Source organism: Pseudorca crassidens, chromosome 2 (genome assembly GCF_039906515.1).
Source record: "Pseudorca crassidens isolate mPseCra1 chromosome 2, mPseCra1.hap1, whole genome shotgun sequence".
Classification (NCBI taxonomy): Eukaryota; Metazoa; Chordata; class Mammalia; order Artiodactyla; family Delphinidae; genus Pseudorca; species Pseudorca crassidens.
The window spans coordinates 44274953-44561148 of NC_090297.1; the positions used below are offsets into that span (position 1 = coordinate 44274953).

General features: G+C 48.6%; 5 protein-coding genes and 1 pseudogene across 26 annotated transcripts; 2 read left to right on the forward strand and 4 right to left on the reverse strand.

The window, feature by feature from the left end:
• Positions 1 to 10290: 10290 nt before the first annotated feature.
• On the forward strand, positions 10291 to 37860 carry CPT2 (carnitine palmitoyltransferase 2). 2 transcript variants are annotated; one of them, XM_067726178.1, is made up of 5 exons: positions 10291 to 10580; positions 22669 to 22749; positions 24515 to 24621; positions 34893 to 36197; positions 37226 to 37860. In XM_067726178.1, exons 1-5 carry the CDS (start codon positions 10429 to 10431, stop codon positions 37555 to 37557), a joined length of 1977 nt encoding a protein of 658 aa, XP_067582279.1. In that variant the 5' UTR covers positions 10291 to 10428; the 3' UTR covers positions 37558 to 37860. The 2 variants fall into 2 exon arrangements, with proteins under 2 accessions (XP_067582279.1, XP_067582280.1); XM_067726179.1 differs by lacking the exons at positions 10291 to 10580; positions 22669 to 22749 and adding an exon at positions 24709 to 24760 and having other exon boundaries at positions 24514 to 24621.
• A 9214-nt stretch (positions 37861 to 47074) lies between these two features.
• CZIB (CXXC motif containing zinc binding protein) lies at positions 47075 to 53006 on the reverse strand. 3 transcript variants are annotated; one of them, XM_067726180.1, is made up of 8 exons: positions 52722 to 53006; positions 52412 to 52495; positions 51083 to 51139; positions 50615 to 50696; positions 50370 to 50401; positions 49030 to 49107; positions 48236 to 48301; positions 47075 to 47334 (listed from the first exon to the last, which is right to left on the reverse strand). In XM_067726180.1, exons 1-8 carry the CDS (start codon positions 52989 to 52991, stop codon positions 47257 to 47259), a joined length of 747 nt encoding a protein of 248 aa, XP_067582281.1. In that variant the 5' UTR covers positions 52992 to 53006; the 3' UTR covers positions 47075 to 47256. The 3 variants fall into 3 exon arrangements, with proteins under 3 accessions (XP_067582281.1, XP_067582283.1, XP_067582282.1); XM_067726182.1 differs by lacking the exon at positions 52722 to 53006 and adding an exon at positions 52657 to 52716; XM_067726181.1 differs by lacking the exon at positions 51083 to 51139.
• Positions 53007 to 54481: 1475 nt separating this feature from the next.
• MAGOH (mago homolog, exon junction complex subunit) lies at positions 54482 to 64435 on the reverse strand. The gene is made up of 5 exons (XM_067726183.1): positions 64248 to 64435; positions 61409 to 61467; positions 60105 to 60215; positions 55883 to 55965; positions 54482 to 54744 (listed from the first exon to the last, which is right to left on the reverse strand). The coding sequence occupies exons 1-5, from the start codon at positions 64333 to 64335 to the stop codon at positions 54645 to 54647; spliced, it is 441 nt and encodes a 146-aa protein (XP_067582284.1). The 5' UTR covers positions 64336 to 64435; the 3' UTR covers positions 54482 to 54644.
• A 6295-nt stretch (positions 64436 to 70730) lies between these two features.
• On the reverse strand, positions 70731 to 148424 carry LRP8 (LDL receptor related protein 8). Of its 19 annotated transcripts, none has more exons than XM_067726185.1 (21): positions 148267 to 148424; positions 147366 to 147485; positions 111566 to 111688; positions 103741 to 103869; positions 100188 to 100571; positions 99128 to 99250; positions 98182 to 98304; positions 96210 to 96248; positions 94932 to 95051; positions 94735 to 94860; positions 91524 to 91698; positions 89279 to 89506; positions 86174 to 86292; positions 85781 to 85920; positions 84220 to 84361; positions 82766 to 82918; positions 81664 to 81888; positions 79650 to 79718; positions 75665 to 75837; positions 74519 to 74695; positions 70731 to 72227 (listed from the first exon to the last, which is right to left on the reverse strand). In XM_067726185.1, the coding sequence occupies exons 1-21, from the start codon at positions 148370 to 148372 to the stop codon at positions 72189 to 72191; spliced, it is 3033 nt and encodes a 1010-aa protein (XP_067582286.1). In that variant the 5' UTR covers positions 148373 to 148424; the 3' UTR covers positions 70731 to 72188. The 19 variants fall into 19 exon arrangements, with proteins under 19 accessions (XP_067582286.1, XP_067582285.1, XP_067582299.1 ...); XM_067726184.1 differs by having other exon boundaries at positions 96171 to 96248; XM_067726198.1 differs by lacking the exon at positions 100188 to 100571 and having other exon boundaries at positions 96171 to 96248.
• A 73160-nt stretch (positions 148425 to 221584) lies between these two features.
• Positions 221585 to 242341, reverse strand: LOC137208836 (solute carrier family 25 member 3 pseudogene; annotated as a pseudogene).
• Positions 242342 to 255018: 12677 nt separating this feature from the next.
• DMRTB1 (DMRT like family B with proline rich C-terminal 1) lies at positions 255019 to 262762 on the forward strand. The gene is made up of 4 exons (XM_067709602.1): positions 255019 to 255598; positions 257762 to 257967; positions 261200 to 261353; positions 262698 to 262762. Exons 1-4 carry the CDS (start codon positions 255019 to 255021, stop codon positions 262760 to 262762), a joined length of 1005 nt encoding a protein of 334 aa, XP_067565703.1.
• Positions 262763 to 286196: the final 23434 nt, after the last annotated feature.

Here is a 286196-nt window from a genome sequence, read left to right on the forward strand (position 1 = left end):
GTATCACGTCAGCCCAGCTAAATATCATCTCTCTACTCAGTAGAGCTACTGTAGCCTCCACTGCTCTCTCCAGAGACCATTCACTGTTCCCTCTCCAGGGCTCCCTAACATTTCATAGTTACCACTTTCCTCATTTATCACATTGAGTAATACCTCCAAATACCACTTGTTGAGTGTTTACTCTGTGCTGGGCGTGTGCTCGTCCTGCAACCACCCTGTGTGGTATCTATCACCATTGGCTCAGAGGGGTTAAGTACCTGCTCAGCATCTCATGGCTCATGAGCTTAATCATTTAAAACCCCAGGGCTGAGCATCCTGCCTGGCGAAGAGTAGTTAGTAAATTCAAATGGAACGACATTGTAAAAAGTTGCGCAGCTTTGCAAGCTCACTGGACTGGAATAAAATAAACTAGAGGTATTTGTCAGGGAAGTCTTCAGAAGCAGAGAGATTTTGTTTCTCTTTCACCACCACTGACGATTCTCACCGTCTGGGGACAGGGCCAGGGAGGGAAGCCGGATGGTCTCCCTCGTTGGTACAGGTCACAGCACCTTGCTGCCACCAGCCGACACGGCGTGGAACACTGCAGCTCTGTAACGGCCATTTGGGAAGCTCTCCCTGGTGCCATATCCCTCTCCCTTCTGCGTGCCAGTGGGGTCTCTGCTGGCTGCAGGTGGCCCTGCTGAAGGCCAGACATTTGCAGACAGGATTTACAAAGTTCTGAGCTTTTGTGATCTCACCCGAACGCCAGGCTGTGGGGCGCAGACTGTTTTTCCTAGGCTATCAGCTCTGGGGTGGTGGAAATTACACCAGACTTGGGCTCTGAGGCCTGGGTCTGGTTCTCAGCCCTGCCACTTTGCAGCAAAATGACACTGAACCTCAGTTTCCTTTGCTGTAAAATGTAAATGATGATTGTTCCTCCCTCACAGGGTTGTTATGAGAAGTAAGACATTACACATGGGACGTGTTTTTAACTGCTTGTTGCTGTAACATGCGAGAGATTGTTAGTAACTCAAGGAAGCAAGAGTTCCTCAAGCCGCAGTCTCAGGGTGATGTACCCAGCATGGTGAGTACACCCTTACTAGCGAATGCCAAGATGTCTAGACAACCCAGTCTGTTTATCTGAGTTTATTATTGACAGCCACACAACAGGGAAATTACTCGTTGAGCTGATTGGACCAGATTTGGTTATTTATAGAGGCCCTTTGGAACTAACCCAGGATCTGGAAGCAGACATTCTGGAAATGAATCCTAGACCCCCAATTTCTCTTTGTGTGAGCTAAGCGTTGTTTTCTCAGCTCTAAAACTGGGACTAAAATCTCTACTTTGTACGTGCCCTGTGACCCAGCAATCCTGCTCTTGGATTATAGCCAAGAGAAGTTCTCTTACAGGTGTATAAATAAGGGGACATGTTGGAGGATATTCATCATGGTGGTGTCTGTGGTAGTAGACAGCAAAGGGCTTGAAGGTTTTCACTGCCAGAGGAAAGGATGAGTAAACTGTGGTGGGTGCAGCTATAGGATTCTGAGAGCAGGTGCAAGCAATGAACTAGATGCACATACAGCAGCAGGGATGATTCTTCAAAACTGACTTGGGTAAAAACATAAGAGGCAGGACGTGTACCATGATACCACAGACATGAATAAAAACCAGAAGCACACACGAAACAAGAGAATATATTTTACAAGGATACATGCATATTTACAGAGCTATATCAAATGCACTAGAATGGATGCCTATGAGTGGAGATTAGTGGTGAGGGGGGAAATTGAAACCAGAAAAGAGCATTGCACAGACCAATGACAGTAATGGGCCATTAACCAAGAGGTATGATCAACTTGATTTCCTGCATCAAAAGTTTAAAAATATCCTTCCCTCAAGGTGTTGTCAGAATTATACACATTGTCCATAAGCACCCCTGGCACAGTGCTTGGCACATGGTAGGTGTTCCATCAGCTTTTTGTCTTTCACTCATTGAACACAAAATGTACCAAGTATCTACTTTGTGCTGGACATAGTACAAGGAGCTATGGAAGAGAGAGACTGTGTGTCTCTCGGGGACTTGAGATGGCAGAGGGGATGTGATAGCATCAGGAGGAGGGAACCCTGATCTGGGATAGCAGAGATCATGCTGTCAGAGCCCTTCGCTTTCCAAATTGAGGCTGAAAGAAGCGACTTGTTCAAGGTCACACAGCAAATTACTGATGGAGTTCAGGGCAGCTATCCGGGTCTCCAGGGCCCTTTCCAGAGCATTAGCCAATCCAGCACCTCTGAATCCTAGACCACTGTGAGGCTTGTCACACCTTTTACCCCAATAGTCCTCCATGAGGCCCCTTCCTTGTTTAAACACCCAGCTCTGTGTGTGTGTGTGTGTGTGTGTGTGTGTGTGTGTGTGTGTGTTTAATGGAGAAGGGAATCAACAGAGTGTTTTTAAAATGCAGTTTGGTAGCTAAAACCTTTCAGGAGACAGAGTTGAAGCTCTAAGGAGTCAGCTTCCTGCTCTTCTTCTTCTGGGCTTGTCCAGCTGCTTGAGTGACTCTAGGTCAGAGGTTTCCAATCAGAAGCAACCTCGACCCCCAGCCCTCAAAGTTGGCCCTCAAATCTTCCCACCCAAATGCTACTCCAAGGAGAGGGAGAAGGGTCCCTATATTCCCCTTCTAGCCTTTATTATCCTTTTACTCATCCCTAAAATATCCTATTTCCCCCCCAGGTGACAGGTCCTCCAGAGGAGTAAGGAAGTCTCTGATGGAGCTCCGGACTCTGAGATTTGATGGAGGGGATGGGAGAACCCTGGGCTGGCTCACCCCACTCACATGGGGTGCTGTGTCTCGGGCAGCAAGTCCTTGTGAAGGCTCCAGGAAAGTGAGGAGGTGGTCAGAGAAGCCCAGAGGAGGAGGGGTAGACATGGGAAAGGGGAAGGACCAGTCCCTGAAGACTCTGCCAACATCTTGCCAGCCTTGATTCACAGGGCTATAATAGCCTTTTTCTACAATTTTAGAAAAACTCAAAAGTTTTCCCACAGATTTCAAAATGAGATTGGCAAAGAATGGAATAACATACTGACTTTCCAGGACAAGCATGATCAGCTACGTGTCAGATATAAAGCGAGATGAAGAGGAAATAATTCTCTCGGGTACGGGAACTCGCCATCTCCTGGGAGTTCGGCACAGCCCTGAGCTGGGATAATGGCGGTGCTGAGGAGAAGCAGGATGGCTAACATTTAATAAGCACTCTCTCTGCCCCAGGCGCTGTGTTAAGCCCCTGCTAGATTATCTCCATTGAGATCTCACACAGCAACCCCATGAGCTGGGCACTGTCATGTGACCATTTTATAGATGAGGAGATAACATGCAGAGCTATGGATTGCCCAGGATCACAGGATTGGAACCCAGATTGTCTCACAGCAGAGTCCATGGCCCTAACTGCTAAACCAAACAGCAGCTAAGCCATAGTCTGGTCATTAGGGATCTCCCAGCAAATGGCTGAGAACGCGAGATAAACAAATCCTTTCCACTCAGGGCAGGAATCCAAGTGCCCATCATTCAGTGCTCATTTTCCCTTATATTTTTTAGGAAATGCATTCCGGGAAAACATCAGTCTATAGCCCCTGCAGCATACTTTTGCTTTCTGTATTCTCAGTATCACCGCTAATATTTTATGGCGTGCTCTCTGCGAATTGAACAGCAGGGGTTTTATCACATCTAACCTTCCTTCCCTCGTAACTGATTTCCAGCAATGTTTTTCAGAACTCTCAGCAGCACCACTGTTTATGGAATGTTTGGATAACATTATTATAAGATATTTAAAGAGATTTTAGAACACAAAAAGCAAATACAAGCTACCACGGTTACTCGAAGAAATTCTGGAGCGCGTGAACTGGAGGGTTGCTGGTTCACACAATTTTGACGGGACCCGGCAAGGATTTCTGTTTACCGGCTAAGGTGGCGCCACCATGTGGCAAGAATGTGAACACCGTCCACAATTGACTTGGATAGCCAGTCTTGGAAGTTGTGGGTCCTGATTGTTTTTAATTCAGGAGAGTTGCATTATTTTAAAGTTGTACACATAAAGTCAGGCTTTATTAGCATCTCATATCACACCATTTCAAATTATCAGGGAGCCTCTAAAGTACAGTGTGGGTGACCTATAGATCATGGTTCAAGACTCCTCCTCCTGTCACGTTCAGCTGATTAAAGCCATGTGTAGTAGATGGAAATTCTGATAACCTAACATTAGGCGCATCATAGAGGGGCCTTGGTTGCACCCTATCTGGCAAGTCGTCAAAAATATGGTGACAGATCGACTTTAAATGGCACTCTGAAATTGAACCAAAGAACCTTGGGCTTTCTGGGCCAGAAGAATATGAATGACAATATGGGGACCCTTCGGGAAGGTACATGTTAATTGTGTGAATTTAGTCACAGTCACAAGCTTGTTTGACTCAGTAGGGTGTCTTTACATATATGTGATTTGAGAACCCATCCTGGATAGATTTCATTGGTTAAACTCTTAAAGTTCTGGATCTTATGACCTATGCCTATGTCAAAGGATTGTTGTGAGGATTAGATGACATAACATTGGTACAGCACACAGCAGAGGGTGGCAGTCAATAATTTTAGGTTGCTTTTCCTTTTACTATTTGAAATGTGCTTTGTAAATTACAAAGTGACAAATGTCATTGACAAATACTTGTTTGTATGATGTAGGTGGAACTGGTCCAGTGGAAGAGACCAGTGTTTCTTAAATGCTCGTGTACCTGCAAGTCATCTGAAGATCTTGTTAAAATGCAGTTTCTGGTTCAGTAGATCTGGGATGGAGCCTGAGAGTCTCCATTTCTAACAAGCTCGCAGGTGATTCCAGTCCACCAGCTGTGCTTGAATACCAAAGGTATAGAACAGTGATCTTAAGCAGACTGTACATTAGAATTACCTACTTGTAAAGTGTGGACTCTCATCCCCAACACTAGATCTACTGAATCAGAATTTCCAAGGGTGGGGTTCAGGCATTTATAGCTTTAATAAGCGACCCAAATGGTGCTGGTGCTCAAAATCTTCTTAAATCTCTTCTCCAGACAATTCTGATTCATTCAATCAGCTGATATTTGTTGAGCTTCTACTCTGTGCCATGCACTGAACTTGGTGAGGAGGACAAACCAAAGAACAGCAGCACAAAGCATATGATAAATGCTGGACACTGAGTGCTTTATATGGGACAGGGGGTGTGAGGGCTCAGCCAGACTGTTCAGTCAAGGGCAAGGAAGGCTTCTCCGTGGGAGGGGAAGTTAGGACTAAGTTTAAAAGATGAATGGGACCAAGTAAGAACAACAAGAAGACGTAACATGCTAGAAAAGACTTGGGTTTACCCATGGGAGGGGTAAGTAGCTAAGTTAGAGAAGAAATTAGGAACAAGATCATAAAGGGGTGCTAGGCTAAAGAGTTTGACCTTCATTATGAAGTCTAGGGTTTTTTTTGTTGTTGTTATTTGTTTTTTTTTTTGCGGTACGCGGGCCTCTCACCATTGTGGCCTCTCCCGTTGTGGAGCAACAGGATCCGGACGCGCAGGCCCAGCGGCCATGGCTCACGGGTGCAGCCGCTCCGCGGCATGTGGGATCTTCCCGGACCGGGGCACGAACCTGTGTCCCCTGCATCGGCAGGTGGACTCTCAACCACTGCGCCACCAGGGAAGCCCAAGTCTAGGGTTTTAAGAAGTATCTGGCAAATAGCAAACACACAATAAATGTTAGCCCTCATCATTAGCATTATTAATTATTATTATTATTAATGTCAGTTTGTGGTTTAGAAAGATTATACTGACAGCATGATGGAGAGGACTGGAGGGGACCTAAACTGGAAACAGGACAGGTAGTCACAAACTATTACAGTAAAGCAGTGAAGGACTTGGTTCCTGCAATAATTTAGAAACTCATACCTTCATGAACTGTTGCAAATTCCTTTCACTTACAAACTTGAGAAGAAGTCAGTGTAAAGATTAGTCCAGTTTTATTAATAAAGGAAGCTGAGGATCTGAAATAAACTGACTTGTTTAAGGTCACATGACAAGTACATGGGAGCCCCTGGTCTATCTGACTTCCCTTCTGCTGCCCACAAGGTGCAGCAGGCAGAAACCCTATAAGAACACTGGGAAGGTTAGGTTCATTCCTCTTAGTTGGTGTGTTGATTGGCCTGGCCTCGAAGGGACCCAGAGTTCAGTCCTTGCTGCCGTTAGCTCCATATTCCCAATTACGGAAATTGTGGGAAACTGGAGCTCCTAACACTAGGATTCTCAGACAGTTTTGAGAGGTACCCGGATGTGGCTTCCAACTTTTCCCAACATGGTCTTGAAGCTGATGGGATAATGGAAGCAAAGCAGCAATAGCAAAAGTACAGATATTGGAGCAGGTGGCAGAGGTGAGTGGTGAAGTTATCTTGACCCATCCTTCTCTCCTTTCTCAGTTTTTGTGGTTTTTTTGGCCGTGCCATGGGGGATTTTAGTTCCCTGACCAGGGATCGAACCTCACCCCCTGCATTGGAAGCCCGGAGTCTTAACCACTGGACCACAGGGAAGTCCCCTTGTCTTCTCTCTATTAAAGACATGCCCCTTCCTCCAATCCATTCCCTCTCATTTCCTCCAGGACATTCTCCATCAGTTAATTTCTACCTGTATTTAATCTCTGTCTTCCCATTGGCTCCTCCCTCTCAGCCTTCAAATTTGCTCCAGTCTTGCCCGTCTTTAAAGGGTCTCCCCATATCAGTCCTGCCATATTCTCAAGAAAGGTTGTGAGGAAAATAAAGAACTCTCATGCACTGTTGAAGAGAATGTAAACTGGTGCAGCCACTATGGAAAACAGTATGGAGGTTTCTCAAAATATTAAAAATAGAACTACCATTTGATCAAGCAATTCCACTTCTTTGTATATATCCAGAGGAAATGAAAACACTAATTTGAAACGGTATATGCACCCCTATGTTCATTGCAGCACTATTTACAATAGCCAAGATATGGAAACAACCTAAGTGTCCATAGATGGAAGAATGGATAAAGAAGATGTGGCATATATATATATATATATATATATATATATACACACACACACACACAATGCAGTAGTACTCAGTTATAAAAAAAAATGAAATCTTGCCATTTGAGACAACATGGATGGACCTAGAGGGTATTATGCTAAGTGAAATAAGTCAGAGAGAGAAAGACAAATACCATATGATCTCATTTATATGTGGAACCTAAAAAACTAAACAAAACAAAAAATCAAGCTCATAGATACAGAGAACAGATTGATGGTTGCCAGAGGGCAGGGGGTTGGGGGGTGGGCAAAATGGGTGAAAGGGGTCAGTAGCTACAATCTTCCAGTTATAAAATAAATGAGTCATGGGGATGTAATGTCCAGCATGATGGCTATACTTAATAATACTGTATTGCACATTTGAAGTTGCTAAGAGAATAAATCTTAAAAGTCTTCATCACAAGAAAAAAAAGATTTTTGTGACTATGTGTGGTGACTAATGGTAACGAGACTTATTGTGGTATTCATTTCATAGCGTATACAAATATCGAATCATTATGTTGTCCCCCCAGAAACTAACTTAATGTTATATATCAGTTACACCTCAATAAAAATGTTTATTGTTTTTAAGAACTTTTGTTTTGCAATTTTTTTTTTTTTTTTTTTTTTTTTTTTACTGTACGCGGGCCTCTCACTGTTGTGGCCTCTCCCGTTGCGGAGCACAGGCTCCAGACGCGCAGGCTCAGCGGCCATGGCTCACGGGCCCAGCCGCTCCGCGGCATGCGGGATCTTCCCGGACCGGGGCACGAACCCGTGTCCCCTGCATCGGCAGGCAGACTCTTAACCACTGCGCCATCAGGGAAGCCCAGAACTTTGGTTTTGAATAAGAATATTACTTAAACCTGTCCACCATGTTCTGCTTTTTCATAGTTAATTCGAAACAGAGCAGAACTCTGGGATTACTTTGATACAATTTATTCTTCAGAACTTTTCTCTAAGTAGAGGAACTTTCTTGACCCTTACACAGCAAAATATGGTGTTTCTGGTCCTCCAGTTCATGTTTATCCTTAATGTGATACAAGCCCCAGGGCCATACCAAGAAGAAAGAAGGCAAGCACCTACCCATGATAGGCCCTGTGCTAGAAACCTGGGTACATAAATGTAAACAAGATCTCTGCCTTGCGTAATGAATCATAATATAGTTCTGTTTTCCATATACAACAGTAAAATATTGTGAAAAGTGCTGTGGAATCAGAGGGAGAAACTTGTTCTTGTGGGAAGGAGGAAGGATGAGGATTGAGGAAGACATCATAGAGGTTGTGAGTTTTGAAATGGGATTTGAAGGACGTTAGAGTGTACTAGGAAGAGATGCATGGAAAAAATATTTCAGACAGTAGGCACAGCTTAAAAAAAAAAAGCATGGAGTGAGGACAAGTTGTGGGAATGGTGAACAGTTCAGTGTTACTACAGCATAGGGTTCTTGGGGTGACATCATGGGAAGTGGAGAGCCAGGTGGGTACCAGAAAAAGGCCTTGGACACCCGTCTGAGGGGTTACATTTGTTGCTATTGGCCATGCACCTCCAGAAGTCTTTTGGGCCCTCTTCAGCTATTAGACTTGATGGGCACATTCCCTGGCCCTCTGTCTCTAGAATTGAGCCACTGCTCTTCGGTTAGGTTCACTGTTTCTTCCGGGTTCTCTGAACCCCTTAGCTCTACACAGCTCCTGATGTTTGCCTCAGGCTTCAAGGCTCTGAAAACTGTCTGGATTTGGAGTAAGCTTTTTCAGAAAGGATTTGATATTCTCCCTCTGGTCCTATACGCTACAGGCAAATGGCACTGATGTTTTAGACTTGGGTCTAAACAGTGCTGTCTGTTCTTCCCTCAAGGGAGGAGGATTAGACATTCAGTATTTTTAAGTTTCACGTTCAGTTCTTAGGGATTTGTAGTCACCACTGAATGAGTGTGGGCTCATTAGTGATCTTCCTGTTCAACCAGGGGTTACCTAACTAGATGAGGACAGAGTTGAGACCAAAAATCAGATCTGGCTCCCAGTCTAGTGATCTTTTCAGTGTGCTCCAGCTTCTGGCACTGCTTATTCAGTTATGGGACAGAGCAGATGTACTGGGCTACCTCAAACCCACAGGGCCACGAGTGAGAGCTGAAGCTAAGGGAAGGTCCTGTTCCTGGAATGGAATTCTGTACCTCAAGCCAGACAGCATGATTCTGTGTCTTTTGATACTTCCTTTTCTTCTGTAAAATGGGAGCAGAGCCTGCTTAATCCTAAACTGCAGCTGAAAGCAAGAATGGGAGTGTGGTGGGGTTGCTTTGTGATGGGTAAGGGCTGATAGGTGTCTCTATTCAAGTTGTATAATCTTAGAGTCGGAGTTGGAAGGAAACTTGGAGGTGATCTGTGGGGACAGGCAGCCTCATGGGGTCCACTGAGCATAGAAGGCTTCCTAGGGCCAGAGGCAGAGCTTCCTGTCTTTGGAAATGTTCAAACTGAGAAAGGATGTTCTAGCAGAAGGGATCCTGCTCTAAAAAGGGTTTTCTGCACAGAAGTGGTGGCTGGATGGGAGACTCCAATGGTTTCTGGCTTCTACACACATTTTCTCTATTATTATTATTTTTGCCGCGCCGCATAGCTTGCGGGATTTTAGTTCCCCCACCAGCGATTGAACCTGGTCCACGACAGTGAAAGCGCGGAGGTCCTAACCACTGGACCGCCAGGGAACTCCTGCACACATTTTCTCTAATACCGGCTCAAGTGAGCTCGAAGGGCAGCTCGACAGGGCTAATCACGGTATGTCAAAAACCTTCTGCTGGGCAAACTTGACGGGTGACTAGTTAACGACAGCAGCCACCATTTACTGCTTAGAGCGCCAGGAACCGTACACACCAAGTTGTTTCATTTCACATCTAGGAACGTGGGGGCTGGGTTCAATGATCATACCTCTACTTCTCAGATGAGGAAACAGAGGTTTAAATTTTTTCCCACGATCTCCCAGGGACAGAGTCTGGACAAAATTTATCAGATTCCAAAAGTTTTTTCGGCTTCTCTTTTTCTCCAGTTCAGTTTCTATCTTGTTCCAAAACAGGAGAAGGGTGTGGCTTCGGAGCTCGGTTTCCTGCCGCCTAGAGAGCAGAAGAGAGACCAACAGAGCCGGGAGGCGACGGCCGTCCCAGTCCCGCAGTGGGCTGGACCCTCTGAGCCTCGGTGGGCCTGTGGGCGGGCCTATTTGCGGGCGGACCCATCTGTGGGCGGGGCCAGAAGGCCGGAAGTTGTTCCGCGTACCGGCACAAACTGAATGCGAATCCCTGACGCAGCGTCCTGGGGCACTGAGGGCGGCGGCCTAGTCACTGTAACCAGAGCTCCGCATTCGCCGCGTTCTCGCTGCTGCCGCCTTCCGGGACGATGGTGGCCGGCCTGCTGTTGCGCGCCTGGCCCCGGGGCCTTGCTTTTGGCCCGGGAGCCCTCAGTCGGCTCCTAAGCACAGGCTTCGACCCGGGCCAGTACCTGCAGCTGAGCATCGTGCCCACTATGCACTACCAGGACAGTCTGCCCAGGTGAGCCCGGCCTCCCGGTCCCCGCCGTCCACGCGAGCTGGGGTTCGGCCCCAGCCTCTCTCCAATCACTCACGCCTATTCTGCTGAACCCTCTTCCGCCTCTAAAGTTTTACCTGGGACGCTGCCGCATCCTCCAATCTGAAAATCCTGTGACTTTCAGGATCTCATGGTACTGGAACTTCAGAATGCCCGAATTCTCTTCCAGAATCCCCCGCTCCCCTCAGCCATTGTTCTCTCAGATTTTCTCTCCTGAACTCTTCTCGAACTCCTACAAAAAACCGACTTCCAATCAAATATCTAATTGTCCCTCACATTTCTCCCTGAAAAACGTCCAACCTGCATATCGCCAACACGACCCTTAGCCCTCCAACTAGGTTGTCTCCCCGCATTCCTGCACAGAATATGGATCGGTCAATTCCTGATACAGAATAGGTACTCTCCCTCAATTTCTCCCAGCACGCCACCTTTTTCACGCCTGTTACTCATAACCCTCAGCCCCACTCCCCATGCCTCCAGTCCTCCTGTATTTTAGCACGCTATCCTCCCCCAAGCAGATTCAAGTATTCATCTTACCCTCCAAGTCCTCAGCATTCTAAGTCCAATCTTCACCTGGAAACCTTTCACCCCTACCAAACCTTCCTCAACACTCCTCCCACCCTCCTCCCTAACCCACATTACTCCCTGCAACTTCAGCCCACCCTCACAGAATTCTAGGCGGCACCCTCAGTACCCCTCCCCAAATCTTCTTATTCACATTAGATACAGAGCCCACCCAAATTCTGTGCCTCCTCACCATAGCTACGCCCCCGCCCCCTTCTAAAACACTTCTCCCAGAATCTACTTCCCCTGTGAAACACAGCTCCCATACATCTTCCTTCTCCTTCCCTCATCCAGTATTTTCTTTAATTCAGCTTCCAGTTTGCCCAGTCTTGGAACTCCCAGCCTTACTCTAAGCTGCCAGGTCTCCTCCAATATTAGAAATGTCCCTAAATTCTTCACCCCCTAAAACCAAACTTTAACTTCTCTACCTACTCACCAGTTAGTTCCTAGTGCCAAGTTCCAAATTTGTTTCACAGAGCCTTTTTACTTCCTTTCTCCCCAAGCTGCCATTAGGGATCTCCCTCCCAGTCCAGGGGCTGGAGACCCTACCCCATGAACAGAACAAAGATTGTCACAGGCATCAACCCCAACTACTAGGTTGCTGTTTTTCTCTACAGCTGGGAACCCCTTAACCCATTGTCCTCACTGCCCACCCCCATCCTCTCAGGAGTATCAGCTGAGGGATTCTTGTCAAATTACAGTGTGCAAACATCTAAAACAAGTTAAAATGAGATTATCTAGCCCCAATCCCACTGTTTAAATTTGGCAGGAGGATGGGGAAGAGAAAGAAAAAGTCTCTGTGCCTGTGAGATAAGCCATGACCTCTTGACTATGAGCTGAGCCAGTATGTGGGGGAAAGGTGAGGAATGACAGAGCCTGTCTTCACTTGCCAAGCCCAGCAACAGATGGCCTTTAACTTTCAGACAGTCCCGGGCCCCACCCAGGTGTAAGGTCAGAGGGGTTTTCTCCATTTTAGAATTGGAAAGCTGGGAAGAATATTAAGAATATCAAAGAATATCAAGATCATTTCCTCTAATCCACAGCACAGATATCTTGGAGCTACAAACAGTAGCGCTCATCACCCGTGTATAACTTTAAATGATGACTCCCTCTCCAGGCCTCCACCACCTCACCTGTAAGTTGGAAGTTAGATAAGATAAGATTCCTTTTATCTGAGATTCTGGAGAGGTAAAATGAATTGTCTTTCACACTCGTTTTGATGTCACACTTGGTGAAAAGCCCTGGCTTTGAAGTCTGGTAGAGCTTAAGTTTCAGATTCTGGATCTGATACTCTTTCTGTATAGCTTCAGGCAATTCAGTCAAACTCTTTGAGCCCTAGTTCTTACCTGTAAGGTAGGAACAGAAAGCACAATTCATAGGGCTATTGTGAGGCTAGAGTGAGATAAGATGCCAAAATAAGGAACTGTCCTTATTAGTTGGCATGGGAAGGACTAGTCCCTTAGTATTAAGTGGTCCAATTGGATCTCCCTCCTTACCTCTTTCTTTTCCTATTATATCACTGCCTTTTAATCAAGTGGCTTTGGACTTGCTTTCCTCTAGGAACCTTTGCACTATCATTTGCTTGGTTTTTAGGTGTTATGTTTTTTTCTTTGCTCTTTTTCAGTGTAGTCAAATATACAAAACATAAAATTTACCATTTTAACTATTTTTAGGTGTACAGTTCAGTTAGGTTTTTTTTTAGGGTTCTATTTATACACACTGAGCAGTTAATTTCAGAATATAAAAATGCAAGTCCGAAGCAGAGAAAGGGTGGAACAACCTGACCTACACATTCACATTATTAATTTGATAACCATTTATTAATAGGGATTTGGAGACCAGTCAGTCATGTTGAGGAGCTTACTTTATAGTGGGGGAGATTTAACAGGTAAACAGTTATGATATAATGGATAAGTAGCAAGCAGCATCTCATGGTGGTTACAGTCATGAGAGAGGAGTCAGATTTGATTTTTTTAAAATTAATTAATTAATTTATTTTTGGCTGTGTTGGGTCTTCGTTGCTGTACGCGGGCTTTCTCTAGTTGTGGCGAGTGGGTGCTACTCTTTGTTGCGGTGCACGGGCTTCTCATTGCAGTGGCTTCTCTTGTTGCAGAGCACAGGTTCTAGGCATACGAGCTTCAGTAGTTGTGGCACGTGGGCTCAGTAGTTGTGGCTCGCGGGCTCTAGAGCTCAGGCTCAGTAGTTGTGTTGCATGGGCTTAGTTGCTCTGCAGCTTGTGAGATCTTCCCGGACCAGGGCTCGAACCCGTGTCCCCTGAATTGGCAGGTGGATTCTTAACCACTGCACCACCAGGGAAGTCCTGAAGCACAGAGTCTTAACTACTGAATTTCCAGGGAAGTCCCTCTGCCCATTTTTTAAGTCAGGTTGTTTATTTGATGTTGAATTGTATGAGCTGTTGATATATTTTGGACATTAGCCTCTTATTAGTCATATCATTTGCAAATATTTTCTCCTATTCAGTAGGTTGTCTTTTTTTTTTTATTTTGGATGGTTTCCTTTGCTGTGCAAAATCTTTTAAATTTGATTAGGTCCCATTTGTTTTTGTTTTGTTTTGTTTTTGCTTTTGTTTCCTTTGCCTTTAGGAAACAGATCAAAAAAAATATTACTGTGATTCATGTCAAAGAGTGTTCTGCCAATGTTTTCTTTTAGGAGTTTTGTGGTTTCCAGTCTTACATTTAGCTCTTTAATCCATTTTTTAAAAATTTTATTTATTTATTTATTTGCGGTATGTGGGCCTCTCACTGTGTGGCCTCTCCCGTTGCAGAGCACAGGCTCCAGACGCGCAGGCTCAATGGCCATGGCTTATGGTCCCAGCCGCTCTGTGGCATGTGGGATCTTCCCGGACTGGGGCACGAGCCCGTGTCCCCTGCTTCGGCAGGCAGACTCTCAACCACTGCGCCACCAGGGAAGCCCTTTAATCCATTTTGAGTTTATTTTTGTGTATGGTTTGATAAAATATTCTAATTTCACTCTTTTACACATAGCTATTCCATTTTCTCAGCACCACTTAAGGAAGAGACTGTTTTTTCTCTATTGTATATTCTTGCCTCCTTTGCCATAGATTAATTGACCATAAGTGTGTGGTTTTATTTCTGGGCTCTCTCTTATGTTCCATTGATCTATGTGTCTGTTTTTGTGCCAGTACCGTAGTGTTTTGATTATGCTAGCTTTGTAGTATGGTCTGAAGTCAGAGAATGTGATATCTCCAGCTCTCTTCTTCTTTCTCAAGATTGTTTTGGCTATTTGGGTGTCTTTTGTGTTTCCATACAAATTTTAAAATTATTTGTTCTAGTTCTGTTAAAAATGACATTGGTATTTTGATAGGGATTGCATTGAATCTGTAGATTGCTTTGGGTAGTATGGTCATTTTAATGATATTAATTCTTCCAGTCCATTAACAAGGTATATCTTTCCATCTGTTTGTGTCATCTTCGATTTCTTTCTTCAGTGTCTTATAGGTCTTTTACCTCTTTAGTTAGATTTATTCCTAGGTATTCATTTTGATGCGATTGTGAATGGGCTTGTTTCCTTAGTTTCTCCTCCTGATAGTTCATTGTTAGCATGTAGAGTGCAACAGATTTCTGTATATCAATTTTGTGTCCTGCAACTTTACTGAATTCATTGATGAGCTCTGGTAGTTTTTTAATAGTGTCTTTAGGATTTTCTATGACATAGTATCATGTCATCTGCAAACTCTGACAGTTTTGCTCCTTCCTTTTCAATTTGGATTCCTTTTATTTCTTTTTCTTGTCTGATTGTTGTGGCTAGGGCTTCCAATAGCATGTTGATTAAAGGAGCAAGAGTGGAATTCCTTGTCTGGTTCCTAATCTTAGAGGAAATGCTATCAGCTTTTCATCATTGAGTATGTGTTAGCTCTGGAGTTATCATATGTGACCTTTATTATGCTGATGTGTGTTCCCTCTGTACTTACTTTGTGGAGAGTATTGTCATAAATAGATGTTGAATTTTGTCAAAAGCTTTTTCTGCATTTATTGAGATGATCGTAAGGCTTTTATTCTTCAATTGGCTGTTGTGATGTATTACATTGATTTGTGGATATTGAACCATCCTTGCGTCCCTGTGATAAATGCCACTTGATCAGGCTGCATGATCTTTTTATTGTATTGTTGGATTTGGTTTGCTAATATTTTACTGAGGATCTTTGCATCTATGTTCATTGGTGATATTGGCCTGTAATTTTCTTTTTGGTGTGGTATCTTTGTTTTTTGTATCACGATGATGCTGGCCTCTTATAATAAGTTTGGAAGCATTACATCCTCTGCAGTTTTTTTTGGAATAGTTTGAGATGGATGGGTGTTAACTGTTCTCCACGTGTTTGGTAGAATTCACCTGTGAAGCCACCTGGTCCAGGACTTTTGTTTGTTGGGAGTTTTTAAATTACTGATTAAATTTCATTACTGTTAATTGGTCTATTCATATTTTCTATTTCTTCCTGGTTCAGTCTTGGGAGATTGTACATTCCTAGGAATTTGTCCATTCCTTCTGGGTTGTCCATTTTATTGGAATATAGTTGTTCATAGTAATCTCCTTTGGTCCTTTGTATTTCTGTGGCATCAGTTGTAACTTTTCCTTTTTCATTTCTGATTTTATTAGTTTGGGCCCTCTCTCTTTTTTATTTGATGAGTCTGGCTTAAAGTTTATCAATTTTGTTTATCTTTTCAAAGAACCAGCTCTTATTTTCATTGATCTTTTCTATTTTTTTTTAGTCTTATTTCATTTACTTCTGCTCTGTTCCTTATGATTTCTTTCCCTTTACTAACTTAGTGTTTTGTTCTTTCACTAGTTCCTTTAGGTGTAAGTTTACATTGGTTATTTGAGATTTTTCTTGTTTCCTTAGGTAAGCTTATAGCATTATAAACTTCCCTCTTAGAACTGCTTTTGCTGCATCCCATGAAGTTTGAGTCATTGTGGGTTTTTTTCCATTTGTCTCCAGGTATTTTTTGTTTCCTTTTTGATTTCTTCAGTGATCCATTCGTTGTTTAGTAGTGTGTTGTTTAGCCTCCACATGTTTGTGTTTTTTGCAGTTTATTTCTTGTAGTTGATTTCTAGTCTCACAGCATTGTGGCTGGAAAAGATGCTTGATATGATTTCAGTTTTCTTAAATTTTCTGCGGCTTATTTTATGGCCTAGCTTGTTTTGTGACCTGTCCTGAAGAATGTTCTATGTGCACTTGGAACAGTGTATTCTACTGTTTGGGATAGAATGTTTTTTATGTATCTATTAGGTTCTCTGGTCTAACGTGTAATTTAAGGCCAGTGTTTCCTTATTGATTTTTTGTCTTGATGATCTGTACATTGATGTAAGTGGGGTGTTAAACTCCCCTACTATTACTGTGTTACTGTCAATTTCTCCATTTATGTCTGTTAATGTTTGCTTTATGTATTTAGGTGCTCCTATGTTGGGTGCATATATATATATATATATATATATTTTTTTTTTTTTTTGCGTTACGCGGGCCTCTCACTGTTGTGGCCTCTCCCATTGCGGAGCACAGGCTCCGGACGCGCAGGCTCAGCTGCCATGGCTCACGGGCCCAGCCGCTCCGCGGCATGCGGGATCTTCCCGGACCGGGGCGCGAACCCGTGTCCCCTGCATCGGCAGGCGGACTCTCAACCACTGCGCCACCAGGGAAGCCCGGGTGCATATATATTTAAAATTATTATACCTTCTTCTTGGATTGATCCTTTGATCATTATGTAGTGTCCTTCTTTGTCTCTTGTAACCATCTTTGTCTTAAAGTCTGTTTTGTCTAATATAAGTATTGCTATCCCGGCTTTCTTTTGATTTCCATTAGTATAGGATATCTTTTTCCATCCCCTCAAATCAGTGTGTGTCTTTAGATCTGAAATGAATCTCTTGTAGGCAGCTTATATATGGGTCTTGTTTTTGTATCCATTCAGCTACTCTGTGTCTTTGAATGGAGCATTTAGTCCATTTACACTGAAAGTAATTATTGATATGTATATTCTTTTTTTAAACATAAGTTTATTGATTTATTTATTTTTGGCTCTGTTGGGCCTTCGTTGCTGTGCACAGGCTTTCTCTAGTTGTGTCAAGTGAGGGCTACTCTTCGTTGCGGTTCGCGGGCTTCTCATTGCGGTGGCTTCTCTTGTTGTGGAGCACGGCCTCTAGGCTCACGGGCTTCAGTAGTTGTGGCATGCAGGCTCAGTAGTTGTGGCTCGCGGGCTGTAGAGCGCAGCTTCAGTAGTTGTGGCGCACGGGCTTAGTTGCTCCATGGCATGTGGGATCTTCCTGGACCAGGGCTCAAACCCGTGTCCCCTGCATTGGCAGGCGGATTCTTAACCACTGAGCCACCAGGGAAGTCCCGATATGTATATTCTTATTGCCATTTTGTTCATTGTTTTGAGACTGTTTTTGTAGTTCTTTTTTGTTCCTTTATTAGTCCTTTTTCTCTTCTCTTGTGATTTGGTGACAATCTTTAGTCTTACCTTTGGGTTCCTTTCTCTTTTTTCTGCGTGTTATCAATTATAGATTTTTGGTTTGTGGTTACCATGAGATTTAAATATAGCCATCTGTGTATATACATGATTGTTTTTAGTTGCTGGTTTCTTAATTTCAAATGCATTTTAACAGCCCTGCATTTGTACTGTCCTTCCATATCATGATGACGGTTTTTGACATCATATTTTAGATCTACTTGTTTTGTGAATCCCTTAACTGCTTATTGTGGCTATAGATGATTTTACCAGTTTTTTCTTTTAACCTTCCTACTAGCTTTGTATGTGGTTGATGATCTAACTTTTTTGTATATTTGCCTTTACTGGTGAGCTTTTTCCTTTTCTAATCTTCATGTTTCTAGTTATGACCTTTTCTTTTTTGCTTAGAGAAGTCCCTTTAACATTTTTTGCAAAGCTGGTTTGGTGGTGCTGAACTCTTTTAGGTTTTGCTTGTTTGAAAAACTTTTGATCTCTCCATCAAATCTGAATGAGAGCCTTGCTGGGTAGAGTATTCTTGGTTGTAGGTTTTTCTTTTTTATCACTTTAAATATATCATGCCACTCCTTTCTGGCCTGCAGAGTCTGCTGAAAAGTCAACTGATAATCTCATGGGAGTTCCCTTGTAAGTAACTTGTTGCTTTTCCCTTGCTGCTTTTAATATTTTCTCTTTACACTTAATTTTTACCATTTAATTACTATGTGCCTTGATGTGTTCCTCTTTGGGTTCATCCTGTATGGGACTCTTTGTGCTTCCTGGATTTGGATGTCTGTTTTCTTTCACATGTTAGGGACATTTTCAGCTATTACGTTTTCAAATATGTTCTCTGCCCCTTTCTCTGTCTCTTCTCCTTCTGGGATCCCTATAATGTGAATATTAGTACAGTTGATATTGTCCCAGAGGTCCCTTAAACCATCCTCATTGCTTTTCATTCTGTTTTCTTTTTTTTGTTCAGCATGAGTGATTTCCACTACCCTGTCTTCTAGCTCATGTGATCTGTTCCTCTGTATCATTTAGTCTCCCGTTGATTCCTTCTAGTGTATTTTTCATTTCAGTTAGTGTATTCTTCATCTCTGTTTGATTGTTCTTTATATTTTCTAAGTCTTTGTTATAAACGTCTAACTTCTTGCTCTGTGCATCCATTCTTCTCCTGAGTTCTATGATCGTCTTTACAGTCATTACCCTGAACTCTTTATCAGGTAGACTGCCTGTCTCCACTTCACTTAATTCTTCTTCTGGGGTTTTAGTTTGTTCCTTCATTTGGAACATGTTCCTTTGTCACTTCATTTTGCCTAACTTGCTGTTTTTATCTCTGTGTATCTGGTAGGTTGGTCATGTTTCCCAATCTTGGAGAAGTGGCCTTTTGTAAGAGATGTCCTATGTGTCCCAGTATTGCACTCCTCTTTTGTCACCAGAGCTACGTGCTCTAGAGGTGCCCCTAATGTGGACTGCGTGGGTCCTTCTCCTGTGGTAGGCTGACTACCATGGGCAGTCTGATAGGCTTGGTTGTCCCCTGGTCTGGTTGGTTGCCAGGCCCTGCCGTGTGCAGAGGCTGCTGGCTGCCAGTTGGCTGGGCCGGGTCACAAGGTGGTTGGCTGCAGAGCTCCGGGGGTCCCAGGGCTAGTACTGGCTCACTGGTGGGCAGAGTCAGTTCCTGGGGTCTGGCTGCAGGGCCCAGGGGGCCCAGAGGTTCCAGATCTGGTGCTGGACTGCTGGTGGATGGGGCTGGCTCCTGACACAGCTGGCTGCGGGGTCAAGGGTGTCCCGAAGTTTGTGTTGGCCTGCTGGTGGGTGAGGCCAGGGCCCAACCAGCCCCAGGGCAGGTGCTGCTGGCCTGCTGGAGTCTGAGCTGGGTCCTCCAGCTGAGGGGCTGTTGTTGCCCTGGGGCTGGTGTCCACCAGCTAGTGGGTAGGCTGGTCCTGAGGCTAGAGCAGGCTTACTGGTGGGCAGGTCAGGGATTTGAGGGCTGGTGCCTGCTCACTGGTGGGTGCATCTGTGTCCTGTGATCTCTGGCTGCAGGGCCCTGGGGGTCCTGGGTCTAGTGCCTGTGCACTGGTAAAATTCCTACTTTTAAAGTGTACAGTTCCATGGGGGAGGGTTATATAATCACAGCGTTGTGCAGCTGTCACCACTATCTAATTCATCGCCTCTCCCCGTCATTGCAGTCATTCCCCATTCCCCCAACACCCTTGGTAACCACCAGTCTACTTTCTGAAAAGTGACTTGTTTAAAATTGGAACTCGGGTTTGTTTGGCTTCAAAGCTTAGGCTTTTCCAGCATAGCACACTGTCCCTAAACAAAGAATGAATCCACAGTTGACAGGATTATGCCCCCTTGCATACCTTCAGTTTTCTTCCTCGTTGCCTGCTTGGAAGAGCCTGTGTAAGTGTCAGAGTTGATTCTGTCAGAGCAGGGGGGAATCACCGATGGAGTATCCAGTCAGAAGAGGGCAGAGGAGCCAGTCTTGAGAAAACTGGCACTTTTAGGGCAAGAGGACATAATGGAGGAAAACAGAATCAGAAGAAGATGTCAAAACCAACAGGATGGGAGAAGAGAATCTCTCCATCTTCTGCATCCTTAAAGGATCTCATGGTCTGCAGTCTGATGGGGAAGAGAGACATAAATACATAAATGCCTCTAAAAATGATAGAGAAGAATATAGGGTCCTGGGGTACATAGAGGGGTAAAGGAAGGTAATCAACTAATTCACTTAACACACATTGAGTACCTGTTCTGTGCCAGCCCACGTGCCAGTGGAGGTGAGAAAAGGGGATTCAGAGGAAGAATCCTAATGAGTGGTGAGCTCCCCTCTCTATACATCACCATAATCATGTGAGCCAACTCTGCATTTCTTCCCAGCTCCACATTCGGTGACATCATGTTGGTAGCTTGAACTTGGCCATGGTGGGAGATTTACAGAAATTGGTAAATGCTACAAATCAGGGCTTCACCCCCTACCCACCAGAGAGCTGGTTTACTAACCCAGCATTCCTTGGAGTGGATAACAGATGAGGATGGGGAGAAGGTGGTACAATTAAATTTGAGAGGAAAGAAACGTGTTTGATGTTGATGGCAGGTTGTGGAGGTTAGGAGGGTATCGGTCCTTCCTAGAAGTTGGGGAGTGGCTTTCTTTGAGGAGAAATCTGAAGGCAAGTGGTATTTACCTATAACCATATCAGAGAGATTAAGTGACAGAGCTGGGACTTAAGCCTAGGTCTGATTCTAAATGTCCTTGTCTTTTCACCATCAGTAGTTCTTATACTTTTAGACTTCACAGATCAGTAAAATTATAGGGGAAAATACTGTTATCAACATTATTTCTTAAAAAAAAAAAGACCTTTAATGACTCTCACCCTAAAAGGGGGGGGTGGGACAATCTCAGAATTAAGAACAGACTTTTCATGTAAGCAAATTTAGCTTTGTGAAAAGCTCACTGTACTGTCCATGTTTGTTTTATTTCCTTGTGAACCAGTAACTTCACAACTATGGCCATCTTCTGCAAGTATCAGATAATCCAGTGATATGGACTATGTTGTTATTTGACATTTACAACGAGGGTATTTTATAGAAGGCAAAAATATAGACTTGGTAAGTTTAGCATATTCATTAAGTGATCTTTGATAATTTTTATAGAAAACAGGTGACTTTGTATCCATGATAATAATTTTTTTGTAGAATCTATACTGCCTTAATTTAGTTCCATTGAGAAAATTCAGTTTGTTGTGCTAATAACTCCAAAATAAATCATCACTCTGAAAACTTACTTTACCCCACTAAAGTAAGCTCAAGCTAGAGTTAACACTCCAGAATCTTTTGAATAAGGACTGCTTTTATAAAACTGCCATTGCCTCTAATTTAGAATTGTTTAAAAAGAAGGTAAATTTTCCTTAATGTCCCTACTGTATCAAAACAAAGTCTTGAGAAAGGTAAGTAGGTAACTTTGTACTTATGAGATAGCTGAGCTAGTGTTAGGGATTTTCTGCATAAGTCCATGTAAGGGGACCTACAGTGTTACAGTGTTGTGAATGGTTACTCAGTGCAGCCTAAGTCCATGATGGCTGTAAATTCAGATTTGTTTTTTGACATTGTATTTTGGATAAACATGCATTGAAAAATAAACTGAAGAACTACAGTGTATCTTATTAGTAAGGTCTTAAACTGTGTTTTATGGATAACTTTCAGTTTTCCTAAATGGCTGCTATATTTAGATATTTTGAATGTATCAGTGTTCATTTTGAGTTGGCAGAGGTAACCTAACAAACTTGGATTAAGTTTTGGTACTAGGGGATATATCTTTCAGTAAAATTATTAACATGAAAAAAAAAAGTATGCCTCACAACATACCCCTGGTGTTTTCATTTCACTGTGGACCTGTAACTTCATTGCCATAGCTGTCATTGGGAATCCACCGGTAGAGAATGATGAGTAAGTAAGCACAGAGGAAGATTTGGTTCTTCCTCACAGGACTCCTGGTGAGCTGGGCATGGCTTGATGGTCGATCCCATGGTTGGCTGGCCCATTGGACAGACCTGTGTTTCCCTTTTGTATGATTCTCTGTCATAAAATACACTAGAAAATTTAAAAATAGAAGTTTTTTTTCATCTTGGGAGAGAAAAAGACAGTCGTTCAAACTAAGGGTAGAAATAAAATCAGTGCCAGTACAGGGTTAACACAGGTATTATAACAGTGACAGGAAACAGGAATTTTGGGGCAGCTTCTGCTTCCCCATTTTGAATCTGTTAGTGTGTTTACTAATTCAGCTTATGAAATTCATCATTAATACATTAAAAAGTTATTATTTTACTTTAAAAAAAGAGCTACCAATTATACTTAAATTCATCTATTCTCATTTGTAAGTGGCTTCCTTTTGTTGTTTGTTTTTTTTGGAAAGAAGTTAATTATCCAGTAATTACTGGTTAGTTTGGGTTGGGAAGCTAGTTAACCTCTTCCACAGATTGTCACCCTTACACTTGACCTTACTTTCTTCCCAGACTGCCTATTCCCAAACTTGAAGACACCGTTAGGAGATACCTCAGTGCGCAGAAGCCTCTCTTGGATGATGGCCAGTTCAGGTAAAAGCTGAGAACCCTGAATGGCCATGGATGGGTGGCTCAGGGGAGGCTGGCAAGTGCCGGGGAACCAAGTTTCAGGGAGTGTCTGTGATTTGATTGGGTCACCAGGCACCTAGGACCTGGTCTTTACGTTTGCAAGTTCAGGAAATAGATTTTTCACTCATGAAGGGCTGACCAGGCCCTGAGGTGAGAGTCTCTTTAACTAGACTCAACAGGCAATGGTTTATAAGCCAGAATGCCAAATTTGTGCTATCTTGGTGGGTGTTACCTGGTTGGCTAGCTGGTACCAGTCATTTACAGGGGGCGTGTGCTCTTGGTAGGGAGGTTCATTAAGGAGAGCATGTGGCAGACCAGAAGTTTGCTTGGTGAGCATATGTCCTGGGTTGGATAGTGTGCCCTCCAAATTCATTCCCTTTTGAGAACCTCGTTATGTGACCTTATTTGGAAATAGGGTAGTTGCAGATGTAATTAATTAAGATGAGGTCATACTGGAGAGAGCTGAGTCCTTAATCCAATATGATTGGTATATTTATAAGAAGAGGAGAGACACAGAGACAGCCATGTGAGGACAGAGGCAGATTACAGTGGATTAACAAGGCAAGGAATGCCAAGGATACCTGGTAACACCAGAAGCTAAGAGAAAGTCCTGGAACAGATTCTCCACTGGAGTCTTCAGAGAGAATATGGTCTTGTCAGCACCTTGATTCTGTACTTCTAGCCTCCAGAACTGTGAGAGAATAAGTTTCTGTTGTCGTAAGCCATCCAGTCTGTGGTACTTTGTTATGGCAGTCCTAGGAAACTAATTCAGTATGGAATTGGAAAATAATATTGGATATTGTTAAAAAGCGGATTCCATCAAGCTCTTGTATCCTGGTATAGTACTCTTTTTCCACAATGGGAATTTGTCGTGCAAATAACTGGCCTTCTCATTAGAATCACGGAGTCCTTCAATGGACAGTGCTGGGAAAAAAAAGATGAACCATTCATAATGTAGTCCTCTGCTTTTAAATATTCCACATTAGTCACTTGAAGCTTCTATTGACATGGTAATGATGTAATAGCTACCTGCTACTAAGTATTATGTTTCAAACTATCCTAAATCCTTAGCTCTTATAAATATTTTAAAAATCATGTAAGGTGGTATATTATCTCTATTTTACATATAGAGAAACTGAGACTGAGAGAGATCAAGTAACTTGTCCACGGTTATACAGTTTGAAAGTAACAGAGCTAGAATTCAAACTTAGCTCTTCTTGGCTCCAAAGCTTATATCATTTTCTCCATGCCTCCTAGATTACACATTATTTTATGAGATGTGGATTCATCTTCCTAATCAATCATTTTAAGATATCCTAGATTTATCTGTTTAGATTGATTCCTGTTCTTCTGACCAGAGGTACTTTCTGATCTCAGTCCCTGGTTCTAGGGATATGCTATTGGGGACCCAAAGTTCTGTGATGAGTTCTTGGCCATGAATCTAAAAATCGTCTATTCCCCAGCCGCATAGCACAGGGAGATCAGCTCAGTGCTCTGTAACCACCTAGAGGGGTAGGATAGGGAGGGTGGGAGGGAGACGCAAGAGGGAGGAGATATGGGGATATATGTATATGTATAGCTGATTCACTTTGTTATAAAAGCAGAAACTAACACACCATTGTAAAGTAATTATACTCCAATAAAGATGTTAAAAAATAATAATAATAAATAAATAAAAATCATCTATTCCCTGCCATGGTTTGACTCTATCTTTTTTTGAACATTTCAGGAAAACGGAACAATTGTGTAAGAGTTTTGAAAATGGGATTGGAAAAGAACTGCACAAGCAGCTGGTCGCTCAGGACAAGCAGAATAAACATACGAGCTACATTTCAGGTGGGTAGGCAAGGCTGTGGGCTTGATATTTCCAGAGCCCTCTGTAATTGAAAGCAAGTCATCTTCTCTCCTGTTTTAATCTCACAGATATTTTTGGTGAGACCAGCACTGAAGTGTTATCTCATCCTCTCTTCCTGAGGTAAACATTAAGGTTGAGTGAGTTCATCCTCCACTGAGGTGCTGCCTGGAGTCCATGCTCAAGAGCAGTAGCTTGCCTGCTCTGTAGGTGGGATCAAGACAGAACCTAATCATTGGTTCTGTCTGTAAAGGATGCAGGATTTAGTCCTATGTCCTGTGTGTATCATTCTAGGTCCTTCACGGTCTGGCCCAACTGCCCGATCCAGCCTCATCTCTTACCATCCTCCCTGACACACCCATGCTTCAGCAAAACTGAACAACTCCTTCCCTCAACCCGTTAGTCTTTCATTCTTCTGTGCCTTTATCCATGTTGTTCGCCCCACCATTTTTTACCTGGCAAATTCTTCCTTTAAGACCCAGTTAGGGTGGTTATGAGAAGTTCAGGACAGGGGCTAGGCAAAATGGGAGATGGGGATCAAAAGGTACAAACTTCCAGTTATAAAATAAGTCAGTCCTGGGGATGTAATGTATAACCTGGTGACTATAGTTAATAATACTGTATTGTATATTTGAAAGTTGCTGTGAGTATAGATTTTAAAGCTTCTCATAAGAAAGAAAATTTTCTACGTATGTATGGTGATGGATGTCAGCTAGACTTATTGTGCTGAGCATTTTGCAGTATATACAAATATCAAATCATTATGTTGTACACTTGAAACTAATATAATGTTATATGTCAATTACATCTCAATTAAGAAAAAGAAAAAAAAAAAGATCGAGTAGGATGATTTTTCTATGAAACCTTTCAGCCCTTCTTCCCATTCAGAGTTGGTTGCTTTCACCTCTGTTCCCACAGCACTTCTTTTAACTCAGTTTATATTTTTAATAAGGTTATACATGCATATAGTTTAAAGAATCAGAGAGTTTTCTCAGGCTTGTTAGGAGAAACAGAAATTTCCTGACCTTGCCCTAATTTCTCACTTCTCATTTTCCCCCATTCTCTAAATTACTGACTCATATTAATGCATCTTTTGTAGTTTTAGGCATTATCTATTGATGTCTCACTGTAAAAGATTAGGATTTAGCAGTCTCTTATATCCTCACCACATTTCTATCCCCTCATTGTCACAGTATAGTTATTTGTAATTTTCGTTTGCTCAATACCTAGTGTTTACACTATTATAATCATGTAAACACTATTGTCAGCTGAATTGTGTAGCACATTGGAATTGTTTTTCCTTTCCCATATGAACTTTGTTTTCTCTGAAGTTAATAATTCTACTTTCTTTTGCTTTCTATGTGCTTAATAATTTACCTGGGATTTTTTTTTTTTTTTAATTCTCATCTTCCTTCCTAGTCTGTCTCGAATTTGCTTTTTGCTGGTTTGTTTTACCCTCTTTTCTTTCTTCAGATGTTTCATAATCCTTCTCTGTTGTCTTAGATCTGAATGAGATATTTAAAAGTTGTGGCAAGCTCTGTAGATGAGGGCGTGCTTGTCAGTCACAGCTTCACGGTAATGTGATCAGCTAAACCATTTCCTCGGGGTGCCCCTAATGTTGGTGTCTTTGGGTTAGACTCCCAGGGAAGGCTTTTCCGGTAAACTGCCAAAAGGTATTTTCCTGTTTGCTGCTGTCGTAGGAGTGGGATAAGGGAAAAAGGCTTGAGCTCTCATATGTAACTTATGTCCCCCAATTTTACTTTCTCCAGTGAATAAAACTTAAGTCTCCTATTTGGAGTGGGGAGGGAATCTGGGGTGTGGGGTGGGGGTTTAATTGAACAGCCCTTCAACCAGATATATCTAGGCTGCTACTTCCTGAGCCCTCTGGGGGTTCTGCTGTGTAAATCATACTGTTTCTTGGCTTTCTCTGCTGCCAGGTTAGGTTGAATTGGCTAGAGAGATTTCCAATTTCTAATATTTGTTCTTTTCTCGTCTCTCATTCTCTTTGCCTTATTGGTTTCTGTCTCTTTAAATTCTTTTACTGAACAGATCAGAGGCATAAATTCATGTCTTCTTTTGTCAAATACGTCTTGCCCCCATTTTAATGCATTGCATTATGTTTTAATTCTATTTGTCTCCTTCATCAGAGTTCTTCTGAATTAAAGTCCATGCCCTATTCCTCTCTATATCCCCTGGGCCAGGGCCTGGCACAGCACTGATTCGCAAGGAATGAAGGGACCAACAAATGAATAATAGATAAATTCATGTCCATTAATCCTTTCCCAATACTTTATATGTAAAAACTATTTCTTTGAATCAAAGATAGGCTATATTTGATTAGGAATTTCCTAATCCCACCAGGAACTTCCCTTGAAAACACATTTTCTGATAAGATACTGCCTCTGGAATTTTTACAAGCAAAACATCCACAGGAATACAGAGGGCTGGTTGGAGTGATTCACTCGCACTGATAGTTATTTCTAATTGCTTTTCAAGCATTTCCTAAAAGAGGGAGTGCAGTAATGTACATAGTACACAGAATGATGGTGAAGACTTTCTGCCATATTAGGGAGACAGTCAGGTGTGAATGTTGTCCCTGAAAGGAGATGAAGCATGAGAAACCTAAGCGGATGGGGTGGGAATTAACAACTATTCTATTTCAGCATGAATGCCAGTGAGGTATTATTGTTTTTTATTTCTGTAAGTGTCAAAAAAGGAAACGGAATGAGGAAGAAAAAGTAATTAATAAACATTAGGGAAATGTAAATCAAAACCACAATGATGGTTACCCACCAGAATGGCTCCAATCAAATAAGACTTATAGTAACAATAACAAATGCTGCTGAGGATGTGGAGAAATTGGAACCCTTGTATACTGCTGGTGGTAATGGTTCAGCCACTTTGTTTTTTTTTAAAATTATTTTATTTATTTATTTTTGGCTGCGTTGGTTTTTTGTTGCTGCGCGTGGGCTTTTTCTAGTTGCAGCGAGCGGGGGCTGCTCTTCGTTGTGCACGTGCTTCTCATTGCGGTGGCTTCTCTTGTTGCGGAGCACGGGCTCTAGGCACGTGGGCTTCAGTAGTTGTGGCTTGCGGGCTCTAGAGCACAGGCTCAGTAGTTGTGGCGCACAGGCTTAGTTGCTCCACGGCATGTGGGATCTTCCCAGCCCAGGGCTCGAACCCATGTCCCCTGCATTGGCAGGTGGATTCTTAACCACTGCGCCACCAGGGAAGCCCTGGTTCAGCCACCTTGTAAGGCACCCTGGCAGTTCCTCAAAAGGTTAAACATAGAGTTCAGTCCAAGATGGTGGAGTAGAAGGACATGGAGCTCACCTCCTCCCACAAATACATCAGAAACACATCTACATGTGGGACCGTTCTCACGGGACATCTACTGAAAGCTTGCAGAAGATCTCATACAACCAAAGCTGCAAGAAAGATCTCGTGTAACTGGGTAGGACGAATGGAAAAGGGAGAAGAGGATGTGGGACAGGACCTGTGCTCCTGGGAGGGAGCGGTGAAAGAGGACAGCTTCCCTCACCCTGAGAACGTCCTTCACTGGCTGGGAGGTCCACCAGGACAGATAGGGAGCTTCAGAGGCTGGAGAGGAGAGTGTGGGAGCTGGCTTGCCGCCCTGCAGGGTAGAGATACACCAACATAGATGGTTCTGGCCATGTTGCCACATTTCTGAGCCCAAGACGCGAGCCTGCTGGTGTGTGCAGTGACTGGGTGCTGAAACTCAGGTTTCAGAGGACAGACCAGGGAGAGGACACGGTTTGGCTGTGGGGAGACATCCCAAAGGGCCTGGAGTGTGACCCAGGCTGCAACTGGGCGTGCACACAGGATGGAGCATGGGTCTGCCATAGGAGCCCCATTGTCAACACACGGGGGGAGGGGGGGTGGGCCTGCCATAGCAGCCTCACTGTCAGCATGCTCACAGCAGGGTGTGACTCCAATCACCACAGATGCTGTGAACTTTGTGGGTGGCACACATGAAGGCGGGCCTGAAATCTGAGCTTATCGCTGGCGATCCCACTGCAGGTGCTGGGTTGCAGCTTTGGCAGGTTGCCGCTCTGGCAGAATTTGGGTTCAGGACTGCACGTGCCTGCCTGGGGGCTGTCTGAGCTGATTACCAGCAGTCCCACTGTGGGTGCAGGGAGGTGGCCCCAGTGAGTTCTCACTATGGTGGATTTGGGACCAGAACCACGCATGCCTGAAGGCCATCTGGGTCGATTGTAGGCGGGCTCAGGGAACACAACTCCAGTGGGTTTATGGAGCAACCACTTTGTGAGTGCACCTGCACGCTTAAGGGACCTCAGGTTACCAGAGCCCCCAAGCAAAGGTGTCCCCCAAGGGCAGTGCCAGGCAATAGTGGTCTTTGTGGGTGCTCACACCAGGTGGCAGGCAGCATCACAGAATCGCACGTCCTGGCAGACAGTTCCTGGGGAGAAACATGCAGCAGCTCCTTTCCCAGAAGGAGTGCTCCAGTCCCGCCTACTTCACACCACAGCTTAGAACCAGATCTGGGGACTTCTACTACAACAACTGGGGAGCAGACCCTTCCCCTCTGCCGGGCTGTGACATCCACAAAGCAAAGAGGAGGCCCCACCCAACATCCAGTGCGGGCTCTGGTCACCACAACACCAAACACACCCCCTATCAAGGGTACAAGGGCCACCCTGAGGAAAGAGATGGCAAGCATCCATACCAAAAACAGCCCTCACACGAGAAATTTTGGATTCAAGCAGGCTACACAGGGACACTCCCACATAAATACAGCCCTTCAAGACCACAGTAGATAACTCTTTCTCCTAAATTCACAGTCGGAGAAATATAAGAAAAATGAAAAAGCAGAGGAATCACTCCCAATTAAAAGAATAAGAGAAATCCCCTGAAAGAACAATGAAACAGATGACCACTCCAGTCTACCAGACCACAAGTTCAAAAAGGAAGTAATAAAAATGCTGAAGGAATTAAGAAAAGCTATTGTTAGAAATTCAGATCATTGTAACAAGGAACTAGAAACTACAAAGAGGAGCCAATCAAAATTACACCACTCAATTGCCAAGATGAAAACAAAGCTAAAGGCAATAAATAGCAAACTAAATAATGCAGAAGAATGAATAAGTGATCTGGAAGATAGAATAGTGGAAATCACCCAAAGAACAGCAGACAAAGACAAATAAAAAAAAGTGAAAGCAACATACGAGATCTATGGGATAACGTAAAGCATGCCAATCTACACATAATAGGAATCCTAGAAGCAGAAGAAAGAGAAAAGGGGATCGAAAATGTACTTGAAAAAATTATGGCTGAAAACTTCCCAGACCTAAAGAAGGAAACAGATTTCCAGGCACAGGAAGCACAGAGGTCCCAAACAAAATGAACCCAAACAGACCTACTCTAAGACATATCATAATTAAAATGCCAAAAGTTAAAGATAAAGAGAGAATTCTAAAAGTAGCAAGAGAAAAACAAATAGGCAGTTACAAGGGAACCCTCATAAGGCTATCAGCTGATTTCTCTACAGAAATTTTGCAGGCCGGAAGGGAGTGGCAAGATATATTCAAAGTCCTGAAAGGGAAAAACCTGCAACCTAGGATACTCTACTCAGCAAGATTATCATTTAGAATAGAAGGAGAGAGAAAGAATTTCTCAGACAAGCAAAAACTAAAGGAATACAGGAATACTAAACCTATCTTAAACTAAATATTGAAAGGTCTTCTTTAAATGGAAAAGAAGCAAGAATCTATAGGAAAGAGAAAACAACAGTAGAAGAGATAAGTATATAAAAGGATTAAAGCTCACTGAAATAAGTCAGTACATAGGTTTAAAATTTTTTTTTAATTGTATGAAAGCGATTACAACTACGGTGTTCAGCAAAAGAATAAACATGAAGATGTAAAATGAGACACCAAATCACAAAATGTGGGGGAGGGGAGTAAGAAAATATAGATCTTTTAGAATGTGTTTGAGCTTATATGACTACCAGTCTAAAGCAAGTAGATTTAGTGATGGGTTAACATACTTGAAAATCAGAGTAACCACAAATCAAAATCATATTTAAAAGATTCACAAAAAAAACAAAAAGAAAAAAGGTACTCAAGCATAATACAAAAGAAAACCATCAAACCACAAAAGGAAAAACAAAAAGAAGAAACAAAGAAGATATACAAAATCAACTGAAAAACGAGGTTTAAAATGACAATAAATACATACTTATCAATAATTACTTTAAATGTCAATGGACAAAAGGCTCTGATCAAAAGACGTAGAGTGGCAGACTGGATAATAAGACAAGAACCTACAATATGCTGCCTACAGTAGACCCACTTAAGGGCAAAGAACACATATGGATTGCAAGTGAGGGGATGGAAAAAATATTTCATGCAAGTGGAAATGACAAGAAAGCAGGGATAGCAATACTTAAATCAGACAAAATAGACTTTAAAACAATGTCATAAAGAAAGATAAAGAAGGACACTGTATAATGATAAAAGGATCAATACAAGAAGAGGATATTACATTCATTATCCTATATGCTTTCAATATAGGAGCACCTAAATACATAAAACAAATACTAACAGACATAAAGGGAGAATTGATGGGAATACAATAATAGTAGGAGACTTTAACACCCCACTGACGTCAATGGACAGATCTTCCAGACAGAAGATCAGTAATGCAACAGAGACTCTAAATGACACAACAGAACAGATTTAATTGATATCTTCAGGACATTACATCCAAAAAAACCAGAATACATTCTTTTCAAGTGCACATGGAATGTTGAAGAGGAGGGAACACTCCCAAAGTCATCCTATGAAGCCACCATCATCCTGATACTAAAACCAGACAAAGACACTATCAAAAAAGAAAATTAAAGGCCAATATCTTTGATGAATATGGATATAAAAATCCTCAACAAAATATTAGCAAACCAAAGCCAACAGCGCATAAAAAAGATCATACACCATGATCAAGTTGGATGCATCCCAGGGTCACAAGGGTGGTTCAGATATGCAAATCAATCATGTGATACACCACATCAACAAGAGAAAAGACAAAGACCATATGATCATCTCAGTAGATGCAGAAAAAAACATTTGATAAAATTCAACATTCATTCATGATAAAAACTCTTACCAAAGTGGGTATAGAGGGAACATATCGCAATATTATAAAAGCTATTTATGACAAACCCACAGCCAATATACTACTCAACAGTGAAACGCTAAAAGCCTTCCCACTAAATTCTGGAACAAGACAAGGATGCCCACTCTTACCACTTCTATTCAACATAGTATTGGAAGTCCTAGCCACAGCAATCAGATAAGAAAAAGAAATAAAAGGTATCTAAATTGGAAGGGAAGAGGTAAAATTGTCATTATATGTAGATGACAGGATACTCTATATAGAGAACCCTAAACACAGAAATCCCAAACACAGAAACTATTAGAACTGATAAACGAATTCAGTAAGGTAGAAGGATACAAGATTAACATAGAGAAATCAGTTGCATTTCTTTACACTAACAATGAAATATCAGGAAGACAAAGTAAAAAAAGAATCCCTTTTAAAATTGTGTCCAAAAAAAGTGAAATACCTAGGAATAAACCTGACCGAAGAGATGAAAGACTTATATGCTGAGAACTATAAAAACATTGATAAAGGAAATTGAAGGTGATTCAAAGAAATGAAAAGAAATACCATGCTCTTGGATTAGAAGAATTAATATAGTTAAAATGGCCATACTACCCAAAGCAATCTACAGATTTAACATGATCTGTATCAGATTACCCGTGACATTTTTCACAGAACTAGAACGAATAATCCTAAAATTTACATGGAACCACAAAAGACCCAGAATTGCCAAAGTAATCCTGAGGAAAAAGAACACAGCTAGAGGCATAATCTTCCCAGACTTCAGGCAATACTACAAAGGTACAGTAATGTAAACAGTATGGTATTGGCACAAAAACAGACATATGGATCAGTGGAACAGAATAGAGAGCCCAGAAATAAATCTACACACCTACAGTCAATTAATCTACAACAGAGTAGGCAAGAATATACAATGGAGAAAGGACAGCCTCTTCAATAAGTGGTGCTGGGAAAACTGGACAGCTACATGTAAAAGAACGAAATTAGAACATTCTAACACCATATACAAAAATAAGCTCAAAATGGATTAAAGACCTAAATGTAAGACCAGATACTATAAAATTCCTAGAGGAAAGCATAGGAAGAACATTCTTTGACATAAACCACAGCAATATTTTTTTAGATCTGTCTCCTAGAGTGATGGAAATAAAAGCAAAAATAAATGATTGGGACCTAATTAAACTTAAAAGCTTTTGCACAGCAAAGGCAACCATAAACAAAATGAGAAGATAACCTGCGGAATGGGAGAAAATTTTTGCAAATGATGTGACCAACAAGGGATTAATCTCCAAAATTTACAAAGAGCTCATACAGTTCAGTATCAAAAAACAAACAACCCAATCAAAAAATGGTCAGAATGGGACTTCCCTGGTGGCACAGTGGTTAAGAGTCTGCCTGCCAATGCAGGGGACACGGGTTCGATCCCTGGTCTGGGAAGATCCTACATGCTGTGGAGCGGCTGGGCCCATGTGCCACAACTACTGAAGCCCACGTGCCTAGAGCCCATGCTCTGCAACAAGAGAAGCCACCACAATGAGAAGCCCGTGCACCGCAATGAAGAGTAGCCCTGCTCGATGCAACTAGAGGAAGCCCGCACGCAGCAACGAAGACCCAACGCAGCCAAAAATAAATTTATAAATAAATAAATAAATTGTATATCTTAAAAAAAAAAGGGGGGCAGAAGACCTAAATAGACATTTCTCCAAAGAAGATATACAGGTGGCCAACAGACACATGAAAAGATGCTCAACATTGCTAATTATTAGAAAAATACAAATCAAAACTACAATGAGGTATTACCTCACACCAGTCAAAATAGTCATCATCAGAAAGTCTACAAATAAATGCTGGAGATAGTGTGGAGAAAAGGGACTGTTGGTGGGAATGTAAATAGGTGCAATATGGAGAACAGTATGGAGGTTCCTTAAAAAACTAAAAATAGAGTTACCGTATGATCCAGCAATCCCACTCCTGGCATATATCCGGAGAAAACTCTAATTCGAAAAGAGACATGCTCCCCAATGTTCATAGCTGCACTATTTACAGTAGCCAAGACATGCAAGCAACCTAACTGTCCATAGACAGATGAATGGATAAAGAAGATGTGGTATATATATACGATGGAATATTACTCAGCCATTAAAAAATGAAATAATGCCATTTGCAGCAACATGGATGGACCTGGAGATTATCATATAAACTGAAGTAAGTGAGACAAAGACAGCCATCATATATCACTTATGTGTGGAATCTAAAATATGATACAGATGAACTTATTTCCAAAACATGTTTGAAACAGACTCACAGACATAGAAAACAAACTTATGGTTGCCAAAGGGGGAAAGGTTGGCGTGGGGGAGGGATAAATTAGGAGTTTGGAATTAACAGAGACACACTAATATATCTAAAATAGATAAACAACAAGGACTTACTGTATAGCACAGGGAACTATATTCAGTATCTTGTAATAATCTCTAATAGAAAAGAATCTGAAAAAGGCTAGGTATATGTATATGTATAACTGAATCACTTTGCTGTACACCTGAAACTAACACAACATTGTAAATCAACTGTACTTCAATAAAAAAAGAAAAAATTAATAAAAAATCAAACAGTTTCAGTCAAAAAAAGGGGGGTTAAACATAGACTTGCCATATGACCTAGCAATTCCACTCCTAGCTATATCCCCCAAGAGAACTGAGAACATATGTCCACATGAAAATTTGTACATACCAGCATTATTCAAAATAACCAGTAAGTGGAAACAACCCAAATGTCCATCTACAAATGAATGGATAAACAAAATGTGGTACATTATTGGAACATTATTTAGCAATAAAAGGAAATGAAGACTGATATATGCTATAGCATGGATGAACTGTCAAAACATTATTGTAAGTGATAGAAGTCAGATGCAAAAGACCACATATTATATGATCCCATTTACCATTTATGAATTATTGCAGAGGAAAAAAATAATCAGAAAATTCCATCCTCTGGAGGTTAATGTCACTTCTTCTGAATATGCTTGATTTTTTTTTCTTTAGGAACTGCATTAACTCTTTATTGTTCTTTTTTAATTTTTATTTTTTAGGTCCCTGGTTTGATATGTACTTAACTGCTCGAGACCCAGTTGTCCTGAACTTTAATCCATTTATGTCATTCAACCCTGACCCAAAGTCTGAGTACAACGACCAGCTCACCCGGGCAACCAACATGACTGTCTCTGCCGTCCGGTTTCTGAAGACACTTCGGGCTGACCTTTTGGAACCAGAAGTGTTCCACTTGAATCCTGCCAAAAGTGACACTGATACCTTCAAGAGACTCATACGCTTTGTGCCTTCCTCTCTGTCCTGGTATGGCGCCTACTTGGTCAATGCATATCCCCTGGATATGTCCCAGTATTTTCGGCTTTTCAATTCCACTCGTTTACCCAAACCCAGTCGAGATGAACTCTTCACTGATGACAAGGCCAGACACCTCCTGGTCCTAAGAAAAGGACACTTCTATGTCTTTGATGTCCTGGATCAAAATGGGAACATTGTGAGCGCCTCAGAAATCCAGGCTCATCTGAAGTACATTCTCTCAGACAGTAGCCTGGCCCCCGAGTTTCCACTGTCATATCTGACCAGTGAGAACCGGGACATCTGGGCAGAGCTCAGACAGAAGCTGGTGAGTGGTGGCAACGAGGAGACCCTGAGGAAAGTGGACTCTGCTGTATTCTGTCTCTGCCTAGATGACTTCTCCATTAAGGACCTTGTCCACTTGTCCCACAACATGCTGCACGGTGACGGCACAAACCGCTGGTTTGATAAATCCTTTAACCTCATTATAGCCAAGGATGGCACTGCTGCTATCCACTTTGAGCATGCTTGGGGCGATGGTGTTGCAGTGCTCAGGTTTTTTAATGAAGTGTTTAAAGACAGCACTCAGGCCCCTGCTATCACTCCACGGAGCCAGCCAGCTAACACTGACTCTTCTGTCGCCGTACAAAAACTCAACTTCAAGCTGAATGATGCTTTAAAGACTGGCATTAGCGCTGCTAAGGAAAAATTTGATGCCACCATGAAAACCCTCACCATTGACTACATCCAGTTTCAGAGAGGAGGCAAAGAATTCCTGAAGAAGCAGAAGCTGAGCCCTGACTCGGTGGCTCAGCTGGCCTTCCAGATGGCCCTCCTGCAACAGTACGGGCAGACAGTGGCCACCTATGAGTCCTGTAGCACTGCAGCATTCAAGCATGGCCGCACCGAGACCATCCGCCCGGCCTCCATCTTCACAAAGAGGTGCTCTGAGGCCTTTGTCAGGGAGCCCTCCAAGCACAGTGCTGGAGAGCTTCAGCAGATGATAGCCAAGTGCTCCACGTACCACAACCAGCTGACCAAAGAAGCAGCGATGGGTGAGACAGGGTTTGGGGAGCATGCCCTTAGGTCTTGTTGCCCTCAGCACTGGGGTAAGCCTCAGCACTATCCTACCCCACATCTGATTTCCGCCTCTTCACTAGGTTTAATCCACCTGCCAACTGATTATTATTTTTTTCTACCTTAGCAGTCCAAACAGCCAGACTAGCCATTAGGGTTCAGAATATTCTCTCCTCTTAAGCAAGGATGGGGAAATGCATCCAACTTCGTCCTCATTTAAGGTCACTTTCAGCCATGTTACATACTCTCTTCCTATTATTTATTGGTCATCAGACTCACTTTTGACAACGTAGGATTTCTAAGCCCACGGCCTCTCTTACTTCACTTCAGTTGAAGTGTATTGGTTGCCTGTAAATAGGCCAACTCAGAAGCTCTTCCCAACCTAAGTGTCATCTTTCTTTGCCTCTTCATAGTAAAATTCGAGACCCAGAAAGGACCTGGAGGATCCCACAGTCCAGTTCCTTCATGTAGCCAAAGTCCTGGAACTGAAAGGGACCTCCAAGACATTCTAGTCTCATCCTTCTCTAATTTTATAAGTATGAAACTGAGACCACTGGCTCAGGGTCACGCAGCAAATTATCAGGAAAGCGGAGATTAGAACCCTGGTCAAATACCCCTTCCATTTTGTTCCACTGACTCAGTCTTGTCTTTTACACTTGATTTGGACTTCGGCTTTTACCTTAGTTTTTGAGTCCATAGTGTGTTCTCCACGTACTTTTCTTGACTGTTTGACTAAACTGATTCAATTTCAAAATTTTAAAAATCATGTTCATTTTAGGCTGATTTTTAGCTCAGCTGTTCACAGCTTTTTAAAAAGGAATATTCTAGAATGAACTGAGCCAGAGGTTAGCAAGCCGGAGGTGTGCATGCAGAGATAAACAAACCCTTCTTCCACTATCAAGGATGCTGTGAAGGTGCTCCTACCATGGGTCGGAGGTTTTACCAAGTGAGGTCCCTTTCAGTTCTGAGATTCTTAGACTCTGGTTTTCCATTTTGTCTCTGACAGGCCAGGGCTTTGATCGACACTTGTTTGCTCTGCGGTACCTGGGAGCAGCCAAAGGGATTGACCTGCCCGGGCTATACCTGGACCCTGCGTATAGGCAGATAAACCACAACATCCTGTCCACGAGCACGTTGAGCAGCCCAGCAGTGAACATCGGCGGCTTTGCCCCCGTGGTCCCTGATGGTTTTGGCATTGCGTATGCTGTTCATGACAACTGGATAGGCTGCAACGTCTCTGCCTACCAAGGCCGCAATGCCCATGAGTTTCTCCAGTGTGTGGAGAAGGCCTTAGAAGACATGTTTGATGCCTTAGAAGGCAAAGCCATCAAATCTTAACTTCTGGGTGGATGAAAAGCCTCTATTCCTTCATCAACATGAAAACTGGGGCCTCTGTAACCAGTAGGCACTGTTCTGTGACTAATGAAACTAATTGTGAGGTGCCTGAGCACCAGTGCTATAAGGTTTGAGCTTTAAAACCGTGGTTTTAAAGCTAAACATGTAATTTCCAAGTGGAACTAGATCACAACTAAAGATAATGTGAGATTTCAATTTTAAGGACATTTGATCAGGAGGTAAGACTTAGAAAATAACTCAGGTGTATTTATTGTGGAAGCAGAAATAAAATGCAATTCATGCTTAGAGGTGGTTCCTCTTAGGTTTTGGGTTTTTTTGTTTTTGTTTTTAATTGTTTAACCTTGTTGCCTAATCCCCACAAAGAACTTTCCAGTAGTAAGTTCAGGTGATAGTAAGTTCATATTGGCTCCTGGCTCTTCGGGTGATGGTAGGAAATGCTCTTTTATCTTTCCTGTAAACTTGCTTCTCTCTCCTGGGATATCCTTTGTTTAAAAAACCTCTTCATTTTTCTAAGGAGTAAACCACTACTGCTCGATTCTGATAGTCCTGCTGCAATAAAGGGTTATATCCATGGATTTAGGGAGTTCTATATCACTGTTCTTCCAGCCAAATGAAGATTAATAACTGGTGTGTATTTATTTTTACCAGTTGAATCTTGTGTGCTAATTATGGAATAAGGTAGAATTATTGCTCTATACATTTTGCACTTGAAACCTCTCCATTGAGTGAGCACAGAATTTATTGTTAGAACATCACCGCTCTAACAATTTATTGTTAGAATACTGCTGTAATGTGAAAAGGAAGCGTGTTCTCTTTTGTTTTTGAAAAGGAAGGGTTTTTGTTTGTGTTTAATTTTACCTGCGTTTCTAGTGGCTTGCCCAGCAAGTTACTGGACAGCTGGGTTGAATTCTGGTATGAGCCAGTCACAAAGCTCTTCCAATGCATTATCTCATTTAATCCTCCTTACAGTTCATGTAAACACTCCTGCATGTTTTCTTAGCCGACCCTGTCCATCCTTTGCTCATTAACCATTTAGTGAATACCCAGCAGGTCCCAGGTCCTCCATACTCCATGGTTTGATAGGAGAGAGGCATTTGTGGCTGCCAATGCACATAAACATATGCTGCTCTCATTCAGGAACCGTGATCAGGAATGCCTGAACTCTGGTATCTTGGTTCTACCATGTCCTCACTTTATGACTATAGGCAAGTTCTTTTGCCTTTCTGGTCTGTGAGTTCCATTGTAAAATGGGGATAATTCCTGTAGCATGGGGATGTCGTGAGAATTAGCTGTAACGATATAGGTAAAGCACCTGGCATACAGCTGAAGCTGAGCCTGTGCTCTCTTGTTCTGTGATGTCTTGCTGCCGCTGTTCCATTCCTTATTGAAGTGCTGACCCCTCTTGGATAGCAAGTTCCCCATAGCAGGAGCTCTTAAGACCGAAGCATCAATTGAAGCTTGGTGGAAAAGTATATTTCATGCTTACGTTCAGGTGGATGTACCCTTGGGCAGTACATCTTGGGTGCGAGCAGTCCCTTAAAGGGGAACTGCTGGCCTGTCCCAGTGTTCAGCATTCCTGTTTACAACTTCCTCCACCCCTCCTGATCTTGGATTCATGCTATGAAGGGTTCTACGAGGTAGCTAGGATGGCAAAAACAGTTATTAAGTCTCAATCCAGTTGGAGCTCACACACAGGTCTTGCACATTTGTACAGAACTCAACTATTTGTAAAGCATCAGCCAATTTGATCCCCTCAGCTCTGAAATAGACAGAAGTTATCCCCATTTTCCATACAAAAGATAGACAGGTTGGGGGAGCTTGATAACGTAGGATTAGGACCAGCTCTCTTGATTCCTTGTCCAGTGCTTTTTTTCCTATATTTGTTTGTCTAGGCTTCCGGTAATTAGACCTTAAATTAGCTGGCCTCCCAACTCAGGAGGATGAGTTTTGTTAAATTAATACCTGTCGCTCCTGACCCTCAAGCAGCTCCCATGTGGAGTTTCCCACGGTGCTTCGGGAAGCCAGCAAGCTCTGTCCTGGTGGCTCTTTTCCATGACTCCTGAACAAGTGTGGCACATCTCCAGATCCGCAGTCACACCAGCCTCTCTGGAAGTTATCTGCTACTCTTTGAGGTACCTCCAGGATCCCCAGGGTGAGTTTCGTGGATACTATGTAGGTTACATTTTTTATTTTTATTTTTTTAAATTTTCTTTTTTTTTTTTTTGCGGTACGCGGGCCTCTCACTGTTGTGGCCTCTCCCGTCGCGGAGCACAGGCTCCGGACGCGCAGGCTCAGCGGCCACGACTCATGGGCCCAGCCGCTCCGCGGCATGTGGGATCCTCCCGGACTGGGGCACGAACCCGTGTCCCCTGCATCGGCAGGCGGACTCCCAACCACTGCGCCACCAGGGAAGCCCAAGTTTACATTTTTAAAAAGACAGCTTTATTGAGCTATACTTCCCATACCATACATTTCACTTATTTAAAGTATGTCATTCTGTCATTTTTAGCATATTCACAGAGTTGTGCAACCATCACCACAATCAATTTTAGAACATTTTCATCTCCAGTAGAAAGGCTGTACCGATTAACAGTCACTCTCCTTTTCCCTCAGCCCCCTAACTTCCCCCAAATCCTAGACAAAACCATAATCTACTTTCTGTCTCTATAGCTTTTTCTATTCTGGACATTTCATATAAATGGAATCATATAATATGTGGCCTTTTGCTTAGCATAATGTTTTCAAGATTTATCCATGTTCCAGAACCTGTCAGTGCTTATCTTCTTTTTACTGCTGAATACTATTCCAGTATATAGATGGATCACATTTTATTTATTCATTGATCAGTTGATAGTCAGTTGGGTTTTTTCCACTTTTTAGCTATTACGAATAATGCTGCTATGAACATTTGTGTATAAGTCTTTGTGTTGACATATGTTTTCATTTCTCTGGGGTATTTACCTAGGAGTGGAATTGCTGGGTCACGTAGTAACTCTGTGTTTAATCATTTAAGAAACTGCCAGGATATTCTCCAAAGCGGTTGCACCATTTTACATTCCCACCAGCAGAGTGTGAATGTTCCAGCTTCTCCACATCCTCACCAACACTTGTTTTCATCTATTTGGATTATAGCCATTCTGGTGAGTGTGAAGTGGAATCTCATTGTGGGTTTTATTAGCGTATGTTTTAAATTAGACCACCTCGAACATATTTTCCAAATCTAGTGACACCTATCCAATTATCTTCATGTGACAGAATAACTGACAAAAAAGGAATGGGAGCCAGGATTGGAGGAGGTGGACATGAGACAGTGGGGTAGGTGCTGAAAGGGAGAGAGTTTAGGGTGTTTCAGGAGACACAGCTGGGGCTTGATAAACAAAGAGATGCAGGGAGCCTCCAGCAGAGACTAGAGCTCGGGGGACTGCTTGAGCAGAATTGGTTCCAAGTATATCTTCTTTCTGGGAATCTTCCATTGTAAAGAAGACAGGGCCACTGAATAAGCAGAATCACATTTGGTATTTATGATATTAAGTGGAAAACAGTTAAATATAATCTTAATGCTGCTAGGATTATAGCCATATGAAAACATGTCTGTCTGTAGATAGGCCCTGAAAGAGAACAGGGGAAAATAAACACACTTCTGTTAGGGAGCTAGGATGGTGGGGTTTAAGAAAATGTTTATTTCTTTTTCTTTTTTCCTTTATTGATATCATACTGTTTGTGCAACACCAAGTTGTTAGGCAAGAACCAAAAAAAATTCACGTTAGCAGCCCCCACTTCCTTACCAGCCGTCCTCGAGCCTCGTGCTTCAGCCACACTAAGCCTCCCATTGGTCTCAGACATGTCTGAGCTTCACTGTGACTCTGTACCTTGCAAATGCCATCCTCCATCCTCAGAATGCCCTTGGCTCCAGCACATCCTCTGCCAAATTAGTCCTTGTTCTTTTTAGCCCAGCTCAAATGTCCCCTCCCACGAAGCCACGCTCATGGGGTCTCCCCGGAAGAATGCGTCATCCCTTCCTCCATATTCCGCTTTGGCTTCTGTTTCGGCCAGCGAGGGGCCTGACACATAATGTGTTATTTCTGGAGACTGCATTGTTCCCTCCTGGCACCCGCAGCTTTGCAAGGTGACTTTGTAGCGCCTCCTGTCAAGAGGCGGAGCCTATTTCTCCCCTCCTAACTGGCCTCTAGACTCCACTCATTCCCTCCAGTCCATTCTCCTCACTGTAGCCAGTGATTTTTTTCATGTACAAGTCTGATCATATCCCTGCTTAAAATTCCTCAGTGGTTTTCCATTAACTTGGAAAAGAGTCCATACTCCTCAGTGTGACAGTTGCGGCCTTGATGGAGCTGGCCCTGCTCATCTTTTCAGACCCACCTCTCTTAACAGCTTACCCTGAGGAAGTTGCCTCTACTTGGAGCATAAGCCCCTCTCCACCCTTTCAGCTATCTTCTGCTCAACCTTCAGGTTTCAGATAGACTGCACCTCCTCTCACCCCACCCCTCTGAGGCTGAGTTAGTTGGTGCCCCTCCTGTGTATGCCCAGAGCATCCTGACAATCTAACCTTTATCGCAGTGCTTTTCAGTTTCTGCAGCTATCTCCATTACTAGATTGTGGCTCTATTCCCTGTGCTGTACAATACGTCCTTGTAGCTTATTTTATATATGCTAGTTTGTACATCTTAATCCCCTACCCCTATCTTGTCCCTCCCCCTTTCCCTCTCCCCACTGGTAACCAATTAGTTTGTTTTCTATATCTGTGAATCTGTTTCTTTTTTGTTAAATTCACTAGTTTGTTTTATTTTTAAAATTCCTTGTATAAGTGATATCATATAGTACTTGTCTTTCTCTTTGACTTACTTCACTAAGCACAATACCCAAGTCCATCCATGTTGTTGCAAACGGCAAAATTTCATTTTTTTCCTTGTTCTTTTTTGTGTGTGTATCTGTTATAGATTTTTGGTTTGTGGTTACCATGAGGTTTATACATAGCAATCTTTATGTATACGTGATTGTTTTTAGTTGCTGATCTCTTAATTTCAAATGAATTTTAATACCCCTGCATTTGTATTTTCCTCCTATCGTGATGACTGTCTTTGACATCATATTTTACATCTAATTGTTTTGTGTATCCCTTAACTACTTATTGTGGATATAGATGATTTTGCCACTTTTTTCTTTTAACCTGCCTACTGGCTTTGTGTGCAGATGATTTCCTACATTTATAGTATATTTGCCTTTACTGGTGAGCTTTTTCCTTTCGTAATTTTCATGTTTCTATTTGTGGCCTTCTCTTTTTCACTTAGAGTTCCTATAACATTTCTTGTAAAGCTGGTTTGGTGTTTCTGAACTTTTGCTTTTGATCTCCCCATAAAATCTGAATGAGAGCCTTGCTGGGTACAGTATTCTTGGTTGCAGGATTTTTCCCTTTCATCACTTTAAATGTATCATGTTGCTCCCTTCTGGCTTGCAGAGTTTCTGCTGAAAAGTCAGCTGATAGACTTATGGGAATTCCCAGGTATGTTATTCCTTTCTTTTTGCTTTCCCCTTTCTGCTTGGAATAGTCTCTCTTTATCTTTAATTTTTGCCATTTTAATTACAGTGTGTCTTGGTATGTTCCTCTTTGGGTTAATCCTGTATGGGACTCTCTGTGCTTCCTGGACTTGGATGACTGTTTCCTTTCCCAGATTAGGGAAGTTTTCAGCTATTATCTCTTCAAATGTGTTCTCTGCCCCCTTTCTCTCTGTCTTCTCCTTCTGGGACTCCTGTAATGTGAATGTTAGTATGCTTGATGTTGTCCCAGAGGTCTCTTAAAACTGTCCTCATTTCTTTTCATTCTGTTTTCTTTTTCCTTTTAGCATCAGTGATTTCCACTACCCTGTCTTCCAGCTCACTGATCTGTTCCTCTGCATCATTTGGTCTACTTTTGATTCCCCTTGGTGTATGTTTCATTTCAGTTATTGTATTTTTCATCTCTGTTTGGTTCTTTATATTTTCTAACTCTTTGTTAAAAACTTCTAACTTTTGCTCTGTGCATCCATTCTTCTCCCGAGTTCTTTGATCATATTTATGATGACTATCCTGAACTCTTTCTTGGGTAGATCGGCGCTCTCCACTTCACTTAGTTCTTCTTCTTAGCTTTTACCTTGGTCCTTCATCTGGAACATGTTCTTCTGTTGCCTTACTTTGCTTAAATTGCTGTTTGTATTTTTATGTATCGTGTAGGTTAGTTGTTTCCTGACCTTGGAGAAGTGGCCTTTTATAGACGTCCTTTGTGTCCCAGCACCCCACTCCCCTCTTGTCCCCAAGCTATATGCTCTAGGGTTTCCCCCATGAGGGCTGCATGGGTCTTTCTGTTTGGCAGGCTATGTGGGCAGTCTGCTAGGCTTGGGTAGTCCCCAGTCCAGTTGGTTGCCAGGCCCCACCTTGCGCAGAGGCTGCTGGCTGTTGGTTGGCAGGGCTGTCACGAGGCAGCTGACTGCACAACCCCAGGCGGCCCTGGGGCTAGTACTGGCTCACTAGTGGGTAGAGCCATGATCCAGAAGACTCCAGGATTGTAGTCTGCCCACTGGTGGGCGAAGCCAGGTCCTGAGGATAGTGTCAGACTACTGGCAGGCAGAGCTGGGTTCTGGAGTATGTTTGCAGGGCCCCAGGATCCCAGAGCTGGTGTTGTATCACTTCGGGGGTGGGGGAAGGGAGATTCCTGACATGGGTGGAGTATGGGGTGTCCCAAAGCTTTGTTGGCTTGCTAGTGGGCATGGCCAGGGCCCAGCTGGTCCCAGGGGAGCCTGCTGTGGGCCGACTGGGTCAGCAGGCTGTGGGATTGCAGATTTCTTGCCTCTCGTGTCTGTCCTCTTGTGGGTGAGGCTGGTCCAAAGGTTAGAGCAGACTTCATGGAGGGCAGGGTTGGGGCCCAGGGGGTTCTGGGACTGGTGCCTACCCACTGGTGGGTGGAGCTGGGCCCTGGGCCCTCTGGTGGGCAGGGCAGTGTCCAGAGGTGGCTCTGGGCTCATGAGGTCTTTAGCTTGTGTGCTGACAGGAGGGACTGTGTCCCCACCCAGTTAGTTGCTTGGCCTGAGGCATCCCAGCCCCAGTGCCTAGAGGCTGTTGTATGGGGTCAGGTCTTGGTGCTAATGAGCCAGAGGACGGGACCCACAGTGGTGCCCACCAGCGCCAGGGGCCATGCGGTAGAAGCGGCTCCCAAGAGTGGCTACCACCAGTGTCTATGTCCCCAGCGGAGCCACAGTCGCCGCCCCCCCCCCCCCCCCCCCCCCCGCAGGAGACTCTCCAAGACCAGCAGGTAGGTCTGGCCCAGGCTTCTATCAAATTAGTGCTTTTACCCTGAGTTCCAGAGCATGTGAGGTTTTTGTGTGCCCTTTAAGTTTCTTCTTTCCCCAGTTTTGTGGGACTCCTGAAACCAAGCCCCTCTGGCCTTCAAGGCCAATTGCTCTGTGGGCTCTTCTTCCCAGTACAGGAACTCCTGTGGGAAGATCCTCTGCAATATAATTACCCTCATTTGTGGGTCATCCAGCTGGGGGTACAGGACTTGACTGTATCATAAGCCTGCCTCTCCTACCCATCTCGTGTGGTTCCTTCTTTATATTTTTAGTTGTAGATCTTTTCCAGGAGGTTCCCATATTTTTCATTGATGGTTGTTCTACAAACAGTTGTGATCTTTGTGTGCTCGTGAGAGGAGGTGAGCTAAGGGTCTTTCTACTCTGCCATTTTGACCAATTTATTGGTCATGAAACATCTTTGATAGACTTAATTTCCAGTTACCTTTGGGGGTATTTTTTTGGTTGCTGTTCCTATTGTAAATGGTATTTTCTCTTGAATTGTGTTTTACATGTTGCCAGTGTACTGAAATGCATTTGATTTCTGTATATTGATCTTAAATCCAGCACCTGATGCTTTTGGATTCACTAAGTGGAAAATCAAAATCTGTGAAAAGTGAGTTATTTCTTCCTTTTTAGTCCTTGCACCTTACTTTCTTTTCAGTCTAAGTGCTGCGGCAGGGGCAGTGTAGGGACAGTGATGAATAGTGATCCAGGATATCCTCATCTCACCCCAGCCGTGAATGGAGTGCTTCAAACATTTCATTTGCTCCGGGTTTCCTGTAGATATCCTTTGTGAGGTAAGGGGAGTTCCTTTATGTTCCTAGTTTGCTAAGCATCTCTATGGTTTGTTGCTGAATCTTACCGAATACTTTTTCTGCATCTGTTGACATAATCTATGTTCCATCTGTTACTGATTACTTGGGTTCCTCTACTCCCTACAAGATGAGAAAATAATTTACAATATAAAGAAAACCTTGAGATCCTTTTAGTGCTTGCCTTTATAACACATACTGGCTAGTATGGAGACTAAAACCCAGAAAGCCTGTTTATCCAGCCCGACGCTCCCTTGTTTGCTTTCAGGCCAGGCAATGGACCGTTCTAGTCGGTGGGGGCTGGTGGAGCTGCTGGCCGAGGGAGGCCAAAGAAGCCCTGCTCTGTCAGGTGCAGAAAGCACAGGCCCAGGGGCCGGGAACACAGGGGACCTAGAGGACACGTGACAGCTGCCAGACTGGAGAGGGGACAGGGCAGGCATCTCTTCCCCACCCTTGGCCATGGCCAGCTTTACCTGCCTCTGAGGAGCCCCTTCCTAGAGCTCCACAGCCAGCCTCGGAGTGGGCAGACTCTTTCCCAGAGGGCCACTCAGAAAATGAAGGTAGTAATTCTTCCAAAGAATTCCAGGCTGCAGCAGAACACTGGAGAGGAGTAAGGTCTCTCGTGACAGGTTTTCCGAATGGTGGAGTCACCGGTATGAAGACGTGCGCTTGCCCTCATGACTTAACTGTGCACTGAACAACTCTATCCACTGTAAGAGGCTCTTTAGACCCAGGGATCCAGGCCCACGAGACACAGAGGCCGGGACTGTTGTCGTCACACCTCCACAGGGCTGTCCAGGGGCAGAAGAACACAGAAGTGTGACCACAAAGGGGACAAACCAGGACCATCTGGAGGAGCTAAAGGAAGCATAGAGGCTGACTCAGCATAAGGAAGAACTTTCACAGGGATTCCCTTGGTGAGAGGGATTGCCCCATCACAGCAAGTGAGCAAAGACCTGAGGACCATCTGGCAGGGATCGGAGAGAGAAGATTCATGCCAGGATGGAACTGCTGGCCTCCAAAGTCCCTTCTGTCCCTGGAATATGCAGTGACACCAATGAACAGAGTTGCCTGGGTTTACCCAAGAGCCAAGGTGGTCAACGTGACGTTCTGGCTCATGACATCATTCCGCAGGCTCCGCTGCCCTCTGTACCAATGAGTTTGACACCTCTGGTCCCCTGGGGTGGCCTGTGCTCTCCCCAAGAGCTTGAGAGCCCTTAGGAGCTCTGTGTTCCTATTTTGCAAATTGGATCAGGCTAAGATTCTGTACTGTGGGAAGGTGCCAAGAAGCCATCAAAGCCCTCCAACATGAAGGGGAGCGGAGGGAGTAGAGCGGTTGTTCATCCACCAGTGTAGCACAAACGGGGGCTTTATTGGTGGGGCTCAGGACGCTGTGACAGCCCAGCACGCAGGCTGTGAGGGCCTGGGCAGCTGCCAGGAGGCGAGACGTGAGGGCACCAGCCTCTGCACTGTGCTGCTTGGGACACGTTGTCCCTTTTCAGTTCTTAAGAGGCAAGTGTGCAGGAAGAGGGTTCAGGACTTCACAAACTGGTGGGTGACCTCGTAGATTCCCACAGACTCCTGAGCCTTTTCGTCATAGTCAGTCCAGTCCTGTGGGAAAAAATGGCAGTGTTAGCCTCACGAGGCAGCCTGGACAGCATGGGGAGTGGAGGACTAGGACTTAAAAGGCCCAGTTCAGGCTCCGGCTCAATCTTCAGGAACACGTCAGACCCAGGACAGAGCCAGACTGCTCGGGCCTGAATTCCTACTCTTCTAGCTTTGTGATTTTGGGCAAGTCACTAACTTCTCTGAGCCTTCGTTCTGTCCTCTATTTAAAAAAAAAGAGGACAGAAGTAGATTTTACACTGAATGTTGAAAGAATCAAGAGTTAACACATGTAAAAGTATTTAGCCTAGGGCCAGGCACATATGAGAGCTCAGTAAATCCAATTACTGTTATTAGGTGCTATGCAAACTGAATGATTTTGTTCTTCCTTCCTCTGAGGCCTGACCACAAGCCTTCCTTATCTGCAAGGCAGTAACATGTCCAGTTGATTCTTGGTATTCACAGTAGTTACGTTCTACAAAGTCCCCACAAACACTGTATTAGTGAATACTGAATCACTGCTCCCAGGGGAAATAACAGGGTTAGGTTCCTGGGAGCATATGATTCTGTTTAAAAACACCTTATTTAACATACATACATATATATATATATATGTGTATATATATAGCTGATTCACTAATACTGAACTCACAGCCAACAGTGCTGTATCTCACACCTGAACAAGCTTGTCTAACATGTATCTTCTCTGTAAGGCACACCCAGCTTTCCTGCGTGTGAACACTAGGCAACGCTTTAGCACTACACTTGGGGCTATCGTAAACACCAAAATCACCAACAAAAAGCACGGAAGTGTGGAGTCGGCTTCCCACTGAAGAGCCTTGTTCACCAAAAGGGTTATTCCCACCAGGTGCCCTAGAGCTCCCTGCAAGGCCCCCAAGTCCCGTACCTTTTCCTGCAAATTAATGTCACTGAAGACTGTCCCAGATTCCAGACCCTCAGCAGCAAAGCCGGCCTGCAGGTGACAGGAAGGCAGCGGTTAATCTAGGGGAACGGAGGCACTGGTCTGGCCTGTGGGGCCTGGTCAGGGAACTGGCCTTTCTCACAACACCTCTGGCATGGGAAGACAGAAATACAGTTGGGCTACTGTTCTGGAATAACTACTGAGCTTCCATGCCCTGGCAGCTGCCCTGGGACTAGAGTGGTTTCTCCAAATTGGAGCCCTGGCCCAGAAGGCAGGAGGTGTGGGGTAAACCCGTCCATTACCCTTGATTTTCTGAAACACCTGGGCGTGTCACTTCCCTCTCTGACCTCAGTTTTCTTACTTATGAAACGGGGATGACAATACTCTCTCTTCTGCCTACTTCACAGGGTTGTGAGGTGAAAATGCTACACAAATAAAGTGGCCTGAGCACTGGCTCTGGAGTCGGATAGATGTGGGTTCAAATTACAGCTCCATTGCTTACTAACTGCATCACCCTGGGCAAGTGGCAAAATCTCTGAAGTTCTTTTCTCATCTGAAAAATAGGATGTATAACTTCACAGAGTTACTGTGAGGATTAAGGTAGGTAACATTAAAAGTGACAAGCCTGGTGCCCAACATATGTTAGATGCTTAACAAATAACAACTGTTATTCTTAGAAATGAGAATTCCTAGTCCACGGTCTCTGTAGGAAGCACAGTTCTACTGTCACTTCCTATACGCCCTCCCCAAAGATACAGGTTCCCCAGGAAGACATGCACCTGGGGCTGGAAATCGACTGGTTCAAGTCCTCGGCACTCAAACTCCACTATCGTCTTGAACTTCTCGTTGTCTTCGGCCTAGAAAGGAAGTGTGTTGAGGAGGTAGGTCTAACTGTGCCCTCAGGTTGACTCCACAGCCCCTGAGAGCCCAGAATGGGACTCAGGGGCAACTCATCCCGTTCTGGAAGAAGGCTGCCTTGACACCTGCTTGCCACGAGATCTTCCTGGATGTGGGCTCTGGGGTCAGAGTGCCTGGATGTGAGCTCACACACAGTTCTGCCTCTCTTTTCCTCTGGGCCTAAGATCGTCAGCTGGAGCTGAGGAAACCACTACAGGTTTATTATGAGAACCTGAACTAGGTGTAAATTGCCCAGTATAGGACCCGATACTATGCTCAATGAATGGTAGATAAAATTATCAAAATAAAAACTATGAAGAATGTTAACCTGTAAGGTTTCCAGGTCATCCAAAAGGCCCCAGTACACTTCGCTGTGGCCCTTTGCTAACCATCCGCCATGCTGTCAAGGCAGGGGCTGACTTAAAGCCTTTGAAGTGGGATATGCATGTGGAGGAGGCACACCGAGGGGGGTGGCACAGCCAGGAAATTCATGCCTCCCTGACCTCTGGGCCCACAGACCCCAAGGACACACCCACACATTCATTCTCATCCTGTCATTTACTGTAGAAATGCTTCCTGCACACCAACCTTGTGTCTGGCCCTGGACTGGTTTTTGTTCGCTGGTCTGTCTCTTGCACTAGATTATGATTTACTTGAGTGCAAGTCCTTGTGTGATTTTTCCCTTTAACTTCAGGACAAAGCTGAGAATTTGGCATAAATCAGACATTTTTCAAAAATACCAAGTAGGAATGGATGAAGACACAGACCCAAAGCATACACTCCCTCCCTCACCTTTGGACTAATCTGTTAATGCAGTAACGTATAAATACTTAATAAAATCAAATATCAAGGATGGATGCACTGTCTCATCCATGGATTCAGAGAAGGCTCACTAGCCCTCCAAGATGTAGACAAGGCAAGTGTTCCCAGTGATGGAAACGGAGTGGCCAGGTTGGGTCAGAGGTCCCCTAGGCTCCCACAGCCCAACACTTACAATAGCCTAGTTACGAGTCTTTTTCCTGCCGAGCACTCAGTCAGGGTAAGGTGAATGAATGACTGACAGCGAATGAATGACTGAGTGAATGAACGAACAAGTAAGCACATGAAGTCCATCAGTTCCATGTGGGTCACTCTGGTGCAGATATAACTCAAGAACCCAGGCCTCCTAGTTCCCGGCTTGGATCTGATCCCACCATGCCTGCCACTGCAGCAGGAAACTTACATTGTAAGGTTTGATGGTGCTGCTCAAAATCTCTGAAATGTAAAAGAGAAGACAAAGTCGATTTAAGTCCATATCCCAGCCCCACCCAGGTACCCAGATGTGGCTCTGGGCAAGAGTCTACGGCAGAAGCTTGGATACCTCAGGCCTGGGTCCACCCACAGGTAACATGAGCATGCTTTCGGTCTGGCACCACAAAGCCGATGGCCAGCCTGGCAGAGGTCAGTCAATATCCATGGCCTACCTACCAATGGAGTTTTCCCTTGAACACAGCTTGCACTTCTGGACCATGGAGGCACTGCCACGGCCTCCCTTCAGTGCCACGTTGTCCTGGCAAGCAGTAAACAGAACCTCTAGTCACATATCAGTCAGATGTAAGGGTCCCCAGGAGACCCAGTCCTACCACTTATTATCAATTAATATTATAACAATATTTAAATACACACCATCTATATCTACCAAGACCCAGACAGGGTGAGCAACTTGCTAGGACAAGAATCCTGGGAAGGCTTCTTGAGAGCGAGGAAAGGACTTCCCCTTGATTTTGAACTCTGCCTCACATCCCAAAGCCCATTGTTCCCAGTTGATCACAATCTGCCTGCCCTCCCAAACCACAAAAAGTGGGGTCCAAAGGCCGGGGAGGTGAGGGCCACATATCCCTGCCCAGAGGCCTATGTGTGTCTGTATATGGGTATAGTGGTGGGGGGAGCAGTTACCATCAGCCGAATGTACTGCCACTTCTCTGAAATCTCACCACAGTTGCCACATTTCATCTTGGGGAGGGGGAAAAAGAGTATTAGTAAAGAAGTTGGCTCAGTTGGGCAGATGCTGAGGGAAGGGTAAGAACAGTGTGAGGTGGGCAGGCTCATCATCTTGTCAGCAATCTTACCTCATCCTTATGACCAGCCCCACTAAGGACATAACCAGACTTCTCTCTGGGCAAAGTGTTTCTCATGTTGGCTTGCTCATCCTCCTCTAAGAAGTCCCCAGTCTGGCTAGGGATTCAAGGCTCAAGTAGTACAGAAACGGCTTCAAAGTCGTCCCCCCCCCCCCCCCCCCCCCCGTTGAGTTAGGAGCTTCCTGTGTGTCCTTACAGGCCCTGTAGGTTTCTGGTAAAAGTATTTATCACTCTGTTGCTACTCCTTCTTTGTCTCCTTCTCTAGACTCTGCTTTTTGAAGCCAGGAAACATCAACTCCTCAAATAAGCCCTGGCACTCGGGCTTCAAAATATTTGGAAATAAAGGTGGGCAGAATGCTTCCTGAAAGATAGGGCTTTTGTCAGGTACTGAAGGATTCTGGGATTTAGACTAAAAGGAAAACAGATCAGAAGCTCCGGGATCTGGGAGAGTAAAGGACCTCAAACTGCTCAGTTAAGAAGAGGACCTCTGTATACCATCCCACTAGAGTACCAGATTTACCAATACAGGATGGGGAATTAAGAATGGAGCCATGCACAAAATTAAATGATTTCACAGTAAATAAAACCTAAACAACAAAAGAGAAGGTGAAATTATTCTTACTAAATCATCACAAGATCCCTTCAAGTAGCCTTTCGTTTAGTGTTTGTTTACATACCATGAAATATGTTACAGAGGAAAAAATTACAAAAGATATTTCAAGATACTGCCAATTAAGAATTAACCAGTAGGGCTTCCCTGGTGGTGCAGTGGTTAAGAATCCTCCTGCCAATGCAGGGGGCACGGGTTCGAGCCCTGGTCCGGGAAGATCCCACATGCCGGGGAACAACTAAGCCCGCGTACCACAGCTACTGAGCCCACACGCCTAGAGCCCGTGCTCTGCAACAAGAGAAGCCACCGCAATGAGAAGACTGCGCACCGCAACGAAGACCCAACGCAGCCAATAAATAAAATTTTTTAAAAAGAATTGACCAATAAACTTAAAAAAGCAAACATAAAATTCTACCCAGAAGAAAAGAAAACATTTAATAAGCATTTCTCATCTAGCTGGAGAGAAAGCTCCCGTTCACCACTGAGATCAGGGTGGGAAACCTTTACGCGGCCCTGGCGCCCCCACCACAGCCTTACCTTCAGGTACCACCGGAAGTCCTCGCCCACTGGCCGGAGGTTGGTGACATTCTCCAGCGTGGCTTTGAGCTGCAGCGCAATTTTCTAAGAGGAGGAGAGCCAGGGCGACGGCGTCAACAGCGCCCGGGCAGCCCCGCGCCTAGCCCCTGCCCGGCCCCGCCCCTCTCCTCCCCTCCCGGCACGAGCTGTGCCTCCCCGCTCCTTCTCAGCGCGAGCCCACTCCCCTCCTTCCCTCCTGGTGCGACCTCCTGCCTCCCAGGTTCTCGCCACCTCCCGGCCTCTGCCCCAGCAGCAGCTCGCCTCCGCTTACCCCCATTGCGACCCGGCTCAGCCGGCGCTGGCTGCGGCCACTGCTTTCCGGCCCGTCGTAAACGGCGGGCGCCGCATGCGCACCCTCGCTGCGGCTCTGGGCGGGGCGCGGGGCGGGTCTCAGCGCGCCGGGGCTACCCCCGCACACCTGGCTTTTTCTCCCAGGCAAAGTGGTCTTGTGGAGGTATGCTGAGTCCGCAACTAGCCGGTGCTCAGACCCGCGAAGGCTGCCTTCAGCAATCGGTAATTCCAGATATTTACTGAACGCCATGCTAGTCTGAGGGATACCGCAGCAAACAAGACAGTCCTGCCCGAAACCTCTGCGGGGTCCGCTTCCTGCCCTTCAGACTCTGCCTTCCCTCACCCAACCTCGCGCTTGGTCCCTGCCTGCCCTTGGAGGCTTCTTAGATCACGTTCACCCAGCCCAGGGCCGGCTTCGTAGGTTTGAGAGACGGGACCTTTTTCATCTTTAAACTGCTCCTTCCTCCTTCCCCCAGGGGACCTTTCAGGGGGTTGGCTCGTGCACATGTCCTCACTGTGGTCGCCAAGACTGGACACTCCCTTTCAGCTGGCTCTTCTCTGAGTTCCTGGTTTATTTTCTGTCATACATTTACTGAACCTGTGCTCTTGTGCAGGGTACAGCTGAGACCATAAAGAAGCTGTGAGCATTATAAGGAACAGCCTGTTTGAGGCTTTTACAGCTTCCTGAGGTCGTTTCTTTAAAATTTGGAGTGACCCTTTTCGGATGTCTACTTTGCCACGAATTTACCTGATTGCCAGGTACCCTTCTGTAGCAGAGGGTGCACTATAGCCAGGAAGCCTGACATCTCAGGTCCCAGATCTGCACCTAACTTGTTGCCCTGTAATCTTTGAAGGAGGCACAGTGTGTGTGTGTGTTGTGGAGGAACACTTGCCTAGGAGTCACCAGACTTGGGACCTGTTCCAAGTTGGCCTGTCTTGAGGGATGTTGAGCTCAGCCTAATCACCTCCCCTCAGTCAAATGAGATTTATCAAGACCTAGTTCCTTTCAGCGCCCACTGTCTGTTCAGTCAGCAATTTGCCTCATTAAGGAAGCCATGCAATTTAGCAGCAAGAAAAAGTTCCTACAGATTTACCTGCTGAAAAAATCCCCACACTATCTACAACAACTAGGTTGCTTCTTAATGGCCGCTGGTATTCTGATTTTAAAATGAATTATTGGAAAAATTTTGAGACCAGGCATTTTATCCCTTATAATGTATTAAACCAAATATTTCCTCCCATACTGAAGTAGCTTCAGATATATCTATAAAGGTGATTTTAAAACCCCCAACCTCAGTTATTAAGCTGGATGAAAACAACAAAACCCAAAATACCAACCACAATACTATTTCACATCTAAAAAATTAACAATACTTCATTAATACCAAATATCATGTTCAAATTTCCTTAATGATGTCAATTTTACATTTCCTGAATCATGATCCAAATAGGGTTCAAATGTTGTATTGATTGTGTGTCTCTCAAATCTCCTTTTATAGGTTCTCACTCCATCTCCATTTATTTTATGTTTGCAGCTTATTTTTTGAAGAAATCAGATCCCTTGTCCTGGAGTTTCCCAGGACAAGGATATTGATTGGATTTCCACTGTATTTATTAGCATGTTTCTCTATTCTTTTACTTCCTGTAAACTGGTAGGTATATGTATAGAGTTGATTAGATTTTTGGCAATACTTCACATAGCATGTTAGTGTTAAAAAGTAATTGAGAAGAGTGCACATGTTCGGGTCTTTATAATAAAAATTGCATTTTGTTACGTATTTATTAAAGACAATCATTTCTAGTTTATAAAAAAAAATCCTGCCCTGATATACACAAAAATGTCTTGATAATGGTAATTAAAAGCAGCACTCCCACCCCCCTTGTGTCCACACAAATATTCAATCTAGATTGGCTTGATCTTGAAGTGTAATCCAATAAGACTGAAGACCAAACACTTCAGGTCCTGGACAAGATAATAAAATACTCGTAAGCCTTCTGGATCCCTATAATGCAAGAAGAAAAAAATGTTTAAAAAGCTGAGAAAACTCAGCAAAAAAATACCATTTACTAACCCAGATTATTTATGTACCAGGATATTCCTCATAGAGGTATTTACAGAATTAAAACTTTGAAAACAACCCAGTGTCCGAAAAGAAAAAGCCTATGTGCTATATATTAAAATGTAATATTATGAGGTAATTTAAAATGTTAAGGTTTCTTCTTAATGAGGAAATGCTTATATTAAGTGGGAAAAAATCATAATTAAAGTAACAGACTGTTGATCTCAATTACATTTTTTGTGCTTTAAAAGACTATATATATTTTTTAAAGCACAGGAAAAAGACAAGAAATACTTTAAGATTAATGGTTATCTAATTGATAAGTTTACGGGCTATTTTCACCTTTCTACTTTTCTGTATTTCCTATATTTTCAACAATGAGCATGTATTACTTTCAGAATTAGGAAAACTTATTTTTGAAGTAGTACTAAGCAGGACCAAGAGGCTGAAGATTACTACAGCATAACTGAGTAAGAACAAGACTGTTCACAGGAGGACAGTTATGCCTAACATGTACTAAAAGTGAGCCATATCTAACCCCAAATCCTCAAAGCACAAGAGCCAAAGAGGTTGCCAAATTCTAAGGATTCTTTGTGGCATGTAGATTCATGTCTCAACTTTATATTTTACCCTACTGACAAAATGAATTTTTAAACTTATATTCTGAATAATTTCAAGTTTCACTAAAGTCAGGCTTTAAGATGTGCTATCAGAATAGCCAACACGGAGGAAGGTGTTCAGACTCATTGATTCTACAGTTTATTTCCAGCACTTGTGTTTTTGTGTTTCATTTCTGTTCTGGCCAGATTCTTACCCACTTTGGCTGCTCTTATGGCATTACTCTGTGTGTGTGTCACTGAGAAGCTCTTATTAGCAATGATTGACTAAAACACCAAAAGCAAAAGGAGCAAGCCCTTGAAAATATATAATTTGGAGTCTCTCTATTGAGGGGGACAAAGCTGACCAATTCTGTCTTACATTTGTACCAGATCTTACCATAATGGTCCCAATTTGGTTAAGGGTTTCATATCAGCCTGCTCTAAAACAGACACATCTGGATATAAGGATCATGGATACTTACTTGGATTGATTGACATCAATAAGGGAACCAATTTTTGACGTCGTGAAAGAAATATGTTCATCTCCAATGACAATTTCAAGCTCCTAGAAACATGAAACGTCAGTTTGAATTGGATTTTTCATCAGTCACACAGGAGAAGGGTTCATCATGTGCCAAATCACATAAACTATAATACAGTTGGCCACATTCCCAAGACCCGTTCAATCTGAGCCCTAAACTGTACTGGGCACTGGAAACAAAGAGCTAAATAATTGGTATGAGATAAATACTGGTTTAGCCCTTGAGTAGCTTATACTCTTAGAGGAAGTTGTGTGTGTGAGGCTCCACCATTTAGAAGAATTTACATCATGCTTTGTATAGGAGTTTTCATTGTTAACAGTGTGGAGTAACATGTATAAATCTGTTTCACGAATACCAAGAATCTAACTTTTCTGGGCAACATGGGACAAGTAAAAGAATTCCAGACCCTGAGCAGATCCCAGCTTTGTCACTTACTAGCTGTATGCCCTTGGGTCTGAATTTCTGAAGAGTGAAACAAGTACTACAATCTTGAAAAAAAAAAATCTATTGGGTGGGGAATTGGAGGGCAGTGCCTACGGGACAGATCAGCAAAACCAAACAAACATCTCTGCCCTTGTGGAACTTACAATCTATTTTTTTTTAATTTATTATTTATTTATTTATTTAATTTTTGGGGGGCTGAATTGGGTCTTAGTTGCGGCATGTAGGATCTTCATTGAGGCATGCAGGATCTGCTGCTGCAGCGCTCGAGCTCTGCCTTCGTTGAGGCACGTGGGCTTCTCTCTAATAGTGGCTTTAGCTGCCCCGCAGCATGTGGGATCTTAGTTTCCCTGACCAGGGATTGAACCCGCATCCCCTGCACTGGAAGGAGGATTCTTTACCACTGGACCACCAGGGAAGTCCCAAACTTACAATCTATTGAGCTCTACTTCTTAACACTCAGATTTGAAAATGTTAATATTTTATCATATCTGTGTCAGATTTTTTTAAGAAATATTGGAGTTTAGACCCACCTCCCACTCTGTTCTCCTTCCTGCCTCCCCAGAAGTTGGGGTGTATTCTTTCCAATCATTATTTTATATTAGGTAGTATATTTTAAAAATTTTACATAAATGATCGTACTATATCTTTTTGCTTTTTTCATTCAACAAGGGTTTTTGTTAATTTGTTTTTTATTGAGTTAACATTGTTTTTTTGTTGCTGTTGTTGTTTTTGGCCACACCATGCAGCTTGTGGGATCTTAGTTCTCTGACCAGGGATTGAACCTGGGCCCATGGCAGTGAAAGCAATGAGTCCTAACCACTGGACCACCAGAGAATTCCTGTATTGGGTTAAAATTGGTTTAAAAGTTTCATGTGTACAATATTATATTTCTACTTCTGTAAATACTAGTGTGCCCACCACCCAGAATTTAGTTTCCATCTGTTACCATACAGTTGATTCCCTTTACCCATTTTGCAACACCCCCTCCCCACCTCCCCCAGCCCCTTCCCTCTGGTAACCACTACTCTGATTTCTCTATCTATGTGGTTTTGTTTGGCTTGTTCATTTATTTTGTTTTTTGTTTTCAACAAAGTTTTTGTAGGTAGATCAAGTCCATTAGTTTTAAATGCTTTAGAATATTCATTTCCCTATTGAAGCAGACTTTTGTTTCTATAAACCATGTGGCAAAGATATCCTTCTATGCATCTTGTGTATATATGTGAAAATCTCTCTAGGAAATTCCTAGAAAGTAAACATATTTTCAGCTCTGCTAGACACTAACAAATCGTTCCCTAAATGGTTGTAGCAATGTTGTTTCCACCAGTATATATGAATCCCCCTTTTCTTTCTCATATCCTTTTTAAAATTTGGTGCCTTTTTTTTTTTTTGACCATTCTAATAGGTCTGACATGGTATTTCACTGTTGTCCTCATTTTCACTTTTCAAATAAAACTGTAAATGTTTTCATAAATTTATTGCCCACTTGTTTTTCCAGTTCTGTAATTGTCTATTCATAACCCTTACACATTCTGCCACTAGTTTACCTTTTTATTATTAATTTGTAGTTCTTTATATATTCTGGATTGAAATGCTTTGCCAGTTATGTTTTGCAAATACCTTCCTCTAACCTGTGGCTTATCTTTCTATTTTATCTTGATATCTTTAGATAAAAAGAAGTTTTAAATTTAAAGAAGTCAAATTTACTAATCTTTTCCCTTGAGGAGTTTAAAAAACTTCTCTACCCGGAAATAATAAGACAGTCTATATTTTCTTTCATGTTTTAAAATTTTGCTTTATTTCTATAAATCGTCTAATTAAAAAATACTCTGTAAATATATTGCCAATCAACTTGGTATACTTTGTTAAACAGTCCATCCTTTTTCTATTAATTTGAAAGTTCAACTCTGTCATATACTGTTCCAAGTTCCCGTATACTCATGGGTTAATGTTTCTGGGTTCTCTATTCTGTCCCATTGGTTTAGTGGTCAATTCCTGAGGCAATGTCACCATACAAATGACTATAGTTTTATAAGAAATCTTCAAAATTATCTTGGCTACTCTTGCCCCTTTGATCTTCCATGAATTAGAGGCTCCATCAGGTTTTAGGAAAAATTGTGTTGTGATTTTGATCTGAATTGGAATGAATTTATAAATTATTTTGGTGAAAATCAATATAATATTGAGTCTTCCCATCCATAAAAATGATACATCTTTTTATGTCCTTCTGTAAAGCCCTTTCCCATAAGTTTTATGTATCTTGTTAAATTCACTCCCAAGTTCTGTATAGCTTTTGTTGCTGTTATGAATGGGATTTTGTTTTTAATTACACTATCCAGTAGGTTGTTGCTGGTATATAGGAGTATGCCTTGCCCACTTCACAGGACTATTGTGAATGTTGAATGAGCTAATGGAGCTGAAAATTTTATCAATCCTAAAGCAAAATACGTATATATAGTATTATTAAGATCTCATGAACGTTAATTAAAAAGTTAACTTGAGTAAGTACTGAGGATGAGATTTTTTTCACTCTTCCTCAAGAGTTGGCCCATCATTCTGAGGTTAATTAGAATAAGCTTATACGAGTTTTCATATTAATTTAATAAATATAGTTATTATTGAGCTTTTACTATACACTGGCACTATTTCAGTCACTAGAGATATAGCAGTGGAAAAAAATAGGTAAAGTCCTTGTACTGAAGGAGTATGCATGTGTATGTGTACGTCTGTTGCAGTGGAGGAGGAAGAGGGATGCATAAGGAAAATCAAACAAGGCAATTTCAGACAATGATAAATGCTATGAAGACAAAAACCAGATTTTTTTTTAAGTGGTGGGGAAAGGCATTTTAGATTGGATGGACAGGCAAGACATCAATCACTGAAGAAGTGACATATGAAGACCTCAATAATAAAGACAGTCTTGGATAGAACGTTCCGGGCAGCATGTAGGAAATGCAAAGGTCCTAAACTAAGAACCACCTAGGTGTATCTGAGTAACAGAAATAAGACCGGTGAGGTCTGAACACAGTGTGAGATGGTGAGAACAGTAGAAGGTAAGGTGGGAGTTTGGACTTTATTTTAAATGCAGTGGGAAGCCACTGGAGAGTTTAAAATTAGTGGAATAAACCAATTTACATTTTTAAGATTACTCTGGCTTCAGGAAGGAAAAAATGGGCTGTACAGGACAAAAGAAGAAACAACGAAATCAATTAGAAGTCTGGATTAGGAAAGCAGCATTAAAGTGGAAAGAAAACCTTTCCTATTCTGTCAAATATGACAGTGGCTTTTATTTTTTAATTGCCACAATGTTTTCAGAATAAATACCTAAGCCATGAATTTAAACAGATATACTTAGTTGCCTGCATGATTTTCCATTAGATTGTTGAAATAACTATGTTTTATTTATCTCTGTATCCTCACAACGTTTTGTCCATAGTCGTTACTCAGTAAGTAATATGGGCAGCAAGTACTCTGAGAAGCAAGGGAGGGATCACAAGAGGAAATTAAGGGCTGGGCTCCAGGTGGGGAGCAGCACCACCTGCTCTCCCCGATCCTCTGTGTGGGATTAGTGCTTTCTTAGACCAACGTGCTGGGAATCTGCTCTGTGTAGGGCTCCATATTGCACACCCATACATGAGTATATTCAGTGTCACATGCAGAGCAGTAAACCTCATCTTATTTGTAAGATTTCTGCACGGTGGATAGTTGCCGAAACACCCACCTGCCGGCCCACTCGGTCAGGAGGAGGCCACAGAGCATCATCCTCTTTGGTAATTTCACTGTCATCAATTATTCTCTTCAGTTCCTCCATCACACTTCTATGTACATAAGCCTGAAAGCAAGTTAAAAAACAGAATTTAAACTGTATCGCTAAGCAGCATTCTGACTCAGATAGTGATGAAAAATAAAAGACTACTCATGAAAACTTACTTCTGGCACCTCTGTAAGTGGGAAGACATTCCGGCTTGACCTCAGCATGCCAAGAGGACGGCAGGGTCAGAAGTGCCCAATGACTACACCTCAGTCCCCCAACTAGTTGCTTCTGTTTCTTGGTACATCCTGTTCATGTGGACCTACTCCTTGCCTACCTAAAAAACTCACACTTGAGCCCCAAACAAAAGATCTGTGAGTAACTCTGGTTAATTTTAACTAAATGACATGCTTCTGAAGAGCAGAGATATGTCTTTTACATTTCACATATTAGTCCACATTAAAAAAAACTGTGAGGATGCTGACATGTGTGGGTAAGCATAATACTGATTGCTAATTAAATACAATAGCATGAGAATATACTGACTGTTAAGACATTTTCAAATGTGACAAAGTGGTTAAAAGAATAACTTTGATGAAACCTTAATGGTGTGGTAGAAATCATGCCAAAATGGAGCACACTGACTCGACAAAGGCAGGCATAGGTCTGAATTCCTGCTCAATCTCTTACTAGGAGGTCTAACTTTGTACAAGCCCCATAATTAATATCTGGGCCTTCACTGTCTTATCTTTAAAGGGTATATAATACCACCCATCACAGAGACTTACAGTAAGGGTTAAAATAAGCTCACAGATGTAATACCTAGTGTCATGCCTGGCATCTAACATGCATTCAGTGATGTTAACTCCTTTCCCATGCTCCCTTTCCCCCATTCAAATGCAAATTAAAAGAGCTCTATTGAGTGCTAGGTACCAGGGAATATATCAAACACTAAGTTAGTGGGGGGGTGGGTTTTCTGTTTTTGCAGATTAAGCAACTGAAACTTATCAAGTTCAACCAGGAAGTGTGCCCAAGGTCACAAGGTTAGTAAGTAGCAGATTCAGGGTTCAAACCAAGATTTGCAAGACTTCAATGATTACCCCTTACCGATTCAGCATTGTTAAAGAAAATATAAACTAAAAGAAGATTTGAGAAAAACTTTAGAAGCTATCTACAGATATGTCTATACTTCCCTATTCTTTATCTTTCAATACTACTCACAGAAAGAACAAAAACAGGACAAAAGGCTAAACGGCTCTCAGAGGATTCATTACCTCTTTTCTGATCATGACATCATTTTTGTAATTGCTGTTGTTGGCGTATCTCAATTTCCCTGTGAGGGGCAAAAAACAAATTCAATATATAATAAAAACATATAAATAAAGCCTGCCTTATCAGTAAACAAAGGATGTTGCCGCCATCAAGCCACCAGCCACACCACTCCCAGCTCCCTCCCCACGGGTGCACCCTAAGGGGATTCAGGATGGGGGAAACAGGATACTGGCCCTAGATAGTTAAGGTGCATATCAAAGGAATGATCTCAAGCAGCCAAGCAAGAACCTCTACATAGGAAAGTGCTAACTTCTTTAACTTGAGCTGTCTGGTATTTCTTTAATTAATAGTTAATTGTAATATTTTGATGTTCTGACTACCTGTTTTTTTTTGTCTTTGGGTTTTGTTTTGTTTTTTTTGCACAAACTCCTATATATCCTGGCTCATCCCTTACCTCTTCGGAACAGTCCCCCAAAGCTATCTGAGAGCCTGTCTCCCAGGCTTAAGTCCTCAGTATTTCTGCCGAATAAAACATAATTCTCAATCTTTAGGTTGTGTTTTGTTTTTTTTTTTCAGTCGACACTATTAAATAGCCTCCTAGCCAAAAATACAGCTGACAATGAATTACAATTCTTGCAAAAGCCAGCTCAGGTGTGAGAAAAGAACAGGCTTTTGTGACTGGCAAATCATGTCTCTGCAGGTTAATGTCCTCAGCTGAAAATAGGAGTAATTGATAACTCACCTGCACCCAGGGCCTTCTAAGGCTCAAGAGTGGTGAAAATTTCTGAAAACTGTAAAACACTTTTTACATATATTAACATGTGGCTGTGAAAAACTCCCATCTATCCTTATGATGGGAAAGCTGTGGATTTATTATTGAGCATATTTGGTATACAAGGCCCTTTGTGCATATGTGCATCTAACAGGCTAATTTGGGTATACAGGGTGGATATGAAGGAGAAGATAAAAGGAAATAGAGGAGATAATTATTTCCCTATAGAAGGCACACTAAAAAGAGCCAAATTAATTGATGCCTCACTGCACTGTCTCTCTGCCTCAAGTCTCTCTCCTTTCAGGTCATTCTCCGTACAGTGGATAAAGTGATATAGTAACAGATGGCTCTGACTAGGTTACTCTAACACTCTGATACTGACAATGGCTTCCCACTGCCTTCTTGATAAAATCCAAATTCCTTAACGTGGCTTACTGTTAAGCTGAGCCCCTTTCCAGCCTCACTCCTATAATAGTCCTCTCTCACAGAGCTGGAGTTAATCAAACTACAGTTGACCCTTAAACAATGTGGGGGTTAGGGGCGCCCACCCTCTACACAGTCGAAAATCCGAGTATAACTTAAGAGTCAGCCAGCCCTCTGCATCTGCGGTTCCTTGGTATCTACGGTTCCTTACCCGAGATTCAACCAACTGTGGATCATGTAGTACCATAGTATTTACTCTGTAAAAAAATTTGCATATAAGGGGACCCATGCAGTTCAAACCTTTGTTGTTCCAGGGTCAACTGTCTTGGTTTCTGCCTGAAACATCCTATGCACTTTTTGGGGTTTCAGCCTCCTTGCTGTTAATGCTGTCCAAAATGCCTTCCTGACTCATCTGCCTAACCAACTCCTACACATTCCTAAAGACTCACACCCGCCTTCCCCGTGTCATTTTATACAGGAAGCCTTCTTTGACCCTTCAGGATAGGTTAGGTGCCTTCTTTCTGCTCCTAGAATCTTCTGTTTCTTTCTACCACAACACCCAATACACTGTCTTGCTATTGTTAACAAAACTTTCTCTACAATTGGGGCTTGTCAGTTCATCTTTGTGCCCCCATTTACTGGAAGTTTTCTGTCATCTTTGACTCCTTTTCCTTCACCATACTGGCCACGCCCCAAATCTTATCAATTGGCAGTCCTTTTGGTTCTGCCTCCAACAGTATCCTAAATCCTTCCCTCTACTTTTACTATCACTCTAGTCCCAACCAACATCCTTTTTGTCTTAACAACTGTAACCGTCTCCCATTAAGTAGTTGCCATTCTTGCCCGTTCTGCACGTAATAGTTACAATACTTTTTCAAGAACAGATTACATCTCTGCTTGAAACTTTCCAATTGCTTCCTGCTGCACTTAGAAAAAAATCTAAACTCTACCATGAACTATAAAGACTACATGGTGTGGCCCCTGCATACTTATCCGACATCATCTCCTACTATCCTCCCCAGAGTTCAGTACTCTTCAGCCACACTGGGCACCTGAAACATGCCTAGCTCATCTCTGCCCTACGGCCTTGACACTTGTTTCTCTCCCTGCCTAGAATGCTCTTCTTCCTGAGCTTCACAAGGCTGGCTCCTTCTTGGCAATTAGATCTCAGTTCAAACATCTGCTCTTCAGAGAGTTTTGCAATGGCCACCCTTTCTAAAAGCGGCCCACCAGCAATTATTTCATCATTTTGTTTTATTTTCTGACCACTCATCACTATCTGGAATTTTTTTTTTTTTTTTTTACTATCTCCCAGCACGAGGATACAAGTTCCATGAAAGAGAAAGCCTGTCCATCGTTCACTCCTGCACCCCAGAATGTGGAACAGAACCTGGCACAAGATAGGCGCTCAAGTAATGTTTGTTGAATGAAGCATTATGGTCAAAAACGTCACTAAACAGAAGTCCCTACACACATAGAGAAAGAACCAGTGGAGAGGACATAGGATCGTTCCCTCCGAATCAGCGCCTCACAGCCATCTGTCCCTTCCTCCTCCAGTTCCTCGTACATTCCGGACCCCCGGCCTCCCCACTAGCCCGCCCCCAGGCCTAGTCCTCGCTCCCGGGGAGCGGGGAGGCTTCTCTCACCGTCCGGCCGGAACTCAAACTCCAGGAATTCGTGGCCGAATTTGCCCTTGTGACCCACATAGTAACGCAGATAGAAATCACTCTCCATAGCTGGCAAAAGGCAACCAAGACCAAACTTTAATTGCAATCCTCACCGCCGCCGTACGCGCCCGACACTGACGTTTACGGCGGCGCGCGGAAGTGACGTCAGGCAACGGCACGGCCTGTAGCGGAGAGACCCCCTCCCTAAGCCGTCCACCCGGAGGTGGGACAAGGCGCCTGCGCCCCTCCCGTCCGAATGAAGCTGCATTTCCCCGGAGGCGGGGTCTGTGCAGCCCTGCCGGCTCAGCCCGAGGCGTGAAGGGCCTGAGGCTGGTCGACCTGCCTTCTCCTGGGCTTGAGGCCGGAAGCCGTCCGTGGACTTCTGGGCCCCGCGGCAGGGGGCGGGGGTCTGGAGGTCGCGTTGCCTGACCTCGGGCTTAACACCCGGAATCCTGCGTCCCCCCAGGCTCCACCTCCATTTGGGACACCCGACTGTGTGGGTCGGAAAAGGCCCTTCACCGTCTCTGGACCTAGGTCGTCTCATCAGTAAAATAGGGTTAAAGGGAGACCTCAAGGGAGAACGCAGCGTACCACGGTGAATGCGTCTAATGTACGCTCCGACTGAACTCTGCCTGTTTAAGGATCAGTTCTAGAAATCCTTCTCAGCCACGCTTTCCCTGAATCCGCAGTGGAGCTTTTCATTTCCCTGCAGCTAACTCGGCCGCACTTATCCCGCATTTTATCTCTTTCTACCTTTTATTTCTTCCTTTCCCTTTCTACCTCACGGGTCTCTAGATGAGGTGCTGTGAATAGGACTTAAGTTGAATATTTGATCTCCCACTCCCCAGCACAGCTTACCCAGCAGTGATTCTCGGCCCGGCCTGCGCAATCGGATCGCCTTGGAGCACCTAAAAAAATACTGGTGCTTGGGCCCTACCCCAAACCAATTCAACCAAAATCTCCTACAGTGGACCTGTGTGTCGGTATCGTTGTTTTGTTTTGTTTTGCAGAGCTCTCCAATTGAGTCAGGATTGAGAATTACTGCTCAAGAGGCTCTTGTCTTTTCAGGCCAAAGTGGTTGACCTCTGTGAAGGCTTTCTGGCTATGGAAAAATTTTCCTCCTTGCTTAGGCCAAGGGCAACAAAACTCCTAATTAGTAGAAGCCTGCTGTAGTTCATCTAAGTTCCAGCCAGAGGGGAAAATGGAGTTGGATCTAGAGACAATGCCGAAATGGCATCATTCTTGGCGCCTGTAACTACACTATTCTGTATTTGGGCTAGTGGTCTCTTCTCATTCCCAGTCTTGCCATTACTACTTTTCTCCCAGAAAAAGAATTGGTAGCAGAGTGTAAAGTGGGTGTGATGGGGGGAAAAAGTCACTGGAGATTTGTATTAAAATAATCCCTTGTGTGACAGTGATTCACTGTGACCAAAGGTGAACTGATTGAATTTTTTGGACCTCAGGTTTCTTATCTTTAAAATGAGCATAATAATGTTATACATCTGGCAGAACTGTTGCAAGGATAAGAAACAATGTCTTGGAAATTGAAAAATACTTTGTAAACTGTAAATTACTATAAGGCATCTTATTAAAAAAAAAAGTGGATGTGGGTGACAACAAGGGACTTGTATAAAAAAGAGAAGGGATCCACCGTGTATTAGGCACCTAATAAATGTCAACCCCTAGGCTGAGTCTGTTTACAAGTGCTTGTTCTTCGAATCCTCATGACAATCTTGAGGTGGTAGTTGGAGTTAAGTATTTAGAGACATTGGGTAATTACCACAAGGTTATTTTCCAAGAGTGAAATTATAAAAAATTATAATGTAATTGATGAATCTGGGCATCTGCAGATATGGCAAATATCAAAAATGCTGAGAAAATTTAAAGGACACCCAACTTGGGCTTCCCTGGTGGCGCCGATGCAGGGGACACGGGTTCGTGCCCCGGTCCGGGAAGATCCCACATGCCACGGAACGGCTGGGCCCATGAGCCATGGCCGCTGAGCCTGCGCGTCTGGAGCCTGTGCTCCGCAACGGGAGAGGCCACAACGATGAGAGGCCCGGGTACCGCAAAAAAAAAAAAAAAAAAAAAAAAAAGGACACCCGACTCCAATCAAGCTATAAGGTGATTTCAGGTTTGGGGGTATGAGGCCACATAGTATAGCTGAAAAAGCATGGTCTATGTGTCTGATGTGCCTGAAGTCAGCATAATTTAATGAGCATCTACTATGTGTCATGTGCTGGGAATACAGTGGTGAACAAGATATACCTTTATAGAGCTTACAGAGGAGGCAATCAAGGAACATACAAGCAATTATAATGTAGGGATAAAATTTACAAATAGGGGAAGCACAGAATACTATGGAAGCACATGGAGTGGCTCCTAATCCAGTCTAGGGGGTCTAAGGGGAGTCTTCCTGAAGAAAATGTTCCAGACAGAAGGCCCAGAAGTGTGTGGTTTGAATACAGAATAAGGTTGTGAATATAATAATGAGGTTGGAGAAGGGGTAGAAGACTAATCATGAAGGTGCTTACAACCCATATTAAGGAGTTTGGGCTAAAACCCAAGGCTACTGGATTTAAACGGAAGGAAAATGGATGAAGGGCTTTAGGCAGGAAAGTGGAAAGAGGTGGTGGTGACATGACCTATTGCATTCTAGAAGGATCACTCTGGCTGGTTGTAGACTGGATTGGAAAATGGAAAGATTAGAAGTATGAAACTCGTAGGCAAGGAGATTAAGATGTAGCCAGAGAGGTAGGGGAAAAACCAGGAGTATGGTGTCAATGTAAGCCAAAATAAGAGTATTTCAAGACAGGAGTGGCAACAGTGTTACATACTGCTTCCAGGTCAAGGAAGATAAGGACTGAAGATATTTACAAGGTTTATAATCAAGGAAGTCCTGGGTGACCTTGGTAAAAGCAACCTCATTGGCATGGGGGTTAGAGGCAGAGCAGAAATATTGGGATACAAATGGAAAAATTTGTTGTGGAAGCACAGAATTACCTAACCCTATGAGTTAGGTCTGAGTCTGAGAGAATAGAGAAGGCTTCCTAAGGAAAGTACTCAAGGACAAATAGGAGTTAGCCAGATGAAGAGGCAGAAAAGGAAAATCGAGGCAGAGAACACTACACGTGCTACACGTACTTTGGGGGCACTAAACATAACTATCGACTCTGGGAAGTTTCTTCACTCATATTTCTCATCTCTAAAATGGGAATGATAATATTGACAGTCCTTATCTCACAATATCATTCACTCCCCCCCCTCGTTAAAGCACCACAGTACTTTCATATTTTAAAAAAATGAATTTAATCTCTCTCTAGAAACAGTGCACTGATTTTACAAATGTCCACATTTGGTTTTTAGTTCACCAAGATGATGTTGGTACAATTAGTGAGATGCAGCACACCACCCTTTGCCTCTGGAAGAGAAACCAGACTGCAAAGGGGACTGAGTACAGAAGCGAACGGAACTCAGAAGGACAAGACAAAAAAGCGTAAATGGTTAGTGTGACCCAACATTCTAACATGCCTGTTACATCAAATATGGTCACTTGGGGGTGTTCAGAGGAAGACAAACAAGGAAAGTTCATTTGTGTACAACGTGATGGAGTTTGCAAACCAGTAGCTCACCCCACATCAACAACAGCTTGTATAGAACAAAATGCTATTTTAAAACACATGGTTTGCACAGATATTTGTTTTCTCTTGTAATTTTTGTAAAAAAGTATCAAAACCTTCACGTCTTTAAATATATATATACATATACAGGTGGCTTTTTAAAATTACTCTTTATAGCACAAAGTGTTTGCAAATGCAGAGGATTTCTGCTGATTCTTGACTATGTACATGGTGCATAGCCTGAATGAACAGAGCTTCCTGATTTCTTATATTAACTGAAGATTTGAAGCTGTAATTCCTCCACCTCTAAGTTCTCCATATCCTGAAAATCCCCAATACCCTAAAAATAGTGTGAGAAGATTCTGATACTCTATCTTCATGCATTGCCAGGAAAAGAAATTATTTACTCTGAAGCATTTAACTGATAACTCATTTATATCTTGTGAAATGATGAGTGTATAGCAGGTGTGAGGGAGTGGGGTAGAGAGGCTCACATTCCTGTGCTCTCTCCCCATTCCCCCTAGCACCCGACTGGGCAGTGCTTGGGGTCCCCTCTGCAGACCCCACGTCTTCAAAATTTCCAGTTTTCTTTTTCACCGTTGAGAAAATCCCAGAGGCTCTTGACAACATGGAATCCTGTGAAAATCCCACTGCCCTTCTATCAAGTCTTCATTGACCGTATCAAAAAACTTCAACTCAAATTTATGAAAAGCAGTCACTGTTTCCCTTTGGCCACAGGAAAGCTTGAGAGTGAAGACTGTCGTGTCTGCAAAGTGCTGGCAACACATTCTGATCAATTTTCCATGATGCACTTGGTGCCTTATACACAGTAAATGACCAAGAAATGTTTCATTAATTGAATCAGAAACTAAATAGAAGTATTCTATAAAGTGCTTACATTGAACCTGTCTTTCCATCCAGCCTCGTTTCTTGCTAAGTCTCCCTTGAGCCTTTTGCTCATTACAGTGAATTACATGCAGTTCCTTAAGATGCCCATGCTGTTTCATGCTTCTGTGTCTTAGCTCAGTGTGTCCTCTGCCTGAAGCAGCCTGGACACCCCTACTTAATTTCTAAGACTTAGCTTAGGGCCACTTTTCCTACAATGCCTTTCTTGACCCCATTCTTACACCTTTGTAAACTAACAGTACTCCCCAAAATATCTATTCCTTTGTTTTTGTTTCCACATGTCTTCCTCTAATTGCTACTGTGAGTTCTGTCAGGACAGAAAGTGTTTGACTGACCTGTACATCTGCAGTACCTGGCACTTAGTTGGTACCTAGCAAATAGTTTCAGTGGACGAATATACATATTGCAATCACACAGAATTGGAGGGATGCAAAGTACTTATTGCTGTACATTTAAATACGATCTCATTCTGAGGTTACAGTTTACCTCTATCTGTTTTATATGTAATCATGCTATCAAGAGTAAATAAATAATATTTTAGTTTTCCTCATTTCTGGAAGGATATTTCTGCCAGTGCTTTCAAAATTCCACCAGAAAGATAGGCCATAAGATAGGCAGCAGGTTTGATACAATGTTCAGGCAGCCCAAAGTAGTGTCCTGGAAAAGGAAAGCGAGGAAAAGGGCTGGGACTAGTTTCTTTTACACATATAAAAAAATGTCTGATAAATTTTCTGCCCTTCAGGCCTTATCTCTAAGCTTCGTTCCAGCTCTGTAGTCCAATGACTCTGTGATCCATTATTGGCTGTAGGTATATGATGACGCAGGGGCAAAAGGCCACAGAAGTGCAACTGTACCGCAAAACGCATCCAAGAATAGAGAAGAATGAACCTGACTCCTCAGATTTCATCTTATTTACTGCCGTCCGACACATGAGTATTCCACAGTTTTTTGTAGGTTGCTTCCGTAACTGTCTCTTCCAAACTGCAGTTGTAGCATATTCAGGAAACATGGATGTCTCTCAGAGAGTTGTGTTTCATCATCATTTTGAGATCTCAGGCTGAATCATCCTGACCCTATTCATTATTTTTTTCTGTGAAGGACAGTATCTGACTAAAAGTTTAGAAACTATGCATTAGTCACTATTATCATTTCCCCAGGAAATTCTATTTCTTTGGAGGCAGGTTACAGAAAAAGTTTTGTTTTGTGTAAATTTCAGTGCTTTTCACTTTCATGATTTTTCTTCAGTCAAAAATAATTTTACTTTCCATTCTTGAAAGAATAGTAGTAAGTGATTAAACTCTATAGGAGTTGGCCACCTGTTCTTAAAATTCTGTTTGGTTTTGGTCATTCTAGGTCACTTGCATATACCCTCTCAATGAATGTTTCAGGACTATCAACACATGTATATCATGAAGAAACTGCTTGCTTATGCAAAGCTTAGTGCCCAGGCTCCAGAATACAGTTATTTTCTCAGAAGACAGGAGACCATGAGTGATGTAGAGAAAGGTCCTAGGAACAGGGTGACAGAACCCCAGAATGTCTGCCTGGAAATTCAGAAGGTATCAAGCTGGTGACACATCCAAGCTTCACAGAGTTGGGGGCAGCTGGGGAGTAGAAGGGGAGGAATTTGCTTAAAAGTGTCAAGTTCCAGGTATGTTAAGGTTAGATACATGTCCTCTGCTCCTACTTAAACCAAACACTTCCATGTCACACCTTGTCCCTGGTTGTCCAGTGGGAGTGAAGTGGCAGAACAGCAGAGTTAAGACCACACCTTGGATAAGAGCCAACAGGGACTGAATTCCTTCTGGGACTGTAGGATTACCTTTTCAATGGTAGACCCCACAAAAAGAAAAGTGCACTTCTCCCTGCCTCCCCCAAGGCCCAGGAAAAGCAAAGTAAGTGTCCACAATGAAAAAAAAAAATCTATACATATACCCAGAGTTTCTCCTTTTATTTACAAAGCAGTAAACCAATCCCTGTGTGAACATATATATCCGATATACTGTAGTATTGTGTACGCCATTTCCCCCTCAAACAGGACTTTAGGTTTGGCCACTTTTTCTGATTTAAGCCAAATATTAGTTTCATCTATGTGAACACATGATGGCAACAAACCTATGTATCACTTTAAATTGTTTTCTCCACCTAAAGGAAAGGGTAGAGAGAAAGGGGAAGGGAGAAATAGAGATGTAACAAAACCCGTTCCTCCATCCTCATCCTCAACCCACAGCATACTCGGAGGTCAGTGCCTGAGCCAGTCCCAACAGTAAACTTGGCCTGTTCAAGAAACGTCTCCATTTAGCTCTCTATAAGTAAGGATGGCACCCTCAGTGTGCTTCAGAGGAAACAGTGAATTCAACCCAAGTCTCCTAAAAGAAAATGAAGTTACTTGAAATGCTGAACTTTAAAACAAGGAGTAGCCAAGGTTCAGGCATGTTCTCATCTGAGCTCGCGGGAACTTTGGGTACTGTGTGAAGTCTGTACACTGGCTTTAGCCACAGAAGAGAACCACAGTAGCCACGGGTGAGCTGAGGGCCTTTTGCTGACTGATTGGAATCCCAAGAACAGTCAGAGGCAGAAAAGATCTACCTCTCCCCACTGCATGTTTGCACAAACCATGGTATCTCTTTTCTGATCCAAATTTCCAAAGGCTTCTCTGAAAACTACAGATAACCCTTCTTGTGGACTGTTTTAAAATATATTTATCTTTATGTATCTGAACAACAGCCATAGGTGTGCCTCTTCTCTACAGACTTTTCTTTCTCACTCACATACGCACATAAACATAAATGCACACAGAGTCCGGGTGGTAGGCCAATCATACCAAAAATAAATACTCTCACCTCTCTAAATTACTTATAGAACTAATCTTATTTTTGAAATATGTTAATAAATAATCTAAACGGGAGAGGGAGTTGAAGTGTTTTCTTCGTTTTACTTATGTTGATGGATAGCCACAAAGCATAATCATTCTATTTACAAAAAAAAAAAAAAACCTCTGAAACCTAAAAAAGCCCCCCAAAACCAAATACCCTCTGTAAATATAATTTTTAAATGATGAGTAAGCTACTGTACCATCGGCCCCATTTGGTTATGTACATCACGTTAGTCACTCAGCAGTAGCTATTCCATGAATTCCTCATGGGTAGTGCAACCAGTTAAAAAGTGTATAAAACATTATACATATAAAAACTCTCACATCCTTTGGATGTTTGCAGTTCATCATAACTTTGTGGTTACCTTTCCGCAATATAAATTAAAAAAAATTACACACGCACACACACACACAGACACACAGACTCATGTACAGAAACCCTTCCATCCAGGCATACACCATCCAGGGTGTAGTGCATGGGACTGAATTCCGTGAGGCACGAAGGGAGTGGTCCCATCCTCAGGGCAGTCCATCATCTTCAAGGCTTAATGCCACTCGCTGGGGGAGACAGAGCAAAGAAATCATCATTAGACCCACTGGAGCTATTTATAGGATCACAAGGTACCAGAAATTCTATTACTTTATAGGCAGTAGCTCACATACTCTTCAAGAAGCTACCTCAGAAGACACGTTTGTCTTATTTATTTTACAGATGAGAAAACTGAGACTCAACGAGCTTAAACAGCATTTGTCCTGGATCATATAGCAAGCGGGTGAACTCAATTTGAACCCAGATCTGTATGAATCCAGAGCTATAGCTTTTTTCATTATTCTGTTCTGCCTCTGTAAAGAGGAAGGCTGTGGAGATCTAAACTTTCTCCATCCTCCCTTACAGGATTTTAGGTTTGCTCAACTTCAGTGGGTTAGCTTTGGCAAATGTTTAATCCCAGGCCATTAGCTACTTGTCTCTAGCATGCTAGTCACAATCAGGAAGGTAACTGGCTGCACCCCTCCCAACTAATTATCCAGAATTGGAAGGCAGTGGAGATCAATTAAGTTTAATCCCTCTTTCCCTCTCTCCAACTTTCTAGTCATTAGATACTAGACTTCCCTCTGCCACAAATGCTGACCACCCACTAACCCTTGAGCCAGTCTATTCCATTGTGGACAGTGGACTTAAATTCTTTCCTATATTGTCATGAAATCTGCTTCTTTATATCTTCCGATGTTCCCTGATTCTCTCTCTTAGACTCAGAGAGTTCTACACAGACAACCCTTGAAATTTTCAGTGTTTGTGTTCCCTTCCCTTCCTTCTGAGTGTTTTCTTCTCCAGGCTACACATCTAGCTTCCCCAGCCTGGTCCCGATATAATGCTGTGTCCCACTCTTCCACTTCCTGGATACCCTCCTTCGGATAGACCCCATTGTTTCAAGATCTTTCTCATCGCTGTATGAATTTGAGCTAGCCACTTCACCTCTCTGAGCCTCGGTTTCATCATGTTAAATGGGAGTACTAACAGGACCTACCTCATAGGGTTGTTGGGAAATCACATGGGATTATGTGTGTAGAGTGCTTAATGTAGTACCTAACACACATGGGGTCCAGAGTATTCTAAATCAACCTAACCAGCATAAGATAGAACCAGACTAGCATTTTCCGTCTCTGAACATTCTATAAACAATAAAAAGTAACTCCACTGCCTTTCAAATCATCTTTGGATTATTTGTGGTTTTGCATGAATGTCACGGCCTTGCTCCACTAGACTATCTTTTTCTAGTCTGTGACCCTCCCACTCTCCCAAGATAGATCTCTAGGCCAAAGTCAGGTCCCAGCAGTGATGGTGGAGCTACCTGAGCAGGGGACAGGGGAGAGAACAGGCTGTTGAGAATACTGATTTCCACAGCTTCAAGGCCATATACCCTGAGAAACAGTGGAAAGAGCATGGGCTTTTGTGTACATACAGATAGGAGTTTCAATCCTGGTTCTACCACTTCCTAGTTGTGATCCTAGGTAAGTTATTCAATTTCTCTGAGTCTCAGTTTCCTCATCTGCAAAATGGGGCTAACAATATCAAGTATATAGGTTCCTGTAAAGACTAAACAAGAAAATACAAGTAAAACACTGAGTAGCGTCTGATACACAGTAAGTTCTTACTAAATGTCAACTTCCTCACTCTCCTACTCTATTTCTCTGCAGTTGGCAGGAGCTTAATTCTTCAGGTCTTAGATTCATCAGGAATAGCTCCTCCTGAGTGGTTGTTTCCTTCTGTGGAAACAATGACACTTTACACGTGCAGAGCGCTTTATAACTCACAAAGCACTCTCACATGTGCTATCTCACTTGAACTTTATAAACTTAGGCAGCAGAGAGAATGGGGGTTATTATTCCCATTTTACAAATAAAAGTAATCAGAAAGAAGGGACTGAGATCACAGAGCTGTGGAATAGTGAAACTGGGAGTCATCTCCACTCTAAGCTCAACATTTCTTCCACTGTGCCCCCTCTGATCTTTAAAAATTGGTTAAGCAACTGTCTGCTTGGATTGGCCGAGGTTAAGGATCCTCAAGGCCATCTGCTAACGCTCCTCACTTGCTTGACCTCATTTCCCACGTCTCCCCTTCACGAACAATTGGCTTCAGCAGCAATTCTGTCTGTCCTGCCCCGTACTCAGTCATTTCTTCCACATGCCATTTCCTTGGTCTGCAACTAACCCATCTTTCATCTTTGCCCCGACACCCAACTCACAGTTTGCAGCCTTCTAGAACCAGAAAGCCTTCTAGGATTGACTGCACCTGCCTGGTTCATGCCCTCGCTCATCAGCCCCTCAGACTCAGAGTGGCACTGCCCTACCTTGCACTTGACGACAGGCAGCTCGGAAAGAGGGTTCTTCGGGAGTTGGTGCAGCTGTGACCTTGGTTCCCCCGGCAAGACAAAAAGCTCCTTGAGGGCAGGGGCTGGGTCTTCCATTTCTCTGGTCTCCCCAAGACAGGGCTCTGCCCACAGTGGGTGATCAAAGCTGCTGATCGCCTGACAGGGGGATGGACTGGATGACCCATGAGGTCACACCCAGCCCCGACTCCGCTATACAACCATGACATCTGCTCCAGCCACTTTGTGGTCCTTGATCCTCCAACAAGCCATGCCCTGTCGTGCCTCTCAGCCTTTGCACATGCTTCTTTCTGGAATGCCACTTTCCTCCTTCTCTACGTGGAAGACTGCTATGAATCTTCCAAGGACACAGTTCTTCTGTCACCTTTGTTGATGTTTCCATAGCATTGGTTCAACAAATACTTACTGGGAGCCAAATATGCTGTGCTAGGCACCAGGGAAACATTAATCAGACAATCCTGCCCTCAAGGAGCTCACGTTCTAGCGGGGAGACCAATGAGTAAAAAGACAAGTAGACTATAGTGTGACAGGTGCTGTGATGGAGAGAGGTGGTGAGAGAACAGAGAAACCAGGGAAAGCTTCCTAGAAGAGGGGACCCTTGAGCTTCCACCATGGCACTCAGCACACAGCTGTTCAATAGCCAGTGACTCTCTAACTCCCCCACCAGCTCCCTGGGAGCAAGTACATCCCTTCTTTACTTTTGAACACTTGGTATCTTATGTGGTACTTGGCACATAACTGGTATACATTGTTCACTGAAATGAATGCATTTGAACTGAATGGCCACAGTTGCCTTTCTAGGCCAAAGGTTCTGAAAACGTATTCAGCACAAAGACAGGCCTCTTTCCTCCAGGAAGAGCCTCTAGGTACAAGGTGGTCCTGATACCCTTCTATCCCAACCACCTACCCCAGCATTCCTGTGTCCCCAGGGCCTAGAACAGTGCCTGGCACATGGTAGGTTCTTGATAAATGTCTGAAGGAGGGACGGAGGGAGGGAGGGAGGGAAACAAGGAAGGAAAGGAGGGAAGGTGGGAAAGAAGGGAGGAACGGATGGAAGGAAGAAGGGAGGAAAGGAAGGAAGGAATTCTTCCAGCAAGGAACACTTACTGCTGGATAGACATGGCCAATCTGAGCAGCCCTCCCTATGTGGAGCTCATCCTCATCCTCTTCTTCTGTCGTTTTCCTGTATACAGGGTTGTCGAAATTCATGCTTTTGGTGTTCTTCCGCTTCCAGTTTCTCCAGATCAGGTAGCCACTCATGCACAGCAGGGCTATAACCACTGGAGGAAGAGACACGTTACAGTGGATCTCCAGCAGGCTCCAGCCCGTTGCCCAGACATCAGTGCATTTCTCGCCACCTCTCCAGCTTGGCTGCCCCTTGTTCCCAGGCTCTGTTTCTGCATATTCTTTTTCTGCTGCTGGGAAGCCCTTCTCCTAGCTCTTTGTTCATTAACTACTCATCCTTCAAGATCCAGCTCAAAAGTGAAGACTTTCTCAACCTCTCACGGTACAGTCAGTTGTTCGCTCGCGTGTGTTCCCAGACCACAGTGTTGTACTTTATATATGTGTACCCCCAACTAGACTGAGCTCTTTGAAGGCAGGGACCACACTTTCTTTCTCTCACTGTGCCCAGTGCCCTGTAGCGAGTAGGTGCTCAGTAACATGCTGAGTGAGTGAGTGAATTTCTTCACCACACTCTTGCCCTAATACTGCTACTTCCCTGGATTTCTCTAAGAAACCATTCTCTCCCAAAATTGGAGGGTGGAGGGTGGGGTGCTTCTTTCCAAAACTGGGGCTCTGCAAGAAGAGGAGCATCTCTAGAAGGGAACACAGCAGGGAAACACAGGTTCTGAGTTAAAATAAATGGATATATTAATGTGTAAAGGAGGAAGTTCTCAGATAGAGCCGGGAGAAAATGGGGCAAGCAGCTTCACAAGATAGTAAGCAGTCACCGTGAGCATTCAAGTGGAGGCTGGGTGATAGCTGTCTAGGATGCTACAGAGGGGGTTTCTACAATACTTTGGTAAGATTATAATAATCAATAATAACTGATATACATAAAGATAAGAACAGGGCAAGGATGTCTGTTATCGCTGCTATATTCGTTGTCCCAGAGATCTAGCTATGCAGTGAGACCAAATAAAGAATTGAAGGGCACACATGGGAAAGGGAGAAATCAAACTGTCATTAACAGATATTGTATGCTTGGAAAATCTTAGAAAAGCCGATGAAAAACTATTAGAAATGATTTTAGTTCAAGAATCAACAGAAAAAAATCAATAGCTTTCTTATTAATCAGCAATAACCAATCAGAAAATGGATGGAATAAGAAAATATTCGTAATAGCCCAACAAAAAACTATAAAATACTTGGGATAACCCAATAAGGAATGTGCAAGTCCTATGTGACCTATACAATTCTACTGAAGGCCATAAAAGAAGGCTCAGATAAATAGAGAGATATGTCATGTTCCTCGATGGGAAGGTTCAACATTGTAAAAATGTAAATTCTCCCCGCATCAATTTATATACCCAAGGCATAAGATTCCATCGTAAGTTTTATAGAATTAACAAGATGATTCTAAAGTTCACTTAGAAGAGAAATTGAATAAAAATAGCTAAGAAAATGTTCCAAGAATAATAATACCCTATTAGACATTAAAACATATCATAAAGTTGTGTTTCGAGTATATAGGAATAGTATATAGGGACTGGTGGAGAATAAACAGCCTAAAAGCAGATCAAAGTATGTATAGGCATATAGTTTACAATAAAGATGACAAGTCAAGTCAGAAGGAAAAGATGGACTATTCAGTAATGGTCTTGTGAAAACTAGACAAGCATGTCGAAAAAATACTTAAATCTCTACCTCTTGCTGCATTCTAAATTCCAAATGGATTAATAATCAAATACTAAAACATGCTTAAAATAGTAGAAAAACATATAGAGAGATATTTTAATAATTTAGAATGAGGCAGACCTTCCTAAGCAAGACACAAAGCCCAGAAGTCATAATGTAGGAGATTAACAGATCTGATACTTAAACATTTTTAATTCATGCATGGCAAAAGAGACCATAAACAAATTCTAAAAATCAAGTGGCAGGATGGGAGAAGTGATTTGTAACATATATTACAAAGGTCTAACATTAATTATGTATAAATATTTCTACAAATAAGTAAGAATAAGACAAGGAACCAATAGAAAAATAAGAAGAGACTGTGAATAGGCAATTCATAAAGGATGAAATGTAAATGGCCAATACGCTTGTGAAAAGATACTCTGCCTCCCAGGGAAATATCAGGGAAAGAATATTCATCTTTCAGCCCTCAGATAAGCAGAAATTTAAAATAATGATTCTATTAGGGCAGGTTACATCAGGGAAACAGCATACACATGCCCTTCTGTGGAGCAGAGTATGGCAGGAGAGGAGTTGATTTCTCTTTCACTAAACAATGCTGAGTATTTTCCACTCTACTCAAAATGAGCCTGGAATAGTCTCACCATCATCTTTACTAATAAAGCCTTTCAAGGCCAATTCAAATGCCACCTTCTTTAGAAGTGCCACTCCCTCTCCTCCACAGAGCATCGGGTCTCTATTACAGCACCTTATAATATGTAGTAACACCTCTCTTGTATCACCTTTTTTATCATTAAGTCTTACTAAAAACTGAAAGCTCTTTTTTTTTTTTTTTTTTTTTGCCGTATGCGGGTCTCTCGCTGTTGTGGCCTCTTCCGTTGCGGAATACAGGCTCCGGACGCGCAAGCTCAGCGGCCATAGGCTCACAGGCGCAGCCGCCCCGCGGCATGATGGGACCTTCGCGGACCGGGGCACGAACCTGTGTCCCCTACATCGGCAGGCGGACTCTCAACCACTGCGCCACCAGGGAAGCCCGAAACTGAAAGCTCTTAAAGTCTTTTCTCTTTTTCTTCCCTGGATCCTTGGCACCTCGCACAGTCCCTTGGATGGTGTTGAAGTTTTTAAAACATTCACTCGCTAACTCACCACCGTACTGGGGATTCTTAGGATAAAAGGGCCAAGTCCTTATCCTTGAGGTACTACACATGGGCAAGTAAGGGAGATAAAACGATGAATGGAAAATCGCAATTCAAAGATCCGACCAAGAGAAGAGACTGGTATGAGAGACAGGGTGTGCAGGATACTAAGTGAATATCAGGGTAAGAGAGAATGAATCAGCCCACATGGTTCTCTGTGAGGTTTAACCAAATGTTACATTCTGGCCACATTCCAAACCCACCCCACTCCCGCCCTCCCATGCCATCCCCATTCCTGGCTTTGCCCATGTTGTCTTCACTTGCTTGGGTTGCTCTTGATCCTTCTTCACTTGGCTGATTTGGCTCAAATAACTTTTCCTCTAGGAACCCTCCCCTGTCCGCTTCCCTCCTCTCCCAATTCCAAGATAAGTGCCTCCTCAGCACTTCTACTGAACTGCATACGGCTTCATTTTAGGACTTACCACGTCAGAATCAAATTATGTGTGTCTCTCCAACAAGTCTATAAACTTTTGGAGGACAAGAACCATGTCTTACTTATTTTTAATCACCTTCCCTCCCCTTATCACAGAATCTGGTACATCATAGCTGCTTGATAAATGTTTGTTGAAAACGAAACAGAAAGCAAGCAAGGTGGCACGATCTATTAAAGGAATGGCAAGCAGCTCTATGAATTTTTGTTAATGTATGTTTTTTCTACTCATTAATTCGACAAATACTTTATTTCGTCCCCTGTGCCAGACACTGCTAAGAGCTGGGGAGAGTGGCGAGCAAGAGAGACACCAGACCTGTCCCCGTGGAGCCTACAGTTTGGCTTCACATGGCTGGTGTGTAGAGTATCCGTGACGGGTAGTGGGGGAAATATGTGGATAGCTGTCTGGGGCCAGGTCCTGAAGAGCCTGGTGTGCCAAGCTAAGAAACCAAACGAAATCAGGACTGGGAGGTGCGCAGGAAGGCGGCCAGGGCAGAAAAAGTCAGAGAGAGAGGTCCGTGTGCTCAGCGCTCTGTCCTTCCAGTGCTTTACCCAGACCCTGGGCAGGGTCTCTCTCTTCTCACCAGTGACTTGGGGCCACACTCACCCATAGGCACAATGATCCCAATGACAGCAGCAGTGACTGTTGAGCCCATCTTGCCACTTTCATTCCCATCTGCAAAACACAAACATTAGCAGAACGATGCTCCATCACTGTGAGTCCCAAGTCCTTGCTGGCCTCAAGCAGTAAAAACCACCCAACTGCTTCTTGCCCCCGTTCCAGAATGAGGATCCCGGCTACTGCTTAATAATTTAGTCTTTCCAGATCTTATCAGGACAGAGGTCATCTCCATTTCACAGATGAGGAAATTGAGTCTTCTTGGGGTTTGGGGGACCCACAGAGAAGTGGCAGAGCTGGGATTCAAACCCAGGATTTGTGACCTAAATCCTTTACCCTTTCCACAGTATTTGGGTGGTAGGAAGCTTGGGGCTGAGCCCTCAGGTCTTTATGTTGCTGACTACCTGGGGCAATTGCCTTTTTCAGCCAGTATCTTTTGTTTTGTCTCTCTTATTTCTGTCTGTCCATTTGCATCATCAGTGTTTTTTTTTTTTAAATAAATTTATTTATTTATTTTTATTTTTGGCTGTGTTAGGTCTTCGTTTCTGTGCGTGGGCCTTCTCTAGTTGTGGCAAGCGGGGGCCACTCTTCATCACGATGCGTGGGCCTCTCACTATCGCGGCCTCTATTGTTGTGGAGCACAGGCTCCAGACGCACAGGCTCAGTAGTTGTGGCTCGTGGGCCCAGTTGCTCCGCGGCATGTGGGATCTTCCCAGACCAGGGCTCGAACCCGTGTCCCCTGCATTAGCAGGCAAACTCTCAACCACTGCACCACCAGGGAAGCCCGTACTATATATTTTTAAAAATAGGTTGTGCCATCTTTTCCACTCTCTTACACTCATCTTCAGTATAACATCTGTACAAAACTTTTTAGTTTAAAAAGCAGTTTTCCCTTGGATCCTCATGACAGCCCTCTGAGGTTTGGAGAGGAGCTATCATTTGCTCCAAGAGAGGAGATGATTGTCTCCTGGCAACGGCGCAAATGCTATCCTCTCAGTGTGTCTGTTTCTCCAAGTTACTCCAAGGGAACCTAATTATTAAGGGGAGAAAAGACCTGCACTGCTTACAAAGTTTACTGTGGAAATGCCGTTCTCTTCTCCCTCCGGGTCCCAAGCATACACAGGACAGTGATATTAAAGCCTAGAGCGTGATGAAGCCAGTGGGGAGACTCCCTGGTTGGAGGCTCAGCCCAAGTGAAAGGAACTGGACTTCACACGCGACCCACCTGCCTCTCCAAACTTCAGGGTAAGCACTCAACTCTGAGAGCACTCCTGCTGGCAAGATGGGCCTGATTATTAAGGTGCTACCACGCTGCTTAGTTTCTGGGCCATGTACATATGGGAAAAAATTTAAAAGATAGTTTATCCTCTTAAATGAACTCCCCCAGCAGGTAACTCAATTTAAAAGGTATTTGCTGGCTAATGAGATAGAACATTTCTAGCAGTGACAATTACTGCTCCCGATGATTTAATAAGTGGCGAACTTAATTATTTTCATCCCAGGGTTTGCAGAGAGGCACTAACAGACCATAGTTATGGATATCACTATATGGGGAACCTACCGAGAGTGCTGAGAACTGAGACCAGGGCATTTGAAACTTCCAAATCTGAGGGATGCTCCCTCATACATGGCAGTAACGTGTGACACAGACACACTATCAGAGTCAGCAGAGGCTGTGTGCATGAGCACTTCTGTTTACACGGATGCCTCTGTCTCTCGTGGCAACCTTGCGAAGCAGGTAGGGGAAGGGTTATTATTACCCTACTTTGTAGGTGAGGAAACTGAGGCTCAAAGATAGGAGGTAGCTTCCCTTGAGCCCCTCTATAAGGTAGGAGCACCTATGACTCCTAAATTGCGGGTTGGCACTCTTCCTCCCGCTGCTTCCTCCTGTAGACAGCCCATATTTAGCTCTGGTATGACCACTTCTTCCCACAGATCCCCCGATCCTGGCTTCCCTAGGACCCTCCCACGTCATGAAAGAAGGCAGAACTCATTTCCTTACAGTGCTGGGAGTGGTTGCTGGTTGCAGGGCTTGGGGTAGACGGGTTGATGCTGGGAGCCCTGGGGACACTAACTGAGCCTGGGACCGCTGCTGCCAGGCTCGGTGTCTCTGTGCTGTGGTTCTGGTAGGCGGGGCTGTGGACGGTGGTCCCAGGGGCTCTGGTGGTGTCGGCTCCTGTCCTCGTTGTGGTGGAGGCTAACGTTGTAGTTGAGGTAGACTGAGGTGCTGCGGGGGAAATATCATGAAGGTCACTGGACAAAGAATTTTGCTGTTTTAGTGCCTAAATTATTGCCTCGATGAAGTATACTTATGAACTCATCCTCATGGCTCAGCTCAAACTCCTTCCCTAATCCTACTGAATGGGCTATGATTTTTACTTTAGCTGAATGCCAAGCATCTTGTCTGTGTTTATACTGCATTTCGGTTTGATAAAGATGAGTCATTAGGACAATGCTATAGAATCAGTTGTGGGCAAGACCACGATAAAAGACTGGGAGGAGTGGAAATTATATAAATCTAGAAGGAGTTTGCATGTATACTGGTACACTATTAGGTTCAAATTCTCACTCCACTTTAAACAATTGAACCTGGAAATGATGAATGCTGCAGCAGACTTATGCTCAAACAAAAGGCCTCGTGCCTCCATTGAGACTGGAGGGTGGATATACATTTATATGGTTGAAGTATTAACTGACTGTTAGTCCCAATCATATCACAAAAGGGCTGCTAGATAGTGTGTTAAGTTCTGGGTGAGAAACAGGCAAGATCACAGTCACCTGCATATAAATAGTAATCAAAGCCATGGGGATCAAGGTTTCTTAATTTGAGGTCTTCAGGGGATTCCTGATCCCCCTGAAACTGAATTTAAAATATTGCATGTGTATGTGCATTTTTCTCAGGAGTGAGAAGAGAAAGCCTTGGGGGGACCCTATGGGACACCAGCATTCAAGGTCGGTACAGAAGAGGAGCCTGCAAAGGGCAACAAGTAGCCAGAGAAGATGGAGGAAGACCAGGAGCTCATGGTTTTCCAGAAGTTGAGGAAAATTTCAGCAGATGGGGTCTGGCATTGCCAGGGGCCATCCCTCCCAGTAGCTCTGCTCACCTCGGTAGCACCTCTTCATGTCAGGGCCCAGTCGCATTGTGTCAGGACAGGCACAAGTGTACTTGGGGGAGTGGCTGGACATCTGAGGAGCAGGAAGGCACAGGTACTCACAGCCTCCATTGGGCTGGGCACTCAGCTCGCAGGCATCTGCAGCTAATGGCACAGAGAGAGATGGGGAGAGAGAGTACTGGGGAACAGACGGGATGTGCCAGGCTCTCCCTCCCCCACGCACGAGGCCCTTCCCACTCGGCTAAATCAAAACGATTTCTCTACTACTTTTACTGGGCACCTTCCGTCACTGTACCTGCTGTTTTATCCCCACTCTTTCTTCCTTTTTTCTTTTAAACATCTTTATTGGAGTATAATTGCTTTACAACGTTGTGTTAGTTTCTGTTTTATAACAAAGTGAATCAGCTATACATATACATATGTCCCCATATCTCCTCCCTCTTGCATCTCCCTCCCTCCCACCCTATCCCATCCCTCTAGGTGGTCACAAAGCACTGAGCTGATCTCCCTGTGCTATGCGGCTGCTTCCCACTAGCTATCTATTTTACATTTGGTAGTGTACATATGTCCATGCCACTCTCTCCCTTCGTCCCAGCTTACCCTTCCCCCTCCCCGTGTCCTCAAGTCCATTCCCACACTTTCATTTAATGCTGATGACAACTCAGAGGGGGATGTGTTATGCCCACGGTAACAGATAAAAGACTGTGGCTCAAAGAGAACAAACTTGTCAAAGCTATACCTCTAGTAATTTTGGAGACAATTTAAATCGAGGTCTGTTGGACTCCAAAGTCCATGTTTTTTTCTCCCTATGCCACAGGCCGTATCTCTTTCTTATTTAAATTTCTAATCTAGAATCAGGCACCAACCTTATCTCCTTACCCCTTTTTGCTTTCCCACCTTCACCCTTCCCATTACAGTTAGAATGAGTATATCCTAGTGACAGAGGAAGGGACAACCTAATTGCAGGATTCCTGGCGTCTGTTGCCAACCAGCAAGCTGCCTTACTGACCGCCCTAGGATACGTTACTTGATACCACTGCAAAGTACGAACAAATAGCAAATGAGAAGCAATGTGCTCCCTTATGGCCGAAGGAGCTCTGGAATCAGACAGGCCCAAGTTTAGGCTTTAGCTCTACCACCTGCTAAGGTTATTTTACCCCTATGAGCTACAGTTTCCTCAGCTGTTAAACGAGAACAGTGATATCCATACTTTGTAAGAATGGCAAAAATGGGACATTTGTATGTTTATTTATTTCTACCCAGCCTTAGTTCACCAAGAGCTTGAGGCAAGATGAAGTAAATATGCGACGGCAAGGCAGTCCACCAACGACAGGGACTGTTGCCACTACTTCTGGGGATGCCGAGACGTGACATGCATGTGAATACAGCCTGCCTGCTAGAGGGAGAGGATGTGGGCAGGGGACCTGGGACTGGGCAAGGCTCACCTCGTGGCTGCTTCAGCTCATGGAAGATGACAATGTCATGTGGGTTATTGAGGTTCTCAGCTAGGACGGAGATTTCCAGGCCATTGAGCCGATTTGCACTGAAAATGGCCTCATTCTCCAGGTCTGTCCAGAACACCTTGTCCTGTGGGGTACAAATACAGAGGATGGGAAGCCTAGAGCTTAAACCCACGACCTCAGCCTGAGGGCGCGGCCTCAAACCATAGTCACAAGCACTGCTCTGGCATCTCCCCTGAACTCTCTTGTCCACAGATTCATAGCAGGACTCTCAGCTCTGATCTGTGGCATAGGCTCTGGTTCCCTTCTGTCTCAGAGGGTTATTCAGTGCTCTGGCCTGAAGGCTGCTCATTAACGCTGAGCTAGGCCTGCTTCCTGGAGTTCAGCAGAAACCGAGGTTGGGTCTCTGTAGCTGTTACCATTACTGGGGCCTGGGACCAAGATTGGAGAGGACGTATGATCTAGCAAGCACTATCCCTAGGGGGCCTCCTACAGCCTCTGGGTATACACGCATACACATCCAATGGTTGGTCCACACAAGCCTAAATGCATATCTGCAGGCGAATCCACATTCATAGGTACCACCGTGCAGCCTCATGTGCAGATCTAGACACATACCCACATGCTCACCTACACACCCGAAGGCACACTTGTGCCTAAAATGAACTTGTCTAAGCACTGGTGTGCGTACGTACACTCACAAGCACTAGCACACACAGGAATGCACATTTTTAAACAGACGCATTTATGTATACACAGGCACGTACACATACATGCCACATGTACGTACAAGCACACACACATGTGTCTGAACACACCTGTCTTTCGAAGCAGAGGCTGGACTTGGGAGCTGGAGCCTTGCCCACAATGTCAGAGCTGTGCTGGGTGATGTCACTCCAGGCAAATATTGCCAATGCCCACCACAGGCCACTGTCCCCTTGCTTTCCCTCCCCTTGGTGGAAGAGTTAGTTTTGGGGAAGAGGTATGGGTGTGCGAGAACTTGGTCGCTTCTGGCTTCCTCATTCCCCAAGGAGAAAGGTTGTTAGGGTCAGAACACAGGAGGGTCTTGACTCCTCACCCTCCTGTGAGCTTCTTGAGGACGGGGATGATGTCTGATTCACTTCTATGACCCCAGGGTCCAGCAAAGGTCAGTGAGAGTGTGCTGAATTGAATAGCATCTCTCAGGCCATTTCCATAGTAAATAATACTAAGGAAATGTGTATTCCTTTTCCCTTTCTTTATTGGGTACCTTCTGTATACGTGGGTACAGTGCTGGGTGCCGAGGGTACCTGGTCTAGCAACTTACCTGTGGGAAGAGCTCTGAGGGAGGGGCCTTGGGGAGGAAGCACAGGAAAGGCTGCCAGGTGGACAAGGGGCTGCATAGCCTCTGTCTGAAGACAGCTCACGTATTATGTACAAACAAGCCAGTCAGCTTCCCTGTCCCTTTGTTTCCACTTGGACGAGTCTCAGGGAGTCATCCTATTTGAACAGACTTTCCTAGGCTTCAGCTTCCTGATGGGGCCATGCCTCCCCTCACGGAGCTCACCTCAAACACAGCTATCCCGAAAGGGTGGCTCAGGTAGTCAGGGGAGGAAATCAGCATCTTCCTGTTGCCTCCGCTGAAGTCAATGCTGGACAGCTGGTGCAGCTTGGAGTCCACCCAGTACAAGCGCTGGTTCAGCAAATCTTGAGCAGGAAAAAGGGACAAGGGGATCGGGTTGTGAGCCTGGGACCACAGCCTGGAATTCTGCTCCTCTGTGGCACTTCCCTGCCCACATCTCCAGGCCAGGCCTCAGAAGGAGGCCAGCCCAGGGCAACCATCAGGAAACACAGGCAGTGGCACTATAAGGGGACACAGCAACAAGACCCACGGAGCCCCAGGCAGTGGTCAGCTCCAGGCGCTAGAACAGGCCCCCCAGCGGGGGAAGGCAGGGCTCACCCAGGGTGATTCCGTTGGGCCACTCAATACCATCTGACACCAGTGTCTGCCGGTGCACACCGTTGAGCCCAGACTTCTCGATCTTAGCCTCGTACCCCCAGTCAGACCAATACACGAACCTAGAAGAGAGAAGAACCCAATGGGCTTCTTGTCAGGGAACATGACTGGGGTGGTGTGGGTCACAAGGGCTCAGTGGCCCTCTGAATATTGAAGATTACGCTTAGTGAGGACTGGAAAGACCTCTGAAGTTCACGGGAGCCATCAAACCTTAGCACTGGCAGGCGTGTCGGTCTTTGCCTTATCTGAGTCCCTGGAGAAGCCTGTATTTCCAGAGTCCACCTGACCTCAGCTGAACAGCCTGTCAGCCCATCTGTCCCACCCCAGCAGCTCCAGCTACAGCCCTAGCGTGCCAGAGCAGGAAGGGAAGGGCCCCGTCAACCCTCTTACTTTCCTGGTTGACAGAGGAGAAAGCCGATGACCTAGCCAGGGTCACACAGCTAGAACTCTGTCCAGGGCTTCTCTCTCTTTTTTCTTGAACATTTATTGAGTACTTACTAGGTGAGTGGCCTCATCTCATGTACTTACAAATGCAGTAATCACTGCCCCTCTAATCCAATCCCTACAGAGCAGACAAAATGAGCTTCTAAAAATGGAAATAAGCTGTCATTATCCTGCTTTTTGAAATTGAGATATAATTGACATATGACACTAGTTTCAGGGGTACAACATAATGATTTGATATTGCAAAATGAGCACCACAAGAAGTTAGTCAACATCCAGCACCCCACAGAGCTACAATGTTTTTTTCTTGTGATAACTTTTAAGATCTATTACTCTCCAGTTTTTAAACTTTATGATGGTTTCTCCTACTGACCTTAAAATCAGATCCCAAATCCTTACCATATCCGACAGGGCTCTGCATGACTAGGTCCCTGCCTACCTCTCTGGCTGTCTCTCCTGCCACCACTGCCCACTTCCCTTACAAACTCCACACCCGCCGCCAGGGCTTCTCTTAGATCCCTCAGGGCACCAAGGCCTTCACAGAGCCTTTGCCCCCACTTGTGTGCCATTTAGAACGTCTTTTCAGTAGAGAACCTTCCTCCAACCCTCAATGTAAATAGGTTCTCCCTGTTATTGACTCTTAAAACACCCTGTTTTTTCCCTCCAGAGCGCTCACACCGTCGGTTATTTACGTGTGCATTCGGTATGTGGCCTATCTGTTTACTGTCTGTTTTCCCCACTAGTCTATATGCTCCGCTGAGGGCAGGCGCCTCATCTGCCTTACTCCTCATTTTGTACCTGGCAGGTAGCTCGTGTGTGGCCTATAGGCCTTATTTACTATTTGTTGAACGAAGTAGCCTCACAATTACCCCAGGAGGGTGTAATTATTAGTCCCATTTTACAGAGGAGTAAACTGTGGCTCAGAGAGGCTGACTTCCCTAAGATCACGTGGTGAATAAGTAGTAAGGCCAGGCTTCAAATTTAAGTTCAAATTAAGTTGGGCTCTAAAGCCCACGTGCTTAACCCTCCCCAAAATGCCTCTGCTGAAAGCTGGTGTCAAGCCAAGGCTGGCTCCAGGCTGGGGGGCTGCGTGGTTGTTCTGGATCCCTTCCATTTGCCACTTCGAATCCCATCGCCATTCTGCTCTGTATACCAAAAGGCTGGCGCATGTGGGAACCACATCAATGGGCTGGGCTCCCTAGCCGTCTGGCTTCCAGTTGTATTCAGCAAAATATCGGAGAGGGAAGGGGAGAGACTGAGGTCAGGATGTCTATTCCCCTAACTCCCCCCTACAGAGGTGCCTCCAGCTGGCTAATGCCCTAAAGGTGACCCTCTTTACTCGGCTCTTTCCCTCCCAACTCGGGTAACCCTCCCTGCTCCTGCCCCTCAGGCCTGTTACCTGTTACTAGTCCAGGATAGTGCATGAGACCTTACCCGCTCCTTTGTCAATAGTCCCTTTATTAACCGGCCTTAAATTATCTTAAAATGAGTGTGCAGTGGGTTTTCTGGCGGGACCCTGACCGAGCCACAACGGACCAGGAATGGGCTGGGTGTAACTATATGGTTTGGGGGACCTGGCAGCCCCAGGTCTGTGTGACAGCAGACAGAGAACAGGGTTGAGGTGGGGGTTAAAGGAGATGACAGTTGTCTGCAGAGGGCCTGGATGCACCTGTGCAAAGCGGCAGCTGTCCGCCACTGCCCAAGGCCACGCACAAAGGCCACGCACACCCTCTCAGGTGGCCAGTCTCACCCCCAGCTGCCCTCACTGGAAGAAGAGGCTTTTCTTATCCCTGCTTAACAATTAAGGAAACAGCAGCAGGAAGAAGCTGGTGATCCTGGTAAACATAATATGATGCAGCTGCTTAAAAACCATGCCATCTCAGGACATCCCCACTGAGGGAGGGAGGGAGGGAGGGAGTCGTGCTCTGTTCAGAATCCCTACCCCTGATATGGAGGCATGGGCAGAGCAGGGCAGCCTGGGTGGTGAGGGGCCCAGAGGCTGTGGACCACAGGGATGGGGATGGAGGCGGGTAGGCTGGAGCAGAGCTGACCCAGTAATCTCAGTCCTCAAATCTTGCTGGCTGTCCTGCAGGGCAGGGAGTAGACATGCTAGAGGTAACTCCGGAGGCCAATGGAGGAAGTCGAAGAGAGGCAGATGTGGGAACATGAGAACGAAACAAACAAAAGAATACTTTCTAATGGGCAGAGCTGCCCCAAAATGAAACAGGCCGTATGAGAAGTGACAAGCTCCTGTCTCTGGAAGTGCGAGCAGTCGCCAGATGCCCACCTGCAGCGCGCAGCAGCCTGAGGGAAGACTTCCTGCCCCAGGAGCGTCTACCAGGCAATTTCTAGCGCCCTACCCGGCTCTGAGATGCTCTGCTTCTATGATATGGTGAGAGAGTAGCAGAGTCCTGGGAGCACCCTGGCGACCAGTGCGCAAGGGACCCTGGGTCAGGGGTTCACAGGCTGAGGGGCCCGCACGGACTTTCTTCCCTGTGGCTTGTGTCTGGGTGGCCCAGGGCCTTCCGAAGCCCTCAAGGCAGCTCTTGTGACAGACACATGAGGACTGAGCGCCTGGGGCAATTTGGGGGTGGGAACACTCACCCTCGCAGGGGGTCGACAGCAATGGCCCGGGGTTCACTGAGGTCACGGCTGAAGAGAGTGCAGCGGCGTCCGCCATCAACTGTGGCCACTGAGATGGTCTTGTTGCCTGAGTCAGTCCAGTAGATGTGCTTGTGGACCCAGTCCACTGCCAGGCCCTCCGGAGAGTGCAGCTGCTCATCAATGAGGACCTCCTGCTCCGCCGGGTCGCTGGCTTTGTCCATGTAGGCGCTAGGAGCAACCAGGGCTGGCGTGGGCAGGTGTGCCACCCCCGGGCCCATCTGGAGCTGCCCTTCCCCTCTCTCTTCCCTCTGGGTCACAGCAGCGCATTGGAGAGGAACTTGGCTCATTTCCACTCAACACATTCCCTGGGCCACCAGGGTAAGGATACAGGCTCAAGTCAGCCACGGTCTCTGGCCTGGAGGAGCTCAGTTTAGTAGGGACAGAAATTTACAGCCAGATAATTACACCAAGACACTGTGATTACGGAAAGTATCAGAGGCTATAGCGGCAGAGTAATGGAGACTACATCATCCTGGAGGGCTGGAGAAGGCCTTGTAGTTGAGCCCTGAAGGCCCAGTCTGTCAGGAACACAAAGAACAAAGGCAGAGGGAACAGCATGTGCAGATGCCGAGGCGTGTGCTCTGGAACAGTGACGGATCCAGTGGGGGTGGAGTGGGGTATGTGGGGTGTAAGACAGGAAGTAAGTGTAGGCAGGGGCCACATCCTGACGGGCTCTGTGTGCCACGCTAAAGGCTCAGGATTTCACTGTGGAGGGGTAACTGAACAGGTCGGAGGACATGGCCAGAGAGGCATGTTAGATCACTGTGGCACCTGCAGAATACGCGAGGAATTGGAGGAGGAGGGAATGAAGGCAGAGAGACCAGTTAGGAGGCTGTGACCGCACCCAGGTGAGAGACGAAGAGGGTGTGCAGAAGGGCTGAGGCAGTAAGAATGGACAGAAGGGGCCACAGTACAGCAGACACTCAGGAGGCAAAATCAGCAGGGCTTTCTCTCTCCCAAATGCTTTATTTCCCAAGGTTTTCTTCTCCACTTACCCTCTCTTCGGGTGATTAGTTCCACAGTGCCCACAGCCATCCACAGCTCTGACCCTCTGATCCTGACAACTGTCTAAGTTCCAGACTATAAAGCCAACTGGCCCCCGTCGGACGTCCCATGGACACCTTGAACTCAACACATCCCAAACTGTTCATCCCCATTCCCCTCCTCTCAGCCACACAGACAGACTGCCTACCCCCCACCCGAAACTCCTCCCCTGCTTCCATCTCAGAGAACGGTACCACCGTCCATGAAACCTCCCAAGCTGGAAACTGAAACTCCCAAAGTGAACCTGGGAATTCATTCTGACTCATCCTCCCACAGCTCCATAACCAGGGCATCATCAAATCCTGCCTCTTTCCGTCACAACCATCGGACAGGCACTGCTCAAGCTGTTTCTGGGTGTGTGAGTGTGAGTGTGTCTGTGTGTGCTGGGGTGTGATAAGCATCGAGTTGTCGGTGAGCAGCACGCGGACTGCTTCCATCCATCCATCCACCATTCGTTCAACAGTCCGCCCAGTGCCTGGTCATCGGCAGTCCTGCCAAGTGGATCTCAGGACAAAGAAAGGGGGCCTGGGCACGCAGAGGCTCCTAGGAGAGAACCTCCTGCGTGTGCAAGGAGCCTTCCCAAGCGCCAGAGTCCACTGACTGTGCTGGGAAGGGCTGGACTGCAGGTAGTGCCACCCTTGACCGCCAGATTGGGTCAGAGGCCTCCTCTATACTTTTCCCTCATGCTCATCACAGTGGATTTCGCTATGCTCTGAGTGGGATCCTCCAGGCAGGACCAGGTCTGAGTCATCTTTGAGTCCCCAGCATCCAACACACATATATGTGAGCTGCTCTGAAAATCCCTACCAAAGCCCAGAGGCTTCTTCCTTTCCGCCCTGGCTGAACATTTCCTGTGTCTCGCACTGCCCGCTCAGGCCGCCGGAGGTCAGTCAAAGCCCCCATGTGTGGGGCTCAAAGCTGCTTGCCCATCCAAGCCCTCAGCCCCCCCCGGAAGGCCCAGCAGGTGGAGAAGTCCTGGCAGTTCCACAACCGCTGTGATCCCCCGTGCCTTCCTAAGCCCGATCTCTTTCCTGGGGAAACATAGAGGCAGAAGGGGTGCAGAGGCCACCCTTCCTCTCCTTCTTTGTTGGCCCCAGCCCCGCCCCCCAGGCCTGGTTGCAGGACCCAGGCCTCGACCCACCTGTAGATCTTGCGGTAGGAGAGGTCACACCAGTAGATGCGATTGGTGGCAACTTCGACGTCCAGCGCCACGACGTTCTTGAGCATGGGGATGAGACGCGAGTAGTCCCGCTTCACCAGGTCTATCCTCCGCACTTCGTGCCGGTTGGTGAAGATTAGGGACGGGCTTCTGCCAGCTGCCATGCAGGGGGGTTGAGAGGGAAAGGGTCAGTGCAAGAGGCGGGGGATCTGGAGACCAAGGCTCTGCCACTGGTTTGCTGGGGGACTCCTCATTTCCTGTAAAAAGTGGCGACGACTCCTACCTCACAGGTTAAAGAAGCAGGTGAAATGATGGCTACAAAAAGCATAAGATGCAAAGCCCCATGCATAACAGAGGGATTTTTATTCTTTTTATCGCACACAAACTCCCCCCAAATCTTTGATGACTCCCCATTTCCTCTGGCCTGCACGGAAGGCCTTCTGCAGCATGACCCCAGCTCCCTGTCCAGCCTCATCACTCACCCCCCTGACACCTTGATTCCGGCCACCAGACTACCTGTCATCACCTTGCCACGGCAGAGCTTTGCTGCCTCGGGGCCTTTGCTCAAGCTGTCCCTCTACCTAGAATGCATGTCTCCCCAGCAGCTGCCACCTCCTCTGCTTGGGCCCCACTGCAGTGTTCAAGAAGGGGCAACATGAGCGTTAAATGATTTAGAAAGATGACTGAGGCTGCAGCATGGAGCACGGCCCTCAGGGCTGGGGGTGGGACTCGAGGGAGGAGGTTCAAGGAGGTCGTTGTGAGACTTTAGTTTATACAGAGTGTACTGGCATGAGACGAATCTGCAGATGCTGGAAGGGACCAGATCACAAAGGATCCTGTGATCCAGGGAGAGAGTTTTCACTTTATTCTGAGCCAAAGGCAGGGGTGGGATGTGTATAATATGACACAGACTATATACGTGCAAAGGGACAACACACAACCTCCCGTGTATACACAAACCCATTTTTAGATTTAGGATTAGATTTTGGGAAGATCTTCAGTGAGCTAGACATTCCTGGCTACTCCATGGGGAGGGTCACTGTCCCCCAGGCCTATGAGGGCCTAGCACTTCGCACAGGCCGCCACCCCTCCAGCCTGTTTTCAGATGGAGCGGGCCACTCTCAGGCACCTGCAATACTGAATGGCAACACCTGCCCCTGTACCTTCTCCCCCTCTTGTTTTCCAGCTGACACTTCTGCAGGCCACCTGGTTCCTGTCACTGTCCATCGGTGCCAGGCTAATGTGCTCCCTGGGGACAGGGTAGGACCAGCACAGAGCCAGGTGGGGCCTGGGGCTGGGTGTGTGACCTGTGTGTAGTGATGGAGATTATTTCAAAGCAGGGTTGGCGTGACAGGGAAGGTGTGGGACAAACAGATACCATGGAAAACTAGAGGTCTAAGCGCAAGGAGAAAGGAGGAAAGCTGGATTCAAGGCCCAGCTCCGCCACTGACCAACTGTGATTTTCCTCACCTCAAAATGAGAGCAAAGACACTTCATCTTCCTGAGGGCAGGAGCTGGGTTACAGGGTACCTTGAGGTGATTTTTACTGAGAGCTGTGACTGTGACAGGAACCCTGTGTGTTTATGATTTGAGTTTTTGAGTAACTGCACTTTAGATATTCACACATAAGGGTTTGTGTATACATGGGCCATTGTATGTTGTCTCCACTGCACGTATGTAATCCCAGTTCTGTGTCACACCTGTCCCATGTGGGGGTAAGAACAGGTTGCATGTTACATGTGATGGGCTAATGTATGTGCTGTACATTGTGCAGTTTGGGTGGTATATGTTTTGGGTTTACGGGCTACGTGTCAATTATTGTAGCTGCTGTGTTGTTATAACCTATAGAATGAGTATTCGTGCATCTGAGTCCCAGGTTCGTATATCCAACAGCCTACACAATACTTTGCTAGATGTCTAAACCGTTTTGTTAAATTTAGCATGTCCAGATCAATCTAATATTCTCCCAAACCTGCTTTTCTCACCGTCTTTCCCAGCTCCATAAATAGCAATCCTATTTTTCCAGTTAGTTCGTCAAAAACCTTGGGGTCATCTTTGACTCCTTTTTTTTCTTTCACATCCTACATTTAATTCATAAGCAAATCCTGCTGCTTCAAAATAAATCCTGACCTTCAAAATATATTCATACTGTCCACTTCTCATTATTCCCACGCAAGGCCCTGATCCAAGCCACCATCACCTCTCTCCTGGCTGACGGCAAGGACCTCTGCAGCAGCTCCCCTGCTTCCTCCCCTGCCCCCGACAGTCTATTCCCAACACAGCCTACAGAGGAAGTCAGTTAAAATGTAAGGCACACCCTGTCCCTCTACTCTGAACCCACAAAGGCTTTCTTCCCCGACTGACAGTGAAACCGAGAGTCAGCCCTTAGAATGGTCTCGAAGGCCTTTGTGATCTGCCCCCAAGTCACCTCTTGGACTTCATCTCCTCCTATGCCCTGGTTGCCCTGGCTGCCCTGGCTTCCTCGTTCTTATCTGAACACAGCAGGCATGCTGCTGCCTTCGGCTCCTGCAGGTGATGCATGGCTCACTCCTTCATCTCCTTCAGGCCTTTATTCAAATGTCACCTTCTCAGTGAGGGCTTTCCTGACCACTCTATCAAAAACTATAACTTCTCTACTTTATATTTCTCCTGAACCCTCATCACCATCTGCCATGCACTGTATTTATTTTTCTGATTTCTTGTCTGTCTCACCAACTAGAGTGTAAGTCCCATGAGGACAGACAAGGATTCACGTCTGTTTTGCTTACTGCTGAATCCCTAGTGCCTACAACAATGTTAGGTGTCCAGTGTAAAGAACTGAATAAAATAAGTGAATTCCGTTGGCTGACGTGACGATCAACGTTAGGTCTGCACATGGCCTGCTCTTTGTGTGGGCTGCCCGTGCCGTGTGTAGCCAGCACGGTCCAGCCTGTGTCTGGCACTGTGTGTCGTGCGAGTGCAGACTCTGTGGGCTGTACCGGGTGGCGCTGTGCAGCGTCTGCGTGGGTGTACATGCACAGTGCATCGTGTGTGTGCTGAATATTTACACTCTGAGCACCGTGTGTGCAACCTGCCATCTGTGTGTGTACACGCAGGTGTGCACACCCGCTCCTCACGTATGGGAAGCACACTGCTTCCTGGACTCCCTCAGAGCTGCTCCCCTGCCCCCCCCCCCACCTTGCAGTGTCCATACCGACGGCCTTGCAGTTCTTGGTCAGGGTGTCCATCTCGTAGCCAGGGTGGCACTCGCACTTAAAGTAGCCTTTGTAATTGACACAGATCTGGCTGCAGGCATCTGGGTCCTCACACTCGTCAATGTCTGTGGGGGGGAGCAGAGGTCAGCACTGGCCGGAGGAGCCGCCTCCTTGAGGGGCTCGGGGAGGGGCTCACCACCACAGGTCTTCTGGTCCAGGAGCCGGTAGCCCGATGGGCACGTGCACTCAAAGCCGATCTTGAGGTCGGTGCAGATGTGGGAACAGCCGCCATTGTTGTGCAGACACTCGTTCAGCCCTGGGGAGGGACGTGGGCTCCTGAGGGTCCAGGAGCTCAGATTGGGGTGGGGGCAGGACAGGGATGGGCCTAGAGCTGAAGCAGAGACTCGGGGCAGCGAGCCTCCCCCAGAGCCTCACTGAGCCTCAGCCTCATTAGCCAGGTGACTGGGCAAGAGGAGGCTCAGAGAGGGCCGGGTCACATAGACAGGACAGAGTGGAACCAGAACTCGGGTCCTTTGCCTCCCAGGCCAGGGCTCTGTCCACCACCAGGCTGAAGGCAGCTAGGCTGCCTAAGGTCTTTCCTTTCACAAACACGTTTCTTATGGCTCCTCCTTCCTTGTGAGCTCAGAGTTGAAGGTGCCTGCAGGTACCACGTCCAACCCTCAGGGACCCCAAAAATCCCTTCCGAAATGCCCTCGCTTAAACACCCCCAGCCTCGGGAAGCCTGCTTTCCTCCTGAGGCAGCTGGCTCTGTGTGGGGTTGACCAGAGTCCAATGGCTCCCCCAGAATCTCCTTAAAGCGCCGATTCCTGGTCCCCCGCCATTCAAGTGCCTTTCTCTGCCTGCACTCCATCTGTCTGTGTCCTTCTCCCGCAGGGCCCAGAGCTAGTCTGCCACCCAGAGGAGTCTGAACGACAAGGGCTGCCCGCTACTGAGCTTGTGGTCATCTAAGACTGCCAGGCCTCTTTCTCCACGGAGCTGCTGCTAAGTCAGTTCTCTCCCACCGTGAACCATGGTGGATTTTTTCACCTCCTCTCATTTCAGCACCTGTCCCTATTCCTACACTTAGTCACAGGCCTGGTCCCAATATTACCAACTGCAGCAAGGGATGAAGGGATGCCAGGAGGTCATCTGGTTCCCCCGTCCTCCACTCCCTTACCACCTCCTGGCAGGGTCCTAGCGGAGGTCAGGGAGGCCAGGACCAAGGCTCAGCAAGTTCTCACAGCATCTTTGGGCTTTAGAACCACAGAGGGTTAATTCTGCCAGCCAGGGAAGGTGCCGTGCCACCCTCTGCCCATCAGGCCCACGTCCCACCACTCCAGCCAAGCCAGGCAGAGCTGTGCCCGGCCAGCCAGGGCCATGCACACAGCTGGTCTGAGCTGCCCACCCCAGGCCATGCACAGCTGTGGTGCCCCACCTCCAGCCTGAGCCATGCTTAGGGAATGCTCCTCTTTACCCCTGGGCCGCCTCCTGTTTCTCTGGGATGTTGGCAGAACTGAAAGAAGAAGACCATAGCAACCCCATGACTCGGGGGCTGGGGGGTGACTCAGCCAGGCCCAGCCCTGGGAAGCCCCAGCCCCTCAGGGTGGGCTGAGCTGTGGTAGCTTTGCAGTGGTCTCTGTAGGGTACCACCTCCAGGACTCTTTCTGTCACTCCAAGCCCTCCTTGACTTCTCCCACACCACACTATTCCCTCCCATCCATTCATTTGTTCACCAGTTCACTCACTTCCTACCCCGCCTTCTGCAGGGGCAGCAGCTCAACCATTGTATTTACCGACCACTGGGTGGAGGGGCATGTGTAGGATGGCTCTGCAAGGGGAAAGGGGAGAGCCCCACGTGACTCAGGCTTCGATGAAAGACCAAGGAACTGAGTCCTCCAGGGCTGAGGTGAGTCGGGGTCAGAGAATGGGTAGCGGGTCCCGAGCTGTCTATCTCCGTCAACCCTTCCCTGGAAGACCAGTGCTGAGGCAGAGGCTGAGGGGAGTCTCCGGGCCTTCCCAATTCTACCTACCCTGGAGGTGATTCTGCTGGGGGGCCTGCAGGGTGGGGAGAGGGGAAGGTGGCCCAGAGAGGCCTGAGGAGCATTTGAGGTCCCCTGTTGAAGGAAGGGGCAGTGCCCTTCTCCCAGCACGCACGCCCACCTGCATGCCCACACCTGCATGCACACACACACCAGCTTACGTGCACAGGCAGGCACATTCACACAGACGTGGGAGCCGCACAGAGATACGTGATGCAATTCCCTTGCCTTCCTCAGAGAAGGAGCCATGGGTACAGACACTGGCCTCTCACCAGCACAGAGACACAAACACATGCGTACATACGTCTCTTTGGTGTGTCATGCAAAAGACAAGAGAGAAGAGAGTTTAGCAGGTTAGTAGTCTGTGGGTGGGGGGCGGTGGCTAGGCTCCGCTGCTCCTGCTTCCTTATCCTCTTTTCCATAACTTCCTTCTTCTGGGACTTTCCATGGCAGGGCCTGGGGGGAGTCTGTCACCTGCAAGCTCAGGTGGAGGCCGAGGGACCTTCACCCAGCTACTCCTCCTTCCGAAATCAATTTCTTAATCTTCAGTAGGGGCAGGAACGTGCTATTCCAGGGAGCTCCAGGGGTTGAAGCTCCTCTGAGGGCTCAGGAGGGGAGGTACTGGGTGGAAAAGGGTCTGCCAGGAGGGTAGGGGAGGGAGGGTCTGACCTAGGCTCTGTCCCCCAAGAAATCCTCTGTCCCCTGACCTCAGAAATGAACCTTCCTGGAGCCCACGCTGGGTTTCCTGCATGCTCTCTAGGATGCCCGCCCACCTACGGTCCAGACTCTCCTGTTCTTTTTAGCCTGGAACCCACCCCTACAGCTCTGGCCATCAGGACAGCCGCCTCTTTCCACTCCTAACTCGTGTCCAGCCCGTGAGTCTGGTGTCCCAGAAAGCTTCTCAGGATGGTGCTACCCTCTGCTGCTGGCTCTGCCCTATTCTCACCCGGGCCTGGCCTGAGCCCAGTGGCCTCCAGATGTGCCTCGTCTGCCCACCCGCCTGCTGTTCCCCACCTCTTCCTCTGCAGGGTCTCCTGCAGGGGGCTGGAAGGCCTCGGAGGCCAGCGCCCTGGCTAGGTCGGCAGGGCAAAAATAATGAGGAAGAGAGAAACTTCAGAGTGAGCCCACACTCAGAGGTCTGAACGGGGAAGAAGTGAGGAGAGGCTGCATTTGTGAGAGGAAGCATAATTTCCGAGCATCTGGACAGGAAAGGCCCTTTGATTTGCAGAGTAGCAGAACAAGAGGCCCCAAAGGCAAAGAGCCCCGTCTGAGACCATGGGACAGCGCACGAGTCCAGAGAGAGGGTCAGATCAGAATGTGTGCAGAGGGGCAGTCGAGGGCTGAGGGCCAGGAGGGGGCGTGGCAGGGAGGGTTAGTCCAGCAGCGGGACGGAGAGAGGTACTGTACCACACTCTTTCAGAGGCTCATCTGACCAGTCCCGGCAGTCCCTCTGAGCATCACACACTTTCCCGCCGTCCACGCACTCGCCACTCTTACACTGAAATCTGCGGGGACCCTCACATGTTGACTCTGTCGGGCCGGACAAGAGAGTGGACAGCACTGGTGAGACCTTGGGCAGGGAGGGCTGGGGTGGGCTGGGCCCATGGGAGGTGAGAAGAGCTCCAGCCCCAGTCCCTGCTGGTCTCCAGAAAGTGACCCAGGACAGACAGCTGAATACAGGGCCAGAGGGAGCTCTGCTCACAGAAGGACAGGACCCCAGGGGTAATCAGGATACCCAAGCATCATCTAGGAGGGCAGGGCATGGGGCTCTGCGTCTGATCTGTCAGTATTAGGGAACTTGGAGGGAAAAGCAGCAGCTCTACAGAGACCCTGGCGGATGCACTGACCATCTCCTGAGGGGGAGCTATGCTCCAAGTGCCCTAGATAGAGGAGGCCACGTCACTGCCCAATCACTGATCCATTTCTCCAGATTACCACTGGGTCCGGGTCCCTGCTGCTGCTGCAGGGTGATGACCGCAGAGCCATCTGAGAATTAAGTGGTCTCCCTGGGAAGTGGGACTCAGCCTCTGCTCAGTCTGGGAACGAGTGAGGGAGGCTGCTTGGAGGCGTAGATGTGGACCAATGGTGGGGGCTGGACTTCCTGCAGTGCCTTCATGTCCCCTCCCCCTAGGTCTCTTTCAGCTTTTGCAAAGTCCTTAAAAATCCAGGTCTAGTGCCACTAGGGCCGCAGGAAGGGGATCTGGGTGGTTTAGGGGCAAGTAATGCTCTGAGGGAAGATGCATCTTAGGGACCAAGGGGTGATGTCTCCCTCGCTGCTCTCTACGGAGCCAGGGGGAGGAGCTCAGGCATTCGCCTCAGAGGATGCTGCCCCTTTGCTGCTGACCACACGCACCCTGCAGGCAGCCAGCTTCATCACTCCTGTCTGGACAGTCCTGTTCCTGGTTGCAGCGCTTGATGGCAGGGACACAAGTCCCATCCCCACACCGGAACTCGTCTCCACGGCAGGTGCCCAGCGCTGCCAGGAGAGGGGAAGGGGAGAGAGTCAGGGCCATTGTGGTGCTGGGACAGCTCTCTTCCCCCAACCTCCACCCTCACCCCCACTCCACATCCACCCCTGGCAAAACCAGAACCGGTCGCTGAGCTTGGGAGTCTTCAGAGGACACCCGGCCAAGGCACAAAATGGGAAGACTGAAGCTCAGAGAGGGGGAAGGCCTCACCCAGGGTCACACAGCACTCTAGCTGGCAAAGGCAGGACTACAACTCAGGTCTCCTGTTTCCCACTCCACTGTCTCTCCCCAGGGCCACCCCTCCAAACAGACACGTGGTCTTCTTTGGAGTCTCCGTGCTCATTACTTAACGACCTCTTCCCTTCAGCAAAGCCCTCCTGAGCGCCCAATGTGTGTGCGGTGCTGTGCAGGGGTGGGGAACACAGAGATTACTAAGAGACTCCCCATCCTCTAGGAGCTCAAGGGTGCACAGTGGGGCTGAGGGGCGAGCAACGAGGGCATTACAGCGTGGATGTGCTGTAAGAGAGGGTGCCAGGGACCTGCAGCAGCTCAGGGGAGAGACGCAGCTCAGCTGGGTCCATCAGAGGAACCTGGGCAAGGCCTTGAAGGATGAGCAGGCCCAGCAGGTAGGCAGGGTGGGGGGCTTCCTGAGTGTACCAAGGTGTCTGGCATTGGAACCACTGGTGACTGCTTGGGACAGGGAAGGGCAGAGATGGGAGGTATGGGGGTGGGGGGGAGCGTTACTGAAGGTCACAGGTACCTGTGAAGACCCTGAGCTCCGCAGCTTAGCAGCCACGTGGCCTCACACAAGTCACTTCACTTTTCCCAAGTCCTGCTGCCACCGTTAAAACATTACTAGGATCAGAGTAGGGCGAGGAGACGCGGCCCCTCGGCGGACAGTCGCGCACCCGCGGCTCTGGGCGATACGGAGGGGAGGTGGCTTACGGCAGTCGGCCTCGTCCGACTTGTCCTTGCAGTCGCGGTCGCCGTCGCAGCGCCAGCCCAGGTGCACGCACTCGCCGCTGCGGCAGGCGAACTGGGCGGCAGCGGCGCAGGTGGCGGGCGCGGACGTGGCCCTGGGGCCCGCGCGGCCGCAGAGCTCGTCCGCCTCGTCCGAGCGGTCCTCGCAGTCGAACTGGCGGTCACAGACCCAGCGCTCGGGGATGCAGGCGCCGCCGTCGCCGCCGCAGCGGAACTCGCGGGGCCCGCAGGCCGGGTCGGTGCAGCCACGCTCGTCGCTGCCGTCGCCACAGTCGTCGTCGCCGTCGCACACGAACACGGCGGCCAGGCAAGAGCGGTTGCTGCACTGGAACTCGTGCGGGGCGCACACTGCGCGGGACAGAGAGCCGGTCGGCCCGCCGGACCCCATCCCATCCCCGGTGCCCCGGCCCGCTGGTCCCGCTACAGGGGCCCTGACCCTCACCCGCGGGCCAGAATGAGCCCGGCTGGGGCGCCGAACAGGGGACAGCAAAGGGGGCCTCCAATCCGGGTCCTGCCAGGGTCATGCTGGATGACCTGGGGCAGCACACTTGCCACCCTGAACCTCCCCAGCCTCGTTGGGAGTAGGAATTCCTGTGCTGCTCCCAGCAGGATGGTGGGACTAGGAGTCTCTAAAACTGCAGAACACGCCCTGTCTTGAAGGGCTTTGTGATGTCCTCAGGAAATGATATGCAACATGACACTGACCCTCCCAGGGAACAAGGTCTGGACCTGCTTCTTTACAACACAGCTCAGGTCCCTCCCCGTCCCCAGTTTGCCCAGAACTACCCTAAGTCCCTGGGCTTAGCATCCAAGGCCACTGGCACGGAGCTACTGCTCTGCCCCATCACCTCACTCCCGCACATGCTCCGGCTTCACGTCGCACACTGGACCATTTGTACACTTTCCCACCTCCCGGCCTTTGCCCAAGCTGCCCCATCTGCTGGGCGCCCATCTCTTGCCCACCACTGTCTCTGTATATCGCAACGATGAGTTTGCATCCTTCAAGGGCCCAAATTCTACCTCTTTCATAACACATTTCATGCTCCCCTGCTTGGCAAGTTTCCACCCACCTCCACTCTCCTTTCTGGTACCCTTCACAGCCTGCTCAGGTGTCTGGGTCTTGTGTCCTTCTCTGTCTGCCCCGTGACCACAAACTGCATGGGGGTGGGCTCTGAGACTGATCCACTTTTGTTCTGAAGGCCCGGCACAGAGGAGCTCCCTGCAGTGAGTGGGTGTGGTGTGGATGGAGGCTGGAACGGCCCTGGTGTGAGGAGTAATTCAGGGATGTGCAGTAGTTCAGGGCACAGGTCACTGGCCCTGCCTGGGGCCCTGGGCTTCCCCTCTCTGGTGGGCTGCTCTGAGCTCAGAGGCTGGGGGAGCCTTAGTGACCACCAGCCCAACTACCAGTTTACAGATGGGGAAACTGAGGCCCAGAGAGAGAAGCAATTTGCCCAGGGTCACACAGTCAGTCCATGGTGATGAGGGAACCAGAACTCAGGTTTGGGGCTCTTACTTCCTACTCTAACTCATCTCGGTTTTCTGGTTTTCCTCCCATCCTGGAGTGTAGGCTGTTTCTAGAGCAGCGACCTGGCCTCCTTCCCTCCTTCATTCCTTACACAGAGGCCAAGAACAGGCCTGGGGGCCCAGGCAGGGTGTGGATGCGGGAGCTGTGGCCACAGGTAACTCGGTGGTGGCAGCACCAGATATCTCCACGTGGGGGCGCCAAGAGTCTGTGTTTTTATTTTCCGGTGGGAAAAAGTCCTTTCTCATCGTTAGGGAACATAAAAGAGAACGATGTCTTCAGTTTCACCATGTAGGGCAGCTCGTGTCATGTGTTGCTGACAGCGCTACCAAGTTTCTGACAGATGCATTTTTTTTCCCTTTCTGGGCTTTTGGGATGTTGGGGCATTGGTGGGAAAAGCACACCCTACCCTGTGATGTCTGCCCCTCAAGATTAAGCTGATGCCTAGGTTAGCTCCCCTCCTTCCTGTCCAGACAGGGACGGAGGACTCATTACGATCAGAGTTCTGAGAAGACGTGCTGTCTTTATCCTGAGTTCGCTCCAAGGTTTGGAAGCTGACAGCACCTTGAAGATCTACATCCTCAGGCCTGTGCCCAGGGACCCCCCTCGCCCAGCATTCACGAATGGAAGAAGCTCTGAGGGATGAGAGAAGGGAGAATTCTTTTTGTTTCCCCCGGTGGTTGGGAGCTGAAGCAGAGAAGCCCCACAGGCCCTTCGAACACGACTATCTCCTATAATTAACAGGAAACAGTCCTGCCACAACATGCCCTCGTTAGAGCTATTCCTACCCGCTGCGGTAGTGGCTGATGGCCTTGATGACTGAGGAAACATCTGATTTTCAGGGGGTAGGGGAGGGAAGAGGATTCTCACTGGCCAGTGAGGCCCCACAAAATGATCACAGCTGAAGAAATGAGCCAATGCCATCAATGGGGCTTTGAACCTGCTGGCCCCCGCCAGGATCTGCCCCCATAACCAGATGCTTCCGGCTTCAGACATATCCAAACTCCAGACTCAGAATCCTAGAGTGCTGTGACTCAGAAGCCCCCAGAGGAGACGGCGTTCCCCTGGGCCAGGAAGGATGGATAGGATGAAATACAGAAGCTGATGAAGGGAGGGGGTGGGAGACAGTGGTGGGCACGTGCTTGGCAGAAGCCCCCAAGGGATCGCCCAGATCTCAGCCCAGCCTCACAGCCTTGTAACGATAGCCAGTCTGTCTACCCCGTTAATCATGAGCTCCCAGAGGGAGGACTGTGTAGCAGTCACCTTATCGGCCCTTTCGGAGCCTGGCTCCGGGCCTGGCACACAGTAGGCGCCCATCAAATATGAAACATGCACGGTCGGGTTGTGCTCCCCACTGGCCCAGGCCCTGCCGGCCCGCTCCCTGGGAAGGAGATAATCCCTGCGTTTGAAGCTCAGTGATGTGGAACTGCCCCAGTGACCACTTCCATCTGTCCCTGCTGAGGCTGCTGGGAATGTCTCCCTGCCCTATGGCACGGGGGCTCAAATCTGAGATTTTAGCGACAGTCCCCCTCCCTACCCCTGACACTGCCAGTGCCCTGGCCCGGGCCACCACCATCTCTCACTACGGTCCCCACCCTGGTCTCCCTGCCCTTGCTCAGAGATCAGTACAGACGTATGGAATGGATGAGCAGATGTCAGGCAGGCATGGTTTGAGAACGCATGGATTTTGCTGTCCAGACCTGAATTTGAATCTCAGTTCCAGCACTCAGCCGTGGGCACTTTTCCTCGCTTGTCTGAGCCTCAGTTTCCTCACCCACAAATGGGGATGACGATGGCTGTTCGTGACGTGTTTGTGAGGATGAAAAAGAATGTCTCTGCAAAGTGCCCGGCCATTACTAGTGTCCTGACCGTTACCTTTTCCTCTCCACCTGCCAAGCCCCCTGGAGAACCTGGCCCCTCCCCACGAGCGGCCACTGCTCCCCGGGGCTGCCTGACTGTGCTTGGCGAACCCTGGGGACCTGACCCCGGACTCACAGGTGGCACAGCCGGCCTCGTCCACTCCACTCTCGCAGTCCTTCTCTCCATCACAGCGCCACGAAGCAGGCACACACTTGTGGCTGGTGGGTCCACAGCTCAGCTTCTCTGCGGGACACACCTGCTTGGCTGTGGAGACAGACACACGTGCATGGCTTAGCCGCGGGGGACACAGGGCATGGTGCCAACCGGTCCTACTGCCTGGCTCCAGCCACCTGGCCCGAGGCCCTGGGAATCCACCAGGGCCTTCCTGCCCCATGTCTCAGTTTCTTCGTCTGAGAAGAAGCCCCTGTCTTCCCCTAAGACTTCCTGAATCCTATAACTGACCCCACCACTGCCCTGCCTAACACCCTTTCGTGGCCCCCTGGCCCCTGGCCCTCAAGGCCCTCCTTGATCCAGCCAACCCCCGCCTGCCTCACCGGCCCGACCTTCCACCCTTCCAAGCCTTCCCTTTAGGCTCCAGCAATGTGGAGCCGCCTTGCCCTGCATGAGTCTCTGCCATTTCCAGCTGTGTGCCCTTGGGTGAGATATGCCCCATGTGGGCCTCAGTTTGCCTTCCAGATCAGTGAGTCCATGACTGCAGATGTGCAGGGCTCACCAAGGCCCCAGCAGCTCCCTCCAAGCCCCCTCCCCTGGCGATGGTGCTGAGAGCAGCCGCTGAGTGGCAGGGCCCAGCGGGACCACACAGCTATAATTACTGCAGCTGCAATCAGAGGCTGACTCAATCAGGGACTCGAAGCCCCAGGGTTGATTCTCAATTTGGAAGAAAGAATGAGAACCCTGATCAGGCCTGGGGATGGCTCTCATCTTGAGCGTCCCAGAAGGTCCCACGTGACAGACCCAGCTGAGGCAGACGCATCTCAGGCCTCCGCGGCTGGCTCCCTCTGCCTTTCAGGGGGTACACGAGGCCGAACTCAGTGGTCTCCAGGATGTGCCAGGCACAGAGCTAGACGCTTCCATTTAATCTTTACAACAACCCAGCAGGGTGAAGATTAGGTTGGGGCCTCCAGCACGAAGGTCGAGGCCATGGGCTCTGGGGCTTGGCTGCCTGGGTTCAGCTCGGTCACTCACTGGCTATCTACCTTGGCCAGCAATCCTCATCTCTGTGCCCATAAAGTGGGGACAATACTATTCCCTATCCCACAGGATTGTTACGAACACCTACGTTAATGTCTGTAAAGCACTTAGAACGCCCAGCCAGTGCTCACTGATGGTACCTACCATTACTCTCCACGCGTAGAGCTGAGGACTTGTTTGTTCCCTCAGTGAGTAGCTATTGAGCACTGCTGTGTACCAGACACGGCACCCATCACCAGGTACTAGTCACACAGCTGTCAAGAGCCGAGTGAGGATGCAGTCAGCTGTGTCTGATGCCAGAGACGGCACAGTCCACTGCACCCTGCAGGTGGCAGGTTACTGGTGCCTTACCCTCAGTTTTTCTCTCTGATCTCAGACCAGTTTTTCTTCCTCTTACTTGCATAGCTGGGGTGAGAGGCCACAAGAGATGGAGAAAAGGGCACAGACAAGGTGGGGCTGGGAGCAGGTATCTGAGTCAAGGCCCCCAGACACTACTACGCTGTGGGAGAGGAGTACCTCGGACCCCTAACTGTGGATCCCAAAGTTATCCCGAGGAATGCATTTCACAAATGTAAGGCGACCTGTTGGGAATACGGGACTCACAGGATTCATTTTACAGAAATTTCCCTTTACAGATACTGTCGTGTAGAGCCCTGGAAAGCACTGACACTCAAAGACCCTTTACCACGGCCTCCTCGGGGCGAGTGCAGGGTGGTGAGCGGCCTGGGAGTCAGGAGAGGGGCCCAGAGCACCTCCATCACCCACACCCTGCAGGACCCGAGAAAGCACTTCCCACTCTGGGCCCAGCAGAACACGAGGGGGCTGTAGCGACCAGTGTGTCCTGGAGTCCTGACTAAGGGGTGGGTGTGTGAGGGCTGTTGGAAGTGCAGGTTCTTTGGCTCCAGCTCACTCTAGACTGAATCCAAACTTCCGAGGGCAGAGCCCAGGCATTTTAGCCAACTCCCCCCCACTTCACCTCCCCTGGTGATTCTCATGCACCCTATTTGAGAACCCCTGAGTTATCATTCTACAAGTCTAAAAGATATAGGATATTTCATCTCTTAAATTCACTCCCAGAAAAGTGCTAGAGGAGGTTCTGTGTGTTTGCAAGCCCCCGAGGGAACCATGGGATGGAGGGACGCGGCAGCCATATGTCCCTGCGTCAGGCCTTGAAACAGAGGAGCTGGCAGGGAGCCACACTCACTGGGCACCTACAGTGGGCCGGGCTGCTCCATTCTGAGGAGCTGATACTTTCCCATGTCATCCTGACCCTCACCCTGCCAGGTAAGTGGGCCCTGCAGGCTGTGAGTGCAAACTCCAGGGGCACCATTCACAAAGATCATCATGTCAGTGGCACCTCTGGAATGGAGTAGGGCAGTGGTCCTGCAGGTAAGCACTCCATTTTACAGATAAGGAAACTGAGGCTCAGAGAGACCAAGTAACTGGCCCAAAATGCACAGCAGTGAGGGGCAGAGTCCCGGTTCCTTGGACTAAAAACCCTGCCCTTTTCCTTTTCCCCTCCTGCTCCTGCGGGTAGAGAAGTGGCCCAGAACCAGCCCCAAACTCTCTGCCCAAAAGCCCAGGTGACTGAAATGGCCCCTGACCTGTCCACACCATCTCTGGGGGCCTGGTTCTGCATACCCCAGTGCAGCAGGCAGCTGCTTGAACTCTGAATGAATATTTATACAGTTAATTGCATAACCTTTCAGCAAGGACAATGATTAAACAATCCGTCTGCTTCCTTTCTTTATAATTAATAAGACATTTGCTGTGTCCCTAAATAGACAGCTCTAATTACAGGCTCTCGAGGATTCAGCAGTGCCTGACACCAGCCCTCCTACCCTCACAGAGCCAAGGCACCTTCTTGGAACGCCGGGACACAAGAGGCCTTGGAGGGCACACTGAGGAGCAGCCATTGGAGTGACAGGAGGCAGAGGCCCAGCGAGGGGAAGTGACCTGCCCGGCTGCTAGATGCTGGGTGCTCCAACAGCTGTCTCTCCTAGAACCTTGCTGTCTCCGCTGGGGTGCAGCTGTTCCCCAAAGCAGGACACAGACCTTGCCCCGCGGGCTCCTGGGTGAGGCTTCTCACCACTCAGCCCTGGGAAGTGAGTCTGGGGAGTGTTGATGTGCAGTATCTCCTCACGAGGTGGGTGGGGAGAGCAAAGCCCAGAGAGTGAAAGTCGTTTGCTCGAAGTCTTGTGGTGAAGGGCAGAGCTGGGCTTCCTCCCCAGGTCCCTCAACTCCAATTGCACTGCTTAACTTATGGCGTTGGACACTGCACGTGAGAAAAGTAGGCCCCACCGGTCTCCCGGCAACCCTGGGCTGCAGAGGGGTCACTGGAGGGAGGAGGCTCACTGGACCTTTGCTCAGGCAGAGTCCGCGAGATAGCAGATGGCCATCTGACGCCACTTTCAGGATAACTAAAGCTAAAGGCCCCAGGCAGCACGACGCAGGAGACAGAGCATGGGTTTGGAGCCGGACAGGCCTGGGTCCAAATCTCATTTACTAACATGAAGGTCCTTCCACAAGTCACTTAACCTCTCTGCACCCTGGCTCCCCTCACCTGAAAAAGGGGTTACGTAATCTCCCAGAGTTGGTGGGTGGTTTAAATGAGGAAACATGGAAATCCCTTCACTCAGGGCCTGGAGCAAACTTGGAACTCAGCAAACAGTTGCCCTAGTTTTATTTCATGAAGTGCAGATACAAAGGGCTGGGAGGGCCCTGGTCTCACTTCTGGGGATGCACATTACACATTATTAGAGTCCACACGGCCTGCCACGACGCAGCCTCCACCCCTGAACTGAACACCTCTCCCTCTCTCCACCTCTTGTCCTCTCCTGCCCTCTCTCTCTCCCTCCCTCCTTCTCTCTCTCTCTCTCTCTCTCTCTCTCTCTCTCTCTCACACACACACACACACACACACACACACACACACACACACACAAACAGATGCCGCAAGGGATGCCTCTGGCCTGCTGTCCAAGTAACCCCAGGTTCTCCGAGGCAGGAGTGACAAGCCCCACTGTCTCTCAGACATCAGGAATCCTCCAAGTCACCAAGGGCCTGCAACTGCACCCTGGAGTGGCCGGAGGCATTTATAAATTCCCAGAGAAGCCTGCACCAGAAATCCAAATCCAATGGTACTTTCTCTAATTCGTAAGTTCACAAATTAACAAAAAGGGAAATGTCTGTTGAATAAAAGAATGCAAGTGCCTGACAGCTACTTATTGAGCAAGCACATCTGCAGTGTCAGGTCACAAGAGGCACAGGGGCAGACAACCTCCGCACGGGGACTGCCCGCTCCGAGGGGACCAGCGGCTCAGGCAGTGGGAACTACAGGGTCTAGCTGCTGCCCCAGGAGGCACGACATGGGACGTCCCACTGTGCAGAAGGGGGCAGTTACACCAAGCTTCTTCTCACAGGGTCAGCTGGGTTGGCCTCTAACCTTGCTGGGATCTCATAAAATCTCTGGTCTCTGATAGGAAAGTACGCTTGGTTAATCTGTGAGGTCCCCCTTTCAGATGGGAAGGCTCTAAGACGCATGAAAAAAACCTCATTTTCAATAAGCAGCACCCAGAATTGTAACTCCTTCACCTTGAACTAACCTCCCCACCCCCATCCCACGCCCCTCCCAACAGATGCCTGAAGGTGGATCACAAATGGCCCCAGTCAAGTGAGCTATAATTAGAGCTGAAATGCTACTTTCATTAGGCAAATGTCCCCGCTTTCCCACTGTGACTCCTGGCTCAATTTGATAGACACAGAACCCGGAACCAGAAGGAAACAGAGCTGGGAGAAACCCCAGGCAGCGAGGGGCAGATGACATAGTGGGGGAACACAAGAAGGGGGACCTGCTCCCAAATTCCTTTCCCTTCCCTGCAAACCCCGCTCACTTAGACTATTCTAAGGCTTTAAATTGGGGAGAGGGCCTACAGTCAAAACGTAATCATAAAATAACCCTGCCATTTGCTCCCGCACTGACACGTTGTGTGCATTTTTTTTATTTGATCCTCATAACCCCCGTAGGGTAGGCACCATTACCCCATTTTGCAGACAAATGAACTGAGGCTCAGGGAGATTGGACAACTTGCCTGAGGTCTCACAGGTTAAAGGACCTAAACCCAAATATATCAGACATCAAACCCACTACCCTTTACTACTGCCTATAATCTTTCTTTGCAGGTAGGCAGGGGGCTCTATCCTGCAAGCTGGCACAGTCCCCAGGAACCTGGTAGGCTGTGGAGGTTGCTATGACAACGCCAATTAAATGGGCAGTGAATTGGCTGCCGGGTTCTCACTTGGTCAGGAGGCTGTGAGCAAGCCTGTTACCAGGTCCTGAGGCTGTGAGCAAGCCTGTTACCAGGTCCTGCTCCCGCAAATTCTGCCTGACCCTCAAGGACCCACTCTGGCTGCCCTCCCCCAGGCAGCCCTCCCCACCCACAGACCTTGCCCACCTGTGACCAATGTAACTGTGCATGGAAAGTGGGATCCTGGGCCTTGTGCCCCAGCTGGGTACAGGCAAGGGAGAAAGAGGGCCTCAGAATCCTAGGAGTCCAGGAGTCTTAGAATCACAGTCTTTGGAATTCTGGACTGTTAGAAACTAGGGCCCAGAGAGGGGCAGGAAAGTATGCAGGACCTCACAGTGAATCACTGGGAGAGCCCAGAGGAGAGCTGGGCCGCCGACCCCCAGGGTGTGGCCTCGATGGCAGCTCCCACGGAGCCCCCTGTCAAGCCTCAGAGACACTGTGGAGCCTGCCTTTTGTCCTGGAAGGCAGACCAGCCATGAACCACCTGTGTGTCTTGGAAGCAGGGCCCTCAGCTTCCCTAAGCCTCCAGTTACTCAATGGTCAGATAACCGTGCTCTACAGCTGAACACAAAGCAGGCCTGGGAGGCAGGAGGCGTGAGGCCCGAGGGCACCCGCACAGCCCAGAGGATGGGAAGGCAGCAAGTGCTGGGATGGCGAGAGGGAGGAAGACAGAGGGAAACGTGGGCAGGGCAGCAGAGAGAGAGCCGGCAAGAGGGAGAGGGAGGGGGGGCAAGCAGGGAAGGGAGGCAGCCCGGCAGTGCAGGGTTGGGCAGGAGGGAGATGAAAAGGAGCGTCAATGCAAAGAGACAGAGACCTGGGGAGGCGGGGGGGAGCACAGCGCTCAGGCAGCAGGACAGACCCCGGGAATGACCCTGACGATGCTCCCCCTCCCCTCCCACCTCCCGTGTCCAGGGAAACCGCAGGCATGGGGTCTGGATGACCGAGCTGATTGCCATGGTGGCCACAGCCCCCTGCCCAAACACACACTCTGGGCTGCACACAGCTCTGCCCTATATTAGCTGGGCAGCCTTGAGCAAGTGGCTGAACCTGTCCCAGCCTCAGTTTCTTTCTCTCTAAACAGATCCACACCCCCCCCCCCCCCCCCCCCCCCCGCCAAGGTTGCCAGGAGGATGAGTCACCAGTGGGCGTGGCTGGGCTTTGTTCCTCCCAAAGCCAAGCTCAGGACAAAGCACTGGGCTGCCCTTGGGCCCAGACACCTGGGGCTGCACCAGCTTTGGCTACTTGGTGGGGTGAGGGAAGAATAGGGCCTGCAGCAAGTCCGGGGAAGGCAGGGCAGCTGTGCAAGGGAACGAGGGGGTGCCCTGTCTCGGGCGGGGACGGCTCCTGCTCTCCCTTTCTCTCTCCCTTTCTCTTTCTCTCCCACGGAGACTGGTAGCTCTGTTGCTAGGAGACAAGGAAACCCAGTTATCACCAGCCGCAGCCCTAGATGGGACGCTGGCCTCCATTGTCCCCACCTCTGCCTCTGGGGTGACTGTGACCCTTAAGGAAGATCCGGGACTGTGACTCGCAGGTCCCTGCCAGCCCCACCCCCACCCCCAACCAGGTCCCCCCCGCCTCGCCCTCTGTCCTCCACGTGCGGCCCCCACCCTGGCCTTTTGTCTCAGGCTCATTCTGCTGAAGCTCTGCCTCCGGGACCACCGGGTCCTTCCCTGCCCCCGTCTCATCTCCTTTTTAATTTAACAAATGTCATGGAATGACCTGGTGGGTGTAAGTTTGCTTTGAGGATTAGGGCCTGGAAAAGAAATCCCAGAGAGACAAAGCCTGAGTATGGGAGGCGGGGGGCCTGGGGCTCCGCTCTGGCCCTCGCCTCATCCCTGGCTGTCTTCACTGCCATCAGCCCGCCCAGAGCAGAGGACAGAGCTGGGGTCTCAAAATCCCTGCTGAGTGGCCTTGGGCAAGTCACTCAACCTCTCTGAGCCTCAGTGTCTGCCTCTGCAAAAGTTAGAAAGTGACGGTACCTGCCTCGTGAGGCCGCTGTGGGAATTAGACGAATGAAAGCATGCACAGCGCTTAGCACAGTGCCCGCTACACACTGAATGCTCGATATGCACCAGCCGCCATTAGCACTATTAGAATTACGACTAGAGTCCTCAAAAACAAATTAGTGGGGGAGGCTGAGGGGAGGCCTGGAGGATGTGCTCTGGCTACTTCTGGGCAGCAGTGCTCCCAGAACTACAGGAGCAGGGCCCAACCTGCCGGAGGGCTGGGAAGAAAGTCCAGAAACAGGTCACCAGACACCAGCAGCTAGAGGCACCGGACTGTCAGCCCGGAGCTGGCAAGGGCTCAGCACAAAGTGAGTCTGAGGCTGTGCATGACAGATCACCTCACCAGAGCCTCCCAACCTCCCAACCGGTAAGACCTGATGAGGAAACTGAAGCCCAGAGCCAGGTCCCCTCCCCCAGCCTTGGGGCAACACTCACTGCAAGTGGCCTCGGACTCGTCCGAGCCGTCGGGACACTCCTCCTCGCCATCGCACTTCCACCGCTCTCGGATGCAGTGGCCGTCGTCACAGGTGAAGTCGCTGTCCGCACAGGTCTTCTTGGCTGTGGGGCAAGGAGAAGAGTGTGAGGGGCCTGGTGGGCACAGGAGGATTTTCTAGGACATACACTCAGGTGGCTACGGGGTGACCAGACTGTGCTGGTCTGCAAGCTGGACCACGTGACCTCCCATAGCCCCAGGAGGCCACGAGTGCCTCCCTGACCAAGAGGAGTGGACAGGAGAGAAAGGCTTATTCATTCCACACCAGGAGGAGACGGGCAATCCCTGGCCTTGCTCTCCAGGTTCAACAAGGGTGACAGGATTCATCCATCAGGGGAATGCCCATTCCCATCACACTTCTCTCTTCCTCCCAAGTCCAGGTCCACTGTCACAGCCTCCAGGAAGCCTTCCCTGATCACATACGGTAGCTGCCTTAGCCCCTTCAGCCAGTTCTCAGTCCCTTTACCTGCCTTTCCTGCTCCCCACAACCAGACTGAAGTCGAGGCTCCTTCTGCAAGCACCAGGGATCTGGTGATAATAAATTATAAAAGTAAATGATCACCTTGTGGCAAGATTAATGAGGTGTGTTTTGTTCAGAGCGAGGGAAAGAGAATCTGTGGGCAAGACATCCAAATAAGTCCCTGCTCCCAAGGCGCTTATGGCCACACAGGGGGTTGGAATCCCAGCTCTGCCTCTTTCTATCTGTGTGATCTTGGGGATGTTACTTAAGCTCTGAGCCCCTGTTTTCTTATCTATATAATGGGGAGAAAGAAACAAAGGGCTCCAAGGAGAAGTAACAAGAAGTTATAATGTATGAAGATCAGGCAGCAGAGACCCTGGCACACAGCAGATGCTCAGTAAGTAGCAGCTATTGCTGTTTTTATGGTCTGAGCCTTAATTAGAAGCAAAGGAAATGGGGTGTTCTGTGCCCGCATAGGGGAAGCACACAGCAGGTCGGAGCAGCTGGGAGCAGAACTCCCAGCTGGGAGCAGAACTGGGACAAGAACACAGGGACCAACAGGGTTTACTTTTCTCCCTCCCTGTCCCTCCACTGGCCTGACACTACCCCAGCACAGGGATTGCATCAGATTCAGCACAGGACCCAACTCAGGGTAGATTTCAGTGCAGGGCATTGAACCCATCGGAAACGTAGCTGTGCAGCCTCTGCTCCCGCACCTCCAGGGCCAGGCTCTCCCTCTCCCCGGGAAGCTCCTTCCCAGCGACCAGCCTTGGGTTATGTAAATCCTCCCACAGGCCCTCTGGCCCCCTCTGGAGCCACATGACTGCTCCCCCACTGAGCAGCCTAATAGGGATTTGGGGACAGATGCTAGGCCTCCTGAATCCATTCCATTTCTGCCTTTCTTTTCAATGAAATCCTTGCAGTACATCTGCATTCTAAGCTGAGCTTTCTTCACACTTTCCTTAGAAGAACATCTCTGCCTGTGCAGGGCTGGAAGAAACCAGAGGAATCAGAGTCTACCTACAGATGGGGGCCTGAGACCCAGAGGGAGAAAAGGGCTGGCCCAGGGAAACACAGGAAGGCAGCAGTCAGAACGAGCTCACTTGTCTCCCAGTCCAGGACCCCCAAAAAGCCCTCCCTGAGCCCTGCACTGAGGGGTCAACATGGGTGATAAATACGAATGTGGTATTTGGTAGATCACGGCTTATAGTGCATCAGAAAGGAAGTATACTTATGAACCACGGCACCTGGGGCATTTCCTAATATGAGCACCAGGGCGCCCCTTCCACAGGAAGCTCAGCATTCAAAAAAGAAACATATATTCCAGTGCTTTCTTTTTCCGATTCTAACATTCTCCAAGTGCATCCTGTGTGCCAGTCTCTGTGCTAGGCACTTTACCAGGAAACCCCACGACAAAGGGCCTGTTCTGTCCCTACTTGACATGTGGGGAAGTTCAGCTCCAGGGTGTTAAGTTACATGCCCAAGGTCACACCACGGTGGGAGCAGAGCCACAGTTGGACCTCACAGTCAGACGTCCCTCTTCCCCACCATGGCTCTCCAAACAAAATGCCCAGGGGCATCAGATACGGAAGAAAAGCCCAAGAATAGGTGGGAAGTCCATGGAAGCTTCAGCTCAGTGCTCAGTGAGCTTGTGTCTGTGCCCTGAGCACACGGATGAGAAGTCCGCCCAGCCCGTCAGCACGAGTGCATGACCAGCAAACCCCAGGACAGCAAGGCAGGCTTGACGAAGAAGGGGATGGAGGGGCTCCATCGCTGGGCCTCGGCCAGCCAGATGCTCGCCACGGACCCTTTCCTCCCTGGCATCCTGGGAGCCTGGGAGTCAGCTTCGCCTCCCACAGCGTGCCAAGTCCTGACAGGCCAGAGCGGCCACAAGCAACATCACAGTCCTGAAGGGCAGCACTGAGGCCAGGAAATGGCAGGCTCGGGTGCATGTCCCATGGTGGTGTTTTGGGGAACAGACCTGTTTCACTGTCATGACCGGTTTGGACATTTTCCACCCTTGCTCTGCCCTGCCACCTTTCACTCAATATCCCAGTGATTCCTCGTAGCTATTCTGGCAGCTGTTTTTAATCCCATTTTACAGAAGAGGAAATTGAGGCTCAAAGAGGTGAGGGTGGTAGGTGGCAGAAGTGGGATTTCAAGTCCATGTGGCAGCTTCCAAAGCTTGGCCTCTTTATACTAAGTCCCTTAGCCACCTCAGCATTATCGGGCAAAAAATGAGGACCCCAGAGAGGCAAATGCAGTTGGACTAGATCCCAGGGGCTGCAGGACAAGGCAATGTGGCGGATCCACCACAGACCAGAGGCACCTGCATGAAGGGCTCCCCTGGAATGTACCCAGAAATGTGCGGTAAAATAAACCTGGGCCTGTGACAACTTATGCTTTGCTAATGGACCACCCTGGGGAAACTGAGGCAGCATGGTCAGTTTCAGGCTGGGGACTAGACTAAACCACCTTGGCAGACCCTATATGAAGTGTAACCACGTGGAAGGATTTGGAAGCAGAGCTGAGCCTGAACCCTGGCACGGCCACCTCCTCTCTGGGTGACCCTGGGCAAGTTCCTTGTCTCTCTGGGCAAGTGAGGATGGTGGCTTTCCCAGGCAGCACTGCCACACAAGGTCAAAAGGCAAAAAGGGATCTGAGCAAGCATCCCAGTGTCAGGTTGTGCAGTGTAAAGAGCCCAACAGCCCCTTGTCAAGAGGCTACATCAGCCCCACCAAGGGATGAGGGCAGGGCAGTCTTTTGAAGCTGTCAGAGCAAACCATGCCAGACCCCACTCTCCTGGCCTTGGCAGCCTTGGCTCCAGCTTCCAGGGTGATTCCCAAGCTGGGCTCGAGGCCGTGGCTCTCTATTTCCAGGGATTTATGTCCCTCCATGCCAGTCACCCCTTGGACAATTCCACCTCTGTGAATCCCTGTACTCCACAGCCCAGGAGCAGTACACAGTCATCCAGGATCTGCGACATCATAATCTGGTGCCATGGCAACAGATGGGCTGCCACAAAGGACTTGGGATTCCTAAGGGCAGTGGGGAGGGGCCAACCCCAGGGCAGAGGGGGAGAGAATGGGAAATCCAGGACAAAAGAAGGGGGAGCTGCTAATTATAACAAGAACGCAGGCCAAGGAAAGCGTCAGACTGCTCACGGTTGATGGAACTCTGTTCTGCCACTTGTGGGCTGTGTGACCTTTTGCAAGTTACACAACTTCTCTGAGCCTCACTTTCTTCACCTACATTCAGGGATAAAATCTCTGCTTCACTACAGAGGGTTGTTGTGAGAAGCAAACAGGCTAAGGATGGTGCAAGGACCTTATGAACTGAAAAGCAGAAAGGTGCAAGTTTGCGGCGTGTGAAGTCAGCAGCTCCAGCCGCTATGTGTGTGACACTGGGCTCATCAGCCACATGGGCCTGCCTCCTCATCTGGATATGCAAGTGCGGAGCTGACTGAATCTTCAGCCCTCTGTGCCCAGAGTCTATGATCTTGCGAAATTGTTATGATCACTCATCACCTCCCAGCTTCCCCGCCCCCGGAGGCGTCCTGCCCCGAGACAATGTGCGTCCTTCATGCTGTTATTCCCCACCCATGCTCATCCTGCAGCCCCAGTGCAGACAGGAGGCTTCAAAACAAAGATTAGCCAGGACTGCCAGGTGGAGCTGTTCGGTGTGGCTTCGTCTTGGCAATCACAATGCCCTGTCCTGTCAGAGCCCAGGGCTTTGAAGTCCCCTCTGCGGCTCTCCTGTTCTAGAAGCTGAAGTCAGGCCCGGGGAGAAGGGGCTGCTCCAAGGCACAGCACGTGTCTCTGGGAGGGGCTGTGCCTGAGCCCAGGCATTCTGACCCCCAGTCCCACTGTGTGGCCAGGAAGCCAGGCGAGGGCCACCCAACCATCCCAGGGGGCAGGGAAGGCTTCCTGGAAGAGGGGACTGTGTTCAAGGAAGAGAGGTCATCCAAGCCGTGGGAGTGAGGAGAGCAGAGAAGGGTGTTCCAGGGAGAGGGATAACAGGCCATGGGGTGTGGAGGAGCCAGCGGAATGGCCGTTTGGGGCTGGGGAGGAGGTAAGTGGCAAGGGACCTGGGAGCTCCACTAGGCCAGGGGCCAACTCGCCCCACCTGGCACCAGGCTGCCCCTCAGAGGCCCAGTGCAGGGACCTGGCTTTCCCTGAGCTCACCTAGGGACTCACCCCGCCCCTGCTAAGCACAGGGCAGCCAACAAAACCCATGGCTCCAAGCTGCCTGGGCCTCCTTCAGGATTGGGCATGTCCGTGCACACGGACCATCAGGCCCTGGCAGAGGAAGAGAGAGGCAGAGGGCAGGACAGAGAGCTGCAGGACCGTCCACCCAGAGGTTTGGGTTAAGATTTATTACCTTCCCCTTGAAGATTCATGATGCCCACTGGCTTACTAAGGGCCCTGAGAGGCCTACAGTAAAGACAGCAGATTGATTTTGTTTCCTCCAGCACTTCCCAAACTTGTTTAGCCAAGGAATGTCTTTGTTGGATGCCACGTCTATTAATTTCCCAAGAAACAAGTGTCCAATGAACCACACTTCACGAAACACTGCTATAGTGCCAGCCCCTCAGATCAGAAGATGAGGCCCAGAGAAGGGAAGGACTGGCCTATGGTCACACAGCAGAGGCTGGGACCCAATCTTCTGTCTCTGGGCCAGCTCCACCAAGCCATGAAAAACAGGAGAAGGCATTCCCGGAGTACTTGGGGCAAAGGGAAGCTGAGGGGACTCCACTGGGGAGACCCCAGTCCTAAGAGCAGGGACATGTCTAGAGGCAAGCCCAGGATGGGGTCGGGGGGAACTAATACCAGGCCACATGGGACAGGGAGATGCGAGAGATGCAGGCTCTGCCTGCCCTCAGGTTTCTGCAGACAGGTCGTGGGCCCCAGGGAACATTCTTTGAGGGCAGAGCAGAGACCCACAGACAGGTGATTCCAGCTCAACATTGTTTCGGAGCCACCTGGGGCAGGTCCCTTCCCTCCCAGGGCAGTTGAGAGTCTGGCAGAGCAGAGATGTAAACCCTCACCTTGGAGCCCTGTGCGCAGAAGGGACTCGTCTGTTCCCACTTCCTCTCTCAGGCTCGGACCAGCACCGAGCGGCCTGGCTCTGGCCCTGCCGCCCAGCCCTAAGGCAGCTGGGCCACTTGTACCCGGGTCGGGGAGATGAAAGAGCTGCTCCCCCCGACAGTTACCCTTCTGCAGAGCTCGCCAGGCCCTGGCGTTGCCAAGACGACCACTGCCAGCAGAACGAAGATCCGGGGTGGGGGCAGGGGCGTGCCAGCCGGCCCCGGCCTACTAACCTGGCAGGCAGATTTAAATGACAGCCCAGGAAGCTACTATTAAACTGTCACCCCAGTCAACGGCAGGACAGACCCGGAGTGTTCTCTGGCTGCAGCAACAACACAGCAGGAGTGAGAGGGGGAGGAGCCAGTGGCCCAGAGCAACCTGCATCCCCTCCCGGGAAGCCCCGTCTGCCTGCCTGTTCACCCGCCGCCGGCCAGAGCCACTGTCTCAGGCTGAGGCGGGTCCCGGCCCAGAGCTGCAGCATAGCACCGGGCCTGGGAAACTTTATTTTTAAGCAGAGGGATGCTTTTCCTAAGTGAAACCCCAGCATATAAAATAGAGTAAAATGGAGCTGCACGACTGGAAGCAGGGCGAGAGAGGGGACCCCATCACTCCCTTAGCAGCCCTGGTGGGGCCGTGAAACCCTGGGCTCACAGCCCAGCGGCAGCAGCTCTGGGGTCCAGCAGCACTGGGTTCAAACCCGCCCCCGATCCCGCCCCCGACACATGATGTTCCTAAAAACCCTCAGTTTAAAGATCCCGTGAGTCTAATACAACATTTAGAATAGCTTTTGTGGGTTTAAGGTGCTCACTCTCTAAGGACCCAAGTTTTTAAGACTGCACCACCCTGATCCACACACCCTCAGCCTCATGACGGGACTCCAGGACAGTTACTGCGTGACGCACACGTGTCGACAAGCTGTGGACACCCCCCGACCCCATCCTGCAAGGGACTGTGTCCCCGAGTCCACGCTGACAGTCAGACTCGAGGCTCTGGGTGGTGCCAGAAAGGCAACCCGTTCCCACAGTGTCCCGACACCCACGGAGCGCAGTGGGAGGGGCTCAGCTTGCGGCTTTGTGCTGCCCAGCGGGCTCCGGGGCTCAGGCCACCACCATCCATCAGCAGGTGACATCTGAGTCCGCTTTCTCCTCCACCCTCGCATCCCACCTGGGGAGTAAGAGGAAACGAAGCAGCAGATGCTGGCGGGGAGGGGTGGGCATGTGAAGGGCTTCAGGCAGAAGATAAAAGAATGAAGCGGGGGTGGGAGGGTCACTCTTTGGGGAGGGCGCCTTTGCTTTTAAATTGGACACAGTGTCCTCAGCCGGGTGTCCACCTGACTCCACACACCAGTGCCTGCCAACGTTTCCTTCATCTCAGCGTCCCCCTCACACAGAGTCTGATGCCAAGGTGCTCAAAGAATACCTATGGTCCCACACCTCTGACAGACCGTGTGACTTCCCCCCCTTGGCCTCAGTTTCCTCAGGTGAACATATCTTTAAGGACCCCCTCCAGCTGACATTCTGGGTCTGTGACTCTGTGACACAGGTGGGTTGTGCTTCACGGTGCTGCTCCAGGGGACCACCTGGGGCTTCCCACAGCCAAGTCCCTCTTCCAGGCCCTGGCACATCCCAGCTGCTCTCGTACGTTGCCCGACCCCGGCCCCGCTGTCTGTCACCAAGGGAGGTCCAAGCCATCACTGGGATATGTGGGTCTCCCTGTCGCCACAGGGAAGATGCGCGTCTCCGAGGGACAGACGACAAAGGGGTCTTCCTGTCGCAGTGATTTGTGGACAAAGGGGTATTAAGCCAGTGACAGCTGTGAGGGGGTCGGGGGGGAACGGGTGTGGGGGAGAGGTGGATGGGATCAGCAGGGGTTCCCGGCGGGTGCCTGCACAAGGACGAAGCACCATGCAAGGGGTGCTGCTCAGAGAAGCAGGCGGCAATGGAGAGGACGGCCACTCCCTGACCAACTTCCAGGCTCAGGACTGCCCACTCCGGATATGGGACACCCACTTGGCGCTGGGATTTGAGGTTGCAAGGAAACAGCTAGAGGGAAACTCACAGTATCCTCAGGGTAGGAGCCTCCAGAAAGCAGAAGGTGTGGCTAGGAAACCCTCCACGACCTCCAGCCAGAGCCCTGCCTGGTTCCCAGCCACACACTGTCCCTCCACTCAGGTGAGAGCACTTGGCTGGCCCCAGTGGGGACTCAGTCTCCTCTGAACTTGGGGACCTTCCAGTCTAACCCCAGTCAGTCACAGCTCCGCCTCCCACGAGCAGACCTCAGAGCCTGCCAAGGACTCCACCTTCCAGGCCTCGTTCTCCCATCACCAGCCCCAGCGGGAAGAGGGACAGCTCTTCTGCAGCTGAGGGAAAGGCTCCAGGTCTCATTCCAGCCGGGCTCTGCCACCAACAAGCTGGGTAACACCGCCAGGCCTCTCTGGGCTCTGTTGCTTCCACCCCGCTGACTTCGAGTGGGAAACCCAGGGCTCCCTGGACAAAACTCTGCAGCGGTGGGCGAGGAGGTCAGGCCAGAGGGGCCTGAGAAGCTGCCTGTCAGTAGCCTGCGTCGGGTTCGCTAAGGGAGTAAAAGCCGGGTGGCCAGTCGTTCCTACCCAAGCAGCCGGGTGGCACGAAGCAGTGAATGACGGAGTGATGACCCCCACCTGTCAGGGGGAGGGGCAGTCCCTCCCCACTACCCCCCATAGGCAGTAATGGATGCCGCACCCTCTGACCACAAGGCAGCAGCTGGGAAGCAGCCCCACCTGAGTGGAAAATGCAAACGCTTTCACCAATTAGGCTGGTAGGAGAAGCGTTTTGAGAGGAGCCCCACTGGGCTATCCTGGTGATAAATGGGCAGTGACACCCTGTTATTGGGAAATCCATCCCCTGGGGCTGGCTGGGCTGCAGCCTCTCTGGGGCACCCTCTCTGGGGCACCCCCTCTGTGCTGGCCCCGGGCTTCTTGCCCAGGAGGCTGGTATGGGCTCTCTGCCACCCTCAGCCCCTTGCCGGCCATCCAAGGGTCCTTGGCCCACTGGGTGCCCAACAGGAGGCCCGAGGGTTAGGGCACTGCTCTGCAAAGTAGTTGAGGCCTGTGTCTGGGAGGCTGCCAGCTTTTATTTGGAAAGAGGTTAAGACCATTTCACTGCAAACAGGGTTGGCACTGGGCTCTCTCCCACCACTGGCCTGGGGACCTGGTTCTACTGTGTGACCTCGTATAAGTCCTCTGCCTTCCCTGTGCCTGGCTCTCTTCCTCCACGACAGGACTGGATTGGACGAGATGACCTCTAAGTTACTTTTCTTTTTAGTTATGGTGCTAAAAAGAGGTCCAGAGTGAGGCTGGCAAAGGAGGGGATCTGTGGCTCAGTCCCCAGGCCCTCCCAATCCACCGCTGTGACTCCAGGTAGGGGGCTGGAAATCCACACTGGAAATCCTCCACTGTCCCGCTGGAGGCCTCTCCATCATCAGAAAGCCGCCTTTCCTGGTCCTGCTGGGTTCCCATCTCCCCTAGAATCTGACCAAGTGTCTTAGCAGGGCGCTCAGGAACACTTCAGGCTGCCCTGCTAACTGCTCTCGCCCACCCCTAGCTACCAACGCCTCCACATCCACCCAACGGACATGGACAAACCATGGGCTTGCCTACCTGGTGTCCCACTCGTGCAGCTCCACCTGCAGGAGGTGCTTCTTCATCATCTCTACCTGGCAAAACTCTCCCCACTCCTCAAGGCCAGTTCAAGCACCAGCTGTTGATGGCGTCTGACAACGCCCTCTACCTCCGACAAGGCCCAAAGGAGTGGAGTTCCTGCCTGGGGCCTGCCAGAGCCCAGACACTAGCAAGCTCGAGTCACCACAGGGTACTTATTTTGCTGCCATATTTTTGGCAGGTCAGACCTACCTGGACAGCGCCCGCAGCAAGCCTTCCAGGCTGTGCCCACCCTGGCCGTCAGCGCCGAGGCGAAGCTCTGCAGCTTGGCTGGACATCACTCATCTCCCTGTTGGCAGCCTGGGAGGCCCCGGGAGGCTCCACCAGACCAGAGTGGGCTCAGTGAGTCATGCCAAGGTTCCCTGTGGAGCTGGCCTCAGGGAGATGCAAACCTTCCCCTCCCACTGTAGCTGGGCCCTTGGCTATGGGAAAGCCCTTCACAGGGCTATTCCGGGGGCATTCTGCAAACCCAGGCCTGGGTTGTGGCGGGGGAGGTGCCACTGAGTGGCCTGGGCCTCAGAGCCCTGGGCACTACTCCAGGTTGCCCCTGACCGCTGGGGTGACCTTGGACAAGTCCCTTGCCCTCCCCGTGCTTTGGTCTCCTCATCTAGACATCGGAGGAGAAAGGAGTCAGGTTTTCCATGTGCACCATTCACAGGCCTGCCTTGGTACCCCTCCAGGTGGAGAGTGGAAGGGACAGACAGAGGGCACTCCCGGCGTGCGGGCAGGGCTACATGCCCCGAGCCGGCGCAGTCAGCACCCGCGTCTAGAAGGGGAGGCAGGTGTTCAGCTGGGTGGTGAGGACAGCAGAGCACGTGCATGGCTCAGGGTGGGTGCTCCATGGAGAGGGGGCAAGGGCCCTACAGCAGGGGCCACAAAGCAGCAGCAGCTCAGACGTGGGGAACCGCGGGGCTGTTCTGGGGACAAGGAGAGTCTCTGGCTGGAAACTCAGCGAAGGCCAAAGGAAATCTGGCAGAACTGGGATCCTGAATGAATGCGGTGCTGAGCGGGCAGATTCACGACCTCAGCCCCCCACCCCTCAGTCTGGCTCCTTACAGCAACTCTGTGAGGCAGGGGGCATCACCCCCTTTGAGAGATGAGGAAGCAAAAGCCCTTGAAAGGCAACGGACTGTCCCAAGGTCACAGAGCTCAAGGCAGGACCAGAACCCAGGGCATCTTATCCCTAATGCTTGACAAGGAAAGCAAAGGATGAGAGGTGGACCTTCCCTCACAGATATTACAGCAAGCTGAGGAGAAAAGAACTCAGATATAACGGCCGGCCGCAACCCAGAACAAGGTAGGATAGTCCTGATCAGAATCGAGGGTGGCGAGGCTGCTGTGTGGCCTCAGACAGTCATGTCCCTCTCTGGGCCTCAGTGCCCCAGCTGAAAACAATGCTGAACTCAGCCCTGGGGAGCTCTCACCAGTGCCGCTCGTCTCTGGGGGTGAGGGGTGCTTGGGGGACAGGGGCGGTGAGCTAGGAGCCTTTTGAGTTGGACCTCAAAGAAGGGGTGATTTTGCACCAATGGGGAAGCAGTGGGGGCTGAGGAAGCCCGCCCTGAGAAATGCCGTTTGATCCAGAAGGAAAAGGTAGATTCTAAAAGCAGATGAAGAAGGCAGTTTCTTGTCTGGCTTCTTGGTGCTTTGGGAAGGAAACAAGGTCCATTCTCTGAAGCCCTTGAACATCCCAGGGGTGGTTCCAGGGGAGAAGCATGAGTGTGTGGGTGGCAACCCCACCCTGCAGCAGATTCTGGGGAGAGATGCCCCCCGGCTCCCTCATCACACTGACCACCTCGGGCTGCTCACGCCTCGTTCAATCCAGCCTGCATGTGGCCGGCAGCTGAGCAAGCAGCAAGCGACACAGGGTCCTGGAACTCACCAGTACAGGTGAGTTAACCTCTCAGAGCCTCAGTTTCCCCACCTCTAAAATGGGGCTAACAATCAGTAACTACACCCCTTGGGAGGCAAGACTTAAAGGAGATTGTAGATGTTGAAATTGTAGACTGAATTGTTCAGCTCACAAAGGCAAGGGAGCTCTTGTCAATGATCCGGTTTATTTCTTCTTATCACCCCCACCGGCTTTCCTGCTGGGACTTTGGAGGAGAGCTGGGTCGCCTTCCTGCTGGAATGCGAGAGGGCTGGGGGCAAGTGGGCAAGGGGAGTGGCTCAGATGGGAAAAGCTTCTGGGTTCCCAGAGGTGCCGTGGGGTGGCCAGCGCTGACGGGGCACTGTGTGGACGAAGCTCGGAAGGAGCTAAAGGAGCTGCAGGCAGAACACACCTGTGAGGCAGGACCTGGAGGGCCCTCTGGTCCAACCCTCGAATTTCATAAACGGGGCAACTGAGGCCAGAGAAGGCCTGGGCTTTTCACACTCCCAAAGCAGCCTCGGCAAAGCAATGACACTCCCTCCTGAGACCCAGTCATGGAGCAGAACTGCAGCTTAAGAGGCTCATGGAATCATAAAATAGCCTAGAATCACAGAACAGAATCTCCAATTCCATGAGAGTATCTTAGAATCTTAAAGCGCACGATTTAAAAGTACTTAGACCCAAATGGCTCAATGGTAGGATCATGGATTCACAGCTTCTTTTCAACTTGGAAATCACAGAGAAAATTTTAAACTTACAAACAACAGAATCCTAGAAGCTTCAAATCGCAGAATCTAATCCAAGCGCCAGGAGTGGCAAAGGCCTGTCCCTTCCCCCCAGCAGTGCAGGAATCCTCTGTTCCCACCGCTGACATATGGCCATCCCGCCCTCTTGAATGCTCTCAGCGACAGGGGACTCAGTCAGCTGTGCCGGCTGGAGGCTGGACACGTTCCTTCCTCTTGAACAGGGAGGGAAATAAGTTCTCAACAGGAGATCCCCACTTCGTACAAATGGATTTTTCACCCCTCCTTGTTCTTTGGCTCTGGTCAGAAAGATTCCCAGGGAAGTGGAAAGGAGCCAAGAGCTGCCACAAGATGACTTTAACCAGCAGACAGACTGGTAATGTGTTTCGGTGGGAAAAAGGAAGGAGAGCGGCGATTAATTCCAACTTGCTATGTGATAAAGGAAATTAAGGCATAATACAGAGGAGACAGCAGTTCTATTAACCTGTGTGGAATACCAATTACTCAGGCTTCTCAAAATTGCTGGAAATAGAGAGAAAACCCCTAAAGAGACTGTGATTGTGGCCTAGCGCTCATCTGGATTAGGCTGTTTGTTTGCCCTGGCACCCTCATAAAGGGAATGAGGGAAAATTCCACGTTTCCTGGGAGATGGCTCTGCCGGAGTGGGGGAGAAGAGGCAGGCCCACGTGTTGCCACTGGACCGCTTGGCGAGAGCTCATGGTGGGGGGGGGTGGGGTCCCGGCCCACTTAAGGAAGAGTTTGGTACAGTCGGGGTCCAGCACACACCCTTAGTCCTGTACTCTGGGAGGGACCCTGGGAGGGCCAAGCTTCTGATGACCCCTGTTCCCACTGAAAAGTCTCAAGTCTCTGCTTCTGGAAGCTGAAAGAATCAAGTACTTGCTGTGTGCCAAGTACCCTGCTAGGTGCTGGTAAGCCCTGCCATTAGGCAAGATCTTCAGAGGTGGCCGTGTCTCAGGTGCTGGTCCTGCTGGGCCGGCGCCCAGGGCTCTGGCCTGCACCGCCCACCTCTCTGCAGCCAGCTAAGGGACAGGCAGCACGGGCAGAGTTAATGGCCAAGGGCCGCGGCTCGGTGCCTACGGCCAGGGCCCCAGCAGGACTTCTGTGAGGGCTCCCGGCCAGAGCTGGGCAGGAGGAGATGGTTGTGGCCGTGGGAAGTGAGCTGAGAGAGGGAGTGAGGCAGGTGCCCAGCAGAGCCTCACGCCCCACTGGCATCCTGGCCTAGACCCTTGCCACTTCTCAGAGCCCCTCTGACAGGGGGCCGTCACTCGGGCTCTGAGCCAGCATGGTTCCTCCAACAAGACAGGTCCCACCACAGCCTGGCTGATAGGGAAGCTGCCTCTGAAACAGCCTGCTCCGTGAGCACGCCCACCACCCATGACAAGTCCATCCTCCTCGGCCTTTTCTTCAAGTGGACGTTTTCTCCCAGTACAGAGATTTGGAAGATGCTCGTCTGCAGCCCTCTGTGGCCCTCCTCCCACGAGGGGCAGGTTAAGGAAGCAGAGCTCACATCCTGGCTTGGCCCCTTACTAGCTGTGTGACCTCAGCCAGGTTACTTGACCTCTCGGAGCCTCTGTTTCCCTCATCTAAAATTGTGATGCTGCATCCTGACTTGCAGGGTAGTTGCTTATAAGATAACACAGCAGTGCCCGACGTAGTGATGCAAGTTCCTCTCAACTTTTCTTTTTCGCTCTCCCACCCCCAGGCTCTGTACCTAGTAGGTCCTCAGGAAGTTTTTGTTACAATTATTAAAGGGCATCAGGAGGCCTGGCCATTGTCATCCTGGGCCTCCTGGTTCTTCCTAACATGGTTTCTCTGTGTATAAAGAAGGGCTGTTCCTTGGAGAAAAAGGTCCAGGTGGAATCATGGCTGGGCAGCCAGCTGGGCTCAAAGGACAAGCTATTTCAGAAGTGGTGTCGCCACTAATCCCCCCGTGATCATAACCCTGAGTGGGGCAGAGTCAAGACTGGCCCACCTAGGCATACAGGCGGCGAGCTCCGGCCACCAGCACGCCCTGCCATCTCCACCCACGGACCCACAGGCAGCCAGGGTCCTCTAAGGGGGCCTCTCCTCCATTCTTGGGTGTGGGCCCGAGCCCAGGGAGAGCTGCATGGGGGAGGGGAGGGGAGTGGAGCTGGAAGGTGCCCAGCGGCCCATTTCTGGGTGAATGGTTAGCCTGTCCAAGGTCAAGCCCATGTGAGGCCAGGGTGTCTGGTGGGCACATCTTCCTCATTCTTTGGGGTTCTCCCATTCTACTGAAAAGTCTTCCATGAGCCCACATGGAATCTGAGGCCTGTTCTGGCCACAGCCTCATCACCCCGTGTTCCTGTCACTCAACGACCCTTCCCCACCAGACTAGCAGCTCACTGGAGGCAGGATAAGATCTACATGGTGAGCACCAAGGGGATGCTTAGGAAATGGATGCTGTATGAATGAACGATGAATGAATAAATGAAAGAACATGTGCAATCTTGAGGCCTGGGTCTCTTCTATCTATACAGAACTTACAGTCCAAGATACAAACCATCTTTACCATCCAGCATTCTGCATACACAGTAAAAACAACAATCATTGAAACAATGCTTTAAAAATCCTTCATTCATGCATAATGAACTGGAGCTTCAGGGGATCCCAAGTTCTCTCCAGCTGGCTGGTACCCCCACCTCCCTCCCTGCAGGTACAGGAACCACCTCTCTGTTCTCCTTCTCCCTTTCCAAAGACACAGGACCAAGGAGAACAGAGCCAGGGGCCAGGAGGCCTGCATTCCGGTCCCAGCGGTACTCCTGAGCTGCTATGTGGCCTTGAGCAAGGCACTCACCCTCTCTGGACCTTAGTGTCACCACCCGTTGGAGAAGAGGTGGGTCCCACTGCTCTCTGAGCCCTGTTCCTGCTCTAGTTCATCATCACAAGCCACACGTGGGAGACTGGAGCTGGAAGACAGTAAGGGCCGGCACTCAGCACCCAGCCAGATAGTGCTGGGGAAAGGTTCACAGTCTGCAAGGCTGGGGAGGGCACCAGCCTCCGTCCAGGGCCCCACCTCCTACCTGCTCCTCAGGGAACCCTGGAGACACGTGGCCCTCAGCATAGTGTGACAGCCGCCCCTGGGCCAGGCCCTCGTCTATCTACCACACCTTGAGGTTTACAAAGCCCTCTGCATGCATCTCCTTATTTAGTTCTTACAACACCCATGAGGCTCAGAAAAGGACAGGATGGGGCTTCCCTTGTGGCTCAGTGGTTAAGAATCCGCCTGCCAATGCAGGGGACACGGGTTCAAGCCCTGATCCGGAAAGATCCCACATGCCGCGGAGCGGCTGGGCCCGTGCGCCACAACTACTGAGCCCATGTGCCACAACTACTGAAGCCCACGTGCCTAGAACCTGTGCTCCGCAACAAGAGAATCCACTGCAATGAGAAGCCTGCACACCACAATGAAGGGTAGCCCCCGCTCAGCAACGAAGAAAGCCCACGCGCAGCAACGAAGACCCAACGCAGCCAAAAATTAATAAACTAATTGATAAAAAAAAAAAGAAAGAAAGGGACAGGATGGGCCCAGGCCACACAGCAAGTCAGTGACCATCCATCGGCCCAGTGTTCTGCCCTGACTCCACCCTCCTCCACACAGTAAGAAGGATGCAGGATCTGCAGTGCAAGTCCTGACCTTGCCCCCTGAGCAGCCCTGAGAAATGTGAGTGGTACCCTCTCAAGAACCTCTCCGAGCCTCCACGAAAATCCAACAGCATAAAAGCAGCCAAAGGTGTGAAAAGAGCACTGCACAGGGGGCCCCAGAGCCAGGGCTCCAGTCCTGGCCTCTCCACACACTGGCTCAGTGCTTGGGCAGGCCTGGGTTTCCCCATCTGTCAAACAGGGGATGAGAATCCCACCCTGCCCGCCCCCTGCAGGCCTGCTGTGCACTTGCCAAACCTACCCCTGTCCCACCTGTGCACGGCCCACCTGCCCTTCTGTGAGCATCACCTCAGCCAGGAAGGGTGGAGAGGCTGCCCCCTCTCTGCACACAGCTCAGTTTGACTCCCTGCCCCCAAAAGCCAGGCCTGGGCACAGAAGTGTGCTCAGGCAGACATGCAGATCCTCGGGCGCATGCACACAGCACGTGCAGATGGGCACACATGCACACAAGCACACTGCCCACTTGCACACTCAGATGTGCACCACATACCAAACACAGACACACACGCCATGCTGTGCACACACCGCAGCACGCGGGCCACACACTCACACATACACAGGTGGCTTCATATGATGTTCACACGCTACAGACAGATAGGCATAGATTTTCCTGCCTCTCCTGCGACAGCCAGATGGTGGGATTCTCCCAGAGGGCTACCATTTAATGCTCTAATTAATTTTTCAAAAGTTCTATGTACCCAGAGCCTGGGTTTGTTCCAAATGTCCCAGGCATGGCCCAGTTCGAAACCAAGGAAGGAAGCGGACCTTAGGGGGAAGGACTGTGGGGCCGGGGAGGGAGAGGGGCTCCCACTGCCCGGGAGAGCCTGCATCCTCACCTGGAGGTCTGATACCTAGCCTAGTAAGGGGGGTCCGGACTCAAGGGTCATCTGCCCAGATGTGGTCCTGATCCTGGTTCCAAGAGCACCCTATAACCCAGGAGAGGGAGAGACCCCTCGCAGCACCCCTGGCCGGGTTGTCTGGTCCTGCCTGCACACTTCGGTTCCTCAGACTTCACTGCAGAGGAAGGTGTTTACAGACACCAGGGTGGTCTCTGGGGCTCACGTCCAGATCCCAACTCACCCTTTACGAGCCCTACTGTGTGACTCCAAGGCACTGTCAGAGGAGACAATGCACAGAGCCAGCGCGGTCTGCCGGGTGAGACGGATGAGGCGGGAAGACGACGGGCCAGCCCAGGGGGACTTGCAATGCTCCCTGCCTTCCCACTTACATGCCTCCAGTGAGGGGAAGCTCACTCTGTCTCCAGGCAGCCTGCTCTGAACGGACCAGAGCCCATCCTCACCCAGGTCCCCTGGTGAACCCCCGCCGTTCTCTGGGTCACGGTTCCTGGTGGTCCAGGCTGGCAGGAACCATGCAGCAGTTGCCCTCCAGGCCTTTCCTCTGACTTTCCCCAGGGCATGTTCTTTGCTGCTGAGTGTTTGGGAAAACGCAGCAATAAATTTACTGCCTCACTTATGAGTAATTTGCTGTCAGGAGCTCTGCCTAAGCAGAGGGCTGAATTAACGAGGCTTAATTAACATGAACGTTGTGACAGATTTCAACCGAGTAGGGAAATCCCCCGTCCTCGAAGTCCAGGCCCTCGCCTGCCACTCCCCAGCTCACGCGGGAGATGAGAGGCCCGGGGAGAGCACTCAGAGCCGCTGATGGATGTGACCCGGGGCTGCCTCTTTCCCAGGATTAGGAGGGATTCGGGATCTGGGGGATGGAGGTTTGAAGATCAGCACAGGAAGCCGGGAGCCTTTGCAACACCAATTCCAAAGGAGTTTTCAGGCTAAGCCCTTCGTCCCTTCCTGGCTCAGTGACAAATGCATGGGCCTCGGAGCCTGAGAGACCAGGGTTCGGATCTGCCGCTCACATGCTGAGAGGCCTTGGGTGAGTCACCCTACCTCTCTGTGACTCACCATCCCCATCAGCAAAGGAACAAGACAAATCCCCCCTCACAGAGTTGTCAGAGGATTCCTGAGGTCATGCGTGGAGAGCCAAGGTGCTCCGAGATCTTCATTTCCTCCCCCCCCACCCCATCCTGAGCAAACATTATTGAGTGATTACCGTGCGCTGTGCTCATCGTCCATCTCGTTTAATCCTCCTCATAGTCCTCTGAGGAAGAAACTACCATAACCCCATTGTACAGATGAGAAAACCAAGGCACTCTGAGGGGAGCTAATTTGCCCAAGGTCACACAGTCAGGGGGGTCAGGGGACCACAGTCACCCATGACGCTCACTGAGAGCCCCTGGAAGGATCTCGAGAGCCACGGCAAGGGGTGAGGTCAGGCAGTGGGGGCCGTGCTGGGTGGGCACGGGGCCTGGCAGTAATGTTAGTGGAATCAATCTGTCAATGATGGAGGAAGGGGAGAAGCAGGCCCTTGGGCAGTAGGTGTCCCACCAGAGAGGTATCTGTTTTTCAACCACTAAGACTTTATTAAGTTGACCCCCGAGGGCCCAGCCTGTGTCAGGCTCTGGGGAAGAGAAAAATGCAGTGGAAGGTGCACCCACGGCTCTCAGGATTGGTCCCCCCCTTCTACTCCCCTCGGCTTTCCCCCAGGGCACCCAGCCCAGCCCTGGCATGGGCCGGGAACACCATAATTTATCATTAATGATTGCCATCATTAATATTAATGTGGAGGACACCTCTGACCAGAACCAACTTTAAGGAGTAGCAGGAAGGAGGCCCAGCTCCCACCTGCCCATCCCAACACCTTGGGCCCCTAGCCATCACCCTGCACACCTTAGATCACCCAACAGGACAGGCCATGTTAAAGTCCTGGGGCTCCCCCTGGAGCACAACCAGGGGAACAGGAGGGGCTCTGGGCCCCAGGTCCCCAGGGCTCACCTGAGGGACACCCAGTTGGAGTCCTGGTGTCAAGGATGTGTCTGGGAACAGTGTAGGGAGGAGGGAGTGGACAGTGTGTGGTGCAGGGTCAGATCTACCTCCAGCGTATAACCCTCCTCAGCCCTGCCAAGCCCCACACACCCCCCAAGTCCTGCCCCAGGAGGCCTTCCCCTCCCCCCAGCTCACCCCCCAACTTCCTGACTCAGTCACTAGCCCCACGACCTTGGGGAAGCTTCTCATTACCTCTGCCTCATTTCTCTCCTCTGCATGATGAAGGATAAAAACAGTACCTATTTTATCAGGCTGACCTGAGGGTCGAGTGAGGTACAACCTGGCACTGAGCGGCAGCTCAATAAACGATGGCTATGATTACCGACCCCCCCCCCCCAGGTTAGTGGAGACCAGCCCTGACAGGTGCCACTGAGGAGCCAGGTGGGCTCGGGGGTTCTCTGGTCTCTATGGGGCAGCTCCAAGGCAGCAGGATTAGCCAGGGGGCTCTGTACAGCCCCTGTGACAGGCCTGGGACCCACAGGGCCTCTCAGAAAGAACTCTGTTTTTGGAAATAAAAAGAACTACCTTATAAAGAAGTGAGGTCTCCGTCCCAGGAGGTGTGCAAGCAAGAGATCCATCCATTCATTCAACAAGCATTCACTGGGCCCCTCCACTGTGCTGGGCCCTGTTTTGGCCAACGGGAGTTGGGAAAGAGAGCATGAGACACAACCCTGCCTGGAGAAACCCACGATCTAAAAAAGCAAGAGCTACTGAAGTTGCCAAACTGACCCCCGGGCCAGGGCTGCCCACCCCTGTACACGTGTCAGAGCCTGGAGAAAAAGCAAGAGGCCCTTCGGCATGAAGGGGGCTTTGGGGAACACCCGGGGCGGCTCAGCGAATGCGCTCTGGCCCTGCAGACATGAGGTCAGGCCCCACCTGCTCCGAGCCCCTCCGTGGCCCTGTGATCCCGACGGTCTCCTGGTGCCTATGCTCTCCTTGCCCTGGTCCACCTTGACCACAGCTCAGCATCAGCCTCCAGAGCCCCCATCCACCCCGAAACCCGGTCAGGGGGGTAGGAGGTGTCCTTGGAGGAGAGACGGGTGGCTGTCTGCCTGGACAGGGGCAAGGGCACGGCCAGTCCCAGGCAGGTGGCAGGCTCACCCCTTGCCCACTTTCCTGCCCCCCCCAGCATCTACAACCCTGCCAACCACGGTTCCCGGGGAGCAGGCTCCCAGGAGGCCCAGGAGGCAGCCCACCAGCTGCTGCCCCCTCCCCGTACAAACACTAGCCACAAAGCACCCCCCCCGCTCTGCCCGCCTGCGGTGACAGCCTCTTGGCACCAGCTCTCCCCTTCCCTCCATCTGTCAGGAATCGGTGCAGACAGGCTGTGAGAACCACAAGAGGAAGGAGCGATGCTGCTTGGACCCCACCCCTCCCCCCTACCTCCCCAGCGCTCTCCCCCGCACCCCACGTCCTCTCTCTCCCCACTCCTCTCTGTGTCCTCCTTTCCCTTGCATCTGTCTCCTACTGATGAAGACATTGACAAAGTTGGGAGTAGGGCGGGGAAGAGGACCAGCCAGCCAGTGACCCCCACTTATGGGTAATCACCACACACCGCGGCCACAGCCCGGCCACCCACCCATCAGGCTTCATCCTTTACGTTCTCCCAAACCATTAAGGAGTCGAAATCCCGTGCGACTGTGGGCTCAGTGTCCCCATCTGTACAACTGGTACAGCAAATCCTGCTGAGCCCACCTCCCAAGGGATACTAGGAGCCCAGAGGCAATACACGGAAAGGGCTCTGTAAACCACAGAACCTTGTACAAGGCAAACGGTCTGTGTCCCCAGCTTCTTCCTATCTGATGTGGGAATAAAGGTCCTAGTGCCGCCCGCCTCCTGGGAGTAGCGAGGCCAGAATGGGACGTGAACAGACAGAAAAATGCCTTGAAGAATATAAAGGGCGGCAGGAACGCAAAGGCAGGGCTGTCGAGGTAATGATCCTCACTGTACTGATGTGAGGTGAGAAGGGCAGAGCTGGGGAAACTGAGGCCCAGAGGGAGCTGTCACACAGCTAGCTGTGTCAGAGGCAGGGTCAGAACAAAGGCCAGGCCTCCTGGCCATGTCCACACCAGCACCCCAACAGGGGTGCTCAGCCCTGGCTCCTCCAGACCTTCCAAGGGGGTCTATGTCTCTTTGAATTCTCCCAAAACGTGGGGAAGAAATCAGCTTTTTCCTTTCTTTAGAGTGAGCCCTGCCCAACTGGCAGCAGAACCCACAGGTAACGGGGGAAGACCTGTTGCAGAGCCGGGGGAGCAGCGACGGGGGTGGGCAGGGTGCAGGCCGGCAGGCCAAGTGCCCCATTGGACATGAGACTTTTCATTTTAAAACGGGGGCGGTACCAAGCCGGGCACCCTGCGTGGGAGCAGGCGCTTGGTAATGCCAAAGTGCAGGCAAACATGGGGGTGGGTCTTTGCACCGAACAGAGAGCATAACCCCTTTCCCCCTTCATCCCGGCGAAGCTTGGCCCAAGGCCCCACAGGCCCCAGCGGGGAGGAAGTTCTGGTCTAGCTGCCGTTTCAGGGTCCTGTGAAGCCACCTCTGCCCCCAACTGCAGCACAGATGTGCCCAAGGAAAAGGGGAAGGAGACATGGGTCCTCCACCCCTTTCACTGCCAAGGAAGCTTGAGGTTCAGAGAAGCCAACTGCCCAAGGTCACATATTGAGTTGGGCGGCCAAGGCCTGCTTTTCCATCTGCAGATCCTCCCCAGGTCCCAGCAGGGCACTGGCACAGAGGAGGCCTGCAGTGGATGCTGGAGCTCAGACTCGAAGGCTCCAGTCCACACAAGGCACTTCTCGGGGGCTCACAGAAACACCATGTGCGAGCGGGCACGTGGCACAGGAGGTGCAGCGCGAGGAGCAGAAACACAGCCTGGGGTGGGGGGGGGCGCTGGGCGTGTGAAAAGCCAAAGAGCCCCACCCACTCTCCTCCCTTCCCTGCTTCTCCGCAGGCCCTAGCCAGGTCCCCCTGCCCCATCTCCTGAGGCCCGTGGTCTGGTGTGAACCACAGACTCTTAATTGGACCATCCTGACGCAGAGTGGCAAGGATGGAGATGGAAGGAAACACAGGGACGGGGGAGCCCAGAGGAGGCCCTGACTCAGCTGGGGTGTGAAGGCTCCCTGGAAATGGAGACTCTTAAAGCAAAGTGGGGTTGAACAAACAGAGGAAGGGCGTTCCAGGCAGAGGGACCCACATGTGAGAGTGTGATGATGCCCCTGTGACATCAAACACATGTGGGGTGTGGCTGGAGCACAGAGCCATGGGGTTTGGGGGGACAAGTGGATGGTGAGGTCTGCAGCAGGAGAGATACCAGGTATGTGTTTGGGCATTGAAGGGCCCTGAATGTTAGCAAGTAGACTATCCTGTGAGTGGGGGACGTCCCTGTAGGACGCTGAGCAAGGGCAGGAGAAAGCGCCACGTGTTTGAGAGCCTCGGCGGCAGAGCGGAGAGTGGACAGGAGAGAGGGAACAGAGGCGAGGTTGGTGCTGCTACCATGGTCCGGGGAGGCTGAAGTGGGCTGGGGAAAGGGCCTGGACCGGCAAGCAGGAGGGGAGGATCAGGCCTTGGTGGCCGTTAGAGGTAAGGGAGACGGGGGCTGTGATGACTCCCAGGTTCCTCACCAAGGCCAGGACAGTGTCCATGCTGTGGACTGGTCGCAGGGCAGAAGAGGTCCGTGCACAGCCCCCAGTGCCCGTGTGCCCAGCCACAGGTCGTCGCGGGGTCTGGGCACTACCACCTTGCTGACCCGGAGATAAGCTGTCTGCAGAGGTGTCACCTTTACTGCTGGACATGGCACATCTGTCTTCAGCCCCCCACTTCCTTGCGAGGTAGGTCATGGTTACAGAAAGCAGCCAATGTTTATAGAGCCCAGACTGTGCAGCCCACCAGGCTCCAAGAAGCAGTGGCCAGAGAGGAGATAGGCCTTACCCAAGGCCACACAGCATGTCAGCTATCACAGGCCAGGAAGGGACACTGAGCAGGCTTGGAGTGAAGGCAGGGGGCAGTGTTTGTGAGTAGAGGTCCCAGAAACAGAGCTGGGACCTGGGTAGGGCAGAAGCGTCACAGGAGACAGATTTGAGATTGAAAGGAAGACAGATTTTGTAACAGGAAGGGCTATCCAGGGACAGAAAAAGCTATCAGGTTGCTCAGTGAGCTCCCTGTCCCTGGAGGTATGCAAGCAGACAATTGCCCCCTCCTCATCTCCAGCCCCTGGGGCTGCTGAGGGGATTCCGGCATTGGGATGGGGGTTGGGAGCCTGCTTTGGCCAAATGAAGATGCTGCTCCAGTCCCGAGAGCCACAGCTCACTCATTCAGTCACTCAACACACATTCACCAAGGCTTGCTCTGTGCCAGGCCAGAGACATTGGGCACCAGGGGCAGGTGGAGCAGAACAAGAGAAACCTCATCTCTCAATCTTCCCCACCCCCATCCAGGGGGGTGAGGCCAAAGCTGGGCAGGGGGCAGAGGATGGAGGCCCTGGCTGCCCACACTCCATGCCACAGGTCTAAGGGGCTCGGCTCCCTTATCTTTCTGGGCACATTTGGGGCATGGGGCCAAGGGCTGGGCAGGATCAGACACAATGCAACCTCCTCCTGCACCCCACCCCTCCTGGAGGTCCCCAAGGCTCTGGGCTCATTTCCTAATGAGGTCCCTGTAAGGACTCTTCCTAATTAAATTAGGACAGTAAGTTATGGCCTGGGGCTGCAGGGGAAGAAGCAGGGACAAAGGTGACTTCTGGGGGTGCTCCCTGGCCCCTCCCAGCCCACCCAGCAGTGCAGCAGCCTGGCATGGGAGGGGATTCCTAAAGGACAGATGGGAGATGGAGGTTCAGAAAAAGAGGTCAAAATAAGTGGAGCAAATCTTGAATTGAGCACCGATCACGTCCACACACTATTCTTGGTGCTTTTCCTAAACAAACTCATATCATCGTCCAACCACCTAGAGGGTTAGGTGTTGGTGGCTCCATTTTAGAGAGGAGACAAGTGCTCAGAGAGGTGAAGTAACTTGCCTAGGGTCCCACAGCTAGGAAGCAGTGAAGTATGGACTCGATCCCAGGCAGCCTAGTTAGAGGCCCTGCTGTTATCTGAGCCACAGTGGAGTTGCTCATGGATGAGGCAATGCGGAAGCAGTCAGACGTAGGGGACCTGGGGGGCTTCCCACCCCCGGGTCTATGGCTCCCACCTGGTCGCACAGCAAGCAGAGGTTTGGAGTCAGACCTAGACAGGGGTCAGGGAATCTGAATTTCAAACGGTGTCCAAAGTGACTCACTCTCCTGATCCAATCCTCACAGGTGGGAAAACTGAGGCCCAGGGAGGAGCAGAGACTTGCCCAAGTCCCTCAGCAAGTCAGCGACAAGGTGAGGCTACCTGGCTCCTGGTGTGGTGAGGGTGAGGGCCTGGGGGGGACTCGGATCAACAGCGACAAGGGCTCAGGCCTCTGCTTCCAGGGGGAGAACTCAGGGCAGCATTTGCAAGTGTGGGAGAGGCCAAAGGCCAGGGAGAGGGAGGGCGAGGGGTCTGGGAGAAGGGGTGGCAGAGAGAACAGGGGCTCCAGCCACATGGCTGGCAGACCTCTGTGTCCTGGTATGGCCCAGTTCCCGGTGTAGGAAGAACCGACTGCCTCTGTGAGATCCAGCGAGGCTTCAGGTACTGTACCCAGACCAGGAATTGCTCATTACCCGCGTGCACAGAGCAGGAGTCTGGGGTTCAGATTCGAGGGACTTGTCCCAGGCCTCCAACTAGGACGTGGAAGGACTGCAGTGGAAACCCCAGTCCAGCTGACACTGGGAGGCCATGCGTGTGCCTTGTCCATGCACCTCCAAGAAGCAGGCAGCTGTGCAGATGGGGGATGAAAAGAGGAGGAGACACGAGAGCATTACATATGCAGCATATTTAAAGCCTGGGGCTACGGGTATTAAAGAATTGGCCTGGTCAGACTCAGCAAAAAAATAAACAGGCGGAAACCCCCGAGCAGATATAGGTGCTGCTAATTAACAGTTGGCTCCAGCTTTGCACATACGGTTTATGCCACATCCCCTGCGCGAGGGGTTGGATTTCACAGCCCTTGCTCCCTGCTCTGGGCCTTCTGGGCCTCAGGGAACGGGGGCAGCTCCTTGGACCGCCACATCTGGGTCCTGGCCATGGCGGAGCTCCTGTGAACTCCGTGGTTCTCAGGGGAAAACAAAAGAATCCCAGGGAATTGGGGCTGAGAGGGGCCTGGAGATGCCCCGCTCCCAATGAGCAGAGACCCAAGGGGGCAGAGACCTGCTGATGGCCATTAGGTAAGGTAGGAGGAGCAGGGGTGGAGCTGAGGTGGGCCTGGTCTCCAGGCCATGGCGTTTATATCAACCTCAGCCCTCTGCGTGGGGCGTGGGTGGGTGCAGACAGTGGGCTATAGGCTGAGGCTTGGAGGGGAGAGGCTGCCATGGCAGGGGGCAGGCTGGGAACAGAGACTGCTGGCACCTCTCCAGCTACAAATAATTCCCCGCCACAAACAGCCCAGTGGGGGGCTTTGGCTTTGCCTTGGCTGGGCGGCCTTGGCCAGCATGGGAGGAAGAGCGTCACCTTGTCCCTGCAGCCTCTGTGCGTCCAGAACAGTCACCTCCCTCCTGGTGCACACCTGCTCTCTGAGCACGCACACGCCATGCACACGCACGTGTGCGGCTCTGAGAGTGATGGGGGCAGCAGATGGCAGCTCGGGGTCCAGGAAGTGGAGAGGGAGGGAGGGCGGGAAGAGCACTGGCACGAATATCCCTGGATTCACGCCACCAGGAAAGCCCACCCTTGGCCTCCAGCTATTCGTACCAGCAGCTTAACCTGGGTCAACAGGCCCTTCCTGCCTCTCTCAGCTGCCAACTCTCTGATGTTGAACTGGACCCACCGGTGAACCAAGGTCCCCTCTTAGATAACTAACTATGCCAGGCCCGGATGGTTAACCAGCTCTCCTTGGTTCTTTCTGTGTAACCAGCTCCCCTAGGCCACCCAGGAAGCAGCCACCCTGGGGCCCCCGGTGCAGATGGCAGCGGATGAGATGATTCCTACAGTCCCTCCCGGCCCAAGAAACTGCTGTTCTCCCGGGCAGCCAAGTCCTCCCAACTGGCCAGCTGACCTACATCTCTCCTGCTGCTATTTCAGCAACTGCCCTCTTGTTATGTCCTTGGAGGAGGAGAAGGAAAGCTGTTGACGGTCACTTCCACTTGGTGGGGATCACGGGCTCGGGAAGGGGAAAGGGGATGCTCGTTTCAGGGCCAGGTCTGGGCAGAACACTTTACATCAGCCTGCACACCTCTGAGAGGTGGGCTCATCATCCCCATTTCAGAGACCAAGGATCTAAAGCTCAGAACATAAGACCCATACCAGGAACCCTGGCTAGTGGGTCACAGGGCTGGTGGCCTGACTCCATTTTTCTCCATCACTCCACTGCGTCCAATGCAGGCACGGGCACAGGAAGAAGACAAAAGGGAAAGTGGCCCAAGGAACCTGGGTCTTAGGGCTGAGTTCTGGAAGTGGACCCTAAAAAGTCCAGCTACCCTCCATCTGCCTGCCTGGAATCTACTCACAAAGCCAGGTACACTCCCACCAACCCTCACCAGACATTAAGGAGCTCGAGGGCCACAGGTCCCCCTCCCCCAGGCCAGGACTGGTCCTGAGCCCAGATCCAGGGAGAAGAAATCTGCTCAGAGTGCTGGTTACAGTGCAGGTGGAGCAAGGACCAAGGGGTAAAGGGGAGATGAAGTTCAGAGAGGGAGAGCGCCTCACGCAGGGTCACACAGCAAGTTAGGGGCAAGGGCAGAACAACTTGTATAAAGCTGTGGAGGAGACAGATTCTACAAATATCTTGAGAAAAATGAAGACCAGTTATACTCCCTTCTGCTTTCTTTGGTGGGGGTGGGGAGTCCCTGGGGCCAGAACACAGTTGTCCCTTCTCTTTGCTTTGTTTTGTGAGGCCTGGATCTGGCTACTTGGTCTGCCCCACAGGGCCAGGGTGAGGTGGCCCTGTGCTCAAGGAAGAGGGAGGTCCTGCTGGCCGCCAGCCTGGCTGGGAAGGGCTGTGCGGAGTCAGGGGGTTGTGAGATAGGAAAACATCTCCTTGAGGGAGAGCGACAAGGTGAGGATGAAAACGCACATGCTCAGCCATGCCTTTCCTAGGACTTCCTCTCAAGGGAAGAACCAGACAAATGCACAAAGGTGTAGTACTGGTATTCACCCCAGCACTGTGCAGAACAGGAAAAAAATATATATATATAACCAACTAAACACATGTCTATCAATAGGAGACTGTGTCATTAAATTAGGGAAGATTCACGCAGTAGACTACTATCTAGCCCTTTAAAACGATAATACGTACCTACTGTTACTGACACTGAAAGATGTGCATGATGTGGGGAGAAAACAATGACATAACACAAGCTCGTTTTGCAAAAACACCCAAAAACCAAAAAAAAAGAAAACCCAGAAACACACATGTTCATGCACACCAGCTCGCATGCAGAGAATGCAAGAACACCTCTGGGAGGACAGGCAGCTCCCACCGTGGTATAACCAAGGGGGACTCCTACCTTCCTCTTTTCCCTTTTCTGAATTGTCTGTGTGTTTTCTTTTTTTAAATTACAAGTATGAAATTACCTTTATATAATCAGAAAAACTTACTTCCGTTGGAAAAACAAAGGAAATCAATTGAAGTGAGTTTCAGCTTCAGCACTACCAGTAACAGGCTGTGTGGCCCCAGGGGAGCCCCATGCCCTTGCTGAGCCTCACTTTCCTCATCAGGAAAATGGGGACGATAATGAACTCCTGCACCACCTTCCTCCCAGAGCAGCTGTGAGGCACAAACTGGAAGAGGCCATACTGTGGTTCGAATAGGCTGAGAGGGCCGGAAACTGAAATAGTCTCCAGAGCGGCTGGGGTAAAGTCCCTTGTGGCATCTCAAAGCCAGTGACCAAGGGAGGGCGGTGGTCACGTTCACCATTCCCGTGTGACCGTTCCCAGACTGGCAGACCTCAGAGAGGCTTTGGGCTGCCATATCCAAGGGGCAGGTGCGTGGAGGCTGTGAGGGGTCATAGGAACTGTGTAGACCTAGGAGCCCCATGGCCCTGCCTCTCTGGGTAACTCTCCTAGTCACTAGAGGGTGTTCCAAGGGGCCTGATAAAAATCTGGTTCCTCGCCCGCAAAGCAGCCGGCTTGTGGGCACCTGGCCTGGGCCCTGCCAGGGTCAGGGAGGTCAAACCAGGTGCAGGGGGATGGGGGAGCTCACAGGCAGGGCCCGCTCCTGAGCCACTGCAGCCGAGGGGCTATTCCTACGGCCTGTGACATACACTGGCTTGTAAGAGGAGCCATGGCGAGCACAACTGATGATCAAAGCTGCCACCTGGGGCCGCGCTCATGCCTGGGGGCACCCAGGGGCCAGAGCTGCTCAGGAGGGAGCCGGTACACCCACTGGCAGGGGCTGGCAAGGACGGATGCCTGGGGTACCTAGAAAGGAAGGGCGGTCGCAGCACACCCCAGGCCACTCCCACTGTAGCTGTGACTGGGATGTGTGAACGTGTATCTCTTCCTTTCACCTGTGTCACAATGCAGCCAGACAGGCATGGCCCAGTCCTGCCGCTGACCCGCTGACCTGCCTGGGGCAAGTGACTTCACCTCTCAGAGCCTCGGCTCTTTCTCTGTGAAGTGCAGTGATGATGCGTCCAGGCACCAGCTGAGGGAGGTATTGCATGAGAAAGCCCCCAGCAGTGAGCATGCTCGTGAACTCTTACTATAGTTAACAATATTATTTTAGATGAGTTCCCAGCGATCTGGGGGTGGGCAGCAGGCCCCAGCCAGGGGCAGTATGCACCTGCGGTCCCCGTGGGGAAGTCCCAAGCCCTTTCTGTGTGCAGGAGCCAGTGCCCGCCTGCAGCCTGAGAACGCCTTGTTCCCTGGTCCAGCAGGAAAAGGAGAGGGGGGGGCGGGGTGGCAGCAGGTGGGAGTTGGGAGCGTACTGTTCTGACTCAGTCCCAACCCAGGAACTGAGGACACCCTAGTTCTGAGAATGGGTCCCTGCTGACACCAGGAGCTGATGTCCAGCCACCAGGGCCTCGGTTTCACCTTCTGAAGCCTGGAGCTGGGAAGCTCCCAAGTTTACAGTGTGAGCACTGAGAGGCCTGCATGCCCAGGTCCTGTGTGACTGTGGATGTCACTGGTGCCCTCAGGGCTTCAGGTGACCCAGCTCACAAGAGGGGGCCTGACTATGGTCCCTAAAGGATGCTCAGCTCCCTTCTCCAGCTTCAAGGACCCCCCAGGGCCTTCTCAGAGGCCCCTGGGTCCCCTACATCTGACCGATATATGCTTCTCACCCTCAAAAGTCGGGACATTTCCTCAGTCCATTCATTCATGCACACACCATCCCTCAAATGCCTCGGCTCTGGGCCAGGCCCTGTGGTCCCCCACCACAGACTCTCCCAGCAACCACGAGCTCCTATGATGGGCTATTACAAGGGTGCACAAAGCCATGGGCATCCAGACATAGGAGAGGTTAGATCACACCAGGAAGACAGGGAAGGCTTCATGGACGTGGTAATGAGCTGGGTTTTGAAGGATGGGTAGAAGCCAGGGAAGGACAATCCAAGCAGAAGAAAAGCATGTATGTATGAGACCTAGAGTCAGCGAATTGCATGGGGGTCAGAGAACCGAAGTCCACATTTTGGATGACTTGGGCTCTTGGCCTTTTCTGAGGAAGGACGGCAATATTGGAAATGACACCCCTTGAAGTCATCTGCATCAGCGACATATCACTGGGTCCTCAGTTTCCCTATCTGTACAATGGAAACAGTACTCACCACCCCACAGGCAATGGCCAAGGAAGGCCCTTGGAAACTGTGGAGGGTCACACCCATGGGGGGGTGCTGGACAAGGGGGGCCTTATGTTGGGGCCCCATGTGGTCTCCAGAAAAGACAGTCCCTCCTAGACAGAAACCTGTAGTGCAGGAAGGCATCACTGGACACTGCAGCCCCTCACCCTCTTCTTCCATGCCCTCTGAGCCCCAGGCCCTCTGACCCCAACTGGGTAGACAAAGCTCAGAGAGGAAGACGCTGAGGAAGAGTCCGGGCTCCAGAGTGGACAGGCCTGGGCCAAATCCTGGCTCTAGCACTCAGACATCATGACACTGGCCAAGTCACTTCTCTTTGAGCCTCAGTTTCATCATCTTTAAAATGGGAATAATAAGAAAACAGCCCTCACAGGGTTGTGAGTAGTAATATTAATGAATGCAGATTGTCCAACATCGTGCCAGGCATGGGGGTGAGTAGTCAGTATCTGTTAGTAGTAATTCCCTCAAGGGAGCTATTTATTTTGGAATCCCTCGTGCTCAGCACAAGGATAGCAGAGCAGACAATGTGGAGAAGACAGATCTGAGACCGAGGGGAGAACAGGGACATGTTGTGGGTGCTCAGGGACTAGGGAGCAAGAGGACAAGAGGTCAGGGAAGGCCACCTGGGGGAGGTGGCATCTCCACCAGGCCTTCAAAGACTGGGTGATCTGGGCATGCGGGCATTTGCAGAGCAGGTGTTACAGTGCTGCTGAGATCCAGGGCCCCGAGGCCTGACTGCCCAGCCCCCAGTGCAGGGCCCCACACCCTCTTCTAGGCCCAGGACTGGCTTCATGGGGATGGCACTGGCCTGGGGGTCTGACCACAGACCCTGGGCCAGGAGACTTGCACTTGGTAACAGCCCTGAAGGGTGGCACAAATAAGCCTATACCCTCCTGCTCCATCAGCCCTATGGGTCCTCTCGCTCCTCACCCTCTCCCTGGGGCAACTCTCTGGTTCCACCTGCTGTTGCTACTTCCCTAAGGAGGGAGAACTGTCAAGTCAGCTGCCTGCAGACAACCGAGAGGACTAAGCCAACCAGCCCTGAGGCCTATTGCACTCGGAACCCCCAGCAGGCCTGAGAAAGCCCAGGGGGTTCCCAGAGGGGAACTCCGTCCCAGGAGAGCCCCCAGGAAGGCCCATGGGAGAGTCTTCAGCAAACACTCCCAAGGCCTGCTGGGGCCAGCCACGGAGACACAGACCTGGCCCTAGGGAAGGGAGAAGCTTAGGCCCTGTGGGGCAGAGCCATGGGGGCTGTAGGGCTTCCTCCCCTTCCCAGGCACAGACAGGTCTGGAAACCAGCCTTGGGACAAGCATACGGCCTGAGGGAAGTCTTCCTCGGGGGCCCCGGCCACTCATTCACTGAGACCAACCAGGCCTGTTTGATTCATTTCTTCCCTCAGGCCCTCCTTGGGTACCTTCCTCCACTCCCAGGTCCATCTCAGGGCCGAATGGCCTTGGGACCACCTCCACTGTGGCTGGGGAACCCTCTGGCTGAGGCACGCCTCAGCTGCGCGAGCCTTTGGATCTCGGGCTAAGCAAATGCGGGCAGGAGAACCAGGGGGGTCCTGGCAGACAGGTATCTAGAGACCTCAGTGAGACTCCTCCTCCAGGAACAGACAGACCCACTCCATTCATTGAACACCTACTGCTTACCAGGCACATTATCTCACTTAATCCTCATCACTGGGAGGGAGAAACTATTATCACCTCCAAGGCCATTCAGCCAGAGGTCACAGTTGGGATAGAAAACCAGGAGTATCTGATTCAAGGCCACATTGAGTTATTCCAACACACATCTCTAAGTCCCCCCTTTCGACTCCTGTATCTCAGCCCTGGGGAAAGAGGGGAGCAGGGAGGGCTTTCTGGAGGAGGTGATACCTGTACTGATGATTCTAAGATGACAAAAAGAAGGTAGCCAGGTGAGGGAGCAGAAAGTGTTCCACACAGATGGAATAGCACGTGCAAAGGCCTAGCAGTAAGAAGCAGTAGAAAGGCCAGAATGTGACAGAAGTTTGGTGTCACAGGTTCATAGGAAGAGCAGGAAGGGGCTGGAGGGCAGTGGGGCAGCGGAAGCTGGTCACAGAGGGCCAGATGCAGAGGAGTCTAAGCCGACCCTATCCTATGGGTACATGGGAGCTTCGGGAGGACTCCGAATGGTGGAGCTGGTGGGTCAGATGAGGAAACCGAGGTTCCGAGAGAGCAGCACGATCTGTCAGATGACTCTATCCAATAAAGGACATGAAGCTGGGCCTCGTGTCAGGGGTGTGAGAATGGGCTAGGCCAGGCGGCACACTGAAGACCAGATGCGGGCTTGCAGCCCCAGCTGGGAGCTGTGGCCGAGCTTTAATTATTTACAAGGCTACTTCCCAGCAGGCCTCAGCACTCCTACAGCCTGGCCTTGCCAGCTAATGAACTCTCGGCCACGGGAGACCTTGCTGCGGCCACTCTTTATTAAAACTGGAACGGAGCGGTGATGGGGGCTGGGAGAACAGGGCAGCCTAAAGAAGCCTAAACAGGTAGAGGAAACTGAGCATACGACCGGTCCACCTGTCTAAGCAGTCCATCCACACGGAGAAGCGCAGAGCTCTTCCCAGAGCTGGAAGTGGAGTGCGGGGGTTGATGTCCCCTCAAGATGGGGAAACAGAGGCCTGGGAGGACTTGCCTGAGGTCGTCAGCTAGTGCTTGATGCAGCACAAGTTCCATTAGTTGGGTGCCTGCATTCACACCCCAGCAGTTTCAGTTTCACTTAAAAATCATACACCCTTGGGCTTCCCTGGTGGCGCAGTGGTTGAGAGTCCACCTGCCGATGCAGGGGACGTGGGTTCGCGCCCCGGTCCGGGAGGATCCCACATGCTGCCGAGAGGCTGGGCCCGTGAGCCATGGCCGCTGGGCCTGCGCGTCCGGAGCCTGTGCTCCGCAACGGGAGAGGCCACAGCGGTGAGAGGCCCGCGTACCGCAAAAAAAAAAAAAAAAAATCATACACCCTTGTTACTTAACCCCTCTGTGCCTTTGTAAAATGAGGAAGATGCGGGTACTTCCAAGAGTCACCCCATTTTATAGACTCGAGGTGCACGAGGTGATACATGTAGAATCTCAGCACAACTCGTCCACAGCAAGTGCTCAGTAAGCGTTCATTGTTGCTGCTGTTGCTACTCTGGGGGTAAAGGGCTGGCTGGAGACCAGAACCCATGTCTCTGCTCCCAGACACTAAGCAGCAACAGGAAACTGAGGCCAAGGCGCCAGCTGGCCTACGTGACCCAGGTGCAGCCAGGAACCCCACCCCTTCCCCTGGCCGGGCCGCCCCTGGGCTTCCAGCCCCTTCCTCCACTTTGAAGGCCCTTTGAGCTGGGAACTGAAACCCCATGAGCCTTTCCCTTCCCCATCCCCGTCAGATCTGTGTCTCCAAAAGGCCGAGTCCCATCTGCTGCGGGTAAGCTTCCGCACTTAGAAGGTCTTCCTTTGAGTTCCAGCTCCAACCCTGAGGAGCTGTGTGAATTTGGCGGAGTCACTTCACCTGTCTGAACCCCAGTTCTTCCTCTATAATGCGGAGACTGCATCACCTATTTTTAAATGGTAAGCTCTGAGGGAATGGCATTAGTTACCATCTTTCAAGGCCTGCCTTAGCTGTCTCTTCCTCCAGAAAGCCTTCCTTGGTTTCCCCCACATACAAGCTCCCTCCCTCCAACCTCCATCAGCTCTCGGAATTCACGGTCTGCATTCTGACCCCTTTGGGAGCCTGAACGCATTTTGCCCCACACAGACTTCACTTACAAATGGCAATCCCCATTTTGCAGGCCGAGAGGTACAGAGATGGAGTGATTCAGGCCCTCTCACAGGGTGGAATGGTTGGAGTGGTCAAATATAAGGCAGGGAGGATGGTTCCAAGAAATGCAGCTCGGGCAGGTGGCCCGGAATGGAGGGAACTCCCCAGATAGGGAAGGAAGGGGTGACAAAAGACCATTTTCCAACACCACGCCTCATACAGCCACCCAAAGCTCCCACCCCTTTCTTCAAGATTTCTCTTTGTGGCCCCTAGGGGTCCCCTTCTAAAGACCTTGGTGGTGTGGACACTCATCCACTCCCTTCTCTTCACCAGCCCCAGGTGAAGACTTTCTATGGGTATAACCGATGGTAGAGGAACAGCTACCCCTCATTTGGTAGATGAAGAGACAAGCCCAGAGAAGCCCAGAAAAGCCCAGAAAAGCCCAGTGTGGGGGACGGATACTTGACACCAACAGCAAAGCCCTCAACGTCGGTTGCTTTTGTTCACTAACCCTCTGCCTGTGACTCCACCCCATCCATCTCAGAATGAAAGCAGGAGCCCAGAGTGGCCGTCAGATTGGCCCTGGTCCCATCTGGGGTCGCCCAGCCACCCGCTACTTCACTCCTCCATCTTGCCCAGAGCCTCGATGGAGATGAAAAGCACCCGGATCACCCTCCTGGGTCCTTCTGCACCACACTCCCACCAGAGCAGACAGTGCCCCTGAGCTAGGAGGCAGGTGGACACCCTGACCAAGTTCTGTCACTCTCAGCTGTGTGACCTTAGGCAAATCACTCAACTTCTCTGAGCCAGAGTCCTTATCTACAAAGGGGGATGACAAGAAACACGTCTGCTCTTCACGGCCACCCCCAACAAAACTGTTGTTATACAGAGCCAGGGAGATAAGGTAAAACCAGCCCAGAAATGCACAGTTTCTACTTCCTCGCCTCATCCTCAGCACTCCCCCTGTAAGGAAACCACAGAAGAACAACTCCGGGCGAGGAGACTCACTATCACATTTTACCCTGGCTCAGGCATTTTCAGAATTTCAATATCATTGGGAAATGGTTAGGGTCATAATTAGACTAAGAACTCTGGAGTCAGACGCTTAAATTTAAGCTCCTACTTAGCAGCTCAACAGCTGTGGAATAACTAACTTGATCTCTCAGTGCCTTGGGGCTTTTTTGTTTTGTGTTTTTTGGTTTGTTTTGGTGTATAAAATAGGACTGCTCTGAAGGTTACAGGAGTTTATATAAGATAAGCACTTACCACAGTGGTTGGCACACAGCTAACAGTCGGCACATGTTAGTCGCATCACTTTCAATTACATTTCTAGAACTGGTCTTCAAAACCAGGGCAGGAATCATTAGCCCAAGTGGTCAGGAGAGGAAACTGAGACAGGAGGGAAAGATGCGCCCATGTCACACAGCCAAATCTGGGTTGGTCTGAGAATGAACCTGGGGGCTGACTAGCAAACCCCGAAAAAAACCACTATAACTCAACAGACAATGCCTGTCCAGGTGGTCTCTCTACCCCTCTTGCCACTGCGTGGTGCTGTGGGCCTGTCCACCTATTGCCCTCCTCCCACAGAACCCGCACTCCCTGGCCTGCGGGGTGGGCCTGTTCTCCAAAGTGTCCCGGTGCCTGGCATACAGCAGGTGCTCAGTAACGATGAATGAATGACTGCCCGCGTCTGTGTTTATATTATAGAGTCCTGTTTATCTGTTCCTGGAACTATACTCCTTCCACTGTGGCAACTGCTTGCTAACTCCCCTCAGGTCCCACAGAAACCACATGCACCTCACGAAACAACTTCCAAAGCAGTCGTGCCCAGGTGTACAGACACCACACTCAGCAAAGGCGGCCGGCCACCTGCATGTGACCATGGGTTCACGCGCGGCCTTGGGATCCTCACCCCCCCCTTCCAGGAAACAAACTCATCCCTCTGGCCCCCTCCTTCCTGCTCTGCCCCATGACTCATGCCTCAGTCTGGCTGGCAGGAGAGCGCAGTCGGCCAACCAGGGTGGCACAAGAAAGGTCTTCACCATGACTAGGCAGAAAGGCAGCGAGCGCCAGCGCCCCGCCTGCACCTACTACCCAGGGGAGGAGCGGGGGTGTGGCCAAGGCGGGGCCAGGGCAGGGCCCCAACGCCAAGGGCGCCAGAAAACTGCACACCCAGCCGTTCCACGATTGGCCTGCTCCGGCCACAGGGACCTATGGGGTGGTCCTCGCACAGCCAATCAGGGGCCCCGGGGAGCCCATTCATTCACAAAACCCAGCAGGAAAAGGAGTGAGGCTAGGCCCAGAGTTGCCTGGAACTTTGAGACAAGAGCGCGTTCCGTGGGGCCTAGGCAAGAGTCCCGGAGGGCCTGATCGCAGAAAGCTAGACGCTTGCAGGGACCGTCGCGTCGCCGCCCCACAGTTCCGGCCCAGCAACCCGGGCGTGGCGTGCCCTCCTCCCGGGCCGTGCTGCGCCGGGCTTCGCCCCCGGCTCCATCAGGACCTGCCGGCCCAGAACCCGCTGGGTCCCTAAGTGCCTGGAGGGAAAGGGCTCCCGGGAGGGTTCCCGGCTGCAGGCTCCGGCAGTGAAGGTCCAGGCAGGTGGCCCGGTGGCGGCTGCAGCCACGTGGACGCTGAGCAAGGAGTCCCCCACCTTTCCCTCCCTCCCCGGCCCGCCACTCACGGCAGTCATCCTCGTCGCTGTTGTCCGAGCAGTCGTCGTCCTCGTCGCATCTCCACACAGAGGGGATGCAGCGCTCGTTCCGGCACCGGAACTGGTCCTCTTCGCACTCCTTGACCGACCCTGCGCGGGGGAGAGGGGGCGTGAGCCGGATCCCCGGAACAAGCGATCCCGGCCGCGGGGAGGTGTCTACTGAGTGAAGGAGAGGGCCCGATGCTGAAGCCAACGACCTGGAGGCCTCTGGCACCCTCGATCAGGAAGGAGGGCAGGATGGTAAGGGTTCCTGGGATGACGGGCTGCTCTGTGGCAGGCACACACAGTCGGTGTACCACCACTTAGGTATGCCCCCCATTCAGAACACTCACCCGCACACACGGCCCTTAGTGAGAGACGCACGCAGACACAGCCCACAGGGAGCCCCTCAACACGCCGCGACACGCGCACTGGGCGCTGCGGGCACATCCGCCTCGCACGCAGCCCCTCTTTCTCTGCCACACGCAGGGGTCGCCGGAAACGCATTGTCAGGCGGGGTAGTCTCCGGGCTCCGCTCATCGCCGCCGCGGAGCGCGCGTGTCAAATTAACGCCAACGGCGAGAATCACACAGCCCTCCCGAAAGCATCAGTGATCACCCCCAGCAAAGTTCCCGGCCCGCCCGGCCCCCACGGCGCCCATCCCCCAAGAGCAGGTGCCGGAGGGCAGAGCCCACCACACAGGGAGCCGCGGGGGCGGGGGTCTAGGGCAAATTAAGGGAGAGCTGGGTCCCGAGGAGCATATCCCGCCCGGGCGCCTCCCTGCCAGGCCCGGGCTCGGAGGCCTCGGCGCAACCCGCCCCCCGGCCGCCGGGCCGTGCTTTGTTGGCCGCTCCGGCGGCGCAAAGACGGGCCGGGGACCGGCCGCACGCACCTTGGCCGCCGCGCAGTGGATCCGCCGCCGCCTCGAGATGCTGGAGCTGCAGCAGCAGCAGCAGCAGCGCCAGCGGCCGGAGCGCGCCCCGTTCGGGGCGGCCCATGGCGGGCCCCGGGCTCCGGCCGCCGCTCCCCGCGCACCCCGTGCCGCCGCCGCGCCTCAGCCCTCCGAGTCCTTGCCGCGGCGCCGGGGCTGCCGCTGCCCCCGCCGCCGCCGCCACCGCTGCCGCCCGCCCCGGCTCCTCGGCTGCATTTCAAGCAGGTTCCGTGACGCTCGGCGGCGGGGCGGGCTCAGGCTGGGCGCGCGGCCCCAGGCCTGGGCTGCCTCAGCCTGCGCGCGCGCCCCCCCCCCGCCCCCTGCTGTCGCCTCCGCCCCACGCTCCTCCCGCTGCCGCCTCCTTTCCCTCCTCCCTCATGCCCTTGGTCCACTTCTCCCTAGGTCCGTGCTCGGTGACCCTGCTCAAGGCCCGCCGCGTGCTGGGCGTTGCAGACGTTGGGATGAGCCAGGCGAGGCCCCTACCCCCAGAGGTGGCAGACAGCCCAAGGGAAGTAGCACAGGCTGCCTGGAGGAGGTGACATGCTGATAGGTGGCTGAGGGAGGCCTAGGAGTGAACCTGGACGGGAGGGGAGATGATGTTCCCGGGTGCACAGGCCTGGGCATGTGCACACGGAGCAGGGATGGTAGTGGACAGGGATTGGGGTGCCAGGATTCGTGTGATCAGGGAGAAGCTGGGGGAGCAGGAATGAACCTCTGCACCCCTCCAAGACTCCGACCCGGATGTTACACGTCTGTGTAGCTGGTTAACATGCCTATGTTGCATTCTCATGTGAGAATTCCCACGGCCAAGGATGTGAGGCAGGTGGCTCGGGCCTGGCTCACAAACTTGATCCATTCATTCTCATTCAGTGTTCTGTTGGGCCAGGCAGAGGGGCAGACAATCAGGGGGAACTGCAGGGGCGACAGGGTAGTCCTTTCTGTGATGGAGAAGGGCAGAGACTGTGGGACCCCACAGAAGGGACGCCTCATCCCTGCTAATAGGGGACGCACACCCAGGGCTGCTGTCTGCTTCTGCTGGCATGAATAAGACCTCTCCCCTGGAAGGTCTCAGCCCCATCTCATCCATGCCAGGGTACAGGTGACTAGATTTTAGCTACCTGCTGGTAAGCAAGGCCCAACCAGCCCAGCCTTTTTGGACAATGAGTTTTGAGGGCACTGGCCACTAAAAGACAGACTGGGAGGTGGCTAGGCCCAGTGTAGGTCCACTCTCCCCTCCTCTCTTGCTGCCTCACATCCATGTCAGAGGGGCAGAAGAAGGGGCTTCAGGAGCTGTTAGTCTCAGGCCTGGAAGCCACTCTGTCTCATCAGCAGTCCTGTTACTGAGCCTTGTTTCTTCCCACAGAGGGCAGCCCCTTAGCAATTCGGTCATCCAACAAGCACATCCCAGCTCTGCTCTGTGCCAACCCTGGGCCTAGGAGTGCCAAGGTGAATCAGACATGGTACCAGCTTGATTGGTGGGGAGACAGACTATCAACGGACAGACAGTGAAATGCAAGCATGCTTTCAACAAAAACTTCTGGAGCACCTCCTATGCGCCAGGCATTGCCCAGGGATACAGTGTAGAAATAGATGACGTCCCTCTTTGCTCTCCTACATCTTACATCTTAGTTGGGAGAGACAGACACAAAAGCAAGAGAACAAACGAACAAGAAATGATAATAATTTCAGATCATCATAACTGCTATGGAAAAAATAAAGTAGGGTGATGTGAGAGTGATGGGAGGTAACTTTAGAGAGGTGATCAGGGAAGGCCTCTCTGAGGAGGTGACATTTCGCTGAATGGCAAGAAGGAGCCTGTTGTGGACTGAATGTTTGTGTCCTCCCAGAATTCATATGTTAAAACCTAATCCCAAATGTGAGGGTATTTGAAAGTGGGGTCTTTGGGAGTCAATTAGGACATAAATGGGATTAGTGCCCTTATAAAACAGGCCCCAGAAAGATCTCTGGCCCCTTCTACCATGTGAGGACACATCGAGAAGAGAGTCATCTATGAAACAGGAAGTGGACTCTCACCAGACACCAACTCTGCTGGCATCTTGATCTTTCAGTGCCTTGATCTTGGACTTCTCAGGCTCCCAACAAATTTCTGTTGTTTTTAAGCCACCCAATCTATGATATTTTGTTATGGCAGCCCATGTGGACTAAGACGGAGCCCAACCATAGGAAGATTGGCTGTAAGGGCATTCCTGGCAAAGGGACCAGCAGGACAGAAGCCTTGAGGTGGGCTGGAGCTCGGTGAGGAGAAGTTGGGTGACCAGGCGAGGTCAGAGTCAGCAATGTTCTGATCACATGAGGGTTTTGTAGGCCCCAGCAGGAGGTTTGGATTTTGTTCCAAGTACAACGATGGCCACTGTGACAGCAGGATGCCTGGGACTCTGGAGCCCTTCCTGCAGCCAAGACTGACTGCTTCATCTCAGCCCCTCCTTCACTCTGTGGTCTCAAGGAAAGTCAGTTCCCACCTCTGAGCTTCAGTTTCTCTTCTGCAAAATAGAGATGGAGAATTTCAAAGGTCTATTCTAGTTTTAAGATTGTGTAGATTAAAGTTCGGAGGCAGCAGGGTAAAGAGATTAAGAGCATGGGCTCTGGGTTAGACTACCTGAGTTTAAGTCTGTTCCTTCCCTTCCTAGCTACATGACCTTGGACAACTCACTTAACCTCTGTGGCTCAGTTTTTTTATCTGTAAAATGGGAATGGTGACAGTACCTCACAAGGTTGTGAGGATTACATTAGAGGACATGCACAGCATGCACTGTACTGCAGGTGCATAATAGCTATTAGTTATGTTACTGTTATTCAAACATAATTCCCTGTCAAAAACCCCTGATAACCTCCTAACACTCAGAGAATAAAGACTGAGCCTTCCTTCACCTCCCCTCCAAGAGGGTCTTTGCTCATACTGTCCGACACACATCCAGCTGCCAAAGGGGGCAACTCCTTGTCTCTCGAAAACCCCCTCATTGGAGGTTCTCCAGGCTCCTCTCAGCCCCCACCCAATCTGGACCACTCCTCTCTCTCCCTAGTCAGCCTGTGACCTTCCTGAGGACAGGAACCAGCTCTCCTGCATTTCTGGGTTCCTACAGGGCACGTTTGATCAACGTTTGTTTGTTGTTGCCTTTACCATGGTTTCTGTATGCCTAGGAGGATTATGTCTTACTCATCCCTATTTTCAGAGGATAGATACAAGGCGTGGCATATAACAGGCATTAGATAAATGATGTTTAAATTCTTGAAAAGGTTAAAAGGAAAACCATATCAAGTAATAATAATAGCTAATACTTATTGTACCCTTGCTGGAGGTGGGGAGGGGGTCAGGCACCATCTAGGGGTTTTAAACGCTTTAACCCATTTAGTCCTTACAACATCTCCATGAGGCAGGTTTTATGTTGATTCCATTTTACAGATGAGCAAACTAAGGGGTGGGGAGGTCATACAGCTAGTAAATGGCAGGCCTAGCATTTGAACCCAGAGGGCAGAAATGGGAATTTTTCAGGGCACCTAAGTTGGTTAATCTAGTGAAGGGCAAATGAAGAAAGCTTTGACACACCCCATACACCAAATGGACACTGAGGTCCTTGTACAACTTGTTCCCAAGTGACTTCTTGTCCTCACCTGTCCTCGCTCTCCATCCTGGGCTGACTCAAGCATATAGGCCTTGCCCAGTCCTGGGTTTCCAAAGAAAATCCTCAAGCCCAACCCCAAGTGCAATGAATTCCCCACGAGACAGAAACATGTGACATTCCAGCTGCTGTCAGCATGTCACCCTGCCCATCCCAAGTCTCTGTGTCCTGCTTTAAGAGCCACCAGAGGCCAGTGGCCCACCCCTTGCACATTCTACTCCCTCACCCTGTCCTCCATGAGAGCCTCAGGCCTCAGGCCTCTGCCAGGCTGTACCCTCTGCTGAGAACAGCCTTGCGCTGGCTGACGTCTGTGCATCCTTTGGGCCCAAAGCTCACATTCCTCCTCCTCTGGGAAGTTCTCAGGCCTCCTCTAGAGAGGTCCTCCCTACCCCTCTGGCCTCCCACAACACGCCATGTCCCAATCTCTCTGATCGCACTGGGCTATCATTGTTGTATCCTCCATCCAATAAGGAGCTGCTCAAGTCAGAAACTGGGTCATCCTGGTCCCTTCTGTGTGCCCAGTGATAATTTGTTAAAGGGTAGTGTGACCATATGAATTCTCTCCAGGGCCAGGGCCAGAGAGCCTTCTGCATATATACCTCCCCCAGCCTGCTCTGACTGGCCTTGCACCAGGCAAGGGGCACAGATGAGCAAGACTCCATCCCTGCCCTTGAGGATCTCTGGTCTGGGGGCAGACAGTGTCAGTGCAGGGTGATAAGAGCCCCAGAGAGGGGCTGCCCACAGGCATCACACCCCCACCCCGAGGTATCCAAGGCTGCGTCAACCACGCAGCCAGGGACAGAGACCAGTGGCCCCAAGCTGATCACAGCTGAGCTGCAAGGGCAGCAGAGCTCTCCCACTGTCCACTATCATCACTTTACAGAAGTCTAGCCTAAGTCTGTTATGCTGTACTGGGAACCAATTGCCAATTTCTCTTTGCCACTGTCCCTGTGTTTCCCTCTCTCTCTCTCTCTTTCCCAGCAGTGTCTTCATTCCTGTAAAAGGGATTCTAATTTATTACATGAACTTTATACAGATCCAAACCGCCATGGTTTAAATCACTTGTTAACTGTGTGATCTGGGACAAGTTACTTGAACTCTCTGTGCCTCAATTTCCTCATCTATAAAATGGGGATGACAATGTTACCTACGAGTATTAATTACCTATTGCTGCATAACAAAATACCCCAAATTCAAAACAACAACAACTCAAAACAACAACAAATATTTATTATCCCCCACATTGTCTGTGAGTTAGGAATTTGGGAGCAACTTCGTTGGGTCACGATGCTGGCCAGGCTATATTCTTCTGAAGGTTTAACTGCAGCTGGAGGGTTTGAGTTGGCTCACTCACATGGCTGGCACGTTCATATTGGCTGTTGGCAGGATGACTCAGTTTTTCACCACACAGATTTCTCCACAGGACTGCTTGAGTGTCCTTATGACATGGCAGCCAGCTTTCCCCATCCAAGAGGGGGAGAGAAAAAGCAAGGAGGAAGTCACAGTGTCTTTTGTGACCTAACTAGGGAGGTCACACTCCGTCATTTTGGCAATATCCTATTGGTTTCACAGGTCAGCCCTATTCCATGTGGGAAGGACTATATAGGAGAGCAATAGCCAGGAGGCAAAAATCACTGTGGGCCATCTCAGAGACTGGCTGCCACACTATCTCATAGGGTTGGTGAGGATGAAATATGTGAATATAAGTAAAGTATTTAGAAGAGTTTTCTGTACACAGTATACCTTGTATATGTGTTTGCTATTATAATTGTTGCTGCTTTTTCTGGTACACAGTAAACACTTCCTAAGGACTATCTACAATTATCGTGAACATTACTGCTATTAGCTGCAGAACCTCATACAGAGGAATGCACCCGGGAACTGAGAGGATGAAGGCGTTTCAGGGTTTCAGAGCTGACCAGAGCAGAGCAAGACAGACCCAGTGTTGGTTTCCTGCCTCCTGGCCATGTGCTCTCAGGGGAGTCACATCTGTCTCCTTCACTGCCTTACTAGAGGACACTGGGCAAGTCCTTTTTCCTCTCTGGGCTGGGCTCCCCATCCCTAACATGAGGGTTGGACTAGGTCAGTATTTCCCATGACCAGTCAGTCATTCTTATCGCCGGGGAATGACTTTCTCCATTTCCCCTTAGCTGCTCTACTGTCGTCCTAGTATTTCCCTTTAAATCCTTTCACTTAATAAACTTCGCTTCGTCCTAAGCAATAATCTCCGTGAAATCACAGGTTTGATATGCTAATCATATTCTCCAATACACATTAAAATAAATGTGTGCTCATTCAAATAAACAATGCTCCTCCGTCCATCCAGATGTGTCTCGCTTCTCTCAGGGCCGCCAGCTCTGCGTCCCCCATTTAATCTGGGAAAAAGGATAGAGGGCAGACGCCCTGGCCACTCTGCCTGTGACAACAGGCTCCTCAAGGTGACTCAGAGGTCGTCAGGCCCTGGATACCCATCTCCTGAGTCACAGGGCCTTCTAGGGGAGGCTCAGCAATGTTCTGTTTGCTTTTGTTTTGGTTGAGTTTTTATTTTATTTTTTCTTATCAGAGTTTTACTTCACATAGTTTAAAGAATCAACTCGTTCTGTACACTTTGTTATGAGAACCTTAGGTCGTTCACTCCCCACCTCCATCTCCTTCTCCCCAGATGCAAACACTTTCAAATCTTTTAGCTGATTCTTTTGGTATTTACCTCCCTATAGTTAAATAACACACATTTCTATTTCTTTTTTTTATTTTATAAATTTATTTCTTTTATTTTTGGCTGCATTGGGTGTTGGTTGCTGCACGCGGGCTTTCTCTAGTTGTGGTGAGCAGGCGCTACACTTTCATTGCGGTGCACAGGCTTCTCATTTCAGTAGCTTCTCTCGTTGCAGAGCACGGGCTCTAGGCATGTGGGCTTCAGTAGTTGTGGCACGTGGGCTCAGTAGTTGTGGTGCACGGGCTTAGTTGCTCCGTGGCATGTGGGATCTTCCGGACCAGGGCTCGAACCCGTGTCCCCTGCATTGCCAGACAGATTCTTAACCACTGCACCACCAGGGAAGTCCCACATTTCTATTTCTTGATCTTTCGGTTTCAGGCACTATCTTTTGACTTCCCACCATGAAGACAATGATTTAGCTCTCTCACCACCACCCCCCTGCACCCCCAGACACCTACACACACGGACTCTCACACACTCACTCTCTGAGTCAACCGTCACCCATCCTTCCAATATGGTTGTGATTCTTTGATTTTAAAATTTTTTAAATTATTTTTAGTTGTGGAAAGATATGCATAACATAAAATTTACCTAACATTTTAAAGTGTACAATTCAGTGGCATTAAGTACATTCACATTGTTGCATAACCATCACCACCACCCATCTCCAGAACTGTCATCTTGCAAACGGCAACTCTGTACTCATTAAGTAACTCCCCATTCTCCTTTGTCCCCAGCCACTGGCAACCACGTTCTAACTTCTGTCTCTATGAATTTGACTACTCTAGGTACCTCATGTAAGTGAAATTGTACAGTATTTGCCCTTTTATGATTGGTTTATTTCACTGGCATAATGTCCTCAATGCTCATCCATGTTGTAGCGTATTGCAGAATTTTCTTCCTTTTAAGGATGAATAATATTCCATTATATGTATATTCCACATTGTGTTTATCCATTCATCTGTCAATGGACACATATGTTGCTTCCACCTCTTGGCTATTGTGAATAATACTGCTATGAACATGGGTGTACAAATATCTCTTCAAGTCTCTGCTTTCAGTTCTTTGGGGTAATATACCCAGAAGTGGAATTGCTGGATCATACAGTAATTCCATTTTTATTTTTTGAGGAATTGCCATACTATTTTCCATAGTAGTTGCGCCATTTTACATTTTACCAACGGTGCACAAGGGATCACATCTTTGTCAACACTTGTTATTTTCTGGTTTTTTTGTTTTTTATAGTAGCTATCCTGACAGGTATGAGGTGGTATCTCATCGTGGTGTGTTTTTTTTTGGCCGCACTGCCAACATGCGGGATCTTCCCCGACCAGGTATTGAACCCATACGCCTGCAGTAGAAGTGCCGAGTATTAACCGCTGGACCGCCAGGGAAGTCTCCTCGTTGTGGTTTTGATTTGCATTTCCTTGATAGTGATATTGCACATCATTTCATGTGCTTCTTGGCCATTTGTATATCTTCTTAGGAGAAATGTCTGTTCTAGTCCTTTGCCCATTTTTAAATTAAGTTTTCTGTTTGTTGTTGTTGGGTTGTAGGAGTTCTTTATGTATTCTGGATGTTAATCCCTTACTGGATACATGACTTACAAATATTTTCTTCCATCCTGTGGGTAGCCTGTTCACTCTGTCGATTGTGCCTTTTGATACGCAGTTTTTATTTTTTGTTTATGTTGTCCAGTTTATCTATTGTTTCTTTTGTTGCCTGAGCTTTAGTGTCATATATTGAAAGGATTTTTATGTGATCATAACAAAATAAATGCTATTCATAGTGTGCCATGATTAGCATCTTTTCCTGCATAACTGTGTTTTTCCTGGAGTTAGTAATGGATATTTATTTATTTATCATTTTATTTTTTGCTTCATTTCTAAGTATTCATCCCTTATCCCCAAACTCTCCCTCATTTGTGTAAACTCCTATTAATACAATCACCCATATTAGTACTCTACCAATTTACTTGACTGGGAAGTTGCTGCAGATTTCTGACTCTCCATCCTGGACTGGTTGATAGCAAGACCAGCTGCTCAGCTCTCCTTGTGGGCTTTCCCTTCCCCATCATCTGGAGGCTTCTCTGCACTTTTCTCCTGTGTTGAATCTCCTGCTTCTGACATCCCGTGTCTTCCTCACGACCTTATTTGGGGCAACATCTGCTCATAGCTTTTTTTTTTTTTTTTGTAATGCAGTCCACTGGTTAAGACTCCATGCTCCCACTGCAGGGGGTGTGGGTTCGATCCTTGCTCAGGGAACTAAGATTCCACAAGCTGCACCACATTGTCAAAAAAAAAAGGATAAAATGAAGTATAGTTGACTTACAATATTGTGTTAGTTTCAGGTGTACAGAAAAGTGACTCAGTTATATATATATATGTATATTTTTCAGATTATTTTCCATTACAGGTTACAATAAAATATTGAACATAGTCCCCTATGCTATACAGTCAATCCTTGTTGCTTATCTATTTTATGTATAATAGTTTGTCAATCTCATATACCTAATTTATCCCTTTTCCCTTTGGTAATCTCAGGACATGGAAACAACCCAAGTGCCCATCAATAGACAACTGGTTTGAGAAGACTATATATAATGGAATATTACTCAGCCGTAAAAAAGAATGAAATAATGCCATTTGCAGCAACATGGATGGACCTAGAGATTATCATATTAAGTTAAGTAAGTCAGACAGAGGAAGACAAATATCATATGATATCACTTATATGTGGAATCTAAAATATGATACAAATGAACTTATTTACAAAGCAAACAGACTCACAGACATAAAAACAAACTTATGTTCACAGCTTTCTGAGAGGACGTATCTGAGGTAAACTTTTTGAGACCTTGCATTTCTAAAAGTGCCTCTCATTTAATTCGTGGTTTGATGAGATATAGATTTCTAAGCTGGAAATAATTTTCCTTCTGAATCTTGAAGGCTTGCTCCATTGTCTTCTAGTTCCTGTTGAAAAGTCCAATGCCATTTTGTTTCCTGTTTACAGAACCCTGTTCTTTCTCCCTGGAAGTGTTTAGGCACCTGTGTCCTCAGTGTGTCTTTGAGTAAATCTGTTTCCATTCACTGTGCTGGGCGCCCAGTGGGTCCTCTTATTCTGGAAACTCATCTTCAGTTTGGAGAAAATTTTCTAGAGCTACCTCTATAACAGAACGATTTCCTCGCCTCCATTTTCTCTGTTTTTTACTTTCTGGATCTCCTTAATTATTCCAATATTGGCCCTCCTGAACTGGTCTTCTACATTTCTTATATATATATTTTCACCTCTTTTTTTTTTCTATCTAGAACATTTTTTCAACCTTCTACAGAGATTTTTATTTTTCCTCTGATCATATTTTCAAGAGCTCTTTGCTTTTTCAATGTCTATTCCTTTTTTATTGTACCTTGTTCTTTTTTCATGATGCAATATTTTCTCGTATTTCTTTCAGGATGTTAATAGTGTTTTGTTGTTGTTTTCTGTGAGTATTTATCACCATGTATAGTCTCTGCTTCCTCCAAGTTAATTTTTTTCTCATTGTCTAAAAGACTAGCCACAGATTGGGAGAATACATTACAGTACAAATAATGAACAAAGCATTCTACCCAGAATACATAAAGAACTCTTACAAACCAATGCTAAGAAGACAAATAACTCAAAAAAATAGCAAAAGATATGAACAAGCATTCACAGCAGAGGCAATATGAATGGAAAATAAACCTGAAGAAAAGATGCTCAACCTTATAGTAATCAGGAAAAAGCAAATTTATACCACAATGAGATTTTCCACACAAAATGAATCTGACAGTGACAAGTATTGGTGAGGATGTGAAGCAACAGAATTTTCCTATGCTCCTAATGCAGTGAAAATTACTGCAACCACTTTGAACTTGTGATTTCATTACTAAGTGTAAACCCTAGAGAAACTCATGCATACAAGCATCAGGAGACCCATACAAAAATGTTCATAGTAGTGCCATTTATAATGGCAAAAACCTGGAAACTAAGCTAATGTCCTTAGAAGGAAAATGAATTAATAAATTATGCCATCTCCGTATAATGAAATCCTATACAGCAGTGGAAATGAATCAAATATAGCTGCAGACAACTATGTGAGGAAATCTTAGAAACAACGCTGAGGGAGAACAGCTTGTTGCAGAAGACTTCATAGGACAAAATCCAACCTTTAGAGGGCTCAAAAACAAGCAAAAATAAAGTATATTGTTTAGGTTTTCATACATATGTGATACAAGCTTAACTGAGGAAATGATTCAACAAAATTCAAGATAATGGTTACTTCTGTAGGGGAGGCAGGGAAATGGGATAAGGAAGAAGCCCATAGCATAAGTCATCTCTCACGTTTAAGTTGGGTTCAAAGGTGTTCATTATTATGCTTTATACCCAGGGTGGCCATACATCCGGGGTTTCCAGAACAGTCCTGATTGATACCTGTTGTCCCACATAATTATTCACTGCAATCCCTTTCTTTCTCAGAAAGTTCTGGTTTGGATAATAAAGCATATGACTAGTCTGTTTATTTCTTATAAAAATGCAACACACGTCTATTTTATATATATCTATTATTAGATAATACGTGTAATTTTTAATGCCAGGGCCACAGCCTGGCCACGGTCTAAAGGGATGTTTGTGGTTTGGCCCTGGCATCCTTCTGAATCAGTCTGGGTATCTGTCCCCAAGAACTCAAATGACCCCCTCCAGCCACTCTAGTCTCCCTATGCCCTAGTCCTCACACCCTCCCCCCACCCTGGGTCTTACCCCCGACTCCTCTCCACCTGTCACTCTGTGTGAGGCCATCCTCAGAGTTCCTGAGACCTCGCCTGCAACCCAAGGTCACTGATGTCCCCTCTGTGCCAGGCCCTGTGCTGGGCAATGTTGGGGTCCCAGCCCAGGTCCTGCCCTAGAGGAGCTGTTAAGGTTCAGACGGAGATGGAGACTGTAGCAACCCAGAGGATCAGAGGAGAGACACAGCCCTGGGCTACAGCACTGCAGAAAACATGGCCAAACCTGGAGACCCCAGGATGGCTGCCTGGAGCTGAGTGAGCTGGTGGGAAAGGTGGGGAGAGAGCTCCAGGCAGAGACAACATGGAGCGAGACATGGGGTGGGAAAGAGAAGGCAGTTCACACAGTTCAGTCTAAGTAGAGCACAGGGCACAGGACAAGACAGTGCAGCAGCAGGAAGCAAGACTGGAAAGGGCACCTCCTGGGGCCTTGAATGCCAAGCCTCAGATCTGGGGCTCTATCCTGAGGGCAGCGGGGAGGCTCTGAAAGAATTAAAGTGAGGTGAGGAAAACTATGAAGTCGGGAAGAGTGGTATCAAATGAGCTTAAGAAGGAAACTGGGGAGAGAGAGTCAGAGAGACAGAAGGGGACAAAGCAACAGAGACATTTTACTATTCGGCTAAATCTTGGAAGCCCACTCCCTGGACAGCCTCCCCTCCTCCGTCCTGCATCCGCCACCCAGACACCGATGCTACACATGCTAAGAGATCTGAATAGCCCAGAGGTCTTGTGTCCAGGCACTGCTGTAGGACTTCCTGGGTTCAAATCCCAGCATTGCCCACATCCTACCTGTGTAACCTTGGACAAGAGGCTCAGTCTCTCGGTGCCTCCAGTTTCCTACTCTGTAAAAGGAGGATGAGGAATGTACCTGCCTGAGTGAGGCTTCATTGAATCATTAAGGGCCAGGAACATAGTAACCTCTTAATGAGCCATCACCTGTGATTAGGTCAGATACCACCCCCTCCTCCAAGACAGAGAAGATACAGCTGAGAAGAGAGACGGTCTCTCTGCAGAGCCTTGCCTTGTGGCCCAGGGCCCCACACAGGGCTGGAAGTGTCCCCCAGCTGAATGAATGAAATTTCATGCCTTCTTGAAGTCTCTTTCCCCTGACCTTGCCTGTGGTGGGTGTGGTGGGTGGGATGAGCATAATGACAAACCGTCAGTGCATTCCCTGAAGCAAATCTCCCCCCTTTACAGTTTACAGTTGCTCACTGATCTTAACAGCAGCCCTGTAGGTGAAGCATCTTTGCCTCTACTTTATAGGTGAGGACACCGAGGCTCAGAAAAGTGTGAAGCTTGCCCAAGGCCACATAGTCAGGGTATATGACCAAGTTCAAGCCACCTGACTTCCACTGCCCACAGCTGTCTAAATACAGAATGTCCGGACATCAGAACTGGGAGACCTGAGAGAGGACACTTTGGATGTGGGATTTTAGTCACGGAGTTCTTTCTTCAATAAAAATCTTTGTGCAACCTCAAGATATAAAATCCATCCAAGAGGAATATATTAGCCATGCTAGTCTGGGTTCTGCTGAGATGACAAATAAACCCTGAAATCTCAGTGGGGTAACACAATAAAAGTTTGTTTCTCACTCACACAAATACAATGTGGGTTAGTGGCTCTCCTGAGCATCTCTCCTCCACATGATTACTCAGGGATCCAAGTTGCTTCCATCTTAGTGTCCCTATCTATGATGTAAGTTCAATACATTGTCACTATGAGAAGCAAACAAAAGAGCAAAGAGTGTCACATTAGGGGATTTAAAACTGGGCCTGGAAACAACGTACATCACTTCTGCTCACACTCTTTCCAAAGAACCCAGTGACTGGCCTTTGTCACCTTGGCAAGTTAGGTGAGAAATGCAGTCTTCCTGTGGGCCCAGGAAGAAGAAGTAAGACTGGCGAGCCTGTAGTCACACTGAGTGCTCCTGCTGAAGGGTGGAGAGGAATCCTAGAGCCCCAAAGCTGGCAGTCCTCCACCCAGGCCCCCTCCCCAAGTGGGGTACATAGTTTGAAAATCTCTGCTGGAGTCCAGCAGTTGGGGAGGCCCAGGCCTAGAGCAGCTTCATGCTTCCTCTAGATCTGAGCTCGGTCTTCTCCTGGCTGTCTTGCCTAATTTTTAAAGGCAATCAGCCTGGCATGGAGGTTTCTTAGCTATAAGCTTTTCCTGTGGTAATTTCTGAAACCCTTGGTGCCAGATCCAGCCATTCCCTTGCAGTGCCCACAATAAACTGAGATACTCAACCCCTTTGGGTCAGGGGCTTCAGGAGCCTGGGGTCCCATAGGAATCTTCCAGGGATGCTGCCTCTACCTGGTAACTGGGTCACAGCCTGTTAGGACCCAGAAATGAGGCTGGGAGCACAGGTAACAGCAGCCACTGCTGTTCCACCAAAGTCTATGGCTTTCAGGCCTGGAGTCCCTCTCCTGATTTGTCAAGGAGTTGACCTCCCAGAGGCAGAAAGTCCAGGCTGCACCACAGCAAAGTTTACCTCATTGCCTCCCCAGATCCCAGAAAAGACTCCACCTCACCCTGGGGTCTCCCTGCTCCTGCTGCTTCCCCCAGGAGTAGGTGAGGGTGACCCAGTGCTGTTCTGGGAGCCCAGGGACCAGGAGCTCCCTTGGGAAGGCTGGTCCATTTCTGCCCCACCACCCCCTGGCTGTGTTACTTTGGGGAAGTCCCTTGACCTCTCTGAGCCTCCATTTCCACTCCTTTAAAATGTGCAGAATAATCCTACATGTCAGGTGTCAAGAGGATCCCTCCAGATGGTGTCAGTGCTGTCAGGGTAGACACCAGCCTGAGCCCTGTGAGGCCACTGGGGTGGTGTTCTCCCAGTCTGGCTCTGTGCTCAGCGAATGCTGGTAAAAGCTGGTTCCATTATTTAAGGACTAGGCTGCCAAGGGCGCCTAGAGGAAAAGCTTAGGCCTGGCCTGAGGGCAGGGGCTTGCTGGTCTGAAAGCACAAGTGGCAAGTAGGAAACAGGAGCCAGGAATCAGCCCAAGAGCCCCCCTCCTGCACAGGACCCTCCACCCAGGAGCCCAATAGACACATCGTTTATCTTCCCCTCCGGGCGCAAGCTCCAGTGGGACGTGGTAGCCTGGTTTCCCAGGCCCTGCTACCCAGGCTCCAACTGTCTCTGAGGAGACATCCTCCCAGCCTCAGGCCAGCCTACCCAGGGAATGACTCCGGAATGTACGCAGTTCGGCATCCCCACGCGTGATCCCATTGGTGGGTGTTGTTGCATGTTTCTGCATGATTGAACATCTATGTGTGTTCAAGAGTGTAGAAGCCTGACTATTTCTGCAGTATGTGATTCTCTGTGTGCTTGGATTGTGTGCTGTGAGTGTGTATGTGCATGTGTGTGTGTGTGTACATATGTAAAGTCACAGATGTTACCTTGATACTTGCTTGAGTGTAAGCACGTACATGCGTGTCTTGGTTAGAAGGTCATAGTGCATACATGGGCCTTTGGGTGTGGGAGTGTACCCTGTGAGAAGAGAGTGGTATATTTCTATGTGCTTACATGTTTCTGAGTTTGTTGCTATGTGTGTAGAGGGCATTGTGTGCTTGAAATGACACATACACAATCACAATGGTGTGTGATGGGACATGAAAGGGGCGATGGGGGCCGTAGGGTATCAGAGGAATGCGGGACAAACTCTGCTTACAGGGAAAAGGAAGTCTTTCCGAAGGGGTGTGAGAGAGCCTTCAGGCAGAAGGAGTAGTCCAAGCAAAGGCCCAGAAATTGGAAAGGGCATAATGAAACAGCGTCATAAGTGTCCTCACTTAGGAGGACCTGGAGGAGTGGGATACAGGACAGACGGAAGTGGAGAGTATGCTCATGGCTCCCAGATTGTGGTGTCTGCTGTAGAGTTCCCCGTCTAGGCTCAGGGAACTGAGAGGGGGAGGTCCAGGTGAGGATAGAGAACAGGAGGCAAACACCTCATCCTTCCCTGCATCAGCTGGGCCAGCCCTGTCTTGGGTTTCTAGGGAGATGGGTGGTGCGACTCCTACATTGTTCTCAGGCTGTTGATTCTTTGTCCTGGTGGTTATGGCCTGTGTACCCGACTAGACCCTGGGGTGGGGCTGGAGTGATGGGGTTGGGGAGCAGTCTGGGGCAGGAATCCTTGGGGCCTGCATCCTCATTGCTGGCTCTGCAGCTGACAAACTGATGACGGAGCTGATGGGGAGAGCTCCTGTGGGTTTGGGGTTCAGCACATGCCTCATGCATGATGCTCTATGTTCACAGCATAGTGGGTGAAAGCAAGGACTCTGGAGCTGGAAGGCTTGAATTCAAATTCTGATTCTACCACTCACTAGTTTGTGACCTTGGGCATGTTAACCTCTCTGTGCCTCAGTTTCTGGATCTATAACAGGGAGATGATAATAGGAGCACTGATGCCTGCTGATACTGTTGATGTGTGGGTGAAACCACTTAACATGTGTAAAATACTTAGAACAATCGTACCAATGTTTTCTTAGGTCAGTCTCCCAAGGCAATAGAAATAAAAACAGAAATAAACAAATGGGACCTAATCAAACTTACAAGCTTTTTCACAGTAAAGGAAACCATAAAAAAAAAAAAAAAACCCAAAAAACAAAAAGACAACCTATGGAATGGGAGAAAATATTTGCAAATGATGCAACAGACAAGGGCTTAATCTCCAAAATATACAAACAGCTTATACAACTCAACAACAAGAAAACAAACAACCCAGTCAAAGAATGGGCAGAAGACCTTAATAGGCATTTCTCCAAAGACATACAGATGGCTAGTAGGCACATGAGAAGATGCTCAACATCACTAATTATTAGAGAAATGGGAATCAAAACTACAATGAGGTACCACCTCACACCGGTCAGAATGGTCATCATTAAAAAGTCTACAAATAACAAATGCTGGAGAGGGTGTGGAGAAAAGGGAACCCTCTTGCACTGTTGGTAGGAATGAAACTTTGGTGCAGCCACTATGGAGAACAGTATGGAGGGTCCTCAGAATATTAAAAATAGAATTACCATATCATCCAACAGTCCCACTCCTGGGAATATATCCAGACAAAACTATAATTCAGAAAGATACATGCACCCTTATGTTCATAGCAGCACCATTCACAATAGCCAAAACATGGAAACAACCTAAATGTCCATCAACAGATGAATGGATAAAGAAGATGTGGTACATATATACAGTGGAATACTACTCAGCCATAAAAAAGAACAAAATAATGTCATTTGCAGCAACATGGATGCAACTAGAGATTATCATACTAACTGAAGTAAGTCAGAAAGAGAAAGACAAATACCATATGATATCACTTATACGTGGAATCTAAAATATGGCACAAATAAACCTATCTACAAAACAGAAACAGACTCACAGACACAGAGAAGGGACTTGTGGTTGCCAAGGGGGAGGGGGACAGGGAGAGGGACAAACTGGGAGTTTGGGGTTGGCCGATGCAAACTGTTACATTTAGAATGGATAAACAACAAGGTCCTAATGTATAGCATAGGGAACTATATTTAATATCCTGTGATAAACCATAATGGAAAAGAATATTTAAAAAAGAATGTAAAATATGTAGAATAGCCACTGGCACGGTAATTAAAGGCTATGAAAGCTTTAACTACTATTTTATTTTATTTTTTTATTTTTTGGTCCATGGGCCTCTCACTGTTGTGGCCTCTCCCGTTGCGGAGCACAGGCTCCGGACGTGCAGGCCCAGCGGCCATGGCTCACGGGCCCAGCCGCTCCGTGGCATGTGGGATCTTCCCAGACCGGGGCACGAACCCGTGTCCCCTGCATTGGCAGGCGACTCTCAACCACTGCACCACCAGGGAAGCCCTATTTTATCTTTTATTCTATGTTTTCACGATGACCAGATGAGGTACATATCACTTTCTTCATTTAAAGAACTCAGGCTTTGGACTCACCCGGACCTGACTCTGAATCTACTCCCAGCTGTGCAACTAGGGGAAAGACTGAGCTTCCATCCTCCCAGCCATGAAACGGGTCTGTCATCAGGAATACGTGGAAGGATGCATGCAAGGCTCTGAGCCCAGTGCCTGGCTCAAGGCAAACACTTTTTTTTTTTTTTTGCGGTACTCCGCCCTCTCACTGTTGTGGCCTCTCCCTTTGCAGAGCACAGGCTCTGGACGTGCAGGCTCAGCGGCCATGGCTCACGGGCCCAGCCGCTCCGTGGCATGTGGGATTCTCCCGGACTGGGGCACAAACCCGTGTCCTCTGCATCGGCAGGTGGACTCCCGACCACTGCGCCACCAGGGAAGCCCAAGGCAAACACTTTTGATGAGTCATAAAAGATGAGGAAAGGAGAATCAGAGGGTCACAGAGCCGGTAAGAGGCAGGGCTGGGAGGAGTGAAACCCAGGCACCTCCACCCTGCCAGGTTGCCTGTCCCCAGGCCTTGGTTCCCCCGTTTGGAGGGCGAGGAGCTGGGCCGAGAGGGTGGGTGGGTGGGTCAGCCGGAGGGAGGGCACTGGGTTCAGGCTGCAGGGCGGCAGCCTCCAGACACCAGCTGCAAATCTGGGAGGGGAGAGAGGAAGCCCAGAGTGCCAAAGCCAAGCCAGGGCTGGAATTATGTTGCTGAGGCTCCAGACCTCTGCTCTCCTGCCTCCCACCTTCTCTACCCAGAGACCCTCTCCTGGACCCAACCCCCTCAGGACCCGCTCCATAGCAGCGGTCCCTGCTGCAGGAAGTCACGCGTCTCCGCATCTGAGAATCCTCTCCAAGCCACTTGCCCTGTGACCTTGGGCAAGTCTCAACCCCTCCCAGCTCGGGGGGGCTCATCTGTCCACCACACGAGATCACTGCTGTGAAAGTACCTGGCTTGTGTGTCAATGGCCCGCACTTACTGAGCACCTGCTGTGTGCCAGGCTCTTTTCCAGGCACTTTACCTTCATTAATTCAGTTAATCCTCCCACCAACCCTGTAAGTGGCATACTATTCCCTGTTACCCTCTCCTCCCCAGGATGGAGAAGGTCCCACCTCACAGGGGCATGGTGAGGGACAAATGAGATAATGGAAGGAAATTTCCTTGGACAGAGCTAGGCATCTGGTAAGTGCTACCTACATATTGGTTATTGTTATTCCTGGGACTTCAAGGTTTATAAAATGCCAGGACCTCCTTGTGCTCCTCTGGGAAAGTGGGGGGCAGGGAGCAGGCATGATTATTATCATTTTTGCTGTGCTCATCTATTTATTCATTCATTCATCAATGCAGCACATATACAATGACCAGGCCTGGGCCAGGAGCTCTGGGGTTGCTGAGGCAAGAGGCTGGGGGTTCCCAGCTTGACTCAGGGGTAGAAAACCCACCAGCTTCCAGGGGCTGCCTGGCCCGTCAGGACTGGAGAAAGTGACTTACTCTAGTGGGTTATTACCTGACGGGGGTGGGAACCCAGTGAGCCCAGATCTTCTGATTTTTCAATGAAACCTGAAAATCTAGATTTTTTTGTGTGAAATTTCCTGATCTTTTATGTTTTAAATGTTGGCAACCCATTTGATTCAAACAAACAAACAAACAAACAAACTACAGTACAGGCTGTGTCCTGCCCTTGGAATGTTTGAACCCTCTGGGAAATTGAGGCCCAGAGATGTGAGGGAACCTGCCCAAGGTCACACAGCTGGGGGGAGAGCTGGGATTCAGACCCAGGACTCTTGAGACTGCATCCCCTTCATCAGGTCTGGAACATGTAGAATTGGTGGAGTGGACTCAGGTCATTAGCCCTCCAGTGGGACTGGCCACCTGAGAGATGCCCCTGGGACTAAAAAAGAAGCTGCTTTAATGGATGGAACCCCAGGCAGCCCAACCCTCAAGCCACGTTAAGAGATAAAATGCTCTGGCCCCACCCACACTTCCAGCTTGCACACCTGTGCAGGCGCATGCAGAGTCCCCAAAGGCCGTACTGGGGACAGGGCCGGGAATCACAGCAATTCCAGCTTCCTGGTTCTTCTGAGAAGCTCCGACCAGCAGGCATGTGTCCAGCAGCTGGGACGATCATGGTGGCCAGGGCAGGGCTGGGCCCAGCGGACTAGACAGTGGCCAGAGCCCTTGGACACCACTGAACATGTTTGGTCCAATCCTCCAGGGGCATAACTGTGACTTGGGCCAGCCCCATTTCCTCTCTGGGCCTGTGTTGCAGGGTTGATGGTTCCAGGGCTATGTGATAGAGAGCAAGCAAAAGTGGCAGGTCCGTGGCTCTGCAGAGTATCAGGTCTAGCCTGAGGAAGGGGGCATTTTCTCCTGGGAAGGGGATCTGTGGGGGCCTGGGGCAGAGGCAAAGCTGTCCCTCAGCTCAGGCCTTCCTACCCCGTGAGGTGCCCAGCTAGAGGGGAACCCAGAAGACAGCTCGCCCTCCCCTCCCCTCCACGCAGACACCGCCAAGCATTCACTTGATCTCTAATTGCACATCTTAAGGCGGGCCACCTACCCCTCCCTAAGCAACCCCTCCATTGCTGGGCTGCCGTGTTGATCATAAATTCCTTTTCTGTGTGCCTTCTGCCTGGCTTCCTTTCAGAAGGCAGCATCGTGGAGTAGAAAGAGCTCTGCCACTGTGTGATCCCCCAAATTACTTAGCTTCTCTGGGTCTCAGTTTCCCTATCTGTAAAATGGGGGTAATAGTACCCACCTTGCTGTCTGTAAGGATCAAATGCATATAGAGCATCCAACCCGTGCCTGGCACAGAGTAGGTGCTCAGTCAGTGACGGTTCCCTTCTCCCACAGGGTCGCACACCCGAAGCCTCAGGAGCCAGGTACGTGGCGTCAGCTGAGGTCCCCACACTGGTTTAATTTCCCTGTTGCACACACCGCATGGCCGACACCAGGTGGGCAATGCTGGCTGCAGTTTCCTGCCATTAACAGAAGGCACCGTGCATCCCTGGAGTCCCAAGAGGCAGGGCCAGACTGGGTCCCCTGGCTCCCTGCCCCTTGTGGGGCAGCCCTGCGGGGCGAGGCTAGCCAGACAGAGCCTGTCCCAGAGGATGCTCCCCACTGCCTGTCAGTCCCTGCCCAGCCCAGGCCTCCTGCTCGCCCTCCAGGTCCCACCATGACCCCCCCCCCAGGTGCCCGCCCTCTCTCGCCTGACTACTTCCATGGCCTCCTCACTGTTCTCTCCACTCCCACTCCTCTCTGCCCCACAGTCCTCCCTCCCACCCAGCCAGAAGGGTCTTTCTAAACCCCGATGTGACACTGTTGCTCCCCCATCTAACGTCGTGCCGTAGCTCCCACCCCCCTCAGGAACACGGCCTGAGCAAATGCCTGGGGCCCAGACTCAGTGTGGCCTGTGGGGAGGGCAGGTGGACATGGTGGACAACGGGCTGGGCCTTCCAAGGGGCAACCGTGCCAGGTCCCCAGCCAAGGTGGCCAAGGAGCACAGTTTGTGGCCAAGTTGCCACAGCCCACTCTGACTTTATTTTATGAACTTAATTTGTCCCACACATCATGCCAACAGCTCAGAATCAGGCCGCCGCGGGAGCCACTTACCTTGCTCTTCTGCTACAATTCTGCCTGTGCTTAGGTAAAGTGGGCCCCGTGGTGCTTCTCTGCTGCTGATTTGTGCCCGGAGCCTCTGGGGATGGGGTGGTTCCGTTGCTATTTGCAGAAGGCCCCTGGGGCTTGGAAATCTGACCTAGTATAGTTTCTTATCCCTGGGCTCAGAGCAAACTCACTGTCCCCATTTTACAGGTATGGAAGGTAAGGCTCATGGTTACACAGTGATTCTGTGGCAGAGAACCCAGGCCTGCTGCGTCTCAGCTGGAGCACTTTCCATTGCCTCAACCAGTTCAGGATTTTGTCAACAAGTCTTCTCAGGTGAGAGGATGATGTTCCCATCTTTCCACCAGTAGGGAAGTGTGGGGGCAGTGCGGACCCCATGGACCCAGAGCCTGATGGGAAACTGGGCTCTTACTCAGAAATATGCGTAAATGGGAGTGAGAAGAAAGCAGAGGGTCCTTGCCCTCCCTGAGTCCCTGGCAGGCACGAACTCCCTCTCATTTCCTCGGGAAGTTACATTACTGTTTGAAATAAACATAAGTCTCAGCTTTGGGGAAAACATAAAAAATCGTATCTGTGGGAAAAACCTAGAAAGTAACTCTTCGTATGTGGTCATCTTTCAGGAATGTAGGGACTGAGATCCCCATCACTGAGGGCATGCACGTGGAGGCTGGATTTCCCCTAGTGACAGCAACAGCCCTAGAGTCTGAATCTGAACCCCAGGCCACTGATTCATTCATTCATCTGCTCATTCAACCCTCATTTATTTAGCACATGCTAGTGTCAGTCTCTGTGCCAGGCATGGGAGTGTAGTGCTGAGTAAAGAGAGCTGTGTCCCTGCCCTTATGGAGCTGACAGACTAGTGTAGAAAACAGTGTCGTGGTCTGAAGTGTTTGTCTGAAGAAAAATTAAGCAGGTTGAGCGGGGTGGGGGAACTGTAGCTAGGTGGTTAGCAAGGCCTCTCTGAGAGGGACATCTGAGCAGACACCCACTTAAAGGGAGGGAGGGTGCCTCCAAATACACAGGAAGAGTACAGGGAACAGCCAGTGCAAAGCCATGACTGCACTGTCCTACTTCCCTTCCCAGCCTAGGTGGAAGACCCCCAGGATGCCTCTGCCTTCCCCACCTAGACCCCACAGAATCTCCCTACACAGCTCCCAGCCCTGCCACCAGAGGGAACTGGTGAGTTTAGGTGGCATCCTTGCTGAAAACAACCATGGAGGTCCACGGAGATCCATCCCACATTAGGGACTGATTTCCCCAGTGTGTGGCGGTCATATCAGGAGGATGCACAGGGGGATTTTAGGAGGTACATGGCCAAATATCTTCTTTTCACAGTAATGTATTTATTTTCAAGTGTATTTAGAAAAAAATAACAAGCACATCAAACCTGGTATTATTGCCAAGGACACATGAAGAAAGGCTTTATTTCAATTCAAAATAGAAGAATACACACAGGTAGAGAGAGACTGTTAGCGATTGTTGAATTTTGGATAAGGATATAGGGTGTTCATTTTCTAGTCTTTCACCTCTTCTATGTAATAGAGGAATTTCAGAGTACAAAGTTGGTTGGGGGAGAATAAAACTGAGGAGTGGTGGATGTCACTGTGCAATGCTGAGCAAGGGCAGGTCTGAAAGGGCAGCTCTGTTACACAGAGCTCCACGTGTTTGAGAGCGCACGGCTGCAGATCGAAGAATGGACAGGCGGGAGAGAACAGAGGTGACTTCGGTGCTGCTGCCGTGGTCCGGGGAGGCTGCAGTGGGATGGGGGAAATGCCTGTTTTCTCTGCTCTCAGTAATAGAGCACAGCCATATGCAGACTTGGGAGCCTGACTACCCCCGTGTGGCTCTGGCCTGTGGCGTTGAACAAGTTCCTTAACCTGCTTCAGTGTCTCCCTCTAAAAATCGAGGTAATAATAGTACCTGGTACCTCATCAGGTTATTCTGAGGCTCTGACAAGTTAATAGATGTAAGGCATCGGAACAGTGCCCCACCAGAGGCAGGACTCCATAAACGCTGGCTGTGCTATAGCTGGTCCATTCCTCAGAGGACTCTTGGCAGGGCACTGACGTGGGTCATGGTGGAAAACAGCCTGGTGCCCGGTGATGGCCCTGCACTGGGGAGCGCTTCATGACACACACGCACAGATCCCAGCCAATTCTGCATGCAAAATGCATTATATAAATCAAGCAGATTTATTAATACTTCTATTGGGCTGTTAATTTTTTATTTTAATTTAAAAAATTTAATAACATTGTTTTGTTTTCATTGTTCATTTTTAAGATTAAAGTCTGAGGCGCATCATGCTGGTTTTATTTGCAGGAATAATGAAAAGTTTCCTTTTAAAATAAAGTTTAAGAGAGTTGGTCAGTCTCTGAACTACCTTCACAATATTCCTATAAATCTAAAACTGTTCTAAAGTTAAAAATTTATTCTAAAAACTCAGATTCAATTTTTTTTTAAGTTTTTACAGAAAAGAGAGTTGATTAAAGTGAAATATTAAAGACTGGCTTTGGAGATTTGCAGGGACCGATGGGTGGGAAACACTTCTTTGCTGGGAACCAGCTTGATCGGTCTGTTTTCCTCCCAACCCTGTGTCCACAGGGGAAGGCCTTGTGGGGCAGGGAGAGGGGAAAGGAGGAATTATGGGTGACAGAGCACAGGGCACTTTGGGGGCAGGAACAGACTTGCGGGGGTGTCTGCCAGGGTCCTTCTCAGAGTCAGGATGGAAATGAGTCCAGTGACAGGTTTAGGGGTGGTGAAACACCCTGAGCCCAGCAAGAGTGGGCAGCAGTCAGCGCCTGTAGGGCTGTGAAGGCAGCCCTGCTCAGGACCCTGAGGGCTGAGGCTCTGGGGGGTGCCACCTGACAGAGGATGCAGCCTGGCCCGGCAGGGAGGGGCCCGGGAAACAAATCCCCAGTCTCCCTCACCTCCACCCTCCACCCTCCGAGCTCCTGCTGCTGCTTTCCGGGGGCTGAAGGAACCGGAAGTCGGAGGCGAGGGGGCTCATGTGATGCAGTTGGTGGAACAGAGGGCAAGGCAGAGGGTGTGTCTGCAGGGCCAGTGGAGCACATCCGGTTTAATCCCGGGCAGGTGGAGGTGGGAGGGTGGCTGCAGACATTCAGCAGATTTGCAGAGAAAGCCAGGAATCCGAGTCAGACTGCGTGTGCTTCACACCTGCTGTGTGATACAGGGCAGTTGCTTCCCCCGTCTGTCTATCACGGTAGCAAACACCCACTCCAGGAGTGCGGAGAAGCTGAAGTGAGTCCGTGCAGACTATGTGCAATTGGGCACACAGTGGGCTTGCTTGTCAAAGAGGAATATCATCTACCCTTTCCAAGAGAGGACAGAGCCTCTCCCATCTCCTCCCCGCTCCACGGGCCACCCCGCTCCTCACAGCCACTCTGGGGCCCGTAATGTCCTCTGCACAGCTTGTGGTTGTCCCTGCCACTTCCAGGTCTCCTTGCTTTCTCAAATCCCCCCACACTGTGTCTCCCCTCGTCCCCTTCTTCACGGTACAGACCAGGAGCCCGAGGCCCATAGAGAAGAGCAGCTCTTCCAAAGACACACAATAAGTTAGTGGCAGGTCAGTGGATTTACAGGGGCCTGGTTGGCCAGTTCATCATCAAGAAGGTCCTTTCACTGGAACTGGGCTGATCTCCTGGCCTAGGGGCACCTCCCCAGGAGGTGGGAGAATCATGGTCAAGGTTTCCGGCTGTCTATAATTTTCCAGCCTAATTAAACACCTGTAAATCCATTTGCTACTACTGATAGAGAGGGAGCCCCAGGGAATATCTGGAGGGGAAAAATCCAGTCATTCAAATTGAGGGAATAAATAAGCACAGTCCTGCAGAAGTATAGGTGCCAGTGGGTTTGGGTGATTTCAACACCCACCCATCTCCATCAAGCCACCCCTCCCCATTCTTTTACGAATACTTGATGGCCTCTTGGTCTTAAGTAAGAGATTGCAAAAGCACCATCAAGCCCCCCTTCCTCCCATGGCCTCCCTTGGCCCAGCAGGGAAAGCCCTGGTTCCAGTTCCTACCCATGCTGGGTGTGTGCCTGCCCTATCTGGGCCCCAGTCTTTCTCATCTGTATAAAGGAATCATGGACCCTCTCCTGTTGTCCTCATTTGCCAGTCCAGGAGATGAGAAAACACACAGACCCAGCCATTCTTATCTCTCTCCCATCTTCTGACAGCCCACTATGCTCTAGCCACACTGAACTTCCTGCCCTTCCCCAACTATACCCCATGAGTTGGGAGTATATCAGTTAGATTTTGCTGTGTAACAAACCGCCTCCTAAATTCAGTAGCTGGTTTCAAACAATAACCATTTACAGGTCAGCCAGGCTTATTGCTACACCTGAGTCAGGACTTCCCTTATGTGACAGATTGATTATGATATTGGCCCATTTCCCACACTTGTTCCCATATCCATGCCCCTGGCAATGTGCCTCTCTCATAAAGAGGGGGAGGCTATTTTCCTACCCCTGGTCTTAAGACTTGCTTTGATCAACAGAATGTGGCAGAAGTGACGATGTGCCAGTTCTGAGCTTTGGCTTTAACAGGACTTGCGCGTGTCTACTTGCTCTCTTGGACCCCTGTCATTGCTGCCATGAGAACAACCTGGGCTAGCCCACTGGAGGATGAAAGACACCACATAGAGAGGCTCCAGCCATCCTCGCCCAGGCCCACCTAGACCCGACAGCCCCAGTCAACTAGGGTGACCAGCTGTTTCAGTTTGTCCAGGATTGAGGGGTCACCGGGGAGGCGGGTCCTTTAGTGCTATAACTGGGACAGTCCCAGGCAAACCAGGATGGTCGATCACCCTACAGCTGACTCAGTAGCAGACTCAGGTACAGGAATAAGCCTGCTTGAGATCAGAACTAGCCAGCTGACCTGTAAATGCTTATTGTTTTAAATCAACTGCTGAATTTGGGAGGTGATTTGTTAGACAGCCAAGTCTAACTGGTGCACCTTCTCCATTTCTGTGTGAAGAACTCAGAGTTGCCCTGCACAACTGCAGGGGGAGCCCGAGACTACCTTGTGAATGGCAGCACTTGAAATTGTGCGGGATAGAATCCTGGATAAACTTCAAGGCCCCAGTTCAAATGTCACCTCCTCCGTGAAGCCTTCCCAGACTTCCCCAGATCTAGTTTACTAGGGAAAAGAAGTCTTTTGAGCTGAAAATGATAGGAATAGAGTAGGATAATTAAATAATTAGTTTAGAAATCCCACTAGGGGATTAAAGACAGAAAGGGAATATTAAGGTAGTTTGAGAGACTGTTGTAAGCTAATGACCACTCAAGAAAAGAATCCAGTAACCTAGCAACAATCTACACTACCTTGTAGGAAGACCAGGTGCATCCAAACAGCAGGCACATTCAAGCCACAAACCCTGATAGTTAAAACACAAGACAATAGATATGGGGTCTGAATCTTGTTACATGAAGTCAGAGAGATAACAGTCCTTGAAGAGTAGCATTTCTGCATGTATCCAAAACAGGAATATAGGTGAAAGGTAAAAAAAAGTAGGGGAAAGGGAACATTATACCTAAACCTGAGATAAATGACCATACTTTAGTACATGTTGCAACACTTTTGCTAAAATACATATTATTGAAATAGTGCCATGACAGTCCCGTTTAGACCATGCAGGGTCAAAAGAGGAGATAATGATGTGAGTGTTGACATCTGCCCAAGAATGAGGAAGAAGGTGGTCTTCTCCCCTCTCCATTTATTCTTGGATTATAAAAATGTACCCCTCCTTGTTCTCGGGGCTGCACTCCTTTGCCAGCTCGCTTGTATCTCTCACTAGCATCCTTTGCTAATAAACCCACTCTTTGCCCATCTCTTCGCCTCACACTGAATTCTTTCTGCCGTGAGACAAAAGAACCTGAGCTTCAGTAAGTCCTGACACCAGGTGAATGGTTTCAATTAAAAGACAGTGGGTTCATGTCCCCTCCTAAATCAGGGATTGTGGGTTCAAGTCCCAACCTGAGGTGCAGCTGGGTTCGAGTCCCATCTGAGAAGGAGTGCAGTTTCAAAAAGAAGCTGTTTTGGAGTCAGACCTGGTTCAAAGACTCTGCCACTTATACCTTGGGCAAATCACTTTTACCTCATCTGGAAAATTGGGATGACAAAAGATAACCATCATCCTCTGGGATTGTCATGAGGAGAAAGTGCACAGTGCCCAGCAAACAGTGTGTGCTAAGTCGGGGTGTATTCCATAAAAGAATGGAGCACAGGGCTTCCCTGGTGGCGCAGTGGTTGAGAATCTGCCTGCCAATGCAGGGGACACGGGTTCGAGCCCTGGTCTGGGAAGATCTCACATGCCGCAGAGCAACTAGGCCCGTGAGCCACAACTACTGAGCCTGCACGTCTGGAGCGTGTGCTCCGCAACAAGAGAGGCTGCGACAGTGAGAGGCCCGCGCACTGCGATGAAGAGTGGCGCCCGCTTGCCGCAACTAGAGAAAGCCCTTGCACAGAAACGAAGACCCAACACAGCCAAAAATAAATAAATAAATTAATTAATTAAAAAAAAAAAAAGAATGGAGCACAAGCCTTTTTCCTCTACACTTCTGAATTCTTTCCTCTCTGTCCCCACCGCTGATGCTCCTTCCCCAGGTTCTAAGAATTTCTTTTCTCCTAAAATGCAATCAGCTCCTCACTGACCTCCTGGAGGACCAGGCTTGCTCTGTATTATGCATTAGAGCCAAAGGGACATTTTTTTTCAATTTTTAATCATCACACAGAAAAATTTACTTTTATCTTTTTATGTACAGTTCTATGAATTTTAACACACGTATAGATTTGTGTAACCACCACCGTAATCAGGACACAGAGAGTTACATCACTTCAATGGATTTTCTTTTCAAAATATACATTTTTTATTTTAAAATTTGGGAATAGATAATACACATACTTTGTAAAAAATACATTTAAAAGTATACAAGTTATTCGTCGAGAACTCTCTCCCACCCCAATCACTCCCCAGATGCAATCTCTAGTTTCTAGTGCCTCCTTCTAGAGATATTTTATACACATGCAAGCATAAATATGTAGAACTATGCTGCACACCCTGGTTTTATACCACTGGAACCACATTTTGGTTTTTTGTACTTAATATATTCTGGAGATGGTTTCAGATCAGTAATAATTCTAGTCTATCCGTACCTGGTACTTACCGCGTGCCACACCCTGGTCTAAATGCCGTAAGACCAGTTTTACTCTTCAGCATATTTTGAGGTAGGTGACATTATTATTACTGCTACTTATCCCATTTTAGAGATTAGAAAACTGAGGTACGGAGAGGTTAGGTTAGGTAACTGGCTCAAGGTCAGTCCCCCAGCCAGTAAGTGGGAAAGCTGGGGTTAGGACTCAGGCATTGTGGCTCTAGAGTCCATGTTCTGAGGGACCACATTAATCTACTTCAAGCAGTGTCATGGAATCCCATTACATCCAGACACGGTCATTTATTTAACCAGCTTCCTCTTGATGGTCCTTATTTGCCACTGTGAACAAGGCTGCACTGGTTATCTCCATCATTCATCTTTCTGGACATGTGGAAGTGTGTCTGTTGAATTCATTCCTAGAAGAATGTCTGGGTCACAGGGTATATGCAGTTTTATATTTGATAGATATCTCTAGATTGTCTTCTCAAGAATTGTAACAATTTTTACTCCCATCAGCAATGCATGAGAGAGCTTGCTGCCCTACACTGTCACCAACACAGCACATTATCAAAAATTTTGGTCTATGCCATCTATTAGGGGGAAGTGGTAACTTGATGTAGTTTTTGTTGGCATTTCTCTTACTGTAACTGAGCATGGACATCTTTTCATATGTTTAGAAGCCATTTGTATACACTTTCTGTGAACCATCTGTCCATGTCCTGTGACCATTTTTCTTTCAGATTTTTGATCTTAAAAAAAATTGACATGTGGTCTCTCATGTTTATATGATAGTTTATTCATTTTCTTTAAATTTTATTTGTGTTTTTTTTTTTAAATCAGACATGTTCAATTTTAGTGGTCATATTCATATTTTCTTCTGTGGTGTCTAGTTTGAATCATTTTGAGAAAGTCTTTCCCTTTCTCGAACTCAGAACCACAAAAGAATCATCAATGTTTGCTTCAGTACTTTCATGGTTTCATTTATTTACCTTTAAATCTTTGATCTACCCAAAATTAATGTTGGTGTGAACAGTAATATGTGGTTCCAAACTACTTTTTTCCAGTTATCTCAGTATCATTTGTTGAATAATCCATTTTTACCCACTCACCTGAAACGACACCTGTATCAAATTAAAGCTTAATATGTGTTTGTGTCTAATTTTGGATTCTTTTTTTATCATCTACCCAGCTATTCTTTTTGTGTTTTTTGTGATATCACTTACATATAATAAAGTACACAGATCTTATGTGTTCAGTTCACTAAATGTTGGCAGTTGCATACAATGTATAACTACCACTCAAGAGAAGACAGAACATTTCCATCATCCCGGAGATTTCTTCATGCACCTTCTCAGCCAACTTCCACCCCTACCATCCCAGAGGCAGCAGAATACACGTTTTTTTCAAGTGCACATGGAACATTCTCCAGGATAGATCACATGCTGGGCCACAAAGCAAACCTTGGTACATTTTTTAAAAATTTAATTGACGTTATCTTGTATTTTTAAAAAAATTTTATTATTTATTTGGCTGCACCGGGTCTCAGTTGCAGCATGTGGGATCTTCATTGCTACGAACAGGATTTTTAGTTGCAACATGCGAACTCTTATCTGTGGCATGCATGCAGGATCTAGTTCCTTGACCAGGGATTGAACGCGGCACCCTACATTGGGAGCGTGGAGTCTTAACCACTGGACCACCAGTCTTAACCACTGGACCACCCAGGCCTTGGTAAATTTAAGAAAACTGAAATTAAATCAAGTTGGGAAGTGCTCATATTATTTTTCTCCATAGATAATAAAATTCAACATTCATTGCTGATTTTTAAAAATATTTATTTACTTATTTGGTTGTGCCAGGTCTTAGTTGTGGGAGGCAGGCTTCTTAGTTGCAGCTTGCATGCTCCTTAGCTGTGGCATGTGAAATCCCAGTTGCAGCATGCGTGTGGGATCTAGCTCCCTGACCAGGGATCCAACCTGGGCCCCCTGCATTGGGAGCGTGGAGTCTTAACCATTGCGCCACCAGGGAAGTCCCTCATTGCTGATTTTTAAAAGCACTATTTCCTGAAAGAACTTGTGTAGAATCACTATTATTTCTTCCTTAAGTGTTTGAGAAAACTTACCAGTGAAGCCCATCTGGGCCTGGAGTTTTCTTTGTGGGAGGGATTTTTATTACAAATTCCATTTTTAAAATAGATATGGGGCTATTTAGGTTCTCTATAACTTCTTTTGTCAGTTTTGCTAGAGTTGCATTTTTAGGGATGTTGTCCACTGCATCTAAGTTGTCAAATTTTGCATAAAATTGTTTATAATGTTCCCCATGTACATTTTTTTTTTTTTTTTTGTGGTACGCGGGCCTCTCACTGTTGTGGCCTCTCCTGTTGTGGAGCACAGGCTCCGGACGCGCAGGCTCAGCGGCCATGGCTCACGGGCCCAGCCACTCCGCAGCATGTGGGATCTTCCCGGACGGGGGCACGAACCCGTGTCCCCTGCATTGGCAGGCGGACTCTCAACTACTGTGCCACCAAGGAAGCCCCCCCATGTACATTTTTCACGTGAACTTAAGAATCTGTCAATTTTCCCTGACAAAGAGTGCTTTAAACTCAGTTCCTCTATTTCCTGAGCACTCGGACAACATAGCATAGCCTCTTGTAATTAAATATAGTTATGTGATAGAGTTCTAGCCAATGGAATGCAAGTAGAAGTGATGTGTATTACTTCTCAGACTGGCTCATGAAAACCTGCCATGCTTAATCATTCATATTCCTCTGCCAGCTTCAGGCAGATGAGCATAGTCACCTTGGAAACCATGTGTTGAAAATAGCAGAGCCAAAGATTAAAGAATTCTGATTGAGAAAGACACACACATAGATGCCCACAAATCAGGAACATCCATTTTGGGATTTATGTAAGTTAGAAATAAACATCCATCATGTTCTAGCCATTATATACTCAGGGTTTGTTTGTTAAAGCAATTAGCCTACTCTAATTAATATACACTCCTAAGAACCCTATTTTTATTTTTATTGGAAACATTCTAAATGTATATAATAATATAGGGAAAACTGATTTCTTTTTACTATCTTCCTACACAGAACAAATTATCCCTTCCATTTATTCCTGTTTTGTTTTAGGTTTCCAGTAGCATTTAAATTTTTTTCATGTATATCTTGCATTTTTCTTATTAAATGTGTTGCTAGACAGTTTATCTTCTGTACTTTGTCTTCTTTGCTATTTTCATAGATGGGATTTTTCCTTTAAGTATCTTCTATAACTCACTGTACATGTATAGGAAAGTTATTAATTTTTATGTTTTAATTTTGTACCCAGTTATCTTACCAAGTTATATTATTTGTAATAATTATTCTATTTTATTGGGCTTTTCAAGTGTATAATCATATCATATACCAATAACAATACTTTTGTCTCTTTCTTTCCAATATTTATGCTCCTCATTTCTTGTGAAATTTTAGTGGCTAATATCTCTAGAGTAATGTTAAATCTGGTGAGAGGGGACATCTTTGCCTCGCTCATGAATTTATTGGGAAGGCTTCAAGTTGTTCACCATTACACATGCTGATGGATTTTGCCTTGATATATGTGATCCCATTAAGGAAGTATCCATCTATTCCAATTTTATCAAGAAGTTTTTAAAAATCAGGAATTAATCTTGAATTTTATCAAATGCCCTTTTAGCATCTATACAGAAGATAACAATTTTCTTCCTCTTTTGATCTATTAATGATGACATTTTATAATATTACATTATTTATATTAATATACATTACTAGATTTTCTAAAATTGAACCATGCAAAGATTAGTTACAGATGTGTGCTATTAATGTGCTTCTGGATACTGAATGATATTTCTGATTAGTCAGGGTTCTCCAGAGAAACAGAACAAATGGGATATGTGTGCATGTCTGTGTGTGTGTGTGTGTATATATATGTATGTATGTGTATATATATATATATATATGTGTATGTGTATACATATATATATATATATATATATATATATATATATATGGAGAGAGGGAGAGATTTATTATAAGGAATTGGCCCATGCAGTTATGGAAACAGAGAAGTCCAGAACCAGGACAGCAGATGATGTAGTTCTAGTCTGAGTCTGAAGGTCTGAGAATAGGAGAGCTGATAGTTTAAGTTCCAGTTCTAGTCCAAATCTGAAGGCAGGAGGTCAGTGTCCTAAATGGAAGACAGTCAGGCAGAGAAAAAGAATTCCCCCTTCCTCAGCCTTTTGTTCTGCTCAGGCTCTCAACAGATTGGATGAGACCTACCCACATTAAGGAGGACAACCTGCTTTACTCAGTCCACCAATTCAAATGTTAGTCTCATCCAGAAACAGCCAGAATAATATTTGACCAAATATCTGGACACCCCGTGGCCCAATCAAGTTGACACATAAAATTAACCATCACAATTCCTATAATTATTATTTTACTTAGGATAGTCACTCCCCCAATATTTATGTGAGAGTGATTTATTGCTTCTATGTTGCGCTTTGTTATCCGTGTTAAACAGTCTTCATGGTAATAATGGGAAGCTTTCCTTCCTCTTTGCTCTGGAACAGTGTACTTCAATAGAACGTATCTGTCCCTTAAAGGCTTAGAAGAAGCCTCTGTAAAACCTTTAGAGTATGGTGGTTTTAGAGAATAACGCTTTAACAATGTCCTTTGTTTATTCTCTGCTATTTGGCCTTTTAACATTTTCTTTCAGAAAAGGCAAATTTGACCCTATCACACACTTGCTTAGTCACCTGCAGTGACTGTTTCTAATGGTAACCTAATATTTAATAAAGGGAAGTTTCTCTTTGGAGAAATAGTCTAGCTGAAAGATGATAATGGGATAATAGAATCAGAATATCTTCATTTTGCAAACCTTAATGAACTGATGGCTCTAGTCAATGTTCATCGATGACCACTAATAGCACAAAATGAGTGCACAGATTGCAGGAAGCCCGCCCTGACCCAGCCCTGCTCAGTGCTCCCTGGTGCTGTTACTCCTCTCCCTCTACCTGGTGAATCGCCCCCTCCCATCACTCATCATTGGTAGGTCCCAGCCTTCTTCAGTTCCAGGTGGGTCAGGGGCTCCTCTGAGACTGCAGCCACTGGGTATCCCTCATTGGTATGGGGTGGGGTGCATCACCTCTAGTCTGTGAGCTTCCTGAGGGGTCTACCCCATACCCCAGGCCTGTGGGTATTTGTAAGTGACTGAGCACATTTCTTCTGACTAGGACACTTGGGTCTGCAGAAATCTCACTTCCAGCAGGCAGCCCCACTGTTTCAGGTGGGAGCGGACCCAGAAGCCCTTGGATCTGTTATCTCTTGCTTGGGTGCCTCACACTGCCCCGGCCCCAGGACAATGAGGGAGACAGTGACCAGCAAGCCCCAAGGCATGCCCATTTGGCAGATGGGAACACTGAGACTGGCAGTGGGAAGGGACTTACCCCATGCTATGTAACTAATAAAGGGATTGGCAGGCTGGGAATATTGATCTACAATGGGTCTTTCAATTCTGTCCGGGGAGAGGAACAGTCATCGTGAGCAGGCACATGTCACACATCTTGACTATTTAGGGTGACATCCAAGCTCAGAGAGGCTAAGGCCCCAAGGGCACACAGCTAGAAAGTGGGCAGGTGACTTCTTTGCCAAGCCGCAGTTTCCTCATCTGTGCAAGGGGGTATCAAGCTGGGAGAGGGTCCCAAGGAGCAAAGGAGGGGCTTAGGAACCTCTCAACACTTGTCCATGAGAAGCAGCTCCTGAAAGCCAGGGTTCCAGTGATACCAGGTCCCGACACCAGGCCAGAATCTCCCTGGGGAAGAGGCAGGGAGCAACCTCTTCCCCTCTGTATATACCAGCGCTCCTTAAAAGTCACCCCCGCCCTCAGTGGCTGCCCATGGGCTGCAGTGAAACCTTCTTGTGTTATCACAGAGTGACAACCACCACATGAAGGCCTGCATCTCCCAGTCATCCCTGCTCCCCTTGGCCACATGCTCACCTCACTGGGACCCAGAAACCTGATCAGGTGAGTTACAGTCCTCAAGTAGTTCACAGGCTTACACGCGTGTGTGCGGGCGCGCATGTGCGCGTGTGTTCATGCGTGCATGCGCGTGTGTGTGTGTTGCGGGGTAGGAGCATGCGCATGCATGTGGATGGCGGTGGGGAATGTTTGGGGGTCAGGGAGTAGAGAAGGAGAAGAGGGAGGAAAGAAGCCGATGGTGACTGCGTAGGTCGATTGGCACCAGGGAACATGGGGGTGAGGAATCACAAAGGAGGTAACCTTCCCAGCCTGGAGATCAGGGAAGACTTCTTGGAGGTGGGAACCCTGGAGGAGGAGAAGAAAAGCAGGGGAAGCACATGATAAGCGAAGGCAAGAACAGGAGCTAAGGTGGAGAGATGAGGACCGGCCTGCTATGTCTGGGGAACTGCAGGGAGTTTGGTGGAAGCTGTACGCTGAAAAGTGGTTAGGAAGCAGACAGGTGGAATGAAAGAGTCCCAGGCTAGGAACTTGGAGGTTACTCCGTAAATGATGGAAAGCCACTGAAGGTTAGCATTTTTTAAAAAAAAACTTTATTGTAGACAATTTCAAATCTGTATACAAGTAAAGAGAATAGAATAATTCACCCCACGTATCTGTCTTTAAACGTCAACAATTATCTGCTCATGGCCAAATTTGTTTCATTTTTACTTCCACCGCCACCCTCCCCCACAAACTGGACTATTTAAAAGCAACCCCCAGATAGCATATCATTTAATGCATTAACATTTCAGAATAAAATATTAAAAGATACGGATTCTTAAAAAAACATAATCACAACTGTTATGGGTTGAACTATGTCCCCTGAAAATTCATATGTTGAAGTCCTAACTCCCAGTACCTCAGAATATGGACTGTATTGGCAATAGGGTCTTTAAAGAGGTAATTACATTAACATGAGGTCATTAGAGTGACTCTAATCCAAAAGGACTGGTGTCCTTATAAGAAGAGGAGATTAGGACACAGATACATAGAAAGGGAAGAAGATATGAAGACACAGGGAAAAAAGGGCCAGCTACAAACCAAGGAGGGTCCTCATAAGAAACCAATCCTGTCGACACCTTGATCTTGAACTTCCAGCCTCCAGGACTCTGAGAAAATAAAATTCTGTTTGTTTAAACCAACCAGTCTGTAGGACTTTGTTGTGGCAGCCTGAGCAAACTAGGGAAGACAGAGTTATATTTATTTATTTAGGTGTAATATTATTATAACACCTAAAATATTAAACAGAAATACTTAATATTGTCAAATATCCAATTCTAATCATCTCATGATTTTGTTTAACAGTTGGTTTGAAGGAAGATCCCAATAAGGTCCACAAAGTGCATTAGATCCTGAGATGTATGTAAGTCTCTTGATCTAAAGGTTCTCGCCTCTATTTTTTTTCACCATCTGGATTTTTCTTATTTGCTTACCAGTGACATTATTTAACATGTTCCTCTGTCCCCTGTATTTCCTGTAAATTGGTGGTCAGATCTAGAGACTTTATCGTATTCATGCTCATTTTCTAGAAAAAAAAATTCATGAGTAGTATTGTGAACTTCCATCAGCAGGAAACTGCAATCAGAGGGCTTTCAAGCTCTGCAGTCACTATCATCTTGAAATTCTTAATAATGTTCGAATGAGGGGCCCTACATTTTTATTTTGCACTGGGTCCTGCAAATTATGTACCATTCCTGTGGGGGCAGATGAAACTGTCACCAAAGGGGACAGGGAAACAGCACACTGCAGAGGAAGGGCAGGATTGGGGCGTGACTTATCCCTGACACTGTGGACCCCGACAAGTCCTTTTCCCTCTCTGGGTCTCAGCTTCCCCATATGAACAGCGAGGAGGGCAATTAGATGGTGAAACATTTAGAACAGTGCCGGGTGGGAATAGGAGAGCTCAGAGTGGAGGCCTTTTCCTCGCCCACTATCTCTCTCCACCCCATCTTCTCATCCTTCCTGGGAGCTAATCTGATTATAGAATCCTGTGGATGGAATTTGCTGATAGTGCCAATGGGTGCCTCATTTTCCCTGCAAAAACCCTGTTTGCGCTGTTCCGGGGTCTTCATTCCTATGAGGATTTGGCTGCCATCCTGGAGGATCTCCAGTCCCCTGCAGGCTGGTGGGATGATGCCCCCCGCCACCACACGTCTCCCACAGCTGACCCCTCCACAAAAAACCAAACCCTCTTTAAAGATCTCCCCCTACCTGGGGACAATAGGGTGGCCCGAGACCTCCCAGCCCGAGGCTGGTCTGAGCAAGCTTTGGGTAACCCCCTCCCCCCTCCACCAAGCTTAACACAGCCCCAAGGCCCTAGATCCCCAGGCTGCCTTCCTAGGGTCTGGCCACGCCCACAGATCCCACGGGTCACCCAGCAGCCGTCTTGGTGACCCTGCAGAACTGCAGGAGGCCCAACACCCCTGGTGTGTGCCCCCCAACAGAAGTCCTCCAGGGTCCACCCTCCACATTCAGGCAGGAGCCTATGTGCCTGGGCAGAGCTCCAGGCAGGTAGGGGGGAAGGTGGGTGACCTCAAAGGGTGCCAGGGGGACCATCACAGGAAGCTAGACCATTTGGGATCTAAGCTCCAACCCAATATTCCACCCCATCCCCCAACATATTTGGGGCTGTTTGTCATGCAAGCAGCCTAGGCTGGCTGAAATAGACCATAAATGGAACTCTGCATCCTCCTAAACCTGCTCCTCCTTCTGTGTTCCCTGTCTCCAAGGGGCATATCCATCGATCAGGCATCCAAGCCAGGAGCCTGGACATCAACCTAGACCCCACACTCTGCTCGCTGGGCCTCCTCCCACCCTCCTCTACCCTGCTCTGAACTTGCCCTCTGGCTTCCAGGTGGGTTTAGCCAGTGGGAGGTACCATCTGCAATGGCAGTTGGGAGAGGCAGGAGTGAGGTTGGGGTATTTGCTCCCCAGGCTCTCTCTCTGCCAGGTTACAGGCAGGCTGGTCCCTCTGAGCCTCAGCTCCCATCAGGCACCCTCCCCCTCAGCTGCCCTGCCCAGTTCCAGGGACCCTGCCCTCCCTCTGCCGTAGGGCTGGGGGTGGCGATGGCTCCCAGATGTGCCTAGCCCGGGGGTAGCACCACCCCTCGCTTGCTTCCCTTATCCTGCCTGGACTTGTAAGCAGCCCCTTTGTTACACCCTCCTCCATAACCCACTTTGAGGGCACCATCAGCTTCCTGCCAGCATCCTTCATGAAACACCCTCTCCCCTCTCCTACCCCTCCACCAGAAAGTCACACAGTCCTCTCATCTGTACCTCGTAAGTAACCCCCAAATCCACCCTCTTCTCCTGCCCTTCCTCGAGTTGTCATCTAAATGCCCTGAGAGCTCTGAACTGGTCTCTCCACTCCACCCTGGTTCCCCAAACTCATCCTTCACAAGAAACCACAGTGGACTCCTTACAATGCAAATCTCCAAAGAAATATTTTTAATATTAAAAACATTTTATCATGAAAGCCGTACTTGCTTATTGTGCAAAATGTCAGAGAGGTCTAAAGTGAAAAGTAACAGCCCCTCCTCCTCTACCCCTTCCTCAGAGTCACCATGGGTGATGGTTCCTTATGGGTCCTGCCACACATTTTCCATTCATATGTGCATATATAAATGCACATCTTTTTTATTCATGCAAATGGCTTCATTCATGCATATGAGCCTGTGAATACTTTTTTCGCTTGTAATATATCTTGGAGAGTTTCACGGGTCCGCATGCAGGGATTTACCTCTTTCTTTTTAATGGCTGTTTGGTATTTTGTGAGATGGCTCTACCTCATTCTCTCATCCATTGCCCTTTCAGTGGGCGCTCGGTTGTTTCACGTTTCTGATGGCTACCAATAGCACTGCCATAGACACTCCTGTCCAGGTATCACTGCACCCGTGATCAGGCACGTCTGCAGCGTTGACTTGCTAGGCCTAAAGGTATGTGCATCTAACATGTGGACAGATGTGTCCAATTGTGCTCCAAAACACTGTTCTGATTTCCACGTCCGCCGACAGAATATCAGGGTGTCTATTTCCCCACATTTTTGTCAAAACTGGGCTTTAAGAAGAAAACCTGACTGTGTGAATTTCCTGCTTAAAACCCCTCACCTTCAAGGAGATGGAACATTATCCTCCCACCCTGTAAGGTGGGTGGGCTGTGCAGAATGACCTGCTGCTAAGGAAGATATGGTGGAAAGGGGGAAAAAAGAGTAACTTCACAGTTACAGTGGAGAAGCCTGACAAACACTCTCTCAGCCAGGGGATCAAGGTCAACAACAACAGTGCTAAGTCCTGCTGGCAGCAAGTACAGTTGCTATGTCATGAAAGTGGCCCTTTATCTCTGGGCTCTTCCTCCCCAAAACCCACAACCCCAGTCTAATCATGAGAAAAGCACTAGACAAATTCCAACAGAGGGGCAGTCTTACAAAATACCTGACCAATTCTCCTCAAAACTGCCAAGGTCATCAAAAACATGGGAAGAAGAAGAAACTGTCACAGCCAAGAGGAGCCTAAGAAGACATGCAACTAAATGTAATGTGGGATCCTGGATGTGCTCCTGGAACAGAAAAAGGATATTAGGTAAAAACTAAGGAAACCTGAATAAAGTATGGACTTGACTTAATGTACTGAATAATTAATTGTAACAAACGTACCATACTAATGTAAGATGTTAATAATAGGGGAATTTGGGTGTATGGGAACTCTCTGTGCTACCTTTGCAATTTTTCCAGAAAGTTAAAACTGTTTTAAAATATAACATTTAGAAAAACAAGCTTCACGTGGGCACCCAGAGAGCTCTGAGATGGGGCCCTTGCCTCCTGTTGAGTTGCGTCTCTCTCCTCTCTCCTCTGGGGAATTTTCTACTCCCACGATATCTACAAGTTGAATTTTCTGGGACGCACTATGATTTTCAGTTCTCTGGGCTGTTGCAAACTGTGTTTCTCTCCCTGGCTTGTCTTCTCCCCTCCCTTCTTGAGGAGTATTTCCTACTCAAGGTCAAAATCCAGGATAGGCAAGACTTCCCCCGAAGAGCCGGCCTCCTCTCTTCTGACCCCCAGCCCAGGCTGGGAGTGCCCAACCTCGGGGACCTCCAGGGATCTCCTGGAAAGTTTCCCCAAGCTTCCAATTGGATATGAGGCCTGTACTCCTTTTCTGCAACTGCGGTACCAAATTACCACAAATTGAGTGGCATAAAACCACAGAAACATATTCTTTCCCAGTGTAGAGGCCAGAAGTCCACAATTAAGGTAGGACTACACTCCCTCCAGGGGCTCTGATGGGGTTCCTTCTTTGGCTCTTCTGGTGGCCACCAGCTTCTTTGGCTTGTGGCCACATCACTTCCATCTTCAAATCACCTTCTTGTCTATGCATGTCTCTCTCCTTTGTCTCACTTGTTCAAGGACACATCGTTGGATTTAGGGCCTACTTGAATAATCCAGGATGATCTCCTTATCCCCAAATCCTTAACTTAAATGTCTACGAAGACCGTCTCTCCAAATAAGATAAGACTTACAGGTCCTGGAGATTAGGACATGGCAGTATCTTTGGGGGCTACCATTCAGCCCACTACAGGGCCCAGTGTGGCTGGCTCCACAGGCATCTTCCTGCCCCACCTTGCATACAGGTTCCTCATTTTCATGGGTTCATCCTTGCTCCTCCTAGAGTTTTTTTTGGGGTGGGGCTCGAGAACTGGCTACCGGAGCCATGTTGCTCACAAAGGAGTCTGTGGGCACAGCCAGGACTCGGCCACCCTGGCTGGAACATATATGTACCTGTTGCAGGTGGGGTTGTCCAGGAGCAGAGCCCTAGATGGAGTCTGATGGGGAGGATATTTACTAGGGATCAACACCTGGGGAAGGGACGAGGCGGAAGCAGGATTAGGTAGAGAAGCTAAAGGGTGATGCTGGTCCAACAGAGCTTCAGCCACCCCTGGAGCCGATAAGACCCATCTAAATTTCCATGGTGGACAGAATTGTCTGGACCCTTACATCCTAGCCATGATCAGTCACCAGTTTGCCCTTCTGTGAAATGGGGGAAATGACAGCTCCTACCTCCTAGGTTGGAAGGGAGAAATGAAAAGCCCTGTGTTCACGGCTGCCATCTACAACAACCCCAGAAGGCAGTTCTTTATATTGGGGGAAGTCAAGGTTCAGAGAGGGCAAGCAACTTCCAAGGCCACACAGCAAGTAAGGGCAGAGCCAGGACTCAAACCCAGGTGTGCCTGATGCCAGAGCCCAAGACAACTGGCCCAGCTGAACCCAGGAGCCCTACCCACAGTGTCTCCCTCCACTTCCAGCTCTTCCCCTCTTGCTTCTCTGTGGCCTGTGCCCTGTTTCTCTTCCTCCCAGCCATTTCCCATGGGCTTTCCCTTCTCCAAACCTCAGAGAGACTTCCATTCCTCAGGGGACCCCACCAGAGGGCCACCTTGCCTCCCTCCCCTCCCTACTCTCTTGGCCAGTGCTCCAGCCTCCCAGGACACCCCACAGTTCTCCAAGCCGTCCTGACCTGCTCTGCCTCCAGGACTTTCCTCCTGCTCCTCCCATGCCTGGAATGCCCTCCCCCATCTTGCCATTTAAACCGGTACTCAGCAGCCCAGATGTCCCACTCAGACACTTCGCTCTCCTTCTTCACTAAGTACTTTTGATTGGCACTCTCCCTCCTGTCTCTCTCTCCCAGGGGAGTTTATATCTCAGTCACAGCTCAGTTGCTTTTGGTCTGGTATGAATCTATTTCCCTCACCAGACTAAAACTTCCAGGAGGGCAGAGAACTGTTAGCTCTGACACAGCCTGCTGCGTGACCCAGGGCTGGCCACTTCCTTTTTTCTGAACCTCAGTTTGCCTGTCTATAAAATGGAGCTAATGGCCCCAGGCACAAAATAGGTGCTCAGCAAATGCTGGCTCTGAGCCCTTAGCCTGTGTGCAACCGTGCATCACCTGCAGCGCCTGAGAACTCTCCACGCTCAGGTGTCCCCTTTGCTTTCAATTGCATATTTTCTTCCCACACTCTCGAGCCCTCAGTTTCTCTGGTGTTAACTGGGCTGTCATACAGTTGCACGCTGCAGGTTGTTGTGAGGATGAAATGAAAACAAGGCAGTGCTTTCTGGGGCTGGCCCAGCCGAGGTTTTGGGGGGGAGTGCTGCTTCCTTCTTTTCACCCTTCCAACTGGGAGGCAGGTGGGCCCTGATGGCTCAGCCTCCCACGTGGCATCAGCTGCAGGCATCCCTCCCAGGGCAGCAGCTGCTCTTCACCTGGGAGCAACTGCTGGGTTTTGGCAGGGGGCGGGAGGTGGCCCCAGTGCCAGTAACGCAGATCTGCTCCTTGAGTGGGGGTGGGGGCGAGGCTGCTGCCGCTGCCGACAGTCTGTCCTCTCCACACACACCCCCAGACCTCCCCTCCTTCCTTCTCCCACAGTCCCACGCACAACTCCAGCAGCCTGAGTCCTTGGGTTCAGCCTCCTCCAGGTCCACTTTGAGGGGAAAGAGCAGAGCTCACAACCAGGCTCTGGGGCCTTGGCAGGTCCTGCCAGTGTCTGGGTCTGGGGGGTAGCAAGGGTCAGCTTTGACAACCCAAGAACTTGGGAAGCAAATCCTCCCCATCTGTACCAGTGCACGGTGTGACGGTTAACAGTGTTGACTCCGAAGACAGCTTTAGCCACTATTGGCTGTGTCTCTGGGAAAGTTATTTAACCCTCTGTGCCTCTGTGACCTCATCTGTAAAGTGGGATAATAGTACCTACCTTTCAGGACTATTGTGTGGGCTAAATGAGATATACATGAATGGCTCTTAGGGCAGCAGAGCCCCCAGGAAGCACTCGATAAGGATGAGTTGTTATTATTTATCTGTGTCCTGTGAGTGGGTAGGGCAAAGACTATGATTCCCACCCATAGGTGGGAAACTGAGGCCCAGGAAGGGGCCACGGCTTCCTAATATCACACAGCACCACGCACTGTAGCCAGGCCTCAGTCCTGACCCCCTCATTCCCCAGACTGGCACCTCAACCACCACACCAGCTCTCTACCTCCCAGTCCTCTGGGACTCAAAACACATCCCGTGTGCTGAGCGCTGGAGGGACTCGCCCCAGCCAGTGAAGGGCCACGGGAGGCGGAGCTTGAGGCTGCTTTACATTAAAGTTGCAGATGAGATGGTGGAGGCTCAGAGGGCTCAGAACACTGGTCCAGGGTCACAGCTGGCACATGAGAGCCAAGTCTTGAACCCATTTGGCTTGAGTACTTTGCCCCAAATCATCTCCCAAACAAAGCTGTTCAGGGATACCCTGAACAGAGCCCACGAACCTAGGCACCCACTTTTCCTCAGACTTAGAAAGAAACCCAAGGCTCAAGTACCCATTCGCCAGCGGAGAACCCCCTCCTCCCACCATTGCTCCTGGGCCCTGCCCTGCCCCGCCCCTTGCAGCCACCAGCCCACTCTGTCCCCCACCTTAGAGCAGAAGAACCTTGGCAGTCCCCAAGAACGCTGCTACTTAGGATTACAGAAGGCACGAATATCATGTGAGATACCAGTTTATGTTTTCCTCCTGGTATTTCTCCCCCTCTTCCCTCTTTCAAGCAGGGGCTCTTCTCTTCATGGTTTGGATTTCAAAAGCTCATTCAGGAAATTATGCTTGTGAGGGGCCCTCTGAGGGCAGCTTGGGGAGAGGGAAGGAAGGAATTTCCCGAGAGGGAAACGACAGCAGCCCTCGCTGGGGGGGGGGGGGGGGGGCACACACAGGCCCTGAAATAACAGGACCTCAGGCAGGACTGGACACATGATTCCAGCCCCTCCAGACACCCGAGCGAGGCCTCAGAGCCAGAGGCCTGCCAGCACCAGGGGCTGGGGACAGTACAACTGGACAGTGACTGGTGGGGACCAATCTGTGCTTTAGCCTACGCCACAAGCCCCTTCTTCTCACCACCTGGGTCAGATTAAGTTTTCCTGGAAAAAACGGGAAGGTATTACACACCTGGGCATGTGGGCTTGACCCCTGCTTCCACTCAATGGTCACCAGACCATGCTTTACCTCACCTCCCCACACCGGGTGACCTGAGGGGGCTGTGCTCTTATCCTCCGCGGAGGGAAAGCAAGCGACCTGCCTGCAGCCCCCTGCCCTGGTTAGGACCCCTGTCCAGTCATGTGGAAGAGGGCTGGCATCCCACAGGCACACCTGGGTCCCCATAGTGACAACATAGGCCCCTGAACGGTCCAGTCTCTATTTCTGCCCCTAAATCAGAGGTGCTTCCTCAGGCAACAACCACATCCCTGGCTGAGGTCTTCCACTCTCACAGGGCATCCCTACCCCACGCCTCCCTGCCCGCCATTCCCGCCATTCCCGCAGGGGCGCCCCATCCTGCTTCCTGCCTGTGTCGGGACCCCTTTCCCGTCTGGGGGGCTTCTGAGGGGCTCTCTCCAGTCCTCTCAGCCTGTGACCCCGGCCTGTTCTCCCTGCCCCGTGGTTCTTCGATGGTTCTTTGAGCTCAAGAGTGAGACCGTCCCCATCCCCCGCCGCGCCCGCGGGTATAATTAACACGCAAACGCGGGCGCGGAACCACCTGCAGGGGGCGCGGGATGAACCGCCACGGCCAGCGCAGGAGCCCTGAACCTCCCCTCCCGCCCCCACCCGCTTATCAGCCTGGAGTTTCATCCCCGCCTTGCGGAAACTCTCTTAAATAATCTATTCGAACGTTATCAGAAACCCACTCCTGGCGCAGTGGGAAGCGCGTGAGCAAAGGAAGCCGCGGCCGGAATGACAAGCAGGGCAGGCGGGCTCCCGAAGTGGGAGCCGGGCACCTGACTGAGAGGAGGGGCCGGCCCAGAATGCTGGGGGAGGGGAGGAGCTGGCCTGTCTTTAAAGAGGCTCACGTGTAACAAGGGCAAAGACACACCTGCCCTGTTCATCTCTTGAGATAAAGAGACCCCGCAGAGCACAGTGAGTCCTGGTGCATGCAGCGTCCTTCCCTCCCCCAACCCCGTCTCTGCTTTCTAGGCTCAGAGCCGGCACTGAGGACCTGCTTGGTCTCCCTCCCTCCCTCCTTTCTTTCTTCATCAATGGCAGGCATGAGTGTGAACACTCAGGGTACAGCCAGTAAACAAGACAAGGCCCTGTTTTCATGGGCTTTGAAAATCGGAGTGAACAACAAACAAGTAAATTACTAAATGAAATAATTTATTGAGAAATGAAAACAGGGTGATGGAGTAGAGGGACCCCATGTAGGTAGGCCACCACAGGTGCCAGGGCTGCCAGGGACGGGGTGTTGAGCTGAGACTGAAAGATGATGGGAAGATGTTTCAGACAAAGGGAACAGCAGATGCTAATGGAGAAAGAGAAGGACATGGGAGAGGTCGACCAGAGTGTGCATTACTCAGGGCCTTGTAGGCCAGGTGAGGAGTTTGATTTCTATTCTAAGTGTGATGGGAAGTCAGTGGAGGATTTAAGGTAGAGGACTGATACTCTGCCCCTCTTAGCATGTCTGGTGAATGAATGAATGAGAGAATCAGTGATTGTGTGCGTGAATGGGTTTAGTCATACGGATATAGCATTACTGTTATCACCACCACGATGAACACCAGTGTGATTAAGTTTACTCACCCCCTCGATTATTTTCACAGAATAATAGTATTCTTGGAACATGTGACTTGGTGTTACAGAGAGAACCGGGAGAACGTGGGAAGCAGGACACATCTGTCAGAAGGCTGCCCAGAGCAATGAGGTGGTGACCCTTAGACCTGACAGGTGAGTCTGGCCCCTACCCTTGGCCCCTGCACAGGCATGCGGGACAAGGCTGCTCCAGGTGGCCGATCTCAAGGTGCCAGCTCTGTATTAGTGTCACATGGCCAAGAGTGTTCCTGAGGGCCAGCAGTCTGCCTTGGGCCTCCCCCTCCATCACAGTCCTCTGTGCTGTATCATCCCCCAGTCACCCCCGCAGCTCGCTTCTGTTCTCTTTCCAGGCCCTTGTCACCCAGGCCTTGGAGCTCCATTATGAGTGAGAAGCTAGGTGTCAGCTTGAGAGGAGGGCCTCCTCCGTGAATACCACTGTCTTCTCCCCTCAGGGCCATGCCTGTCCACTAGCCCAAGGAGTTTGTCTGTCCCTCTCCCCCTGTAGCCAAGCTGGGCCAGGAACAGGTGCCGGAGACCTGGGACTGAAGCCAGGGCGGGAGGAACCTGGACAGACACGCATGGAGTCCCAGGCAGCCCCGGAGCCTGAGCTAGAGCCATGGCATCCAGGTCCAGTTCTAGATCTAGAATGAATGGTCAAGGTCTGTGGTCAACCTCCTGGCTCCTTAGCTGAGTCTCTGGGCCTCTGTTTTCTCATCTGTGAAATGAGACTAGTGATCATGCCTCCCTCACACAATTGAGATAATAAATAATAATAACATTTTTGTTATTATTATAATAGCTAACCCTTTAAAAACACTATGACTAGGGACTTCCCTGGTGGTCCAGCGGTTAAGACTCCGTGCTCCCAATGCAGGGGGCCAGGGTTCGATCCCTGGTCAGAGGACTAGATCCCACATGCTGCAACTAAGAGTTCGCATGCCGCAGCTAAAGATCCCACATGCAGCAACGAAGATCCCACGTGCTGCAACTAAGACCCGACGCAGCCAAATAAATATTAATAACTAACTAAGTAAATAATAAAATAAAAACACTATGGCTAGGCACGGTACTAAGTGCAATTAAAATTATCACTACAAAGTACATAGCATGGAGCCTGGTACTCAGTAGGTGCTTAATAAGTGGTGAGTGAATGAACTGAATGAACCTTCCTAGTTTCCAAGGACAAGTCACCCACTCACAGACAAACATGCACGGGGACCTAGTGTGCACCAGGCCTTGGTTGGGGGTCGTGGACCCTGCCTTTCCCTCCCATCCAGATTGCAGAATGCTATTGTAGGCTGTCAGAATGAGACATAAAGAGTGAATTCTGGGCTTCCCTGGTGGCGCAGTGGTTAAGAATCCACCTGCCAGTGCAGGGGACACGGATTGGAGCCCTGGTCCGGGAAGATCCCGCATGCCACGGAGCAACTAAGCCCGTGCGCCACAACTACTTGAGCCTGTGCTCTAAAGCCTGCGAGCCACAACTACTGAGCCCATGTGCCACAACTACTGAAGCCCACATGCCTAGAGCCCATGCTCCACAACAAGAGAAGCCGTTGCAGTGAGAAGCCCACATACCACAACAGAGAGTAGCCCCGGCTCGCTGCAACTAGAGAAAGCCCATGAGCATCAACAAAGACCCAACACAACCAAAAATAAATAAATAAATTTATTAAAAAAAAAAAAAGAAGAAGAGTGAATTCTGAGGCTGTGGTAATTAATACATGTCATTATTGTTTTACCCTGTCTTCCCCATAGTGATTAGCTCTCCACAGGCAACCGACCAAGTTGTCTGAGGGTGGCCAGGTCTCACGCCACTTTGGGAGGTGCGGAAGGGAAGGAGGGTCTCATTTGCTCTGAATATGGCTCGCTGACAGCCCAGCACACAATCTGATCAAATATTTAGTTCCACAGGAGCCCTGCCTGCAATATTAATGTGGTGAACCAGAGACCATGGCTGTAGCCATACCGAGGCTGGGGCTTCAATAATGAACGAGGGCTTTGCCCAGAGAAACGTGAGCCATTCTGGCCGTGAATACGACAAAGACACCACAGGAAAATATGTGAGATGAGCCCCCTGCCCCCCGCCACACACACACACTTCGAACCAGTCCAGTTGCAGACGTCAACATGGCATTTGGTAACAGGCATCCGGAGACTTTTCTTTAAAAGTCTGTACAACTGTACCCCTGGGTTTTCCTTTCTTGACATCTAGATGAAGGAAATAATCAAAAATATGGGAAAGCTTTACGTTTAAGAATATTCATTTATTATTTATGATAATAAAAATTTAGAAATATCCCAAATTCTAAACGATAGGGGATTAGTTAGGGAAATACGAGCATGCTCTCTGGCAAGAATATTCTGTAGCCAATTAAAAATTATGTTTACAAATAGTTTTAATGACATGGGGACATGATAATAATATAGTTCAGTGAAAAAGGCAGGATAAAAATTGCCATGTCCAGTACTAACACAATTGTTATGATAGTTGTTTAAACTTGAGAAAATTTCTTCATCCCTCTGGGCCTCTGTTTCCTCATCTGAAAATTATGTACAATACCTACCACATGGCTTGTTGGGAAAAAGAATAAGACGATATTTGGAAATGTTCTAGGGCAGGGTCTGGAGTAGATAAGCAATTCATGCTTCTTGCTATAAAAACTTTAACAAAAGGGACTAGAAGACATTATCCCAAAACATTAATGACAAGCTATGTTCAAGTGGTAAACACACCCACTGGATGTGGGTGGGAGAGACAGAGAGTCTTCCAGGTTGATCCCAAGGTTTCTGGCCTGCGCAACCGGAAGGGAAAGCTGTCCCTGCAGATGAATTAGGAGATGAGGAAGGAAATAAGTATATTTGAAAATAAAACCGAGCGCAGAGAGAGAGAAGCTTTTGATGAGCAAGGCTTCCCAGGTGAAAGGAGCCGGGGGAGGAGTGGACCCCAGTGCCCGTGGATCTGGGGGAGCAGCCCGGGCCTGGTGAATAATGGAGGAGGCTGAGCCTTTGATGAGGAGAGGCTGCTGGAAACCAGGGGGGGAAACAGTTCTGCGTTGGCCACTCTGGGACTCCCAGGGGACCCCTTCCCCCGGTGGGCTTCTTCTGTTCCGGCAGAAGTGATGCTGTGACTATTCTAGAAGCCCAGAGCCTCTCAACACGACTTCCACAAGGGCAGGACTTCCTGCCAGATGGTCCCTCTGTCCCTGGGCAGCAGGGGCTGGGGTTGGTGGGTTCGCAGGCAGAGGGAGAGCCCTTCCATGGTCGGAGTGGAAGGAAGTCAGCCTTCTCTACTGTTCTTGCCGCCCCACCCCCACCCCGGAGGCCCACCCAGGCTTCCTGGAGACCCTGCCCAGGTAAAGGCCTCTCCTGCCTGTGACTAGGGGCCCAGCGAGGCCCAGACTGGAGAATCTAGAACAATGAGCTAGCTACAGGGATAAAGCCTGACTCCATCTTTTTCAGGTAACTTATGGCTTAACCTGCATCCTCCTAATCCCATCCCTCACCATCCACCACCCTTCCATCTGCTACTTACTCGTCTGTCGGTCGACATGTCCAAGACCATGTAATTGTCCTCGCTCCCCCAACTCCCACCTCAGACAGAGCGGATCTGAGTACTGGCTTGGCCACCTCCTAGCCTTGTGGCTGGGACATGCTCCCTGCCCTCTCTGGGTCTCAGTTTCCATCCCTGTAAAACAGGGATATTAATCCCTACCTACCTAGCAGTGGTTGTGGGAGCATCACACGACACGTTGTGAAACACCCAGTGTACATCTGGGAACAGCTGGCCCTTGTGAGGGTCGTTTCCCTTCCTTCCCATCCTCCCCTGGGTAGAAGAGCCAGCCTCCTCTATGGCATCCCAGACCCCCTGCCCTGGCCCTTCCCCCGATGGGGAGGCCTCCAGCACCTTCCTGCTCCTCACTAAACCTGCCACAGCAAGGATGGAAGGAGACGGCAGGGCGCAGAGGCGAGCACCCTAGCCGGAAGCCAGCAGCTGCTGCTTCTCCTTCTCGAACATTCCATCCTGGAGCACTCAAAGCGCTGCCCTCTGGGAAGGGGCAGGAGGGGAGCAATAATGGATTAGGATCAAGAACTCCAGTCTCATGGTAGAATTTTAGGCAGCAGTTCACAGGTGAGGGGAGAATACTCACCGAATTGTATTCCTTTGTTGACCGTAGCGTGCTGTACAAATGCAAGCATTGTTATGATTGCCGTGACTTCTGTCTGATCCTCAGAATAACCCAGTAAAGTGGGAGGAGCCATTGCACTCATTTTTTTTTTTTTTTTTTTTTTGCGGTACGCGGGCCTGTCACTGTTGTAGCCTCTCCCGTTGTGAAGCACAGGCTCCGGACGCGCAGGCTCAGAGGCCATGGCTCACGGGCCCAGCCGCTCCGCGGCATGTGGGATCTTCCCGGACCGGGGCATAAACCCGTGTCCCCTGCATCGGCAGGCGGACTCTCAACCACTGTGCCACCAGGGAAGCCCCATTGCACTCATTTTAAAGAGGAGGAAACCAAGGCTTGGAACGAGCAGCGGGCAGTTGGCACCGGTCTTTTCAGGGCACCCCACCCAGCTCCACCTGTGTCTCTACTGACATCTCCACAGTGGAGCCCCCTGGCTGATGCACTTAGCCCCAGGCCAGTGCCAGGATACAGCAGCCCCCCAATGCTGCGGGTTCTCCATGCCGGGCAGCCCTAACCCTGCCTGCGTGGAATGAAGATTGCACCTTACGAATGTCACTCATCATGAGGCAGTGGCTCCCCTTGGATTGCATCCTGCCTGAGTTCATGAAAAGCAATTTACTGTGTGTCAAGTGACCGCAGGAGATACAAAGAAGGCCCCACCCTGTGCCGCCTCGGGCGTCTGAGTGAGACAGTAGGCTGCCCAGCAAGCCTTTGATTAAAGCTGGGAAGGAATGATGCCCATGGGCCCAGCTGAGCTGATTCGAAGAGGCCCAGAACCTCATCCCAGTCACACTTGCCTGCTGGGCATCCTCCCCAGATGCTTCAGTTCTAACTGCTGAGCCCAGAGCAGAGCTCCCGACACCTCCCAGAGCCAGCCCTCCCTCCATGGAGCACCTTGCTGTGCCTAGCTCAGGGGCTGGATGGACTGGCCTGGCCACAGTGGTCTCAAGTGCTAAGTTAAGGATTTTGGACCGAATGAGGCAGAACAAGGCAGGGGCAGGGTGGAGTCTCTGTAGTTCCGCTGAGGATCTGGGTAGGTTTGGGAAGAGTTTAGGGAAATTCTCTAATGGTGGGTGAGTGATGGGTTACTGAGGGGAGCAGGACATGTTAACTTTGAGATAGCCATCAAGGAGGCCAAACTTGGGCCTTCTCAAATCCCTGCTTTGATGGTCTCTGTGCCAGAAACAGAACCTATTCGGACATCCTTCCATCTAGCTATTCATCTGTCCATCCATCCACCTATCCACCCACCTGTCCACACACCTCTCCATCCACCCCTCCATCCATCTATCTATCCATCCATCCAGTACATACAGAGTCCATCCTCTGTGTCTGGTGGGGGGACTCTGTGAACCTCGGCTTGTAGGGCATCTCAGATGGGCCCCAGGGTGGGGGGGAAGGTCCAGCATCCTGTCTGGACAATAACCATGATGTTAACTCTCATACTCAAAGTATTAACTGGGTACCATGAACTGTGCAAAGTGTCAGACACATATTCTCAGCATGGCCGGCCCACACCACCCCCACGTAGTAGATCTCATCAGCCCATTTGCAAATGTGGGCACTGAGGCTGCGATATTAAGTGCCTTATCCGAAGTCCCATCATTCATAGGTGTTGAGGTTAGGACTGAAATCCAAGTCCACATGACCCCAGAGCCTGTGCTCCCAACTTGTTCTAACGCCTAACGTGTGATGGGGCTCTGGAGAGGAGGGTGTGGGTATGGGCTTGCGGGCGTGTCAAGCGCCCCCTCTGCCAGACTCGTTCTCTTGTTCAGTCCCCAGAGCAGGGCCACGGTGTGTGTGGTGTGCGGTGTGGAAGCTCCCATGGGAACCAAGCCAAGTCTTGAGAAAGACTCTTGGCATATTGTAGTGTGAAGTGGTTCTCCAAGCAGCCGGATTTAGCGTTTCCCAGGTTGGAGGGAGGCAGACATGGCGCATTAGAAACGACAGTGAGGAGCGTAAATTATCAGGCACGGCTGCTTAGGTTCACGCACTTTGTCCGCAATTCTTGCTCCGTTCCGGTGTGATCAGAAATGAAATCCGGACAGGCTGCGCCCGTTACCGTGTGTGGGCCTCGAGTCTTCCGGCTTATCTATCCCTCCTAATCCACTTGGCAGTTTTCAGGCCCGCTAAAAGGCCGCCTGCCACAACACCTCCTAGTTTTTTTTCAGCTGAGGATCATCCCTCCTCCCTGCCTGGCACGGGGCAGAAAACGGAGGAAGCCGAGAGTCGACGCCGGCGGTGCAGGGCTGCAGGGGGAGCAGCGCACAGTAAACTCTGACACAAGCTCTCTGTGGGCAGTTCCCTCTGTGTCTAAACGCAAGGGGTCCAGAGATTAACTTGCTGAGTGACCTTCAGCGCCTCTGAGCTTCTCTGAGTCTCCATTCCCCACCCGGGTTGGACTTGGTAACACACATGCCTGCTCTAGTTCCCAGGTAGGGCTGCCCAGCACAGAGTGCAGACGCTGACTCAAAGGTGCCCCAGGTTCACGGGGAAAGATGCCCGTCTGATCAGTAACGTTTGCCGTGGTCAATCTGATTGGTGATGCTACATACGCCACGTATTTACAGCTCCTAATAGCTGCTTCTAAGGGCCTTCCAGCTCTGACATTGGGGCCTTTATTGTGCTTCTCTGTATATTGGAGGGATGATATTTCTCTATGTGTAAACTGGAGGGTTTGGCCAGGAGACTCAAAGTCTTCCTCTGTGCTCCTGTAGCATATTGTAAAGGCTACTGTTAGCCAGTACGTGTCACATGCTAGACTGGGATATTTTGAGGGCTGGCATCTGATTTATGTCTGGGTCCCTGGCAGCCAGCACAGAGCTTGGTACAGGGCAGGCACCAGTGAATGTTTGATGAAGGGATGGAAAGATGAGTGCCTGTGTGGAAGATGAATGAATGAATGCACGAATGCATTCCAACCTCATAGAGTGTTAGTGAAGATTAACTCCACGTTGTTCGGGTCACGGGAACAGGGAAGGGAAATGGAATGTGAAAGATAAGATGTCCAGAGTGTCCAGGGTGGTGGGCACGAAGAACAAGGATACAGCCGAATGAGGAGGGAGTGTGTGGGGGCTGGAACCCGTCTGCGCCATAAGCAGGGCTGGACTCCAGAAGAGGGCCAGCTAGGGGGCGGCCGCTGCCTCTATCTGAGTGCACTGGGCCAGCACACAGGCACTGGTGCCTCTGGTTTTGTTTAGCAAATGGGATTGCCCTTGTTGCTTTCTCGGATGCTCTACGCAATACATTCTCCTGGTAAAAACATTCACTCAGAACACAGAGTAAACAGAAAAAATTAAAAATCACTCCAAATCTTACCACTGCAAGATTTAGTGAACCTTTTTCAGACATCTGTGCACCTAAATACATATGCACGTGCACATATGTTAAATATGAATACAAAGCTGCGAGATGAAACACTACATGCTGCGCCATAACCTGATTTTGTCGCTCCACAGCGTGTTGGAATGTATTCGTCTGTGTCATCATTTTCAAGGTGAAGAAATTTCAGAGATGTGAGGCCGTTTGCCCACATGTCCACACTTGGGGTTCTCTCTCTGCCTGCCTTGTTTCCTTCTCTCCTTCCTCCCTTCTTTCCTTCCTTTCTTCTTAAAGGAACTAATTCACTGGTAGCACAGAAACAGAGAATTATAAGTCTTACCATGGAGTGTGTGAAGGGATGATATTTAAATGACGTTTTCATCTGACTCTAAACCCAAAAAGCAGTCTGCACGCAGAACGTGCAGAGCGGCTGTGCTGATTATGTAGGTCTGTGTCTTTTCTCTTCTTCTGAAAAGCCCAAAGCCTTGATTCAAAGGGCAACAGCGCATCGCCGTGGCTTGGGAGTTGGCAGGTGTGGTGCAAAAAGGGGCTTGAAATGTGCTCGGCGGGGAGCGGGGGGCTGCGTGGGTGGGGTTTGCGTGTCCCTGCCACTGCTGGGAAAAGAATGTGTCCCAGCTGGGCTGCTGGCCTGGGATGAGGATGGAGTGAGAGCTATGGAGCAGAGCCACTCTAGCCAACCCACAAACGTGTGAGTGAGGGAGAAATAAATGCCTATTGTCTGGCACCACTGCGGTTTTGAGGTTGCTTGTTCTGCAGCTGTGGTTGACCAACACATCAGGGATACAGTGCTGAGTTATCCCAGCCTTGTGTCCCAGTTCCCTCATCTGAAAAACAGGGATAGTGATGATCTACCTAGTAAGGCTGTTGTGTGAGTGAGATCGGCTCCTAGCTGCAGAGTCGGTAGTGAGCATTCCATTAACATTAGTTGTTATTAATGTGTTACCTTAGAGTGAGGCTTTTCAAATCATACAACCCACTCACAGGCCGTGGAATCAACTTAGTGCGTCACCACTAGCGTTTTCTTCTGATAGAACAGAAAGTTATCACAATACTCACAATCAGAAAGGGTAAATATTGTCTTGTAGGACTTGTTTTAAAGTGTGTGTGTAAAACCAATTTCTTTCTGTGGGTCACAGTCAAAAGGACTGGAGAGCCTCTGCCTGAGCGAGGTCAGGCTGTTTCTTCCCTGGAGACGGGCCAGTGTTGATAGGGCAAGAGCAGAGGTCGGGGGATGCCAAGGGCACCGCTACACTCTGTGTGCTTCCCCCAGGCCCCCGCCTCCTGTCATTGAGCTGCCAGGCAGAGCAAGCCCAGGACGTGGACGGCAGAAACATGGAGGCTGCCCCAGGCTGGCCTCCTAACCTCCACAGTCTCAGCAGCTTGAGGGGGTTCCCTGGGAAGGGTTGATGGGGACACACCCCCTCCAAGTTCTCAGCTGCCCTCTCCCTGGTCCTCCCAGAGCACATAGGCAGAGTCCAGAAGGGACAGGATTTAGAGTCAGACTTGGACACAGAGCCCAGCTCTGCCCATTACTAACAGAGGAAACTAGGGAACATTCTCACCTTCGTGCAATGAGGCCATGGGGGTCTTACCTGAAAAGGGTAAAGTACTGGATGAGACATGTATTACTGTGCCCATTTTCAACCAGTATTTACTGAGCTCCTCCCAAGTGGCAGGAGGGGGATCAAGTTCAGCACACAGTAGGTGCTTAATAAATGGTATTATTATCATTATTATTGTGTAGTTCCCAGCATTTTTCTTGTTTTCACTTTATTCATCCATTCAGTCGCTTCGTCTACAAACACATATTGAGTGCAGAGTGCTAGGGACACGAAGATGACCCAGATGTGGCCCTCCTTTCTCTCCAGAGGCTGGCCCTTTGTTGACGAACCTACATTGCAGTGAGGGGTTAAGAGTTCTGAGTCTAGAACCTGGTGGCCTGAGTCTGAATCCCGACTTCTCTACTTACAGCTGTGTAACCTTGGGCAAGTTATCTATCCAGCCTGGCTCCTCCATGAGATGAGGCCACTGGAACACGCACCAGTTTGTTGAGTGGGCCAAATAAGTACTCCCGTGGGCCAAGCGCTCAGAACACTGTCTGGCCCACAGGAAGTACACAGCAAGGGTCTGTCGGTTGCTGCTACTACTCTCAGAGTTGAAGTGTGTGACCTGGAAGGGACCCAGGAGACTCTTCTAGCCCAGGGGTGGCATCACACTTCATCTCAGCGCCAGCTGCCTGAAGTGTTGTTTTGAGAAGGATTCTGAGACCAAATGTGGGCTCAGTAAATAAAGCCTTGAGTAATTAGAGCTGTCAGCATGGGCAAGGGAAGGAAGAATGGGGGTGCAAGATTCACGTACTTGTCACCCCTGATCCAGCCCGATCTTCTGATTTTACAGAAAGGGGACTAAGCCCCAGAGGGGGGAAAGGACATGCCCTGGGTCTTAGCTGGCATTTGAGCCAGACCCTTAGACTCAGTCCAAGGCTCCTGGTGACTTGCTTCTGCCTCAGTGTGTTTCAGGAGGCATTGTAGCATCTCCCCTCCACACCCCCTCTGCTGGGGTTCAGTAGTTTGCACCGGGCTTAGTTGGGCTTGGGAACATTCGAGGCGAAATACAGGCCTGCGGAGAGCGTTCACTTGAATGGCACTTTTCGCAGTGATGAGCGTGCTTGTTTGGATTTGAATGAGTCTGAATCAGCAGATACAGTATTGCACTGGAAACTGAGGGGGTGGAGAACTCTCCTTTTTTTCCCTTGGAAAAGCATGATTTTTTATACTGCAATTAAACAGCCCTTTTGGGCTGATTTTGCTTCTCTGCTGCTGACATTGAAAAATGCCAAAGATAGCAGCCCTGCTCTCCTTGAGGTGTGCCTCCAGGGATGGGCAGGCAGCCGCTGCATCTCTCGGGAAAATTGAGTGAGGGATGACGACACCGTCCTGGGAAGCATGGCTTCCCATCCTGTGTGGAAAAAGGCCCGCGAGCATCTGGGGAACCCCAGCCCAGAGGTCCCCATGAAGGACCACTAGCTCATGCTGCAAGTTGCCCATTCTTCCCTGGAACCTGGGAAGACCCTACTTGCTAAGGAGCCCAAAGTCTGTGTAACTCACCGCCCAGCTAGGGGTCCGAAGGTTTTGAGGACCCGACATGGCAGACAGTCCTTATTAGGAGCTATCTCAGGCCTGTAGGGGTCATTGGCATTTGAGGGTCACCCGGCCTCTGAACCCTGATGTGGGGGAATCTCAAGACAGTTGAGATGCAGGGCCATACCTTTCACTTTGGAAATTGAAGCAGAGAGACGCTCTCCTCTCCTCTCCCTGAAAGCTGGGCCATGGGCTTAGCTCAGAACTGTGCTGGGACCTTGGATCCTGAAGGAGTGACACAAAGCAGAAGGAACCGACAAGGACGGTAGCAAGAAAGTAAACAATGGTGGCTAAGAGTGTGGGGTCTGGAAATTGCCAGCATGGTGGAATCCTGGCCCTTCCATTTACTGGCTGTTAATCTTGGGCAACCTGCTTCTCCTTTCTATGCCTCGGTTTCCTTGTCTGTAAAATGAGTAAGTACAGGTAAAGAATTTGGCACGTGCCCGCACCTGGTGAGGGCTCAGTGGAGGTTAGCTGATGCTGCTGTTTGTGATGGTGGTGACGGCAAATTCCTGCCAATGGAGGCACGTCTTCCACAGGATCCCCAGTCATGCTGCAGGGATACCCTAAGCACACTGATGCCAGGCACGGTTGTGGCTGGGTCCTCTGTGGCCTGGCCCCCTTGGCTCAAAGCAATATCCTTTCAACAAGTCTCTTTTCTGCTCAAGTTGCTTAAGTCTACTTTTGTTGTCCTTAACCAAGACCCTGAGGGGTCATGCCATAATTAATCCACAGAATGGGTTAGAGGAAGCTTCAGAATCCATTTGTGTGGTCAGGGTTGCCTCGGATTAAGAGTGTCATATCTGTTATCTGTCTAATCCACCACACGCCCCCTGGGAGGGACAGAGGGCCTTCTGTTTTCCACTTGCTACATAAGTACTTGTAGATTCACAAAAGAGATAAAGGATATGAAGACTCGTGATAAATGAGGAAGAAGTTCACCACCAGTGGTTCATATTTTAGCAGAGTATGGCAGGATCTGCAGCACACCCCAGTTCAAATCTTATTTCTTTTGCTTTCTTTGGACATATCATCCCCCACCCCCTAGCCTTGGTTTCTTCATCAGTAAAATTGCAAGAATAACACCCAGAAAAGTCCAAAAGCGAATACTGTAATGCACCACAATGGGAGTGTTGGTTGGCAAGACAATGGCAGACTTCACTAAAGAATTTTCTGGGGGGAGGGGCAAGATAGGGGTAGGGGATTAAGAGGTACAAGCTACTATGTATAAAATAAATAAGCTACAAGGATATATTGTACAGCACAGGGAATATAGCCATTGTTTTATAATAACTATAAATGGAGTATAACCTATAAAAATTTTGAATCACTATGTTGTACACCTGAAACTAATATAATATTATAAAACAACTATACCTCAATAAAAAATTTGAGAACAAAAATATGTGATAATAGTAAAAAAAAACTCTAACAGTGCATCACATCTTTTTGCTTGTTAAAAGATAGAACAAAACCCTAAACAGCATTCTGGGAAGGCAACCCCAGAAACCAAAAATAGCCCCCCCCTTTTTTTAATCAGGGACTTACACACTCTTATGCCTATGGTAAAAGTGGATTAGATTATGTAACAACTGCAAAATATTAGATTAAATTGGAAGAAGACTTACCAAAAAAAAGAAGAATTTTCTGGTTCTTTCAGGCCTCAGGGCAGGGGAAGAGCTCTGGGACTTGGGGGCAGGGTGTGGGCATGGGGGCAGGAGAGACCTGCGCTGGGCAGAGGGTCCAGTCGGCTCCCTCCAGGATGGAAGCATGGCCTCTGTGTGGCTCTTGGCTTTAGGAGTCCTCAGGTCCCTTGCAGTCAGTTCCCAGGACTGCATTTTCTTAGGGGCTCAGCAATTCTCAGGCTACCCCAGCCACCCAAGCTCCCCTGGATTTTTGTGGAGAGAAGGGTGGATAGGTATTGGCGGTGGGGGGGGGGGGCGGGCTTCTGTTAGCTAAACAAATCATAGCAGTTAACAGAAAGGTTTTTGTTGTTAGAGTGTCTAGGTTAGAATCCCAGCAATACTACCAACTTGCTGTGTGACCTTGAGCAAGTTAATTCACTGCTCTGAGCTGTAATTTCCCAATCTAGTGCTCACAGGGTTTGGGGGAAGAGTAAGTATTTAGCACTGAGTCTTTTTTTTTTTTTTTTTTCTCGGTATGCGGGCCTCTCACTGTTGTGGCCTCCCCTGCCACGGAGCACAGGCTCCGGATGTGCAGGCTCAGCGGCCATGGCTCACGGGCCCAGCCGCTCCGCGGCATGTGGGATCTTCCCGGACCGGGGCACGAACCCGTGTCCCCTGCATCCGCAGGCGGACTCTCAACCACTGCGCCACCAGGGAAGCCCCTAGCGCTGAGTCTTAATAAATCCTGGTAATTAGTATTACATTGTTGCTGAGTTTATCTTATCAATCACCTCCTAACAGGTTCCCTTTATCTGCTACCCCAGGTCTCTACCAGCACCAGAGGGAAGAAAGATTGGTCAGAGCAGAAGTTCAGCTAACAACAGACCGTGGCCTGCTCTAGGCTCCCAGGCCGAGGCCTTCTTGGTGTTCACCAGTATTTGGAGCAAACCACTGCCTGGCTCTGGTGCCCAGGAATGTGCCTGGTGCATGGACAGAACTCCCCAAATGAGAGCTATAGTTATTATTTTGGGCACAGGGTTTCATTCAGAAAGTGGATGAGTTTAATTACAGGAAATTTGTGAATAATGTGATCCTTTTCATTCCTGTAACTGTGACTTACAGACACCTGCTCCATTCAAGAAAAAAATAGGTTTAATTTGAAAAATGCTTCTTCTGCACTCCTCACTACCTCATTGAAGTTTGTGGTACAGAATGTCTTCCGTTGAGGAAGTGCATCAGAGTGATGGGAAAAGTCTGGGAGGGAAGGTGGTGCCCCTGGTGTGGGAAGAGCTGCACCTCCTTTTACTTGGCTGGGATGGGCCTTGTCCAGACTCACAGGCAGGGTCAACGAAACTTGGCCACACTCTTGACAGAATATTTTGCATCTCTCACAGTGACATCTATGGAACGTTTAAAGTCCCATGAAAATGCTGATGTTAAAATATTGAGTGAGAAAAAGAGATGATGCTGACTTCCTAAAAACTGACAAAATTTCTCACATAAAAAAAGACTGGAACTTCACTTCCATCCAAGCTGGAGTATCAGGAACTAGACACCCTCCCACCCAAGGGAGCTAAAACACTATACAAAATATATGAAACAATGGATTCCAGACATTGAACAAGAGGCAGTGCAGGACAGTCACCCTGAGAGAGGAGACACCCCTAGGAGTGAGTCTTTGACTGTCCCAGCTTCCTGTCTGGAGAGTTTTCTGGCTTCGGTGCAGGAAGAGGAACCCAGGTGGCACCTGGTCCCCCTGAGCTAAAGAGACAGAACAAAAGTCTATGGAGCCGAGACAACCAGAGTCCTCGGGCAGAGTACCAGAGGAGAGGGGGCTGCCCAGAGAGAAAGCTCTGTAGCTCTGCCTCGCTCATGCCTTCAGCTGAGAACTGATCAGGGCATGTGTGTGAGGAGACAATGTGAGTCTGGGGAAGAGCTGCCCCAAAGGAGCAGGGGACACAGCATCCAGAGCTCACACGACATAGGGAATCATTTGTGTTCCTACCAGTCGTAGGTGCAAAATTCTTAGCAAAATTTTACCAAGTGGAATCCAACTATATATAAAAAGGACAACATATCAAGACTAAGTGGAGTTTATCCTGAGAATGTAAGATTAGTTTGATATTCAAAAACTGTAATCAATGTAATTCATATTAACAGAGTAAAAAAGAAAAACATATGATCATTTTTATAAAAGAAAGAGTTTTGACAAAATCTAGTCTCCATTCATGACAAAAATTGCTCTCAGCAAACTAAGGATAGAAGGGAATTTTCTCAACCTGATAAAAGACATCTACAAAAGACCAAATGCTTTCTAGGAGAAAGCTGAATGCCTTCTAAGATCAGGAACAAGGCAAGGATGTCCTATCACTTCTATTCACTTCTATAATGCTGGAGGCTCTAGCCAGTGCAATAAGGCAAGAAAAAGCAATAAAATGCTTTCAGATTGGAAAGGAAGAGGTAAAACTTCTTTATTCACAGATGACACGATTATTTATGTAGGAAATCTTATACCTCCTACAAAAAAAGCTACCAAAAATAATAAGAGAGTTTAACAAGGTTGCAGGATACAAGGCCAATATACAAGAATCAACTGTATTTCTATATACTAGAAATAAAATATTGGAAATTGATATTTTAAAAGTAATATCATACTATAGCATCAAAAATATAAAATACTTAAGGATCAATGTGTTAAAAAGATATTCAAGACCTAAACAATGAAAATTACAAAACATTGCTCAGAGAAATTAAGACCTAAATAAGATGAGAAATAGACCATGTTAATGAATCATAAGCCTCTATGTTGTTAAGATGTCAGTTCTTCCCAAACTGATCTATAGAGTCAATGCAATCCCAGTCAAACCCAACAGGCTTTTTTTTTTTTTTTTTGCAAGTGTGTGGAAATTAACAAGCTGAGTCCAAAAGTTATATGTAAATACAAAAGACCTAGAATAACCAAAACAACTTTGAAAAAGAAGGATAAACTTGGAGGACATACACTACGTGGTTTCAAGACTTATAAGGCTACAGTAATCAAGATAGTGTGGTACTGGTATAAAAATAGACAAATAAATCAATGAGACAGACTAGAAAGTTCAGAAAAAGATCCATACATATATGGTCACTTGATTTTCAACAAAGGTGAAAGGATGCTCTTTTCCACAAACAGTTCTGGAACAATTACATGATCAAAAAGACCAAAAAATAAATTTTGGCTCTTATCTCCCACCATATACAAAAATTAATCTGAAGAAGATCATAGACCTAAATATGAGAGCCAAAACTATAAAACTTCTAGAAGAAAACGTAGAAAGTCTTCATGACCTTGGGTTTCACAAAGATTTCTTAAATACAACACAAAAACTACAAATTACAGAGGAAATAAATCTGTAAGTTGGACTTCATCAAAATGATAAAGGTTTGTTCTTCAGAAGGATATGTTAAGAAAATGAAAAAGCAAACCACAGGCTGAGAGAAAATATTTGCAAACATATATCTGACATAGTGATCAGTGCATAACTTTGTGAATATACTAAAAGCTGCTGAATTATACATTTTAAAAGGGTGAACTTTATGTTATGTAAATTGTATCTCCAAAAAACTGTAAACAAAAACAACACATATCTGACAAAGGGCTTGTATCTAGAATATATAAAGAGCTCTTGCTCAATAAGATGATAAAAACTCAATTTTAAAAACTGAGGAAAGATTTGAACAGAGACTTCACTGAAGATATAAGAAGGGCAAATGAGTACTGTACATGCAAGGTTGCTTAAGATCATTAAGGTCATTAGGGACATGCAAATCAGAAGACACCACGCCCACTGGGAGTTCCGTTTTGTCAGCTCCCTGCGGTCCAGGGGTTCCAGGCACAGGGGCAAGGCTGGTTCCCGCTCCCACCTGCAGTTCCAACAGAGGAGCTTGGCAGCCAGAGGAAGTTGGGTAAAGGATGAGCCAGATTCAAGGGCCTGAAGTTGGAAGGGACTGAGGAAAAGTGAAGTGAGCAGATCTGAGAACTTAGCAGGTGGCATCAAAGGCACTGGATGAGAAAGTGGATTGGGGCGGGGGACAAAGAGAGATGAGTGAGGATGAGCCAGGGGGCCAGGTCATGCTGTTCACTGAGCCAGAGTACGAGGAGGAAGAGAGGGTACACAGACAGACACCAGCTTCCACTGTGCAAATGATCCATTTGGGTGCCTGGGGCATCCGGGCACTTATCCAACGGGCTGCTGGCTGTGTGGGTCTGAGCAGGCACCTCGATGATCAGCAGAGGGAGAGTCTGGGAGCCTTGAGAGTGGAGCTGTTACCCAGGGAGGGGGAGAGGAGAACGGGGAGCCAGTGCCAGGCGCCGAGAGGCACCTATGGTAAGGGAAGACCAGGTTCTTGAAAAGGAAAAGGAAAGCCAGTGGCCTGTTTCCCTGCCAGCTCCTTCCTGGCTGGGACTTGAGACAGCATAAGGGAGAGAAGGGGAGTGGGGGAGGACTCTGGCCCCGAAATTAGAGGCCTTCTCAGAGGTGCCAGACAAAGTGCCCACCCCAAGGAACGAGACAACCTGGTGTCCTAATGTTCCGATCTGATTTTTTTTTTGGTAAGAAGTTGGACCAAATTCCTCTCTGTAGTCCATCAGCCCTTCTGCTGTTTTCTTTTCCATTCACTCATTCATCCAGCAAATGTGATGGGGATACTGAGCTACCATCACATGCCAGGCATAGGCTGGTGCTAAGGACACACTGGGGACTGAATCAGACATGGTCCCTGTCCTTAGACAGGCTGGTGGCAGCCAGGTTAATGAGGGGACTGGCAATGACTCTGGTGGGGCTCTCCAGAGTTGTCATTTCCTAACCCTTTCCTTCTCTCTTTCCAGCGTTTCATCCTCCCTTTATGCGGGTGCCCCTCGGCACCCGGCTCAGCTCCTTTGTCCTCCTCTCCCCCTCCCTGGGCAATGACTCCACTCTCAAGGCTCCCAGACTCTCCCTCTGCTGATCATCGAGGTGCCTGCTCAGACCCACACAGCCAGCAGCCTACTGGATAAGTGCCCGGATGCCACGGGCACCCAAACGGATCATTTGCACAGTGGAAGCTGGTGTCTGTCTGTGTACCCTCTCTTCCTCCTCCTACTCTGGCTCAGTGAACAGCATGACCTGGCCCCCTGGCTCATCCTCACTCCTCTCTCTCCCTCTCCTAGCAAATCCAATCACTCAGGGAGTCCTATAATTGATGCCTGTTAAGTTCTTCTTGGATCTGTCCAATTTTCTCTCCCTAGCACCTGTCCAACTTCAGGTTCCTTCCCATTCCCCATCTATCTTCCTTTGGCCTTAACCTTCCCTAACGTGTAGCAGAGAGGAGATTTTTAATTGCAAGTGACCTAAAGCTAACTGAAATTGACTTGAGCAAAAAAATGAATTTATTGGCTCACATAACTAAAAGGTTCAGCAGTAGCTTCAGGCCTGGCTGAATCTAGGAGATCAAATGATGTCAATAGGACCTGATCTCTCTGCTTTGTTTATTTTCATCAACCAGTATAAATTTGGGATGGACTCACTTTCCCTGCATCAGGGCCCGCAGAAAGAGATTTTTTTCTTCCCTGCAGATCTAAGAGTCCATTGACTGTGACTGGGTCACACGCCCATTCCTAAACTAGTCACTGGGGCACAGGTGTGGGCAGTGTTCTACCTGGGCATGTTTGGGTCACAGGCTCACCCCTGAAGTTAGGTGTAGGGTCAAGCACTGTCAAAATCACATGGATTGCAAGTAGGGGAAGGAAAGTTCCTCCGGGAAAATCACTGTCTCTGTCAGTGTGGGTAAGATGGACATGAAACTGATGTCAACCCTGCCTTAAACAGGAAAGCACTGGCAAAGGACAGGAAGCTGTAGAAAGGTTTGCTGAGCAAAAGCAGTGTTAATTATAGTCATTTACGTGACACATGTTCTATTTCTGCCCAATTAATCCCGCTACACAATCGCCTTCACACATGTCTTTAAGTATGTGTGGGATTAACTTTGTTGTATGTAGTATTTAATTACAGCGCTGAACTCTGCTCATATGACGCTTATCTGCACAGTGCATTGTGTGCTCCTGAGCAAGGCTGCCTGCTTTCACTTTAAAATAACCAGAGAAGGTCTCCCCGCAGCCTCACAGCACCCTGTGCCCCTCCCAGGGAAGTTCTGAGGTAACCTTGGAACTGACTTCAGGGTGAACCGACCTGAGCCCTTGAGCTCGGTCAGGGCCGAACCTGCCAGTGCAGGTGTCCTGGGAGTGGGGCTCCCCGATCCTTACACCCCTCCCGGCACGCCGAGCCCCTGGGAGGGAGGGGCCTAATGAGGGAACGCGTTGAGTGGGCTCTGAGAAATGGCTCTGGTGAATGCCCTGGGAACCTCCTCCAATCAGCAACCCCCAGCCCCCCCTTCCTCCATAAATAGGACAAACTAGTATCTTGGAAAAAGCTTCTCCTGGCGGGGGCTTTTCAAGGATCCCTCACTCCAAAAGACTGGGCTTGGTCTAGTGAGTCAGGTGCAGAAGGGCTTGTCTGAACGTGATTTACTGAAGACATCTGACCATCTGGGCTTTAGGAAAAAGAGGAAGAGCAGGCACACTGGTTTTGAGTGTATGAAGGACTTCGTTCCTGGGTGATCCTTGCGGTCGAGTCCAGAGTCATCTGTCCTGGGGCGCCCCCTGCTGGCCATAGTCGTGAATGGCGTCCAGCCCAGCTCAGGCCTCCACTATGTGGACAGAGGCTCAGGGGGGCAGATGTATCTTAGAACTGCTCTGCCCTTCAGGCCTGAGGCCTTCCAGTCCTGCCAGGCAGTCCTCTTGGGTGTGGGCAGGTAGCACCCCAGGGGAGATGGCACCCAACTGCTGAACACAGAAATGCGTGAATGACATTTTCTCCTCTCCCTCTTCAATGGGCAGGGTGGCGAGGAACGTGCCAGCCTCCAGCCTGGACCCGCCACAGGATGACTGGGACTCTCTACATTATCTGCCCACCCATGAGGTGGGGTTCACACACTCGTGGGTTCACAGGGTTGTCCGAAGGGGGCCATGACCGTTGTACATAAATTCACAAAGTGCCTCTGTAGATGTTTCTTGGACGGCACTCACGGCTCCTGTAAGAGCCACACACACCCTAAACCTGCTGGTGTGGCTCATGTAAATCCCCCGCCACGGGGACTTTTCTGCCATGAAAGTCTGATGACGTTGCTCTTCTGGGGCCTCACCATTGCCTCAGGAGAGTCCAAAGTCCAAGAGGCTCCCGAGTCATCAGGACGTGGGAGGGCCCTTACCAGCTGCCTCATTCCTCATTCTCCAGGAAGAACCGATAGCTGCCACCCCCCAACCTTCCTCCCCAAGGCCAAGGTGCCTCATGCCTGCCCTGGCTCAGGGCATTCCCCAGGCCTCTGGCCTGCTACCCCCTCCTCACCCTTGGTCCAGCTTAGCCTGACTGCCACCTCTGCCAGGAAGCCCCTCTGGCCTTCCATCAGGGCCGGTCCCTCCTCGGGTTCCACAATCCAGGGATTTCCTCTGACCTGCCTGTCATAATTGTCTGCAGCTGGCCCTGCCACCCCCACCCCCCCACCAGAGTGTGAGCCCCTCCAGGGAAGGGTCTGGCACCGAAGACAGGCTCAGTGCGGGGTGGGTGAGAGAAGCAGGCTGTCCTCGGGAACCCCGCCAGGACAGCGTCTACCAGGCAGCCTGCTGGGCGGAGGCTAGGGACCGGCCTCCCGCCTTATCTGTGAGAGCTGTGCTCGGAGGTGCCCCTCCTGGGGGAACTGTCTCTGGACTCATTCATTCACACGTGTGCGAGGGCCAGTGGGCGCAGGGCCTGGTGAGGGCTCCCCACAGGGCTGCCCCTCCCCAGAGGGATGCTGCAGGCACCCCTCCCACCTGCACGAAGGCAGAGACTGGGACCCAGAAACAGCCAGTGGCTGCTACCCTTCATTCATTCATTCCCTCACTTTTCAGTGATCTATCAGCTGTGTAGAGATAAAATTCACATACAATACCGTTTACCTATTTAACACAGTCTGAGACGTTTTGACAAAGTGTAGCCACACCCCACAAAACATAGGGCATTTCCGTTATCCCCCGAAGTTCCCTGGGGACCCTTTGCAGTTCATGCTCTACCCACTCCCAGCCCAGGCCACACTGGTCCCCCTCTAACTCTCTAACCCTGTAGCTTTGCCTTTTCCAGAATATCGTAGAAATGGAATCATACAGCACGTATCCTTCCGAGATTGGCTTCTTTCACTCAGGATGTTGTTTCTGAGATTCATCACTGTTGTTGCCTGTGTTCATGGGTCACTACTATTTATGCTGTGTAGTATTCCTTGATGAAGATGTACCACAGTCAGTTCAGCCCAGGCCCCAGTGGAGGGACCACCCAACCCCCTTCCTTTTTAAGGGAGAAGGATTAAAGGTCCTAAAGAGCTGTGTGGATGTGGTTCTGGGAGAGAAGGGGTGGCAAGGCCGGTTCCAGAGGGGACAGTCAGGACAGGCCCTTCCCAAGGGCTTCTCTAACTGGGTCATTGTTGCCATTCCCAGCGAGGCTGTGGAAATGATTTTTTCCTGGCTGCATTCCCAGATCTGATCAAGAGCTTTCCCCAACCGAAGTCTTTTGAACAGAGCATTCATTTAATTTTCTCTGTGTAGATGTTCTTTTTTTCGATGTGCAGGTATTAAAGGTTATGACAAAGCTGCATGCACTCTCCAGGATTATGCCTGCCCTTGCTGAGCAGAGCAGAGAAAGTGGGGCCTCAGCTGGGCCAGCCGACACGTGAGGACCCCTGCTTGCCCAAAAGGGTGGCAGCTGCAAGGGTCCGCACTTCTCTTCCTGGTGTGGGTGACCGTGGTGGGAAAGACCCTCCACCCATAGTGACAGTGCCTGGCCTTGGGGGAGCCAGGCCCATGTGGAGGAGACAAAAGAACAGGATGAGAGAGACACGGAGCCCTGTCTCTGGCCAGCTGGGCCCTCAACAAGAGCCTTCACCTCCCGGGGCCTCAGTCCTGGGGGCCTGAGTAGGAGGACACTCTCACAGTTCTTAGCTGTAGGCTAAGCTAGCACCTGGAAGACCCAAGTTCAAGTCCCAGCTTGTACTCATTGTGGGGCCCTGGCCAAGCTGTTTAGCTCCTCTGGACCCACAGTTTCCTCATCTGTCAAGTGTGAGGTCACTCAGAAGTTATGTGAGCAGACAAATGGAGGAATCACCCCATGCCTCCTGCTTGGCCCTGCCCTTACTCCTCTCCTGAACATCATTTAAATGGGGATAATAGGCATCCCACACACACACTGGTTTAGTGTCCCCAGGCCTGTATCCTTTTAGGGATTAGGGAGTCTATACCCTTAAAATCAAAATTTTAGATGACTGGTCCATTAACAAGAATACCCCCCTATTAATTCTTCTTGCTGGCATCTCAACTCCCCCCCTCTCCCCGACCCTGCACGCAAGACTTTGAGCAAGTGACTTAACCTCTTTATGCCTTGGTTTTCTCATCTGTAAAATAGGGATAACAATAGTACTAACCTTCATAGAACTGTTGTGAGGATTCAACAAGACAATCATGAAAGATAGAAAGTGTTTCAAACATTGCCTAGGACAAGGTGAGCACTCAGTATAAGCTTGCTGCTGTGGTGGTGATGATGATGATGATGATGGGGGGGGAGGGGTTTGTCCTTCTGCAACCTGACCAGACGCAAGACGGGGTCTGCTCCTTCATGCAGCTACCTACACATGGGCTACTGCGTGAGGCTGGAAGGACTGGCCACCAGCCACCATGCAACTATACCTCTACCTGTCCCTGTCCCAGGGCAGCCTCTGAGGGCGCCTCCTCGCACCATACAGCTGGTCTCTGCCTCCACAAGCAATGGTGGTGTTGATGAGGGCCTCAAGCCCTCCAAAATCACAAGGACATTAGTATGTATCCTAAAAGTTAAAAACTCAACTAACGAAACATATTTTTAATGTTTTTCTCCCTCAATGTCATGCTCTCCTTTGTTCTGGATTAATACTAACTTACTTCCTTATCAAATGCATAGATGAATTTCCTTTCAAACATATGTTTTATTATCCTGTGTTTATTGTTACACCCTGCTTTCAAAATGCATGTTCGAAACACTTTTCAAACAGTTAAAATTTGTTTGCTTGTGAGAAAAGGCCTCCCTCCCCTGGGGGATCCCAAAACAATTTCTGGGAAGCTGGTGAGGTTGGATCTTGGGCTGGACTCCTGAGTGAATAAAAGAGACCCTGAAAAATCAGTGTGCTGAGGACTGAGGTGGGCTGGTCTCTGCGCCCAGCGGATGTCTTGTTCTTTCCTGCACATACACTCTCGCAGGAACCATGTCTCTCCTCACAGGATCCAGGTTGCCAGGTGATACTGAGCACACAGAAGGTTCCTGGAGAAAGTGTGAGGAATAATCCTTTTCTCATCGTTACCAGCTACAGAGGCTCTACTTTGTCACAAGCACCTCACTCTTATTACCTCTCACCCTGACAACTCCAAGTCTGGTTGTGACTATCCTCATTCCACAGTTATTATCGTTATTTTGCAGAAAACAGGCTCAAAGCCCCAGCACAAGTGGCCAAGTTACGACCGCAGGCAGAGGTAGGGTGAGAACTCAGGGGAACTTTGGGCTCCAGGATCCACTGTCCTTGAACAAACCTGCGTGGGAATGACTGACAGGGTGATCACTGTATCTGCCCATCTGCCATGTGCCTTTCCATTTTATGTCTCGACCTCTTGTACCAAGTCTTGTACACTTGGCTGCATTAAAAGATTTCTTAAATGTAGAATCATTGATCTCTTTTTGTATGCAGTTTGACGTTTTGGCATGTGCATACTCTCTGTGAAACCATCTCCCATCACGAGAGTGAATTTATCTATCACCACCAAAAGTTTCCTCGTGCCCCTTTGAAATTGCTTCCTCCTGGCCCCTTCCGGGTAACCCTCTCCTCCAAGCAGCCACCAGTCTGTTTTCTGTCACTGTTGAGTAGTTTGCACCTTCTAGAGTTTCCCATGCACTCATGTTTTGTCCGACTTCTTTCACTCAGAATAATGATTTCTGAGATCAATACGTGAACCATGTATTGATGGTTCATTTCTTGGACTCTTCCTTGAATTCCTGTAATAAGCCCTATGCGGTTATGGCCTATTATTCTTTGAATACTCTTGGTTTGCTAATAGTTTACTTAAGACTTAAGCATCTGTATTCCTTAGTGAGGGTGGTGAACCAAGATTTGGACCCAGGATAGACTGACCAGATAGCCAAGAGCAACCTAGAAAAAATCTGGTAGAAGCTTCAGGGCTCCAGCAACAAGACTTTAGGAAACGATGTGATTGCACGAGCCTGTATCCGTGTGCAAACCCACATGGGGCCCACGATGGGCTCCTATATATTAACGAGAAACCAACGGTTGTCCCCTCACTGGGCACAGAGTGGACTCCTGCTGAATTAGCTGACCCATCTCCATTTGGGGCTTCCTTTTAGAAGGAGGAAACAACGAGTGGGTTTTTAAATTTTTATTTTCTTAATTCCATAGAGAATTCAGAAGGGTGAAAAAGCCAAATAATTATTATAAAATGCTTGGAAAAAGCAGACCCAATCCGTGACAAGTTTGGGAAGGAAAGCCACTGTGTGGCCACTAAAGCAAAGCAGAGACTTAGGATTTTTATAACAACTGAGAATATTCTTCCTGCTCATCACATCTGAGAAAAAATGGTGTCCTCTGGGCAGATACTTGAGCAAGGAGGGTGGGGTGGGAGAGGGTCCAGAATGAGGAGAGTGGGAAGTGAGGAGAGAGAGAGGCAGAGCAGAGAGACAAAAACCTGGGAGGACAAGAGAGGGGGGAGAGGGAGAAAAGAGAAAAGAGACAAAGAGAGGGAGAGAAAAGGTACTGGAGAAAGAGAAAGATACTGGGCATTTAAAAAAGCATCGGACAAGGGGAGCCAGTTAGCATCCTTCCTGATCCTTCAAACAAAGTAATGGTACCTGAGCAGCTCTGAGGGCAGGAGAGCAGGGGCATAAGGAGACGGGGTCCATTGTGGGTTGAACTGTGTCCTCTAAAAAAGATATGTTCAAGTCCTACCTTCCAGGACCTGTGAATGTGACCTTATTTGGAAATAAGGCTTTTTTTTTTTTTTGCTGCACCGCGCAGCTTGCGGGATCTTAGTTCCCCAATCAGGGATTGAAACTGAGCCCCGGCAATGGAAGCGCCGAGTCCTAACAACTGGACAGCCAGAGAATTCCCTAGAAATAGGATCTTTGCAGGTATAATCAAGTTAAGTGTGGTCAGACTAGATTAGGGTAAGCCTTAGAAGAAGAGGGAAGTTTAGACACGGACACACAGAGAGAGAATGTCACGTGAAGATGGAGACAGAGATCGGAGTGATGTGTCTACAAGCCAAGGACTGCCAAGCATGGGCAGAAAACACCAGAAGCTGGAAGAGACAAAGAAGGAACCTCTATGAGAGCCTTCGGAGAGACAGTATGGCCCTGCCAACACCTTAATTTCAGACTTCAAGCCTCCAGAGAAAATCAATTTGGGTTGTCTTAAGCCACTCAGTCTGTGGTAATTTGTTCCAGCAGCCCTGGGAAACTAATACAGGGTCCCTATCAAACTAAAGTATCAGCAGCGCCTGGTCATGGGCTGAATCATGTTTCCCCCCACAAATTTGTGTGTTGAAGTCCTAACCCTCAGTACCTCAGGGCATGACTGTATTTGGCGATAAAGTCTTTAAAGAAGTGGTTACATTAAATGAGGTCGTTAGGGCGAGCCCTAATCTACCTTATAAGAGGAGGACATTGGGATACAGACAGACAGACGGCAAACCATGTGAAGACAGAAGGAGAAGGCGACAGAAGAAACCAACCCTGCCGACCTTGATCTCAGACTTCCAGCCTCCAGAACCGTGAGAAATACGCTTCTGTTGTTGAAGGCATCCCATCTGTGGCACCTTGTCATGGCAGCCCTAGCGAAAGGATACACCCCCAAACCCTGATATTCACCAGCCCCGCTGGAGGGAGGGCAGCTGCAGCTTTTCCCTGCTACTTCTCAGGCCGGCCTCAGTGGCTGCCGTGAGTGGCTCAGGCTGGGGTGGGAGTGGCTCAGGCTGCCGTGGGCTCCCCTGACACCTGCCCAGCCCTTCCAGGAGCACAGAGTCCTCATCTAGTGCCCAAGTGACCAGTCCAGGGGGCACCTCTGTGCCAGGCTCCCTGCAGTAGCTCAGTCTGGGCCCTTCCTCCCATGACCTGGAGACAAACAGGGGCCTCCACACCTGGGTAAATGGTTTTGACGTTTCAATTCTGTCCCTAACCCTTCATTTTCTGCCAGATCTGGGGATTCATCTTTCAGAGCTGCCTGCTATTGAGTGGACAGCATTCCTGAGGAGAATGTACGAGCAGAAAGATTCAGTTTCCTTGTGTTTTGTTTTGAACACATGAGGAAACTAAGACCCAGAGAGGGGAAGGGACTTGTCCCAGGGCACGTAGCTATTTGGGGTTGAATTGACCAGAACACCAGGCTCCTGAAGCCAACCAAGTCTTCAGCATGTTCAACAAAGGTACCTCGTGAGTTCTCAGACAATCCAATTAGGTCACTGTTTTTCCTGCCTAACAGTCATATTAAGATTTGGGGTGGGCTGTAGTTTCTTTTTTCTTTTTTTTCCAAAATTTAAAAGCACTTCAGCATCTTATATATTGCAGCAAAATCCAGTTCACATCACTGTTAATAAAACTGTGATTTAACAGAAACTTTTTTTCTTTTTCTTGGTACACGGCCTCTCACTGTTGTGGCCTCTCCCATTGCGGAGCACAGGCTCCAGACGCGCAGGCTCAGCGGCCATGGCTTACGGGCCGAGCTGCTCCACGACATGTTGGATCTTCCCGGATCGGGGCACGAACCCGTGTCCCCTGCATCGGCAGGCGGACTCTCAACCACTGTGCCACCAGGGAAGCCCCAACAGAGAGCTTTTAATAACTGCTCAACCAGACATTTTGCAATTAAAAATAAAACTGTGCAGTAAAGAGAAATGCAATTCACAATAAACTAAGTTGTTCCCTCTCCCTGCCCTCCACCCGCCAGGGCTCCACAATATTGCTTCCCAATTTCAAACCATTTGCTAGCATTAGGCTGATTAGTACTTCTCTGTTCTCCAAATAATTGGACAATTTCATATTTTTAGCTCTGGATTGAGTCCCCAACAGATAGTCTCATATCCTTTCAGTCCGTAACAACCAGCTCTATCAAGAAAATAGGAAGATGGTGGTAGCCACCCCTGCCAGCCTGTCAAAGACAATAACCTCACTGCCTACATAGTCACTGAATGTGGCTCTTTACTTAATGTAATCCTGAATTTTTATCTCATCACTGTCTAAGATGAAAGCTGAGAGTGTAAGAACTACATTGTATTAGTCTGTTAAGGCTGCCATAACAAAATACCATAGACTGGGTGGCTGGGTGGCTTAAACTACAGATGCTTCTTATTTTCTCACAGTTTTGGAGGCTATGAGTTTGAGATCATTGTGCTAGGATGTCAGTTTCTGGAGAGGCCTCTCTTTCTGACTTGTAGACAGCCACTTTCTCATTGTGCCCTCACATGGCAGAGAGAGAGGAAGTGTCTCTGGTGTCTCTGGAAGTATCTCTGGTGTCTCTTCTTATAAGGGCACGAATCCCTTCATGAGGGATCCACCCTCATGACCTCATCTAAACCTAAATACCTCCCAAAGGCCCCATCTCCAAATACCATCACACTGTGGGATAGAGCTTCAACATATGAATTTAGGAGGGGAAACAATTCAGTCCATATACCCAGATACTAAAACAGCTGACTGGTTATATGCATAGTGCTCATGTGTAAATTTGCACTTGGAATCATATTAGTGAGAGTAGTTTTTTCTCTTGCATGTCTCTCATCAAAAATGTTTTTTCCTCCAAGCAATTTCCCTTTTGGTATGCTGGTGAGGATAATTGAAAAGGAATGAGCTATGTTTGAATCCCATTAGTTAAAAGCAAATTGAAGGGTTAATTGGTGTTCACAGGTCTGGAACTGCTCTTTTTAGCTGCAGAAACTCTGAACTACTCCCAGTAGGAGACCCCAGGCATCTCTGATAATTTCCCCCTGATTATTGCTGTAATAATTCCTCACTCCTCCAACCTTTCTATAATTTATGGGTGAAATAGCCCTTAAAGAAGTAAAAAAATTAGGCAAATGCTTTTGATCATAAGTGCAGATAATACACACCCCACAGACTCTCTTTTGTGAGGGTTTTCTATACATATTGACACAGCTAATCTTTGCTTCTACAGCATGTACATAAATACTAACTAAGATGACTGGCATACAGTACTGTTGTGTGTCTTTTAAGAAAACCTCCAACCGAATCCAATATTTCCCATGTGGCACCTGATACACTGTGGGCGTGTGGTATTTATAGAGCAGTAATAATGATATTTGAAAACGCTGTAATGTCTGAAGGCTTTATTTCCCTGCAAATGTCATCTAGAAGGCTGTGTTTTGCAGACATCAGCTTCTGCCAGCCCTTCACAGGGACTGCTGGAATGCTGAGCTTTGCTGGGGTTCACAAATGGCCATTTTGAGCATCTCTGCCTCTGAACCCCTCTGAAGGCAAGTCACCTTCTCATGTGGGTGGGAAATATTTGTAGGTAAGGACTTGCCACCTGACTTGGCCTTCCAATGCTGGTCTTTTGCCCTTCAATAGAATTAAGTTTTGAATGCATGTCCCCTTAAAAACCTCAATAAAGCCTCAGGCTACACATGGTAATTCATAAAACTGTCGAATCAAAGAATCTTAGAATCAGCTGATCTGTGAGCTGAGAGTGAATCTAGTTACCAATTTAATCAAATCTTCCCCCCTTTTTTTAAGCCATGGAGGACATTATTGGTTCGGTGACAGAGGTAGAACTGGGATCTTTTAGCTCCTATCCCTGTGCTCACTCCATCACCCCCTGGTATGTTTCTATAGCTAATGCAATAATACATCAGCCTTACTGCATTTAATTTTACAGTATTTACCAAAAAAGCCACTGAGTTAATATCTCTCACTTTAAAGTATCTACTATGTGCAGGGCCTTACTCATCAACTCCACTCTACACATGAGATAACTGAGGCTCAGAGAGTTTAAGTGTCTTGCCCAAAGTCCCAAAACTAGTAAGTCATTGAGTCAGTATTTGAAGCTAGATGACCCTGCAGCCCTGCTCTTGTCACCAGAGTTGAAGAGGAGTAGGAGATGAAGTTGGAGATAGGGTCCTTTCACATGAGCAGGGCACATCATTCTGTCTGCCCAAGCCAGAGGCATGGGCGTTGGATCTTCACATCCTAGCCTGAGCGCCATTGCAAGTTAGCCACTGACTGCCCATCTGTTAGGCTCAGGGGACCCAAAGGTGAAGGGGCATGGCCCTGTCTTGGAACAACACTCTAGTTGTCTGGGAGACATGTGTAGACAGACAGCAACAGCGCCTTAAGATCCAGGCTAGAAAGAAGGACAGTTAGGAGCTGTGACCTTAACCCTAGAGGCTGAGGTTGGCCCCAGAGATAGCAATGCAGGAGCTGGGTCTGGAAGGATGGTGAGGAGTCAGCCAGTTGAAGAAGGAGGCTGGTGGGGGGAGGTAGGCCTGCCAGGCAGGGAACCTGCAGGAGGAGGGACCCAGGAAGTCAGAGGGGTAGAAAGGGAAGACGTAGGCTAGAGTGGTTGGCGGAGACCAGATCACAGGGGGTCATGATGTATTACCAAAGCCAGGGGTAGATTCCCCCCAGGGGGCTAGGGGAGCCCTGAAGATCATGGATGGGGGAAGGAGATCTGACTTGCAGAGATAACCCATTCAGAGAAGAGGGAGAACTAGAGGAGGGGGTGAGGCTGGGGGCAGGGTGCCCGGGAGGCTAGTGTAGGAACCAAGACCAAAGGTGACCGTGACCTGAACCAGCGTGATAGAGAAGGTAGCCCATCAAGACCTGTTCAGAAGAGAGAATGGATAGCCTGTGGGAAGGGACACCCGGGGAGTTGCTGGTGGTACCAGCAGTTTAGCCCTGGAACACCGAGGTTGAAATTTCCCAGGGAGAGCTGGAGCCAGGGGACAGGGCTGTGGACAGAAGGCTCAGGAGAGGAGTGAGGGGTTGAACTGGAAGCTGGGTGGAGTGGGGAGAATGACAGTTCTGAACATCCAGAAGTGCTGAGAAGCCAGCAGTGCTCAGTCACCCGGGTAGGCATGGACGAGGGAGACTCTTGGACTGTCCCTGGGTCTGGTTTGCCAGGAGGGTGCGGGGAAGGACTGGGGCACAGGTGTGCGGCTGGAGTCTGGGCCTGGTGAGGATGGAGCGTGGGGCCAGGACACATTCACAGACTATAAAATTTCCAGGATCAGAAGGAAGCCACAGACGAGGCTCATGTCATTAACTTCTCCAGACAGTAACTGTTGGTGCCAGGATGACCCGCGTTCAACCTTAGGGGGCTCCACAGTTAATAGGGGCCAGACCCCAAAACAGCTGCTTTAAGCACAGCGTTTGCTGCCTCTCTTCCTTCCTGCAAGAGGCTGGCTGTGTTGCTGGATCAGCAGGAGGAGCTCATCCAAGCAAGTGTCTCCCTGGGCGTCCGCACTTCAGGACACGCACGCCCAGGACCGAGTGGAGGACAGCAGGAGTGCTGGACCAGGAGCGCAGGGATATCACCCACACCTCTGCCACTGCCCTTGTTACTCTGCCCATGACCCAGGTGAGCACCAAGGTCCCTTCAGGCTCTTTGAAGCCATTAATGCCAACTATGAAAGGAGAACACACCAAAGGAGAGAAAGTTTAAGAGAAGTGGTCATAGGGCAGATTGCAAGCTATCTCACAGGGCAAGTGAAGCTCACCCACGATGGAGTTTAGGTCCAAGTGCCAGGGCCTGGTTGGGAGTTTAAATACTGTTGGAGAGCTCAGGGAAAGGAGAATTCCCCGTGCACTCGGGAGGAGGGGAGGCCTCTCTCCCTAATGGCCATCTCTGTTTCTGTTCTCAGGGCAGTGTCTCAAATGTGTCACACTGGCCACCTTTTTAAAGATCTTAACAATAGACAAGTCCAGTAAATAGGACACCTGGAGTGTGCCAGGTGCCATGCTAGGTGCTGTACATGTGCACTTCTCAGCTTCAAAACCACCTCTGGAAGTGAGTACTATTATCCCCACTTTTCCTATGAGGAAATCGAGGCTTGGATGGGTTAGGAAACCCGCCCGGGTGGCTGTGCTGGAATCTGAACGCACAGCTGCTGACCCCAGGTCTATCTGCCCACAGGGAGGCCCAGGGACCTTCAGTCTGTCCAGGCAGAAAAAAGGATCACTGCTATTGGTCCACAGAGTTTTCCGTGGACAACACGAGATGTTTAATTCACCCCGGCGGTCCAGGTAGGTACCCCCAAGGAATTTGCAATGTGAACAGCAACCTTAGAGAAGTTTTAGGAAGACTGATTTTATGGGGTTTAGACCCCTGGGAGAGGCAAGCCCCCTAAACAACCAGCGGCAGGGCCAGACTTGCAGCTGCTGAGAAACTGTTACCCTCTCACAGGAACACGACCCGGGAGCAGCTCCGTTGTGACAGCGTCTCTGTGGTCTGAGCACCACACATCTGCCTGCTGCTCCGCTGCTGACAACAGGATGTGACAGACCAGCCCGAGGGCGTGTGAGCGGTGGGGTCTGGGAGGAGAGCAGCGTGTGCTGTGAGGGCTCCTCTTCTCCTCCTGAGGCCCCCAGCGCCAGGTGTGGACTGTGCGGGCATCGCTCACTCCTAACGCAGCCTGGCAGGTGCTCTGCCGAGGGGAGGCAGGATGAGGCTCTGGTTGCAGCCCTGACTCATCTTTGTGGCAGGAGATTGATGAGCTGTTGGAGGGGGACTGCACGCGCTCTAGTTCACCGCCTTCAGGAAAGGATCAAGCTGGTGGAAACGAATTCAGTCATTCCGATTTAGGGAAACGCGTCTTGAGGCCTTTCCCTTCCTTTTTGGGTCACTCCTGGAGTCCTACATCTTCAATTGCTTTTTATTCAAAACAACTTTATTTCTAAAGCATTGGCCCATTGTCATTTGAGAAACTTTATTCAGAGTGGAGTTGAAGGAGCTGGTCGGGTACCTTCTAACCACAACTTGGGCCTGCAAAGACATGGTGTACTGTGCCCCACTGCATTGATACTTTGCTTTTAGAAGGATGGCTTTAATGTTCAGACACTATCTGACTGCCGTGCCCACTACAATTATGGATAATTATGATGTCTTGCTGAGAAATCACAGTGGAATATGGGCTCTGCCGAAGAAGACAAACTGACACACACGTTCTTGCCTGGTAACTTCAGAATCTAAACAGTCGTATTTAGATTTCAGTCGTGGCGTGAAACGTGACAAATTCTCTCATGCTGTGTGTGTGTGTGTGTGTGTGTGTGTTTGGGGGTGGGGGGTGTCACTAAAAGTACTTCTAAAGAAAAAACCCTTTCCCAACAGTGCAAGTGGAGGTAATCAGTAATCTAAAAGGAAGTAAGAAATGAGGAAATAAAGGACTAAAATTTTAGGGTATTTTTAAGACTGAAAAGGAGGCTTTGATTGTAACATACTCACAAAGAGAATGTCAATCTTTCAATAAAGGCTGCAATTACCAGAGTGACAGTCCTCTGGTTCTCATTCCTTAATACAGCAAATATTGATCACGTGCCACCATGTACAAGATTCCAAGCGTGCCAATTTTGAAAAATAATAGAAATCCCTAAATGTCAAATTCTATTGCTATACATGTTACAATCACTCATTGATAAGACACATTTTTTTTTAAATTAGGACTATTAGATTTGTAAAGGTTAATATGCTTTTTTCTCAGTGACTCAGATCCTGGAACAGACCCTCATAAGGACAAACCGTTTTTAAAATATAGTGGAAGAATTCATCACGTAGAATTAATCCTGGCATTCGATGTCCTAGTGCATTTCCAGAGTGGGCCACACACTCTTTCGAACCAGCGTTAAATAAGAGAGGGGTCCTGCATAAACAGATGGGGGCGAGAGCCTGGATAGACAAGGTGGATGAGGGAGCAGGTGGGCCTGGAAACAGAGCAAAACACAGGAAGGAGAGCAGGTTAGAGGAGCAAACTGGGTCAGCCAGCTCATATGAGAGAGGCTCATCTCAGGTGAGGTTTACACGTAGCTTTCCAGAGCCTCTGCGGACAGTGACTGACTTCTGTCCAAACCCCACGGTGAGGCCTGACTCACAGTTCCGTGGCTTCCTAGCTGCGTGTTAACTCAGTTTTCCAGGTCTCAGTTTCTCATCTGTAAAATGGAGCCCTTTCCTATGGACCTGTTGTAAGGACTCAATGAGTTCATCCATGTAGACCAGGGGTCCCCAACGACCCGGGCCACGGACCGCGACCATTTGGCGCCTGTTAGGAACCGGGCCGCACAGCAGGAGGTGGGCAGAGGGCAAGCGAGCAAAGCTTCATCTGTCGCTCCCCATCGCTCGCGTTACGGCCTGAACCACCATCGCTCGCCTTACAGCTTGAACAAACCCCACGCCCAAACCGGCCGTGGAAAAATGGTCTTCCACGAAACCAGTCCCTGGTGCCAAAAAGGCTGGGGACCGCTGATCCAAAGGGCCTGACACAGTGTTCAGAAAGTGTTAGCCATGATTATTCAGAGGACTGAGTGGATATTTCATTGTTTGACCATCCAACCTCCAAATCTCTTCCTTTTGTGTGGGTCCTGGTGGCAGGCAGGGCTTACCCTGCACAAAGAAGGCGGAAGCTGGGCCTGGGCGTTAGCCAAATGCATGCCCCTTCCTGCAATCCTAGTCCTGAGGGAGCCAGACAAAGGTTCTGACCATGCTTAGAGATGACCTGCAGAGCTGGTGGCCTTGAGGAAGAGGTAGCTGGGCTGTGTGATGGGGCAGCCAGACTTTGCCTGTGGGGAGTTGGCATGACCCCGGCTGCCTAGCCTGCCTAGCTCCTGCCTACTATTCTTCCAACAAATACCTTTTCTGCTGAGTTAGCCAGAGGTCGTCCTGTGATTCACAACCAAGAACTCTATGAGGAGCCATGCTCACCGGGGTTGTCAAACAACACGGCCCCTACAGACGGGGGGAGGGAACACTGCCCTCTGCAATCCCCTCAGACTGTGGAAAGAAGCCAGCCCCCAAATCCACCAAAGAAGCCAGGATGACCTCAGAGTTGCCCAGCAGGACCCCAGGGCAGAAATCCCACATAGGGAGATCTTGGCAGACTGCTCTGAAGGGTCGAAGCATCATGGCAGCACCCTTAGGAGGGCAAGAGTGGCATGAACCACACACTGTACCTCTGCACTTGGAAACGGCAGGGGGCTGGGAGGCTGGGGTGTAGGGGAGATGAACAAACATTTACTCAGGACCTAAACCGTGGCTTTTGGGTCTCTAATCCTTTATTACTGTGTTCCTGCCAACTGCTTCTTTGCAGGGAACATCAGAGTTTTCTGCAAGTGGGGCAAGGGTGTGTTTATCAGCTTGTTGCAAATTACATGGTAAACACCATCCCCCTGGTTGAGGCACTTACTGAGTCTCTTTGTTAGATTAATAAGATTACAACAATCTGGGCAGACTTTCAAGTGTTTATTTTCAAAACCTCATTTCAGAGGGTGGTAGTGACACAGTACCAGGCCTTTCTGAATTCTGCATGTTTCTGCTCTAAGCATTTATTTCTCCACATATGGGGCAGGAAAGGTCATTAATCCTCAACCTCCGACAATTTATAGTCAGTGCCCTATAGCCCATTTTCTGATCATGAACTTAATGCTTATTTTAACACCTCCATGGTGTCACCCTTGTCCCACAGACTTTAAAGGGCAGACAGTCCCTCAGTTTGTAACTATATATACATTGCAGCAAAATTGACTCAAAGCAAAATTCTGTAGCACAAACCCTATTTTCCCGTTGACTCATATTATTACATGATGGATGTTGCAGCTCCTTGGCAAAAACACGCCATCTCCACCCTCAGGGCCATGAGGGAGAGTTCTGGGGGACCTGGGGGCACAGCTGGCATGGTGGCTGGGGCAGCTTTTCTTGCTGCACTGGGGAACGTCCCATCACGACTTACTGTGCAGCTCTGGGCCCTGTGTGCTGCAGGGACTGCGGGGGGGATAGGGATGACTGAAAACCATGCTTGCCTTCACCGCAGTTCCCCGACACCCTAAGTGGTCTCACACTCCCGGCCCAGGTTGACCCAGTTCCCTCAGCCTGCCACACGCTTCCCCACCTCGTAACATCCATCCAGACCCAAGCACAGGGCTGCTCTTCTGTAACTCATCCCTGAGCTCTCAGCCTTCCCACATTCCGTAGTCATCTTGGTCCCTGGGTTCCCCACCTGGTTTTAGATGTGACTGCCTTCCTGTCTGATTCTCTCATAAGGCCTGTACTCTTTGCGGGCATTTCAAATTCATCTTTATATCCTCCATGGTGAGCTTACAATGTACCAAATATTGGGAATTTACTTATTGTTAAATGAGTAAATGGATGAATGAATTAAAAGATGAATGAGTACATAAATGGAGACACAAATAGTAGACAAAAATGCACTAGTAGGAGATAAAAATAGTAATTAGCTTTATCTAAGGGCTTTTCAGTTTACAGAAATTTCATACTCATCAGCTTATATGATCGTCGTGGCAAATTAAAAAGGTAGTTACGGGACTTCCCTGGTGGTCCAGAGGTTAAGATTCCACGCTCCCAATGCAGGGGGCCAGGGGTCGATCCCTGGTCAGGGAACTAGATCCCAAGTGCCGCAACTAAGACCCAGTGCAGCCAAATAAATAAATATTTTAAAAAAGAAAAAAAAAAGGTAGTTACAATTGTTTGAATTTCACAAAGAAGTTAAATTATAACAATAATAATAGCTCTAATGTCTGAGGACTGACTGTGTGTCAGTCACTCCAACAGCGTGCTCTGTTAATCCTAGAACCACTGTGCAAGGTAAACCATCATCTTTTACAGTTGGAGAAACTGAGTCTCAGAAACTTGTCTAAAGCCAGAGCCAGGATTGGAACCCACATCTTGGGACTCCAAAACCTGTTTAGTCTCTGAAACAATATTGGCAGACAGAGGATGGAGCCAATTCCAGCCAGCCAAAGTGTCCCTGAGCTAACTCTTGAAGGACTAGAGTGAAGATCAGTGAGGAATGGACAGCCCCGTCAGTGGGACTGACACGGGCAAAGGAAGGGAGGTAGAAGCAGGCAGGCCGGGCTTGGAGCCTGGGACCTGAGAGACAGTGTGAGGTGTGGGCAGTGGCGTGAGGAGGGACCATGTCATAACAGGCCTCAGATGCTCTGGGGTCAGGTGCTTGGGCTTCATTTTCTGCCCAGTGGAACAGACGTGGGTGGGATGAATACTGCAGGGCCTTTGAAGTATTCTTCTATGTTAAGGAAGGAAGAAGCTAGAGGCAACAAGACCAGCCTATGGCAATAATTTGGACAAGCCATAAAGTAACCTTGCACACGTAGTGAAGTAGAAATAAAAGGGGGAAACAGATCTATGAGATGTTGAGAATATTTTCCATACCTCTCTCCTTCCCTGTTCATAAGCCAAAGAAATTTGTCTGATGAAAATCTTCCCCATCTTTTTTTTTTTTTTTTTTTTTGCGGTACATGGGCCTGTCACTGCTGTGGCCTCTCCCGTTATGGAGCACAGGCTACGGACGCGCAGGCTCAGCGGCCATGGCTCACAGGCCCAGCCGCTCCGCGGCATGTGGGATCTTCCCAGACCGGGGCACGCATCTGTGGCCCCTGCATCGGCAGGCGGACTCTCAACCACTGCGCCACCAGGGAAGCCCTTCCCCATCTTTTGCTGATTCAGGCCTCTGTGCTTCACACTTACTATTCCCTCTACCTCAAGTGCTCTTTCTTCTCCACACTCCCACCGACCTGGAGAACACCTATTCATCCTTCAAAATCTCGTTCAGATGTAACTCTTCCAAAAAATGTTTCCTTAGTACAAGACTGATGGAGTTAATGATCCCATTTTGTGCCACCTTTATACTTTGTACATAGTTCTGTTGGGGAATCAACGCCAATGTCGGTTTGTTTACACATATCTATCTTCCCTGACAGACAGTGAACTCAATGGTTGGGACTATTTTCATCTTTGTGTTCCTGTGCCTGGGGCAATGCCTGACAGACGCTAGGCACGATGTTGAATGAATGAATGCACACACGCATGCCTGAATGTATGAATGAATAAATGAGTGAGTGAAGACATTATCTCCTCTCTCTTTTCCAGCCATTCGGATGTCCAGCAGAAGTAAGCTACACTTGTCTTTCTCTCTCTGATGAGGTACTTTGCTTTGAAAAATGCCTTTAATTTAGACTTTGTTTTTGTAAAATTAATGAGTGTCTCATTTGGCAAGTTTGAAACATTCAGACCAAGCAAAAAATGGTTGGGGGAAGGGAAAGGAAAGAAGAGGAGAGAGGGGAAAGTTGGTGGGGCCACTGGCCTGCAGTTGCAGCTTTCCCTGAGTATGATCAGGAAAAACAAAACTCCCAGCCCTGGGCTTGTCTGTTAACAAGTGACCTCAGACAAAGGCTTTGCTTCACCCACTTCCATTAGCTCACAAGAGGAGCCAAAAGGAAAAGACTTTGAAAATGGTGAGAAACACCATAAAAGAGACATATTATTATTCTGCCTGGATGATAAAATACGGCCTTGTGAATGAAGTGCTGGATTCCCATGCTCACCCAAAGAAAAAGATGGTTTTAATGTTAAATGTATTCCTTTCACTTACTAAGACATCCATTAATTAGGGAGAAAACATTCTCCAAAATATAAACTTAAATCTGTTAATAAGCACAAATCTTCACAGAAAAGTAGGAAGTACATGGAGACGAGCAGCCTAACCTCTGACGGAAGCCACCTGTGGCTTCAGAACAAGCGTTTTTACCAGACGGGAGGTGGCACGCTGTTGCGAAATGCTAAATTAAATCCCGCTAAACAGTATTATGCCTTCAAACCGTAGTTACAGGCTTCAATAAACACACTTTTATCACAAGAACACACAATCTAAAGCCAAAATAATTCGGTTTAATGTGCCAAAAATATGCTCGCCCCATAGATTGTTAGAAAGAGCAGTAGGGAAAGAAATCTAAACTTTGCAGCTAATTCATTTGATGGCAGCCAACATCTCCTATCTCCCTTGGCAAGAGGGCCATTTTCTACGTTGTATTTTGCACACAGAAATCTGCATAGAGTGATTTGCATACCAAAAACACACTTGTGAAAGAAACTGTTTGCCTAGGGGCCGGGGAGACATGGGGTTGCCGGCGTAGGCGTCTATACTCACAACAGACTAGGCTACTTGCTTTTCATTTCCCTGTGCACTGCGTTTCCCACAAAGGGTTATGTACTTTATGATGCATTAAAAATTAAAGCAAATAAATCCTGTATATAACCAAGAACAACCACAACAACAATACAACGCAACACAGGCTAAATCTTTCCATGCTAACTGCCTTCCTTTACTAAGGGACTGGTAAAATAAGAAGTGCTGTAATATACTGAGCTTTTATTTTATGCCATGTGTTTTACATGATTTATTGCTAATTCTCACAATCAGTCTTCAAGGTAGGTGCTGTGGTTCCCCATTTTCCATATGAGGAAACTATGACTTGGGGAGGTAAGATAACCTGTCAAAGCCATGAAAAGCCAGTGGTGAAGCCAGGCTTGGAAGCCTGGTCTGATTGCTCCACCTTTCCTGCCACCCCGCCCTCCACTGTCTCTTTTTCTCCAGTTTTGCCAAGACCATTGTTCCATTTCCGAGGGCCGAGTCTGGGGGTCTGAGGTGGTGGGGACTCATGCAGAGAAAGGTGTACCACTCAGTTTCCTGCCATTGTTTCTGACTGGAGCCTGGAAGCAGGACAGCCAGTCTCAAGGCTCAGTGAAGGTGGCCAAAAGCTAGCTCAGTGACAGACACGGGGTGAATGGGCAATGGCCTGTGATTCAGAGGATGTGTTGGGGGAGAGAGACAGATTGGTGGCTGCACAAAGAAGGTACATGGTAGTTGAGATGCAATGGAACCCTCCCTCTCGGTGCCCATGCGCTATCACCGATTCAGGGCCAGTCCAGCTGTATTCTTGGAAACACAAATGGTTTTGTGTGTGCTTAATTATAATGCTACTTACAGAGAATTTATCAGCAGCAAATTGGATGCTTGGTGTATTTCTTTTTTTTTTTCACATCTTTATTGGAGTATAATTGCTTCACAGTGGTGTGTTAGTTTCTGCTTTATAACAAAGTGAATCAGCTATACATGTACATATATCCCCATATCACCTCCCTCTTGCGTCTTCCCACTAGCTATTTTACCTTTGGTAGTGTATATGTGTCCATGCCACTCTCTCACTTCATCTCAGCTTACCCTTCCCCCCACCCCGTGTCCTCAAGTCCATTCTCTACATCTGCATCTTTATTTCTGTCCTGCCCCTAGGTTCTTCATAACTTTTTTTTTTTTTTGGCTTGGTGTATTTCTTAAGGAAAAAAAATTGGTAGTGGCTCTTTGAAATTTGTTCATCTGATGAATCCTTTGCGTTTTTCTGGTACGCAGCATTTGAAAGAAATTGCCCATTTCTGGAAAGTCAGTGGGGAGAAAAGTGCAGAAAGAAAAGACTGAGGGTGACTACAAAAAAGGTTTACAAACATTTGCTTTCTTTTAAGATGTTTCTTTGTGTGTTTCTTCTCACCTGGTTTCTCTTTTACAGAGCACGATAGCAAACTTTAGATCTAATCATATCTCATTATCCATGGACCGCCATTGTCCAGATTCCTGGTTTTGAGACTTCATTATGGATTAGTCGCTGTTAGAAAGGAGTTTTTCTGACACTTTTAGTAATAAATCCCTTGTGATATGATCTATAGTAGCTCTGTCTCAGAGCAATTTCCAAGCTAAAGGAAGTAATGTGACAACAAGACTGTTCTGGGGGCAGGCAAATCTGGTTTGAATCCTGGTTTGGTCACTATGGTTTACCTTACTTTGAGCCTCAGTTGCCTCCTTTGCGAAAAAAGGAAAAGAATATAAAGGCAAACCCTGGTTGCCTACCCAACAGCCATTTACCTCCTCTTCCTTGCTAACGACGACAACAGAAAATCTTGGATTTGCTCAGGACTCCATGTGCCTAATCCCCGCAGATGTGTCACATTGATCTAAGTCCTCCGTTCTTGTTGTCAATGATTAGTTTATAGGGGCTACAGGAAAGCATGTGACCTAATTCTGGCCTATGAGGCCAAAGGGGAAGTCAGCCAGAAGCTTGTGAGAAAGATTTTTCTCTCTGATAAGAGAGACACGTGAAGAGAAAGCCCATCTGCCTTTGCCTTCCTTGCTTCCTGATCTGGATGCTGTTGCGGAGATGTGATGTTTGCTATGGTGGCAGCCATCTCTTGAACACAAGGGGAAACATCACGGACACACTACAGACGGCAGAGAAGAAGGACCGAGAGCGCCTAGGTCCCTGGGGACAACACTGATCTACTGAACCAACCTTGGTCCGCCTGTCTCCAGATTTCTTGTTAAAAATCAATGTCTTTATGGTTTAACCTGTTGTGTAATAGATTTTGTGTTGTTTGCAGCCAAACAAACAAAAAAAATCCTAACTTATACAAGTAACAAACTCACAAAATTTTTGTAAATAAATGATACACTGTATGTAAAGTTCTTAGCACAATGTTTGGTACGGTAAATGGTTGCTATAAATATTAGCAACAGCATTTATCAGATATAGGTAACGATCTAAAAAAGCAAAAGTTTCAAAATACAACACAGATGAATAAGATGGATGATAACTGATTTAGTGCAACCAAAAAGCTTTATATTCTTGGTAAGGGTCGGGGGAGACATTAAGGTATGAGAAAATGATTACAGTGACAAATCCTCACATCCGGCAGTAGGATGTAACTACAGCCAGAATTCGAGCACTACTGGAGATGAAGGGACCGTGGTTCTTTGCCAGGTTTCCATCCATCCTCTTAAAAACAGACAATCACCCTGTCAGCAGCTCTGATTCCTGTCTGAAGCCTGACAATTATGTGTATTTGTGACAATTACGTGAATTAACCAGCCTTGCAAAGGGGCAGAGTTCTTTCAACTCACAGAATCTCTTTCCAGAATACCAATTTTTACTAGTATTTTCTGAAAACATGTTTTATGTCTTTATGGCAGGAAAGATAGAAATACTGATATACATATATTAAAAATATAATAATTTAGAAATATCATTTCCTTAGAAATAGCCTACCATTTTGGAGCACTGTGGTAACTCACAGGACTACCTATAGTTTAGGCATGAAATCACCAATTTTTGAAACAACCTACTAGAACACAAAGTAAAAATACAGTAAAATAACATGCAAAAGTACCTAGCTAACAGAGGTAATATCATACAGTAGATACTCAATAAATAATCTTAGAGTAAACCAGATATTTTCCTTCTCTCTATGTTTTAGGAGAGGCAAATGACAAGATTTCAAACTAACACTGAGGATTAAACACACGCACACGCATGCTCACATCCATGTCCCTTTATGTCTAGAGTCTGTGTACATCCATCCACAAAAGCCCTACGCCTGCTCTAGCTATTCAACAAGCATTGATTTTCATAGCTGATGGCCCATGAGGCTTTACAAAGCTTTGTGCAGAGGCTTTACAAAGCTTTGTTCAGAAGCTTTACAAAAAATTATTTGCAAAATAATCCCTAAATTATTAATCATATTCAGTACATTATAAAAGAGAAATTAATCAAGGATTATAAACAAAAGGGGATTTTAAAGCACCAATTCCTGAATGTTTCTGGTTAACTGAGGTTTTCTTGGACACTATACACACACCTGCTTTTCTCAGAATCCATCTGTTCCCCTTTCTTCCTTACAATAGAGGGCAAAATTGTTGGTGCTCAACACCTTACATTGTGAGATGATTCTCCAAAATTAATCATCTCTGCGTCCCTAGAAACCAAGAGATTTTTCATTCCCTAGAGGCAATTTCCAGCCTTCACAACATGGTGGATTTTTTCCTACTCATTTATATGGAATTTAACACGTCACAGCAGTTTACATTTGGAGCTGTAGTCTTCACTTGATTGAGGAAGATAGAGGTAAGGGCTGTCCTTTAAGGAAGAAATAGATATTTAAGGTGCATTTTATAGTCTCATGATATTTTTATAACAGCTTTATTGAGATATAATTCACATACCATGAAATCCACCTTTTAAAGTGTGTAACTCAACAGCTTTTACTATACTCACAAAATAGCGCAGCCATCACCACTAATTCCACAACACTTGCATCGCTCCAAAAAGAAATCCCGTACCCATTATCAGTCACTCTCATTCCTCCCTTCCATCCCTCAACTCCCACTCCAGCCCCTGGCAACCACTAATCTACTTTCTATGGGTTTGCCTAATCTGGACATTTCATATGAATGGAATCATACAACGTGTGGCTGTGTCTAGCTTCTTAACATAATGATTTCAAGGTTCACCCATGTTGTAGCACGTATTTTCTTCCTTCGCTTCTTTTTATGGCAAATGGTACTTTATTCTCTTTTTATGGTGCCAATATTTCATTGTATGGATATACAACATTTTTATCCATTCATCAGTTGATGGACATTTGGGTTGTTTCCACTTTGGGGCTATTATGCATAAAGCATCACATGAGAGCTTTTTTTATGGAGATGAGATTCATTTAACACACAACCATTTAAAAGTATACAATTAAGTGGCATTTAATTTTTCACAATGTCCAACCACCACTTTTCTCCACTTTCAAAACTCTTTTATCACCCAGGGGAAAATACTTCATATCCATTAAACAAGTACTTTCCATTCCCTTCACCCCGGCCCCAGGTAATCACTAATCTGCTTTCTGTTTCTATGGACTTGCCTATTTTGACATATTATATAAAAGGAATCATACAATATGTGACCTTTGGTGTCTGGCTTCTTTCTTATCCAAGTTGTAGCATGTATCAGTACTTCGTTCCTTTTTATGGTTGAGTAATGTTCCATTGCCTGCATATATCATAATCTGTTTATCTCTTCAACCACTGATGGACATCTGGGTTGTTTCCACCTTTTGGCTTCTCATGGTATTTTAACATTTCACTTGTCATCACCCTAGTCCAGGGTACCATTCTCTCACCTGGATTGCAGCAAGAACATTTTTTTTTAATTAATTAATTTATTTTTGGCTGTGTTGGGTCTTTGTTGCTGTGCATGGGCTTTCTCTAGTTGTTGCGAGTGGGCGCTACTTTTCCTTGCGGTGCACGGGCTTCTTATTGCTGTGGCTTCTCTTGCTGCGGAGCGCAGGCTCTAGGCATGTGGGCTTCAGTAGTTGTGGCACGCAGGCTCAGTAGTTGTGGCTCGTGGGCTCTAGAGCGTAGGCTCAGTAGTTGAGGTGCACAGGCTTAGCTGCTCCGCGGCATGTGGGATCTTCCCGAACCAGGGCTTGAACCCACGTCCCCTGCACTGGCAGGCGGACTCCTAACCACTGGGCCACCAGGGAAGTCCCCAGCAAGAACATTTTAACTAACCTCTCTCCCTCTGCTCCATTTCTCTCCAGACAGCAAATTGAAGGTCATTGCATGCTCATAGTCCTTCGGGGGTTTTCCAATGGCTCTAAGAACACTCTAAGTTCGAATCTTCAACAAGAACTACAGAGCTTGCAGCGAATGTCTTCCTGTCTACTTTTCCTATTTCACTTCACATCACGCTGTCTGCAACTGAAGGGCTCCAGCCAAAGTGAAGTCTTAGTTTCTCAAAACCATCAGTCCTTCTCTTTCTTCAGGGGAAATGCACATACTGTGCTGTGTATCTTCTCTTTGCTGGTCTACCTCCTACTTATCCTCTAGGTATCACCTCAAATGCCACTTAGATGTACAATCTTACAACACCCTACACTTCTTTGCAGCATTTGCACAATTGTAAATTTTTTTCCACTAGACTTTAAGCTCCACAAGGGCAAAGACCGTGTGTTGTGCTCCTCATGAGAACTCTTCTGCCTAGAACAATGGTTGGCACATGGTAGATGTTGATCAACAGTGTTATAGACTGGGGTATGGGCAGAATTAGCAAATTGCCTCTAAAATTTTGGATACTCTATAACTGAAGGTCTCAAAATATGCTAACTAAAATGGACACACATACAAACAAATCTTAGTTATAATTACATCGTTAGCATCCTCTCTACTCACTGACCCATCCAAATAATAGCATTCAGGAAAACAAGACAAAGCTTTATAAATAATACTAAAATTTAAATTTCCTTTCAAATAGTTCTTTGCTCATGATTTAAAAAATAATTGATCTTTAAGACCACATAAAACAAGCATACTTTAATTGAATGGTTGCCTATCAAAATGTGATCTTCAGAAAATTATTCTTGCCTTTGAAAGGATCTAAAGAAAAACTTTCTAAAGACACACTTGTACAGCAAGGAAAAATCCTCAGAACATTAATACTTTGATTCTCTCCAGTCTGCATCAGTGTGGTTTAACATGTAAATATGGCCTTTGTTTTTCATGATTTTACCTATTCTCTTTATTCACTTCTCAAAAGACAGATCAATGGACGAGATTACAGCTCCCTATCATGAAATTAATCTCAAATACTTGAAAAAGCTACTTTTAATCACCACCTGGGGGAAAAGATAAATAGCCCAAGCTAGCTTTTTTAGCTGTAGGAACTAAAGCTTAGAGGAAAAAATTAGAGAATGTGATAGGGTAAAGCCTCTTGTTGAAACTGCAGTACCACAAATTTTTTAAAAATTAAAATCACTGTTTTTATGACCATCAGTCCCTTCAAGTTAGGGATGAGGCACTGACCTCGTGCCGGAAATAATTTAAATATTAAATTAAATGTATTTAAGTAGTTTGCAGTTTGATCACTTCTAAGTTATTACACAATAGGTTTTTCACAATTGAGACACATTACAAACTTCCCATTAGTGCAAAATTAGTAAAGTTTTATAGTATATACAAATAGAAGATTTGAAAAATATAGTTTTTGAGGTATTAGAAAAAGCAATTTATGAAAAGTATAGTCATTGGTTATGTCAAGGTGCTGAGCTAGAGTGATGAAGAAAATGTGGACTCTGATTCAGACTGTATCAATTATTAGCTTTATGAGCAAGTTACCTAGCTTCTGAGTCTGTTTCTTTACATATAAAATGGACTACTTCAAAGATTGAGATTGCATGAAAACGAATATAAAATGTCTAACAATACCAGACATAATCTATGGCTTTTCTAATTCTAACAGATATGCACGATTTCACAGAGTGGTAATTACAGACCAGGTAAAATACTGAATAGAAGTTTAAATTGTTCCAAAGGAATACTAACTAGAAAAAAACACCTCATGACTCTGAACTCACATTATCTTTCTTAAATTATGTTTTATTCTTTATTGTTAGCTACCATGGTCCCTATTTATTCAGACATTTGTAAACTACCATGAACAAAAAAAGGCAAATAGAAATCTAGGGACTGGGACTTCCCTGGTGGCGCACTGGTTAAGAATCTGCCTGCCAATGCAGGGGACATGGGTTCGAGCCCTGGTCCGGGAAGATCCCACATGCCGCGGAGCAGCTAAGCCCATGTGCCACAACTACTGAGCCTGCATGCCACCTACTGAAGCCCGCGCGCCTAGAGCCGGTGCTCCACAACAAGGGCAGCAAGAGAAGCCACCGCAATGAGAAGCCTGAGCACCACAACAAAGGGTAGCCCGCACTCGCCACAACTAGAGAAAGCCCGTGCGTAGCAATGAAGACCCAACACAGCCAAAAGTAAATAAATAAATTAATTAAAAAAAAAAAAAGAAATCTAGGGACTGAATATGAAAACTGCTGACCCAAACTAAGTAAACCCATCCTCTCAACCATGTCCATAACAGTAAGAATCATGCCAAACAGTTCTCCTTAGATTATACTTGTCTAAACATACACATTGTATATTACAGAAATTATCTGGTGTTGTCAACAGAACAATCATGAAATACCACAGACCAGAATACTCGGTCTCCCACTTTCTTAAAACTCCATAGATTTTGTAGCAATTCCTTAAATTACATTACATTAGAAAGCAATTTACTTAATAAATCATTGACCAACGAAACTTCCTACAAACATTTTACACTAGTCAAAAATATATGTTTTAAAACTTTGCAAAAATGAAACTGCACAATTTATTTCCTCAAAATTTATCATTCTCCTTCCTTGAGAACTTTTCTTTTCCACAAACCTGGACACTAACTTCCTAGGGAAAGTGAAAGTGTCTTAAAAATACATAATGACCTGTCTCCTGCATCCTCCCTAACAAAATAGGAGCGCTAAATATAAATTTCATTGCATCTCATTCACAAGTTCTGACTTTTTTCCTCCAAGCTCTTTATTATCCAGTCAAGACGTTCAAACATACTTAGACACTTTTTTTCTGTTAACCACTAAACGGTTTACTATTACATAGTTAAAACATTAACATATCCTAAGTTTGTGAGTTTTTTTTTTTTTTTTTTTCTGTAAGCGGGCCTCTCACTGTCGTGGCCTTTCCCGTTGCGGAGCACAGGCTCCGGACGTGCAGGCTTAGTGGTCATGGCTCACGGGCCCAGCTGCTCCGTGGCATGTGGGATGCTCCCGGACCGGGGCACGAACCCGCGTCCCCTACATCGGCAGGCAGACTCTCAACCACTGCGCCACCAGGGAAGCCCAAGTTTGTGGTTTTTAATACAAGTTGTTAGGGCAATTGTGTAACATTTTGGTAAATCATATCAAATATAATATTGAAGTTTATTTCTTATTCACATTCTACAAACATCTCTAATTCACAGAATTTCACTAATTTTATAGTTTCCCCAGTCAGAGATGTGAAGGCTACAGAAAACTGAAAACGTGCCTTATAACTTCAATAAATTTTATGAACCTCAACCACTGTAAAGATCAATGAAATATCTACCACATTAAATGAATGACATTTGTTACATTAAAAGTGAGATTTTTTTCCTTTCAAAATTACAAAAACCATTCTTTAATATTTAACCAAAATTTGTTGGAATTTGTAGGGGTGTGTGTGTGTGTGTGTGTGTGTGTGTGTGTGTGTGTGTGTGTGTTTAAATGTCAGGGTGGTATGATTTTCTTTGCATGTATGGCTGTTGAAAGCTGAGTTGTACAAAAGAAATCTTTAGAGAACAGAGACTTTTCTTTACATATTCCCAGAGCCTGCCCTTCATCTCGTTTTGGTTTTCCACATTGATCCAATTGTAGCACTTCCTGGAGCGAGCTAGGTTCTAATCAGCAACATGAGGAAGAGAATAGGACAAAGCCAAATGAGAAAATGCAGATTTCATGTCATGCTCTTTGAAAACAGTGAATACTTTCTGAGTTATCAGGCAATGTAAGTCACAATTTAACGTTTAATAATTTTTACCTGTAATGGACATGAGCAGGAAATACGGAATGGGTCCTTTGTCTATTCAATAGGTGCACGATTTCTACTGAGATGAGCACCATGTAGCAGAATTTTACTTTGCTCTCTGTCCCACATAGTTGTGCTGACCTTAAAACCTCATTAGTAGGCTATTCAGGAGTGATGCTTGGATAATCTCCACCGAATGGTGAATCAAAGAAGATGCAATCTAGAGGCACGAAATCACCTAACGTTACTTCCTGTTAAGAATTTTTTCCTTATGATTGTGGAAAAGCTATTGAGTTAAAGCAACCATGCCGACTCCCCAAAGATAATGGTTCAAACCACCAAAAGAAACGGTTGCAATTCTATTGGACTGCAAGAAAGAAGGAATCAATCGCTTAAAGAAAAGTCGGTCTGCACGTTAAGTCACCTCTCCACAAACGTTAACATCCTACACACTAGTGTTGTTTGAATGCAATCCCACACCGAATCGAAATACTGGCCAACAGTGGCCACAGGAGTCGTCCAATCCACGCCTACTTCGCTTCTTTAGGGATTCGGGTGTTTGAGGGACCGGAGGGCGAGGCAGCTTGAAACAGACCTTGACCGAGTCACAGATGAACCACTGCAGCGCGGTCAGGGTGCCGATCATGATGATCCGGGCGAAAAGGCCCTTCAACACGGCCCCGAAGCCCAGGTTGCGAAGAACCTCAAACGCCGTGCTGCTGCCTTTCTCCTTGTTCAGAACAGACATGACGGAATCGGCCGGGTGGGACACGACGGCGCAGAAGACGCCAGCTATGTAGCCGGCTGCGAAGGTCATGGCCAGCTGCTCAGCTCTGGTGTACTGGCTCTGCGGCTTGGGCACCACGTACTTGGAGAGCGCCTCGACGGTGTGCTCGAAGCAGGCGAACTTCATCATGGTGTAGGGGATCTGCCGCATCCAGCGCGGCGCCACCCCTTTGTAGAAGGCCCACCGGCCCTCCTCACCGTACATCCTGGGGGCCGCGGCCTGAGGCGGCCAGGTACAGGCTGCTTCTCCACTCGTGGCCCTTCTCCTGGCCCAGGAGCTGCGCGTAGCGGATCTATACGGAAGACCTCGTATGGGCCAAACTTGAAGAGGCCCTGCAGGGAGTAGCTCAGGAAGGTCGGGGCCCAGCCTCGGGCCAGGCCGCGCAGCCCGTCGTTCCGCACCGTCACGCCGAAGCCGCTCAGGATGCCCTTGTACTCGCCGGGGTCCACCTGCATGCGGCACTTTACCAGGTCCAGGGGCACAATGGCCGTGTGCGTCAGCCCGCAGCTCAGCATCCCGCCCAGGCCGCACAGCTGCAGGTACTTCGTGGAGCTGTACTCATAGCTGGGTTCCTCCACAGCCGCCGCCCAGGACCTGCCCTGGAGTCGGCCCGCGCTTCTCACCTGCAGGGTTCGGTAAATGCCAGCGTCACACGTGGCCGAGCTCGGTCTACTCACACACTCCCCTCAGCCGGAACTCCTTCCTCCCTCAGGGGCCCCGGTGCATTGCGCATGCATCTGAGTTTACCCCCGAGATCCCGCCAACCCAAAGGTCAGGGTGAGGGACAGGCCGGCCGGCGCCCACAGGGCTTCAGTCGTGCTCTACCTAAACCCGTAACAACCTCTACCATCGGCTGGGCTGCTTTGGGGTTGCAATCCCACTCCTGAAATTTTAAGTAGGGGCATCGCCCCGCCCCTCACCTCCAGGACCGCTCTTCGCCCCGCCCTCATGCCTTCAGGCGAATGGGCTTCTGATAACGGCAGGAATCCCGCCCTTCAGCCCTTCTTAGCCAATGGTCAGTGGTCCCTAGGTCTCACTTTCGCTGGTGGGTAAGGCTTTCCGTGCCCAGAGTGGCTTCTGTCCGGCTCAGCCGCTTAGTCTAATACAAAGATGCTAAAAAAGTAAATCAACAAGTACAAACATGAGTAAACACATGAATAGGCAAGTAAATAGATAAGGAGGTGAGTGAGAGGGCGAAGAGTCGCCATGCACCGTTGCCTTCCTGAAAGGCTTTTCTGGAGTCCTCACTCAACTGCCCGCTTATGGTAATGGTCATCTCCATGGCCACAGAGTGTTCTATGGAGGGAATGGGCAGAGAGAACCAGGAACCTGGTGTTGGAGGCCCAGTCCCTCAGCTTCCGGCCTTACCTAACATTCTTTTGCAGATGGGAAGGATATCTCCCTCCAACACCCACACTCCACTCTTGTTTCCCTCCAAGAGTTGTGAAGGTTTAGGAAGCATGGAAGTTCTCACTAAATTGAGAGAGGGTGCTGATTATTTTCATTCATTAGGTATTTTTTTCATTGACTACTGAATCCCTGCCATGATTCTGGAGTTTACGAAAGTCAGAAATCCTCTCTCCTCTTAGGGAGCTTGCAGTCTCATTGGCCTGGAAAATGAGAACTAAATGACTCCACGTGTAAATAAGTAGCATATATTCATTCATTCACTCACTGTGTGCTGGCCCCTATGCAGTATTAGGGGTTTAGCAAAGAGCCAGACATATTTTTGCTTACGTCTAAACAAGGAGATTAAAAATTGGTATTGTGTGATAAGTATTATGACAGGAGTTTGAATAAAGTTCTGGATGAACAATGAGGGGCAACTAATTCTGCCTGATGAATTTAAGAAGACTTCTCAGAGGTCTTGAAGGATGAGTAGGAGTCAGTTATATAAAGAAAAATGGAAAGATAATTCCAGGTTAGGGGAAACATGAGTGCATGACCCACTGAGGAGAGGTGAGTAATTTGGCATGGTGGAAACCAGCAAGGGTTGAGTCTGAAAAAAATAGAATTGGGTCAAATTAGGGAACGCCTTAATACCTGTTCAGGACTTTGACTTTTATCATGTAGGGAGGCCAGTGTTTCTCAGAAGTGTGATCCATAGACCACCTCCATCAGAATCATCTGGAGAATTTTATTTAAAATCCCTGATCACACCCTAGACCCTCGGAATGAGAATCTGAGAGTAGGACTATGCAATTTTAATAAGCTCCCTTGGGTGGATTCTTCATGAAACTTCACTAAAGTTTGAAAGCCACAGAATGTGGATGATGGGAGGTCAAGAATTTTTTAAGGTTCTCTGATTAGTAATTCAACACATATCCTGGATGTGTATACAACTCTGAAAATTCATCAAGCTGTACTTTGAAGATTAGTGCTCATTACACACTTTATACATGTTATATCATAATTATTTTTTAAAAAATTGGCTGGTATAAAATTCTAACCACAAACTAGGGATGATGGCCAGAGGGAAAGCAGAGGCAGATACAAGACTTCTCAATCAACAAGTCTTACTGAGCTCGTTTCCTTATTGTAGCATTTTTTTAAAAAATTAGTTTATTAATTTATTTATTTTTGGCTGCATTGGGTCTTCATTGCTGCCCGTGGGCTTTCTCTAGTTGTGATGAGTGGAGGCTACTCTTCGTTGCGGTGCACAGGCTTCTCATTGCGGTGGCTTCTCTTGTTGCGGAGCACGGGCTCTAGGCTCACGGGCTTCAGTAGTTGTGGCTCACGGGCTTAGCTGCTCCGCAGCATGTGGGATCTTCCCGGCCCAGGGCTCAAACCCGTGTCCCCTGCATTGGCAGGCAGATTCTTAACCACTGTGCCACCAGGGAAGCCCCATTGTAGTCCTATACCAATGTTAATTAATTAAACAAGGCCCTTAGACTGAGAGGACTTTAATGCTTTGGCAATTTATGTAAGGAAACCAACCAGCTAGGCTGTTTGTGATTGGTTTTGATTTTCCAAATAAGGCAAACGCTTAAGCTATAACCAATCAAATAATTTTCTTGCTCTGCTTCAGCATCTCTATAAAGTCTTTCCCCTTGTTCCTGTCACCAGAGCACTTCTAAATACTTCCTGTTTGGTGCTGCTAAACGATGCTGATTAAGATCCACTTTTGTTGTAAAGCAATTATACTCTAATAAAGATGTTAAAAAAAAAAGATCCACTTTTGCTCAAATAAACTCTTAGAATATTTAATATGCCTCAATTTTTCTTTTAACACCAGGAATTTCAGTATTAAAGAGAAGACTCTCTCCTTGAGTCATAAGAGAACAATGAAGTGTTAAAATATCCCATGCTGACGAAATCAGGGCTTCCCAAAGTATGTTCCTGAGGATATTGGTCCACTTGAAAAAGGTCAGTGGTCCAGCAAGTTCTAGGGGCATTTTGTACTAGAGCATTCATTCTCAACTGAGGTGATATTATCCCCAAGGTGGTGAAAATTGGTTCTTAAGGGGCCAAAAAATCTTAGTACAGTGGTTTGAGACCTTCCAAAACTCAACTCTACCCAACAAAATCTTATTCCTTGTTATTTAATTTCCATGTTGCGGGAGGAGAGCAGGGAGGGTCAGGGGGATAGAAAAAGGCCATTAGGGAAAGAAAGTCTAAAAAGGATGTGGGAAGGGAAGGCCAATAATGAATAAAAGATTAAGGAACACTAGAGCTTCCTCTTGCAGATTCCCTTCTTTAAGAGACGTTCTATAGTAAAGAACTTTACTTTGTTAACTTAGGGTTCCCTAATCTTACTGGATCTCAGAAGCCCTTTTGTATATTATACCTATTCACATTTCACAGACGTAGTCTTCCGTGGAGCATATTTGGGGAACTGCTGAACTCTATCCAAAAATGAAGTTTAGAGAAAAAAAGGAGAAAAGAGGACCAGAGTAATAATAGCAATGACCATTTACTTAGGCCTCTGTTTCCTAAAGGTGCAACTTGTATGTTTTGCTAACATGTAACACAGGTCACCAGCTATTTTGTGAAAACTGAGGTTAAATCAACTTATCTCATTCATATGAGATACTTGTTCTTTACCATTAAGATATTGCTAAATAAAATGTACAAGTTGAAGAAACCAATCTAGAAATCTTCAGGACCAGAATTTTCTTAGACAATTCTTAGTTCAATAACTAAGCCATAAAGTCAGAAACAACTGGAAGTAGCCTATAAAAATATTTTGGCATTACAGAGCACAAAAACCACCACTATTAAGTTTATCTCCTTGGTACTTATGTAACGTGGGGCAACATTTCTGCCTTGAAATCATTATTACACTTTTGCTGAATTCTCCCTGCTAACTTGAGTTGAACAGTAGACCTTTCCACAGGGCCAGATGTAGACTTTTATGTTTTCTTATTTGTTATACTTAAAGAGAAGAAAGTTAAAATGTGCTCATTCATTCAACAGAATTTTACTAAACTTCTATTATGTGCCAGGCATATTTTGAATTCACATACCAAAGCAGAGCTAATCTACATTGTCCTCAGACAGAATTTTCATGAGCTCTAGAACAGAATCACAGAGTTCCCAGGTAAAACAGCATACACTTCTCAAGTACCTGCTCTTTTCCAGGTGAGGTAAATATCTCTAATCCTTACAACAACTGTACAAGATAGATATTCTTCCCATTTTATAAATATAAATGGCAGACACTGTTGTCTACCCAAAAACCAATTGCCTATTCCTCTTTGCTACAGAACCTCTGTTTGTTCAGGTATCTAGCAGATATCCTGTGATCTCTACATCATATTTGCTCACTTTCTTCTCATGACATTTTAACTTGCAGGTAGGGTATTTGATTTTGGGCCATAAATACTTAGGCCCATTGATGGTTTCTCTGCTCCAATTACACAAGTATATATCTGTGCACGATGTCCTTACCCCTATGTCCATGTGTTTGTGTATGTCTTTCCACTTTCCTCTGCCAGTTCATGTCATTTTTCAGAATCAGAGACAGAGTATGTATGTCAGAAAACTTTCGTTCATTAACCTACCTCCTTTGTGTTTTTCTGGTAATTACAGTTTAGTTTGCCAGACATTCATTTGTATTTAATCTGGACTGCCATTTTAAAAAACTGTAAAGGAAATACTTCAGATGAGACTGTAAGAACACAGCTTACTTTGTTTATGTTTCAGGTCATGATTCGGTGTTCTATCCAGTCTCCGTGGGCATTGGCCGACTCACTTATCAGTGACAGTGAACTGGAGTAGTTGCTTGAGTTATTTTCTTAGCTTTAACATATACAATGAACTTAAGCAGGTAACTTCATCCCCCATCGTGAATCTCTATATCCATCATAAACATTTAGAGAATACAATTTTTGGTATGTCATTTTTAAAAAAAGCACATGAAGGACATTGAAATTAATAAATTTAAGTTCTTAGGAACTGAATGGGAAGGGGAATTCAATGTTTATTAAACACCACTATGCGTAAGACACTATGTATAGTGGAAAAAGCCACAAGCTTTGGGCAGAAATAAATTCTGAGTTCACCTTTTTTTCTAGCTGTGTGACCTTAGACAAGTTATTTAGCCCCTTTCTGAGCTCCAATTTATGTATGTATTTTTGACATCTGTAATTAGGACTAATTATAACCTTTTAGAGTTCTTATAAGAAGAGAGTATGCACACAAAACATCTAGCCCAGTGCCCTGTGCATTAATGAGCATCCCATGAATGTCAATTGTTACCTGTCCCCCTTTTCTGGTCCTCCTTAATCCTCTCAGAACCCATGTTTCTGTGATGCCATAGTCTCTGCTCTTTCCCCTCCACTTGAGTGGATGATTTATTCTGTTAACTAAATTCCAACTGACTTAGACGGTTTAGGACAGGAACTGAAGAAATTCTAAGTGTCAGAAGTGTGAACTTCTTTGACAATGCCCCAGGACATGTCATGGCATAAAACAAGTAGGACAGAGGTTGCTCTCCTGTGGCACAGCAGAGGGGGCCACAGAGAGGAACAGGACAGACAACCGGGTGGCCTTTTTCCTTTTCCAAAGTGACTCTTCCAGCCTAGTGCCTTATTCAACTGAATTCTAGCTAGGTCTGCCACCTCATCCCAGTTTGTCCCAGACTTTCCTGGTTGTAGCACTGAAAGTCCAGTGTCCCTGGAACCCTCTCAGTCTCAGGCAAATCAGGACAGTTGGTCACTGTACTTACAGGAGTCTGAGCTGTGCTGGTGGCTTCCAGCCACTACCAGTGTGCTGCGGCATAAGAATCACTGGCTTTGGAGCCAGGCAGCCCTGGGCCCAAATCCCGGCTCGTTGCAACTCTAGCTATGAATCTTACAAAAGTTATCTTTCTTGAACCGCAGTTTCTAGATCTGTAAACTTCATCCTATTCTTTCCTGAATTTGTAATGAACTTCATATTATTACTAAATTAAATGATAGCACAGTGCTTGCAATGTTATAGGCCCTCAGTGAATGTTAGTTCTTTCCTTCCTGACTTCCACATACTTAAGAGGGTTTCATTATCCCCTTAGGTACCATGTCTCTAAAAATCCCTGATTCAAGGAAGGGAGGTGGCCCACTGGACAGCAGGGGGCACTGTTGCCACTATTCCTCTCTTTCTACCCGCTGCTCTGCATTCCCCCCATCCTCACACCAAAGCAATGAAGCTTTAGTAAACCACTGATCAAAGATGGCTAAACTCTAAACCCACACTTGGTTTTAACTTATCTAAATGTGTCCCACATGCCTGCAATAATGTTCAGGGTGTATCTGGACCATTTTAAATCTTGTACATTTAATTTATAATCCTCCTCTCTCCAGGAGGTTTGTGATGTGCCAGGGGGTCAAATGTTTATCCTTAGAATTATTTAACCCCAATCAACTAATCATTCTAAAGAATTGTATACTTTTTCCCCTTTTTTGCTTGACCAGATTGGAAACAATGACAGGCATTTAACTGAGATTTATTTGTAAAACTCTGTCAGATTGGGAATTACGGAGTTCTTTAAATTGTCTCTTAAAATAAATATTTCTGATTTATCTGGCAAGTTAAAGGGGGAAAAGCAACCATCTCCAAACTCAGTCTAACCATGTTTAAAGAGAATGTTGTGGGAGGTAATAATCCCTATATGTTTGGATGAAAATCATTCATAACAGATCTTCATGCCTTTTTGTTTGTTTGTTTAAGGAAGTACTTGTGTGAAGCAACGTTAGTGCTCCTAGTGGGAATAACTGTTTACCTGTGGTGGGTTCTGGAGAGGGAAGTACATACATCAAGTACTTTTTAAGTTTCCAGAGTTCTTAACAATATTAAATTTCCAAAGAACTCCACTGATCAAGCAGCATGTACATAATCTACCTGTGCCCTTTAATAGGAATCTTAGGAGAATCTGATGGACTATGTATCACAGTAATGGTGTAACCTTAGTATATAATGACACCCTTCTTTCTTTCCGAGTTTACACAGCAGTTTATTGGTAGTTTATAGCTAACAAGATAAATATGACAATATTCCTAGGAAAATAACATCAATGCATCTGCAGATTCAAAATGCAAACTAGAGCTTTTTTAGACTCTTCTAGCTAACATGTTCTAGTAGTCAGATAAATATTTCCAATTGTAAAGCATGAGTGTTTTGATCCCATTGGAAAGGCCCGAAGTGACAAGGAGTACATTCAAGTTAGTGACGGTAATGTAGCCAGCATGAGGAAGGGATGTATGAAAGCGGTGCACTCCTCGTGACAATGGCACAACAGCTGGAATTTGAGCTGCTGTTGAAAACCTGGTCTTCAGAAGTGGAAGGAGGATTGAGCGGGCAAATCTCTTTCAGAGCTGTCCAATAGAAATATGTGAGACATATATGTAATTTAAAATTTTTTGGTAGCCACATTAAAAAAGTTAAAAAAACCACATTTTAAAAAAAAGTTACCTCAATACATCCAAAACAATCATTATTTCAATATATAATCTATAAACAATTATTAATGATACTTACATTCTTTTTTTCATACTATGTCTTTGAAATCTGGTGTGTATTTTATTTTCGGCATATCTTAATTTGGACTAGCCACACTTCAAGTGCTCAATAACCACATGGGGTCATAGCTATGGTACTGGACAGCTTGGGTTTAATCTATGCTTGGAGAGCCTGACACCACAAAAAGGTTGTGCAGCTGAATCGAATCTTCTGGTTAGAGGTAGCCTTGGGTAAGCCAGAGGTACTACGTCTCTCTCCTCATTCTCCATTCCCTTGCCCCTTCTTCTTCCTTGACATCACGTAATGCTCGCTAACCACGTGCCAGATACTGGTTGCTGTATCTAAATGCCTTATCTCATGAATCCTGCAAGAATCAGAGATCTTACTTTATAGTTAAAGTAAATGAAATAACTAAATGATGGTACTATAGTGTAGTGGCTAAGATACAGACCTAGAGGCTATTCATACACATTTCTGACACTTCCTGTATACCTTGGGTAAGAAATTTCTTCATTTCTCTAAGCTTCAGTTTTATCATTTGTCAAATGGACAAAATAAATGTACCTCCCTTATAGATGTTGTTCTGTGGTTTAAATGAGGCCGCATTTTGCACTTTACATTTTGCATTGCCTGCAAAGCTGTAAGCATGCATTAAATCTTAATATCATTAAATGGGATAAATGTGGGACACTTCGGAATTTGCAGCAGTTATACAAACATTACTACTGCTACTACTACTGAGGTGCAAAGAAGTTAAATGACAACCAAAGTAACACAGCTAATAAGTAATGATCAGGTTCTCAACCCAGTTTGCCTGTCTCTAGAGCAGTATTTCTTGCCATCTGTTTACAGTTATAACATGGACTGAATTTGTACTGACGTTATACATAAAATGAAAAGGTCTTTTGAAAGATAAATTCCTGATGTCTGCTTGCTGTTCTCATAGAAGCAGAATTCAGGGAAAAATACTGGGTGTTTTGTGTTTTGTTTTTGTTTTTTGATAAATAGGAATTTACTGTTTTAAGAAACTAGACAAGGAACATACATAGAGAAAGGAAGATTAAATTTTTCTTTGTTCTTTTTTTCTCTCTTTTTTAAATTGAAGTATAGTTGATTTACAATGTTGTGCTAGTTTCTGGTGTATCCTTTGTTCCTTTTTACTCTGATTTTACTAGGGAACAGTATCCTGCGTATATTGGCATTAAATTCATGCATGTTGCATTAAAACAAATCTGCATTTTAACAAAGGACAGAGATATTAAAGCTACTAGCCACTTTTAACACTGTACTTATAGGGACATGTCACCCTTTAAGACAAAAAATTTCTTGAAATCTATGGAAATTGGATAGTACTATCAAAAGTACAGGTGATCAGTTATATATACTGTGAAAGTTTCTATGTGTGTAAAAATACTTTTTCCCCATCAAATTAGCAAGTATATAAAAAACAAATGTCAGTGCTATTGAGTCTAACTCAGCTACTAGCAATGCCACTGTGAGCATGCCCTCTCTGCCCAGATGCTGTAATTCTTATCTGCTCCACAGAATTGTTTGTTCCAGTCTTTACACAATCTCTTCAACGGCTTTCTGTTTGATTTCATCTCATTTTTCTTTTCTCTCACTCCTTTGTCTTCCATCACTGCTGCTTTGTGCTTCGTCTGTTTAAGATTCCTAGGAGAAGGCATATGAATCGGTCAGGGACCCAGGGTTAGGAGGAACAACCCTGCCTAGCATAGTGCTAGTACAGGGCCATGACTGGCCTCAAGTGTGTGCCCCACCTGGAACAACTGCCCCAAAGAAAACCCCACTCAGCTCTATTTTAATCTGCAATACCTATGTGAGTCCTAGTTACTTATTGTTCCACCTTCTGAAAGAAAAACCAAGGACAGAGACTAGATGTCTGGATATGTGGGTTCTAGTTTGGCCTGGTTCTGCCATGTCATTTCCACTCCTTAGTCTTAGTGATTCTGAACCGAACTTGGGTCTGCTCACCTGCTGTGCAGCAGAGCCAGTTTACTGGTGAAGGAAAGTATGGTGTTTATTTATAGGGTGCCAAGCAAGGAGTACAGGCAGCTCATGCTCAAAAGACCTGAACTCCCCGATGGCTTTCAGGGAAGGGCTTTTAGAGGCAACATTTGGGGTGAGGGTTGCAGGGGGATGACTTTCTTCTGATTGGTTGGTGGTGAGGTAACAGGGTGGTGTTTCAGGAATCTTAACCATTAACTTTCTGATTCCAACCAGTCTGGGGTCAGGTGCTCCTGCTCAGCTTGTGATCACCATCCTCTACTCGGGTGGGGGGTCTTAGTTCCAGTTCCTACAGAATAACTCAAAGATATGTGTCAGATTGTTGCATGTATCCCCTGAGGAGGAACTAGGACTCTGTTTTCCTGCTGAACTATTGTTTCTTGACAGCTTTTCCTTTGTTTCTGCATTCCCTCACTTTCCTAATTAGTAACTGATTGCATCTGTTCTTTGGAACTCTGGGAAGGCCTAGGAGACTATAAAGCCTTTTTCTTTATAAGAAATGGGAGACATGGAGGGGCTATTGTACGCAGGAGGGCCCTGCAGGGTCCTGCTCAGTTTCAAAGGTGACAGCTATAGTTTCCTCTAAGGACTCCCTCCACATGGCTACTGCTCAACCTCTCCATCTCCTCTCCCTCCAGTCTCCTGACCTCACTGTACGATAGCCACGCTGCAGCCTTAAACATGCTGTTCTGTCTGGGACACACCTCTCCTGCTCCTGTACCTGGCTAATTCCTACTCATCCTTTAGGCCTGAGCTCAGGAATCAGCCCCTCAAGGAAGTCTTCCTTGACTTCTTGATCCAGATTAGGACCCTCATATGGGTTCCTATAGCATCCTGGGTCTCCGCACCACTCCTCAGCTTTCATCTGGAATTGTTTGTTTACTGTCTGGTTTGCCAGCTAGGAAGTATACATAAAGGTAAGGATCTTATCTTTTTATTTACTTCTGTGTCCTTTATGCTTAGCACATAGTTGACGCTCAGTGAATATTGGCTATGGGTAAAGAAAAGCAAGTAAGCAGGGCATCCTAGGAATTTTCACCAAGTTGCTACACCTTCATCCTCCTTTGCCCCAACTGTAATGGGGTACGTAACAAGACAAACATTTCTATTAATCACCAATGCTTTCTTGGGGAGAGCACTGTGTTTGCTTAGAAGAAATATCGAGCTACCAGATATATGGTTAAGAACATGGACTTTGAGGATAAATTTCCTGGTTCTGAATCATGGCTCTGTCACTTAAAGCCTGAAAACCTTGGGCAAGATACCTAACTTCTGTAGGCTTCAGTTTCCTCATGTGTAAAATGGGGCTGAAAATAATAGTACCTACCTTAGAGAGTTGTTTTGAGTATTATATGAATATATACACATAAAGGGCTTAATAATTACTGGCACATACAAACACTTAGTAAGTGCTGGTAGGTATTATTACTGTTCTGAAACCATCAGGGATAAGGGGTAAGCTCAAGGAACCAAAGTTGACCCTCAGATTCTGCTTGTCGGGACAGTAGTCCTGTTCACTCTGGGCTTTCTGTTTTGTATGATGTTTGGTAAAAGTTGGTGGATTCAAGTTGATTTACTGTGCCGGTGAGAAAGGAGATGACTTTGACATTGGCAGGAGAGGGAGGTAAGATTCATTTGTACATTCAACAAATATTTACTGAATGTCTATATTGAGCTAGACATAAAGAAAAGTAAGATAGTCACATCCATTACAGAACTCTCAAAAATCAAGGAGAGAAAAGCTAGAGAGGCTGGGTACTGGGGTGGGGGTGGGTGGGTGGGGAACCAGACCAGTTCCTCTCCAGTGGGTGTGGCACAGCAGAGGAGGATCTTGAGAGAACAGAAACGCTAAGGCAGGATTTTAAAGCATCTGCTGTAGGATGTGTCATGTAAATCCTCCCCTCTATCCCCTACAAAATCTTCAATAAAGTTTTCATTGCTCACTAGAGAGAGCCTGAAGAAGAAGGTAGCAGATATCTAGGTTATAGCCGCTGGGGGAAAGATGCTATAGGCAAAAAAGCCCTTCCTTACTCGTGTGTGCTACCAGTGAGGAAACATTATAGTGCATGCAATATTTAATGATTATAAATGATACCCCTGTGTACTGCACAATACAGGGCTCTTTAAAATGAATATGAATTAAACAGTACCAATAGCAATCATATTAACAGAAGAGAAGAGGCATCATTCAAAGTAGGAAATTTGGGACTCCGAGGAAAATACAGCCATATCTAAAGCTGGAACTCAGATATGACCATCAACCAGCCCCTTTGTGGTTAACTAGTCAAACTGGTGATTCCCCAGTAACTATAACTTGTCATTTTATAAACTACTGTTTACGATGATGCAGACTTTCTTAAACATAACATCCAAAGGTTTAGGTGTGGGGAAGGAAGGGGTCTACTATGTACTTACTGCTCTCATCCTTCTTTGACTTCCAGTTTTTCACTTTTACATCTTACCATCTTTTTAAATAATAATTTAAAGAAGTATATCTATATCTATTTCTATCTAGCAGCTGCAGCCTAAGAAGTAATCAGTCATCAACCTAAATAAAACAAAACTCTCAATTTGCCTGAATTTCCAAGAGTGAAATAAATAAAGCTCTGTTGGAATTTACCTACACAGATTGAGACTTTGCGGGGAAGAGAGAAATAAACTAGTATATTTTTTTCTTATTTGTTTACTATATAAACCCTGAGGTTTCTGCATCTTATAACGTGACTACTGATTAAAAAGACATATGGTTGTTTATTAATTCAAAGCACTATGCAAATTCACATCACCTTGGGTAAATTTTGCCCCTAAAGTTATGAAATAGATATGGAAGCATTTTGTCCTTAACAAGGCTAAAATAAGTCAATTCAAATAGTTGTCTTTGAATAGGATTTTCCTTTAAATCATTAATAGGAAAATGAAGAGAGCTTGGGTGGTCAAGCATGAAAATGTAAATGAGAGTAGTTTTCTTGTTTAGACCTTATCAGCTGATGTTTAAATTTGACAATGCAGAAAATGACCTTATAATTTGCAGCATAATGAAACAATGCAGCTTATGCCCCAGTTTTTTTGACAGTAGTATTGAAAATATGATTTTTAAGTAACATTTTCAATTGACAAGGTCGGTGAAAAAGTTAGACATTCTGAATGGAGTAGAGTCAGAAAAAGAGCTTGCCTGTCCTTGTATCTACGGGACCATATTTTTAAAATCAAAAATTAAGATACAGGGTGTTAGAGCAAAGCAGAGACAAACCTAGGTCTCTTTAAATGGATTTAAATTACCAGTGAAATTCCTAAAGGGCCAAATAATACAGGAAGAATATACTTTTTGCCCTCTTATTAAGATGAGGAATATATATATATATATATTTGTGTGTGTGTGGTACGCAGGCCTCTCGCTGTTGTGGCCTCTCCCGTTGCAGAGCACAGGCTCCGGACGCGCAGGCTCAGCGGCCATGGCTCCCGGGCCCAGCCGCTCCCCGGCACGTGGGATCTTCCTGGACTGGGGCACGAACCCGTGTCCCCTGCATCGGCAGGTGGACTCTCAACCACTGCGCCACCAGGGAAGCCCGAGGAATATATTTCCTTAAAGCAGAAAAAGATTTTAGAAACCTCTTTTCAGCTTTCCAGTACATAATCAACCTCAGATTGGCAACCACTTCCTATTGTCAGGCAGCTGGTGAGAAATACAAAATACAGCTGCAACCAGAGGCTCAGGAAGATCAAGGTGGACACCAGGCCTTGGCTCTTAGCTTCTACCATTCTGCGACCCGACAGAGAGAACTTCAGAGAAAGGGCAGTTAAAAATACACACGTTTTCACCAGGTATTAACCATAACTACCTCCTTAAAGAAAATGATTGATCCTATGATCACAAGCTTTTTTCTTTCCTTTTTGGACCTAAGGGGGGCGGGGGAAGACCTCAGGGAGTCACAAATTTCTATAAAACAAAAAAATGAATTAGTTCAGTAGTCTTGGGAAGCTATGAAGTTTGTGGCAACTTTTTAGGTGTCCCGAGATTTGGGTTGTTTTACAGAGGTAACTAAATTCATGGCACAGTTCAAGCTCATGCTAAAATATCCTAAGTCTATTTTACTTCAAAGCATTCTAAGTATGCTTGACTTTGGAAGGCATCAACAACAGCAATATGCCATCTTCCAGAAATGCATTCCTATACCAATAAGACTTTAAAAATGGGAATTATTATAGGGCACACCCTTGAGCAGCTATCACACTGCACTGAGCTCTTGAGAATATTCTGGAAGCATCGCTGTGAACGGCTGCTTCCCTGCAGGGGAGATAAATTAAATTCAGCAGAAGCAGCAGCTTTTGGAAGGAGAAACACGGTTTGCCTTTTGGAATGCTTTTCAACCGGAATGGGTTTGTTTATACGTTCCTCTGGAGCTTTAAATCTGTGCACCGTTGAATATCACTCCGCCTTTTTTTTTGAAACTACGAAATAGCTTCTGTCTGTGGGATGGCGGGAATAGAGAGTTTGGAAATTAAATGCCTAAAGCGTCAGATAATCCAGATGACATATATGCAATAGCATTCCATGAAGAATTTATTCAACCCAATCCCTTGCATCTTATTAACCAAGGGATAGAAACTCTCCAAATTTTGCACCCAAAAAAGGAAAAATGCAAGGGTCTTGCTGCAGTTCCTGGGACGCACTGAGAGTCGCTTTGTTACAAGTGTATCCAAAGTCCCCAGCACCAGCGACTCGTGGGGCACTGCTCATCCGTGCTCCACTCGCTCTGCAGCTCCCAGAGGTAGCGGTTGTGCTATGGAGGCAGACCTTGCCAAGCTGGCCGACAAGATGCTGCGCGCCCCCAGGTGCTCCCGGTGCCGGAACCATGGCTTCCTGGTGCCGGTCAAGGGCCACGCGGGCAAGTGCCGCTGGAAGCAGTGCACCTGCAAGAAGTGCTACCTGATTACCCAGCGCCAGAAGATCACGGCCGCGCAGCAGGTACTCCAGAAGCAGGTCTCCAAGGAGGAGCAGGAGGTGGCCCTGTGCGCTCAGGGGCCCCAGCTGGCCTCCGGGGACGCGGCCGCTGTCCCGGGCTCAAGCTTACGCCCGCTGCCTCTGCCTGCCGCTTCGGGAGACGCGCACCCGGGCCCCGAGGGCCACGCGACCGCCTGCTTCCTCGAGAGACCCCAGCAGGGCTGGAGCCCCGGCCGGAGCACCTTCCAGCCAGTTCTGGGCGGCCGCGGCCACGTGGGGCCGAGCAAACAAGCCGCCGCGGCGATGCCCAGTTCTCTGAGGCCCCAGCTCGGGGCGGAGGCCGCTGGTCGGGGCTGCCCCGGCCGCCTGGAGCTGAGCAGGTCGCTTCGGCCGGTGCCCAGCCCGCCATTCGCCAACTTCGGTAAGATTCTCGGGCGGGCCCCGCGCGGCCTTGCCCTGCTGTTGGTTCCTCTCCAGGCTGCCGCCTCCCCGCTCCCCACGCCGGCGTCCCAGGCCCGCTCGGATCCCGCGGGGAAGGGGTGGGGGTGGGGAAGATGCTTTCTAGAGGTAACCTTGCTTTGGGATACCCTTTTCTGAGTAGTCATTTGGGTTTGGTGCCTTTTTGCAAGAAGGTAAAAGAGAGAAAGGAATGGGTGGCTCTGAGGGCTTTTAACATTTAGCTACAGCTTTTTGCGTTTCCATCCTGAAAGGAAAAAATGGCCCCCAGTCAACTTTGCTGCCCCTCCTCCTCCACGGAGAGGCTCGAGGCAGCCTGACCGTACTGCGCTTGCGCGCCTCTTCCCGCCCTTTTCTTGGGCTGGAGGCTCCTCCCCAGGACGTCCCTGTGGGTGGTCTAGCGCAACAAGACTGCGCCTGCGCACCGTCCCCTCCGTTTCTGTGCCCTAGAGGCCCCGACCCTCACCTGTTCCCTGCCCCAATGGGTCTGTCCGTGCAGCCCTTCCAGCCCTTTCCCAGGCGTGGGTGGGAATGCGAGCTCTGCACACTACAGGAGGACGGTCTATTGAGATGATTGTTGTTGCCTGTTTTTTCTCCCCTCCCTCCATATGCATAAATTACATTGTTCCCTAGGTCTTGTGGCTTTCACTATTACAAGTCACGTGTAGATTTGAAGCTTTTTTTTTTTTTTTTTTTTTTTTTTTTTTGCGGTGTGTGGGCCTCTCACTGTTGCGGCCTCTCCCGTTGCGGAGCACAGGCTCCGGACGCGCAGGCCCAGCGGCCATGGCTCACGGGCCCAGCCGCTCCGCGGCATGTGGGATCTTCCTGGACCGGGGCACGAACCTGTGTCCCCTGCATCGGCAGGCGGACTCTCAACCACTGCGCCACCAGGGAAGCCCTGATTTGAAGCTTTTTTAAAGGGGCTCGTTTTGGGTGCAGACACGTGTTTTCTTGGTTTTCTCTGTGGCAGTGTGGTAGAAAGAGCACAAGTCTGAGTCAGGACGCTGGGGGCCTGCTCACTCTGTAACCCTAGGCAAGCTCCTTCCTTCTGTGGCAGTCTCTCCCCTCTGTATGCTAAGGGGATTGGCCTGATGCTCTCTGAAGCCCGTTTCTGCCTTCTGGGGCATTCTAGGAAAATATAGGTCCCCAGAGAACTAGATGGGGAAGACAGATCTGAAACAGCAATTCTAGGAGAACAATATCTTTCCATGGACGCAGTGCCTTCCTTCCTTCCTTCCATTTATTTATTTTTGGCTGCCTCGGGTCTTCGTTGCCGTGGCCGGGCTTTCTCTAGGTGCAACGAGTGGGGGTTGCTCTTCGTTGCGGTGCATGGTCTTATTGCGGTGGCTTCTCTTGTTGCGGAGCACAGGCTCAGTAGTTGTCGAATGCGGGCTCTAGAGCGCAGGCTCAGTAGTTGTGGTGCACGGGCTTAATTGCTCCACGCCATGTGGAATCTTCCCAGACCAGGGCTCGAACCCGTGTCCCCTGTGTTGGCAGGTGTATTCTTAACCACTGTGACACCGGGGAAGCCCCACAGTGCCTTTCTTTGTTCCATCTCTCAAAGAACAGGGACTGAGCCCTGAGCACCATGTGTCACACACTAATGATGAAAAGGATGAGTCAGATTCCTTGCCCTCAAGGATCTTGTCCTGGGGAGAGGGACACCACTGATCAAAGAGTCGCACAGATTGGTGTATAGAGCTCTAATAATCGATGGTTTAGCTGTGGTCAGAAGGAAGATTAGGAGCTGAGTACTGGGGACTTCAGGAGGCAAAGTGGGGTCAGGAGAAAAAGCCTTCCAAGCTTAGGGAACAGCATCTGCAGAGGCCCTGAGGTGGAGGAGAAAGAAGGAGCTGCTAGATTTTCGGGAATGAGGAGGCTGGAGTGGAGGCAGGAACTAGCCCACATGGGGCTTCGTGGCTGTGCCGAAGGACTTTTCCTAAGAACAGTGAGTGGAACATGGGTGAAGGGTTTAAAGAGCAGGGAGGGTCGAAAGCATAATGGATGTGGGAGTTCTCTGTAAATGGATATGAGTGTTTATTGTACTGCTACCTTCAGACAGTAACGTGATGCCCTGTTTCCTAGCTCTGTGTGTTTTTAACACTTCCCTCATTGTGTCCCTTTTCAGGGCCCCCTCTGAGCGTCAACTCAGATCGTGTGGTGGGGTCTGGGTACCTGGAAAGAGAGCCTTCCAAGCTGTACCACAACTGCTCCAGCATGCACCCCTACCACCCGTTCCTGCTGCGCTACCAGGATGCATCCCTTACCCCGCGGGTCCCCCTGCAGCAGGGCTTCCAGCACATGTCCTGCAGCCACTACAATGGAGCAGGCTTGGTGAGTACCATCCCTGACTCCTCGAGGTTCCTCCTTACCCCAGTTACCCTGGCTGCTTTTACAGACCCTCAGTCCCAGGAAGCCAGCCATTGTGCCCACTCCATACCAGGCCCTGGGCACTGGTCAGAAGGATACAGCATTGACCTTGTACTGTGTGCGCCTCTGGGAATGCACATGTGTAGCCAAGTCTGTACACATGTAGACAAGTCAGCCTGGGCTGTGGCGCGGCTTAAAAGGCTCTGGGGGGAGCTCGGGCAAGAAGGAATACAGACACATTTCAGATGAGCCTGAGGAACCGCCACGCAGTAACACTGAGTGAGCACCAGCCTTGACCCATGGAATGCCAGTGCTAGAAGGGCCCTTCATTTTGCTGGGTACCAGAAAGGAAATATCACTTTCCTGGAGCCACACATTTGAGGGCACAGCCAGGAGCAGACGTAGGTCCCCTGCCCCAAAGGTATATCCCACCGGAGACGGCAGAGGGCTTTCAGAAGGAAGTGGCATTTAAGCTTAGTCATGAAAAATATGGAAACCTTCCCCAAACACCTGTCACCTTAGGAGATATTTGTTGAAAGAATGGATGAAATTTAATCGTTTTATAAGATCAGTGGTTGGCTACTAACTGGTGTGCTTTTGAGCCTGGAGTTTTGAGTGCTGGATGTGTAAAAGTCAGAACCGTTGTGTGAGATACGGGTGGGGGGACCAGGTTTTGTGGCCTTGGTTACTAGCTCCTTCCGCCCTTCTCCCTTTTGGCAAGCACTGAGGGCCATCAGGACTGCAGGATAGTGAGAGGCCTGGGTGACCAGTCCTGACTTTGACCCCATAAGGCTGGACCTGTGGGGGAGGTTGGCTCAGACGCAGTTCAAGTTCACGGAAATGTAGACCACTGTCACCTTTACTGTCTCCCTCAGAGCTACAAGCCTAACGCTGGGTGTTACAGAGATGTTTCCCTTGGGTGGAGGGTGGAGAAGAGCGAGTAGAGAGTAGGCTTCTTTGGTTTAATGTGGGAAGTGAGTAAGAGAAAGGATAAAAGCTTGGCATTTACATAATGAGGTCATTAGCCACAGGTCATTAGCCGGTTCAGTGGGGTTCCAGCTGAGACCAGGCAGGTCAGGCACGCAGGGGCTGGATCCCCACTCCTGCTTCACCTCAGCAGCATCTCCTCTGTCTGTTCCAGATCTTTTAAAGTTTTATTTAGAAATCATTTTCCATTCATTCGAGGGGGAAAAGTTGGAACACCCCTGGTCTTGATCATTTCCAGGGTGCCTACTGGCCCTTATGTCAGCCCTCGAGGTGAATGTTATTTCATTGTAGGGCAGGGGAAGAAGGTTCCAGGAAGTTACGTATTTGTCCAGGGTCACAGGACTGGGGAGTGAGGGACTAGGATTCAGATTACACAGCTGGTCAGTGACAGAGCCAGGACAGAGGCAGAGCAAACATGGCCCTTGACTCTCACCGCCACCCCTGCCCTGCCTGAAATGTGGGGGTGTCGGCCACCCCATTGCAGCCCAGGGAGAGCACGGCATCTCTAGCCTCCACACAAAGAGAGGGACCTTGGCCAAATGGAGCACACACCCACCGTCTGCTCACACAGAAGCCTGGGGCCTGGCATCCGGGGCAGGGCTCTGATTGACAGGCCTGCCAGACGGCCTTTGTTAGGAGTGTGATCTCAGTTGGTTTATCTGGGCCTGAGCTGCCACCACAAACCCCAGGCAGGAGCTGTGATCCAGGGAGAGACTCCGCTGAGCAGCTTGGAATTAAAGCACTAATAATCCCCCTTCCCACCCCCTTCACGTCTGGATAGAGGACCAGGCATTTATTTGTGAAGCTGTTTCGAACCCAAGAGCCTATGAATTGCTTTCATCGTTGTCCTGCTGGCCCCTGCTCAGCCTCCTAGATACGCCCCGAGCCACCTTCCACCTTCTCTTCCTGTCCTGCCCCACCTGCTACTTCTTTGCTTCCTCTTTTCTCTTCCCACAAAAGAGCACAGGCCTGGAATCGCACAGACCTAAAAACCAATCCTACCTCCGCTGTTTACTGGCCACATGGCCTGGGGATGTCACCTAACCTCTGAGGACCTCGCTTGGGTTCTTAATCTGTACAATGGGGGTGAGAGCCCTATCTCATAGGGCCATTGATAGATTCCAGCAATAAGGTGTGAATGCGTACAAAGTGTCTGGCACAGGGTCTGGGACACGGCAGGTACTCAAAAGTGGGCTTATCTTCCCTTCCTTGTGGTCAAATTAAGTTAGGAAGTGCTGGGTTAACCTACGGAGATTTTTGCAGACTGCCTCGAGGCCTTTACTATGCTGTGTGTGACTCACCGTGTGGAGGTGGTAGGCAGTGTTTCTCAAACTCCCTTGACAAAGAACACTGTTGAGAGCACTTTTAGAAATACGTTGTAGGACACCAGAGTTCTCTGGAGCACAGCTTAGGAAGGGCTGCTCTGAAGCATCTGGATGGAGAAGTAAACAATAGGACCCACAGCTGAAATTCATCATTTTCTATCACATTCATGTCTTTCCAGTTACGTTTCTCTGAGCTGTGTAGTCATCACCCCTCCACGTCCCCTCATTCCAGCCTTGGGGTCCTGTGATGTGGGGTGAGCTTCCATCTTCCGGAGAAGGAACAGAAATACAGAAGGGCTGAGTGCTGAAGCCACTTTGCTGAGGTCACCCAGCTGCCCTTGCCTCAGTAACGGCTGCACGACACTGGCCGGTTAGAAGGGGGACACCCCCCAGGCCCAGCGACCCTGAGTCTGAGTCATTACACGTGGGGAAGGTGGGACCACACGTAGTCGGGATGCATGCAGATCCTTCTCCGTTGCAAAGCAGTGGGGTCAGGCCGACTCGGGATTCAGTTCTGCCTCTGCCACTCACCAGCTCTGTGGCCCCGGGCCTGTACCTTCATCTCACTGATGCAGTTTTTGGTCACCACAGTGAGGATAGTAATAGAACCTCCCTCCTAGGGTCGTAAGGATGAAAGGAGGTTGTGAAGCTGTGCAAGTGCGCCTGCTCCCAGGCTTATCTGAGGTGTGCCTTTGTTCCTTCTTGCCTCAGTCATCTGGCAGGTGCCTGCCAAGCAGCCTGTTCCGGGCGCCCTGTGCCCCGGTGTCTGGGCCACAGAGGTGAATCTGCCCCACGGGGAGCCCCCCATTCAGGAGAATGAATGTTGGGTTGGCCCTTCTGGCCAACCCTCTCCCCTCTGGCTCTCTGCTGTGTGCGCCCCACAGGTGGAGGAGCCAGTGGAAGACCTCCAGACCCGCTACTACCTGCTGCCGCCGGCCCAGTTACCCCCGCGGTACCTCACCATGCTCCAGCGCGTGCCCCCGCCGCCCGCATCGTCCTCGCTGCCCATCATGTCTGACGCGGACAAGGAAAACACTGGTGAGTGAGCCCCCACCTTCCAGCTGCCGAGGGGCCAGGGAGACTTTCTGGAGGAAGGGGGCCCTACTGCAAAATGGATGTGCAAAGAAGGGGAATGGAGAACAGAATTTTAAATGTGCTGGGCCCTGGGTAAGCTCTTCCTTGCACCCCTCCCTAAATTCCATCCGTGATCATCTAGGGGAGGTGGGTCCCCATTCTCAGGTGAGGAAGCCGACAGAACCCTGAGAGGTTCTCCTATATGTCCGTGGCGGAGCTCAGATTTCAACAGAATTCTCTGCCTGGCTCCAGGTCCAATGCTAATTTCCTCACCGTAGCAGTGCCCGTGGGCAGAGACTTGGAGGATGGCACGCATGTGGTGTGTTCAGAAGACCAGAGGTGCCGGGCCTCTCTGGCTGGGGAAACAGCACGTGCTGAGCCTGGGGCAGCAGCTGGAGCCAGTTTGGGGGCTGGTGGGGATGATTCCTCTCCCCCAGGCCACTCTGGAGAGAACCTGCCCTTCACAGCTCTGCCACTGGTGCACTTGGTGATCTTGGGCACTCACACCCTCCTCTAGACCTCAGTCTTCTCACCTGTAAAACAGGCCCTGTCACAGGGTTACTGTGAGGGTCAACTGCAACTCTGGATGTGAAAATGCTTTGGGTTTTCTTTTGAGGGCCCTCGCAGGTTTAAAGGTTCTAGGATTTTTTTTTTTTTTTACCCTTTCCATCCTCCCCTGAGGCTCCACAGGAAAAGAAACTAAGGCCTATTTTACACTTGCTGTCTGTGCAACACCTAGATCTGTTAGCTGGGGAGATGGTGCAGTGTGGCTTGAAGTACGCTGGCCCTGGTGCCGCACAGCCTGGGTATAAGTCCTGACTCCAGCGCTTGCCAACGGTATGACCTCGGGCACGTTAATTCACTCCTTCGTGCCTCAGTTTCAGTATCTGCACAAGCGGACTAATAAGGGTCCCTTACTTCACGAGGCCATCCTGAAGATGGCTGAAACGATAAAGGCGGTAGTAAAAGTTCATTCTCATTTAGTGTTTCACCTAATCCCCTGATGCTGCAAAGTAGGGCATCATCTCCTTTGACAGAAGGAGAAGCTGAGGTTCCCAGCTGGGAGTAGCTTGCTTCCTCCCACCCAGCTTGTGACAAGCAGAGCTGGAGTTTGAACTTGAGTCTGTGTCATGTGACCAGGGCTAGAATTCCAGTGTCCTGACTCCTAGCAAATTAAAGGTGGCAGTGGGAATAACTAATTCTCCGTAGGGACTGGGAATGATGAGAATGCCTTCGAGAAAACTTACATCTGAAAACAGGTAATTTTTCCTCTTGCTGAATCCAGCCCCTCTTCTCTGTCCTTCACAGATGACCAGGATACGGAGGGGCCGTGGGAGCCCAGCCAGCCTTCGTCCCAGGAGCAGTACGACTAGGCCCCGGCCCTCAGACCAGCAGAGTGGGGCCTTGGGGGTGTTAACAGCAATGATTTTCTTGTCTCTGTTCAGTGATGTGTAGGGAGGAAGGATAGTGATAGGTGTAAGATGACAGTTAATTCCCATTTCAAGATTGGAGGAAGGAAGGTGATTGCTAAAGTTCTCTCAATCCTGAGATAACAGGCGGTTGAAAAGGAGCTTGGAGGGCAGAGCCAGGGCTGTAAGGAGTGGGGGACTGGTGGAAGCTCACGTTAAGGAATGAATTTAACCATCTCTGGTTTGTGCTGCTGTTATCAGACTCGCCCCCAGAGGCAGCCTCTGATTTCCTTAGGTCCCGCTCCAGGACAGGAGGCATCATCTACTTCCGCCTTCTGGTTCCGCTGCCTCTCCCTGGTCCCCAGCTGGGGGCCACACAGACATCAGGCGTCCAGCACATCCAGGTGGATGGCACGAGCAGCCAGGACCAGGGTGCTGACAGCAGGTTCTGCAGCATCCTTCCTTGCTGCTCTGTCCCCCACAGTCAGCCTGGCCACTGCCCCTCGCTCCTTCTCCAGCCTTTGCTATAAGCCTTCTGGCCGCTAGGGCTGCTTCACTTGTTCTCTGTGAAGTTTAAGCCATTATAGGCATCATTTCTGGTTTAAAAAAATCTATTAAAGTTTGACTATTTAGTGTTTTTATAGTGGTTGCTAGCTTTAAAAAGTTGTCTGTTCATAAGCGCTGATGCAGTTCTCAGAGAATAGGATGGTTCTTCCACATCACCTGTGGCACCAGCAGTTTCTTCTCTGGGAACAGTTGACTATTGAAATAAAATCGGCAGTAGAAATCCTTGTGGAAGGTTTTTCCTCTCTTTAAATCTTTGTGGAGGGCAGCATTGGGTAGGGGAGTCGGGAGCTGGGGTTCGTGGCCCGTTGGCCTGCTCTTTCTGTGTAGTTAGGCAAGGCCCTTCCTTTACTTCAGTTACCAAGTGAGAGCCTTGGACCAGGCTAGTAGGTTTTTTACTATCAGTATTGTTATTCTTTTAAGCAGTAGAGACCTCTTAAGGAAATTTGATGCAGACACATAAAATGTAAAGATTTCTTTTAGTTTCTCTTCCCTAGCTCCTTTCATGGTCCCTGCCGAGTGACATGGTTTTAAAAAACGGAACTTGATCCCATTTTTGTGTTTTAGGGTCCTGGTTCTCTTCCCTTGTTTTCACTTCCTCTGTCATTTAAAAAGCATCCTGCATCTCTGCTGGATTCAGAACCTGACAATCAGCTCTGCCCATGAGGAGCATGGAATCTAGTGGGACAAACAGACAAATAGACAGTCCAGTGGGATTGCCATGGGACAGAGAGAGGTAAAGGGGCTGTTGGTGGGGGTGGGGGAGTGTGGTCAGAGAAAGCCTTCTGGAAAAATTGGGGCTTTGACTGCATCTTAAAGTGCAAGAATGAGTTAGGTGAGGGTAGGCACTCTCGGTAGGGAGGTAGAAAGGGTAGGAGACCTGGAGTGACAGATTTGAGGGTGAGGGACGGTGTCCTGTTCTCTGTCTGGGAAGGATTGGCACCCAGGAAACTAGGCCGACCTGCCTCCTGTCTTGCCTGTGGGCCAGGCGTCTTAGGACAGGTGGCAGGAAGAACACTGAGAAGTGATATTCTAACTGTTCTCTCAACATCAGTGTGGTGGCTGGAGTTCAAGGGCCTGGGCCTCTTCTGTTGGAAGGTACTGGAGCAAGTACAGTCAGGAATTTTTCAGTTACTGCTTTATAGACAGTGCTTTCAGCAGAGCAGAGCCAGGCATACTGAGGCCTGCAGGTCACACTGGCTTCAGTCTGGACCTGGTGATGCAGCGATTGTGGACTAGCCTGGCTTTGAGGCTAAAGCGATCAGCCACCCCGATGCTGGTGCTGCCCCTGGGTCCACAGGGCTGCAGGAACCCCAGGAGGGTGGGAGAAGACCCGGCGTCTGGTTCCACTTGGCGGAACTCTGCCCTCACTGGACCTGTGACCTTCTGACAGTATGGCCAGGTGGGGCTGGATCAGTGACCCTAATTTTTCATCACTTTGCTTTATCGTAGACCCCATGCTTTGAAAGATTTTTCAACCAAACTGCATTAACCCATAAAGCTGTTTTTGCGTTTCTGATCAACACACACAAGTAAGAGGCAGTCTGTGACCACAGGGACTCCACACAATGCCAGACCAGTGTTTAATTAGCCTGCAGGGTTGAGGTGGGAAGCTCTGTCCTGTGGAGAAGAGCAATGTTCCCTGGTCCTCTAGGGATCCATGTCCAGAGGACTCCTGGAAGGGGAGGATCGCTCAGTTGTCCTGCAGACCTGTGAACTGATGAGTCTCAGAGGCTGGTCAGCATCTTTCCTGCAGCCTTGAGGGTGCCTGCTGGGGCTGAAAAGACCAGCTGTGGGGCAGGGTGGAACCCTGCCTAGCTCCCTTCCCCTTGATGTGAACCCCAAGTTCTGAGAGCCCCAGGCTGCCCTTTCCTGTGTGCCGTCACCATGGTTACTTCCTGGTGGGCTCAGTTGACCCCTGCTGCCTGTAGCCTTTCCAATCAGTTTAATCGTGCTCCCTGAATGCCCTGCTCCACAAGGCTGTCCTCCAGCAGCTTCAGCGTGAGCGTTGAAACACCAGATCCGCTCATGTTGCTGTCCCGCTCATGCACCTTCCATGGCTCCCTACTGCTCTGAGACCAACGTTCTCGGCACAACCTGCCTGCCCACCTCTCTGGCCGCCTCCCTCACTGGCTGGCCCAGCCCAGGTCCTGCAGGGGTGGAGCCAGCCAGATCCTGGCAGAAAAAGATTGGAAGCAGAGAGACCGTCGGCGGGGGCACCATCGCTCAACCCAAACGACCAAGGCTTGGCTATGAGTTGGGAGAACGTTCTGGAAGGCAGCAGGCGGCATTCCCTGACCCCGGATGCACTGGCAAGGGGCCACCGGGAGAGGGCGCGTGGAGGCGAGACAACCGCAGGGGCGGGGCCAGTTGCTTAGCGACCGGCCTCCGCAGAAGCGCGCGGGTCCGTGGCTGCTACTCCGCAAGCACAGCTGGAGGAATAGGCGTGCAGCGCTCCCAGAAGACCTGGGATCTCCCTGGGAAATCAAAATGATGAGCCTCTACCCCGGGCTGTATGATCACCAACCTCTCAGCAATCGCCTTCGCTCTGCCCTGCTCTTGAAATAGATGCTCTACTATCTTTGTGTTCAGACACCAGCCCCAATCCCAGTGTCCCATGACGTATCCCCCCACCCTTTCTCTCCTTTCTGCACTTTGGCTCACGCTAAGCCTTCTTCCTAGACCTTCCAGCTTCACCTAACTCATCTTTTACTTATCCCTTTCCGACTTGGTCCGGGTGACCCCTCCTCCAGGGCTCCTCAGCCTGGGTTAGGAGGATCTATGGGGCCTGTCCAGGCCCTCTGCTGCCCTCCATCACACGGAGCCCACCGAGTAGATGTCCCTCCCACAAGCCCGTGAGCTTCCTGGGGGGCAATGACAAGGTCTCACTTGTCTCTGTGTCCCCACTCCCAGGCGGGCTCAGCATTGGTTAGGACTACAGTTATCCAGCACCAGCTGCAGAATTTCAGGGTCATTTTGTGCATTATTGGGTGGAGGGATGAGTTACCCTGCCTCTGGCCACTCACTCGGCGTTTCTGCCTTACACTTGTGTTCTATCTGCTCGGGCGTCACACGGGGGCAGAGGAGCAGGGAGTCAGCCTTTACCGAAACTCTACTGTGTGCCAAGCCCTGCACCCCTCCCTCATTTAATACTCACAGCAACCCAGGGAAGAGGTATGTTATCATCCCTGTTTTATGAAGGAAAGTGAGGCATAGAGAGGGATAGTGATTCGCCTAAAGTCACACGTCTTATAAGTGGCCGAGGTGGGCGTACAGAGGACGACATAACATCCCTGGGCACCGGTTACAGAAGACAGTAGACAGTCAACACCTCCTGTTGCTCGAGCCCCTGCTGCGGCCTGGGCTTCACCTCAAGCCCCATGGTGTGAGCTGGGACTGACAGAATGCTTGTTCTTGTGGCCAGAGTGGAGGACAGAGGTGTGTCTTCTAAGGCTGCACCTGTAGGTTTTGGCCCCCCAAACCCTACTGGAGAGAAGCCCTCCCACCTTGACCTTCCCAGTTTTCCTGGAGAGTGGGGTAGGGATCCTCTGCAGACTAAACATGCCCTTCTGGGTCTAGGGCAGGAGACGAGGCTCTCTCCCTCGTCTCCTGCCGCCCTGGGGATTATCACAGCTCCTTCCACTCCTGGACGCCGTGGTCTCGGTGGGCTTGGACCTAGGCCCCTCTTACTAGAGAGCTGCTCAGAGGCCCTAGAATGAGCCATGGGTTCTTCTCCTTGGCCAAGGCCTAAGGTCTTAGGGCCCCACTCTTCCTCCTTACCTCTTCCTAGCTGTGTGCACTTGGGCACATCACATAACCTCTCTGAGCCTCCCTTTGCCCTCTTAGCACTGGCTCAGAGGTGTGCTGAGGATGCAGGGAGCTCTCATGAGAAATACGCCTTCGATGCCACCTCTCAGTGCACAGTACATGGTAACTCGTGTGGTCAGATGATTGAAGGCAGCATTGAGTCTGTGTCGGGAGGCTAAGAATCACAAAGGCTAACAGCTGTGGCTCTCTATTTCCTGATGCTCCCCATGCGCTAGGCACTGTATGAGTACTTCCACCAATTCTCGCTGTGAATTCTCACAGCGACTCCTCCAGGCAGGCACCGTAATTCCTCCATCTTACAGATGGCAAAACCGAGGCCCACAGAAGTTAAGTTCCTGCTCTTGGTCATACAGTCTATAAGTGGCAGAGCCAGGATTAAATCTGAGTTCCACCTGAGTCCAGAGCTAAGTTCCCAACCATACTGGCCTCTCCTGCTTCTCAGCAAGGGAGAGTTGGGAGTCTCGGGGAACTCATGGGTCCCCCGAGACTTGCTGCCCAACTGCAGTCCACCCAGCCTAGCTGCTTTCAAGGCATGTGGACAGGCTGAACACAAAGAACAACTTAGCTCAAATCTTATGCAAGGAATAAAATTAATTAAAACCTTTCATTTTGAAAATGAACAAAGAAGCGTGAAGTTGATTTTTAAAAAATGGGTACTTGAGGTATATTAAAATTTAAATATATACCCTTCCACAAGGTAGATAGGAAAATTATCAATAATGGTGCTTTTTTTTTTTTTTTTTGTGGTATGCAGGCCTCTCACTGCCGTGGCCTCTCCCGTTGCGGAGCACAGGCTCCGGACACGCAGGCTCAGCGGCCATGCCTCACGGGCCCAGCCGCTCCACGGCATGTAGGATCCTGCTGGACCGGGGCACGAACCCGTGTCCCCTGCATCGGCAGGCGGACTCTCAACCACTGCGCCACCAGGGAAGCCCAATAATGGTGCTTTTAATTCAAATGTAACTTAGGAAACAGTTTTGATTTTCATCGGGATGATTTCTCTTCATACTCATTTCTTTATTTTTCTCCAAACTTTTTGTTCGTTTTTGTTTTAAAATAATTAATTAATTGTGAATATAAGAAAACGGTAAAAGTAAAAGCCAGAAGCAGATTAGTTTTTCACCACCTCTGTTACCCATTCTCGTTTCTTTCCTCAGAGACATCTCCTCTTTTTTCTGTCTCCTTGCAGAGATGATTTGTACCAGCTTTTTTGATTGTTTGTTTAACTGAAGTTTGATTTTGAGATAAGTATAGATTCACATGCAGTTCTGAGGAACAGCACAGAGAAATCTCACATGCCCTTTACCCAGTTTCCCTCAGTCATGCAATATCATAACCAGAATATTGATATTGATACAGCCCACTCAGGTTTTTCAGGTTCAGTGTTACATTTTCCATCTGAGTTAATTTTTGTCCGAGCTGTGAGGCTGAGTTTCATTTGTTTTCCTGTGGATGTCCAGTTGCTCCAGCACCGTGTGTGGAGAAGGCTGTCTTTCCTCCATTGCATTGTTTTGGCACCTTTGTCAAAGATCAATTGAGCGTATTTGTGTGGACCTATTTCCTAGTTCTCTGACCTGTTCCATTGATGTGTTTTTTTAAACACAAATGGTAGTGTATGATCCACACTGCTCTGCACACTTCTCTTTTCATTAACACCAGATCAGATGTTCTGAGCTTTTTTTGAGCCATGGACCCCTTTGTCAGTCTGGACAAGCCTGTGACCCCTTCTCAGAGCAGTGCTTTAAATGGATAAAATAAAACACATAAGGTTACAGAGGAAACCAATTATGTTTAATATACTTGTCAAAATAGAGAAATACATTTGTGGTTTAGTAATACATGTACTTCTTTACTAACACATTAAATAACAAAATCTATTGGTGGGTCTAATACTATTAGCCTTTTTTTTTTTTTTTTTTTTGTGGTATGCGGGCCTCTCACTGTTGTGGCCTCTCCCGTTGCGGAGCACAGGCTCCGGACGCGCAGGCTCAGCGGCCATGGCTCACGGGCCCAGCCGCTCCGTGGCATGTGGGATCTTCCAGGACCGGGGCACGAACCCGTGTCCCCTGCATCGGCAGGCAGACTCTCAACCGCTGCGCCACCAGGGAAGCCCTATTAGCCATTTTTAAGTAGTGATATAATTGATATTTTGAGTTATTTGCAACCACTGTAAAGTGATATGAGGAAATCTGTGATTTCTATTGGTGACCAAGTCACTGCTAATTTTACTGGGATTGGTGGCCTGAACTCATAATTGACAGAAACACTGAATTATAGTTAGAGGTTAGTGAAAATCAAGATGTAATTCTCCCCCAGCCAAGTTCACAGAGCCCTGAATTCTCTTCCGGATCCTGGTTATGAAGTTCCGCACCCGAGTTTGGAGATCCTCCTGGCCTCGTTCCTGTTAGCAGCTGAGTAGTCCTTCACTGCGTGGAGGCACCTTAATTTATGTAAACAGTGCCCCGCTACGAAACTTTTAGGTTGTTTCCAATATTTTGCTCTTACTGCTAACTTAAAATTTTAAAGGTTTCTCCGGCTAAGATTTTCTTCTCAAGCAGGGGCACCAAACTGACCCCTCCACCTTCAGAGAAACCCTTGGCTGGGCACACACACACAGCCGATCTGCAGAGGGCATCTGGGTGAGCAGGCTCAAGCCCACCTCTCACTCCTTCTGGGGCCGTCCAACCTCCAACCATAGAGTCCTTCACCCCTGCCCTCAAGCCCCGGCTGGGGGTTCCACGCCAGCCCCGGTGAGCGAGCGGGTAAGCGGGCCAGCAAGGGTTCCCCAAGCCATGCGGCATCCTGTGACCAGATGTACGGCTCCTCTGCGCCTTTGTGCTACGTTTAATTAACAGCAGATCGCGAGATGCTAACATTCTATCATGTCAGCTCTTGCATTCGAGCTAACACAGGCATTGGTCTGTCAGTAATTAGCTGCTGGGTGGTGTCTTCATCTTTTTTCTTCTTTTAATTGGAATCAGGACTTTCTTTTTTTTCTTTCTTTCTTTCTTTCTTTCTTCGTTCCTTCCTTCTTTCCTTCCTCCCTCCCTCCCTCCTTTCCTTCCTTTCTTCCTGGGAGCAGATGCTGTCCATGGAACACTCTGTGTGGACTTGGCTGCGTTTCCACATTCACGGACAATTAATTTCCAGCTATACTCCAGGTACCAGCAAACACTGAGTTGCCTCCCAGTGTTGTCAGCCATTTGCTGGAAGAGTTGCTCCCCCCAGCCCCAACTTGGGGAAACAAGAGATAATAACACCTTGTTCCGAAATGTGTGAAACACACCTGGTTTGGAAACCCTGGCCATTTCACTGTCAGTCTTTGTCAGTGTTTTTTTTGTTTTTTGTTCTTTTTGCCGTACGCAGGCCTCTCACTGTTGTGACCTCTCCCGTTGCAGAGCACAGGCTCCGGACACGCAGGCTCAGCGGCCATGGCTCATGGGCCCAGCCACTCCACGGCGTGTGGGATCTTCACGGACCAGGGCACGAACCCGTGTCCCCTGCAACGGCAGGCGGACTCTCAACCACTGCACCACCAGGGAAGCCCTGTCAGTGTTTTTGAACATCTGGATTTTGCCTTTTTTTTCCAATTTGGAATGAATTTTTTGCTAACACAGTATACCAACCTAGTCATAGGGTGATGTCAGCCACCATCTTTAACATCAGCAGCGGCCCATATTCTGTCCGCAGTGCCAGTATGCATCTATTGGGTGCCTGCAATGGGCCAGGCCTTGTGCTGGGCTCCTAGGATAAGGTGGCTCTTCCCTCCCACACCCTGGCCTGGGCACTCCCCGACATGAAACCCTCCTCTCGCTCTCCACTGCTGCAAGGCCCAGTTCTTCAGGCTGGCCTACAGGCCTTTCACAACCCACAGTGCAGCTTATCATTTCAGTCTTCTATGCCTCTTTGCCCCCATTGCATGAGGATTTCCCCAAATGCCTTGCTCACACAGCAGCCTCTGCCTGGGCCACCCTTCCCCTGGGCCTCATCAGCATCTCCATGGAGCCTGCTCTGAGCCTCCCAAGGAAGTCCGGTCTTGCTCTCCTTTGATGCCAGGTGAGTCCTGTACCTCTCCCTCCAAGACATTACTGCACTCACTTGCCTCTCCTGTGGGTTCGTCACAGGTAGGGATGCCATCTGACTCGCCCATCCAGGTCACCAGTGATAGCCTCATGGCCACATCCAGGGGTCAGTTCTCTGTCCTCTGCTCCCTCGGCCTCCTGGTGCATTTTACACACGTTTCTCTAGATCCTGGGACGCTATTCTCTCCTGATTCCTGCCTCACTGCTGCTCCTTCCTGCATTGCTGCTCTGCCCCCTCCTCTGCCTGCTTTCTGGATGCTGGCGTTCCTCAGGCAGGCCCTGGACCCTCCTTTTCTCTTGACAAGTCCTTACACTCAGTCTAGTGCCCTGGAAGAGCTGGCCCGGGCTCCACACTTGTGTCAGCTTTGTCTACACACCTCTCTCCCTGCATGTCTAAAAGGTGTCCTGGCAGGAAACAGAAGTCAACTTGGAAGGTTCAAGATTAGACTAGAAAATAGTGTTCCCAGAGTGAGCTGGAGCCTGTGGAGGCGGGTCTGCCTGCGGGGGCATCAGTCATGGAGGGATATAACTTTGGCCCCCCAAAATAGCTTAGACCGTAGAGGGAACTGGGTAGAAACAGCCCTACCTCACTCTCCTCCCACCCTCTGATCTCCTGCCGGTGCTTTCCATTGGCCAAACCCAACTGGAAGCCACAGGGCAAAGGAGCTGTGGGCGGCGGTGGCACTGGGGGTGAGGGTGGGATGCAGTTCACAGTGCTCTGACTTAGACCCTTGGGCACAGAATAGGGCAAAAGGGCAGAGCAGAGTTGGGGGGAGGCAAACAGAGAGTCACAGCCACAGTCCATCCCATGCCACTCAGCATCTTGCCCTTCTCTCAGAGCAAGAAACGCTCATCTTCAAAATCAGAGGAGGGGGCTTCCCTTGTGGCGCAGTGTTTGAGAGTCTGCCTGCCGATGCAGGGGACACGGGTTCGTGCCCCGGTCTGGGAAGATCCCACATATCGCGGAGCGGCTAGGCCCGTGAGCCATGGCCGCTGAGCCTGCGCGTCTGGATCCTGTGCTCCGCAATGGGAGAGGCCACAGTAGTGAGAGGCCCGCGTATCGCAAAAAAAAAAAAAAAAAAAAAAAAAATCAAAGGAGGGACACAAGCCATCAGCCTCTGTATCGTCCTGGTGTGATGTCACTTCAGTCACACTCCAGCCTGGAACCTAAACCAGAGCATCAGCTAGATGGCAGAAAAGGGGAAAGAAACTGACTAGTCAGCAAAAGACGCAGCCTGTGGCGGCGCTCGCCATGTCTGTAGCTGGCTGAGAGGCGGAGGCGAATCATCGTTAGTGCTTCTTTCTAGCGCCCGTTCTATGCTCCCCTCATGCTCTGCCAGCCGCTCAGCTTGGGGGAGCTCTGTGCCCGGGAGGGTGACCCAGCTCTTCCTCCTCGTGGCCCGAGTCCTCGGTCAGCCCATCCCTATCATTGGCTGCAGCTCTCCGGCTACTGATTTAGAGGATATGGAAGCGTCTGTCCCCGACCTCAGGGGCTCTGCAGGTTCCAGGCCCAGTTTTCTTTTCCCTGTGTGCAGCAGAGCCCCGTGGCCCCTTGGTAGTTGCGGTCACCCACTCCGGACAGCACGGCAACTCTTTGCCTGTCAGTTCAATAGCACACGGAGCCCAAAGTGGCCAAGAGGAAGCCCAGCTTCTAATTTAGCAGAACCGTGGCAGTGCTTCCTGGTGGAAGCCTTGAGAACTGGCACCCCCCAGCCTGCTGAGCCCAAGGCCGCTGTCGTAGTTTGGATTCCTCAAAGCAGACCCCAAGGTGAGGTTAGTGTAGAAGTGATTTATGAAGGAGGTGCTTTTGGGAGAGACCAGTTAGGGAGAGGGGAGAGCAGGACAGGGAAGGGGGAGAAGCCAGGAAGGATGCCATTTCAGGCAAGCTCTCAGCCTCAGCCCGGGAGATGAGCCAGAGAACTGGGCTGTCACACTCCTTCACCCTCAGTCACTGGTTAAGGACCGCCCCGGGGGTGATGTAAATGCCCAGGCACCTCCAGCTGTCTGAGCCTGTGGGCCAAGCAGGCTCTGGAAGCCCAAGGGATGTTCTCTGAAAAGGTCTCAGATGTGCCTGTTGGAAACAAAAACACACCAAACCCAGGAAGGACCCAAACATGGACAACAGGAATCTGAGGGAATTTGGGCAGAGCTCCAACATGATCTGTTATGTTGCAGAGACGGGAAGCCAAAACTTCATAAGTGGGTTATGAAGGGATAACCGCGAGTGGGCTGTGGTAATTGTTGCACTACTATGAATAAACCCAAACCCATGGAATTGTACACTTTAAATAAGTGAATAATACAGCATGTGCATTATAAACAATAAAGTTGTTATTGTTTTTAAAAGTGAGTGGGGACGCTCCTGGTGGGAGACAGCACTGTATATCGGTCACTGATTAAGGCACAAGCCCCATCCTAAGCGGTGGATCCCCTACGGCATCACAGGGTGCTGACTCCCAGCTGGTGCTGTAACTGAGCCCTCAGCAGCCATTCCTCCATCCCCTCAGGCTAGCTGCTGGGTGCAAGCCCCCCGCCACACTTTTCTCCCTATTAATTGCACTTCTGGGTTGAAGGCAACAGTGCAGCACGCCACGGTGATGGAGAAAGCATTCTGTATGACCACAGATGGTGGTGCTGGCAGAAGTATCCAGCAGGGAAAGCAAATCTATACCCAGATTCCATGAGGATGAATTGATGCAGTCCTCATGGTGGAAGACATCCAAGGTAATCAACTTGCCATCATCGTGGTTTGCTGGGCAGTGGTACCATTTGGGCACCATTGGCCGGCACCTGGCCTGTTACTGGCGGACTCGGCACTCAGCAACGGCAGCGGCCAGATCAGCTTTGGTAAGGGGGAGTTCATATTGTTGAGCCTGTGAAAAGCCTTCCTCCCTGCTGTTATGGACTGAGTGTGTCTTCCCCAAATCCGTATGTTGAAGCCCTAATTCCCAGTGTGGCTGTATTTGGAGATGGGACTTCTAAGGAGGTAATTAAGGTTAAATGAGGTCATAAGTCTGGGGCCCTGATCCCATAAGAACAGTCTTTATAAGAAGAGATGCCAGCGAGCTCCCTCTCTCCTTCTCTCCATGCATGCAGAGAAGAGGTCAGGTGAACACACAGCAAGATGGCGCTGCCTACAGGCCAAGGGAAGAGCCCTCAGAATGGCGCCTACCTCGACGGCATCTTGGTCTCGGACTTCCCACCCTCCAGAGCTGTGTGTCGTAGACCCCGTCTGTCATGGCAACCCAAGCGGACTAATACACCTGCTGTCACACTCACTTTGTTCATGAGCCCATTGAGCTGGGGAGAGAGATTAACTGACATCTGCAAGATGGGCCCTCTTGTCCCTCTAGCTACTGAGAGCCTCACCTGCAGTCGTTACTGGTGCACATTTCCTGGGAGTGAATATCTTCACACACTGCCTGTTTTGAGAGGTCCAGCCACATACCCACCAGTTTTCCCATCTTGTTCTTTCCAAAACCCTGAGCAGCCAGATATCCCACACACCTCTGCCCATGAATCAGTGTAGACCCATACCTCAGGCCGTCCCTCCTTCCTCCGACGTGGGCATCAGGTACAGGTTAAGCCCTGCTCATAGGAGGATCTCCTTTCACCATTGCAGGGAAGGCCCTGAATGGGGTTGTAATGCAGCCTCCATCCACTCTGGCTGGTGGTGACACACATGCACCCCCATTTGTACATCAGGCTCCTAGTGGCTTCTCCTCTGCTAACGGGTCACAGGGAATTCCCCAGAGGAGATGGCAGAGTCCAGCAGCAGGTTCCATGGGCGTGGAAGCCCCGTGTCTGCATGATTCCCTTATGCCTTTGGACCTGCTGCAGCCCCGTGTTGTGCACACGTTTGCTTCTCACACTCAGCCTTATGGTTTGGAGGAGCGGATAAAATCCAGTGTGTCTGTTTTCCATGACTGCATCACAAATCACTACAAACTTAGTGGCTTGAAACAACACCTATTGATTGTCTCGTAGTTCCCGTAAGTCAGAAGCTGGGTAACTGCATAACTGGGTTCTCTGCTCAGTCTCGTCAGGCTGAAATCAAGGTGTCGGCCGGGGTGGCGACGTCATCTGAGGCTCAGGGTCCTCTTCCAAGCTCATCCAGGCAGAATTCGCTTCCTTGCAGGTGTGGGACTGGGGTCTTCTTGCAGGCTGTTGGTGGTGAATCACTCTCAGTTCCTAAAGGCCACCTTCAGCCCCAGGCATGTGGGCCTCTCACAACATGGCAGCCTACTTCTTCCAAGCCAGCGGGAGAACCTCTCTCCAGTCTGCTGTGATAGGGTCTTATATAACGTAGTCACAGGAGTGAATATCCCATCATATTTAGACTCATGGGGAGGGGTTTCTACAGGACATGTACACCAGGGGGCGGACTCCTGGGCTCGTTTTAGAATTCTGCCTACACACCTATCATACGGGGTCCCCACAGGAAACAGCATGCTCAAATTAAGATAATTTAAGGGGGCCCAATAAAGGAATGAATAAAAAAGCTTGGTGAGGAGTAAGAAACCACAAGCGTACTGCAGTACCTAGAGAGGCCGGTTAGCATCCCTGGGGTGGCTGAGGGGCGAGGGGACAGAGCAGCTAGTGGGACATGGAAGGAGTCATGTAGAGAAGTCTGCTATGACAGAGCAAGGACCTCTCCCAGGGACACTCCACTCTGACCCCTCTCCCCTCCCCCCTCCAATCTCCTGGTGGGACTCCTCAATGCTGAGCTCAGCCAGAAGCCAGAGGACAGAGGAGCCCCTTGATACAGTCCACACAGGTCAGGCTCCGGGGCACAGAGCAGGGGAGAAGACAGGGGCAGCGGAGGGTAGGCAGCAGGAGGACATCCAGCCAACAGCTCGTCACCCAGCCCTTCAGTGTCCTGTGGCCACGGGGTCCAGTCTCTCCCAGAGCCTGAAGGGCTGTCAGTGGAGGAGAGCAAGCTGGGCTCCCAAACCTCAGCGGTCTGTGATGCGATTCTGTGGGGGCCATGCCAGGGACACCACCCAACGCCATTCGGCCCCCGTCACCCCAAGTCCCGTTGGATCTCTTGGGTCATAAGGCCCGTGTGGCAGGACAGCTTGCACTATAGTCTGGACCAAATGCAGAGCCCGCTCTTACTTTGGACCCATTCAAAACTGGCAGGCGTACCAGTTCCCCAGTCAATAGGTCAGAGCTGCACCCCCAGGTGTGGTGTATGCAACCTCCAAATCCCAGAGGCCCCTTTAGCACCATGCCTCTTATTTGGTGGTAGTTGGTCCCACACGGAGCCACATACCTTTCATTGTAGAGGAGATATCCCAAGTTCTATCTCCTCCCATCCTCTGGTCTCCTACTGGAAGCCAGAGAGCAAAGGAGCCCAGGAGATGCTGTCCACAGGGGTCGGCCCTTCTGGACACAGAGTGGAGAAGGGATCTGTGTGTGAGATGCAAAGGGAGAGTAACCGGCTCCACATCTCAAACTGGACATGGCAAAACAGAGCTCTCAGCTTTACCAGCCACCACTGACCCCTGTCCCCAGCCTTACCTCCTGCCTGGTGGATGGCAGTGGCCTTCCAACTGGACGCCCTGCCTCCCCTCCCCACTCCACTCTCCGTAAGCAACTGAGTGATCCTGATAAAATATGAATCAAATCAGGTCACTCCCGGCCCCAGACCCTGCAGTGGCTCCCCTTGCTCTTCCAGTAAAACCCCAACTCCTTGGCCTGGTTTCTGAGGTTCTGAATCAAACGGTCACCACCCAGGCTGGTACATGAGATAAATTCATCATTGGTCCACGCACTGCCTACTTCCATCTGCTTGTTTGTTTTTAATCATGTGATTAGCACCCATCACTCCATTTCTCCAGACAAAAGCCAGGCCCTTGACAGTATCCATCCAGCCATCTGGTCCCCAATTCTACCCTCACCTCCCCCACTCACTGTAGTCAGCACCCTGAATCCTGGTGTCTCATTCACTAGCTTTCCTTTTTTTATTTCATCACATCCATATGTTTTCCTAAATGTTTTTTTAAAGTTATTTTAGGCTGTAGTCTTTGGGGCGAACTTTTTTCACCGAATATTACAATATATCGTTCACACTTATCCATACCATTGTGGGCTGATGTGGCCCTTTTGTTTTACCTGCTATGTGATGTTCTTGTGTGGTGTCCCAGGTTTCTCACATTGTCCCTCTTGCTGGCATTCGGTGTGCAGGTTTGGCTGTGGGGGGCAGTGCTGCTATGAACCTCACTGCCCAGGGCCCTGCTGGCCCACCTTCTAGCACTCTTCCCCTCACTCACCTCATGCCAGCCACTCTGGCCCCTTAGTACATACTCCCAGCTCATCCCTGCCCCAGGGCCTTTGCACCTGCTGTTTCCTCTCCTCAGAATGCTTTTGCTGGTCTGGCTCTTCTTCATCATTCTTTTGGTGCAATGTCATTGTCTCACATATCTGCCCTAGCCCACCCGGGTCTGCAGCTCTCCCCTCCCAGGATCTATCCCCATGAGACCAAAGTCTTCTTAGGTGGCTCAGGGAGGGGCTGCTGTGGGTGTGGCTGGAGCATGGAGTCAGTGGTGCCCTGAAAGAGGCCTAGTGCAGCCAGTGTGCTCCGCCAGGCCTCTGGGGAGGGTCAGCTACAGTACATGATGAAATATGAGGTATTCCCTCAAATCTATCCCTCCGAAAAGAGAGGTTGCCTCATATTTGAATCTTTACATAGTGTCACATTTTATGGGGCACTTGTCCAATTACTTTATTTTGAAAAACCAAGTTCTGGTTGGAGAATGCTTGTGAGACTAAAACAAATCTCTGTTGTTTTGGACACTTCTGAGGGTTACCTGTAAATTTGATAGAAAAGAGATAGAGAGAGTCTTTTCACTGACAGGGTCAGCATTCAGAGGGGTGGCCCTGATGATTGTGAGGGCTGCCTGAGGCCACACGGCCAAGCTGTCTCCTTGGAAGTGTGGGGGTCTGCAGAGCTCCGTGGGCCCATCCCCCTTGTTCTTCAGAAGGAGAAACGGAGGCCTGAGGAGGTGAATGACTTCCCAAGGTGCAGAGTCAGGCCTAGAGTGCAGCGCCCCTGCTTCCTAGAGCCTCAGGCTTTTCCAGGACATCATGCGTGGAGTACAATGTGCCAGGTACAAGGGGCACAAAACCTTTCGGCTAACCAGCTGTGTGACCTTGGGTAAGGCACCTCCCCTCTCTGAACCTCGGTTTCCTTCCCTGCTGAGTGGAGATGATAGCAGTGTTGTGAGTCTCCGGCTGCTGCAGAGTGGGGTTGGGGGGCATTCCTTGGAGTGTGGGAGCCATGGATGTGAAGGAGATGCTGGCGGGGGGTGGAATCAGGAAGCTGCGGAGATGAAACTGTGGCCTCTCTCTCCAGTGGTCCAAGGGGCTGTAGGTGCTTGAGGGCGTCCACAGCTCTCGGAAGAGTAGGGACAGGAAGAGCAGGGCTAGGTGGCTGGGCTGTCTGTACTCATAGCCCTCTGCCCAGCAGGTCCAATGAGCCTCACCACGGGAACATGTGTTTGCTACCACAGGCCTTGAATGTCTTATAAAACTCACAATTTGTTCAAAAGAATAAATAGCATGAAAGGGGATGCAGAGCCTTCATCCAGGGCTGGTGGGAGGGTGGGGAGCTGCTCAGAGGCTGTTTTCCATTTAAACCAGATTTGGAGGCGTCGGTTCTCAGCTCTAGATCTGGGAAGCTCTGCCTGGTGCAGACTGTGTGCACGGCTCTGGCCTTAATGAAGGACACAGGGCCTTACTTTCTCCACTTGTGAAACAGGGATAGCAATAGGATTATTCTATACAGTATAGGATTAATAGATACAAAGTGCTTCGAATGGTGCCCGGGAATGATGAGCCATTAAGCTTATGGGAGGAAGACATATGCATTCCGTGACACCCAGAGGGGTCAGTGCTGTGACAGAGGAAGCCTGGGACCTCAGGAACCCAGGGAGGCCTCTGAAGAGGCAGAGAGGGTTTCCTGGAAGAGGAGACACCAGTTTTCCAGATATAAATCGGGGACAGGGTGGGCAGATATGGGTCCTGGCAGAAAAGTAGCACATGTAAAGGTTCTGAGGTAGGAAAAAGGTTTTCATATTTGAGAAACTGAAAGAAATTCCCTGGGGCCAGGTCACATGAATCACAGGCGGCCTTTAGAGGATGTGCCAGACCAGCCTGGAGCATCAGAGAAAGCTTCCCAAAGGAAGTGACACTCAGGCTTGGCGCTGAAGAATAAGAAGGTATTAGTATTGTAAGGAAGGGAGGGAAGGGTGTTCCAGGCAGAGGGAACAGCATATGCAAAGGCCTGGAGACCTGAGAGGACAGACATAGTGGGTGGACCTGGGTCAGCTGGTTGAGCTGAATGGGCCAAGAGTGGACTAAAGAGTGTCAAATGGATCTCAGAACAATAGGGCTTTGGCGTGATTGTGAAGCAGGAAGGGAGAGATAATGAGTGTAACTGCTCTTTTGAAAACTGGGCTCTGAAGAAGTAGGAAGTAGCTGGTGAGGGAAGGGGGTCTGTGAGTGTGTGTGTTAAGATTAGCTGAGAACTTCTTTAAGTGCTGACGAGGAAAGAGCAAAGAGGCTACAGATGGAGGAGGCAGAGGATGGGGGTAGTTTGTGGGGTTTGGGGCCAGCTGTCACAAGAGGGCCCTCTGATGGTCAAAAAGGCCATCAGCACTCCCGCCTCTGGCGGAGCAGGAGGGGGGCCTGTGGCTGGGGGTCTGGGAGGGAGGAGGGAAGGGAGGTTTGCCTGTCCAGGAGAGTCTGCCGCTAGAACCTGGACAGGACGTGGCCCGTGGGGTCCTCAGTGTGAGCATTGCATGGGTGGAGGGGCATGGAGCCGGGAGGGGGCCCCAGGGGCAAGGCTGGGGCGGCACTGAGGCTGGACGTGAATTCCAGCTTGCCCCCAGCCTGCCCAGCAACCGTCCTGGCAGTGCTGAGGGGCTGGGGCTGGAGGAGCAGCCAGGGTTCAGGCTGTGGGGAGGGAGGACAGTGGAGACAGTGAAGGGGGAGGGGAGTGGCTGACCCGAAGACCCCGGGCCCTGGGCTGGGGGTGAGAGTGGGGAGGGCGCGTTCTCCTGGTTCTGGAAGCCCCCCTCTCCAGAGCCAGCCAGTACATGATGGTGCACCCTCCCCAGCACCCCCGTGTCCACTTCCGTATCACACCTGCCTGGCATCTCTAGGCCCGCTTGCTCCCCTGTAAGGTGAGTCGGGGGAGGTTAGTAGTCTCCGGGGTGCCTTCTGCTCTAATCTCCCCTGACAATTTGGTTGGCTGCGTTCAGGAGCTTGTCCAAGGTTGCACAGTGAATGCAAGAGGCATCCAGGCCTCTGACCCCTTCCTCCACCTGGGATAACCCCCTGCAGCTGGTGGGGACCCCCCGGTCTCCTCCCATCAGCAATTCAGGCAGCTGGACTGCCAAGTGCATTTGGGGAAAGCTGAAGGAACGGCCACGAGGGGGCGCCAGGACCCAAGCCAACCGGCTGTTCCAGCAGAGAGGGCTCCACAGTCTCTACTTAACTATATTTCGAAGCGGCTATTAGCTGCAATGAGAATTTGAAAGTTTGTCATGGGGTCGGGCTTCTCCCGTCCTGGGGAGGAGGCAGGAGGCCCAGCTCGGTTCCCAGCTCTGCCAGAGACCTGGGGTAAAGTCCCCGCAAGCACTGTTAGGCCTGTTTCCTGTTGGTCAATGGTGGTGTCTGCTTCGCTTGGGTGGGTGTGGGAAGTGCAGGGAGGTGGGCCCAGCAGCGCCTGTGCTTCCCTAGCCCCCCACCCTGCAGTGATCTGTGCCTGGACCCACCTACCCACTGCCCACCGCGGCCTCCGCTAGCGTTCTCGGCCAGGAGGCTGCCTCCCGGCTCTGAAGGGCTTTGAAGTTTGCCGAGGATGTTTCCACACTGGCCCAATCCCCACACCCCTCTGGGAAGTCGGGGCCCTGACTCTGCTGGTGTGGAAACTGAGGCACAAGGAACTGAATGCTTTCGAGGCCACCTGCCCCCAAATGCCCCCACCAGGGGAGGCTGTGCCAGGGCCTTGGGCTCTGTTTTCACCCTGCTCTGTGAGTAGCCAGCAGGCACAAATCCCTGGGACCAGGGTTGGAGGCTGCGAGTAGACTCCTCAGCCCAGTAGAAGGCTGCCACGGCTGGAGGAAGGGCGCCGAGCCCTGGGGCACGGGCTGCAAAGCTCAGAGGGCCTGAGAGGGAGCCGGGAATCTGCATTTGTACCAGTGGCCCCCAGTGGCTCTGAACCAGGGGACCCGCAGACAACCCTATGAGACACCACTTTGCAGGCGAAGGCAGCTTGTCCGGGGCGCCAGGCTGGATGCACCTCCGAGCCCGGCACTCACATGTTCATTCCTTTCCTCCCTCCGTCAACAGTAACCGGCTTCCAGTCCGGGCGGGGCTCCCTGTGCCCAGGGCGCTCACAGAGCCACCACACCCGGTCCAGCCCTGGCAACCCCAAACCCCACACCCTGTATTTGAGCTGCCCCCATTTGGAATGCAGGTTGAGAGGGGGCTGCATGGAGCTGAGGCTGCAAAAGTAGGCAGTGGGGTGGGGTAGAGGGGGTGGGCACCGGGGAGGGGTAGGCGGGAAACAGCTGATTTGTTTTAGAGCAAGAGGCTCTCGGTTGCTTTCTAAACTGCAGCTTCAAAGGCTGCTTGGAAGCGTGTACAGAATAAGGTGGAATATTATGGAAATTGTCTCCTCTGCTTTGTGGCCCGGGAATTCATGGTCACTGAGAAGAATTTCCCATGGTCCCATAGTTCCCCCTCTTTGAAAGTCAAGCTTTTGGATCAAATAAATACAAATTCTGGTCATACGTTTCTCCTGACCTCAACTGGCTTCACCAGCCATAACATACACGGATTGAACTTTTTTCAAATGGTCCTTCCGGCGTTGGAAGGTTGAGATTCAACAAGGTAACGTTCCCGTTTTCATCTTTCCTGTGACCATGGCTTATAGTCACTGGTACCCGAGAGCCACCTGGCAGTGGGGGACCCAGCTCCTGTCCTAACTGGGTCGCACTGGGGTCTTGGGCCCGCCCCTTACACTCAGTGGGCATCAGGATCTTCACCTACCAAGAGGATTAATTATACCTACTGCTCCTTCATTTAAATTTTTCTCAAAGTAATATAAACACATTGTTTTTTTAAAAAAAATTAAGTAGTGTACTATGGGCTGAGAAGAAAAATCAACAGTCCCCAAATTATCCCAGTCTCAAGAAGCCTCAATTCCAGTTCCACTTCCCAGGGGCAGCTACGGTCAAATCCTGAAGCTTTTTCCTCTGTATTCACTTTCACACTTCAATACAATACGTTAACTGCTATTTCTTGCCTCTTCACTTTGAGATATTTTCTGTTGGCTTCCTGGGGGACGGTGATGACCTGGTGTTCTTCTGTTGCTCCCACCACTTCCCTCTTCCCCAAACTCCCAGTAGTTATAGCACAAATTTTCATTAAATAGATATTCTGGAGTTTTGTTATCGTGACTGTGTAAATATTTACTAATCCAAGTACTGTACTCTGATTAGTTTCTTTTTCTCATACTTCTACTGTTTTCTGAAATTAATAATTGCCTTGTTTTCCCGTTTGTCTAGTTTTCTATGTTCCTATTGCTCATCCCTCCCAAACCCTCTGATAGCCACGTATGTCACCTCTTCATAGCACTGTCCACACTGCCAAATGCACCAGAGGCTCCAGTTCAGCCCTCTGCTCCTCTAGCTCTGCTGCGCAGCTGTCCACTTAGCCTTGGCTTTGACCTCTCCTGCGCTGGCTTCCTTGTTTGCAAGATCCAATTCCTTCCTCGTTCTTGCTTTATTTCCTTAGTTTAGTGGAACTTGTCCTCTGGTAGCTTTTTGAAAAGTGGTGCATAGAAAGTACTTCTTTCTGTAGTTCACGTCTGAAAATATCTTTATTCCACGCTCACCTTTGATTACTAGTTTAGCTGGGCATAGAATTTTAGGGTGAAAATTGTTTCCATTCAGAATTTTTAAGACTTGTCTCTACAGTTGTCTGTCTTCCAGTGTTACTCTGAGAAATTCGATGACGTTCTGACCCTGTGTCTTTGTATGGGGTTTCCTTGCTCCTTTTAGCCTCCACTTCCTCCTCCTCTCTTTAGGACCCCTCCTTCATCCCTGGTCTTCAGACGTTTTCAAATGACGTGTCTCGGTGAGGCTCTTTTGTTCATCCATTGTCCTGGCCTCGCAAGTTGGAGGCTCATATCCTTCCATTATGAAAATTTTTCTTATACTGCTTCTTTCACAGCTTCCCTTCCTTCATTTTCTCTTTTCTCTCTGGAACTTTTATTAGTCAGATATTACTCCCAGGATTGATCTTCAAGCCTTCTTATTTATCTTTTCCTATTCTCTATTTCTATACTTTTTGCCTACTCTCTGAAGGATTTCCTTAATGTTACCTTTCAAACCTGTCCAGGGTTTCATTTCAGTTCTCCTTTGTTTGTTGTTTCAGTTTTGCTCTGCTGCCTCGAATTGTCTGTTTCCTCCGGGGTTTATTTTGTCCCTGTTTGTTCCTGGTGATTCTTACAGGCACTAAAAAAGAAAAAAGAAGCTGTGTACCTGATTTCAGGATGGCGGGGAGCACAATTGTTGACTGTGGGCTCCACTGGGGTGATCTGGTAGCAAGTCAGCTTTTCGAGGAGAGGGTTCTAGAGACCAATTACTCCGGAGAGGACTCTCCATCCTCCTGTCCTTCAGGATGCTTCTGGGTCAGGATCCACCCTGGTTCTTTGTCTCTGGAGAATGAACCTTTATCTCCTGGTCTCCTGGGAGTGGGAGGTGAGTGGTAGGGAGAGGACTAGTTGCCTGGCTTTAGGGTTGGGAAAGGGGGTACCAGGAAGTCTAACTCTCCCACACTGACTTTCCACCGCCCCCCTTCTCTTTAATCCACCCCTAGCCCCCACCTTCTTCAATATCTGGTGCCTCTGAGTCCTGAGCGTTTCTGGGGCTCCGTGGGAGACCCTGTTCATGTCCAGCAGTGCCCCCTCCTCAGACGTGGAGCTACTCCTGCCCGGCTAGTGCAGTCTCCACTCCCCGTCTTCCACTGGCTCCGCTCCTGTTCCCACGGTCTTTCTTATTTCTGTCCTGTCACCTTAATGGGGTTTTAGGAGGAGATGAGATCAACGCTTATCAAGGCTTCCTCTCTTATTTCACTTAGACTTTCCCTGTGTCAGGCAATCTGGGGAAGCCAGAGAAACATCATCATCCTTGTAACAGCTAATATTTACTCAGTGCTTGCTCCTTCCAAGAACCTTCTTAATCCTGTTACAATGTATTATCTCATGGGATTCTTACTACCACCCTCCGAGGACACTTACAGATGTGCAACTGGGCTCGGAGATGTCGGTGACTTGCCCAAGGTCACCCAGCTAGACCATCCAAACTCGTCAGCGGGCGTCAGAGCCCTGGGTGGTCCTGGTGCACTGCCCTCTCCAGCCTCCCACCCTCCCCACCCCGCCCACTGCATCGGCCTGAACGACCTCAGTGCTCGGCTCACCCCACTGTCTCTCTCCCACTTCTACACCTTTGCACAGGCTGTTCCCCTGGAGAAAGAACAAAAGAAGTTGTGGGAAAACTTGCTTGTAAGAACAAAGACTACCCAGGCTCCCGGCACAGCTGTAAGAGCACCCAACTCACCTCCTATCAGCCCTTGTGTATGTAAGAGCATGTTTTTCCATGGTGCTTCTTTGAGGTTTCTTTAGAAATCAACCCTTGACCTTAATTCTTTTAGTTCATATAAAAGGTTTGCTGCAGAGACTTCCCTTGGTGGTCCAGTGGTTAAGAATCTGCCTTCTAATGCAGGGGACGTGGGTTCGTTCCCTTCTCGAGAAACTAAGATCCCACATGCCTCAGGACAACTAAGCCCACAGGCTGCAACTACTGAGCCTGCAACGAAGAGTCTGTGTGCTGCAGTGAAAGCCCAGTGCAGCCAAAAATAAAAAATAAAAATAAATAAATTAAATAAAATATAAAAATTTTTTAAAAAATAAAATAATTGTTTAAAAATTAAAAAAAAAATAAAGGTTTGCTGCAGTATGTACCTGGGATGCACATGTTTCCCTGTTGTTCCTTTCTTCTGCTCAAGGAGAGTTTTTTTAATAATTAGTACCTGACCTGTTAGTTTTCTGCCTCTGAGGTGAGACAGTTGACCAAGCAAGGGACAGGGCTGCATACTGATGAGAAGTGCAGTGCCAGTGGGAAAAATAACAGATTAGTCATTTGGTGCTGCTGCCAAGACGTCACTTAATTAGACTGCATGGGTTCTGCCATCATTTCTCTAGGTTTATAAGAACAAATTCCACACAGAGACTCTCTTTTTCAAAAATAATGGCTTTATTGAGATATAATTTACATACCATACAATTCACCCATTTAAAGTGTACAATTCAATGGTTTTTAGCATATTCACAGAGCTGTGCAACCATCATTATAATCAATTTTAGAACATTTTTACCACCCCCGCTAAGAAACCTTATAACCATTAACAGTTACTTCCCATTCCCCCCAAGCTCTCATTCCTGGATGAACACTCATCTATTTTCTGTCTTTATGAATTTGCCTATTCTACACACTTCATATAAATGGAATCATACAATATATGGTCTTTTGTGACTGGCTTTTTTCACTTAGCATGATGTTTTCAAGGTTCGCCCATGTTGTGGCAGTATTAATATTCTATTCCTTTTTAGGGCTGAATAATATTCCATTGTATGTATATACCACATTTTGTTTATCCATTCATCAGTCGGTGGACATTTGGATTGTTTCCATTTTTTTGGTATTATGAATAATGCTGCTGTAAACATTCAGGTACAAGATTTTGTGTGAACATGTTTTTAATTTCTCTTGGGTTTTTATTCTATGTAAGAGTAGAGTGGCTAGGTCACATGGTAACACTGTGTTTAACTGTTCAAGGACTTGCCAAAC

Coding starts and splice junctions, on each gene's coding strand:
- CPT2 (XM_067726178.1), top strand. CDS start 10,429: ATGGTGGCCGGCCTGCTGTTGCGCGCCTGGCCCCGGGGCCTTGCTTTT. Junction 24,622..34,892: donor ACATACGAGCTACATTTCAG/GTGGGTAGGCAA, acceptor TTTATTTTTTAG/GTCCCTGGTTTGATATGTAC. Junction 36,198..37,225: donor GACCAAAGAAGCAGCGATGG/GTGAGACAGGGT, acceptor TGTCTCTGACAG/GCCAGGGCTTTGATCGACAC.
- CZIB (XM_067726180.1), bottom strand. CDS start 52,991: ATGGCGTTCAGTAAATATCTGGAATTACCGATTGCTGAAGGCAGCCTT. Junction 49,108..50,369: donor GCACCATCAAACCTTACAAT/GTAAGTTTCCTG, acceptor CTTCCTTTCTAG/GCCGAAGACAACGAGAAGTT. Junction 47,335..48,235: donor ACATTAATTTGCAGGAAAAG/GTACGGGACTTG, acceptor TTTTTCCCACAG/GACTGGACTGACTATGACGA.
- MAGOH (XM_067726183.1), bottom strand. CDS start 64,335: ATGGAGAGTGATTTCTATCTGCGTTACTATGTGGGTCACAAGGGCAAA. Junction 61,468..64,247: donor GTTTGAGTTCCGGCCGGACG/GTGAGAGAAGCC, acceptor TGCCCCTCACAG/GGAAATTGAGATACGCCAAC. Junction 54,745..55,882: donor ATTGATGTCAATCAATCCAA/GTAAGTATCCAT, acceptor CTTGCATTATAG/GGATCCAGAAGGCTTACGAG.
- LRP8 (XM_067726184.1), bottom strand. CDS start 148,372: ATGGGCCGCCCCGAACGGGGCGCGCTCCGGCCGCTGGCGCTGCTGCTG. Junction 98,305..99,127: donor TGAAGCTGGCTGCCTGCAGG/GTGCGTGTGGTC, acceptor CCGGCCCGACAG/AGTCAACATGTGAGGGTCCC. Junction 75,838..79,649: donor TGGGATCATTGTGCCTATGG/GTGAGTGTGGCC, acceptor CTCTTCCTCCAG/TGGTTATAGCCCTGCTGTGC.
- DMRTB1 (XM_067709602.1), top strand. CDS start 255,019: ATGGAGGCAGACCTTGCCAAGCTGGCCGACAAGATGCTGCGCGCCCCC. Junction 257,968..261,199: donor ACTACAATGGAGCAGGCTTG/GTGAGTACCATC, acceptor TGCGCCCCACAG/GTGGAGGAGCCAGTGGAAGA. Junction 261,354..262,697: donor CGCGGACAAGGAAAACACTG/GTGAGTGAGCCC, acceptor TGTCCTTCACAG/ATGACCAGGATACGGAGGGG.